General features: G+C 42.0%; 2 protein-coding genes across 12 annotated transcripts; one reads left to right on the top strand and one right to left on the bottom strand.

Moving 5' to 3' along the window:
• The first annotated feature begins 9,554 nt into the window (after positions 1-9,554).
• On the top strand, positions 9,555-82,627 carry ZSWIM8 (zinc finger SWIM-type containing 8). 4 transcript variants are annotated; one of them, XR_014884877.1, is made up of 30 exons: positions 9,555-10,008; positions 33,224-33,377; positions 34,372-34,466; positions 40,049-40,221; positions 41,919-42,026; positions 44,893-44,974; positions 45,541-45,661; positions 46,029-46,230; positions 47,037-47,212; positions 51,115-52,123; positions 53,808-53,939; positions 54,864-55,043; positions 56,739-56,922; positions 57,471-57,569; positions 58,465-58,589; positions 59,845-60,076; positions 60,820-60,972; positions 62,056-62,278; positions 62,474-62,763; positions 63,203-63,426; positions 63,720-64,202; positions 64,801-64,969; positions 66,683-66,856; positions 68,158-68,277; positions 69,208-69,386; positions 70,584-70,793; positions 72,764-72,968; positions 75,929-76,026; positions 76,587-79,885; positions 80,005-82,627. XR_014884877.1 is itself a non-coding variant. In XM_010714378.3 (26 exons), the coding sequence occupies exons 1-26, from the start codon at positions 9,831-9,833 to the stop codon at positions 70,785-70,787; spliced, it is 5,469 nt and encodes a 1,822-aa protein (XP_010712680.2). In that variant the 5' UTR covers positions 9,555-9,830; the 3' UTR covers positions 70,788-75,764. The 4 variants fall into 4 exon arrangements, 1 of the variants encoding a protein (XP_010712680.2); XR_014884879.1 differs by lacking the exon at positions 72,764-72,968; XR_014884878.1 differs by lacking the exon at positions 72,764-72,968 and having other exon boundaries at positions 75,929-79,885.
• Positions 77,834-207,909, bottom strand: NDST2 (N-deacetylase and N-sulfotransferase 2). Of its 8 annotated transcripts, XM_085229866.1 has the most exons (17): positions 207,768-207,909; positions 184,671-184,749; positions 159,503-159,571; positions 125,894-125,954; positions 100,024-101,417; positions 94,635-94,722; positions 94,179-94,333; positions 92,531-92,716; positions 91,983-92,111; positions 86,535-86,717; positions 85,661-85,757; positions 84,215-84,338; positions 83,373-83,547; positions 82,942-83,112; positions 81,159-81,268; positions 79,960-80,062; positions 77,834-79,778 (listed from the first exon to the last, which is right to left on the bottom strand). In XM_085229866.1, exons 5-17 carry the CDS (start codon positions 101,014-101,016, stop codon positions 79,653-79,655), a joined length of 2,640 nt encoding a protein of 879 aa, XP_085085992.1. In that variant the 5' UTR covers positions 101,017-101,417; positions 125,894-125,954; positions 159,503-159,571; positions 184,671-184,749; positions 207,768-207,909; the 3' UTR covers positions 77,834-79,652. The 8 variants fall into 8 exon arrangements, with proteins under 8 accessions (XP_085085992.1, XP_085085996.1, XP_085085994.1 ...); XM_085229870.1 differs by lacking the exon at positions 125,894-125,954; XM_085229868.1 differs by lacking the exon at positions 159,503-159,571.
• Between the last annotated feature and the right edge of the window lie 3,994 nt (positions 207,910-211,903).

The following is a 211,903-nucleotide window of genomic DNA, read 5'->3' as shown; positions in this document are numbered from 1 at the left end:
TGGGCAGTCGACCCTCCTCACTGTGGAGGTAAAAACTGTGGGAGAGATTGGTGGTGGAAATGTAGCTGAAGAACTTGGCTGAAACCCGTTAAAAAGTTTACATTTCTTTATTTCCTTCTCAAAAGCAGAACAAAATCCCTTTGGAACAACAACAAAAAACAAACTAGGACAAATGAACAAAAGAAAAATAGCCAAAGCACCAAGCTGCTTCTTCGCAGTTTAATTAATCTGCTTTGTTTAAAACTGAGCTGTATGCAAAGAAGTAAATGCGCTTCTAATGGCTATTTCTTTACTCTTTTCCCACTCCCCTCCTGCATGTACAGGCTTGCTAGAAAGAAAGAAGGATTATAACCACTGACTGTGGGATGGAGATCTGTTTAAGAAAGGACAAGTGAACTATTCAGATAACTGCACACTTTGTTTGTGGAACCAAGCACACCAGAGAAAAGCTTTTACTTTAGGTTGACTATTTCACTATCTCTAGCAAGACTAAGGATAGCAAGCTTTTGTGATTCAGCACAACTTTTGAGATCTCAACAGAAATTCTTTAAACTCTCCAAATATTTAAACCAAAGCTAGGTTGATTATGACTTGAGAAATCTTTATTGCCATAACATGCCTTGTCTTTGCAATTACAGGGCCTTAGCACATTTGGGCTGATGAAGCTTTTTTTCAATGTGGTGTAGGTAGGCAGAGAGGATGCACTGTTTGCATTGAGTGGCTCTGCTCAGTTGAAGCAAGAGAGTCCTTGTGTACAAGAAGCCTGATGAAATGCTGTGCATGCTTTTATTCATTAAATTCATACTATTTATTGTCAATAAATATAAGTTGCTAGATTCAACATCAATTGTGAGAACAATTATAGTGATAGAACGACACAAATCTATTTTTCTTACCCAGAGAAGATGTGAGGTTACTTAGGGAATTGCATTAAAGCTTTGGACAGCAAATTTACAGGAATTTGTCGCAGCATTTTGCAGGTACATGGCTGAAAATGGATATCTGCCTAAAAAAGATAGTAGCCTCTGAATCAGATCATAGAACAAACAGCTGCCAGTACCTGTCACAGTGCTCTATATCTAGAGAAGAAATCTGAAGATAGAAGCAGCTGATGTAGTTTAGGATCCTTAAATCTCCTAAGGGAGGAGGAATCCAATTCAGAGAGCTTGCCTCCTGGATGGATATGGTCTATGACATCTGCAGGTTAAAAAAAAAGGATGAGAAAAGCACTCTATGAGAATCCACGTTAACGGTCATCTGGTTTGTTTTACAGAGCACTCTGCAGTAGATCTTACTTTGTCAGTTAGGTCTAAGACAAAATACTTTCTCTCTTACTTCCTACTGAAACAAAAAAGGAAGAGCCAGGTACAGCAGCCCAGGTAATTTTCAGTCATTGCATCTTGCATGGTATTTTTATTAGTGTCTCCTCCAAATGCACAAAAGAGCCTAGTTAAACTTTATATAGTGTAAAATGTACTGACCCTCACCTGCACTTTTGAGTACAAAACTCAAAGTATTTTTTCTTAAATGGAGTGCTGGTGTGTGGTCATGTGACAATGCTTTTTGTAAGAGAAAATCATGCATTGTATAGACTTCGTATTGGCTGCTTAAACTTCTGATGGGACATAACATTAATTACATTTCTAAATAAAAATTCTCACATCTCTAACTCTGAGGTTAGATTATTTTTCTGAGGAATATCTGTGCAGAAACGGGCAGACTATTTAACTGTCCATTAAATGTTGTATAGTGTAGTAATTGCACCTCAGATTCATCTATTATTCCTATATTTAAGTGTGAAAGTACCTCATCTTTATATTTTGAAAGACAGAAGTGCTGAGAGACACCTACAGTGCAAATGCTGCTATGGCCAGTCGAACATTTCCTCTACGGAAGATGCACAAAGCTTGTAAACACAGCACAGCAAAGTTACTCTAAGTGGCTGGATTATTTCAACTAGCCAAGATCTGCTTACATGCTTTGCAAAATAGCATCTATTGGTCTTGATGTGAAAAAGTAAACATCCTTTTTTTCCCCAACAGTGATCTTCTACATACCAATCAGCTGACTGCACTCTCAACAACACATACAGAAACTGGCTTCTACAGCAAAGGCATGTTGAGAGTCAGCTACAGTAGCACCTCTTTTTTTTTTTTTTTTTTTCCCTTTGATTACCATTTTTGATTGCTAAAACTGCAGATTGATAGAGAAGGAATACCATATTTAGAAACTTTGCTTATGTATTTCTTGGCAGACTGAAACAAAAGCTAGGGAATTAATATCTCCTTTTCAGAATTTTTAGGAAGCTTTCAAGTCTGTAGCATTGCTAGTTAGGGTAATACTCTCTCCAAACAAACTGACTTAACAATTGCTAAGTTTCTGTAAATGCAGAATCAAACATAGCACCCACAAAAGACAGATTATTGCTTTCATTTTTTTTTTTCCACTATAACAGTGGTGATGTCCAAATGTGGTCTCAACTTCAAAAAAAGAGCCAGCAGTGTAACAGTTGCTTTCTCTGAGAAATGAATAACATCCCTTTTCAGTTCCTTTTGAGTTGATTCTTCTCCTTTCATTTATCTGTGAGTTTATACTACATATGAGATATCACTAGACAGCTTGGTAATGGCAGAATGAACAAAGTGTGAGAAAGAAAACTTATGCTCCTGTAGATTATTGCAAAGGGAAGAAGAATCTATAGTTGCAAAGTGCAGGAGGGCAGACTAAATATGCTCGGTAATCCTTACAGGCATCGTTACCTGTAAGCTGCATCTTATGCTTTCTGAGGCATAATTGTTATGTTTGTACGTGAGATCTTAGCTGTAATTGTAGTCTCTTGAATTATAACAATAATTTTAACAGCTGTTGCAAAGTGTTCCTTTAATGACCCCATTTTCCATGTATGACCAATGACTCATCTCACAAATAGTAAATTCATTATTTAAGAAAGTTTTAATATCAGACATATGTTCTAGTTATATAAGATTCCAAAGAGAGAACCAGTGATGCTATCAGTTCAAATTCTCCTGTGATGTGTATTAGCTCAAAACTGGAAACTGCTCAATCCAAATAGACAAAGCTTTTTTTCCCGGAGCTTCTGGTTCCTCAGGGTAGCTCTGTTTCAGCTTCATGGTATTCTGTGTCTGGGGAAGCTATGTGCATTTTGCACAGGCACTTGTGCATTAGATGCAGGGCAATGGAAACAAGCTGCGTGGTCTCCCTTCTAATGTGCTAAAACACTATTTGCTTCATCTTTTCTCCAATTCCAGTGCTGTGAAATAAATATCAATGGTAGCTGGTTGTGATTCATCTGGAGATATTTATTCTTCATAGCATTACTATATCACGAAACAGTGATTTTTTAGAAGTGATTTTGCAATATAGACTATCGCTTTCCAAGGAACAGGAATTTAAGATGCAAAAATGTATCTGCCATTTTCCATAGCATCATAGTGCCTGAGCACAAGAAGCTATTCTTCAGTATTTTACTTGGAAACAAAGTAAACTTGTGCTTTTAAAATGTGCATTTGCTTGTCATTTCTGACTGCATTACTACATGCAAAAAGGCAATGAAATCTTGCAGAGTTCAGAATGTTGCTGAACAGCTGGGCCCCATTGCATTAGCAGTGATGAAATCTCAAGAGTGCTTTATTTTGTTATTGAGTCTGTGTTAGATTCCAGCCATAGCAAGGATGTGTTTTACTTTCCATGTGATTAGAAATAAAAACACACTGGATCTGACTTGTAGAGTACCACGTGACTCATCAGTGAAAAGCAGACACTTCTGGGGTGCAGCACAGGCTCTTTCATTTCTAATCCCCAGTGAGAGCTTAAAACTGGAAACAAATGTAAATGTTGCAATTCTGCTTCAGGGTATTTGGGAGTGCTTGTCTCTCTAATATGAGAAGTGCTGCTTTCTGAAAATTGTGTGTAATGCAGGCAAAGGAATTTTGAACAGTAATTTCACCCCTCTAAAATAAAAGAAGAATGAAAATAGTATATCCCTGCATGGGAGAAACCATCCTACTGCCAGCCTTGTCATCTCTGCAGGATTCCTTATTGGATTTTTTTTCTTCCCAGCAGAGCACTGTTGAAATTGTCAGATACTATTTTTCATGGCCTCTTCATCAGTGCCTATAGTTTCTGTCTGTTGGGAAATCCACAAGGGAACATACATGCCTGAATCATGCAGTAAGTTGGCTGGAAAAAATGGATGGGTGTTTATGAGCTGTGCCTTTCCAAGCCATGACTCCAAGGACAAAGAGAAACTCACAATCACACCTGCACTCCCTCATGTTGGCCAGAGAAAGAACACACCCAGGTCTGGTCTGCATGAGCCAGAAGGCACATTTTTTCAGTCTTCTGAAATGCATTTTAAGACAGAAGTGCAAATTTTCACCCTGCTTTGTTTGCCTCACTACTTTCCTCACCTCTTCCATGCTTTCAGCCTGTGATGTTTTAGAAAGTGAAATCAAGATTTCTTTGGAAATTTCTTCAACGTGTGTTTTCCAGAGCTGGAAGGGGAAGGAAAATGAGTGAGGACTGTTCCAGTTGAATAGAAGTAAACATAATGAGCTGAAGCCCATTTGTAATTTTAAAAATGTCATATTAGCAAAGCTCTCCTTCTGTCCTCTGTCTTTTCCTGAAGCAAATTGTATTTTCTACTGGATTCTTGTAAAAGCTAACTGCTGTGTTGCATGTGATGTTGAGAAAAGATATCAGTGAGCAGTACCAGGCACCACATCTACCTGCCTATTAACACCATTCCCAGTGCTACAACAGGTCATGTCAAGATGAAGAATCTTACCCATAGTTATTTTTTCATCCCTTGACAAAATGTTTAGTTTCTTAGTGTGCACTTCTTTCATCTCCTTTTTCCTATCAAAACACACTTCAAAACTCCAGCTGTATTTTTAGATTCTTTTAGACCCCCGTTTTTCTTCACCAGGAGGGTACTGTTCCTGCAGGTGAAAGCCTTCTTTCATGCAGCATTCCATAAGGCATTGTGAAATCTTCAGGTGTTTCAGCTTTCTTATAGCTCATGACCTACAGTCCTGTTGATGTAAACTGTCAGAACTCTCATAATCTATAAAATGTGTGCCTCTCTCTAACTATTGCTGGTGCTGTGCACTAACAGGTCATCTGGCAGTACAAATGTCTGTGTGTGCGTGTGCAGTAAATCCCTTGGAAGGAGATCCAATTGGACAACAATGCAGGACAAATTTTCTGCCATATTAGCCAAAGTATGTGAGACAGAACTTAGCACATTGTGCTACAGCATATTGCCTGGTACCTGGCTTGTTTGGTGTCATGCACCTGCCCACTAGCTGAGTGCTCTACACAATGTTGGCTTTGTAGCATTGCAAGGATGTGTGTGGTAGATCCCTTGGAAGGAGGATTTAGCCACTACCTGGGAAACTTGGGAGAAGCATCAGGCCCAGTGCCAGTATGTCATTTACATACTCTCACTGACCAGCCACTAAAATGGTGAAAAACAGGAAAAGCCATTTTTATCTCCTTGTTTTCTGCCTGTGATCAGGCTGGAGGAACAAGCAGCAACCAGTGGTAAAAGGGCTTTACTTTGTTATACGAAATTTTCTTCCCACTGCAGAAATTCAGCTTGTCCTTTCTGTTTGTCTATCTGCTAATCTGTTTCAAAGTTGTTGCCAGCTGCATCAGCCAGAGGAAGTCCAGCAGAAGGTGTATGAAGTAACCTGGGGCAGGATAGTACTTTCTGCCACACTAAGGCTAGGGAGCGAGCACGGTGAGCACTCCTTGCTAAAGTGACCAGGCTGGGGAGCTGTGGCTGTGGCACCAGTCTGGGAACAGAAGTACACAGACAGAAGTGGTGGGAGTGGAGAGCCTGAGAGACTCTGCTTGGCACAGCGCCTGGCACTTGGCAGAACACCCAGAAACAATCCAAGACAAAACAGAACCATTCCAAATCCCCAAATCAATGAAGGACCACTGAGCAAAGCTTTTATACCTGGAGTAGTGGCATGCATACTTTATAGGGGCATCTTCTTGTGGCTTCTGACTTGGATAGTCAAGAAGTACAGGGAGCATCATCCTGCTTCCTCATAGTCACTTCTGTCATGGTATTCGTCTTCTTTCTTTCCACAGGAAGATTCAGATCATCCTTCAACTTTGGGAGTTACAAATGCTGCCCTGGAGGAACCCTGTTTCCTGAATTTAAGAATTATTTATGCATCTTATTTTAAGAAGTGCCAATCTTCCTCATGCCATGAAACAGAATAATCCATTATTGACAATCCTCCTGCGAGCCTAGCTTGGAACCTGTGCACTGTGTTGGTTTAAGTCCCTAAGGTCTCTATGTCAGACTTTGTGGCAAACTGCATCTTTCCTCCAATTTCCTTACTGTCCCAAGTACGGGAATTCCCTCCTTCCAAAATCAAACAGTTCTCGTACTTCTGTCTCATAGGATGGTGGTGGACTGTGTCTGAGGAAAATTATCTTTCATCAGAAGGATGAAGAAAATCATCAGATTTGCATTCTTCACCATGATCTACTGCTGTATCAACACCGGCTATAACTTTGAGTCAGATTTTAGCTGATCAGCAGGTGAGTGTTTTTGTTTGTAATGGCAGCTGTTGCATTGCATTTTGAGGTAGTTTCAATTGAAGTCATTTGGTAGGAAGTTAACAAAATCCCAAGTCTGGTAAATTCTTAATTGAGAAGGTACCAGCTCTGAATCTCCTTAAAAAAAAATAAAAGAGAAGTGATATTCAAGTTCCTAAGCCTCAGCTCACTGATGAGGGAAAAAAGACAATAAATTGTGGGTGCGATTGAAATACCAAGTGCAGAGAATGTTGGGGTACCAGCTGGGGTCACAGTGATAAAGGTACTGCTGCTGACACCTCTTTTTATCAGTAAGGTCAGCATTTGATGCCCTGCTGTGATGTTTTTGAGAACGTTAACTGTCCAACCGTTTCTATCTTTGTGGAACAAAAGTCCAAACATTTTGATTTCACAGAACTAGGGGCAAGGCACTTTGCTCGAAGCTCTAAGTCTCCATGTTATACCTACTATCATTTTCTGCCTGCCCCTGCACACTGTATAAAGGGACTGAGCACGTTAATTGCCTAATTGCATGACTGCGTGTCATTAGCTCACAGAATAATTACAACATCTATTGTTAATTGTTTTTTTCACTAGCTGAAAAACTTGTGTATGTTTGTGGGCTTCCCTTTCCCCCCCCTCCCCAAAGGAAGAGATTACATTTCAGCGCTCCTGAATTGATTTCATAGGTTTTAATACATATATTCTTGTGTAACTGACTATATGACCCTTCAGATGCCATATGTACATAGGCATGAGCATAAATTAGCTCTTCCTATGAAGTGAAAATGTATACAGCCAGCCTGCTGGCAAAAAAAAAAATCTGAGAAAAAAAAGCACAGAAAGCTACTAATGTAAGAGTTTATTTAACTAATAATGATTTCTGTAAATAGGCATGCAGTGAATACATTTCTCATCCATTACCTCAGATATCTCCTTGGGAACATCCCTTAAAGGAATTGTGCAAGTATTTTAAGCCCAGCAGCTTTGGACAGCAGCAAATCAAATTAGATCAAGTCTTAGAGGAAGATTTGAGAATTAACAAACTGTGGACTACTCCATTTTCCCTACTGGTAGGAAGAACAAAGGGATCCCACATTTATACAGGTAAAAAAATACAACTGATGCACATGTTAGTGATATGTATTTGTGCATTATAGATCTTACATACTAAACTGGCAAGCATTACATATGTAGGAACACACTATGTAAAAGTTTCCCTTAGGACGAGGTTATCTTTTAAGGCTCACTATGAGGATCCATCACTAAATGGGGATTTTTTGTTCCTCTGTTTGAAGTGAACTACACTGAAGGACGTGCTGATTGATCTGAGACGCTTCAGTTTCTCTCAGCTCTAGGATGCCTGTTTCTCAGCACTTCATTCTGTTTTCCCTAGCTCTTCTTTTTTTTCCCCTATCATTCATATGTTTCCCTCTGCACAAACAGGGAGACACAAGTGCAGCCTATGGTTGCTCAGCTGATGCTTTCTCAGCATCACTTCACAGACAGAACTCAGCCTTCGCTTTTTCACTCTTCTACTCTCATGGCAGAACGGACCTCTAAAATAAAACAGAATTTTAGAAAAAGCTGAAACAAAGGCTTTCAATGTAGGGATAGGAAAACCTTATGTAACTCCTTATGTAAATGGGATGTAGAGTACTTTCTCATAACTAACTTCAGAGTTGCTCAGGCTCCCCTGGCTCCCAACACCTGCCTTGTTTCCTCCCGGCCCTCATGTGGAGAAAAGAGGCTTTTTGGCCTGAGCCCTGAGGGCAGTGCACTGCGGCTGCTATTCCTGAAAGCTGCTCCTCCGATTTATTGCTGTATGAGGCAATAAAACAGGAGGGGAACGGCGCTGTCTCTTTACTCAGTCTCCTTTCCTAAAACATCTTAGAAAAACAATAATCGGAAAGGGCACCGGGCAGCTTCCTGCTCTCTGATCTACGCCAGACGCGTACAGCCGATATTTCCTCCTCGCGCAATCTACGTGCTGTTCGCTCCGGGTCCCAGCACCGCACTTCAGCACGAGCCGCGCTTCCCCGGTGCCGCCGTGCAGGGACGGCCGAGGCCCCGCGCATATCCTCGTGACCCCGTCCGCTCCGCGAGAGTATTCTGAAAGAAAAGAAAGACTGAAGCGCTCCGCTCTCGCAGAGGCACGGCTGCTACGTGCTACCGCCACCCGTTCAGGCGCCGCACGGCTTTCCCCCAGCCCGGTCCTGACTGCCCGCTCGGCCACGGTGATCGGTCACTGGACGCGACCCGGCCCCGACTCCGGCCCCGCTCCCGGCCGCTCCGGCCCGGCATGCCCCACGCGCCCGCCAGGCGGCGGAAGCCGGAAGCGCGGCGGCGGAAGCGGGGCTCAGCTGGCGGGGGGGTGTCGCAGGTGAAGCTGGGAAGCGCGGAGCCATCTTGGTGCCCGCGCCGGGCAGGGACTCGCCGCCGTCGCCGCGCCAGGACAGCGAACCGCCGCCGGGCCGGGCACGGGGGGGCGTCCGCGCGCGGGGCGCTGCCGGCCGCGGGTCCCGAGAGCCGCGGGCTCTGGCCGTGACGGGAGCGGCGCCGCGCCGCCCCTGCCCGCCCGTCCGCTCGCCGCCGGCCCCCGGCGCCGGGCTCTCCCCGCCCGCGCCCCCATGAGGCCGGAGCCGCCGCCCGCCGCCCGCCCGCGCCGGTGACGAGCCGCCGGGAGGTCGCGCTGCCCCCGCCGCGGACGCCCCGGCTCCGCCGAGCTCCCTCCTTCCGTCGGCGCTCGGGCTCACCGCCCCCCTGGGGGCGTTCCTGCGGTGCCGCGGGCGGGAGGAGGCCCGGTCCCGGCGGGGCTTTGCCCTGAGAGTGAGACAAGCACCAGCGCAGGGAGCCCCGGCCGGTGCGCGGCCGCTGCGGGTCCGAACGTGGGGCTGCTGGCGTCGGGAGCGCCGGGCTGTGACACGCACCTGCCCGGGCTGGAAGCGCCTCTCCGCGTAGCGGCCGCCCCTCGGGGTCGGACACACTTTGTGGACATAAACATTTTTAAAACTTTTTTTAAGACCTCGTTTTCTGGGATTTTTACAAGCAGCCCTCTAGTTTGCGTTGGTTTTCCGCTTCTCCCGCTTCAAGGTGGCGTTTGCTCTGTTCTTCCTGGTACCGTAGCACGGGGATCTAAACGGAACTGATATTTTAAGTACTCCAGGAACCCTTCGGTCCATCCACCTGTTAAAGCGAGCAGCTCTGCTTTCTTCTTTCTTCTTTTTTCCCCGTGTCGCCTTTTGGATGTGATGGAACTCATGTTTGCGGAGTGGGAGGACGGGGAGAGGTTCTCCTTCGAGGACTCTGATCACTTTGAGGAGGACTCCCTTTGTTCCTTCATCTCGGAGGCAGAGAGCCTTTGCCAGAACTGGAGAGGATGGCGGAAGCAATCGGCCGGACCCAATTCTCCCACTGTCAAAATGAAAGGTGAGATCGCCTGGCATCCTCGGGCGTGCTGAGGACACGTGGTGGCAGGGGTGTGAGGCGCTGGGGACGAAGAGAGCCACGGGCTGCTGAAGGTGTGAGGAAAGGGCGGTGTGGGATGGCTGTGAGGGCAGTTCTTACCACAGGCTGAGATGAGAGTTTATGTGGGATCTTAACACAAAGCAGTGTTTTGGATGAGTTCCCACCTGTGTGATCTCAGTAATACCGTCGTGCTGCTTTTCTGAGTATGTTTTCTGAACTTGCTGTTGGAAATCTGAAAGTAGCCTTTAGTAACCGAAGCACAAACTTGTTCAGGAATAGTTATACTCACATAGGGTCCCTGTTGCATTGATTAAATTAGACTAAGATGTCATAAAGGTTCTTATACCTGCTATACAACTTCACGTATTTGTATAGAACAGTCTAGTTTTCTTACCTGTTTCTGTAATTTTCTCTTATTTCTATTAAAATGAAAACATTGTTTTGTAGTAGTAGAACGAGAAGCCTTGTGACTGTGACAGAGGGGCAAGCAAACCACCATGTGTCTGCTTCAGAAGAGTTGTTTCATTTCCTTTCTTCTGATAATTGTTTCTTTTTAATAGTAGACAGGAAAAAGGCATTAGGAATTAAAAAAAAAAATCTTTAAAACCATTGTATAGCTGTTAATTCTTTCCCTGATTTTTTTTTTAACTGAAACACAATTTCTCTTTTATCCTGATGCATCTTAACCCTAGAGTCTAGGTGGCATTTGCAGTAAGAAGAGACAGATATACAGTTAGCAGAAATTGCATGAGTGCTCCCTACTCTTCCTTTCATCTCCTTTCTTTTCTTTTAGTCTGGTGTCAGTGCTTTCCCTGTTACTTCTGGCCTTTGTGACCATAGCTCCCTTGTTACTGCCTCTCTGACTGAGCTGCTGAGTGATGGCCTTATGCTGAGAGTTCAGTTAATGAGTTGTGCTAAAATCTGACAGCGTTATGCTATGGACAAACATTCATTTGTCACTAGGTTGGGACTAGAAAGTACACTTTGCATTAACCACAGGCTTTCCAGAGCAGCTTAATTTTTAAACTTTTAGTTTATGTGAACTGTCCCTGTAGTCCCAGATATGTAACTGTCTGCATCTCTTGACTGATCAGGTGTAGAGCTAAGGATTGCATGGGCATTTAAAAGAAATTAATTAAAAGAAGAAGATAGAGAAATGCTGAATGCACATCCAACTTGGATGGCTTTTGGTATCCCGGTCATGCTGGCAGGGTGTGTGGCTTTCCTATGAAACATCTTATTTTTGCAAAGTGGATGGATAGTGTTGGAATTAGCTTTTGGAAGCTGTGAATCCTGAGATGCAGAGCTAAGAGCTGGGCACGGTAAACTTCATGTTTTGCTTTAAGTCTTGTGTTTAGTAATGTGCTTGCAAGGAGCTGAGGTTTTGAAAACATGCTGCTGTGGAAAGACTCGAGTTCAGCAGAGATGTATAAAACTGGTTTGTGTGAGATCTGCCGGTCAGACTGGTACTTGAACAGGTGATTGGTTTTTAGTTGCATGATCTCCAGGGCTTTGGTATGTGATTTTGTGTTTTCCTGGGCCCAGCCCAGTACCTTTGGCTCTCTTGACCAAACTGGAAAGCAAACAGCAATTGCTCCTCTATTGGCATCCACTTGTTGCATATTAAAATGAAAAACTGGTTCAGTAGATTGTGTATTTTTGAAACTTGACATGGGAAACATAACAGCTGACATCATTGTTGTGATAATTGTAATAATTTACATGGTACGATGATGTTGCTGTTCAAGGTTCTGCAGACTTTTCAGCCTGTGTAGGCAAGGGTGGCATTGTTGGTACTTAATTCATATTTTAAGGTTTTATCTGCAGAGAGACCTAATTCCTTTGTACAAAGGCTTTGCTGTAATGTGGGGATATTTTGAGAAGTGCATGAGCATGGATTAGTTGCATAAATAGTTATTTATCCACTCTACAGATTCACGCATGATACCATTGACACAGAGCTCTTGCAGGTACTTTTCTATATGCAATGTGTTGCCAGTGAGCCTGGGCTGACTTGGAACCTTTCATTGTCTGGAATCTGCTTGGATTTCAGGAAACTTGTGCAGATTTAACTATTTTTAACGCCTCTTTGTGACATTGTTTTTGTAGTCAAAAAAAGCAACATCAAGAACTTGCCAAATCCTGGGCTTGTTAGTCATACTGAGTCTTCTAAAGTGTGGTAGTTCTCAGTTCAGCCTGAGTATTTTTTTTATTGACATGGTTTACCATTTTGCAGTAGCCTGTGATGTAGCTTCCTATGTGAGCAAAAAATGAGGTTAGACGCAGAGTGCTTTGATTTAAAATGCGAAGGGAAGCCAAGAAGAACTACATTCTGTGAGCCTTTTGCTCCAGTCAGGCAGCTCAGGCTGTGTTTTGATTTGGGATCAGTCAGATGCGTTATGTAATAGAGAGGATTTCTAACTTTTTCAATTGTTTTGAGTTTGTCCCTGTGAGAGTCCAATTCGTCATTAATTAATTGAAAGAGAATCCTCTTGAGACAGAGGAAAGTGCTGCTGGCTGGGGATTCCTCTTCTTAAACAAACTAACAAACCACCATCCCCACCACTTGCAGGCTTTTTAAATTTTGCAGCTTTTTGCTTTGTGCTCAAGTGTTTTTAATACTACCATTAACACGGTTCTTTCTTTCATTTAATTTTCACTGAGTTTATTGTCTTCTTATGTTGCTTTCTATACAAGAGTATTCTCTTCAAATGTAGAACTGATAGTGTGAAGGAGAAGCCCATTGTGTCTCCCTTATGGATGCCCTTGAATTGTGGCTCTTCTCAGTTTCCACTGATTCACCTGTAGTGAAATCCCAGAGGAAGTTTCAGCAAAGCATGTCAATTCTGGGGAAACCAAGAGTCCTTTTGAACTTAGCAAATCATTTTGAACTTTTATTTTAGAAATGTCTCGTTCGGGTAATGGACTGCCTTCATTACTTGCTTTTACCTATCTTTTTTTCTTTTTGAATAAGATAATGCTTGTAACTGATATTTGCCTGTATACATCATTGATGAGACACTGGCAGTTGTACTGGCTGAAGTAAGTAATGGGCAGACATTGCTCAAGTCATTGTGAGTAGATGTTTTGAAGAACAATGTCTTTGCAGCATTTTCAGAACCATCTGCTTCCTCAAGTTGTTTTATGGCTCCAACTCATTTTCTTCTAGTCAAGTTACATTCCACCAGTGAATTGCATTTCTACCAATGGAAGCACACACTTTACGTTCTTTCCAGTTTTCTAGATTGTCTTTTGCTTCCCGGAACCCTTTATGAGAGTCAGTACGGTTCTCTGATTTTCCTTCTCACTTTTTAGAGTACTTGCATTTTTCATTGGCAATTGACGTAAGCCTGGTGGCTGGGGGAGCTGGACTTGTTTAGCTTGGAGAAGAGAATGCTCTGGGGAGACCTCTTTGTGGCCTTCCAGTACTTGAAAGGAGGTTATAAATGGGGAGGGGAGACAGACTTTTTACATGGTCTGATAGTGATAAGACAAGGGGGAATGGCTTTAAACTAAAAGAGGGGAGATTTAGGTTAGATGTTAGGAGGAAATTCTTTACTCAGAGATGAGGCACTGGCACAGCTGCCCAGTGAGCTGTGGGTGTTCCATCACTGGAGGTGCTCCAGGCCAGGCTGCATGGGACCCTGGGCAGCTGATCTGGTGGGGGGCAGCCCTGCCCATGGCCAGAGGTTGGAACTGGGTGATCTTTAAGGTCCTTTCTGATCTAAGCCATTCTATTATAGTATACCTCTAAGGGTTTTGTTATCAGTTATCTTTAGATCTCCAAACTCACTACTGTGACTTTGTTTCTTCCTCAGAGCCTCTAAGTGTTTTCCCACCCTTAGTCTCTTACAGTTTCTGAAGAATCGGTGTTTACCAAACACTTAAAAAGTTGCTGCAAATACTGTAGGATTGGTAAATAGTGTGTTCACAGTATTTTCTGTTCAGTTGTATTTATTCATTCACTTCTACAGAAAGTGTGATGGTGAGTTGCATTGAAACTACACTCAATAGGCACCTGGTCTTTTGTTTCCTTCCTTCAAGCATTATGTACTGTACTTCAAAAAAAAGCCTTGAGCTAAAGTAAGAATTATTCAGGCAGTCATCTCCTGAAAATATTCTCATTATACAGCCTAAGGAAGTTTGTATACTTCCAAGCTGTTAGGAATGCCCACCATGTTAAGTAATGGGCACAGTGCCTCAAAAATACAAGCTGTAGTGAGGGAATGATTGGCAGAGAATAGACAGAGCCTGAGGTGGAGATGTGATTGGTTTAGGGAGACAATCTGGCAGAAGTCTGAATTGTGTCTTTGAGGTAAAGTGATGGTGGCTGATTTTCGTTAATTTATAAGGACAAACAAGAAATGGCTTAGAGAGCAACACTTCTTCCTCAAGATTGCCAGTTAGAACTCAATAAATTAAAGTTAACCCTTGCTCAAAAGGTTATTGCAGTAGGAGACATCAAGAGAAACAGGTAATCTCTTTATGTGGTGTGCTCTTCAGACTGCTCTTGGAAGAGAGTGTTGGTGTCATACAGGGTGCCCACTCAGAGCCTGAGGAGGCTGGAAATGAACGTTGCGGTTTGCTCTTTTCTTGCTATTACTGTGTATTGGACAGCTGCAGTTGATTTTTTTTTTTTTTTTTTTTTTCTGCTGCATTTGTGCCTCTGGTATGGAATGGGGGAGGTTATGTCTGTATTTCTGGGAGATACAGATGTAATTCATCTACTTTGGTTTTTCTTAGTGTGATACAGTGTAATCTCTTTTAGCCTAAATACCTCTTACAGTATATACAAGTTCACTGATAATGTTAAAAAGCCCCAAACAATGACTATTGTACTGAAGTATTGTACCAGCTGCCTATTGAGTTCTTCATAGGAATTAAAAATCTGAATGTTAGTGGCAGGATATTGCAAATGCTTTACGAAATGAGCAGAGCTCAGCTGTCCACTGAGGAAAGATAACGTGACAGTGGAGGCTTAGCTGCTGGTAGGAAAAAGGTTTCTCTGTATTTTCTCACCCTAGTAAGTGGATTTCCCCTATTTTTGTACAGCATCCTGTTATCCATAGTGATTGGCAGTGTTGTCTCACTGCACAGCAGCAGCTGAAGCACAAGCTGAGGGTTGTGCAGAGGTTCTGCCAGCTGCAGAGGCAAAGTCAATTCATTAGAGCTGAAGGCACTGCAGAGAAGTCGGAGCTGGTCTGTCAGGACCGATGGGCATCATTAAGTGCGGGGCTCCAGAGCTGCGGTGCACATTTCAGAAGCTGTCCAGAAGTTTCTACCAAACCCGAAGGTTGTGTCACGATGCAGTGATACTTCTGCCTTTCGGGATGAATGCTTCTCATGTGTTTCTCATTTCTTTTGTGCGCTCCTGAGCCTTTTTGAGGTAACTGAATGTGTGCACCCCTCTCTTCAAGAATGGCACCGGGGAAACCCTTTCAGGAAGCTGTCAGGAAAAATGCATTTTTACTGCCATGATTGGAAATGGCCGCTCCATTTTTGACTCTGCTGCTGTCTTCTAACCTCTTCCTTTAGATAGGCTTCTCTTCCCCTCAGAAGAAGTCTTGCATGTTCTTTCCATGTTGTAGTGTCTCCTCTTTGTACTGGGAGGCCTTCCTGGCTCTCGTGGCTTTTTCTTTGTGTTTTTTCTCCTTCCTTCCCCCTTGAGGTGATCCCTGTGTTTCGGAACGCCTGTGATCACAGATACAGATGTGTGTTTTGGGTGGACTGAAGCCGGTGGGGCTGTTCTCTGGGGTGTGCTTGCCTCTGGTGAAGCAGTGGTAGGGAGGCAGGTTTAAGCCTGGCTGCTGGACTGTGCTCTCCCTTTGTTTCCTATCCATTTCTTTATAACCTCTTCCCTTATTTTTATTTGACCCGTTCTTCATTGCTAAAGGATAAAAATAAAGCCCATCTATATATATTTTACCTGTAGATAACTAGCTCTTTCCTGAGATGAAAACAAAGTGAAGACAAAGCACCTCGAGCTGCACTTCATGTTTGAAGTTTATAGCTATCTAGAGAAGTGTGACTTAACAATTAAATGCAAATGTGTTTTTATTGAGTGTTTTACCCAGGATAACACGTGCTAAAACAGCCCTTTGTTTTCATACATGTAAGTGTGTTGCATATGTCACTTCTCTTAATGCTTACAGTAAAAATGGTTTGCTTCTTTGAGTACTTCAAGCAGGTATTTTAATCTCTACGTGATTTGTTACTGTAAGCGGGAAGGGTGAGCAGGAGACACGTGTACAGGCACTGCAGAGTGCTGTGCATGGAGCTGTGCCCCCACTGTGTGCCTGGGGTCACCAGCGGGGGGGCAGTGGGGGATGAAACCCATTGCTGCAAAAGAGAACACATGTATTTACTTGTTTATGATAGAAATAAGAAAAAGTACAGGAGAAAAAAATGTAAGTTAGAGCTCAATCTATTCTCATCTCTAGGCAGATTATTCAGTTTCAGAATCTGCTTTGTTCTGGGTCTCCTTTTGAAGGATTAACATCCTAAATGTGGGTGAATCTCTGTGACTCTTCACTTGATCATCAGTGATTCTTTGCCAGTTGCCGAGTTCAGAAGGTGATGGAAGTTTGCAGAAGGCAGACAGGATTGTTCAGTGTGCAGAGGTGGTCCAGGAGCTTTGCATGTTGCACCGAGCTATTGTCAGCTTCGTGCTCTGTAGTGGTATTGCTTCTGCTATATAGCAGCGTGATCCATGTGTTTGAAGAGACATCAGTTAAATGTGATTTAACATGCAAGTTTACAAGTTTTGGAATTCTGGTTCATTTTGAGGAACAGCAATAAAGCCATATAATAACCTGTATAAGGAAGAAGTTAAACCTTTTAACATTTTCTATTTCTCACAGCTTCAATGAGAAAAGAAGTGAGAACTGAACTTAGCAGACCTATGGAAGTCTGTTTCCTAATATAATATATCCCAAGTAAAAGTTCTTCTGCATACAAATTGTATAAGTAAAACTTCAGATGTATCTTGTGAGCAGGCCTTTTGTTCCCTCTCTGGTGTAGGACATTCTCAAATCAATGTCTTTCTTGCAGTGTTTGTGTAATAACTATGGAAAAATTCATTTTTAAGCACATATAAATTCAGTAATTACATCTATTTACAAAAGTTGGTAGAGGACTATAACTGTTTTAAGTACTCAAGTGGATGTTGGTTTTGAGAACTGAGAAAGCTGCTGCTTGGGTAGTGTAGGTTATGAATCTTTGCTTGGTCGTGATGCCCAGGATTAAGTGGTGAAGTGAGCCTCCTGGCTACTGAGTATGACAAAGGTGTCTCTGCCTGTTTTTAAAGTAGTGCACAATTGAAGGGAAAGGTGTGTGCATCTCGATTTAGTGAACAAGAGAGTGTTTTGCTTGTCTGTATCAAGTTCTTGATAGTCCATGATAACAGAGTGATACAATTCATGTTAGTATGTTGAGAAGAAGATAATTAAGTGAGTTAAATGCCAAGAAATATGAAACCAGAAATAATAAAGAAGTCAATAAAAAAGTAAAGATCAAGGAGCACAGGACAGTCTTCTGAGCAAACACCCCCCCTTCCCCGTGCAGTATATCTTTGAAGGAACAGAAATGGACGTCAGTGATTTGATCAATGTCTGGTATGCCAGTTACAAAACTGGGAGCAGAAACCATCTCCCCTTAATTGTCTCCTGTCCTAGTTATTATACAGTACTTTGTTCCAGGGGAAGAAAGGAATGCACAGCTTCAAAAGATGTTTTACGTACTTTAATGAACTTCCCGAGTAAATATTTGTCTGTTTAAAATATCTGTAATTAATTTTGATATGGTTTGGGGCTTTGTACCTCTAAGTAAATAGCGAAAGAATCAAAACCAGAGTATTATTTAGCTCTTTAAAGTGCAAACATCTCTTTAAGATTTTATTGTGATTTCATAGGTAACAGCTTTTTTTCTGTCATTAAAATCATAGGTTGTCTTGGGTTCAAAGGGACCCCAAATATCATGTAGTTCCAACCCCCTGCTGTGGGCAGGATTGCCAACCACTAAATCAGGCACTAGATCAGGTTGCCCAGGGCCCCATCCAAATTGTAAGTCTGAAAAGCAGTTGTAAGAGTACTTTTAAATAGTATAATGGCTAGAAGTTGATTTTTCAACTTTATTCTTATACACATTACCTGTCATAAGCTCTTTCCTCCCTCTTTCTCATTTTTTACCCCTTTCCAAACTCTGCAGAAGTATAATTGAAGGCATGTATGTCTAAACTCAATAATATATAGAGCTAGAACTTTTTTAAAGATTATAGAGCAACCACGCATAATGTACAAGATATTTAAGATGCTGGTTCTAATTTTAAAATGCCACACATGTTATTCATAGAATCACTAAGGTCAGAAAAGACCTCCAAGATCATCTGGTCCAACCGTCCACCTACCACCGATAGTTCCTCACTAAACTATGTCCTCAGTACAGCTTCTAAGCATTTCTTGAATACCTTCAGGGACAGTGACTCAACCACCTCCCTGGGCAGCTCATTCCAGTGCCTGAACACTCTTTCAGAGGACATTTTTCCCAGTGTCCAACCTCAATCTTCTCTGGCACGACTTAAAGCCATTCCCTCTAGTCCTATCACTAGCGATGTGGGGGAAGAGGCTGACCCCCACCTCACTATAACCCCCACCTCACCATAACTCCCTTCAGGGAGTTGTAGAGAGTGATGAGGTCTGCTCTGAGCCTTCTTTTCTGCGAATTGAACAATCCCAGCTCCCTCAGCTGCTCCCCATAAGGCCTGTGCTCCAAAACCTTCACAACTTTGTTGCCCTTCTCTGAACACGTTCCATGGTCTCAGTGTCTTTCTTGTGAGAGGCCCAAAACTGAACACAGTACTGAAGGTTCAGCCTCACCAGAGCTGCGTACAGAAGGATGATCACTTCCCTGCTCCTGCTGCCAACACTATTTCTGATATGAGTCAGGATGCTGTTGGCCTTCTTAGCCACTTGGGCATACTGCTGGCTCATATTTAGCCAAGTGTTGACCAACATACCGAGGTCCGTTTCTTCCACGCAGTCTTCCAGCCACTCTGCCTCAAGCCTGTAGCGTTGCCTGGGTTTTTTTTGGCCAAAGTGCAGGACCCAGCACATGGTCTTGTTGAATTTCATCCCATTGGCCTCAGCCCAGCAATCCAGCCAGTCCAGGTCCCTCTGTCGGGCCTTCCTATGCTTAGGTAGGTTAACACTTCTTCCCTTACTGAGGGTATGCTCAATCCCTTTGTCCAGGTCATCAATAAAGATAGTGAACATGGGCCATGAGCGTACACAGGGTTGCCAACAAGTAGATTCTCATGTTGAATCTGTGTAGTTTTCTGATGCATCCTTTTTTCCCTGTTTTTTCATCTGTGGAAGGACAGTAACGTTCTGGCAAGGCATGTGCCACCTACTCCTTGTCCAGCATCAGAAAACATTGATACTGATTTCTTTACCATGCTTTTATTGGTGCTTTAGCAGCTGAAGATGCAGCTTATAGAGAGAGTGCTATTTTGAATACATTTCATTCATATGTATTTGTTTCCATACAGCTGGAAACATAATAAGTTCTTAAAAGAATGAAACAAAAGAACTTTGTCAGGCTGTGATATACCTATTACAATTTTGAGGAGCTACATATTTTGAGATAAATGACTCTGTGAAAACTGTCTGGTTTTAATCAAACATTACTATTATGAGTCATTATTAGTGTTTCTATTTTACTCCAACAAAAACAAAAGAAAGGAGAAAATGTTGGTACTTAACTACATTTGACCTCGTTTATTCTGTTAAGATGTATATTCAATTGGCAAATGTATGTGCTGATTTTTCTGCATTTAAATAAGAATCTATTGATAAATGGGCAGTAATGAAAAAAATGGGGAAGTTAAGACATTCCCTTTTCTCAGAAGGAGACTCAGAAGAGTTGCAGGAGTAGTGTATTTAAACAAATTCTTAACATCCTCAGTTGGCTGCTGCAAGTAGGGAATGTGAGTGATATTTTTTGATGCTTCATTGGCTTTTTTGTCTTCCTTTTGACCATTAGGTTTAGTTTGCGGCTGTGGGACAAATAGTGTAGCTTTTGAGCTCCTTTTTCAAGGATGAGATGAGGGTTGGCATGTAGAAGAAAGGGAAAGGATAAATGGATAAGAAAGGAGGAAGATGAAAAAAGTCTGTCTGCAGAAGAAATTGCATCTGCTCTTGGGTGCTACAATACAGGAGAGAACAGCCTTAGAGAAGGTGAAAGAGGGAGGTCGGAGACAAAAGTCCATATTTTTTACAAAAATATAGATGCAAAGCATGATAAAAGAATTATTGCCCTGGGTTTTTCTGCAAGCAGTGGGAAACTTTAGAGGGAGGCATCCAGTCGTACTTCCTCCTCACGAGTTCAGACACTGAGGTGACTTGTTGAACCAGTGGGGCTGGTGAGTTGGCATGGGCCAACTCTGGCTTCCTCTTCTGTTTGGAGAGGTGAAAAAAACAAATAGATGATGGCCTTTATTTGCCATCTGGAAATACTGGTAAACAGGATTAATGCATTAGTAGAAGTCTGAAAAGAAAACATTTAAAATCTCATTTTATATTCTTTATTTTACTTTTTTTTTTAACTACTTTTTTTTTGTTGTTCGTTAGGCTAAAGATTGGTAAAGGTGCTGCTTTGAGTGTGTCTCCCCAGCCAGAGTTAAAGAATGGAAGAAGTGATGTAGCCTTGAAGCATAGTTAGCCATGTTGCCACCTGGACTCTTTTTAGATATATTCACTGAAACAATGCCTACTTGTAGTCAAGCCATTATTACTGGCGTCTTGTCAATGTATGTGACAGATTCTTCCTTGAAACACAGCAAAATTTGCTAAAGCTGTGAATATTGAGTATTGTATGACCTTCTGGAATCTATCCATGCCTTGTTTCTTGTATTTGTAGGACTTCAATTTTCACAGATCGCAATATGTGTTCACATTTGCCTGACTTTGTGTATTTGACAAATTGTTATTCTTGAGGCTTACATTTTGATCTTTTTTTCCCCCCCCTAATATTCCTCTGCTGGAATTCTTACTTGGTAAATTTACATCTATCTTGTCTTTTGGAAAGTGTACAAACATGAAGCCTTGTTAATCCATGTTGGAGGCTAATCGCATAGCTCGTTGGTGGCTTGAATGCTTAAGTTCCGTATGTCTAAGAAGCACCAATTGCTGATGTAAAAAATACTGTTAGGTATTTCATATTCAAACTTCATTATAGTCTTGCCAGTGAGTTATGGTGTAATTAATAGCTTTAAAAATGAAATTACTACTACTTACATGAATCTAATGCCTTTGTGTAGGCTATAGGGCATCACTTAATTCTCCTGAGCTGTTTATGGTTTCTGCTGCATGTTACGTGTAATTACTTTTGCTACGTCATAGTTAGGTCAGTAAATGCTGAGGTGGGACAAAAAGGGAGCTGCAGCTGTAAATTTGTTTATCAGAGCTAGTGATGGGCCAGCTGTGAAAATATTTGCAACTTACACTTCCATATAACTTTCATGTGTGGCTTGGAGAGAAGGTGATCTGACATAGATAAGTTAATTGTTTCACCCTGAGTGCCTTTGGTAGTTTTCATTGCCTAATGGACTGCATTTAAAGCAGCAGTGTGCAGGCTCAGCTAAGCTGCTTATGCTTCTCAAGGACAGGAGTTAGTTTTCCCTTAGTGGTTAAGAGCAGGAAATGCTTCAAGACTTCTGGGGATGTTCTCAGAAGATGACTGACTTAGCTTCAGTATTGTAATGTTGCAAATATCTTGGGATATAGTATCCATCTGACTAAGTAAATTTACACAATTGGTGCGTCGCAGTTTTCTGGTGTTCCTTCTTATTGTTTTTGTGCACTGTTAGTGATAGACGTACTTATTACGGGTTCCTCCTCTGTAAACGTTCTGCAGCTGCTGGCTTGTTCCATTTATCCTTGGTGCTCAGTTGTCTGCGAGGTGGCCTCTCCTCCTTTTTGTTTGCTATATGGTGAACCAAGCAGCAATTGGGCAGATGCCTTATTTCCAGTGAGGGGAAGGAGAGCTGGAGGAAGGCTGGGGACTGCTGCCTTTGGGCCCCACAGCGGCAGCTGGGGCTGTGCTGGCATCCCTGAGCTGCACTGGGGAGTGCCACCGGGTGGGGTGGTAGCCTCCTCTGCAGACACACACCTCAGTTTACGCTGTGGGAGGTTTTTACAAAACCCAAGGAGGTGAAAATAGGAGTCAGGTGAGAATTTTCTTAGAAGCTCTTAGGTGTGCAACTTCAACTCCTGTCTCAGGAAATGGATTTTTAAACCTCTAGTGGTTTTCCATTGGTGATACCAAAAGGCAGTGTCTTCTTTGAGTTGCTGACAGATGTTTAACTTTTTTTTTTTTTTTTTCACCCTAGGGGTGAGAAAGCCTCATCCTTGATCTATTTTTTTCAGACAATAAATTTCCTATAAGCCTCACTAAAGTGGGCTGGATCTCATTCTGATAATGCTCTGCAATGCAGCACCTCAGTGTTTGCTGTGTGTTTGTTTGGAGGCCGAGTGATACCGCCCTGGGATGTGGGCATAGGATAAAGCTGGTTAGGGATTAATTGGGCGTGCACAACTTCAGGGTGGATACTAATGGTTGAGAACAGCACTTTAAATAGTGTAGGTTGCACAATGTTTTGTATGACGTTCTTTCAGCATTTGAAAGCATGGCAATATACTTGGTAGAAATAGGTGCTCAGCTGTGATGCAGTCTGGGTTTTTGATTTGTGTTTATCTTTCATTATGTGCATTCTGAATAGTATCTGATCCACGTTGATCTGTGTCACTTGTTTGCTTGTCCTTGACTGCTGCGGATAATTCTGAAGTCTGAGATGTTAGTATACTTTGCACGGGGCATGAGTGGAAAAGAGCGGTAGCACGGAGCCTCCCCTGCAGGAAGCAGGAGCTGTTTGATCTCTGTGCTCTGCGTGCACGGTGTGGGTTACACGGAATGCCATCTGCACAGAGCGCGGGGAGCAGCGGTGCCAGGAAAACGCCGAGCCTGCAGCTGATCTGCTTCGTCAGCTGTAGAGTTACTCTGAATGCAAGCTGCCCGTTTTGTTGTGAAACCTTGGCCAGCCCTGGCATGAATACAGTGTTTTGTAGCACTGTCTGTCTTTCTTTACAAAAATCTGCTGCTCATTTTAGGTTTTCTAACAGCTGTCGGTTGCTTGCCCAGGCTGCTCTTTTTTTTGAAATGAATTCCTTTTTCAGAGAGGGAAATTCAAGGGTGATTGGATAAAGAATTTCTTGTCTGCATTTCCAGAGGAGGTTGTCAAGTCGTGAATGCTGCATTGCCTGCTTAATGCCGGTGCTAGAGTTTTTTGGATCTCAGTTGTGTTACAGTGGAGGAGAGCTGAGAAAAGAGCTTACTGGCATTTTGCTCTCGAGATTCAGAGCTTCTGAAGAGTCTGATAAATCTCATCTCACATAAGGCATCAGCAGAATATCAAACACTCTGGTTGCATCAGCACAGTTCTGTGCAGGTGTTCGCAGTTGCTGCATGAGTGAAGCAATAGAATTGAGTGTAAAAAGCAGCTTTCCATTCTGAGCTGGACTTGTGTTTAGAGAGGTTCTAAGATATGTTCAAAGCAGATATTTTCTGTAGATACTTTGTATATGTTTGCAACAAAATCTTATGTGAACTGTAAGGCAGTTAAGTGACTAGGATCTTCTGCTGCGATCTTAGGACTGTGAGTTCAGTGGTTTGGGAAAGTGCAGATGTTTCTGTCCTGGAGTTCAGAAATCATGAAATATGGTTTCACCTGAATTTCCTTTCCCTCCATCAAAGATCTTCTTGGTTATTAAATACTACGTGTAGCTTTCCACCTTTGCCTTGTCCTGAGGTTCTGAAGACTGAAATCAAGTGTTCTTTCTAGAGATCTGGTTTCCAGTACATAAAGAATGTTGCAGCTAAGATGTTGTAAGGGCATAAGGAGCACAAACTGGGGTGGAAAGAAGGTTAATCTGTTCTTCAGCCAACTGACCTTCGGAGAGCAAAAGTTGTTTTCATACATGCAGCTTTTCTTCAGCCTGGTAAGTGCAAGAGGCCTCAGGGATGGTAAGGTATTGGGCTATCTGCTTGTCAGTTAGAGGTTACTTGGATGTAATGAAGTCCTCAGTCACGTTCACCAGAGGTGAAAAGAGAATAATGCAACAGGGTTGGTTATTTTTCTTATTAATGTCATACTGCTCTGAAGAGAGTGTTCCTCTGTTGTGCCTCTGAAAGTATTGCTGGCACAGAAACTACAGATAAAGTTGGGAGGCATAGAAGCAAACAACTGCTCCTAAAATGTGTGTTGAGACTTGAAGTCTCTTAGAATGTACATTGTAGCCTCTTGATCTGTAGCCTCTGTTCCTTGTGTCATTTTCTAAGCAGTCCTGTAGCAGAAAGCATCAGGCTTCTGGTTTAGGTCTGTTCAGTAATCCTAAGTGCCCCTGCTAGTGCTGGTGCTACATTACTTAGTTAAATTGTAATTTCTTAATGATTAAATTGTGGCTTAATCATTAAGATGATTAACTAATGGGCAGTGTCCTCAATAATGTGCTTTAACTTTTGGTGAGCCCTGAAGTGATCAGGCAGTTGGATTCAGTGATCTTTGTAGATCCTTTCCTACTCTTCTGTTGTGTTCTGCACAGCTCTGTTCTAAGATGCTATGCTCATTTATCCATAGAATTGCAGAATCACGGAATCACCAAGGTTGGAAAGGACCTACAAGATCATCCAGTCCAACCATCCACCTATCACCAATAGTATCACAGAATTGTAGGAGTTGGAAGGGACTTCCAGAGATCGAGTCCAACCCCCCTACCAAAGCAGGTTCCCTACACCAGGTCGCACAAGTAGGTGTCCAGGTGGGTCTTGAACATCTCCAGAGAAGGAGACTCCACAACCTCTCTGGGCAGCCTGTTCCAGTGCTCCGTCACCCTCACCGTAAAGAAGTTCTTGCGCACATTTGTGCGGAACTTCCTGTTCTTCTGAGGGTAGATCATGACCACTTTATAAGCAGTGGATGGTTTTGCTATTGGTGACATGGAACGGAAGAAATGAAGAATTCTGTAGGGGAAGTTGGACATGGTTATGGGATTTTCTGCATACTCCTGGTCATTTAAACTTCTGGTAGGTTTGTACTCTTGCACCCCACACACTCATCATGCATATTCTAAGTTCTAGTTCTCTTGTGTGGTCTTGGATAGAATTATGAAGCCTCACCAGTTTTCCTGTTTGGAGGGTTTTTGTATGCTTCCTGAAATCCTATGGAAGTGTAATGAGGAGTTGGCTTTGTATCAGGAGAGATGTAACCTGAAAAACAATAACCTCAGGATAAAATACTTTTTAGCTCACTCAGATATTGCAACAGCTGCCAAGAGAAGTTGAATATGTGTTCTGTTGGGTATTTAGGGTCCCTCCTGTGATAGGTGATCAGCTTCCATAAGAAAAATTGGTCTGAGTTGCACTCTGTGCTTGATCTTAGGACAATGGCAATGTTGTTTCTGTGATGATGTGCAGAATTAAGTCGGCTGGTTTTCTTAGTTTGGTATGTGTGTAGAAAGTGAGTGTGAAAACCAACTGTGCAGTAGATCTCTCAGAATTTTTTTTTTTTTAATTATTCTGATGACTAGAACAGGAACTGCAAGACTCAACATGTTTGAATTTACTGACACTTGAGAAAAACTCCAAAGTTCTTATCCACCACAATTCTGCAATGTAATTTATAGTGTTGCATTTTTCAAATCTACTAAGACTTGTGTACAAAGCAAACAACCAAAAGTATTAACTTCTGGTGTGTAGGTATGTTCTAAGGTTTGAGTTTAAAAACAAAAGCAAAACTCTTTCCTGCTTCTTAATTATGGAGACAGAAGACGTGGTGTCAAGATAGGTTTAGCCAAAAGATGTATTTGGTTTTGAAATGAAGTGTAATTACAGGAGCAAACAGGTAGTTTGAGCAAGCAAATAGTTTTGCCACATATATCAACTATGTTGCAGCACTGGGCAATTTTCAAAAGTCAGATTGAGCTTACATTTGACCCTGTGCTATGGCTTTTGCTTTAGAAAGCTGAGACTTTGAGGATGAATTGGACACCTTCTTGTAATAAAATCAGCTTTTTTGCATTGGATAAAGTAATAAACAGCCATTCTTAAAATGTTATTGTGGTGGTAGCAATGAAATTTGTGTGGTAATAGTTGCATCAGATTTTTCTCTTTAAGTGGGAGGTTTCTAATTATGGACCATAATCTTCCCATCTGGGATTTGTATTTTTAAAGGCTTTTAGCTATGAATCTCGTGAGTCTTGTCCAGTACACATGAATGAAAACATTCTATTGCTTATTCCACTTCTCAGCTGTTTTGAACATAAAAATGTCTTTCTGTGGGTTAGATCTGATGTAGGCTTACCCAAATTCTTCTTGCTTTCAGCTTGGTTTTATATATCTCTGTACTTGCTATCTTACCACATTTACTCTCAACGTAATTTCACTGCTGAAAAATGGTAGTGAAAAGCAGAGAGAGTTGTATAACTCTTGGTGAGGAAAATAAGAGGTAAATGAAAGTCTTGTAAATTCCGATTCCATTATGTTTTTAAAATTTTGGCTGCACTTGGTAGTCTGGTCTGAGTATGTGGACATCTTAAAAAATACAAAAATGTTTATGAAAGGAGACATCAAATCAGAACATTCCCTTTCATCATAATTTCTGAGCAAGCTTGATTAACAATCAGCAGCAGTGTTTGTAGCATCCTTTCTCTACCACTTACTATGTCTTATTTTCATATCCAGCCTTCTTGTTCTGTTCCAGCATCTGAATAACTCATACAGATGAATTCCACCAAAGAATTTCTTCCAGAATCTGCTGTTCTCTGTTTGTTATTGCAGCTGCTTTGTTAACGCTGAGGAGGTTTTGCAGAGAATTGGTTTGGAGTGGTATCTAAGAAAGAAATTGCTGAAACTGTTTAACTTGGTAGAGAAACTGTTACAGAGTAAAGGAGCTGCTTATTTTGTGAAGGCTGACGTTGCTTAAGTGACTTAGGAGCCAATGCATTTTCATTTTTTTTCCTTAATCTGTAAAATGAAAGAACCTCCTATTTTTAGAGGTACTGTGGTTTGCTTGTGTTTTACAAGAAAAATAAGAAAAATTGCCTTTTTTTCCCCCCCCCTCGGCACAAAGTGGAACACAGAATTATTAATCTAAAACAGAAGAACACTAATTCAAGGCAGCTGGGAATCGCTATTTGAGTATTACACTGAATCTTCAGCCTTTCAGATTGCATCATTCTGTAGGTAGTCAAGTTGGATTAGAACTGGGGGGCATTGCTTGTGTCCATTCACCTGTCGGGGTCTGACATTGATGTGTCTTGGTTCAGTCTTGGGATCTGACTAGGCTGTGGGGTGACTAGCACAGCTTCTTTGCTCCTTGGCCTTCCAGTTTGATTTTCTTCTACTGATTGTTGTTGGGGCAAGAGTTTGTTCTTTGTGCCTGTTCAGTCTTCGGTATGTCTACTGAGCTTCCCAGAGAGCACAAGTTTGCTCCAGTTGTGACAGAGCAATGTGATACACACACGTGTGTGTCCACTACAGCCTACACAGAGACCAACTGTGTGATTGCAAAAGGTCCTGCAACTCAATGGTGGTGATTTTTTAGGAAAGAAATGAGTTTCTAGTTATAAGAATCGCCATGCAAGCGTGAAGGAGCACATCGAGTGAGTTATTGGGTTTTTTGTTGTTGTTGGGTGTTTTGTTTTGTTTTTAATCCAGTGTTCTTCATTAGATAGTCCAGGCACAGGTCTAACTGATCCTTTTTCTACTATGTGATACAGCTTTCTAGCTACTCCTTTGGGTTGCCTGTGAGTCTGTATGAAGGAAATTTTTCAAGCTGTTCTATTTAAACTCTTTTATCTTGAATCCTCTCTCCTCCAACTTTGGCACAACAACAGGCTGTCCAGAGAAGCTGTGGATCACGAAATCACAGGGGATGAAAGGGACCTCAAGAGATCATTGAGTCCAACCCCCCTGCTAAAGCAGGTACACTGCAATAGGTCACACACTTAGGTATCCAGACGGGTCTTGAATATCTCCATAGAAGGAGGCTCTACAACCTCTCTGGTCAACCAGTTCCAGTACTCTGTTACCCATACTGTAAAGAAGTTCTCCCACGTGTTAATACAGAACTTTCTTTGTTCAAGTTTTAGGCCATTTCTCCTTGTTCTATTGCTGCACACCACTGAGAAGAATCTGGTCTCATCCATTTGCCTCCCTCCTCCCTTTAGATATTTTTAACATTAATCAGATGCCCCATCTCTGGAGGCGCTCTTAAAGGACAGGTTGAATGGGACCCTAGGCAGCCTGTTCTGGTAGGTGGCAAACTTGCCTGTGGCAGGAGGTTGGTAGTAGATGATCTTTAAGGTCCCTTTCAATGTAAGCAATTCTATGATTCTGTGACAGAGTTATGATCTGCCTGTCTCAAAGGTTAATGTGACAGAAAAGCGGGCGGTGGTGTGTTGGTGACCCATTGAGTCGGCTCTGCTCCTTACTGAATGCCTCTTCTTATGGGCCTTGTGGAAAGAGATTTGTGTGAGAAATGCTTTTGAAGGAAGTGAAAATACCCTTTTTTCAGACATTTGCAACATACCGTGTGTATTGTCCTCAGAGGTGAATTTCTTTTATTTTTAAAAATATGTAACCTGCTTTTAACATCACATTGATTATGCAACAAAATGGAAGAAGAATAGGGAAAGAGATGTAAGTAATGGCCTAAACATCTTGGAGTAATTTATATTCAAAATGGAGACTAAATTTTTAATTAAAAATGTCATGATTAATTTTGCAATATTCACCTTGGGTGACTGTGCAGTCAAAGCTCTTTCCTTGCAATATAACAGAATTCAAGACAATGGTAAGGTTTTCTCATGTTTGTTGCATAGTTGGAGACTGAAAGGAACATGTTGCACTGGCACATACTTCTTCAAGACATCATAAATTTTTGGAAAGTTAAATAAAGGGAGGAACAGAACCAACAGCAGCAATGTACAGAAGACAACAAGAAGACGACCATTTTTAAGAGGTTTGATTTAAGTATGTTATAGCTCAATGCATGGCTCTCCCATATTTGAGAACTCAGAGCATTTTTTGGTTTCAAGGGGTATTAGGGAGAAAATATGTCACTGCCTTAAGTTTGGGGCACTTACTGATATATATTTCTGTTTGATTTATTTTAGTTAAATGGTTAAGTGACATTTCACAGTGACAGATTTATCTTTCTACATGGCAGGCACTGTCAAAAGAAATGTAGTATATACTATTTTTTAAATCAGACTTATAAAACAGGTTTTATAACACCCCTGCATACATCTTCACTGGTCAAGATGACGCGCTACGTATTTCTTGTTAGTTTTACTGATCTCATTTTCTCTTCTAATAGCAGAAGTGTTTCACTTCATTTTCTCCATCTCCTTGGTCTATCTATAGTTGTATTACTTTTGTTCCACCCTGATGTGTTTTGGACTAAGGCCAGCGGTAGAGGTGAGGGGAAATGTGAGATGTGGACTAGAGATAGCTATAAAATCAAAGCTGGAGACACATCTCTCAAAAGATAGTGCAGTCTGAGATGTCTTACTGTATGGTTTACTTGTTCTGCTAAAAAGCATCACCCTATTTTCCTTAAGGTATATATGTATGTATAAAACACAGTGAGTCTTATCTTTGTACTGTCTTATCTCATACTGTGAGATTTGTTCCCTTGAATTTGTATTTGTTCATATCTATTGAAGATATAGTTTATTTTTAGGACATGTGTCAACTGAATCTAACCCAATAGGAATAATGTCATTGGATAACAAATATATTCAGTGTTTGGTCCAGCTGGATTTGTTTCAGTTCCATTTAATAACTCCTGGCCCCTATTTTGCTGCTTATTCAAGCAGAGTTTTCTCTCTCTCTTTGTCTATCATGAAAACTCTGTTATTGTACCGAAGAATTTATTGGAACATGATCTGTCTTTATGAACAATTGTTGGCTGCAACTTGCTACAGCCTACCGTGTGCTAGGAAAGATTAAGAAATGTAGCACACCCATGTCAATAAGCCCTGATGGCACGGGATTTGCTTCCACTGGTGAAGGCATGTTTCTGTGTGCGTAGCTTGCCTTAGCTGTTTGAAATTGGGTTGGGTTTTTTGTTGTTGCTGTTGTTCCTTCAGGAATAACTGTGTCTGTGCTAAAGTTATAGCTATTGTAAAACTACAATAAAATCAATTCATATGAAACAGAAACAAAAAGGGTAGGATGGATGGTCTTCATGTAAGAGTTAGTGTGTTCCACATAGCAGTAGATAGATGGGACACGATTTATTCCGAATGGTTGAGAAGTTCTTGGTCCTGCCTGCAAGTAGGGTGTACAGATCAGATTATCTCTGATTCCCTTCTAGACCTGCGATTTGGGTTTCGTGTAGGTCAGAAATGTTGGGGTTGTTTATGCTTTGCCTGTAATTTTATTCTTGGAAGACATGAGGAGTTTCCTTTGCTCTCTTTGGATCGTCTTGTCTGTTGCCCAAGGGGAAGCACAGTTTAAAATTATTTTCTCCATCAGATAAATGTATCTTGCAGATTCATTGATATTCTATTACATCTCTGATTTTATTGCTATATTATTATTTTTATTTTTATTTTTTTGCAGTCTTTCTTGCTGTCTTTATCTTTACATTGAGTGGGAGCTACAGTGCCTTTTCCTTTTCTTTATTAGCACTTTTCCTTTTTGTTTTTTCTCAAAGTGTATTTTATAGTATTTGGGAGTACCTTTCATGTGTTTCACCGATAATACCTTTTGATGTAAGCAGGTATAAATCCCCCAATAGCAGATTTGTTTATCTAGAGATAAACTTTTGGAGAGGATCTCTTTGTTTAGTATTCAAAGAAAAATATTGTCTAATTTAAGCACTTAACTCATGGTGTCCAACCGAATGTACAGAAGACCTAATGGGGAAGTCCCTCTGTTCTGAATCCCATGCAGGTTAAGTGTCTATCACTGTGGCTGCACGTGGCACATCACCCTTGAAACTTAAAGCAGTTTAATTTCTTAATTTTAGTGTTTACATTATGTAGCAGCTTGGCTACTGTAAATTCACTCATCCTTTAAGTATCATCCAAATATTCTGTTATCTTCTACCATTTCTTTTCCAGGGCTCTTTTTCCATCTAGAAAATTAAACATTTTAGAGAAATCCGGTGTTTTATAGATAAGATTATTGCTTTTTAGATTATTTTTTCCACTTCAGATGTTACTGCTTTCACTTCATTCTGAGAATATCTAAACTATGTGCTGAGTGCGTGCTGAAGACAGCTGTTCCAGTTAATTGGCTGCTGGCTCCTGCAGGCTACTATTAATGCAGTACAGCTGATGAAACTGAGTTCAATACGAAGTCAGTCAGTTACCTTAGTTCACTGCAAATCTGGTAAAATCTCGAGTGCACTGGATCCTTCCTAACTGAGTAAATCCGAAAGGCTTCTCAAGTAGGGATGACTTTGATATACTTTTGGTGGATTTGTTTGTCCCAGGCTCGTTGTCATCCCACAGTGGTTTTTGCAGTCATGTTATGGCTATGTGGCTGAGCTGACATGACAATGCTCATGTGACTCATTTTCTCAATGAAACTGTAGTTTCTTCCCATTGTATGAAGTCTTGGTAGATCATGTGGAAGAATTAATCCAAGAGTCCCTGGCTCAAGAGGCTCCTGGGAACTTACTTCCTTCAAAGGATCCATGCTAATATGTTGTAATCATATGAGGGGGGCAGGGGTCTGTGGGGAGAAGTGGTGGCCAGCAGTAGGGTCCTGCTTGTGTCGTGTAGGGCTGTTTACCCAGCTTGCTCCTGGCTGGGGTCTGAAAAGCTCCCTGGGGTTCTCACTGAGTACTACTGCCCTATTACTGGCAAAAGTTAGATCATCCTGAAAATTGTTAGATCAGGGCATCACAGTTGTTTGATTCATCAGAAAGCATGTATGTTTCTTATGTTTAGTAGTACTAACTCTTTCCCACTTGGAATATGGATTTTTTTTTTCAGGACAGGTAATTTCAGCAATGCTTGTCATAGGGTTTTTCTTGAGCTAGTTTGGTTAGGCTTGAAGGAGAACAGCTGTGCTATGTAATGAAGTAGGTGGAGGGTAATTGCAGTGATCCTGCTACTGCTGCTCTGCTAGTACTGTTGACTCCTGGTAACTGATTGTAGGAGTCCTAGTCCATTGCAACTGTAAAGAAAAATATATGTAATAATAAGACATATTAATGGAATAATGGATTGCTTTTGCTGCTTTTCTGTCAACCCAGTGTGGCTTTGCTATTTCTGTCTGACCTTCATACCCCACACCACGTAGTTGTGAAAAGAAATACCACCCACTTGCAGTCTCTTTGAAAGATGCACAGGTGTTTCACCTCATACTAAAGTCTTTTTCAGATATTGTACCTTTAAGGGTAGAGATTGCTTAGTTATTATCTCTTTTTTTTTTAATGTTGTGTAATGAAGGACTTGGATAAAGTGCCTCTACAAAAACTGCAGTAAAAAACTCCAAGAAATACTTCTCCTTTCATTGCTCAGAGCAGTTTTGAGTACTAATGTACCTCGGTTTGTACTTTCTGTGGTATCTACTATTGTAGTAACAGCAGTGACATTTAAGCTGACTGCTGCACTAATTAACAATAGTGATTTTCTTTAGTTAGCTGTGCTGGCTGTCAGAAGGGGAAATAAGATGACTTTCCCCTAAAATCTTGTGTATCTGCTTGCAGTAAAGAAAGGTATAACTCACTTAACCATCACTGTACATTTTACAATCTGTGCTCGCACATTTGTGGATGGGAGTATAGCACAGTAAAAGATAGGGTTCATCTATAATGTAGAATAAAAATTGCTGGTGGTGGAGAAATAATCCTGTGACAGTAAAAGACTGCTGATCTGTGAGAAGGGAATGCTGCCTAATGAATCTCTGGGGCTGAAAACAAACGTAAGGTTGGCAAATAGTCAGTTTTTTAGAAAATTTCTGTGCTGCCTTTCATTGTACTATCAAAATAGCTCTTTGAATTTGGTGAGTTAGGCGGGGATGTGCTCTCTGCTCTAATGCCTTTTGCCTCTCCTCAGTTCAGTTCCCTCAGTGGCTAATTGCATTTTGTTTCTTGTCTTGCCAGATGGGCTGGTGATCCCATTGGTGGAACTGTCTGCAAAACAGGTTGCATTTCACATTCCATTTGAGGTCGTGGAAAAAGTTTATCCTCCAGTTCCTGAGCAACTACAGCTTCGGATTGCCTTTTGGAGTTTCCCTGAAAATGAGGAAGATATTAGGTAATGCTTACTATTTCTGCTCACTGATGCTTAAGGGAAAGTTCTGTTCACTAGAGAACAATCACTGTCCATGTAATGTCCTGTATATTGGCTGCTCTTGCTGTTGCTATGTGGACTTTGTAATATATGGGTGGGTTACTGTAGGAGATGTGCAATGGTATGGATTCTTATTGTGGGTTCAGTTGCCCTGCTTGCATCCCAGGAAGAACATATAAAAGTGCAGGTTCTGTGTGTAACTGAAACAGGATAAATGCTTGCCTTGGTTTGCTTGACTGTGTAACCTATTTGTTGACTTTTATCCTTACATAAATCTTATGTGGTATTCTGTCCAGTTTGAATCTGTTGCTTCAATCAGAACTTAGCTGAGCTCAGGAATTATTGGGGAGGACTCTCTCTCTTTGCAAGTTTTTTATTGGTGTAAGTAGGAGAATCAGAATTTGCTGAGTACATCAGCAATCAGAGTAGATACAGCCAGGGAAATAACTGTATTTCTTATGTTTCCCCATTAATTGATTGAGTGTATAATCAGAACCTCAGTGCTGTTAGGTCTTTTACGAATGTATTTTGTCTGAAGCTTTTTTTCTGTAGGCTGCCTATCAATGCAACCGTGCATCTGGAATTTTGTAGGATAGCAGTGGTATCTGTAGTCTTTTAGAAAGAATCATCCTGGCAATTCTTAAATGCTTTCATCTAACATTTTAGTATCGGGTTGGGGAGTTAGTGCCAGAAGTACTGATACAGTTATAAAGGTCACCTGTGATGGAACAGAGCACTTCAGCTGTTGGTCATACATGCTCGTTAGTCTGATGAGCACAGATGTAAAAAATCTCACATGACCATGTGGGCAACTTGTCTAGAAGTACAAGGTTTTACTGTGACGTGCTGAAGTTGGAATGTAAGTGATTTTAGGTAAATGATTTTGTATTTCAGATGATGATAATGCAAAGTTTCTCAGAAACTACTAATCTTGATTTGTTATGTTTTTCACTTACAGACTGTACTCATGTTTGGCTAACGGCAGTGCAGATGAGTTCCAGAGAGGGGAGCAGCTGTTCAGAGTGAGGGCAGTCAAAGACCCTCTCCAGATAGGTAAGAACTCTGCAGCTCCATGTCTCTAGATTTCATTTAGCTTCCCAAAACTATGTCTCAAAACTAGTTTTTCTGTATCCTAGACTAAACTCCATGCTATACGTGTTTTGTGTGATGTCTTAAGCTAAATGTTCTGTTTATTTCAGCCTTTGTCAGCTCAGTGAAATTCAGTGAAAAGCCAGATTAGTTCTGCAAATTAGACCCTTACTCTGTCTCAACATTTTGGGAAAAACTTTATAGAATGCCTTTGTCTCCATAATGCTTAAACTCCTCATTAATAAAAAGAAATTGGCTTTCTATCAGTCTGATCCATTTAATCCCTTGCCTAAAGTGTGTTTATGGCAGAGATGAAGTTTACAGGCTTAAATGTTATTCTTACTGCAAAATAGTTGTGTTTATAATGCAGGTACTTTGGTAGTATTAAGGCAGAAGGAAATTCCTGTTGCTGCACAGTGAGTTTCATCCTCACTTCTTCTCACTTACCTTGCTATTTTAATGTTTTATGGTTGTGAGAACTAATCTTCAACAAGAGACTGGCATCTGGATTTTTCATGAAATCATTTTAAGTAAGGAAAAATATTGAGTTATCTTCTCCAGTAACAGCTGTTAGATAGGAAGGAATTATGTGAAATAAAGACACTGGTGTGTGTCAAGGTGGATCACATCAATTCAATGCAGACATTATTTTCTGAAAGTATAAACTTCAGAATTAGTTTATTGATCAGCATGTGGGAACTATGATGGTGTAAATGGATGTATAACATTAAGGAAGGAAGTCCCTATATTTTTGTGAGATGAGGGATAGGGAGTCCTATGAGCCTGTTCAGTCTCTGATACTGGCAATGACTAACTGTTGATGATCAACTGAATGAATAAATTTAGTAAAGAATAGAAAAGGAACTCGTGCTGTTGAGGGATGTTGAGGGTGAAAGAGACAGTCATGTAAATTGCAAGACATTTATAAACTATTTTCTGAATATGAGGTAAAAGGTGCAGAACGGTTTTATCTAGACTGTTATCTACTGTAATAATGGTAGTAGGAATTGTTGGAAATAGAAGTGCTTCCTCATAGATAAGGTATGTTGAGTTGTTAGTGAGACCAGACAATAATTTAGGATCATGAATAAAATCAAGCTAGAAGTGAATTTTGAGTGCATACGTAATCTGCTAATGTTAGTATTGCGATGCTGTAAGAGACCTCTAAGGCTGAAATTCAGGCAGGAAAATACTTGAGAGAGGAAAAAAATGAGTTAAAATGAAACTTGCTGAAATTCAGTAGTTCCTGCGACTTTAACAATGGAAAAGAACGTAAAAATTTAATATACTGTGTTTGCACTGTTGTCGAAACTTGTTTCAGTAATAAATTAAAAAGACGAGGTGTGGAAGAATGTAAATTAACAAAGTCTGGGGATGTTTGTTCAAAACCTATGCTTAGGGGAGGAGGAAAGGAAGAGGAGGTGGTGTACAATAGCACCAGGGAGAAACTTCTCCAGTACACGTACAGCAACTGGGCTTCTTGACAAAGGATTTTGTGTTTGGAAGGGAAGGAAGGAACTTTGTTTAAACAGTAATGCTGCTTCCTCCTTAGCAGAGAAACATTATCTAGTGGATTCTTTTTTTTCCCCATGAATAGCAGCCCAGAAGAAGGGCAGTGGGTGGATGTAAGTTCAGTTCATTGCTGTTAATGATTTTAAAGTGTGTGGCTGCAGTTTCAAGTTTTGTGTACTCACAAACGTGAAAATAAATGTAAGAAATGAAGCAACTTTTTGACAGTGTCTTTAATTTTGAGGAAGAGTGAGCAGTGTAGTGTGCTATTGTGACAGGAGAAAGGTTGAACAATGCTTTTGTACTCTTCTGTCCCATTTCCTTTGCAGGGGCTGTCTGTTATAAGACTTATATTTTTCCTCTTCCAATGTAAATGAGTAATCATGGTCATCTTGTCCTCATGCAAATCCATAGCCATAATTTCTGAACAATAGCACTTCTTCACTACATTCCACAAACTTGCTTCTTTAGAGTTTTGTACTGTATATATACAAATAATAGGCTTTTATAGGCCTTCTCTCACACATTCTTTTTGTAGCAGTCATCTACCTGACTCCTTGCACTGAAGAAGTTATTGATGTTCACAAGTAGGTGTGTTTTAGTCGCTAATTTCAGGGATTTACTTTCTATTTCATTGTTAATGAGGAAGACAGCAGCAGATTCAACATCTCAAGCAGAGTCATCAAGTCTCTGCTTTTTAGAGTTTCTTCTAACTTGGTTTAAAAAGGAAAAAAAAAATATCCCGAATTGCTTTGCATTAATTCCTATCTAAAGGTCTTTGTTCAGCTATTGTTTTTCAATTTCTGTTAGTCCTAAGAAACCTGGAGGAAAAGTTCTTAAATTCCATGAATAATAGAGCTTGTTTGCTACCATTGCTATGGAGGCATCAGAACTATCAAATATCAGCAAAGAAATCCTGGAAACTGCGTTACAAGTAGTATTCTTAGGAGGGCGGTGTTAATTCATAGGTGGCTTAAACTGTTTAATTCCAATTGCTTACTGAGTGGCCTGGGGTGTTTCAAATTTGTGTTTCCACCTGAAAAGGACTAATAGAACCCAGAAAAACAAACTTTAAATTTCTCAATAAATGATTTTCATTTTTAAAATAAATATAAGTGCAAGAGACATTGATGTAGCCATCATAGTTATCTTAAAATTCTGAAAACTGGGTTATATCCAGTGGGAAGTATACATTTCTTTTGGATGTTTTTCCTGAAAAATTAAGGCTTAGGGGTAGAGTAGTGAGAATGATGGGTTGTGGACCAAAAAACAAAGCATCTCTGTTTTGCAGGACCCAATCCATGCAGCAGTTTATTACTCCCTGATTTTCTGTTTGATGAAACCACGTGTATTAATTGAGTATCATACTGGACATTGTAGTGCTACCACTGCATGATGTAGATTGCTCCTGGTAGTGTTTGTCCACCAAACATCCTCTGTAGCATTGTTACTGCCTGCTTGACAAATTTGTTCTGTGTGTAAGAAGTAAATCTGGTGCTTGTGAGAAGATCACTCTCTCTGTGTAGAAAGCCTGAATATTTTCATTGAAGCACTGGACTTGGTCTGCACAGAGCATTTAAGAAAAATGGTGGCATGTGGAGTGAGGCTCCTGACAGAGCAATTCTTCTGGCCTGCAGCCCGTTCTTGAGGCCTCGTGGGATGGAGCTTGCCAAGAATAGAATACATCTTAATTTTTTTGTTAAGTTGCATACAGTGTCAAAATTAATACTGCTGATGCATGTAAGTGGGTTTTTTTGTAATGTATTGCTTTGTGAGGAGCAGATAGGCTGTTATCAGGTAGTTGGGAGCAGGGGGTGGATCTAAGGGAAGAATGCTCCTGGTGATCCCCATGAGGTAACTGAATTACTCAGATGTGCAGTAGGCATGGCTCTTGTCCTCACGTTCAAGCAGGTAGATTAGGGCTGTGGTCAGCCAGTGAGAAAATAGTTGCAGCTAGGCTGTAAATGAGTGCTCTTGATGACCATTTCATTTATCTGTAGCATTGGGCTAGGAAGTCCAGAATGGTCCCCCTCACTGTCACCTTCTCTGTCTTTGCAGGTTCAGATTTTGATTAGCTGTGCAGTGAGAACTGAATTGTGGTATTTATCCTGGTATTTGTGGTAGTCATTAATAGATCCCAGGTATTTTCCCTTGTGTGGTTTCCTGTGCCATGCCACATGCAGTTGTTCAGCACAGCAAGGTTGGCAGGGCAAAAGAATCAAGGGAGATCTGCTTGAAATAGCAGTTTCAGGGGCAGACGTTCATCCAGCTACAAATTGTATTGAAGCTGTGATGTCATGCTGAAGCCCTTAACATTTTTTTTTTCTCTCGTTGTAGCAGTTCTTCCCCCTTTGCATTCGATCGGTGCTGTCTTCATATACAAATAAAATATTCGTGGTAGGAGCTTGAAAAGGAGCATAGCTGTGACCTGTTCTTCTCTAGCACCTTTAGCATATTTGTTTTTCTCAGTGCTAGAGAATTGCCACGCTTGCAGTTTGTGAAGTGCTTTATTTTTGTGAAAATTAGGGCATTTTGGCATTAGTCTGAGGTGCTTCCAATGTACTAGAAGGACTAGCTGAACTGTTTCGGTTGTGTTATCCAAGTGTGGAATATAAATTAGAACTGTAGATAGTAATAAGCTGCACAGCAATTTTGTGGTGAATGCCTTCTTTTGTTTTGATTCTGTTCCAATTGCTAAAATGGCCAAAGAACTTGGGGGGCATTATGTGTACTAATCAAAATAATCACCCAGATCTGGAAGAGGATTTGAACTCTGGTGAACAGGAAAAATAGAAGGGTTAAGTAAGGTAAGTTTGCATTGGCATGGGATTGTAGTTTGAGGAAGAAATACTGCGCATTGTTTTAGATGGAATTTAGTAGGTCATATGCACTCCAAATGCCATCTTTATAATAACCTCACAATATTGTTATAAAAGCTTAATAGTGTGAATTTGTAATGTGTTTGCCTGTTCTGATGAGGGGAAAATTTTTAGTCGTCAATCTCAAGCCATATTTTTTATGTAAGGTAGATTGTTGGACTGAATTTTGGTTATGACGTTGATACCTTTTGTGTTTTCTATGCTGCTTTAAAACTGAATTTGAGACTGGCAAAAAGGGTCTGAGGCTGAAACTCGTTGCTGTAGAAGATGATTTACTGGCGATTGGAACCTTAAAGACAAACAGAAGATTCATGTTCCTGATAGCCTTTTCCTGCTTGTAATATGTGTGCCTCGGCTGTAGAGGAAGACTCATTGCGTGTACAACTGGGATGCATAGCATATGAGATTACATAAAGCCAAGTCTTGTTGAAGTGTTTTATTATTCTGCCTGAAATTAGATTTATAATTCATGTATTTGTTCACTGAATAGCAAGGCTGGATTCTTTTAAGTGTTGTTTTTTAATTTTTTCTTTTTTGTCTATTCTAGTTTAAACAAGTAGGATTTTTGTTTGTTTGTTTTCTGAGTACATGGTTTACAAAAATAGGATTTTTGCAACAATATAAGTAGGTATGTGATTTAAGAGAAATTGGTAGCTTTTGAAGGCACAAGTTAATAGTAAGTGTTGAGGCACAAGTGCTGCCTTCTTTAGTGCCCTACAAAATTGTGAAAATTGACAGAGTTGGAAGTAATTCTCAAGAAGTCACCTAACCTGTTCCGCACTGTTGCTGGAGTCAGTTAACACAGAGGTCATGCCTGAAGTATGTATAGCCTAACTTTGACCCTGTGATCAAAAAGTCATGCTTTTCAGCAGTGGCTTTATCCAGTCCTGCTTTTCTTTGTAAAATGTGAATGAATATATTAAAATCTGTTTGGTTTCTTTTAACCTTTTACAGTGTCTTATGTCTCTCTGCTAATTACCATAATTGATTGGGAAGAAAGAAGTGCTAGAGACTCTAAACTGATGCCCATCCCAGTGTAGGTGTTGTTGCTAGACACATTATTTTGCTGTTTAAATGGCTCATAGTTTAATTTTCACGCTATCTGAATCTGCCTCCCAGGCATCACAATAGTAACTTTGGACTTCTGAATTTTAACAGGTTTCCATCTGAGTGCCACTGTGGTACCCCCGCAGATGATGTCACCCAAAGGTGCATACAATGTGGCAGTGATGTTTGACCGATGCAGGATCACATCATGCAGCTGTACCTGTGGTGCTGGGGCCAAGTGGTGTGCTCACGTCGTGGCGCTCTGTCTCTTCCGGATACACAATGTAGGCCTCGAAGTACACTTCTGCTCTCCCCCAGCACCCTCTTCTCTGAGTCTCTTGTCATTACAATTTTATGCAACATGAGCACTCTTTAAGGAAATTGTTCTTGGCACTCCTTCTGGTTACAGATTGTGCTAATGTGCACTCATAGTTGCAGTCTGCGGTGTGAGTTGACTGAAACTCTAAGCTGCAGAATGTCCTTTGATAATGTGCAAATTGCTCAGAGTAGATACAGTTGTTTCTGGGCCCTTCCTGTTTCTCGTTTAAATGCTAAAGTTATTCGTTCTTTCTCAGTTCTGCAAGGAGTGGAAGATCATCAATAGTTAGTCTTTTATTAAAAGTCTTGATTGTAGGATCACCGAGAGTGCAGAAGGAAAGTAATTTTGATTCCTACTGGCCTTTATGTTCATCCATTCATTTTAACTCATACTGAGATAGACAAGTGTCATTTTTGACCCTTTCAAACATTCAATATGTTTATAATTTTACTCGACTGCTAGCATTCTCCTTGTATAAAGGAGAAAGTAGGTATTTCTTGTTCCAAAGATTCCAGGTGAAAACAGGTACAATCATCATGCAATATACAAGCTGGAAGTTCAGATTTAGATAGCTGTTTATTTCTTCAGTCTTTATGAAGCAATGAGAAATTTATTTTAAGGGAGGATGAAGTGTGGATGATTGAAATAAACTGAAGGTTTGCTGCTGTTTCAGAATATTTTATAGCTAACGTGGTTATGATCAACTCCAGTTTCTTTAAATGAGTGCTATAACCTGATGAAGCTTGATGACATTTCACAATGAGCAATCGTGATAGGCTTAAATTCATCCTTAGGCGTAATCATTGGAATATCAATTCACTTTCTGTACTTAAGGCAGGAAAGTTGTCAAAAAAAAAAAAAAAAGAGTTCTGCTTCAAGATAGCTTCATTTTTAAAAGTGGATATTGAAACTTAAAAATTTCAATAACAGTGTTTACTCTCAAAATTTGAACTCTGTGTAAAATAAAAATGACCACTTTCTGCCTAGTCCTTTCTTCTACCTGAAAGGTAACAGCGAAAGCATTTTCATATTTGTGTATATTAGCTGCTTTATAGCAAATTACAAGCCAAGGGATATTGTTGCTCATAAATTGGTATCAGAAGCATCCTTATTATCAAAGTGCATTTTCCTGCTTCCAGGTTAAATTTTAGTTGTGTTCCATTTAGTACTACTTATTCCGTGTAGTGAACAAAGTTAAGAAACTGATATTTATTTTATGATTTGTTGTTTGAAGATATGGGAAGGGGCTGGTTTTAAGGGGGAAAAAAAAAAATCTGTAATGAGATAAATGAGACAGTTGTGAGTCTGTGAAATGCCCCCCCCCACAGAGCTGGTTGCTTTGCCGGAGGCTTGAAGAATTATGTCCCATTTTAGAGATCTGTTTGCAAAATCCCTGCCAGTATTTGTGCAATTGCTAGAAACAACAGATCTTAAGCACAGCTGCTAAGGCAGTTTCTTTGACAAGAAACTCTTAAAAACAGTCTTGCTAAAACGTAGACAGCTTATTTGCATCTTATCGGCTGTGCTCTGCTTAATGAGGTGAGAAGACCAAGCATGATATGCATCAGCATAGCCACTGTTCATGACACTTTGTCCACTTAGTGGGCACTTCATTATGCCTGATCTGTAGATGGCAATTGATATATCCTCTTCTTTATCCAGGCATCTGCGGTATGCTTACGAGCACCTGTTTCTGAGTCCTTGTCTCGGCTACAAAGAGACCAATTGCAAAAATTTGCTCAGTACCTAATCAGTGAACTTCCACAACAGGTAAATGGGGACAATCAATAGGACTGACTTTTTGTTAAATTCACTCGCTGATATTTTATTTGAATTTGTGTGATGCCTTTTGTTACAAGATGACTGGTTTTTCTTTGTGATTGTAAGTTGCTGAGAAGCCTTTTAGTACTTGCTCTTTTCAAGCTTGTTATTCTGTTATTTGACAATTGTCTACTGCTGAGTGAAAGACTAGAAGCGTCTTTTAAAGAAGAAAGAGAAGTGTATTAGCTTGAGGAAGTAAAGTTCAAACAGTAAAATAACTACAGGGTGATGAAAAAGTTTGGTGAGAGTAAGTCGAGTTATTTCTTTTTTTGTGCTTTTTGGTTGATTAAATGGATAAGACTACTCAGGGGGGATGTGTTTTATGCTCTAGATAGCTACTTTCTAATGCACCCTTGTGGTGACCTTGTGACTTCCCCCAGTGCAGTCTCTTGGGGATCTTGCAAGAATCATTTGGGTTGTGGAAAGTAATAGGCTTTACATATTGCTAGTTAAAGGCAAAATCTGCTCTTTTATTCTTTAAATAATAGAGTAGTTCAAGATCGGGTCATCTCTGTAATCGGTCTAAAATGCTTATGCGTATTGCGCCAAGTCCCTAAAAGACTGTGAAATGTTTGCACGAAAATTAAAAATATAAGGCCTTGGCAACTTTTAATTCTTGTTCAACTGAAGGAGGTTGAGAGATGCTGCCTTGCACGAGTTTGTCTCATTTCAATATTGTGTGCATTATGTCTAAGACTTGTGTTACTGTCAGCATGTACTGACGTATTATGATAATATCCTTGGGACACCAAGATATTCTATTGATAAAACACTCTGTAAATTTCCTTCAGAAATACTAATCTTCTTAGGAAATGAAGAAATCATATAAAATGAAAATGATGATTAAAAAAAACCCAACAACTAAACTAAACCACCTTTTTTGATGCTGAGAGTTGAACATCAATTCTGTATGCTGCTTGCTGTGTTAAATGAAAGACAGCTTGTCAATGGTTTATGGGCTGGTTCGGCCCGGTTCCGTGACTAGAAGGGCGGAGGGATCCGTGGATTCGTGCCCCCGGAAAAGGAAAATAGGGGACCCCGCAATAATTGAAAACAGTGGCAACAATCTGAGGTGAAACAAACTAATTTACTAAATATGGTATTAGCAGAATATAAGGAGAGAGGGTGAGAGAGTGAGAGAGAGTGAGTGTGTGAAATTGAAGGTGGATCGGCCTCACCACAACGCTGAGATGAGAAGTGCAGTCCAGTTGAGCCGATGAAGAAGCGCAGGCAGAGAAGCTCAGGCAGAGAAGTGCAAGCGAAGCAGCGCAGGCAAAGAAGAGAGCATCAGATGACCTTGCCGGGAGTTATATCTCCTCGCTGACTGCAAAGCCCCCTGGGGAAGTGTAGGTCTTCTTCTCCGGTCAGGCACCCGGAACTTGAGCATCAGCAGTCAAACCCCCAGTGCATTACATGATGTTATGATGTGGAATACTGATAACGAAAAATCATGAAACCATGACACAGCTTCTCTTCCCTGTTTAAGGTCTCAAAGCTTTTGTGACTAGTCTGATGTTTAATAAAGGAGAGCTTTAAAAAGTTGATAGTGGTACTACTAGTTTCCTGAATAGCATGTGAGCTGCTTGATATAATGCTTTCATGTATTCTGTCTGCTTCTTCTTGCAGGGTTTATTTTTCCGTTCATGTGTTCCAGCTGTGCATCCATGCATCTGGACAATTTAATTATTACTATCTTGCCAGATAGTCTGAAACAGTGCTGCCCAACAGAAAAGTTTAGGTTTTCTTGGCAGATGCATCTTAATCTTTGTTATGTAATTCCCTTGAAAAAGGAAAGGCATGGCCCAAATTCTTCTAGCAGTCTCATTGCTGGTCTCTGATATTTCTGAATGGAGATACTTTGATATACTGGGACTGAATCTTGACTATATGTTATAAGATTAGTGTAGGCCATTCACATGATTTTATTTTGTAGAAATGTGAAATGTCCACAGCTGTTGTATGGAGAGAGGTGAAGAAATATCAGACTTCCTGCTGCAAGTCATTTAAATCCTAATTTCTTAAACTGTTCCAAGTATGTATGCCAAGGACTAAGTGGGTCTAAGTTCCCAGCCCAGACTTAGATTGAAATAAGGGAAGAACAGTTTCCTGCTATGTGTTTTTTTTTTTTTTTCTTTCACAAAGGCCACTGTTAGGGTATGTCTGCTCAGGACTGCACAGTCAGGTGTGAGCCCTCTCTGCTTACACGCTGAACTGACTAGAATCTATGGCTGCATTCATTTAGTGCTGACACTACATTAGTTTACTGCTGACTAAGTTAAAATATATATGGTCTCTCTGTGAAAAGCATGGTAAATGAGCTAAGTTATGTAAAAAAAAAAAAAAAAAAAAAGTTATGTACAGATGTAACTTACAGTTTGTGCCTCTGTTCCCTTCAGCTTGATTTTGAGAGAAATGATGTAGGAACAAGAAATGTAGAACATTTAAAAGTGCAGGAAAATGGTGACATTGACTGTGCTCACTTCCATACCTCACAACATTAGCTGTAGTATTGCTGTCTCCTCAAGAAACGAGAAAGCAGCTGATAACCTATGATTCTTTTCTGTACTTCTTAGAGTGTGAAGGTAGGAAGTAAGCTTTGAATGTTATGTTTGCTCTGAGAAAGGAGAGGGAAGTGTAACAACTACTTTGCTGTTGTATGACCTTTAGCACCCTCTACTGTCCTTTCTGAAAAGATGACTGTATTTGATACTTCAAATATTGAGTCCTTCAGTTAGGAAAATCCAAGCAGATCGTCAGCTGTTTATATTGGGGTAAGAAACACTGTTTATACTGAAAGTTTCCTTCATGTTTGCAGATTCTTCCAACTGCTCAGCGTTTGCTGGATGAACTGTTATCTTCTCAGTCAACTGCAATCAACACAGTGTGTGGAGCCCCAGGTAACCTTGATATATGTTATTTCTGTAATCTGCGTTGAAGACAGAAAACAGATATGTTTCTATTGCCTTGAGTTTCTGAACTGATAGGTTACTGAGTGTCTGGGATTGGAAGTGAAGGTCAAGGAAAAGGGTTAAGTACAAGCAAGCATGTAGTGCAGTGGCAGGAAATTGTTACTGTAATGGACTCCTTGGAGTAAATTCAGAGAAAGGCAGCATCAGACAATGCGCTTTTCTAACTAGAAGATTTTTCTATTTAACTACTTCAGTTCCAGGAAGTGTTGGTAGGTTTTCTATCCCACGTACAGAAGTCCATATTTCTCAAAGAAGTTAATTGGTTTCTGTTGGCATAATCTGTAAGTTTCTCCCAATCCACCCAGCTCTAGTGCATGCCAGTTTTGTCTCCCAATTAAGCATTGCCAGTTATTCAGGTAAGTATAATATTTCGAGATAGTTCTCCAATGGGTGAAATAAACTGAGTAACACTGCTTTGTGCTCCCTGTAATCCCGGTGATTGGGCACACGGAGAAAAATCTCTTCAAAACCTGTGTATGTGTTCTTGTGTCAAGATCCCACTGCTGGACCCTCTGCATCAGATCAAAGCACCTGGTACCTAGATGAATCTACCCTGAGTGACAACATAAAGAAAACCCTTCATAAATTCTGTGGGCCCTCTCCTGTTGTTTTCAGGTAAATGATCTTTTCCTGAAGAGAAAAAGAAATGTTGCTGTAATCTGCAGATTTATTCACTGTTTGGTGTATACCCTTTCATGATGCTACAGTATAAAGGATGCCTAGTTTTGAGGAAATAGTATTTTTGTGTAGCTTGTCCAGTGTTGCTGCGGTGGAGTACACAGTATTTGCACAATACCTTACTTGTGTGGTGGTCTCAGTATCATCATATGTTTCCTCTTCTAAGTTAAGCATGGCTGTCCCATCTAGGGTGCAAACACATTGCTGGATATTGAATATACCCAGGATTTTGTGTGGCTGTGCTTGCCTCCTTTTTTTTTTTTTTTTTTTTTTTTTAAACCCTGTGCTTCTGTTTTACCCACAGTGATGTGAATTCCATGTATCTCTCTTCCACGGAGCCTCCAGCTGCTGCTGAGTGGGCCTGTCTCTTGCGTCCCCTGCGAGGGAGAGAACCTGAGGGAATCTGGAACCTACTTTCTATTGTGCGGGAGATGTTTAAGAGACGGGATAGCAACGCTGCTCCTTTGCTGGAGATTCTGACTGACCAGTGTCTGAACTATGAACAGGTACCTGAGCACCCTTGCCTTGGAGGGAGAAATTCCAGAAAGTGAAGCTGAGTCAATGACTGATCCTCATGTATCTGTAGAACTTATCTCTGAGTAACTTTTGCTTCTTCACTCTAAATTTGTTATCCTTTGCTCCTGTGATGATTCAGTGTTCTCTCAGCAACGCTATATCCCCAAAATACCTCAACCTTTTAAGTAGGAATATATGGAGTCTGCACTACTTTGTTCAGCACATTTGATTTGATTTCTGGCTAGTCAAGATGAATTATTGTAATGATTTTTTTCTAAACAAAGTACTTCACATACGAACTGTCATTTTGACAAAACGTAAAGAAATGTGTTGGGCAGTAAAATCTCATATTCTTTGGTTTTGAATGTTTGAGTCATGAATTTTTTGATATATTTTTTATTAATATAAGGAAAAAGGTGTCCTTTTACAGTTTGTGATACTTTGTAACATAAAATAGTGAGGGTTTCCTTATTATACATCACATGGCTCAGCTTCTAGCAAGGGAAAGAAAATACTTCATTTATCACATTTGTTCACTTTTTTTCCTCCAGATGTGAAGGCCTTTAGCAAGAGAGCATCTTGTGAGTGCTTTGTTCTGCAGCTTTGTGCCTTCTAAACAAAAGTAAATACAAATTGAGAGGTTCTTATGAAGCAGTACTGCTTTAATGCTCGTAGTTATTTTGGAGTCATGAAAACATGGTGCTAGCTAGAGCTTCTTTTTTGTTGTGGATATGAAGTTAGATGAGAGTGGGGATGCTAGCCACATCACTGCTCCACTGACTATTTTCTTCTGCAGATAACTGGCTGGTGGTACAGTGTGCGGACGTCTGCGTCACACAGCAGTGCTAGCGGGCACACAGGACGCAGCAATGGGCAGTCAGAAGTAGCTGCTCATGCCTGTGCAAGTATGTGTGATGAGATGGTGGTTCTTTGGAGGCTGGCTGTCCTTGACCCAACTATAAGTCCACAGAGGTGAGCAACAGAATCAGCTGGTGTATAGGAACTAGCTTAAGCAGTGGACTCCAATCTCTTGTTCAGTTTTGTGATGTGTGCACACAGAGTTTTTTCCTGCAGATGTGTTGTGTTTGTATCATTACCTCGTTAACTGTTCAGCCATTACACAGTCCTTCTGCACTGTGTACTCCAGTTTAAGAGCAAATTGCTTTTAACTGCAACTGGAGTTGCTGCTCACTTCTAGCAACTCCACATAATGTGAATAATATGTTGTTTTCTGGGCAGTTTGCTTTATGCAGGAGTGTATGTCTACATTTCAGTGTATCAGTGGAGAACATGTCTTTGGATGGTAATACAGGCTACCAATAAATTTTAATGCTTTTTAATTTTAACAATTCAACACTTTAACGTATTTCTGTTTAGTCCAGTAATTCATGATTTTCTGTTTTGAGAGAAGCTGTTTCTTTGCTTTCTTTGCTCTTAGGGAGCTTATTCTCTGGAGTGTATTGGCAAACAGTATCACCGGTTGTACAATTAATGAATATACTGATGTTATGGTATAGCAGTGTACAATTAACAAATATACGGATGTTAAGGTATAACAGAGAGCTTGGCTATGATGTTATTACACCAAAGCAGAAAACAGAAATGATAGGTAGACTCACCTGTAATCTGGGCTCACGAGGGAAACTCCGGTGGAGTGGATTTCCGGAAGAGATCCTTCCCCACTGGGGGTCAGCTTCAGCTCTTAAATGAGTCTAGGAGAGGTGAAGCCAGGCTCCACCCTTTCCTGTAGCACAGGTGAATTGCCTTCACCTGTGCTCCCATGGCTGATTCATTGCTCGCCTCAGGTGATTAATCAGAGGTTCAGGCCGTGATTCAGCAGCCCCATACTGTGCATCATTTTTTTTTTTGTCAGTGTTTTTGATAGTCTGAGGAAAAACTGTGAAGCTTAGACAGGTTTCTGAATCACATCCTGCCTTGGTAAATCAAAATCACTGCCATCTTTATGTGGTACAATTTGATTAGTTGAGTTATTGATTGCTCAAGTTGAGTACCGTGGTCAACGCTGATAAATTTTTTTTAGTATATGCAGTCTACAAAGTGTGAAGCAAAATATAGTGAGTAAGTCTAATGTGATATATGTGGTCAGAAAATGTTTTTCAGGGCAAATGAAAATAGGACAGTATTTTTAATTCAGTTACACATGAACAGCATTTGGTTTTTGTGAATTGTTGTGTGACATGAGTAAAATGCCTTATCTTTGAAAGGTACACCAGGGATGCTAAACTGGGTGCAGTTTCTACCTTGTACAGTCTGCAATGAGGTACCTAAATACAGGAGATGAAGACAAGTAAAAAAACTATAGGAAACTGGGAATGAGGTATAAAATAAACAAAACCATCAATTGACATGCACTGGAAAAAAAACCAAAAGGTTTTAGCCTTTAATAAAGAGTATAAAAGCGCTACATGTATTCACATTCAAGCTATCTGGTGCAGTTCAGAATTGCTCAGATCTACTTGAATTCATGCATAATTGAAATACTTCTGCTTAATTTCCTGTTCTCTTGGCATTTGAATAGTCCCCAAGAAGATCCCTCTTTTATCCATCGTTGCTATCCTTTCCAGTGAATTGTAAGGAGAATTGCTACTGCATTTTTAATTCATTGCAGGTGCTCATCCTTACGTTACCTTTCTTAAGTAATTCCCTCTCCTCCTTCTTACTTCTGAAAATCCTTTCCTCAAGCTCTTCCAGCCTACTCCCTCGTAATTAATTTCTTCAGACAAATGGAAGTGTTCTATGCTGTTGAGCTGGGTTTGTTTGTTTTTTTTTTAAATGGTCTTTGTACGTATTTGATAACATTGTTTTCTGTTGCTTTCGATAGGTAAGAGGGTTAAAGTTTTGGGCTTGTACCTCAGATCTCTAAGATCTGTGGCAGGAACAGGACAGCAGTTTAATGAGACACTTGGCACAAAGACTTTTCTAGAAACATATTGAATTAGATCACCTAAACATCGTTACCCATTCAGACTAACTTGTTTGCCTGTTTAGGCCATATCTGAGATTTGGAGCTGCAAAATGCAGAAATGTTTTGTCCTTCCTGTGGTAATATGAGGCATGGGGCTACCTGCTTGTATGGTATAAGGCAGAGAGTATAGCTGCCACTGACTGGTTTTCAGGTCACCCCAGAAAGGTATTGGTCACAGTTTGGTAACAAAGAATCATTATAGAAATGATTTGGATTGGAATGGACCTTTAAGATTACCTAGTTCCAGCCCCCTGCTATAGGAAGTGACACCCCCCTCTAGACCACGTTGCTCAAAGCTCCATTCAGCCCTGGCCTTAAATGCTTCCAGGGAGATGGCATTTACAGTCTCATTGGGCTACCTGTTCCAATGCCTCACCACTCCCACAGTAAAGAATTTCTTCCTAATATCTGGTTTAAATCTACTCTCTTCCAGTTTATAACCATTTCCCTTTGTCCTTTCTACATGCCTTTCTAAAAAGTCCCTCCCTAGCTTTCCTGTAGATCCTCTTCAGGTACCCCTTTCTGAGGATAACGGCACACTGGAAAACTCCCAAAGTAGGCTATTTTCAAGTAGAGATGCTTCCATTTTGGTGCCAGCCCTTAAATGAGGCTAGAAGGGGGTGGTCCTAGGGTCTACCCATTCTAGTTGCACAAGTGAATTGCTTGCACCTGTGCTCCCAGGGCTGGATTCACCCCATCACCAGGTGCTCAATCACTGGTTCATGCCTTGACCTGTCAGTTCCCATACACTGCTGTGCAATTTAGGTGAATTTAAGCCTACCAGCTTGTTTCAATTACATTTTTGTCTTGCTTGTTCTGCAAGTAAACACAGGATTTGCAAATAGTTATGTCTTCTGAGGATAGCCTGCTACAGCCTAAATTAAGTTTTAGATAGGCATATCACGGTAGAAAAATTCATGCCTGAGAGGTAGACTGGGAGGTCCTGTGTGGCTTAGGGCTTCTGTGGGCAGGCTGTATCGGTTGTACTTGACAGGAGTTGTGAAACGGCACTGCTAACATCTCCTACAAGCAGTTTTATCCTAGAAGTTAGAAGTGACCTATGAGAATCAAGTCCAGCTCTTGTTTTCACACAGCACCACCCAAAATCTATATCCAGTGTCTTAGAGCGGTGTCCAAACACTACTTGAACTCCAGTACCTGGGATTGTGCTTGCTGCCCTGTGCAGCCTGTTCCATGCCCACCACCCTCTGGTGCAGACCCTTTCCCTCACCCTCAGCTGCCCTCCCCTGACGCAGCTCCATGCCGTTCCCTCAGGCCCTGTCGCTGTCACACAGAGCAGAGCTCAGCGCTGCCCTCCGCTCCCTGTGAGGAGCTGCAGCTGCCATGAGGGCTCCCCTCAGCTCCTCTGCTGAGCAAATCCAGGAGCCTCAGCTGCTCCTCACACACGTTGCCCTCTAGACTCCTCACCATCTTCACAGCCATCCTTTGGACGCTCTCTGTTAGCTTTCTGTCCACATGTTGTGGCACCTAGAGCTGCACTCAAGTGCTGGAGGTGAGGCCACACAGTGAAGTTTTACGCGTACTTCCAAGAACACTTCCCCATGGCACTTGCTGGTCAGATTGCTGGGGCTCATATTGCCAATTCCTTATTTGAAGCAGATAACAAAAACAAAGCAGTGTTTCAATTTAAACCTCCCAGTTTGTATCACTGATGGTACTGTTCACATCTTGTTTCTATGTTGTGGGCCTATCTAGGATTGGTTGTTTTTAGACCTGTTTCCTTTTTCTAGTCTGTCGTCTTAATAATCTTGTCTATACCTAATTCAAAAAAAGAGCTTTCTGAACAAGAGGAGTGGTTTAAGAGGAAGTTTGTTGCTGGTGAGTTTTATGTTTGCTCTCTAACCTATTCTTTTTCTTCTTCTCTTAGGCGCAGGGACCTTTGCTCCCAGCTCAGGCAGTGGCAGCTAAAGGTCATAGATAATGTTAAGAGAGGTCAGCACAAGAAATCACTGGAGAAGCTATTCCAGGGTTTCAAGCCAGCAGTGGAAGCCTGTTACTTCAACTGGGAGGAAGCTTATCCTATACCTGGGATCACCTATAGCAGCACTGACAAGAAAAACTCATTCTGTTGGGTAAAGGCCATCCAACAGAGGAGCTGCCGGTTGCAGTGTGCAGAAACTGCTTGTGAGGCTGGTAGAGCCCATGGACAGGACCCTGGGGGACCATGTCTGCAACCTGGGGACAGGCTGCGTCCCTCACCCCAGGAGCCAGCGGTTCGTCCAAAGGAACTTACTGGAAAGCGAAAAGTTGTCTCTGAAACACCCCAGAGAGTTCTGCGGCGACTTTCAGCAGAAGGTGATAAAGCTGTGTATAAGACTGCAGTGGGCAAAGCTAAGTTGACAGTGAGCAAAAGTTTGACCAGTAAGCATAGTGGGAAACGCCGCATGAGCAGTGAAGACAGCTCCCTGGAGCCAGACTTAGCAGAGATGAGCCTGGATGACAGCAGCTTGGCGCTGGGTGCAGAAGCCAGCAATACGTTTAGTTTTACGGAAAGCCCACTGAGCAGGAGCTACAGGGATGCCTTTGAGGAGGATGGTGGGGTGTACTTCTCTGAGGGACCTGAGCCCAGTGTCAGGAGCAGTTCCACAGGCAAGAAATTTACCAAGGATCCTGTGGGAGAGATAGGTAGTGGTGATGATGACCTGACTTCTGCAGATGAGAACAGCGGTGGTTTGAGCCTGAAGCCAGAAGAAGTAGGAGAGAATGGTGCGGCAGGTGGAGGGGATGACGGAGAAGAGGAAGATGATTACCAGGTATACTATCTGAATCCACAAGAGGTAGCCAAGGAGGATGATGACAAAGCTGAAGGGGGAAACGAGGAGGAGCAGGATATATTTGCTGGTATAAAGCCTCTGGAGCAGGAGAACCGGATGGAGGTGAGCAGAATCTAGTTCAAAACATTGTTTTTCAGTTTTCTTCATATATTACGAACCTCACGTTCTCTCCACTCTCCCAGTTATTGCAGTTAACCTAGTATGTTGTTATATAAAGTGATTATTAAGCCATCATTATATGGCTTAATTATATCATAACCTATTATATCATAAGATATCTACAATCTTAATGTGGTAGTAACATACTTGCTTTCCTACAAGCTTAATTCCCTTCTACTGTGCAGGCATGTCCTAATTTTAGCTAGTACTATATTGCAAACGTGGGCAAAACTTTTTTTTCTAGCTGTTCAGACCAGGCAAAATAATGAGCAGAATGCTGCAGAGGGTCAGTACCAGGTCCTGTCCTGTTTAACATCTTAATGATCTAGATAATGTGATAGAGTGCACCCTTAGCAAATTCATAGATGACACACAAGTGGGGGGAGTGATGGATACACAAAAGTGTTGTGCTTCCATCCAGAGGGACCTTGTCAGACTGGAGATGTGGGCTGACAAGAATCTCTTTGCACAAGAAGTGCAAAGTCCTGCACCTGGGAATAACTCCAGGCTACCAGTACATGTTGGGGGTGCTTCCTATCTAGAAAGCAACTTTGCAGAAATGATTTAAATGTCCTAGTGGATATCAAGTTGAACATGTGTCAGCAGTGTGCCCTTGTTGCTAAGAAAACCAACAAACAGTATTCTTGATTTCATTATGTAAAGTATTGTCAACAGGTTAAGAGAGGTAATCCTTCCCCTCTGCTGGGTCCCCCCATACAAGAGAGACCTGAATGTGCTGGAGAGAGTTCAGTGGATGGCCACCAAAATGATTAAGGGATTGCATCATCATTCCTGTGATGAGAGGCTGAGAGAGCTGGGACTGTTCAGCCTGGAGTAGAGGAAGCTTGGGATGTTATCAGTGTCCTGATACACCTGAAGGGAGAGTGCAAAGAAGATAGAGCCTGGTTCTTTTCAGCAGTACCAAGTTCCAGTACAAAAGCAATGGGCACACAAGAGGTTCTGTGTGAACACTAGAAAGCACTTCTTTGGTGTCCAGTGCACTAGCAGAGGCTGCCCAGAGGGGGTGCGGAGTCTCCCTCCTTGGAGATCATCAAAAACTGTCCAGATGTGGACTTGAATAGCCTGCTCTGGATCTCTGCTTGAGCAGAGCTGTTGGACCAGATGATCTCCAGAGGTCCTTTACAATCATTATGTGATTCTGTGAAAATTGAGCTAAAATTCGAAATAAGTATCAAGGAATGCCCACCAGGAGGAAAATCTATCAAACTGCATAAGCAGAAGTTCTTTGGAAGACCAGAGATGATCTAAATAGATATTGCCACATTTCTGTAATTATCTCAATATACATTCAGGGCTTACACCTATATAAGCAAGCAGTGAAAAAGGAGGTACATGGAAGCAGTTATAGTCAGTCAGTTTCCTTTGAGTTATTCTCTGATCTCTTATAGCACTTGAAGGGAGGGACTATTCATACAAGATAAGCATTTTCAAGGTGCGCTTAAAGGAATGGTGATGAAGGCTGAGGCAAGGAGTTCTCTGAGCATGCCTGCTGCTGAGATTAATTGTGAATTGTGTTTTACCGAGACTTTGAGAGAAGTGGTTTGAGCAGGCTATCTCTAGCCTGAAGGTGTGTGATTTGAATACGATTACCTGTTCTTTCTTACAGATCCTGTTTGCCTGTGCAGAAGCCCTGTATGCACATGGATACAGTAATGAAGCATGTCGCTTAACTGTAGAACTTGCCAGGGACCTATTAGCCAACCCTCCAGATCTCAAAGTGGAGCAGCCACCAACTAAGGTAGAGAATACTTACCTAGTTTTGGGGATGGAGGGTAAAACAGAAGAAAGATATGGGATGGATACAACAGCATTCCTAGGCATTTCTTACATATTGTGATTCAGGTCCCTTCATTGATGTTGTCACTGAGTTGAGCTCTGGGTGTCATTAACATACCTGATCACTGTGCACTTGTGAAGGAATATAAAGGAGAAAAAATGTAAGAGGCCGTTCAGCATGAGTTTGAATTTTTAAGAAACTCTGGTTTTGTTACAAGTTCCTCAACCTGGTTTGTTAAGATCTGCAGCTTTTTTAGGAATCTGTTTTGAATCTGGTTGAGCATCTGTTAAACGGGATAAAGCATCCTGTTTAACATCAGTTTCAAAGAATGTTTTGTTTAAGAGATACCTGCTACTATGCTATGAGATTATACAGCAATAAAGTCTTGATTTTTGTGTAGATTTGTGCAGGTGACCTGCTTGTTTCATATGTTTCTTTCTTAGTCTTTTTTTACTCTGCTATTTCATAATGTGCACTGGAAATGTTAGGAGCTTTGCTGTTTTAGAATACAGGATTGGATAGAAAAGAAAAAAGCATAAACTTCTGGAAAATTACTTGTAGTGGCACTAAGCAATGTTTAAGGAAAAGTTCCCCTGGAAGGAACCAGGCATGCAGCATCTGCCTGCAAAGCATCAGTCCAGTAACAGACATGCATGTCATCAACGGGCCAGCTCTTTATCATGTTGTGCTGAGATGACATAGGGGGAGGAGTGATGGTGGTTAATAACCACTGGGATTTGTTATTCTTCAGCAAAGGAAATCACTTTTAAATGTGTTTTTTTCTTCTCTCTTGGTTATCTTTATCCTATAAAGAATAGGAGGGCAGGCATAGCATCATTTAGGATGTTTAGGAAAGGGTCCTGTTACAAATTCTTTGTCAAACAGGGCAAAAAGAACAAGGTATCAACCAGCAAGCAAACATGGATGGCAACCAACACCTTGTCCAAAGCTGCTTTCCTACTGACTGTATTGAGTGAGCGGCTGGAGTACCACAACCTGGCCTTCCGAATAGGAATGTTTGCTCTGGAGCTGCAGAGACCGCCTGCCTCTACAAAGGCACTAGAGGTACAGAACATTTTAAAGGCAGTATCCATGATAAACATTGTGCTGCTTGAATGCTTATCATAGAATCATAGAATTACAAGGTTGGCAAGGACCTACCAGATCATCTAGTCCAACTGTCCTCTCATTACCACTGCTACCACAAGCTGCTAAACCATATCTCGTAGCTTCTCATCCAAATGCCTCTTGAACACTGCCAGGGATGGTGACTCCCTGGGCAGGCCATTCCAGTGCCTGAGAGAAAAAGTTTTTCTTTATGCCTAATCTAAACCTCCTCAGGTACAACTTGTGGCCATTTCCTCAATCCTGTTCGTTGCCTGGGAGAAAGGCCAAACCCCCTCCTCATCACAACCTCCCTTCAGGAAGTTGTGATGCTTATGGTTCAGGAAGTTATGCTTATGGTTCCCATTTAAATTCTTGAAGTTGGATAGTTTTTTAATATGTTCTCTAAAAATTGTTTTTACTGAAACAAAATGGGTTGTCCACGAATCCCAAGCATGTGTTAATTTGCCAGAAACTTGATTAGAAATACCATTTCATTTGGGGTCATCCTTCACTGAAAGGATGACAAGACATCCTTGCCAAAGGCCTGTGATTTCACATGAAGATAGAGTCTTGAAAGTGTTTAAATGAGAACGGTATATTTTATGAGTATTTTATTTTAAATGGAGCAGTTTACTTCTTGTTATCTTAAGTATGTTTCCAGTCTGCTTGGCCAATTTAGGGGAAAAAAACAACCATTTGTAAACTGAATTGTCTATACTTGCATTGATGAAATGGTTTGAAATATATTTCCTGGGTGTACTGCTGCAATTCTTTCGTGTTTGAAAATTGTTGCTCTTGGTGACATTTCATTTCTTGGCACATGAGCATGTGCACAGTGCAGATACATAGTTTTGGACACTGCCTAATTACTACTAGACTTCGTGTTTAGAAAAGAAAAGTACTCAGTTAAGACCTTGTCTATTTGATTTACAGCCTCATTGCTTTGAATGCAGTGTTGAGCAGTCCTTGAGATGTGTACTATTGCTAGCAATCCACCAAGTACACTTGTTACACTAATTATCTATACTTCTTACAGTCTGATTACAAGATTAAGTGTGAGATTGGCACAAGCTACCTACGCTGTTTCTGAGAAAACAATCACTTTCAAATTTTCAAAATGGAACGAATGCAGAAATTACATAGAGTATTAAAATGTAGGTCTTCACCCTGGTGTGCTGTGCTTGCTGCCATCCCATGCTGTTATTCTCTAGTCAATCCTTCTTGTATTTAATGAGTGTAATTCCTAGCTTAGCATCCTTTTTTTTCATACATGTCATCACTTCTATAGTGCCTTATCTAGTCAAACACTTCTCCTGATGTTCCTTTGATAGCTCAAGAGTTATAATTTGAGTGAAAAAGGAGGCTGTGTATAAATGTGGGTCAAGACATATATTAAAATTGAAAATCTGATCTGGTGGTTGGCGAGCTTCTCCATGGTGGAGGGGTTGGAGCTAGGTTTGAAGATTTAAGGTTCTGTCCAACCTAAGCTATTCTATGATGATTCTGTGATGTGTGTTCACTGTGGAAAGAATTGGGTGCTAAAAACTGCTGTAATGTAATGGACCAATAGAAACTATTGCTATACTTCAACATATGTATAGGGAAAAATGGTGCTGATGACAGCCTCTTCTGTTCCCTTGTGGATACTACCAGGTGAAGCTGGCATATCAGGAGTCTGAGATTGCAGCCCTCTTGAAGAAGATTCCCTTGGTCACTAATGAGATGAATACTATTCGAGGAAGAGCTGAAGAACTGCGAGAAGGAACATTGTGTGATTATCGTCCTGTCCTGCCTCTCATGTTGGCTAGCTTTATATTTGATGTCCTGTGCACTCCAGGTACTGTCTACATTGGCTTGAATGTGCAAAGGGAATCTTTTGAGATAGCACGTCTTAAGGGGTTTTCAAACAGAAAATGTCCACTGGATATATAATAACTTAATCTTGATTCTTCCCACACTGTTGCTTGCTCTTGCTTCCATGTTGCTCCGGAGATATAAATTCTCTCTCCTTATTTTTACATTTGGAAGTAACTGAAAACTTACCATATTCCAGCACTGCTAGTCTACTTTTTTTAAAATGGTTAAAAATAGTTTTCTGCTATTATGATGGTTATATTCAGTGGAAGATAATATAAGTGCAGGATTTAAAAAAAGAATCCAGCATCCTGAGATTAGATGATTTGGTGATATTCCTGCCTGGTTAGGAGCCTTCTGAGTTTAGAGGGAGAGAAAGGGAAGAAAAACAAGGTATTGTCTTGAAACTGATACAAAGATTAGGAATAGGAGCATGGGAAGCTCTGCAAATTTAGAAAGCTCTCAGAAACAGCTGTTACCCTGAGATCCTAGTTCTGAAAGCTGAGCACTAATTTTCTTGTCTTCTTTCAGTGGTTTCTCCTACAGGCTGTAGACCTCCAAGTCGCAATTGGAATAATGAAATGCCTGGAGATGAAGAGCTTGGTTTTGAAGCAGCTGTTGCTGCTCTTGGTAATAATTGTATTATTATTATTATTATTATTATTATTATATTATAATATATATTATTATTATTGTTTTTTACAAGAAAAGGTTTTTCTCATCTGTGTTCTGCATCTTCCCTCATTTTGGGTGGTAAAAGGTTATAGCTTGTTCCAGTTTGGTACAAAAATGAAAGTGTTTGCACGGTTTGTTAGAACTAGATGCAGAAAGATTCTGCATGCCAGGTTTGAGGTGCCTTAGGAAAGCTGTTTAAAAAAAAAAAAAAAAAAAAAAAGGACAGGAACTGGATGTTAAAGTAGTAATGCTATCTTAGTTTTCTTTTTGATCTCTTGTGATGGAAGATGTATTGCTTTAATGAAGATGAGCAGTTTCAGAGAAAAAAAGGCCATCATTCAGAAGACAATGATGGTGAAAGACTAGCAGAATTATTCTTCAGCATTATCATGTAATTCAAGATACTGGACTCCTACCTCTCATTTATAACAGCTTCAGTGACAAAGCAATAGTTATACTTATTCTGTTGGTGATAATGTATATATGTTATAAAGCTGCATGCAAAATTAGGAATAGAATGGGTTAAACAAGACCGGTCCTCTGTTGCCTTGTCTCTGAAAGGACAAAGATGAGTTCTCTATGGAGCAGAAACTGGAAAAACTTATTTCAAGATGAAGTTGTGGACATGTCTGGCCTCTTCTCTATGGCATGTTCTGATCATATTGCTCTGACATTGTACTGTGCTTAATATTCTGGGGGCATACAGTCGCTCCTGTTTATTCATAATCTCTTTCTGAAGTTAACAGAAAAATAGGAAAAGTTCTTCTTCATATGTATATATGTTGCTAAGAATGCAGTGTAGTCCCATGGGCTCGCTTGCCTTTTCATCCCTCTCTTTTCTGGCCTGTAGGCATGAAGACAACTGTCAGTGAAGCAGAACATCCTCTGTTGTGTGAAGGCACTCGAAGGGAGAAAGGAGATCTGGCACTAGCTCTGATGATTACCTACAAGGATGATCAATCGAAGCTGAAGAAGGTGAGCCTCCCTTTAAAAGGGGGCATAGAGATGCAGAGTAAACCGTGATTGTGTTTTGATGGATTGCAGAGTTTTCCCAGTGAGCATAAGTCACTATGTCATGCACTGATGATTTGCAGGCACGTTGTTAGCTTTTATATTCTCTTACTGAGGCAAAATCTGACTGCACGTTATGCATTGCCCTGGAAGAGGCACTCTTACCAAACGTTTCTTAAGCTCCAGTTGAGAGATGCTTTTACTTGACTGCTAAAACAAGGTTTTTGTCCCAGGGTTTCCAGTATGCTCTGTATCTGCTATATGGGGATTAGTTCTGTTTTACTGCAGCATTTTGTTGTCTTTTTAATCTCTCATTCCATATACAAGTTCAATCCACCTGTGCCTTAATGGCCCATGCAAAAGAGAGTACAACTCTGCTCCCACTTCATGACTTAGAGGAAAAAAATTATCAAAAACTGTTGAGGCTTCAAGAAAGTTTTTTTTTTTTATCATTTTTATTCAGAAGCACTTCTCCCAGTAAAAATACTATTAATGTATTTCTCTCACCTAAAGCTGAAGCTTTTTTGTTTTACTCCTCTCAGCTATGAGGATGAACAGGGAGGTTATGATATCAGTCGTCTAAAAATAAGTGCTCTATCAGACCTGTGATGTTCATTCCATGTATAGAGCAAAGAGTAGAATTGGACAAACAAAAAATAATGCGGTCGAGCTTTGTTCCCCAGTTCTGTAGTAAATACGGCGAAGAAGGTGTTGTTATTGTCGGTTGGTGGAAGGCAATTTCTCTAGTGTCTGAAAGTTTGAAGAGGCTTTGCCAGTTTCTTAGTAATTGTGTGACAGGTTTTGGATGTTGAGGATGGAAATCTAATGACTTAAACTTAAGAACATATAATGACAGACGCTAAATATAGAATCCTCTGTTCTGTCCTTGATGTGGCAGAACTGCTTCTGTAATGTCAGGTTAGGTGTTTTTCAAGTGAAGGCAATGGCTTTTTTGAAGTGAAAATGGGGATATTACTGAGTACAAATGAACTGTTGCAATGCAGGCCATATGGCTCTCAACTGTGCCTAGCAGATCTTCTGTGTGAGGAAGTGCTGCCTCCTTTTACTGAAAAAGCATTTTCTTTTTTTCTCCAGTTGAGTGGAGTTTATAGTCTTCCAGGAAATGATGTGGTACTTTCCCTCTATTTATTAGTATAATGCCTGTTCTCTTATCCATCTGAAAAACTCTTTTATATAAATTTTTTTCTTGCTGTTTAAGATTTTAGACAAACTTCTGGACAGAGAGAGTCAGACTCACAAGCCACAGACTCTGAGTTCCTTCTACTCTTCCAGCAAGCCTACAGTAGCAAACCAAAAGTCTCCTTCCAAACATGCTGCCCAGTCCACTGCAGCTATCCAGCAGCTTCCAGGGACTTCAGTTGCTCAGCAAACTGGTGTAAGCCCAGCAGTTCAGAGCAGTCCTGAGACTTTTGTGGAGAAGAGTTCACAGGGTAAGAGATGATTTATAAAGTTTATGCTTGAAATCCTTTGGTCGTCCATGTAAAACCTAAACCGTACTACTTGAATAGTAGTCAGAATGATTTATATTAACTACCTGGTTTCTTGGTGGTTACTGGAATGTTATTTCCTCCATTGTTTGTCTGAATCCATTTCTGTACATGTTGTTGTTGCTTAGAAATTCAAGCTAATTTTCAGGCTTTCCTGTCTTGAGCCAGCTGTGTTAGCCAGTTACTGTAAAACCACTATGATTCCATCTTTTAGGCTTATATCAGAGGTGCAGTGTTCAAAAAGTTACAAACTGAGTCAGATGCATTCACGCAAGATAAATAACTAAAATTGCTGAAGATCATTAGAGATAAATGGTATGATTTTCTTATAGCTGTGCTCGCACTTTGGTTGCAAGCATTACATGCAGGAGAGTGGATGCTTGCTTAACTCTTCCCATAGAGATGAGTTGTAGCTGAGGATAAATACAATAAAGTTAGGGATGCTGGAACATTTTTACTGTAAATCTTTGTGCAAATTTGCACAGTTGCAGCAAATTTTACAAATTTTGTGTTATTAAGTTTCAGTGTTTTTAGCCTACTATCTGATGAAATGCTTAATGCAGAAAAAATTGAGATAATCCTGCTCATAAATACACCAAATTTCTAAAAATCTTGCATCTTTTAATAATTTTAAAGATGCGGAAAGAAATTGTAATAATTAGCTTGTCACTGTCCTGTTTATGCAGAGAGCTCTCAGAGGTCCCCCTGTGAGCCAGCTGGGGAATCCACTGTCTTGAAACAGGAAGGAAAGGTCCCCAGTCGTCTGGCCCTTGGAAACCGAGGTGGATACAATGGGAGATGCTGGGGTTCACCTGTCAGGCAGAAGAAGAAACACACAGGTAGTAACTAACACCTAGTGCTGTGCTGGGTACCATGCTGAGGTTTCAATTGTTCCCTTGCTCTTTCATTCTGCTTGTCAGCCTTTCTTATACTACAGGAGCAATTGATTATCTTTGATAACTAATCTAAGTTGATTATCTTTGTTTAGTCTGGAGAAGAGGAGGCTCAGGGGAGACCTCGTTGCACTCTACAACTTCCTGAAGGGAGGTTGGGGTGAAGAGGGGTTTGGCCTCTTCTCCCAAGCAACGAACAGGACCTGGGGAAATGGCCGCAAGTTGTATCAGAGGAGGTTTAGGTTGGACATGAGGAAAAACTTTTTCTTTCAGAGAGTGATCAGGCACTGGAATGGCTGCCCAGAGAGGTCGTGGAGTCACCATCCCTGGCAGTGTTCAAGAGATGTCTGGATGAGGAGCTGCGAGATAGGGTTTAGTAGCTTGAAGTAGCAGTGGTAATGAGAAGACGGTTGGACTAGATGATCTTATAGGTAGTTTCCAACCTTGTGATTCTGTGATTCTATGAGTTGTTTGGCATGAAAAAAAAAGATTTTGATCCACAAATTTCCTCCCCTGCCTCTAATGAATTGCAGTTTACCACATGCATGCGTTTCTCACAGCAGCTATGTTCTGGGTAATTGACTAGATATCTGGAATAGAATATTTGTTGTTTTCAGGGAGCAGAGCACTGTGCTCCTGGGTCCAGAAACAAATTTAGGGGAGCTGCTGCCTGACGCACTTCTCTTCAGAAGGTTATGGAAAACCTTTGTATAAATTGTGCAGCCTACACTAGGAGGGCATCTGTAGAACTTAAGTTTGTTTGTTTATTTGCATCTTGTTGTTGTATTCTGCTATAAAGATTAGCAGATGGAGAGAGTGGCTGAGATATGGTGTTAAGGGGAAAATAAAGACACGCTGTTCTCAGACTTTTCTGCTTTTTAATCCAAGAACTTCAAAGTGACTGCAAAGTGATATCTATGGCCTCATTTCTTCTCATCCAGTTTGCAATGTTAAATTCTCATTGACGTGACTGTCAGTGATGCATGAGGTGTACCTGTTGACATTACTGTATGTGCTCTGGTGTTGTAGGTATGGCTAGTATTGACAGCAGTGCTCCTGAAACTACCTCTGACAGTTCTCCAACGCTCAGTCGGCGTCCCCTACGTGGGGGATGGGCAGCAACGTCGTGGGGCCGAGGACAAGACAGCGACAGCATCAGTAGTTCTTCAAGCGATTCACTGGGATCTTCCTCTTCCAGTGGCAGTAGGAGAGCCAGTGGGGGAGCCCGTGCAAAAACTGTGGAAGTTGGCAGGTAATGAATAATACATGATGCATAGAGGCAGCCTTCCCTGATGTCAGAGGACTAGCATGTGTGCATTAAGAAATACTTTCCTGGGAGAGTTTCTTTGTTTTTTTGTGGACGCTAAAGATAGGAACTTTGCACCTGAGTTAGAGAACTGAGTTAGAGTACCATTGCTCTCTGAAAATTTTCTCTTGTTTTCTTCAGGTATAAAGGGAGGCGGCTGGAAAGCCACGCTCCTCATGTCCCGAACCAGCCTTCAGAGGCAGCTGCCCACTTCTACTTTGAATTGGCCAAGACAGTCCTTATCAAAGCAGGTGGAAACAGCAGTACCTCCATCTTCACCCACCCTTCCTCCAGTGGTGGGCACCAGGGACCACACCGCAACCTTCACCTCTGCGCCTTTGAGATCGGGCTGTATGCACTAGGGCTGCACAATTTTGTGTCTCCCAACTGGCTCTCTCGAACTTACTCCTCCCATGTCTCCTGGATCACAGGTTACAGCAGAACGTAATTGGGAGGCTGGCTTTTGGGCAGGAAAGGGCAGGGGGTGAGCTAATTCCCAAAACTGATGATGCTGTGGCAGTCATGTAAGGCACAGATGGCAGCAGCACAGGCTAAGCACCAGTGACTTGTGCAGTTTTGTTTCAGTTCTGAAGAGCCATAGACTCTTTCAAGTTCCTCTCACTGCCTCACATACATCTTTAGCTTCATTTTGATAATGATACCTTCACTCACTGCTTCCTTATCAAGGGCTCTTCCCTGTTTTGTGTTTTGGGAGGAAGAGCCTTTTATTTGATTTGCAGGCTAAGGTGACTAACAGTACTCTGTTGCATAACTGAAGAAAGTGATGAGTGCACCCCCTGTTGAGGGAAAGCTGGCAAGAACTTCTGTGGGCATGGTCAGTAGTGTGAGAGTCTTCTCTTTTACTCTTAGGGCAGGCCATGGAGATTGGTAGCGCTGCCCTGAACATCTTAGTGGAGTGTTGGGATGGACATCTGACCCCCCCAGAGGTGGCATCATTGGCAGACAGAGCCTCACGGGCCAGAGACTCCAACATGGTGCGGGCAGCTGCTGAACTGGCACTCAGCTGCCTGCCCCACGCCCATGCCCTGAATCCAAATGAGATCCAGAGGGCTCTGGTACAGTGCAAGGAACAGGTGAGTCGAATGGGGGCTAACTACTGACACAGGCTGGTTTCCAGCATCAGGGATGTACTATTACTTGTGGGATTGGCACCTCTCTGCTACAGAACAGCCCTTAGTCTCAGTTCTGTAGGTTTGTCTTTTGTGAATAGCTCTGGCTATTCTGCTGCATAGTTGTGATCTAGCTGCTCCCAGTAACTTCATTTTAGAGTGCCTTATAATTTTTCTCCTGTTGTAATTTGCGTTCTTGTGTTCCTGTTCTTTCATTATTCACTTCTGGTTTTTTTTTTTTTCTCCTCTGCCTTCAGGATAATCTGATGCTGGAAAAGGCCTGTATGGCAGTGGAAGAGGCAGCCAAGGGTGGTGGCGTTTACCCAGAAGTTCTCTTTGAAGTAGCTCACCAGTGGTACTGGCTTTATGAACAGATTGTTGGTGGGACTCCAGCACAGAGAGAAGGTGCCACTGGCTGTAGTGCTGGTGGTGCACGGGCTGCATCAGAAGCAGCACGTGGGCTGACAGACAACCGGGTGACTACTGAGCCAACCACCGTAACAGTGGCAGCTGCAGTAACTGCAGCAGCAACGGTCGTGCCAGTAATCTCTATGGGGTCAACCATGTACCAGCAGCATACAATGGCAGGACCTGCAATGGCACATACACACACCCAGGGCCTCCACCCTTACACCACCCTTCAGACTCACATTCCCTGTAATCCCCAGTATATTGGACACACTATCCAGCACATGCCACGTCCAGCTGTCTTCCCAGTGCCTGGCTCAGCGTACCCACAGGTGAGTCTTACCTGTAGCTCACTCATTTACAGAAATCTTTTGTAACTGCTTCCAGAGGGAGTATGTCTAGCTGAGGAGAGCGTGGGGCTCACCCTAGCTGTTCGGCTGTGTTTTGAGATTGGCTTATGTATTCACTTACTGGTTTGTGATGCCTACTTTGGCTCTCCAGCTCAGCTTTTCATCTGAAAAAGAGCCTTCTGTAGGTGCATGTAAAATCTTGAAAGAATATGAAAGATATCAGTAGGTTTTAATTTTTATTACACAGTAGTTTTTCAGAACACACGCTATGTACTTGACAGAAGCCTCATCATCTTGAAAGTAAATAGAAAGTACAAAGGGGAAAATTAAAGGTTATTTTAGGCTCTATTTGTGAAAGTTCTTGGAATGTTTTTGTGCAAAGTAATCAGATTTAAACGGAGGAGGAACAAGCAGTTGTAGTCATGTGGTGCAAGATAGTTACTGCGCTGCTTCTTGCTATGCTTCCTCTTTGTAACTGGGCTTCCGCTGCTTTTGAGGCTAGTGTGGGAGCATCGTATTTTGGACTTGGAAATGGTGAGATACAGTAGGCATGACTGTTATTTGTTGTCCTCTATTTTAGAGTGTCCATCCAGCATTCATAGGAGCGCAGTACCCCTATTCGGTAACAACACCATCATTGGCAGCTACAGCAGTGTCATTCCCTGGTGTGCCAGTCCCATCCATGACACAGATAGCAGTGCATCCCTACCACAGTGAAACTGGACTGTCACTGTCTTCCAATGTAGCGAGTAAGTGTTACAGCCCTGCCTTGTGCATAGCGTATGTTTGCTACTGGGTCTCCTAGCTGTACTCCTCCAAGTTCTGTTCCTTACCTACATCACTTGGGACAAGGGTTCTTGCTCTGAACTCTGATCAAATCCACCACAGCCTGAAGATGTGCCTGCTCAGTGGTACTGGGATTTGTAATGAGGCCTGATTCAGCTAGTGGAGCTTTAATTGATGTCTGGATAGATGTATAGTATTGAGATTATTTTCAACTCTCAGACTTCAATTCCATGGACCTTCTGGCCTCTAACTTATTTGAAGTTTTAACCCTTAGTGTTAAAACTTAGGACAAGGTGAGCACAAACGATCTTGAGCAAACTTGTGATTCTTTTGGGAGAGCATGCAAGGAGCAGACAGTAGCACTGATGGATATTTTTCCTACCCTAAGAAATTGGAGGCATCCAGTACCTGAAATGTAGAACTTCTGTAGGGTGGGCAGATGTTTTGGCAGAATCACATCAGTAGTAGTCTGAATGAATGCTTACATGTTGTGCTGGGGCTAGAACAGTGGTGAAGACCTTTCAAGCAGCATACAGCATTGGAATTGCTGATCCTGACTGAGTTCTTAACTGAACTGTTAATTCATGCTAGAGCATTTAAAATAACAGAAGGAAAAAACAACCCCACCCTTTCCAGTTGCCATTGTTTAAGGCTTTCAGAAACTTCTACTTTCAGTTCTTAAAATAGTGTCTTGCTGTTCCTGAAGAACATAGCCACATGGTGACAACTGAGCTCTGGCAACAATTCAGTTCATTTTTGTGGGTTGTTCTCCTTGGCCAAATGTCAAATGTAGCATGGATTTTCCCCACTTTGTGGGTCATTTGGCACATTTTTTTTCTCCTTGGCTGATGAGGTTAGACAGATCTGTCCTGGGAGGCGTATTGTTCTCAGATATACAACTATTCACTAGTAAACATTTAAAAATAAAAAAAATTCTCTCCATGCATTTCTTGAGAAGCAAAGATTAACTTGAGTCCCTTGTCAGAACACAGCTTACTGACTTAATGTTAACTGTCGTCTATACAAGCTTATGTGACATAATGTAATAGATTTTTCTGTAATTTTCCTTCAATTTGTCTGTTTTAGTTCGGTGTCTGAGGGGGACAGAATCTTCTGAAGTTTCCTTGCAGTTTTTACTGTAGATACCTGCTGCCAAGGAGTACAGGAGCAGTTCTTCGTGAGGGTTGACTGGCAGCTAGCCTCTAGTAACTCTCTTCCCACGTAGTATCTGGATGGTGTCGTAACTAACTTAGAGCTGGAGGAACCTTGCAATGTTGGACTTCCTGTGAGAAAATATTGTTCCTGTTGGGTGATTTTTTTCTCAGCAGTTTCTCACCAGATGTTGATGGGTACATCTACATGAATAAGAAACCAGACATCATTTAGTAACTGCAAAGACTTTTGAGTCAACGCGTGTATTTACATGTAAAACACATCGTGTGCATATCCATGGTATACCACAGAAGAGATGAGCAAACATATGATCAACTTGCTTAAGCCCTGCTTGCAAACAAAATAGAGACATTTTTAGCTCATTGTATTTTACTTGCAGGTCTGTATTTTTTGGTTTTTGTATTGTTTTATTTAGGGTAGGAGAACAATACATGAGCCCCCAAAAAACTTCTCTTAGGCTTTGGTTGGTGAGTCCTAATGCTGCTGTTTTGCTTTCTTTTCAGTAGGAAGTGTCCATGCAGGATCAACGTTCCCAGCAATTCAAGGGGCTTCCTTGACATCTCTGTCCTCACAGCCCAACACCCTTGTTACAGGGGGGTTTCCTGCTGAGGATGAGCAGCACAGTCAGCCTGTGAGCCCCCAGGGTCTGCACTACCTCCACTCTGCATACCAAGTTGGTAAGGATCGCCAAGTGGGTTTCTGTGGCCCCCTGGAGAAGGATTCAGGGCAGGGCTACAGGTTTTTACTGTTTGGCAACTTGCTGCTGCACTTGTTGAGAAGGATGATATCCTAGCTACATGGGGAAAGCCAATTCATGGTCTTCTATGGAGGTTGAAATGTTGAGAGCTATGGGAGTAAAAGATTGAAGTTAAGTGGGTTAGTATTGGAAAGAGGCTTGTCCTTCAACTAGTGTTTTTTGGAGGAGTCTGGACAGGGCCCTATGGATGTGTCTGTGAAAAGAAGTTTAGTTTCCTGCTGCTCATGGGTGGTGCAGGCTCACCTCTTTTAACAATACCAGTTGAGTCTTCACATGCACAGAGGCATGTTCCCTACACCCCTTCCACCAGGCTGTTGAAGACTGACAAGAAGTGCGTGTGTGTAATTAGTATTCCTTTTTCAGTGACACTAGTTAAGAGGAGAGTCTGTGCCTGAAATTACCATTGTGCAAGAATGTCAGTCCTGGTGTTTGTGCTTGAGCACAGGCTGCAGTAAGCCATTTGTATATAGTGAGAGTGAGAGTCCAACAAAGCAGGTATTTGGAGAGGGAGGAGGGGGCCTCCTAAGATCAGAGGAGCCATTGCAGGGTAGCAAAGGAAGAGAAACAGCAAGAAACTGAAGAAAGACTGTATGTAGATTGCCTGAGTTTTTTTGTTGAAAGCTAGAGAAGAAAGTACTTGTCCAGTCAGGAAGGGATGCGGATGTTCATGGGAAGCATCATGAGGTATGTAGTAACCATGGAAGGCATTTTAATAGCTTGAATAACAGACAGGGAGATGAAGGAAGAGGGTCTGGAAGATCAAAAGAGACTTTTTGCATTACATAGCTCCCGTTAGTATTTTAAAACTATTTAAATTGGAGAATTTGTTTGAAGAGCTGTAGTGGAATTAGGGAAAAGTCTGCAAATTGATGTTACTGCTGCTTGCTGTTGGCCTGTTGTCTTTGCAGCTAAGTAGTTTGATTTTAGGTAGCCTGTTGCAAAATTTGAAGGTATCTGTTTTTTTTCAGGATATCTTTGGGACTTGATCCTACTGTAGATCTAGCAGTCTCTATGCAGCTCTAGAGGGACTCCCCATTCTGGAGCTGATCCAGCTGCTTCTTTTGGCGACAGCCTCCGAGATGGGCCTTTTGTTTCTCTGTGGACTCTTTGCAGTTAGGCAATTTTCTGCCGTTGAAGGGTGGGCTAATGAGGTAGTGTTGAGGTGAATGAAGTCCTACAGAGCAGAAGTGCTGCTTGACTCTGGCTGTCCCTCTCTCACAGGGATGCTGGCTCTGGAGATGCTTGGCCGAAGAACTCAGAGCGATCATCCCAACAACTTCTCCCGCAGTCCACCCTACACAGAGGATGTAAAATGGCTCCTTGGGTTGGCTGCAAAGCTAGGTAAGGCTCAGAGCAGTACTTCAGCAGAAATCAACTTGGGATTTGGACTACGGAGGGTGGGAGGAAAGCTCTTCTAAGAGTGAAACTTCAAAACCTAGGTGAATCTGGTTCCTGATCTCATTTCTGAGAGTTTTTTGAAAGATCCCTGCTGCTCTTTCATCCAGTTGTTCATTTCTGGACTCTCTAAGCATGCTGTTGAATTTTCAGGTACTTAAAGTGCATGGGATTGGACAGGGCTCAGACCTTCCATTCTATAACAGTAACTTTTTTCCTTTCCACTACTTTGTAAATATTTTTTTCTTCTTTGTGCGTGTTTATTCTTTCTACAAAGATCTTTTATAGGAATAGGTGCTCAGACCACCAAGTGGGTTTTTTTTGTTGTTGTTGTTCTGTTTTCTTTCAGTTACACTTTGATCTTGAGTCTTTTTTGTCATCTCATGTTTTTTAATTCTTTCACCAGTAACAAGAGCTTAAAAACAACTCTGCAAACAGCCTGCCTGGTGCATGGCATGACTTCTGCTACTGTTAGCAAAGCTCCACTGTGGTGGGGAAGCCTTAATCTCCTTCCAATATCCAGAAGACATGGGTGCTGAGGGTACAGGTGCTTTCTAGATGAGCAGGCTGGAAGTAGTGGGAGGAGGTGCGGTCTCCATAGTTACCCTGTCCCATCAGTTTTCTTTCAGATTCCTTTTAAAGACAGGAGAACAGGAAATATCACTGTCTGAGGTAGTACCTAGACTCTCCTCAGCCCTGGTGAATTTGTCAGAATAACTGCTTGTCCTTACAAGTTTGCTAGACTCTTCCCAAAGCTGCTGGAAGATATGTAACACTGAGAGGAAGATGCTGTAAGTCCAGGTTCTATCTGGAAGACACCTAATTTCTTGAGTGTCTTTCACCTTAACGCTGTTGTTCTGACTTCTTCCTGTGCAGGTGTAAACTACGTGCATCAGTTTTGTGTCGGTGCAGCCAAGGGAGTGCTGAACCCTTTTGTGCTTCAGGATATCATCATGGAAGCTCTACAGAGGCTTAATCCTGCACATGTGCACAACCATCTGCGCACCCCAGCCTTCCACCAGCTGGTGCAGAGGTGCCAGCAGGTCTACTTGCAGGTAACACGTGGTGTGTCTTCCTGCCTGCCACTGCATGCCCTGTAGGTATTGCCTGTGTGTGCATGTGTAGAGAGGGGAAGAGCCTTTAATATCACGAGCTGAACTGGTCCATTGCCTGATGCACAAAGGGTCTGGGATAGGCATTGCCTGCCTATATGAAGGCTGCATAGAAAAGACTGCATTGCACTCATTCTTCTAAGACCTCTTGCCTCTAGTGCTCACTTTACAGGATAGAAATGTTTTGTACTCCCTATCCTCTTTCCTCTTCACTCTAATTGCTAACCCATGCCTTTTAACTTCTATACTCTTTCTTTGCTATGTTTTCAAGCCATTTGTCCACCTCTCTTTCTGGCCTTTTTATTTTCTTCTTGTTTGTAGTCCCTTTCTGCCTCATAACAAAGTCTTTGCATGAATGGCTGATGTGCCAGTGCTGGCATTTATAGTGGGAGTGGATTGGTCACCCAGTACAGATGAGATGTCTCAGGATTTATTGAAAACAGGACAAGTGTATTTCTGTGAGCCAACTGCCTGTTTCTTAGAACAGTATAAACAGGTCCCCTCCCTTGAGTGCTTCTCTTGAATAAGACACCAAAAGGGTGATTCTGTAAACATACTGTCCAGGTTGGGTTAACTGTCCCATCACTTGGATGGTTTTGGGAAATGTCAGCTTCTTTACTTGAGCTGTTTTTCTGAGCTCCACGAGAGAAACAGGTTTCTTGAAGACTGGACTTGTAGTTTTGGGGCTTTAGTTGAGGGAAGTACTGATGGGAAGAGACGTGTGCCAGCCTTAGAGATATGTTGTAGCAACTCAGTGCAAGTCTTACTCCTATCATGACCCTTAGTGAAGATGATGCCCATGACCAGGGTGGGTCCCTGTGTACAACCTGCAGAATGAACAGTGTGAGGGTTTGATGCTGGTGGTTGATGGAGAAGAGCTCTAGGTGACCGTTTTGCCCCGTGCTATGCTCCTGTCTGGTGTGCACAATGGAGAGAACACCTGCAGATACTGGCAGTTGCCTGGGCCTGCGTTTTGAGCTAACTGTCCTCTGTCCCTGTCTTGAATCCTGGGACCTCTCCTGGGGTAGCAAAACTGTGTGATCTATCACTACTGAAGCTCGAGTCCTGCCAGAAGGGGGTCTCACCAGCATGAAGATGGTGAGCAAAATACCTTAAGACTTTTTCCCTGTTCCCATCCAGTACATCCATTACCGGCTGATCCATCTCGCTCCAGCTGACTACGATGATTTTGTGAATGCCATCCGCAGCGCCAGAAGCGCCTTCTGCCTGACTCCCGTGGGCATGATGCAGTTTAATGATATTCTCCAGAACCTGAAGCGCGGCAAGCAGACAAAGGATCTGTGGCAAAGGGTCTCTCTGGAAATGACCACCTTCTCACCGTGACAGCAGGTGGAGCTCCACACAACCCTTTGCTCTGCATAGTTGTAGTTCCATTTACACCATCCTTCCTTCTGGTGTCTTTTTTATTTTAGTTTTAACTTGCTGGAAACCACTGATCTGATGTATTTATACCATGACATTCCTCTCCAACACTGTTGCGTGTTGGTGCTCTGCTTCGCTCGCTCTTCTTCCACCTTCCCAGTGGGCTGCAGGCTTCAGAAGCATCAGGAAATGAGAAGGAAGTTGAGCTGGCTGCCCTGTGGTGTAGTCATTGCTTTTTTCCCTGAGCCCCTGGAGACTGTCCTGCGAGCAGTTGCGGGGTAATTGCGCATGTGTTTGAGGGGTGGGGGAGTCTGTCTTAAATATTTATTTTGGCATTTATAAATATGTAAACTTTTTTTAATGTATGGGCTTCTCTTACTCCACATACCATCTCCTGTCGGGAGAGGCTGGGACTGCTGTGCACAGTCAGTGCTCCCTTCATTCCTTTCAGCACCTTCCTGCTGAGAGAAGCTGAGACTGGAGTAGCAGGGCCAGGGCTGCCTCTGCAGCTTTCTGCAGCAGCTGCTGAGGGCAGAGGCCGGAGCTTGGGCAAGATCCAAGACTGCTCGGAGCTGCCTGGTGACTGCCAGAAGTGCTTGGGCTCTTTCTCAAGTGTCCATCGCTGGACACTGCTGGCTCTTAGGACGTTTTGATCCTGGTCGTTTGGAGTTGTACAATCATGTTTCTTTTGGCTGGGGGTATTATTCTCCTGTAATCAGTTTCTTATCCCTTGTCTCTTCTCGTTACCTGATTAAACACTCGTTTTCTTAGACTGACTCTCTCTTCTCTCTGCTATGATGTTGACATTCTGATGGAACTGGCCAGCTGTGTGTCAGTGGGAGCTCCTGTGAGTGCTGTAGATAGTCTAAGGCTCACTTGGGAATAGCAGCTAGCATGAGGTAGGTAGCCAGAACTTTTGCACAAGCAGTGACCCAGAAGTTTCTTGTCTGGTTGTGCTCTGTGGATGTCATACCTCTGCAGAGGCTGAGGACTGCACTGACTGGATGGCTGATGGGTGTGAGCAGAGCTGGTGGAAAGCCTGGGGCATCCCAGTGCAGTGTCTATGCTTATGCTGGCCACCGGGTTCCTCTTGTGCTCTGGAAAGCAGGGATACCATGTGATAATGTGGAGCTTTGTATTTCCAGAGCTTTGTGCAAAAGCAGAGCTGCTCACACTTGATGTAATTGCTAAAGGATGAGCAGTCTGGTCTGGTGAGTTGTGAGAGGTATTTGGACTATTTGATTTTTATGTTGCAAAAAATTAATTTTAGAAAGCTTTTATTTTTATGCCAAGGAAATTTAAAAAGCTAATGCCATCTGGAAGCATACAAGCACAGAATTTTTTCTTCTTTTTTTTTTTTTATGCCATAATTAGAGGTTTGATGTATGTTAAGAATCTTAATGTCTCAATAGTAATATATTTGGCTACTTACTTGGGTTTAGCCAATGACAATAGGAAGGTTTCAGTTTTTGCAAGCTAAAAGTGTATGCTTGTTTAATATTTTCAATGACGTTCTTAAGAAATAAACAACTCAAAAGCATAGGACAAAGTAGATGAGCGTACTCCTTTGGTCTGACTTTATGTGCTGCACAGGCCAAGGAGTGTCACTGAGTTTCTCTTAGTTCTGACTGTGCAACAGTAACTATTTAAAGTTCTCCTTGCAGCCCTTTGTATACCTCCATCATGTGTTCTGCTCTCTGGTTACATGCTAATTATAAATGCAAGTGTGTGTAAGAATGTGTGAAATTATGGGGTTTTTAAGGTAACTCTGTATTGGTTGTGAGCTGCATGTTGAGAAATTCAGGCCTCACCTCTGGCCTTCCTGGAGCACTTCGTGCCTTTTAGTGCTCACATGTTTAGGGCTGGGAAAGGAGTTTGTAGGAAAAGATGAGTTTTTCTAATGAAGTTTAATCCTTTCCTTTCCGTTGTTTATGGAGAACAATTAAGGGTAGAGGAGAGACCGTCTTCTAGAAGGAAAGAAGCAGAAGGAAATGGGCAAGAAAGCTGAATGTTTTCAATACCAGAACAGACCCTGTAAGAGTTGTCTTCTAGCAGCTGTGGGGCCCAGTCAGAGGAAGAACCAGGGAATCTCACCTCAGACTGACGTCAACTGAACAAGCAGCTCAGTGGTCTGAGGCACAGGTTAGTAGTTTTGCAAGTTTCCAGTCTTCTCTCTGAAAACTAGAGCACTCAGGGAGCTGTCTGGAGGGGCTGCCTTATCATTTATTCAAACGTATCAGAACATTTCTTTATCTGGGATCTCTGGATCTATTAATCTCTTGTTGTTCCTGAGCGATGGAAATGTATCTGAACTAGGACAGGAAGAGTAAGAAAGGGTATGTTTTTTCCTGCTACGTGCCTGGAAGGTGCTTGAGGTAGTATTTCTTTTATAAGAGATGATGGTGAACAAAGAAGCATTAGTTTACCGTAAGTTAAAAAAAAAAAAAAAAAATTAAAATCCTGTGCAGTTGTCTTAGTTTGGTCACTGTTCCAGACATGGGGGAAGTACTCAGATCTATAGATTGTACTTCTTCACGTGTCCTGTATTCACAGTGATCTTCTCTGACTTGCTACATTTATTTCCTCATGTGACCACAAGAAATATGTTTCTTCCCTGAAGAAGTTAATGGCCATTAATATCTTTTCCACTTGTACATATGTGGTCTTATAAATAAAGCTGTTTCTAGGACAGCAGTGTATCTAAACTTAATCTTTTGAGTCCTGCGTAGTTTCTCAGTCAGTAGAGGTGGTAGTATCTTGACTTTAGTGAAGTTGATAGATGTGCCAAAATAACATCTGGATTCTTGGCTATTTGGGTCATCAGGAGGAATGGTTTGATTTAGCTCTTATGCAGTGGATAAAATAAAGGCTTTAGTCATTGCTTGGAACAGATCTCTTGATACAGATGCAGCCTTTTCCTGTAAAAATCAGGCACATCAGCTTCTGTGAGGGTCTGCTTCGCTTCTCCCCTCCGGAGGAAAATATGTAGGACATACTCACCTACAACCATGTTTCTTGCCTGTGAAGGTTTTCCTTTTGGAAGTCCTTTCCAGGACTATGAGACAGAAGGACATTTGTGCCTTTGGACTTCAGCATCTTTACAGCCAGTGAACAATCAGAATTGTCATCTGAAGAATAACGTGCCTCATAGCTAGGGCTAGAATTAGCTGAAAAGTGTGTTTCTTTCTAATGTTTGTTTACTCTCATTGGTATTTGTTTGGGATATGTATTTTCCTTCTCTGAGAAAACCCTGAGAGAAACACCTCGTAGGGGCACACTGAACCTAAACTGTTTGCATTTTTTTGGTGCTGAGTTTGGTTTTTAATCAAGCTTAGCACATTTAGAACTGGCTTGGCCACTGCTATGTAGTGCTAGAAGGCATTGAAGAGTTTTGCAAGAGCAGCACGAGTAGAAATGGAGTAAGCAAGGTCTGTGTCTGTGAAATTTAATACATCATTGTATAAATCAGTTAGCTGAAATGTGACACAAATGTGAAGTAGTTTTCTATCAGACTTGGTTGTTTCTTGGTTTTGTTTTTCTTGTCTAGGAATCGAGAAAATGGCAGTGTTAAAATGATGTTTCAGAGTGCACTTGGGAGATATGTCACAAAAGCATAAAGGTGTCGATGACTACAACAGTATTGATGATTTTTTTTTTTCTTTTTCAATCTAAACTGAAAAATTAAAAATGCAGGTTAGGGTAGCGGAACTTAACTAACTATAAAAATATATACGTATTTTTTATGACAACAACTGTTGTATGACTTTGCTTTTAATCCATCCCTAGTGATAGAATGAACTACTCTCAATTACAGTTTATTTAGAATCTTTTTGGTTTTTCTCTGTGCCCTAATTAGAGCTTCATGCGACGTGGTTATGGTAAAATAACAACAGGGAGTCTTTCTTAATATTACCATGTTTGTTTACTACCTCTCCTCTCACTCCTCAGCACAATTTAAAAGTGGATTTTTATCTTCATTCTACTTCCTGCTCACATTTTGCTTGGGGGCAGGGTGGTCAATAGCTCCTGTCAAAGAGCATCATTACTCTGTGAGAACTGCGAATGCAGTCTGGGGATATTCTGTGCTAGGGTTTCAGTTTGAGCCTACCATGAGTTAAAGCTTTTTCTCAGGGCTAACTGGCAAAAATACAAGCTTTGTGAGCTGTCACAAGGTAACTCCACTGCTGTATATTGTTAATTGTTGGTATAACAACAATGTCTGTGCTCTGTAAGCAATTGTTTTCTTGTTGATGTTGCCTGTTTGCAGTTATAGCGTAACTACTTAATGCTGTACAGTCTGCACTGCACAATTACTCTGTTGCCACTAAGGACATGATGAACTATTAAGGGATTGGGGGGAGAAATGCTAGCAATGCATTAAAATCTATTATATATAGTAATTTGCACAGAGTGGGAATGGTCTTCCATAACTTTCTCTTATTTCATACTTCAGTTTGTCTTGTCTAAGTCAACGGGGAATACATAATTGTTAGGAATGCTGGGGCTGTATGGGCAGCAGTTGTGCAAGCCTTACTGTCAACACGTTGCTATAAATCCTGACGTGCACCTTTTCCAATACTGGACTTGGCAGGGTTCCGAGAACAGTCTGATTTATGATCCTTTGTTGTTACTGCAAAGTAAACTTGAGCTGGATTTCAGCCTGCTAATGCAGTGTCAGAATTACAGACATATGGCTTGCAAGCATTTTGGAGACACTAGAGATGTCAATAAAGTGATACGGATGACAATGAGGAGAATTTGAATCTTGGAAGGAAAATGCTCTTTAAAGCTAAAAACAGATTGAATAGATCAATAAATTATTTCTACATATTCCACTAGAGCACTGGAGATTAAAGTGTCAGGGATACATTGTTGGTTTTGCTACAAATTGTAAGGTGTTTTTCAAAGATGAGAGTAAAATTAACAATTCTTAATGTTTATGGGTGGAGGGTTTTTTTCTTTCTTTTTTTTTTTTTTTTAAATTCCAGAAGGCATTAAGAAAGAAGGGGACAGAGACAAGCAATAGTTGAAGTCCTAATAACTGGAGGGGGGTACAACAACAACTCCATATCCTACTGAGTGAATGGAGCTTTTCTTCTTAGCTTATGCTTGTAGATCATGCTCACCTGGTGGCTTACTCCCTGATGGACAGTGTAAGTCAGGAGTCAGCAAAGGGATGAGCGACCACATTCTTGTTCAGGTTGGTTTGTCATTACTTTTCTTGCCATATTACTATTGCTACAGTAAAATGATCAGCAGGGAATGAAAGGAGTCTCTTATCAACTGTATACGTAAAACTGCTGAAAAACAACAGTAGTGGTATATTTGATCAAGGTGCTCATTAGATTAATACACTCTTAACACACTCTTTGTGTTTCTTTCTGATTTCCACTATCTGTACACTTCTGCTTTTGCAGTACTGTCATCAATTAAAAAAAAAAATGCAGTTTTTCAGGGATCAGATTTTATGTAGACTTGATCTATGATGCTACCTACAGAGAAGTTCTCTCGGAGCCTTTAAAACATCTTCTATCCTTCTGTACATGTTTTTACCAGTTCCCTGTATTCCCTGTACAAATTAGAAAGCAGTCAAGTAGTAAGTATCTTTCTAATTGATTGATTTTCCGAGGTTGTGAGTGAGTAAATGTTTTGGCTTCATGTTGCTGACCTTTCTTTGTTAAGGTTGGCATGTATACTCTGCTGGCTTGCTTTTTACTTATATTTATTTTTTTATTTGTTTCTTAACGTTTGTTTTCACAGTTCTCACCTGCTATACACACTTCCATTTCTGAAGTGACCTGATCTGGCTTCTATTAAAGTCATGGGCCCTTCTGATACCTTTCTGATGACTCAGTTTCCTATGCCAAAAAAAGAAAACATTAATACAAAACACAAAACAATTTTCAGGTAATGTCTTATGCTTAACATTTTCCTTGTCTTGAAAGCTAACTACTTACTGTCAAGTTCTTCCTTACTAAATGGTGAGGCAGGAAGATAAAGTTTATTTGCAACTCCGTTCCACTGCCAAATTGAGCTGTAAGGGTCAGGACCAAGTAATCAGTGTGTCTGGCTACATCAGGTAAGGACATCTTACATTTGGATCTAGACATAGCAGGTGATTTGTTTCTCCATTGCTGTAAGCAGTAAAAAAGAAGCACAGCAACAAAGAAGTCAGTGGGGATGGAAGAACAAATAATGAGAACACATAGCTGCTCTTTGCTGCCTTGATTGAAGGACTATTGTCAGTTAACAGCCCTGACATTTAGTAAGCCCCTTCCAACTTTGTTCCTAGTATCTTGACTTTTTTTTTTCCCAATGTTTGAATCCCTCTACTTGAATATTTACCACAGCCCTGAGGTAAATGTGTAAGAGAGAACCTGTAATGAATTAAGGAAGGAAGCTCTGTGTGTAATGGGGCAGCAGTACCATCGGTCCTGGGCTCTTCCTGTGGCAGTACGTAAAAAATACCTGTTTTGCTGATGCTACGTTTGTTTCTGAAGTGCCTGGTAAAGTGAGAGGTGAAAAGCTATTTTATAACTCTGCCACAACTGTGACTATTTAAATAATGTTTTGCTCTGTCTTGAATGTAAGGTTCTGTGCTATCACAGATTACTCATGGGCTGCTGGCCAAGGCCATGCAATGGCTGCACATCTGGACAGCAAGGACAGAGCAAAGCTCTGTTGCTGCAGCATAGCAGCTGGGAGTTACTGCAGTAGCTGGAAATAGTTCAAAATTCATCACTAGTGCAACCCAATAAGGGTGAGTATCCAACCACAGGTTCTCTGTGCTGTACTGGCTTCTGTGAGCCTCCAGTTGCACATACCAAGAAAGACATTTTTACTACACTGTTACAGCTGCAAAAGGACATTTCAATTATAATTAAAGCAAACACTGTTGTTGCCCTCTCAAATATCAGCTGTAAGAACCGGAATATGTTTTCCAGGGTTTTTCTTTATCTTTCTACCAGCTTACGATCCACGACATCACTCCAAATCATCACAAGGAAGAAAAATAAGTAGTACATTTATTGAATCCACTTACTACTACTTCTAGCCTTTATTCAGACACTTGTGCTCAGTTTTGAGAGCCAGGAATTTCTTCATTATCATTCAATGTGAATGATGCTATACATGATCCAGTGCAGGAAGTTGGGCTCTTCTCTCTAACAGGACTGAGAGAAGGGGTTCTAGTCTTTGTCCTCTTTTTTTGGCTGCACAAAATAACCCTTTCCAAGGGCACATGAAATAAAATACTATATTGCATACTATATACATTTACATACAACGGTAAATGCACCATTCAATCAGAAATACACAATACCTAAGGCTCAATGGAAAAGCTTGGTTGAAGCAACTTTTCTCCTCTGGTAGGTGAAAAGGAGCTTGTGACAGTTGTGGAAATTTCCATAACCTGTGTTCACATGGATCCTATCCCTCTCTGGAACTGCAGCAAGACAGGTCCATCTGTGCCCAGGAGGGAGGGACAACAGCCCACACAACTTCAGAAGCCCATGGCTCAGCAACAGAAAACATGTACAACCGTGATGGAGGATTTCCTCTGAGAAAAATTATCCAGCAACTGCAAGAGGAGGCACAGCACCGTAGTGTACTTAAATTATTGACTATGTGCAGAAATAGTAATCTAAACAAACAGCCCCCTTTGGATACAGGAAACCACATTCTTGCTTAAAATGCTAAGCCCTCCCTGTATATCTTAGTGGTATTTACTGTGGGTTGGGTTTTTTTATTTCTCCTTACAGGGGGATGCTGGACTGCCGGGGGATTAAACAGGCATGTAACGTATATTACCATATACATGGCAGAAGCCCTGCAGTTGTTGGATAGACAAAAAAATGTTGCTTTTTTTTTTTTTTTTTAAGTTAATCAGGCAGGGGGAACTGAACTGCCTGCTTTCAGCCTTATTTAACAGTACCTGAGCTTTGCCTCCCTCAGCTACTGTGCTCTGCTAACACAGGCCTCCAAAGTGCTCAAGGGGACTGACTTACCATTCCTTGGGTATCTTCCGAAATGGCTGAAGCCCCTAAGAGAAATACTTGCCATGCTGTTGTGTATGGCAACCTTTTCCCTAAGATAAGAAATTAATTTGGTGTTAGTGTCTGCAGCTTTGCCTTATTTCCCACTGCCCATGGACCAGAGCCGTTGGACACCGTATTGCACAAGCAAGGCTGCAGATAAGGACAGGCAATCTTATGCCTGTTACATCTGTCTCCAAGACGGTTCAGTCCCCAGCACACACACACACCATGGCACTGTAAGTAATGGTCATGGCCTCTGTACTCTAGAGGGGCAGGAAAGAGGTGTTCTTGTACCTTGCTGTTGCCAAATAATAGATTACTGGATAAAAGCTGAGGTTCACTGGAGTAGATTCCCCTTTTCTTAAGCTGTTCCTCTTTTCTGATCAGTGGGCTCTGTATCTTACCTCTCACACCTTTTTCTCTGGACTCAGAGGTGAAAGATATTAACCCTCCAACTCGTGCCTGTTTCATATACTGAGAAGAGTAACTTAAACATAAAGTGTTAACCGTGCTCTTGCTCCTGCTCAAAGTAGGACAGGCATTACAAATCCTTCCTGCAAGTAAGAGTCAAAGTGTGACACACCATTAATACTCCAGAATGAGATTTGCACTCCATGCCCTCGGACAGTGTCAGAAGCAGCGGCCCTTCCCAATGGTGGGGAAAGGCTCCACATGCACATTCTCTGCTACTGCTCATTTGTCCACTTGTTTTGGCTTGACAGGAGATGGCATCATAGCACATGTTGGAGCACCACACATCCCAGTGGCACTGGGAACAGGGAAGTCCCTCTCAACTCCAGCTGGAGTTCTGCAGTTCCTCTCGGAGCCAGGTTGGAAGGGGCTGTCCAAGTCTGTTCATCAGCTTGGATAATTCAATGTTGTGCTCCCGGTAGAAGTCTCTCAGGAACAGCCGTGACTGCATGGAAAAGACAGACTACATTAGCGTGAAAGATATTACCCTTACCGTGTTTCTATCAGTGGTCCTCAGGTCATTTCCTATCACTGGCAGTAGAAAAAATCCAGGTGGGTATGCTCATTGCATTCCGTGTGTATACAGCTCATCTGCTGCTGCTAACTAATTTGAGGAAGTTACTCACCGAGGAATCCATGTCAGGGTATTTTCTTCCTTTACTCTTTCCCAGGCATTTTGTCTTTCCTCCGTCTAACAGCTGGCACCAAAATCCTTTTGCTTCGTCAAATCTGAAAAGAACACTGATATTTAGAAGATATGGCCACATACCCAATTAGTAGCTGCAGAAACTTAATAGCTCCACAGGTATTTCCCAGTTCAATCCTTAATTTATTATCATGTTTGTTTGTTTGTTTTTATCTGAGCAATTCAGGTTGCTTTTTTGTTTTTGTTGTTTTTAGAATTTGATTGTGACCGCCTTCTGCAAGTAAGGCTTCCAAGTAATCTTACATTTCTTTAGATCTGCACACCCTGGGGTGTGCCACTCCTTTGGAAAACACCTGGAGGAGGAGGCTTAAATTGGTACTCCTATCCTTACTGTTAAAGGAAGAGCAATTGCAGGTGCCTACACACGTACACAGACGCACCTATTACCCTCAGCTAGCATAGGCTGAGATGGCAGAGAAGGTGTGAAAAGCCAGGTTTCAGCAACAAAGAAGAACATTCCAGATTTCCAGTGGGCTTGCCACTGAAGACTAATACCAACTCTGTCCACCTTCAGCTAGCACTTACTTAACCTATTCACACTGCACTGTGGAGAACATCGTAGTCATGGCTGACTGATGTTCTTCAACTTGGCAGCAAGGAGGTACTGCCTCTGCTAACACTTCCTCAGGACTCGGCTGTCAAGTCCACATCTTCTGTAATAATAGACTCATTATCTCAAAACTCGGTGCTGTGTCCCTAATCTCCATCAAGGTGAAGAGCAGCCTGTCATTCATTTTTATCCCAAATACTTTGCTTTCTGCCAGATTCAAGGTGTAACAGACATAAAACATAAGGAACTCTAATAGCTTCAGCACCTTTTCTGAAACCTCAAAGACCAAATGAAAAACACTGTAATTACTGCTGTGAGCAATTTCATGCCTCTCCACAACAGTGCCAAAAAACAGCCCTTCCCCCTTCATTTCATTGGACTAAGTTATGAGTCCAGTCTAGTATCTCATGCCATTCAGACACAGCCACCTGAAATTAATTTTAACATTTAGACATACCTCCAAAACTTGTGCAGTCCTTGTGGTCAGAGATAAGATACATTGTTCCAATCAAATGCTTATTGTATCACACTTGGCTAAGAAAGAAGCTTTCCAAAAATGACTTCCCTACCTCAGGGCCTGAGTGTAGTTGAAGAGTGGTGTAACTCCCAAGAACTTCTGGATGTTGTCCATTACAGAGGCAGGGTTGTGTCTCAGCTCCTGACCATCCACAATGAGAATCTGAAATGAAGTAATAGCAGCCAGCTTAGCCTCTGACAGCTTGTGCTGAGCTTTCCAGCTCTCAAAACTGTCCACTGCCTTCGTTCATGTGAGTGTAGGTTACTGGTATCTGCTTATTTTGGAACCACACAATAGAGGAGGATGTAGCAGACAGGTTACGATAAGGGCCGCGAGTACTACAGGACAGTAAATTCCAACAGAGTTTGTCTAATAACTTGTCTTTGTCCAGTCTTCCCTGTAAGCAATATTCAGGTCCAGCAATAGGATTATTTATAGATTGTCTTGTGTATCCTTTTTTCAGATGTCAATTGTTGAGTATTCTTCCGTAACTTAAGATTATTCAATGCAAAGTTAACACTACACAGAGTGGCCATGCAATGCAATTTTCTTTCCCTTTTTTAAAAAGTGACCTCCCAATCAGTGTCCCTGGCTTCATTATTCCTCACATCAGTGATCTCCAGGAATAGTAAGACAACGAGATTGAAGCCCAAGAATGTGATGGTATATTTTAAGTAGGTACATCAACGTTTGTTTGCCTATTCCAACTCCACAGACATGGAGGAACACAGTAACCAGCTCCTGCAATAGTTTTATGAAAGAGGCAGGCTGAGCTATTGATTTAATTCTTAATTCTCATGCAAAGACGACACAGGTTGCAGGATTAATACATAGCTTCTGGCTACACATCTTGCTGTCTTGAAGGATCTACTCACCACAACTTCTCCTTGCAATGTGGCACCAATCAATTACTCTTTCTGCTAATTATTCCATGACAAATAGCGAACTGCAGTAGTCTTACTCTGACAGTAACAGAGATATAGGTCTCTGATTTATTTTTCCTTCTCTCTAATTTTAGTCTTGGCAGATCTATCATGTGCAGTTACTGACTGCCAAAGCAGCAATCTCAAGAGACTAATGGGCATTGCAAGACTGCTGGAATACAGACTGTCTGAGGATAACTGCAGTATCAGAAAGAAATTGAAAAAATATTTTCTGAATCATAATGTCTTAGTTTATGAATGTCTTGGGAATTTTGAGACAGAAATGGTCTGCAGTGTATATTAACTGACCTTTTGCTAAGTTAAACCTCTGCAGGTTAAGACTTTACAACATGGAAACTAACAAGTGGCAGAGTCTAAGAGCTTCTCTTTAAAGCTATGAAACCACAGCAAGTGGATGAACACCAGCTGGGCCTGTAGGGGATCCCAGGGCTGCAGGCCTAGATGAAAGGAAGGGAGCGCTGATACTGCTGTTCTTCCTGAACCTCTCAAGCCTGTGGAGCTGTCTGAGAGATCACAGTATCATCTTGTGGTCATTTACATTTACAAATACAGTAAAGTGCAAAACTGAAGTATTTAAGCCTGATTTCTTATTGGCTTGCAGTAGGAAAAGTAAATGGTGGTTCCTGTTCCAAAAGATAAGAGAAAGGGACTGAGGGGAAGGGATCTGGGAAAAGAGAAGGAGCAGGGGCGGAAGAGACAGAGATTTGTTCTACGCTCCTCTACACTAAACCTAGAAAAGACTCCTTGAGACCAGTTCCTGCTTTGTCATCTTAGTTTCAGGCCAGACAGCAGTGTTCATCCCCTACACCCAGAAATTTTGCATGATCTCTTTCAAAGTCAGCACTGTCAAAGCATTATTAATCTATTTCACTCTGCAGCTACACCGCCTACCTGCCCAGAAGGGAAGTATGTTAGCCAGCGCTCTAGGTGAGTGGAATACCAGCCAGGGAGCAGGCACCGGCTTTGCAGGTTGCGCAGCTCCTGAGGGGCCTGGGATTTTGCAGAGATCACTTGGTAAAAGGTGTAATTGAGTGCCACAGGGTCATTGTGAGCTCGCTGGTGCTGAAAAACATAAGCTGAATTAAGGAGCAGGAAAACAAAATTCCTCCCTCCCCATGCCATCTCTCTGCAGACCCCACTGATTCAATACAAACAGCCACCACTGCCTTTGTACATAACTTTGTCCACGCTCCCCAGCCTGCATCATCTTTCCTGGCTTCCCTACGGAAATGGATGTGTGGCTTTCTGTCCCCAGGCTTTTCGCCTCACCCTACTGGCATATTTCTCACGTGCTCTTCCACAAAACAGTACAGAAAAGTTACCTGATACCATGAGTAGGCTCGGTCTGCAGGGTTGATCAGAACACTAATGATTTTGGCTCGAGGAAGCAGGGCTGCACCACGTTTTGGTACTACCTCTGTGTCAAAATAATTGGCACTCTTCTCAAACATGAAGTCTGTGCTGGCATTGGAGGGGATTGGAAAGAATTCCATGTACCTGCCAAATGGACAAGGACACTGGTGAGCAGAATGGCACAGAAAAGAAATGGCACACAGCAAAATGATATATTTGCTTCTCCTCAACAGAGGAGTAGCAGCATAATAGTGCCATAGTGGCTTGTATTCCCTGCCAGGTGGAAACGCTTCATCATAATTGCATACTTGTACAGGTAAAGGTGAGGGTGTGCATGTGGCCAAAGAGAAACTGCAGTCAATGTACGGCATGTAGTGATATTTCTGTAAATCTAAAGGGCCCAGAACAGCAGTCCTGGGACAGAGGTCCTCCCTTCTGCCCTGTATGTCTTAACTCAGAAACCACAAAGAGCTTTTAAACAAGCACACTGTTGCCTGTTTTGCTTGTCAAAGGAGAAGAAATCTCATGATAGCCATGGATTCAACAAAGACTCTCTAATTTGTAAAGCTCCATAACACCCTTAGGTATCTGCTGGTGAGCAGACATTAAGATCAAAATTATTTGTCCTACTTCTGCAAGCAAGCAGTTGGGTTAGGAGGCAAATAGAGAACATGTGCTGAGCAGTAGCAATGAAAACATACAGTCAAAAATGGAAAGCAACTAAGAGGGCTGAGATGGACATATAGGCACATTCAGGAGAAGACAATACAGGTGCAACTTATGACAGAAGAACACACGTCAGGATTCTTACCAGTCAATTCCTTTATGATAATTGGGTCCATTGAAAAACTGGATCTCCTCAAAAGTGGATGGACTTGGGAAGTTACTGGTGACAGCTGGATGCATGGTCAAGAAGAAATGCACAGCTGTTGTGCCTGCAACAGGAACAAGATAGCAGGAACTACTCACATAATGTTTGGCTGAATTAAAAGCTTTATCTACGCTGCAAAGCGCAGACCCCCAGTGGACACGCTCCTGCCGTACATGGCTAACCCACTCCTCACGCAGGCTACAACAGCAGAGACACCAAACACTTTGAGACTGAGCATGGCTCAACAGTTCAGTCCCCAACTCACGCAGCTGATTTAAGTCACTTTGGTAGCACACTGTCATCCATGTCGACTACACTGAGGCAGTTGGGCTGTTCCCACCCTTCTCCTCTCTGTAGTGCAGCCACACTGCTATGTGGCAGAGCTCATACCTGCCAACCAGAAGGTGACATGGGCACTGCAGGACAATATCACACATTCAGGGAGGAGATGCACTGGAGACATTAATTTCCTCAAATGGGAATTCAGCTAGAGATAGCATGGCTTCAATCTGCTGTGAATGTTTTCCCTTTACCCAGCCAAGCCTGATAATCCTGCTCTGCACCCAGCTGTAGGGCTTCCATGGGTCAATAAATCAGATGCCAGGACAAGGTTTTCTTACTGTGCGGTTGCAAGCAGCCTGGACCATGATCCAGGGGACCAATGCTGCACACACGCCAACAGAGCTTCACAGTGACACGAGCCAGAGACAACAGTTTGCCCAGGACAAGCCTCTTGCTGTAGGCCAGGACCACCATTTGCTGGGCTGCGCTGGTGCCTGCTGTTTCACTGCACTACAGAGGAAGCCAAGGTCTGAAGACCTGGCTTTGGCTGAAGAGATTTTGCTCTCTTCAGGCTAGAAGGGACTCCTCAGGACAGTACACACACATAGTCATGTCACTGCCAGCCACAATGCTCCAGCAGTTAAGAGGTGGTGACAGAGGTCAGACAAAAGAGGATCTCGGCCTCCTACTGACAGTGACATGGAGTATGCAGCGGGTACACAGATCTGTCACAATAAAGGCACCAGGGGACATTCACTGTAACCTTTGCTAAGCATGTGTTTAGTCCTGCTGACAGCTTATGTCTTGTGACAAACTAAGAAAGGTCTCTGAGCTTGGGTGGAAAAGCCAGAACACAACTCTGCAGGTAGGGTTTTTCCCTGCAAATAAGGACTAGTGCTAAGAAAGTGTCAAGGCTCGAAGCAACAGACTTGCCAGATTTTGTTTAGAACAAATTAGAGATTCTCTGAAATGTCCTCTGTGGACATTTGGCAGATTGTGTGAAGAGCAGCAATATAGATCTACAACATAGACCTTTCCAGCTCTCCTCTCTGGAGGAATGAGATGAAAGATGCAATCTATTTTTAGATAAAGTTTTCACATTACCAGTTTTCTGAGGTCCCACAATGAGGAACTTGGGGAGTCGATCACATGTTTTCTCTTTGGACCAGATATCCTTGTGCCTCTTATCATCACAGGGATTCTGCAGCGTAAGTGATGGGATTAAGCATTAGCACAGGAGCTAATGAAAAGGGGAGGGGAAGCTGGAAGGCAGTCCTCTAGGGAAGATGCTATTAGCATATGAGGAACACTTCACAGCCACACTGCTGCTCTGCCAAGCAGCGAGTTAGATAAAAACAGGAGGGAACATTTTTCAGAAGACCAGTGCAACCCAGAAGCCAAAGTCCCTCTTAGAGTGTTAACCACAGGACTTGCCCTGTGTAGCCACACTGGGCTGGGCCACCACGATAGTACAGCTAAGCATCTGTGAACTGCTGGCTGGCAGACAACTCTATCACCTTCAGTTAATTTAATCTGCTCATTATCAGGCAGTGAGCTGCTGCTCTGGGATAAAATGGAATAAACATGTTTTTATTTAATGAACATGAATTCTGTGGTGTGAAATTACTTTAAGATTAATCACGTTAACATGCCTGCAAGCTCTTCCAGCAACAAACAGGGTTATTCCTCATACACTTAGCATTTCACAGCACTTTGCTCTATCGAAGCTTTTTAATGACCCAAATGTCTACAGCCCTCCTTCCAGTCATTTTCACCAGCCATCCCTGTCCCTAAGCTCACACCATTACCCCCATCCCTTCCACTTTGTAATTTGCCCCTTGCAGCCTGAAGCTACAAAGGTTAAACCTAAAACCTTCATGCATTACCACTCTGTGCTCTGGATCAGCAGTTCCTCTGCTTTAAATATGGAACATGGCTCTAGGAAAACCAGTAGGAGCGATTAAAACAGTTTTCTCACCTGCCACAAGGGATTCTTCTCCTGAGGAAAGATTTCGAAGTATTTCTTTGCAAGCTGGACTGGGGGCAGTGTCTGCAGGCGAAGGTTGGTCCAGCACTGCACAAACTTGACCAGGCTCTCAAAAGTGTATAGTCCCAGGCGGTCATTCCCATAGTTAGACAGGTGGGTCATGAAGATGCTGATCTGAAAATGAGGACATGGGAAACTGCTGAATCAGGTAACAGTATTGTTTCCTCCTGACTTGACTGTCAAGGAAGAGGCTGTTCGCAACTCAAACTGCCCTGGCGGTCTGGGTTGACAAACATGCATCTGCCAGTGTACAGCAAGCACTGCACTGATGAAAAACAAAAGAAATTTAGTGCTTGCAGACCAGCAGAAACCAGGGAGAGGAAGGACATGCATTTCTCAGCAACCCCTGGGAATGCTGGTAGAGGCTGAGCCGTGCCTGTGAGTCCAGAATAAGCTCAAAATCCCACTCTAGTGGCTCTGGGACACTGAGGGGAAACAAAGGTTAATCAGCCACCCTCTCCTAGTCTAAAACTTCCAAAGCCCGTTTTATCATAGAATTATATCATAGAATGACCTGGATTAAAAAGGACCATAATGATCATCTAGTTTCAACCCCCCTGCTATTTGCAGGGTCACCTGGAAGAATGGGAGCTTCCCTGCCTCTCTCCAAGCACCCACTGCTGAACCCTGATGGTGCCAGGTGATATCAGCAGGCAGCAAAACACTGCACTGGCAGTGAGCAGGAGTAGCCTTCCCTCTCACAGTAGGGAAAAGAAGGAAGGAGGATACAGATGGCACTGGATGAATACATTTGCTGGCAGTCCAGATGCCTGAATTCAGTCTTCTACACAGTGGCACATTGAATGGTCTTAGTGCAACTAAGGTACTTCTGGTACTTTGTGCCAAACCTTCCCCAAGGCACTGAAAATTAATGTAATCCTACCCTACCTTTGAATAGGCAACAGCAAACAGTGGTAGCATTACCACACAAAGAAACTGAGCAGAGTTAAAGATTTATCACATTTGCCTGCCTGTTAATCTTTCACTTCTGGTTTCCCACTGAGCTGATGGAGCAGCCCTGCCAGGCAAGTTCTGGCACCTGCACTTCAAGTGTTTGCACTTGGTGCTGCTGCGTAAAAAGGATGTGCTGCAGGATCGATCAGAGAGTAGGTGATCAATGGCTCGATGTCTGGATAGAGATGGGTGACGAGTGGTGTCCTTCACAGGTCAGTGCTGGGACCGATACTCGTTAGTATCATTATCAGTGACATTGACAGTGGGGTTGAGTTTGAGTGCACCCTCAGCAAGTTTGCCGGTGAGACCAAGCTGTGGTGTGCAGTGGGCACACCAGAGGGACGGGATGCCATTAAGAGGCACTGGACAGACTTGAGGAGTGGGCCCAGGAGAACCTCAGGAGGTACAACAAATCCAAGTGCAAGATCTTGCACCTAGGTTGAGGCAACCCACATTATCAATAAGGCTGAGGGATGAAAGGATGGAGCACAGCCCTACTGAAAAGGAGCTGTGGATACTGGCAGATAGTAAACTGGACATGAGCCACCAATGATCCCTCACAGCCCAGAAAGCCAACCATATCCTGGGCTGCATCAAAAGAAGCATGGCCAGCAGGGAGACGGAGCTGATCCTGCCCCTCTACTCTGCACTGGTGAGGCCTCACCTGGAGTACTGCATCCAGATGTGGAGTCCTCAGCGCAGGAGAGAATGAATCTGTTGGAGTACATCCAGAGGAGGGCCACAAAAATGATCAAAGGGATGGAACACCTCTCCTATAAGGACAGGCTGAGAGAGCTGGGGCTGTTCTGTCTGGAGAAGAGAAGGCTGTGATGTGACCCGAGAGCGGCCTTTTAGTATCTAAAGGGGAGCTACAGGAAAGAAAGGGCCAGACTCTTCAGCAGAGTCTGTGCTGACAGAACAAGGGGAAATGGCTTCAAGCTTAAAGAGGGTAGATTTAGGTTGGATATAGGGAAAAAATCTTTTACCGTGGGAGTGGTGAAGCACTGAACAGGTTGCCCAGAGGTGCGGTTGATGCCCCATCTCTGGAGACTGTCAAAGCGACATTGGATCAAGCCCGGGGCAACCTAATCAAGCTGTGCATATCCCTGTTCATTGCAGGCAAGTTGGGACTAGATGACCTTTAAAGGTCCCTTCCAATTCTAAGGATTCTATTATTCTTCGATTCTAAATACAACACAGCAAAACACAGAAAGATCTGAGCCACATTGTGGAGAAAATCAGAAGGCAAAAGGATGTATGCCATGTTGTCTTTTGCCCATTTCTGACAAACACCAGGAGGATGGCGTTACACCAAAAGGTGGCTCATCCCTTTGATTTGCTGGTAAAATACTTAGAGAAAAAGTTTGCTGCAAAAAGTGGCTTTCTCACTGGCATAATCCAAGCAGGGAGGACACAGGTCACTATTTGGGACACTTGCAGGGTTTCCAGAATAAAAAAATGGTTTGCATGTGACCAATGTTAGCAACCATGTCTCAAGACTAACTGTATTCAGTAGAATATTTATGCCAACCATGCTCACACAAGCAATGCAGCAATTTGCAGAATCTCCAGCAACGTGGTTTACAAGAAGATAAGACACGCCCAACCATTTCCCTGTGTTTCTGAGTGTGCAGTCGTACCCTGTAACATATGCACTGGTAAACAAGGCTTGGAAGCTTGCAGTGCATTGCCACAGCTACCGGTAGCAAAACAGCTCCATGTACTACTTCTGACATAACCTACATTCAATTTCTGTTTCTTTCTCTCCCCCATCCACAATCAGTAACACACAGGACTAGCTCAATGGTCACACAGCCCTCCTCTCTCACTCCCTTCCACAATAACAACGGCATGGAAATGATCAGAAAGATGTCCTTTGCTTCTGGGAAACTGACTGGGCACAAGGCAGCCTGTCCATTAAACATCAACAACTATTCTCTTTACTGACATCAAACCTTGTTCACTAGTCAGAAGATCAAACATCATCTGTTTGCACTGTGGAGTTAATCACATGCACACAGGCTTGGAGACTCCTGCATATGTATACCCACTCAAAGAGAGCTGGAAGCACCAGAAAGGATTGAGAGACACTGGTCCAAGTCTGCTGCGGATCACTGCTGGGGCTGAGGGCTGGCCAGCTTTCTATCAACTCTCTGAGATGGCTCTATCAGAGTGGGAGGAATACAAGAGTCTGAATCACTGTGCAATGAATGAAAAGGAGCTTAAAGCATGGTCCTCCACCGCTGACAGAGAGCGGAATGCTGCACTGCCAAAAGGAAGGGAAAGTGTAAACATATGAAATGTCTGAAGGCATCTGAGTTTTGAAAGTCAAAGAGCCAACAGTATAGCTGGCAAGTAAGCCAATCCTGTACCAGAGCACAATCTTCCCAAGCTTTCTTGGATCATAAATCACTCTCAGCTGCCTCAATGCTCACACGCTTATCAGTAAATTTTAACGGGTGGATCTACAAACTAAGTTTTAAAAAATTTCTTGACACAGCCTTCTAGACCAAGAATGATCTCTCAATTAGCCTGGCAACTGGTTTTCTAAGAGAGATCTAGAGCTCTTAAGTTTTGCAGTGGTTATTTGTGTCTTTAAAATCTGGCTATTATAAAGTAGGACGAGGTGAAATAAACTCTACATATGGGAACAGAGATCCAGAAAAGCTTCACTTTCGATCTGACTAATGATGGCAAAGATCACTCCATACTTAAAGCCAAGAATAGCTTTCTCCTTATGAATGACTCTTGATTAAGGTGAATTTGCTGGCTGCGCGTAAAGTTAATAATTCTATTTGTGGTGAGGAGGATTGAAGGTTGGCTTCCAGAACTGGCAGTATAAACCTCTACAGCTTCTTAGCTGGGTCTACTGTAGACTTGTAACTTCTACAGATAATACACCAGGTCAGAACTGGTCACAGGCTAATGTTCAGAAACCCAGGACTTGTTTGTAAACTACAACCTGCGTGTGATGCACCCAGAATACATTGCAAGGATTTTTTCACTACCACGGTTCTAGGATTGGAGAAGCACAAAGCTCTAGGAAAAAAGAGAAAACAAAAAAAAAATAAAGCTCACTAAGAGAAGAAGTTTGATTTTCTGATTCACCGAGCCTCTGCAGCTTCAGCCAAAGGTGGCTAAAGCTCTGTATTCAGCCCTACAATCAAGATCCAAAGGAAGCAGGGAATGAAAGAAAATATCATGGGGAGCACAGTCACTGATGTTGCATGACAAATCTGACAAAACAAGTACTCAATAACTGTGACCAGTACTCCATGGCTCACACCTAGTCAGAAACAAGCTGCTCTCTCTTGGACTGGTTTGCACAGGTTCTTACCCAAACTTGGGCAATGATGGAAAAGATATATAAAGGAGAATTAAGAAGGCAGAAACTTGGAAATTCTAAGAAAAGACAAGCATCGGGAATGGCTATGGAAGTAGACATTTCAAAAATCACTATCTAAACATGGCAGGGCAATGTTCATTCAGATAAGTGGATGACAATAGGTGCCAAATCAGCTTTAGAAAGAAACAAATTCAGGAGCAGAATTGAGAAAGCTATCTTACATAGGATCAGACAAAAAGGACAGCAACCAATGAGCATGAAAGTGAAGGACTGTGATCTACAGTTGGAGAGGGCTACAAAGCTTAATCTCCTACCCATTTAGGATTTTTTTTTAATGACTGTTTTTGGGGTGGTTTTTTTTGGTCGTTGTTTTTTTCTACCTAGCACATCGTCCCAGCTTCAATGGGAAGTGAGAATATGTCATTTGCCTTCCATTGCTAAAAATTGAGAAGGGCTACATAATGTTGAAGGTAGTACAGTAGCTTGGTGTCTTGATGGAACAGATAAGCATTAAATGAGAAACAGCTGTGTCAGACACAGATATCCCCAAAATTCCCTTAGGGTGACAGCTACATCACAAAAAACAGCATACAGTAATTGCTTTCGGTATATACATTCTGAAAGGATGGAAAGTACATTGCTTAAAGAAAAGCCCAGAGAAAGCACTTATAATAAAAATTCATCAGTGAGCCTGAGGACAAGCCAACAAGAATCAGATGTGTGTGGGACAGAAGGTACCAAGGCACATCTCACTAATAATTCAAGAAGTTGCAGCAGTGTAGGCAACAACCACTTCATTCTGGGCCACACTCAGCACATCATCCTGGCTCATTTCTAGATGAGGACTATTGCACTTGCCAACACTCAATACTTCCTCCTTAGCAGTGAGTAAAGCAAAGCAACCTTAAATAGCCACAGCTTCCTTGGCCCTCTCTTTCACATCTCTTTAACCTAACACTGAAGATATCCACACTGCAATGAATTATTGCACTGAATCACCCCCAGGATCAAGTCTTTTCCCACATCATGTGAATAAGCTGAGACACCCACACATTGATCCCCCTTGTAGATGAGCTTACTGGGTTCAGGAGCACTGTCAGGAAGAGTTCACCACCACGAATGCTCTTGTCCAATTCCTTTGAGCCACCAGGATATTCATTATAGAAGATAGTGTGAGTAAAAAGGCCACAGGTCTGTCGAGGCAGAACCTGACAATATAGAAGAAAAGATAGGTAAGAGGCAGATGCAACAGAAATCTATACATGGATGTATCTAAGCAGTACTATATAGATCAATATGAAGAGTAAGGGATATAAGTAACATAATTTCAGAGGATTCTTTGATATTCCTCTCAGACATTTACTTAGCACAGCACTTAACAAACAAATAAGTGAGTGGGACATAAATTTAATCTTGTCATGCTTAATTTTGCTCTCTGTTCAGTACTGACCTCTGAATTCTACTAAGAAATGAAAAAAAAACTGTAGCCAAGTTCCTTCTCTTTACTTCACTTAATAATGTTGGAAATATGGATGATATTGAGATTTATGTTTTTGCTGCAGGTCATTAGGAGAGTGCCCCTGGGAAGGAAACGTGCACTGCTCAGGAGCCTGTGGCCTCTGCTCACCATGATTCCATTATGGATGAATCCACGCCGGTACCGAGCAGGTCGCAGATGTGGGTATTCCTCTGTGCTTGTTACTTGGATGCTCCAAACAGATTTCCATGCTTCATAGAGTTGTGTGTGGACAGGATAAACCCCAGAATGATGGGGGGCTACAGCATAGCCTAAGTCTGTGGGGATCCCATGCTCCTGGAAGCAGAATACATATCTTGATCATCCAGTACTTAACTATTATTCTTACTAAGGATCATTAAGCAACTGTTTCCAAGCTGGAGCCAAGAGGACAGAGTAAAAAGAAATCTCTCTGGACTGAGAACTTGAGATACTTCTTGCATTATGTATCTATAGAAATAGGAAGGGCGATTCTGGACCAACAAGAATGTTCAGCACTTGGAACAGCTGCTGCAAGAACAGTCTTGTAGCTTGCAGGTGTAACAAGTCAGATTAATTCAAAGCCTCAGGTCAGGCTCTTCGGTTACTACAAATGAACTAATCAGTGCTGTTAAGCCACACCCACAATGCCTAGGTCTGAGCCACTGAAGCAGGAAAACAAAATATCTTTAACTGACATAGAAGGGAAGAAGACAACAGCTGGGGCTTGCCTTGAAGATAGCAATTCAAAGAAAAGCAGGCATGAAACTAGTGGCTGTTGAGGCTGAAGATATGGGGCCCAGAGCTATAAATTACAAGAGATATCTGAATTTCATGGTTCTTAATTTCACTATGTGGTTCTGGTAACAATATGAATGATGACAGCTCTGCCCTGGTGGTACACAATAAAACCAGAGCCCCTAAATGAAGCAACAGCCTTCCTTTCCCACTGCTAGCTTGTTTTATGTTAAATATGTGTAACTGTGTTCTGAGCTTTTTCTCTCTTAGCAAGAGACTACAATGTTACTTAAGCATGAAAAGAAGGAGATGAAATTGTTTCTATAATGCTGCAACTGTACTCTGAATTTGGGATCATTCCAACTCTGCATGTGTCATGGGAACATGAGACAGCAGCTTGCTATTCCCAAGGGGATTACTTTCAACAGAATCAAACTAGGGGTGAAAAGGACACATCTTTTCAGACAAACACACACTATATTCAACTCTGCTGTAAGCATGAAGCAGACACTGTCTATAATGCAAGATGTTCGAGGTTTCCCTCCTCCTCTGCCAAAACCAGGGATTTTCCCCTGGACTTCCTAGATAAAAGACTCCCTCCAGTATTACCTGAGGAGGCCAGAGCCAGGACACAGAGCATTTTATACTACAGAGTAGATAACTTCCTACAAAACCACCGTGAATAAGGATTGTACAGGAAATGCCTTCTCACTGCCAGTTTATACAATAATTGGATTTGGAAGGTAATGCTACAACAAGTTCACACCTCAGCAAACCAGAGCCCTGGGATTTGCACCCTGGAATGTGGTGGAGCTGCCAGGGGCCATGCAGGTGCCAGGAAACACTGCACAGACAGGCATGAGAATTCTGTTTCTTGCCTGAAGACAGCAGGAGGCATGCACCAATTTAAACTTTTAGGGCTAGCTTTCTTAAATGCTGCTGTGTTACTTGGCTAGTATTTGTCTTCAGCAGGGTCTAAACAGCTATTCCAGGGGAAGAATGCTTTAGGATTAGTACTGTAAAGGAATGAGATGCCTCTTACCACAGCAAACTGTTTGTTGAGCTTCATCTGCTCAGCCAGCACAGTGACATTGTGGAAAAGATGAGGCTGCATGTGACTCCACATATGAGGGAACCACCAGAACTCCTTCCTATGCTTGAGTAGCATGTCGTCACCTTCATCTTCCTCATCTGTACCTACAAAGAGCAGACAAGGAGATGCAAAAACACAAAGCAGAAGAAAGGCTCAATGTTTCTAAGCAGTTGTTCCAACAGAGGATCAAGCTCTGAGTAATGTGTTACACAGATGCACATGCACAAAGAGTAAGGTAGGGAGCTGACAAAAGTTGCAGGTGGTAAAAGAGATGCATCACTTCTGCCAAGAGCGACAACAGAACTACATGAGAATGTGCCCTGTACATTGTCCGGGTACCATGAAGCTCCCACAAACATGTGGGCCATATGCAGGTGCTGGGACAAAGGGGTACCAGAGGCTTACCTGTGTGGTAGAATTTCCCTGAGAAGCCCAGGTTGAAGGTGAAATTCGGGACTAAAGTTCTCAGCTTATTCTGGGTGCTCAGTAAAGCCTGTTTGAATGAAAGGAAAAAGAAAATTCACACTCAATTGTTCTGTAAGATTCCTCTGCTCTGCTGCTGCCAGCTCAGTCTGAAGAGGTGTCACAGGAGATGGAGCTAAGGCACTGTTACCTGTGGAGTGACGAAGCCAATGGTTCCTACATAGAGCCTTTATGTGAAGTACCATCTTGCCTTACTGAACGATGTTGCTTTAAAAACACAGTCACCTCCATCTCTCATACATCCTCTCCACCTCACTGTAAAGTACCCACAGCGCCTGTGCTGAAGCAAAGGGACAAATCTCGCCTCCAAGCAACAGCTCCCTTGGTCTTCCCAGGATCAACCTCAACACTCCCTTCCCCTCTCTCTCAGCTGGGACCTTTTACCTTTCTCCAAGTCTACAGATTAAAGAAAAGCAAGATAGAGCTGGACATGGTGCAGAGGAAAAGAATTCAACTGCATCACAAACTAAGTAACTAAGTGTTCCAAGGTGAGGATTCAAAGATGAAAGGTGGATTCACAGAAATACCCACATAAGGAGTCCTGCAATGACAGGGAGGTAGCTCTGGCTGGAAATTTTCCTGGATTCTGGAAAAAAAAACCTGGGCAAGCTGACATTCACAGTCATGATTTCTCCTACAGGTTCTCTCTTGCTTGCCTTCAGCTTTGAATGTCCAAACTAATTGCTATAGCCAAAGGGAAGGAGCCTTCTGCCACAACCCCAAGCTCCAACAGCAGACAGACTACACAGAAAAAAAAACTGCTCAGTATGCCATGAGCAAGATATACGCTAATTCCAGTCAAATTTCTTCTGCTAGAAAACAGTGAAAATCAAAGCCCTAAAATGCATACTCTGCTACTACCTCTATGTTGGGAACAGCGTCACTGATGGAGCTCCCTATGAGAGCAGTTCCTGATCAAAGAGGGACTTGGCAGGAGGGCTGTTGGCAGGTGACAGAGACGGTCCTGTCCCCACAGTTATTTACATTTTAACAGCTTTTCTAAGAAATCAGTTCAGCAGTGGATGCACCAAGGTGATGACCTTTAACACCAGCCTTGGGATAAATGCAGTGCTGAAGTCACTCCCCATGCTTTCCAATGGCCCCAAATAACAAAACTTTCAGACTTTTCCTTAGAGAAACACTTAACTGCTCATTCTCCAACTCCACACACACATACAACAGCAAGAACAAATGCCAGCCTAGGACAAATTTCTAACAGAAATCCCACCTCCTCCATGACCGCATACCTACCACACCTTTATCCCAGTTCCTACTCAAGGGTGGTATTTTGAGAGATAGATGGCATATGACATCTCCAGAACCCACTACACATGCAAGTAGGGCTTAACAAGGTGACATACCAGCAGCACTGATGGCTGAAACCTTTTTTGCTGCACGAATTCCTGAACAGGCAATGGGAAATCAAGTTCCCTTCACACAGGGCACAGGGACTTATCCCATAGCAGGGAGCACTAACAGCTGTGCTTCTCTCTCCAGAGAAGAGCCTGTTTGCCCGGCTAGGTAACACCACCACTCCCAGCATGGAATCAGCATGTGGAAAACTCAGGTAGGAAAGTGCCGCCTCCTCATATTGCCCCCAGAGCTGTCCCACGCCTTTCCACTTCTCTCTGCTGCCCTGAAAGGCACATCCACTTCCTCAAGCTTGAGTGGGAAGGTAGAGGGAGGAAAGACAGCAGCTAAGAGGCTTAGCATTTCTCTGTGCTGAGGGAGATTTAAAGCCTGGCTGGGGTTACCATGACGACACATCTGTCTGATGATAAATCCCCAAAAGCTGTGCTCTGGCAGGCAGCAATCCTTTGTGGCTGGGGAGGGACCCAGGGAGAGTCCGTGGGGGCCCCAGCAATTCTGAGACTGTGGAGCCCCGTGGAGCCTAGCAGAGCCCTGCCTTCCTGGAGGGTTTATTGCTCATCATGTGCCATCCCTGCACTGATGCTCGGTCTTTCTCAGAGCTGTAAGGTGGCACAGTGTATGTCTGAATAAATGCCTTTCACCTGCACAGGATCAAAGAGAGTAAGGTGCCAAGCAAAATATTTGGAGATTCACTCAAAAACAAACCAACAAACAAAAACACCTATCATCCACTGTTCCCTAGCATATGGGTTCCAATCCAAGGCAAAACAATACAGATGTGGGAATGGGCTGGGAAGATGGTGTTTCTCACTTGACATCCCTGCACTCTGTTTCTCTTTTACTTAACTAGCCAGATGCAAGCAGATCTTCAAGTCCATGTTTAAGGAATTTCATTGGATGCAGAGCTTGTATTTTAGCTGTTCCCCATCTCTATAAAGGAAAGCTTCTTACCTTAGAAAATCACTCTTCACAAATTTCTTTTTTCTGTCTTCCTTTCCAAAAATCCTTCCAAGATGTATATCTGTCTACGAGCCAGCCCAAAAGGCCCCTTCCCTATCTCTGCTTTCTACTAGAAGCTCAGCAAGGCTCATCCCAGGAGGAAAAGATGGGGTGTCCAACAGAGCCCTGTGAGAGCTCAAAATGACTTAATGCTTGTCACAGTCCATCAAGAGTCTATCATCTAGGCATCACATTAATACAGAATTCAACTTTCACATCACTCTGCTTTTTTAGCTATGAATATGCATGTTTTTTAATCTTCTAAAAAGCTTCTGCAGTGATTTTAGCTGCTTCACACAAACCCTGAATATTATCTCCTCTATCTGAAGTATCTCTAAAAAAGCAGCAAAAGAAATGTGGAAACAAGGTTGAAAGGTGGATGGCTAGGATAAGAGGATACCATAAAGTTTGGAAAACCTTGGACAAAGAACATGATAAATACTTTTGCAAAGTATACTGGGAACATCCAAAGCAAAGCATACAAAGCACTGCTACAGAAACACCTCCTTCAGTGGAACTGCCCATCACAGAGCAGCACATTCTCAAAAGGATCTTCTGCAGTTTTCTCATTGCCTGGTGGTAGCACTGGCATAGCTCAGAACAGTGCTGTCAAAAGAGAAAGCACTCTTGCTTGTATTCCCAGCTCCCCTACAATGCCAGAATCAGGCAGTTAGAATTGCTGGGTATTTTGATTTCTGCCAAGATCATCATATGCAATTTAGAAAGGCGAGAGCTGATTGATAGCTGTCCTTACTAGACTCTCTTCTGCCCTCACCATTCAATAACCCAAAGTCCTCAATTTTCACTTAACTTGCTCTCAGAATCAGGAGCAATGATTGCTTGCTATTTATGCCCTTGTAGAGATTACCACCAGAGAGGCAAAAACTCATCTGCTTAATCTTCTTTCCTTATACCTAAAGCAGACCAGGAAGGATCACAAAAGCCAGATCCTTTCTGTATTAGTCTTTGTTGGCCAGTTCCATGGAGGTTTGGTAAATTCAGGGGATTATGATTTTACAAGAGACTGAATGTGGACATGTTGATAAGAGAAAGGATTCTCTGAGATTTTGTTTTGTTAATTATGTGCAGTTCAATCCCTGGTGAACTTTACAAAGGAAAAACATTTTCTTTGAGCAGCTCCCAAGTGCTTCACTTCAGTAGAGGACTGCAAGTTCTTGCTCCAGCCCTTCAGCAGAAACAGGAACTCAAGGGGCGAGCATCTTTAAAGTAAAAACAAACAAGATTCTTTTTTTTTCTTTTCCTTTTTTAAGATAAAAAGCTAACCAGTCCTCCTCTAAACATCACAAATAAAAACATCTCTCATCTCATGCTGGACATCTACCATAGGCACGCATGCATTCAATCAAATTATATCCAGCATTTCCTTTTAATAGTCATTTTGTCTGGGAAGCTGTTTGAACGTGGATCCGCATACGGCAAACAAGCTCACTGGGATAGCAGAGTCAATTTTATACCTTCACACAACATCCAATCTTCAAACCACTACCCCGACCACTGTAATCTAAGCTTCAAGATAAGGAACTGTGTGTTGAGATAGCAGCCTTGAAACACAGCTTTTATATAAAAGGCCAAAGAAAATGCCAGCTGTTCCGTCACTATTATATTCCCCTCTCCCCACAGCGAGAGGCTATCAACAAATCCATGCTGTTATTTCTCGCTTTTAAAAAATAAAAATTCATTAACCTCTCATGACTCTGCAATCAGAGGACTTCTTTTAAATGGATAAATCTGGGCTTTATCTGAGATTCTCTGCTTACTGATCGCAGATTATTCCTCCATTTCACTGTTAAAACCCAAACAAAGCATCTTTTGGAATTATCTTGTCTGGGTTTGTTTTTATCATCACTGGAACAGCCTTTGCCTCCAAAAGCTTTGGTCAACTATCCTGTTTTCTCACACTGGTCTGTAACCTGCTCAGACAGCACAGAACTAGGAATCTCCACGAGTTTGAACTAGAAGGTGCAAGACAATACTGTGATCACTCAAAATACACTTTCAGAGCACTTCAGTATCTCAAAACAAAGGGATACTGCAGTGAAATGAAGAAAATGTTAGCATTTTCTTTCAAGTAGAGTTACATACAATTGTTCTATTTTTTTGATAACTCCCAGTTAGTCATGATCAAAGGTGGCTGTAAAGGATTATTAAGGAATTGAGCAAGTAAAATAAACAATGGTATGCAATTAGAGCTGCTTCAAGTATGCAGCTTTGAATGAATTAAAAAGATAAACTAGCTCTAAACAGCAAGATCTAAACAGATCCCAACCTAAACTTGGCATCAGAACCAAGATTTAAAATCTCACACCTGAAAAAACAGACAAGCTGAAAGATGCATCCTGCATGGATGCATACAAAACCTAAGAAGTGCTAAGACTCCCAGCGAGGAGGTGCTCCTGGAAATATGTTAAGAATTAGGTTTAGTTCACGTGAGGGGATACACACGTGGAAAATTACTTTGTTTTATATCTTTGCCCCAGATATTCTCTAACTTTGGTTGAAAGAACATATTGCCCTTCATTTCAGCATGTTTCCAAAACAACTTTAAGGCAGCCGCTGTCATAGGCTTACTGCCATCATAGCTGGTACTCAGCCTTTCCATTACAGCTTCTTTATAGGTTTCAACATAGGCTTATTCCCTATGTAAAAAAGGAGGATAGGACAGACCATCACAGACATCCTCTTTTTAAATTCAGAGATGCCAGATCCTACAAAGCATATGCTCCATTTAAACCTGAAAAAAACTTGTTGAGAGTATTGCATACTGTGTCTCAGCATCTCTGCAGGTTACTTCTCTGTGTTTAAGATGAGAAAAATTGCAGCAATCGACTCCTTCACTCAAATTAAATGCAATCTTGACATTCCTGGCCTACCGTGCACAAGGGAATTTCATCTGAGGCCTATGATTTTCTGGGGATTTTACCTCTACGTCAGACACTTTCATGCGAGTGCCCTCTTTTCCCACAAATATATCATCTATGTCGACGAGGATATAGCGATCAAGCGTGAGACACAGGCGCTTGCCAGTCAGGTAGGCAATGGCATCCACGAAAATCAGTTTGTGCAGCCAGAAATTGAGGTTATTGCCAAAGAGAACCCGTTGGATCCCATCATGCAGACCCAGATCCTGCACCACCGTGGCATGCAATGCTTTGTGGGTGGCCAAGTGAGGAATGGACTCTGAGGACTTTGTGCTGGCCAACAGCACTGGTTCGTAGGTGCTGTGGTTTGACTGGAATACAGTCCAGTCATCACCAGGCAGGGGACCCTGCTCCACCTCATTAGCCCGTGTAACATAGAGCAGAGGAGCACTGGGGTTGATGTGATAGTCCCGCAGCCCCAGGTTGGAATGTAGGAAAAGGGGGAAACCCTTGAGCTGTGCACTGAGTAGGCTGTTCTCGTTGGCTTTGAAAAAGCCTATAATCCCCACTCCGTACTCTACACAGTATTTGTCCAGCAGCTCTCGATTCCAAGCATCTAGATTCACATATTTGAGGATATTCTCGTAGATAATAAGAGCATAGCGTCCCCTATCTTTGTCTGTCAACGTTGGCATATCCCCTTTACCAGGGGCGATCTCTGTCCTGTATTTAAACCGGCTAGATTCCAGGATAGCCACTATTTCCTGCCCCAGCTGGGAGTAGATGCTTTCTACAAAGACTAGCACCACAGGATCCGTGCGTGAGGTGTCCACAGATTTTGTAAGCCTCCAGCTGGCTTGTGGTGGGATTGAGATGCGGTGCTGGTTGCTGCAGTCACTGAAGGGCAGGGGTGGTGGCTCCTTGATTTTGGGACTGTTCGTGACGTAGTAAGCCAAGATGCACATGGAGATCAGGCTGAAGGCAATGAGCAGCAGGATCAACCTGTGGAGCTCTAGCTGTCGCACATGCCGCACTACTTTCCACAACTGAATCATGGTGAGGCGGGCTGCCCACCCCCTCCTCACACCCTGCAGTCACGTCGCTCTTCAAATCTCCAGTGCCACCACGGCAGTAGCCAGCAGCAGCTTTCAAAAAAGTAACAGCAGCTGCGGAGAGAGACAAAGCAAAAGCAAACAGCTACCAGGCTAGACTCCCAGGGATGTGCCATTTATCTCAAGTAACCATGGCCCTCAATTCCCATCGCTCTTTTGTGTGCTTCCTCCTGTTCCTCTTCTCTCACTCAGAAAGTCTTTTGGAGGAGGGGGGTTTCCTGAGTGTTGTCTCCAACAGCAAATCAGTCTGTCATCTGTGCGCAAGCACTTTCAGCTCAGCCTTCCCAGGTGTCCTGTTTCTCATTTAGCAATTTTGCATTCACATGATGGCACCTCTTTGCATCCTGCAATTTAAAAAGAAAAAGTCAATTCTTAGTATGAATTCATGGTATTTAATGGCTTTGAAGTGAAATGGCAGGACTAGCAGGTGCTAGGTGGGCAATATTGCTAGCCTGTCACCAGGCAGACCTGCTCCCTGGGAAATGACACACATGCTTTGTACAGCAGCTCGGCAGAGCTGCAGAACCACCACTGCATCCTTTGGAAAAGAGATCCTAGCACTGTGCAAGGATGCAACACTCACCCTGAGGGAGGTTCTCACACCTCACAGCAAACAGGGCTGGGCAATCTAGCCTTCCCTCACTCCTCTTTATGCCACTGAACATGATAGAAAAATGCTCTTATTCTAGCATTGGCTTCCATACAGAGAGGAGAAGAACAGAGCCTCACAGTGCCTTTCTTGTCCCGTTCTATACTAACAACAATATGTTGACTCCTTGCCTGTGACTTCCTGGGACCTTGGGATATGGATGTCCAAACTCAGCAGGCTGTTTCAAATTCCTGCCACCTGTCTTGTTCTGCAGTTTTCCTTGGTTCTCAGCCCTGTCTACAAGGCAGTCTCACTTCTGGGAACTCATGTTCTTCCAAGGCTCCTGAAACACTGCTCCATGAAGGCAGCATGCTTTGAGCATCACTGGAGCCAGGGGGCACAAGCCACCCCTGCGCTGTGTGGCTCATCACTGCCAACTGGTTCATACACAGTTGGAGAAGAAACACCTCTTGAAACCTTCCTCACCTTCTCTCATATGCCACTCATGTGAAGGTTTCATGTTGTGAAGCTCCCTCGCCTCCTGTGTTCTGTTTATGACAACAGACTATTTCACTGTATGTTGTTATTTTTCCAGGATAAAATGCTCAGCAAAGCCAACCACACCAACCCATCTAAAACACAAACACCAGGGAAAGTAACTACGCAGCCTCTCGGTTTAAAAATTATATTAAACCACTGTGTAGGTTTCTCTCCCTTACCAGAAATGGGACCGCCTACAGCAACAACACAATGTGGATACCGGCATATTTTCAGGGAGCATCTGCTGCCCGTCTGAGCACAGCAGGAACACCCTGAAAACCACATGCCGCTCACCCAGTCGTGCTCACAATGAGCCTTCCATAGCAGTTAAAAAACTCCTCTCAAAATCTTTCTTACTTGTGCAGCAACCCTCCTGCAGACATGCTCCACTACATTCAGCCTTTCTAACCACCTACATGGCTGGCACAGCTCTAACACCAGGAGGCACAAGAGCAACAACAACAAAGTACTAACAAAACGGTTCACCCTACATTCCTCCCATTTTTAAGCCCGTTGTTATCATCTGATAAATAACATTAGAAGATTTTGCATGAGCTTAAGACAGACATAAGGGTTTTTATATCATAAGTGAGGGTTTTAACAACCAGCTCCACCAGAAAAGAAACCACTTGTGAGACAGATGCTTATTTTGTAATGTGTATTACTAAACAGAAAAAAAATCCTTCTGAGTCAAGGAAAAGATCAGCACATAGATGAGGCCACTCCAAAGATTCCCACCAGGCTTCTTTTCCACACTGCTGGTATTGCTTGAAGTAGAGATTTAGATTAAAAAAAAAAAAAAAAAGCAGATTTTATACAAAAAGATATAATATTTTGTAACAGTGAATGCAAAATAGAGTGCTCTTCATACAAGCTTTATAAGGATCATTAACTATTATCCGAAACAACTTCTATGCTATAAGCTCAGGAGAGTAGTCTGGCTTGTTTAGTGCACAACAAAACCCATCCCCTGTGAGGAACCATAGTCTGTAAATATAAAGTATACTGCACTCCACATTCTGTTGGAGAACCTGATACAGCAAATCTTGTTGAAGGTCACACTGCGAGGCAGCAGATGAATCAAGATTTAAAAAAAACCAACACACTGTTTTCCAGACTGCAACTGGATGGAGCCTGCATGCCCAAATGGCCCTCTCTCATGACAGAGGTGGCTTTGGAAGCCCAGCTCAGCTACTGACAATAAGCTGCACTTGCTTCAAGGCAAATCAATCAATCATCTTTTCTGTTCTGCCTCTATATACTGTTAAATTCTTACTGGAAAAAGGACAAGAGGAGGAGAAATTACCAGGGGAGAAATGACAAAAAATACACAAATGGAATTCAAATGGATTTTTTTTTTTTTTTTTGCGGGGGGTGTGGGGGGTGTTTGATACTGAAATGATAACACATGACCCTCTGCATAGAATGCATTATACAGCTCGTAATTCCAGTTTGAGTCAATAAGGACTGCCAGTGTGGCAACTCAGTATCCAAAAACACGTCAGAAATCACAAAACACCTGTCAGAAGCAAATGGGGGAACAGCCTTTGGACCACCACATCAAGCCCTGCCCACCCCATTGCCTCTGCATAGAAGGCACTGATGTTACTATCCTTACCTGGCACTAGAGCTCCTAGGACATGTTTTTACTGCAGAGGCAGTGGCAAAGAGAGGTAGAATTCAGCAAAGCAGTCACAGGTTAGAGAGAACCACATAATAAATACTGCATCTTTTTATGAGGTGAATTCCATATAAGACATGCCAAATAAACAGCTCCAGACAAATCAGTTGTGAAGTAAAGCAGCCTTCATTCCAATCCTGCACCATAAATCCATACAAAACACTCCACTCTGAGTCCTACATTCTCAATTTTGACTGAGAAGACTGAGAATTACAAGTCAGTGTCTTCCCAAACAGCTCAAATCCTTTTGGTTTTTGATGCCTTTAGATGAAATAGATAATAATGATGAAATAATTAGAATACTTGGCATTCCCTGATACATCCATGATTTTCACGTGTTAGACAAAATGGCGTTTTCACAGGCAAAAATAATGTGAAGAGGGACTTAAAAGCTCAATAGTCCATGTGTTACTTGCAGAAACTTCCAAGCAAGTGCCTTCCGGTGGAACTCGTAATCTAAGCACCACTGTAACAATAAGAACATGGAGCGTACTGATCTGTGCCAAAGCCTGGCAAAGTAATACATTACTTTTATGATTCTAGCCCCAAAGTGTCAATCTGAAGAGCACCTTCTCTGGTTCACTCACTCACCTCTCCCACTTCAGTTTTAGTGTTTTGCAAGGAGCTGTAGCTTCAAATTTCCTGGATATCAGTTTAAATATGAAAATCACAAGACAGCTGGGTTATTCTGCAGAATAAGGACAAAACTGGAGTTTTAAACTGGGCTATCACACCTGCAGAGCCCAACTGAGGGGCAAGAGGGAGAGGAAGCCCCTTTCTGGGCACTTGTGAATCACAGCAGTGTTTTGATAACAATGACTCCATTCAAGCCTCTAGCGAAGCTCCAAAACAAGACCCCATTTGTTACATGGGTGAGCTCAAAAAATCAAAAAAATAAAATAAAAAAAAATTAAAAAAAAGGCCTGTATCAGATTGCTGCTCAAGAATCTGTCAGCTCTGATCTCTTTAACAAGGCCTCACAGCCAGAGGGCATGCCAGCTGGCACAGCATGCGTTAAGCTCTTTGGGGACCACATTAGCTAGTTTAGGTTCAAAGAAAAAAAAAGAAAAAAAAAAAAAAACCAACAAAAATACCCAGCAAAGTTTGTATTGAAAGGTAAGAGAGATGTCAGAATGTCAGAAACCACTCACAACTCAAAATACAAAGCTCTGAAAAATCTACACCAAAATAAACAAACAAACCACCACCCACCATACTGAAAATTAATCCCTCTCAAAAGAAAAGAAAATACCTGGCTCCACTTTTGAGATTGAACTCCTTGGAATTCATCACCACAAAAACTTCAAGTTTAGAGGTAAGTTAATGTTTGCTCCAACATCTCTTACTGCCAGCTTACCAGCACTGCCTGAGTGCAAACTGCAGGAGGAGGCAGTCTGAAAGCACAGGAAGTGATGTATTATTTTCTGGTGCACTGACACAGGCTCAGTGAGCTCCCGTCCCACCAGGAAAGCATTGCTATATCAGAGAGCATCGGGTCCATCATCAGCTACCTCGCAAATCACCAGCATTAAGACAAACCCTTTATAAAACTTAGAAGATCTGTTTCCTACTGATATACAGTGCTAATGTGAAACAAACCATTTAAAGAATTATCAGCTGCTAAACCACATGGCAACTGATGTGATGTGAAAGCAAGATAATAATCAGAATTGTGCGGTTTCAGCATCTGATCTCTAGATATTTCCAGCACTCTGAATTATTGTGGGGATCGGTACAAAAACCCAGTACTCATCCAAAACTAGAGACAAGAATGTCCATATATTTTCTGGGGGCTACTGGTACACTCATACACACTCATGCCCAAGGCACAAGGAAGACAGTGGGTGTCCTACGACACCTTATCGAGAACTTCTGTCACTCAAGCTCCCTCCTAGCTGAGCCACAGGATGTTTTACTATCCCCAAAACCAGTATAGTAAGTGCATTTCCACAGCTCTTTGATTATTCAGAATATAACCCAACTTTCTGCACAGTGGCAGGACCTTGTCTTTATCTACAACAGCTCTAATTCAGAGGTCTTTCTTCAGCACTTCCTGAGAGACAGCTGTTGCTTTGGGTATGAGAGGGACTGCAGTAACTGAGTTACAAAGTAATCAGAGACAGAATTTGATCCATTTTCCAACCCATTCCATTTTAACTGTGTCATCATGACACAGAATTCCTCTCTTGCCTGCCTCCTCCTGGGACACTGCAACCTCTCCCTTGGCTGTAGTGATTACCCACATGTCAGGCCTGCAGGTACTGCTCAGCTCTCTTGTGAATATGAAGAATCCAATAATATCAGCAGAAAATGGTGAGCCTTCAGAAAAATGGGGGTGGCTGTATTCCACATACTGGATTAAAAAAATACTTTGGAAGTTACAGCCACATTGTAATGTAATTGCCAATCAAGCTCACATCTGGGCTCTGGACATGTGTTTCAGCTAGCACCCACTGCCAGTCAAATCCTGCAGTGAGACTGCCCAAAGAATTCCAAACTCAGATCAAAGAGGCAAGAAACACCAACGGTGCCTACTCTGCTCCTACAGACATACTTAGAGCCTCCAGGCAATGCTGCGCTCTGCTTAGATGAGTCCCCATGCAGGGACAGGCCTCTTCTGGTACAGACCTGTGGTAAGGAGGAAAGCTGCCAGCTGGCCAGCTGTCAGACTGATAGAAGACCTGTGCAGTGAAGCAGTAATTACTTTTTTCTTTTAATTATCCCCAGACAGGTGTGCAACTTCACACCTCCTGCAAGAGCAACAAAATGAAGATCTGAATAAATTAAAAAAATAAACAAACAAAAAAACCCGAAACCCACAAAAAATTTCAGCCTTCAACAGTTGTTACCTACTTAACACAAACAGTACGCAGACTGCCAGCTGCACACATTCGCTGGAACTGAAAGGAAAGACTGGCACTGGAAGAGCTCACAGAAGGCTGTGTTTTCCACCAGCTGAGGGGATGTAACTGCTCTGCTCCTGCAATGCACCTGCTCACAGAATAGGTACTTTCCTCAGAGATACCCAAAGGGGCAACCCTAATTCTTTATTTCATACTCCACTGAAGTTCTAAGACCCAGCTATCAGCCTACCACAAAAATGTCACCATTTTAATGGGTAGTTCACGTTCTCTCTGTTTTGTGCCTCTTCTGACAATCTGCATCTACACACTCTGTGCCCTTTTACCAGAACAGGCAACGATACGAGATGGCAGCCTTTGGCTGCTGGGGGATGGAGAGATACAGTTAGTGCAGCTGCAGAGCCTGCCACACAAGGAGAACTCAAATCCCACCTAGGGGAGAAATGAATATGTCAGTCACTCCAAACGCTGGGAACGCACCATCTTCAGTCTTCTCTCGCCTCAGTGATCAACGACTTTGCTCTATCATGGCAGAACATTTTCAATGCAACTGTGAGAACAGGAAACAAATGCAGTTCCTTCCACAAGAGATATGGATATAGATCTAACTTCCACTCCCTCATGTGCCTTGCTTATCGCAATTCAGATAAATGACTCTGCTACTGAAAGCAAAATGTCTTCCCTGCTGTCTTCTCATCAGCAACTTAATCCAGTGAGGAAATATAGTCAAAGTGCAGCTAAAACATGACAACTCAGATTTGAAATGTCTTAATATAGAAACGTATATTATGAAAGTTCATTTGCAATACGAAAGTAGCCTACCCATTCTTCCTTTCAACTTCCTAATAATCAAAAAAATTCACCTCAATTAGCAAGACGCTGATCTACATTCAATTGCTTCCTCCTGTCAGTTAACATATAGGAACTAATCCTTTCCAGCCTATTTTATCTAGTGAAGTATGGCAGTACGGAACAACAATAACCATTTTAATACCTTTATGCTGAAAGCTTGTCCAAATTAACACCAGAACGTTGTAAGTAAGCTCTACCAAAGATAAAGCATTAGGAAAGGCTCTTGTACTTACCTGTTCTTGTGTATTTGCACCAAGATTCACATGGGCAGAATCGGTTGGGTTTATGAGGAGGGCATGTTTCCTGACTCTGTGCAGCAGCTCCCTCCCTCCCTGTGAGCTGTACTCAAATTCAGGCCCTGACCTGAACTATATTACATGTGCTCTGCCTTGCTGACCTGGGTTTGGGTGTACCTGGTGCCTTATGGACTCACCCACTGACCACTGGACTCAATGTTGAACCTGGTGTCACCAACCACCTCTAGCTCTCTTGTGTGCATACTGCAGGATTGCACCTTTGTTGCTGAGGATGCTACCCACATCAGCTTCTTATCCTTCTTGGCTCCCATCTCCTATTCCCTGGCGCAGCAGCCAGTGCTTGCTGCTCCCCAGCAGGCAGCTCAAGCCATTTTCCAGCCTTACACCAGCATCACACGGCCTGGTCATTTGGCTGTGCACAAGCTTTCCCCAGTCACCCATGGCCTCGGGTCAATCTCCAAATTCTGTAGAAGAATGCAGCCAGTCTACAAGTCAGGTCACTGCCCTGATTCCCAAACCTTTCAATGGAAATCTGTGACTGTACAGGGCATAAATACCATGTTAGATGTAGCTAAGCTTTGCTACCTGCCTGTGTGACTACTTGACACACATTAGTTGCTCAGGAATACTAGTCTCCTGGCTCTCAGAGATGACTTTAGATGACTCCTACACAGAGCACCACAACACCATGCTTAAGAATGCAACTACCTATGTCACTGCTCTGAACCAACTCTTTGGGGGCTGGTAAGTGTTGCTGAGAAAACTTTGCTGGAGCTTTAGCTGAAGCCAGGCAGTCATTAAATATGTTCTCTAACTCATAAATCCAGTCATGGAGCTTGAGGAGGAGGGAGAAGAAGATATGTGACCCGTTATCAGTCACGGCTAACAGATGCCCACAAAGATGAGTTGATCTATCCTAGGCCCTGAGGCAGATGCCACCCTGGAGAAGAACCTGATAACAGGTTGGGAGTGGGGCCTGAACCTCTAAGGAGATCCTCCACATTCTGCCTACAGCCATCCAATGGCAAGGGCTGAGGGGGGTGGAATCTGCCTGCCCTCACCCAAAAGCAGGAAAGCAGGAGGAGGAAGAGGATAGATGGAGACCCCAGATAAGGTGGTTCAGTGCAACTATGGCCTACCGGAGTCCTTATGACTCCACAGGAGCTTCATACACTTAGTTTGCAAGTGACAGCAGGAGAGAGTTTTGCTAGAGAAACAGGGTGATAAGGAGTTGTGGCTACTGTTAGACTTCCTGTTTTAATGTGGGTGGAATTATTTAATTTTCCCTCAAACCATCTGTGTTTGTAATTGTTACACAATCACAGAAACACAGGCAACGCACAGTTATTTCCACGCTCACTATCACTGTTAAACAAGAATTTAAATACCCCAGTATACTTTCAGTTCCCCCTTGTAGAAATCTTGCTTTTTAGACAATCTCTATGGACAAATAAAACTAATGATTTCAAAATACATACGCCTCAAATGTAATAATTCATTTAAAACTGTTACTGTAATTACATGTCACTAGTTCTTTACCTTCCTCCCATTTTATAGACTTAATTGCTAAAGAGAGTACTGCATTCTTACATTTTTAATTAGTCACTGATTACGAGTAGAATTTCTTTCTGCTTTGAAGCTGCATCTTTAGAATATTCCTTCATGCAGAATAAGTCCAGGTTCTCATTAACATCCTAATTAACCGTACTGACAAATTCAGGAACAAAACCTGCCATGTTTGCAATCAAATGAACCCTTTGATAAAGCTGAAGTTTTGTCAAGAAAGCTGAAGAAATTTGAGCAAGATGTATATCTCAGTTAGAAAGTGCTGCTGAAGAAAAAAGAACCTGGGTATAGAAAACTATTAGATGCCCAAATATAGGTTTTGGAGACTAAATCAGCTGTTTTGGAGCCTTTTCCCCAAAATGTATAGATATTAAAATTTCCAAAAAATTCACTAGTTGATTTTTCACTGTTAGAAAGGAGACTATTTTTGTTTCGAATAAATTATTTTGTTTCAAATAAATTATTTTTATAAATTTAGATTCCAAGATCAAATTTTTATTTGGATTATACAAAAACTTATGTTTAACCTTTTGGGGCCAGCCTAACTAACATAACTAACCTAACTGAGTCAGTCTTGTATGCCACTTTGCAAGCTTGTGTAAGTACCTATAGGATAAACTTAAATATAGGAAATATTAGCATTTCACACGTAACAGTAAGTCACGAGGTCAGATACTAACAGAAACGGGGCTTAAGAAAATAAAAGCACTCAGAACGCTGTTAATTATGAAATCTAGTTCAAACTAACAGTAATATTTTCAGGTGTTGTGCTTATTTATTTTTCCCTTTAATAAATCTTGATTCAAAAAAGTGAATTGAAAACATCAAATTCCAACAATTTTTTGTTTTAATTGATCAGACTGCCTTGCAGTCAGTTGTATGGGAAAGAACAGAATTGCCAGAAAAATTGAATTACTTGCAGTAGAAAGATAAGTATTCTTTGCATGCTGTATGGTGAGGTGCTCAGTGGAAAAGAGAATCAAATTCTCTTAGTCTAGCCTTATAGAAGGCATTCAATAGTCCAGAAAATGCACTGCAAAAAATTCAATGACCTACTGCCATTGCATACAACAACATAACTTATCAACATACAGTCATACCAATATAGTAGCTCCTTTTCTGCAGAAGTTTTTGTGGTAAATTTTGTTACATACACACAATGACTTGCAAGCACTTTATAAACAGTAAGAAGATATGTTTCCTTGCATGCCTACAAGAGCTTGTCCATGCTGGGAAAGAAACAGTCATCGCTCCAAAATGACCACCAACAGTGAAGACGTGCTGTGACCATCCTATTACTGAACACCAGATTTGCTGGTAGCCCTGTATTTTCTACCACCATTTCATGCAAGTTGGCAAACATAGCTAAACTCTGCCTATACAAAGAGGCTAGCTGATGCTACATGCTGTAATACAGACACTAATTTTCACAGTCTAGCAATTACCTTAAGATAAAGCACAGCTGCTCTTTAATAGCATATGGAAAACTGAACTATAAATTAGTGAAAGATTCTGTACTCAAACGGTAAGGAGAATTTATTAGCAATTATTGAATAGTGACCTAATGTAAACAAGGCACCAAAAATAGTGGCAAATATTCTCCTTATCCTGCAGTATATCTTATCTCACAATAAGAAACATGATCCAGAACAACAAATATAGGAAAAAAAGCACAGAGAGACAATTAGTCAGATAAACAGCTTAGAAATTATTGCTGGAAGAAATAGGCTTGCAAGAGCAGAGAGAGAGAGGGAGGATTTGGCAGCAGAGCTGGGAGACTGTTCCAGGAATAGGAGGTAGCACACAACAAAATGCAAAGCTGAGAGTAGGAGGAAGAGATAAAGGGAGGAGTATACAGAGAGTCAGAGGGGAGTAGGAGAAAATGACAGCTCACATTGCTTAAGGGGGCAGAAACACAGCAGCTAAAGACAAATTTTGCCTCAAACATTAGGTCTAGTTTGCCTACTTTTAAAAAACATGGGCTCTCTAATAATCAAAAGAAGCAGGGACTGAAAGACTGAACATCTACAAGGACGAGTTTCCAGCAGGAATACATCAGCTGGTTTACAGCTTATGTATTTAATGCTCATGGAAGAGGGCTTATAAAGTCTGCAAGTGTAAAGTTCACCGTGTCTTGCAATACCCAGGCACACCAGAGCATTTCATCCATATCCTGACTGAAGCCACTGCTGGTTTTGCTGTGAAAATGTACTACACTTGCAGTACTGACTACATTTACCTGTTTCTTCTGTTCAGAGAGAAGTGCTGGGGAAGAAAAGAAGTCAGAGACTGCATCACTACACCACCGTTCTTACAGTACTTTCTGTCCTATCAGCTGAGATAGTTCTCCATACTGACACAAAAGCAAGGTGCACTACCTGGCACCTGACTTAAAGAACACTCACAATAAAACATGATAAATGCTGAAATTCCTCATTTATATTGAAATCTAAAGTAGAGATGTGCTAGCTAAGCTCAGCAAGGTAACAGACACTTTATAGTTTTCAGATCACTTAACACTAAAATCTCATGCACAGTTGTGATGGGAGAGAAACAATCACATTTAGAGCATTCAAGTAATTCAAACTTGACTTTGCAGTAACACTACAGCTAAATAATTCATGTTTTTTAGAAGCCCTGAATTAGATTAACACCGTACATACATAAAAAATTGTTTCTTCTTTTTCTACTATGTCATGAAAAGGGAGAATAAAAGCAGCCTGAGATATCCAAACCGTATTTTCTTATCTTCTCTATTGTAGCCACAACACAAGTATTAAATAATTTTTAGCTAAAGAAACTTTGAAGAGCTGTAATTGTCCGACTAAAAAATTAAACCATGATAAGAATCTTTTGAAATTTTAGACATTAATGTTAAAGTCAAATATGCAGATTAATTTTAGTTCTAATTATTTGGTCTACTTAAATCTGACATAATTAATTTGGTAGCTGGAATGTAAAAATTACAGCTTTTTGAAAGACATGCTCTGGTTTGGTACACAACAAAGAAATGAAGCCTCCACGTGAATTGCAAAATTGGAGTCTGCATTGTGGATCTGGGTTACCGTTTCTGCAATATGGAAAACTTTGACTTTGTCCTCATTCTCTCACAAAGCACTACATGGCTTGCAGAACATCTGTGACTGGAAGACTAATGGAAAGCTCATTCAAAGGACCTACTGATACCTTGATACTCATAGCAAGAATCTTGCTCTGGTGCTTTTATGCCAATTTCTGCACACAGACCTCTTTGCCTGCCTGCTCTGTCCCAACCTATTTATCTGACACGACCAAACAGCAGCACGAGGCAGCAGCCTGCTGCTGGAGGCAACCCAGCCTCGCTGTATTCCTGTTGGCCTGCCAGGTTTGGAGTCACTGCACAGGCAAACGTGCAAACTCACCTCTACCCTTTCTAGTCAGGAAAGGACCTGCACACGTCCCCTCCTCTTTGGTGACAGGAGGCTGCCAGACTGACAAACGCATTGGCCATTCCAGCTCCTGGAAACCCAGTGCTACCTTTCAGCTTCTCATTTCCCCCCTCTCAGCAAAGCAAACAGCAGCAGCAGCAAACCCCATCCAACCAGTACCCAGGTATGCATAGGACTACTGTAGGCTACTCCCATTCAGCTCCTCTCAGAGTTAAGAAAAGACAACTGTTTTCTAACACACATACACTGAGGAGCCAATTGTGTCCTCTCATCCAGATCTGTGGACTTTGCAGGGCACTTAGAGAGGAACACTCCACTGCTGAGCCAGAACTGAGAGCTCCATGTTCAGGAGACCAATACCACAGACTGCCTGTCAGGTAAATGTCAGCATCGTTTTTGCCTTCTTTCTCTTCTAAGAGCAGCTACAGAAGGGGCAGAAGGAAGAGGAGCATTATCACAAGAGAAAAGACAGGGTGGGATATTGAAATCTTCAACTTCCTCTACACACATTTGTCCACAAGCATAAAAAATGTTTTCCAAGATTATTTGTAGAAACAACAAGAACTCTTTATGTACCTTCTGGGAGACAGATAAATATCATTTTTAAAGCAAGGGAATTTGAGAGTAAGACTGAGTTCTGTCCACTATTTCACTTCTAACTTGTGGTTACACATTGCCCAAACCACGTCTGTAAAATGAGAACCATGTTAAAGAAAGACTGTGAGCAATGGTGACTCAACAGCACTTTGTGAACAGATCAGAATGAATTCTTATCCTGATGCTACCCCGTAAAATAAAATTCAAAGAAGCAATAAAGGTGGGATTGCCACCTGCACGATTGCAAACATATAGATAATAAGATTTGAGACAGACAGAAGGTGAAAAATCCTCTTGCATTTCTCAATCAGAAGAATGAATTCAACTTGGCTTCACTTGCTTACAGCACAGAAGCTGGTCTGTGAAAGGGGTGAAATCATTTTCCCCTCCACTGTATTTGCCAAACTCATACATTTCTTTTTTTTATTGCTGCTGTTTGCGTCAAACAGGGGAACGGCGCTCATTCAACAAGGGCCACCTCAGAGGTTAAACTACTGGCAGCGGCATTTAATTCATTGGGAAGGAGGATGACAGTGAATTTACTTTAGGTCAAATTGCTTATATGAAGAATCACCTTGGACTTTGCAAGAGCTAGGAATACAAACAAGAGGATATTTAAGTCCTCTACCTTTTTAGAGAGCGTTTTGCTTTCCTTCATGATCCTAAATAGATCGATGCCAATCAACCAACTTCATGTAGCCATGAATGCTACCCCCAAGTGCCCTACCACTTCAGAAGAGACTCCTCAAATTGTCTTCCCCACTCCTTATATGAATTCAAAACAGTAGCTGTAAATACAGCAGTGGGAGGCACCGGTGGAATTATGTGCTCACCCAAAACCCATCACACACCCTCTCCCCTAGGGGACATTTGCCCACAAATATATTCTCTCTTGAATTTTCAGCATAAAAGTGCTTACTTTGAAATGAAGCATGCAGTATGGAGTAGCCAGTAAATATTGTAGAAAGGTGAACTTCTCCATTCTGTCTTTCTTGGTTCTAAAAAGGAGGGTATCTGTATAACCTCAGCTCATACATGAGGCTATGAAAAAGCAACATTATGCACCCTTTGTTGTACAATACCTAACTTTACAACCTTTTGTTTGGAAGAATCCATCACACTGGATTAAAAGGAGCTTTTGAAATGGTAAGCAACAAAAATCCCTTCAAGGAATATTTTGCATTAAAGATGGCTTCAAGTTCATAGTGAAAGACTTCAGTATCATCCATATTCTGAGAACAATGCGTACTTGCTCTCTGCCAGTCCCTGTGCCTGGTTTGTAGCTCTACAGGGAGTTGGTTATTGCCCTAAGGGAGTATTAGATAATAAAGAGCTCAGAGTTTGTCTTTCGCTTCATGCCCGGGCTCATCCTAATATGTCTAAGTAGGCTTAGTTTGCAAGCCTACCTTTCTTAACCTCTTCCCCCTCATGTTATCCAGCAACCCAGCAACATTTTTTTTTTTATAAATGAGCACTACCAATTGCCTCCTTTGAAACACACTCATTGAATCCATCACCTTACTTAGAGCACTCCAGAGGACTAAAATGAGGTTCCTAGCTTACAAACACACCAAAGTGCTTTTGCTGCACTGAGTGACTCCATCATGAAACACCACAAAACTGGCATCCCACAGACTGGTAACTGCTCAAGTACCTGCTCCAGTCCAGCATCACTACACTACAGGTAGCACTCCAGCCTGCTAGAAGGAAACTCTGAGACTGGTGTGTGGAATGATATCTGTCAAGAGAGACACAGCTATACACTGAAGTTCTAATATTAGGCAGAATAGGAGCTTGTGTAATCAGATCTTAATTGTGATTTCAGGCAAATGGCTGCATCCACTCATGAAATGCTGTAACATTTTACTAAGCACATAAAATGGTTGTTTTAGGATGGGGGACAGCAGTGGGCTTAATAATTTTCATTATACTTCATCTAAGATGAAGAGACTTGATACGTAACTTCTGGATGGTATAAAGAAATAGAGAACATTTTCATGAAACAATCGTTTATATTTTTATAGCTATTTCTTTCAAACCATCAAAGCAGAAAAGCCATATAGGAGATTGCCCATCAGTTTCAGCACTGAAATAAGACTCAAGTTTCCTGGAATAATCAGCATGTGACCTGTGAAGGTTACTTCAGTTCTTCATTATTTGAACACGTGTCAACAATTTAATTATCTTTTTGAGATTCTTGAATTTAATAGTATTTAGAAAGGCCGAAGTCTTAAAATAAATATGATAACAGGGAGAAAAATTTATTGCAAACCCAAAGACATCACATCACTTAAGCAGAGAACACCAGCCCTCCTTGTCTTTTACAAGCCAAAGCTGGGAAAGGAAGATGGAGGGATGAGAAGGGAATTGGAAATAATGTCTCCTTCCCACAGTTGCATCATAGAGAAAAGGCTGTAGACTGCAGGCACTGCATTTAGATAGTTACCTACAAAGCACCTAATCGTCTGACTACATTCACTACAATAAGAGGAAAAAAAAAACCCTAAGACTTTGAAAAGAGTTTCTGTGAGAAGTTTCTGGTCTGTGCTCCAGGCCACACTCTTATGTTCTACATTTGCAACCTTTGGCAATGCTGCATGAGCACCAATATCATCAGGGTGAACTTGACTGGTTAACTGACAAACATCACTTAAAGGCTGAAATTCTGTTTAAAGTGTCCTGAGCACGAGAAGGTTAGGAAGTCTTCATCCTTAAGCTTGAAGATCAAGAAATTTCTTAATGACCAGAACATCTTCTAAGTGAATCATTTCCCAGGGAATTTAAAAATAAAAATCAAACACATTATAACAAAATGATTTTCTGTTACTAGTTCTTGGTGAAAGAAAAAAGAACATATACAAAATTTTATACTTCTAATATTTCGTGTTACTAAACATTAGCTTAGCAAAACCAGCTTTGCTCTTGATATGCAAAGGCAAATCTAGATTGCTGCATGACAAACCACTAGGAAATGTGGCTGCATTAATCCTCAGGGAGTACAAGAAACATTATCTGATTTTTAAAATATTGTCTGTAATGGCTCCAATCTTTACAAAGATTTAATCAGTTACCAATACTGTTGATATCTGTTCACCTTCTAGTCAGGTATCTAAGATTGACTTAGAAGGGTCAACAGAGTATCTACCTTTAATAGAGGGTAAGCAGTAGCTTCAGAAAAGGAATGCAGTTATACCCAGATTCCTTATACTAGTCCCATGCATTTGAGCCACCAACTTACTACAGGCCACATTTTAGTATCTGAATTTAACCCATTAGGAAGGGTTAAACAGTCAAGGAAGAGAAAGAGAGGGCAGAGAGAGGAGGAGGAGGAGAACAAGGGACTAACATGGAGCTTAACAATCAAGGAATGCAGCAAGCATAGCAGAGCAAGATACAAGTCTTGCCAACTCCACTTAGTGCACTGCCTAACACAATCACTGAAGAACAGAACAGCTCCTCCATCCTCCTCTCAAAGCATGATCCTTGCAAATGACGACTAGTTAAACACACAGTCAAATAGCAAAGCATGAATGCAAACAATGTTTTCTTGCAAACAATGTTTACAATCTAGGTAATAATTAAATAAGGAATAACACAGATTAACACAAATATTCAAATTCCTACCTTTAAAGGCGATGCCCAAAAGTGAAGTTCTCACTCGAAAAGGGTCTGGCAGTCAGCAAGGAAAGACATGAAGCCAAAGAGAAAGCAAGGAGAGAGGAAAGCCTGAGAGCTGCTCTCCACAAAAATTATAAATGAACTAAGCTGGCCTTTCCTGAGAAGGGCAGCTGGGCTGCACAGTTGGTGGATGCCTGAATCATTATCAGTAGCAGTGCCTGCATTCCCTTTGCTCAATGTTGCCAAAACGTTTTGAGAGCCTAAGGATGCTGAATTTTAAGTACCAACAAATGGAAAAATGCAAATAAATTCACGTTTAAAGAGAGCAGATCCATGCTGAACTTAACACAGAACATTAAGCCCTAGCTGGTATTTCATATACCAGCTACAGGTGGGTAGTGGGCAAAGCACAGTCTCACATAAAGAGCTCAAATGCATAGCTGCTTTCTCCCCATAAACTATCTTGCCTTGCAGCTCCTCTCTGGAAAGCTTCCACATCACACCCTGAAATCCCAGGAACAATGAAGGGAAAGTAAGAGAAGCACGGTCCTGGATTCAGATTATCATGGCACACGGCAGATTCAAGATGCTCCTTCAGGGTGGGGATACAGCTTCGTTCCTTCCTCTTAACATGCTGTGCATCTCATTGCAGTGGGGCGTTGAGCTCTGTTTGCACAGCAGACAATGGGATCTGGCAGCGGTTCAAAGGCATCTCAAGCAAAGTGACTGAACACGCTCACTGCCGCTGGGGCAGAGCGGGATGCAGGATGCCTGCTTTCCTCTCCTCCATCGGACTGCACGGGCAGGTGCTGCACCGCTGGCAGCCAGCTCTGCTTTTGTTCCAGCAGCAAGAGGATCAAGGGGGAAAGCAAGAAGGTGCTGCTACAGAGCATGGCAGCACCGAGACCCACACCAATAAGGTAGAGGGATGCAGGGCGGGGGGATGAGGAGGGAGAGGGGGAGAGAAGCGGGTGGGAGAGGGAGGGTGAGAAGGAGGGAGGGGAGGAAGGCAGCCCACACAGCCAGCAGTGCCTGGCACCCTGACAGCACGCTGCCGGAGTTTGTCTTCTGAAGCTGTCATAGCTTTATGGATGCCTTCAGACTGACAAGCTGACGAGGGAAACTACGCTCTGCAAATGCATTCAGCAGCAGTAAATTGCTTCTCTTGCCCTAATGTGGCTCACAGTTTCACTCGGGGAATTGACCTCATTATCAAGAAGAAAAAAAAAAAAAGGAAACCAGACCAAATGCACAGTAGCTAAGTGTGCTCAGACACTATTATTGGAATTTGAGATGGGAATAAATCTGTGGATGGACACAGAAAAATCACCTGTTCCAGCACCACTAATAAAAAATTAACACATTTAAAGAACAAATACATAAATCTGAGGATATGCTCTGTCCCTGTGGTGGGGGAGATGAACTCTCTTTAAACCACTAAAAGGATGCCACAAGAAGGGTTCTGTATTTTAAAACATAGCAGGCAATGGTGCTTGGTGGAGCGGGGATGCATGCAGGGTCCGTCAGAAGAAGCACGGTGCTTCTGGCCACGCCACTGTGTTCTGCTCTCTGAAGACACAAAGCTGGAGGGAGGTTCAAAGCGGTATCCTCTCCCAGGCAGGGCTTGGAAGAAGAGGGTTTTCAGCCAGGATGACATACTAGCACACATCTCCAGAGGAGTTATTTTAACAGGAGCTGACAGCACACAGTGAACGCTCCTGTAATAAGACACTGCAAACTTAGTGCAATGGAGTGTTACAGGGTATTAGGGAGCGCTGGAAGAGGCTTGAATCTGATCGATTCAGTTGCTACTTCTATTATAAAGTAAACAAAGCACCTCCTTAAAATTTTCTCCCAACACTACCAAGATAAAAACAACAGTCAGAAACAAGGGTCAGTTACTGAGCTCTCACATTTTACCTCCTATGCCTTCACCTGTTTTTGCAAGATGTCTACCTTCTCCCAGTTAAGCTGACCGGGTAGCCACAGTATACGCCGTCTCAAAGATATTTATTTTCTACTGTCTCATTGCTCTAGCAGAACAAGAAGAAGCCTTAACCTTCAGACTAAGATCTAATATGGTTTAAATTGCTTATTATAAATCAGGTGATTTTCCTTTTGAATTAACAATAAAACTAACTCAGAATGGGCATACTATTATGTATTCCTTCTGTTCTGTAATGACACAATAATTAGCTCAGTGTTGTTTCATCCTAGAAGTTACATTACAAAAACACAGCAAAATATTTATTCATTTAATATGGAAACTGAAAAAAAACCTTAAACTCTTTCAGAAGGAAAAGCACATAGACGCTTGGCTTTTTATTGTTAAGTGGTGAATAAATGCCAAGGTGCTGAGAGACACAGATTACACACAATAAACTAGTGCTGCTATCCTAATTAATCAGCAGAAGTTAAATGGATACTGAGTACCTTTTAAAGATGAGGGTTTCACATGTAACAGAGAAGACAACTCTCTATTCTGCCTCGTTTTAGAAAAACTTCTCACAGACACATCAGGATAAAATGCAGCACTGCAAGTCTCTTTATTTTGTGAACTGCAGATGGATGACGCTGACAGATACTTTCAATTATACATAACCTAAAATCATTTAAAACTGCCATCTATGCCAGTAAACGTATTGTCTCCATTCAAGCTGCAGTACGTAAAAAGCAGATGTTGGACACCTTTCAGTATGCCACTGATCTCAAAGATGGCAGAAAATACTGACTCCACACAACACAGGACCAGTTTTTAAAATAACCAAGACTTTCATGAACAGTTTGCACCACACATTTAACAAATGTTCTTCCGTTCTCTGGTTTTTGGGGCAGTTGCAGGTAGTCCTCTCAAATTTATTCACTCAGAAAATATTTGAGAGAACTACTGCTGTTGCATGTACACGAAGACAACTTTTACTCAGTGCCTGAAGAATTTCTGCACTTCTCTTGAAGGCTAGCTGTCCTCTTCTCCATCTTCCCTCCTCAAACTTCCCTCAGGTTCCCACTCTCCCTCAACTTCCAGGCCCATTCCTTACTGTCCTAGAGATCAACAGCCAAGAAAAAATAAGTTCAGTGGCTTCCCTACTGCTGAGCATCACTTGCAGGCAAGCACATCAACTGTATCCTCATACTAGTAGGCAGTGCTAATGAGATTTCAGTGATATTTTCCCAGTCGGCCCTAACTACCCAGGCAGGAAGCAAGCTCAGCACTGCTTCACGGCGGCTCTCTCCAAAGAACCATGGAAATACAGCTGCAAACACTCTATGTTGCTAGCTGTTAAAAAGACAGCTCATACTGCTGCATGTTCTAAGTACAACCCCCACCCCCCATTCCCAGACAACTTCCACTGTCATGAAGATGAGGATAGGTGAGGATAACCACATAGGTCTCTCCGTAACCTCCCCTGAGCAGGCTGTGATACACATCAAGGCCTCTCTGACACCATTATGTGATCTTTGCCTTCACTAATCAATGTATTTTAATAATTGCAGTGAGAGCTGAGGCACAGCTGCAGAATTATATAACATCAGAGCAGTGGTTTTCCACTGAGGAAAGGTTACCAAAAATGAAGCCAATCATCAGTAGCTTTAATTCACTGCAGAGATGTCAATATTATTATTATTATTATTTTAAAGATCTGTGAATTAAAACAGATTTAAAGAATAGATTTTATTAGGGCAATACTCAGGAAAATGAAAGTAAATTCAAAACGTCTAGTCATGACTCAGATAAAAGCCTGTTTTCTTTCACTAGATGAAATCATGCGCCCACTGCAGCATTTCTGAAACAGCCCATTTATTTCCTTTATTTCTAGTATTCATAATCTGCAAAACTCAGCTTAAAACCAGAAGAAATTACTAGTAGAAAGACAGAAGTCTTTTAAGAGTCTCTATACCTAAACTAAGAGTGGTGGTAGTTACAAAAATATTAACAGCATTTACATTGTTTCTTCTGATAAAGATAATACTGTGTAATAGCATTATTTCCAGAATGTTGGGTACATCCAACCCTCACACTGTGTTTTCTATCAGTATCTTAAAAGGGTGTGTGGTATCAAGGTAATTATGTTTGAAACAGTTTAGTGTGTTAATCTTCAAAATTTAAATAAAAAAAGAGCAAAATCCCACTGTCCAAGCAAATCTCCAAATAGACCTATCTTATTACCTGGCTTCACACCCAGGAAGCAGATACCTGTCATCTATTGGGTTATATTATAAGGTATTTTCCTGGACCTTTAAGGTGACTTTACATGGATAGGTGAAACAGATTTTTATGCCCTGCCTTGTCAGGCATATAAATGCTTTTCTGTTACAAGGTTTTCAAATCAGGTTTAGGATCCAATATAGTCTGTTTGCAATGGAGAAACAGAGAGAGCATGAATAGTTCTGGAACTACTCGATTCTACCTCTGGAGGAAGGATGGAAGACAGGAGAGCCAGCCTTTGAGAGAAGCACAGAAGTCCTATCTTTGGACCTGTCTGCTGCCTGGACTCCGGGCCCACACTGTACCCATCTCCATCTGTCTTCAATGTCCCTGGATGGAGGCTGTGCCTGGCCATCTGCTTACCTTGCCTGAGTCTGTCAATGGACCCAGCTCTGCCTGCTGTGTTGCATCCCACTGGTGAGGGCATTGTCTGCAGTGGAGTCACCTTTGCCTCCTGGCTCTTGCTATGTCCTGACAAGTGGCTGGTACAACACTGGTTGCAGGAATAGATTTAAAAATCAATGGAAACAATATTCATCTCTTCTGACAAGTAACTGGACAGGTCTTTTCTGGGAAGCCCTCCAAGTTCTCCATAATCACAACTAAGTTGATTTCCAAGCCTTTAAGCATGGCCTTAGGACAGATCTTGGCAGTTTGGTGAATGCCTTAGCTCAGTAATGGATCAACGGTTTTAATGCCAGAATGAGAAAATATATTCTGAGAAACAGATACGGTTTTGTATTATAAAAGGACATGAATAATGACTTTGTTTTCACTTAATGGAAGAAAGTCAAAGAAAAGAAGATCATCCATAGACAGGAAAAAACTTAAAGGTAATGTGTTATTTTTCCTCCCCATTTTAAAGTAGAACAAAAGCTCCTGACGTATTGAACACAGCAATCCCTAGCCATAACATTATATTCATTTAAAAGACATGGTGGAAATGGCTGCAGTTTAGCCACTAGACTGACAAATAGATGGCACATTCAGAAGACAGTAAGCGAACCTACCAGAGCACCCTACGTCATGTCCTTCTGCTTTGTAATTAATTTTTTGTCTTTGTTCAGCCGTGTTCACATTTTTTCATCTCCCAAAAGATCTCCAAAGCCCTCTGGGAGGTAAGGGATATTAATATGGAGAAAAAAATAATGAGGTTAGTAGGTGTTGCTATGCACGTTACTAGCCTTATATATTCTTTAAGTAGGCACTTAGAAGTTCCTACAATTTGAAACAGTTGTATTTATTCCTTTTTTTATTCATCTTTAATACTCAGCAGGCTCATCTTTAAAAATTATATAGATAGTAACTGGCAAAAATCCATCACACTAACCTGCCAGGTCTCTTAAACTTCAGTCCAATAAGCCAATTAAAATATTTAAGATCTGATTCTGTCCAAGCACTAGAATTCATCTCTTGCACAAACGTGGCATGATGTCACGATGACACATCATCTTACACTAAGTATATCAGCCTATTTCTGAAGATATTTCAATGACAAGACGTAACTGACGAGATTAGATTAGGTTTCAGAGGAACTGGTTACCTGTTCCAGACAAGAGGATGAAGAACTGGTGACTGTAGAGAAATGCTTAGCAGACAAGTCCTTAACAGATCCAAATGATGGGACAAAACAGGCAAAGTTAAGAAAGGTAAAAAGATGAAAAGTAATGGAAGGAAAAGAGGTAATTTGTCCACCTGTTTCATCTATGACAATAAAGAGAGATCTCACACGAAAGTAAAGTTTTTAGGAACCTAAAGGCTTTTTTTTTTTTTTTTTAAAGTAAGAAATTAAGCTTCTGGCTTTTTAATATTCTTTATCATTTGAGTGTGTAATATCACTGGCACACTGTAGGAAACATTCAATAGGAAAGTCCTGCTAAAACAAGGACTGAACTAATTAGGTTAACACAAAGAAAGCCCAACATTCACTTCTAAAATCATAATTTACAGTTCCCAGTGCTTCTGCTTCCAAATGCAATGTGGCTATATATTCTACTGGTCTTCTCTCCACTTGCTAACATTTCTACATCTCTCATCTCTGCCTTCATTCCCTGCCCTTCGCATCAAAGAGAATATAGTCACAGTGCCAATTTATTGTGGTCATCTCTCAAAACAAACATTCTTCTCCCTTTCCTCTTCTAATTGCGACAGATATAAACTGACATTCATAGCATGTACAAGGGTTGATCCAAAACTAATGCCTCCTATTTTATTACGTTGGCTCACAACAACTGAGGCAGATGGTGGTACGGCAGTAGAGGACCCTGCCAATACTGTGTCACATTCTGCTGCTGTGGCAGCAGTCTGGCAAAAATGCTTTCTGACATGGATGCGTCTATGAAGCAAAGATGTGTAACTGAATTCCTCTATGCAGAAAAAATGGCACCCACTGCCATTCACTGACGCTTACTGAACATTTATGGAGACCAGAGTACGTGAGCACAGTGAGGTGAAAAGTGGTGCATTTCAGCAACAGTGACACCTCTGCTGGTGCAGATTGTGCATGGCATGCAGCTCTTGTTCACTACTGTTGAAAACACATAGCTAATGGTTGAGACTATGTTGAAAAATAGTGTTTTGTAGCTGAGAATTCCCTCTATCAGACAGTGTTATTTTGCTCTTTATATCTGGTGGAATTTCCATGGAAATAAATAGGAGGCATTACTTTCAGAGCAACTCAAATATAAAGAATGAATCCCATTAATCCTTCGTTTATTATTTTAAGGTAACAACTTTTTAATGTGACTATTACAGCAAATGTCTATGAAATTACACAGCAATTGAAACTGGACAGAATGTTGATTTGCTCATTACATTCATTCTACATCATCATAAGTTTTTATATTATTTATTCTGCTTTTGAGTCTGCAGAATTAGTCCTAGCTTCTGTTACTCCAATCGCCACAACAGTGTGTCGAAAGTACAAAAATCTTTATCATGTGTTTCAAGTTATCTTTTCTCCCTTACAAACCTCTGCAGTTTGTACTTTCCAAATTAACAGCAAAAATTTTACAGGAGACAAGGTTTACTATTTAAGTCATACCTGAAAAATGAGAACAGGGACACACCAACTACACAGTACTTTCTCTTTTCCACCCCCCTGATGTCCTTTTATCTGATCAATGCTTGAAGGCTCTTTTCAATGCCACCAGAAAAATCAGGGTTTGGAAGAGAAAACATAGAGCTCTCCTATAAGTGGGGATGGAAAGAAGTTCCCTAAGGAAAGCGGGACCAACATAGAGACCTGTCCCACAAGAAATCTTTCATTACAACAACAGTATATCAGACTCATCTATGGTTCCCAAGGATAATTAGGGTTAGAGTTCAGTTTCTACTTGACAGATATAGTTAGAACTGTGGTGTGAGAAGGGTTCAGAGTCTGAAGTCCTCTTTTTAGTACCACTTTCTCACCACTAGAGTTTTTGTACAGAGGAACTCAGCATTACACACTAACCTCTGTAATTTCATTTTTAAAAATCCGGTCTACACACATAATGAATGCACTGTTCCATCCTCCCTTTTTCCACCCTCTAATTCTCCGCATAGCTGAAGCCATAACAATCTACATGTATTCATTCAGCAATCTGAGATATCCTTGGAACAACTGAGATTACTCTTCAAGCATTTTGAGGAAAAATATTTCAACCAAACTTCTGGCACAAATAAAAAGTCAAACCTTTGTTGCTTAAGGCAAAGAATCAAGGAATTCTGCAATCATGACCACACTATCTCTATTCTGCACCACTGATCATAGGAACTTCAAGATATGATTGGCATTTTCAATATACTGCAACATGTAGAAGCCATAAATACCCCAGAATCCTTATGCAAGTTCTGTATCAGGCACTGGGATAAGAACAGTGCTTTCTTGCAAATGTATAATATTCAAGCATACGTGCTACATATACTGCACAAGAATTACCTTCCTCACCATTCATACAGACAGTACTGAGGAAAAGAAAGTGGGGGTCCTTTCCTTCAGCACAACATTTAGACCAAACCAATATTTCTATTTTAATTACATTTACGATATTTCCTATACGTCATGAATGCAGTTCCAGTGTGCTGGGAGCAACATAAATATAATCACTCCCCAAGGGATCTTACAGCATGGGTCATACATACATGGGTCAGAGATTTTGTGAAATGCAAAATGTGAAATTTTAAAAGCTTTCTAGCCCACATCCTTCCCATTCCTTTTCAAAGAATTAGAATTAATGGACATTGAATAACACTGCCCCAAATTTTGCCCACAAGGTATGTGAATATTCACTCCATTCAAATAAAAAAATATTTAGCAATAAGCAAACACCCATTCCTATCTCACTCAGGAACTACACAGAAATTCTCTTCTAATTCAAACCAACTCCACTGTCACTTCACGCTGAAAACTGCATGAGTGAAGACAAGAAGCACAGAACTGTTTCCTCTACAAATCATTCTAAGCTTGGGAAGGAGAAGTGTATAATCACATTGCTACATATAAGTCCAGCCTCTCCCTTCTATCCAATTCCTTACCTTCTGTTTTGATATGAGACCAGTCAAAAGGCCATAAACAAACTTTTCCTCTTGTCAAATCTCAAGAGACAACAGCCCACAGAAACACAAATGATTCTGCACCTACCTCTTATTACAATCTTGGGAAGAAAATATGCACATGAGCTGCTTCTCTCAGGAATGATGTTCTGTTTTAAAATAAATAAAAAAAGAAACAAGACTTTAAACAGTGCTTTAATCTCTCTTCCCCCAAAGTCTGGCTCCATTAGTGTTTGCAAATATTTACTTAGCAGGAGTACCTTCGCTCTCCAGAACCAAGGTAATGATTACATTACCCTAACCATGGCATAAGGACAGAACAAGGCCATTACAACAGCATTGCTGGCACCGACCACACAATGACATCAGGTCTCATTTCAGCAGGCTCAGTTGCGCAGTAGTGAGAGCGAGTGGGGTGAGAAGAGAAATTACAACCATGAGAAAAGAAAAACAAAAAAGAACCAAAAACCAAAAGACCTGGATTTAGAGGTAAGCCAAAAAAAAAAAAAACCAAGTTGACAGAACAAACAAATGCGGTTAAGTTGAGAGAAGTAGACAAGCTAGAGTAGTTCTAATGGGATTTCTCACATTTGTTCATTACTATTGCTGCCTTTGAAACAACCAACAAAGCATAATATAAGGCACTATTTCTTTAGTCTTAGCCACAGCTAAATCAGTTCAGTAAAACTTCAGTGGTGTGACAAGGTTTGCGTAGTCTACTGCCAAAGCCTTTAAAAGAGTCAGGCCCATTAGGTATACGGTGAAACAAAAACAAACCTCCAAAGGACTGAGTTACACCCTTTCTCCACCCCTCTACCTGGCTAGTGATCACACAGATGCAAGTTACTTTGTGAAACTAACTGCAGATCAGGCAACTTTGGTGCCAGACATGAAAAATGCACCAGTTTGCTGGCAGGGAGCCCTCAGTGGAGTTGACAAGACTCGTGAAGAGCACTTAGATTAGAACACAGTTGGGCTTAGGAGGTTGCTTTTATTGTGCCCACTGGATAGCCTCTAGAGTCAGATCTTCTGCACCAGCAGAGTATCAGATATACAAGTACTCTGTCGCAGATTTCCAGCTCAGATAGACCTGGATTCAACAGAAACGCTGCCCTTTGAGTTTCCAATTACCTTTAATACTCTACAGCCAATTAGTAAACAAATAAGATTCACATTTGTACTGCCTGTGAATATAACCAAATGCTCTCAGTTCCCTGAATTTAAACTGCAAATTCAAAAGAGCAGCAAAATCTTTTTTTCTTTTTATAGGTTAGATAAAGATTAGTTTAGAGGAGCGCTTATTTTTTTTTTTCCCATCCATCCACAGTATAAAACCTTTCACATTTCCGTGATCCACAGAATCACAGAATATCCTGAGTTGGAAAACACAGAAGGATCACTGAGTCCAACCCCTGGCTCTACACAGTACCACTTAAATTCCAACCCTATGTCCGAGAACACTATCACAGGATACTCCGACACTCGGGCTGTGCCCACTGCCCTGGGCAGCCTGTTCCATGCCCAACGTCCTCTGGTGCAGAACCGTTCCCTACCCCCCACCTCCCATGGTACTGGTTAAGACCAATACAAGGAGATAAACTAACACCCAACTGATGGAATTAGTTTCCCACAGAGACCAGTTGTCCCCGATGTGTCACTGTAAAATATCCCGCATGTTCTGGTGCAAATTATTATTGAAGTGGGTGGACAAAGATGGAGCATCGCTCTGGTCTAGCTGTCTTTATTTATCAGATGAAAGCAGACTTGAAAAAAAAAAAAAAAAAGTAGAAACTCAATAGAACCATTTAAGACAGGGGGGCAGAATTTAAAACCATTTGAATTAGGTGCCGAGGAATTCAAACTGAATGTAATTACCAAAAAGTAGCCAGTGAAAAAACACAGACTGGTATTACTGAGGAGAGATTTTTCCATCAGTAGAATACAATAGGGATTGGCCAAATCTGATTGCATAGCAAGATTTATTTTGAAGATCTTTAAGCTTGAGGACAGGTTTAAAGCAACACTAATAGATGATACTGCTTTAATTTCCACAGAAAGCCAAGTTAGGTGGCAAAAAGCTTGCCTAACAATTTTCCGTTTTCCTTCTCTATGCAAACTCATCTCTTAATGTTGTCCTCAAAAAGCAAACATATTCGTATTTTTGGAAAGCCCCCAACAACACCACATTTCATCTCTAGGCATTAGTATTCACTAATAGCATGAACCTTTGCCTAGCACATAATTAAGTGGCTTTGAAATGATGTCATTAACTGAAGGAGCATCGTATCTTTTCCCGTGTTCATATTTAGTTTCAAATTTACCAGCCTCAACAATAGAGTGGGAAAGCTCCTGCTGTGTACAAGAACCTGGCCTTGCAGGATCCTTATGGAGCTCCTGTTAGTCAGGGATTGCACTGTATAGAGACTCAATAAGCAATGACATCTGTATTCCTGACAGTTTTATTTCTCAAACGTCAGCCTCACTGCAAGTTTCATTTTACTTTTGACTCTGGAGAAAAGGCCAAGCCTGAACATAACAGATGCTCTCTGGAACACCCAGGACACATAAGAGAACATGTGTGGTCCCCCTCACCACTGCAAGATAAAACAGCTTTCTGGAAAACAAAAGAGTTTTTCTAAGCAGAAAAGCCTTTATATTTACACTAATCTGACACAATAGTTAAAAAGAACAGTATTCACACAGGAGCACAACCAAGTATAACTATATTCCCATGAAGATCTTATCCTTGGTGTGGACAAATAGTCCAATGAACACCAGACAGCAAAGCTCTTAGGTGAATCTGTACTTCTGAACAGTGAAAGCAGTCTTGTTTACAAAATTCTAGAAATGATCTCTTAAATTCTCTCTCTTGCATGATGGTTTATTTTCAATTTAATTCACCAGAGCAGCTTTCAAAGCAGAAGAAAAAAAGCTCTTTTCCCAAGGGAGTATCAGTTAAATCATAGAAAGCAAATGGCTTAGACTGGTTCATAATTCACTTAAGTCCTGTTTCAGATCTTGCACATCCTTATGTGGCATCATCTTGCCTGCAGACAATAAAAGCAAGTTTTCCTCCTTCAAGTCTCCTACTGTTATGGAGTGCATGTGGTCCAGTTCCAGCCTGTCATCAGCATGAGTTCCACAGAATCACAGAATTGTAGGGGTTGGAAGGGGCCTCTAGAGATCATCGAGACCAACTCCCCTGCCAAAGCAGGTTCCCTACACCAGGTCGCACAGGTAGGCATCCAGGTGAGACTTGAATATCTCCAGAGAAGGAGACTCCACAACCTCCCTGGGCAGCCTGTTCCAGTGCTCCGTCACCCTCACTGTGAAGAAATTCTTACGCACATTCGTCTGAAACTTCCTATGCTGCAGCTGATGTCCGTTTCCCCTCGTCCTGTCTCCACGTACCACTGAAAAGAGACTGGCCTCACCGCTATGGCCGCCACACCTCAGATATTTATAAACCTGGATCAGGTCCCCTCTCAGTCGTCTTTTCTCAAGGCTAAACAGACCCAGTTCACTTAGCCTTTCTTCATAGGGGAGATGCTCCAGGTCCTTCACCATCTTTGTGGCCCTCCGCTGGACTCTTTCCAAGAGATCCCTGTCTTTTTTGTACTGGGGAGCCCAGAACTGGACACAGTACTCCAGATGAGGCCTTACCAGGGCAGAGTAGAGGGGGAGGATCACCTCCCTCGACCTGCTGGACACGCTCTTTTTAATGCACCCCAGAATGCCACTGGCCTTTTTGGCCATGAGGGCACACTGCTGGTCTACCAGGACGTCCAGGTCCCTCTCTGCAGAGCTCCTCTCCAGCAGCTCATCCCCCAGCCTGTATTGGTGCATGCAATTATTCCTCCCTAGGTGTAAGACCCTACACTTGCTTTTGTTGAACCTCATCCGGTTTCTTACTGCCCAGCTCTCCAGCCTGTCCAGGTCTCGCTGAATGGCAGCACAGCCTTCAGGTGTGTCAGCCAATCCTCCCAACTTCGTATCATCAGCAAACTTGCTGAGGGTGGCCACTATCCCCTCATCAAGGTCACTGATGAAGATGTTGAACAAGACCGGACCCAGCACAGACCCCTGGGGGACACCACTGGTTACAGGTCTCCAGCCAGACTCTGCACCACCAACGACGACCCTCTGCGCTCTGCCAGTCAGCCAGTTCTCAACCCACCTCACTGCCCACTCGTCTATCCCACACTTCCTCAGCTTTGTTATAAGGATGTCGTGGGAGACAGTATCAAATGCCTTTCTAAAATCAAGGTAGACTACATCTACCGCTCTTCCCCCATCCACCCAGCATGTGACAGCATCATAGAAGGCCACCAGGTTGGTCGAGCACGACCTCCCCTTGGTGAACCCATGCTGACTACTCCTGATAACCTCCTTTTCTCCCAGTTGTCTGGAGATGGTATCCAGCACAAGCTGTTCCATCACCTTTCCAGGGACAGAGGTGAGGCTGACAGGCCTATAATTACCCGGATCTTCCTTCTTGCCCTTTTTGAAGACCGGAGTGACATTGGCTATCCTCCAGTCTTCAGGGACCTCCCCTGTTGTCCAAGACCTCTCAAAAATGATGGAGAGCAGTTCGGCAATGACCTCCGCCAGCTCCCTCAGCACACGTGGATGCACCCCATCAGGTCCCATGTACTTGTGGACCTTAGCACTGCCTAGGCGCTCACGCACGTCCTCTTTCCTGACTAAAGGGAAGTCTCCCATTCCCCAGACCCTCTCACTAACCTCCAGGGTGTGGGATTCCTGCGGGAGAGCCTTTTCACTGAAGATGGAAGTAAAGAAGGCATTCAGTATCTCTGCCTTCTCAGCATCCCCTGTTATCAGAACCCCCCCCTCACTTAGTAAGGGGCCCACATTCTCTCTAGTTTTCCTTTTGCTGTTAACATACTTGAAGAAGCCTTTTTCATTATCCTTTATCATTTTAACCAGATTCAATTCCAGGCGGGCTTTAGCCTTCCTCGTTGCATCCCTGCAGGCCCTGACTACATTCCTATACTCTTCCCAAGTGGTCAGACCCTTTTTCCACATTTCATGGACCTTCTTCTTTCCTTTGAGCTTGCACATGAGCTCCTTGCTCATCCACACAGGTCTCCTGCCACCTTTTCCCGATTTCTTGCTCACAGGGACGCACCGATCCTGAGCTTGGAAGAAGAGCTGTTGAAATGCTGACCAGCTCTCAGAGGCCCCCTTACCTTCTAACACCCAAGCCCACAGGATAGCTCCAAGTAGGTCCTGGAAGAGATCAAAGTTGGCTCTCCTAAAGTCCAGGGTAGCAATCCTACTTATTGCTTTGCTTCTTCCACTCAGGAACTTGAAGTCCACCATCTCATGATTACTACAACCCAAGCTGTCCCCAACCTTTACTTCCTTAACAAGTCCATCCCTGTTGGTGAAAATAAGGTCCAGTAACACCCCTCCCCGCGTTGGTTCCTCCACCACCTGCATCAGAAGGTTGTCCTCAATGCACTGCAAGAACCGTCTGGACCGTGCGTGCCTGGCCATGTTGGTCGTCCAGCAAATATCTGGATAATTGAAGTCCCCCATAAGCACCAGTGCCTGGGAACGTGACGCTACATCCAGTTGCTTATGGAAGGCCTCATCAGCCTCCTCATCCTGATCAGGGGGCCTGTAGTACACACCCACAACAGTGTCACCCTTACCAGCCTGCCCCTTGATTCTTACCCATAAGCTCTCCACTGCTATATCACTCTCCCCCAAGTGAAGTTCAATACATTCTAGCTGCTCTCTCACATAAAGAGCAATTCTACCACCCTGCCTAGCCAGCCGATCTTTCCTAAAAAGCACACAGCCCCCCATGACAACATTCCAGTCATGCAAGCTGTCCCACCACATCTCCGTGATCGCAATGAGATCATGACCTCGCGACCGCACGCAGAACTCCAGCTCTTCCTGTTTATTTCCCATGCTACGCGCATTAGTATATTTATTGCAATCCATCTTGCTCTGAAATGCCCATGACCTTGATAGCTCCAGCAAATCTTACAAAGGGTAATGAAAGTAGTGAAGTGTTAAAACTGTAATGCTCTTCTGTCTTTGCCTCTCTTCTTTTCTGTCTTGCTATCAGTTGCCCGTTAGTCTCCCAACGAAAAACAAAAAACAAAAAACAAAAAACAAAAACAAACAAAAAAAAGCAAACCAATTACTATGAAGGCCAATAGGGAAAAGGATATCAGTAACAACTTTCTTTCCAGTGTTACAGCCTAGCAGCTAAAATTACGCCAAAGAAAAAAAATTTAGAAAAATACCAAATAAGATAAAGAACAACCAACAAGCAAATGAGAGTAAGGAAGGAAATGACATAATAGAATAGAGGCACAACTTCCAGAGCAGCTCTCGTATTAAATTAGATATTAGAATAAAAATTTTTACCATGAATGTGGTGCGGCACTGGAACAAGGTTTCCAGAGAAGCTGTGGATGCTCCATCCCTGGAGGTGTTCAAGACCACGTTGGATGAGACTTTGAATAACCTGGTCTAGTGAGAAGTGTCCCTGCCTATAGCAGGGGGGTTGGAACTAAACAGTCTGTAAGGTCTTTTCCAAAACTATGATTCCCATCCTGTCACAAGCTCAACTGCTTCCTGACAACAATGCCATAATTAAGATGATAACACTGGGCATTCTCTGAATTACTTGATTAGAGTAGCAGAGCTCTCTGTATTTAAACCTTTCACTCCGTTCAGATAATTTAAATAATTCTGCTCATGACCTGTTTATGCTACTCTTCCTCAAAGTATTCAAAATTTATAGCAACATGAAAAAGCTAACTGCACTGCACTTAGGTTGGTACTAGTCTTATCCTAATAAACCATTGCTCCAACAGATAAAGCAAAGCCTCAACTCCCTGTACCAGTCCTCTAGTCATCATCATCTTAAAAATAGCGTTTAGAAAACAAACAAAAAAAAAAACAAAAAACACACAAAAACCAGCAAATAAATCATCAGATTAAGGAAAGGCAGTCAAGTATTTGATTTCCAGACAGCTAGCCTGAAAACACTAAGTAGCCAGATTTCCAAAGGAAAGCATATAACAGCAATCAAATATTATACAATGGTTTTCAGCCTAAATGGTGAGCCCCAAATTACAGTTAAGTTGAGAAAAATCATGAAGAATTTCAAGAAGAAAAGGGTCGCATTTCTCTCATTTTTTTCCCTTTTAAATACAACACACGAAGATAGAAACCTGCTGACTGTCCAAATAATTCCTTCTCTACATTTTCCATTTATCATAGTCAATATTTGACCTGGACAGCGCTGCCTCTCCAGACTTCTGATGCTTACTTTTATCTGACTTTTACTATAATATGACGTGCACTCTACACTGTAGAGGAGATTCCTCCAACATTTAAGAAGATGAAGTGGAAAAAAAAACAATAATAAAATATAAACATCTCCTCATTTAACCTCATAAAGGTACCCACAATGTTACGAATTGGCAATTCCAAGTTGTGATTCACCCCCACACCAAGGAAACAATTAAAACTAAAATTGGGAATGTTCATTTTCTAGTGGGAGAAAAAAAAGAGGTATAAAAACACAAGGCTATGACTGTAAAAGCATAATGCAATGAAAAAAAAAATGGAGTTTTCCATAGTTCAGTTCTAATGCCCTGCTTAAACTGCTTTCCTCGTATGTTCTTCCAGGTTCAGAGCAACAACTTCCAAGACTCCGTGGCCATAACACAGCTGGTTGTACAGAAATGATGCTTAATAAAAAGAAATACTCTATCCGATACTCCAAATAAAAATCACAGATATAGGTTTTTTCCTGGATGCAGTAGCACAAAGCTGAATGAAAGCTACGTCTGGGAGCAGAATAAATACAATGTCTCGAACTCAAATTGCAAAAGACTAGTTGGCAGATTGGCTGTATCCACACCTCTTTAATTAGGTGCATTATGTCTTTTTCAATAGGTGAGACAAGAAAATTTGCATACATGGAAATAGAGAAAACAAGCAGAAATAGCTGACGCTTTTGGAGGAGGTAGGGGAAAGAAGAAATAAAAACTTCCTACCTAGTAGTATTTTACACGCTTAGCCAATCTTCTGCCCCAATTTCAGCTTAGCCAATGCTCAGAAACAGACCTGTGTCTTCAGGAACTTTCCCGCACTGGGTATGATAGTTTTTCTTCTCTTTCCCCATGCTTTGCTCAAGATCTGCTCCTGACTGGTGCTGCTCTCCAAAACACCTCTCTAGCTGGCTGCTGGTGGCAGATTGCAGGTGCACTCAGCTGGTGAGGAATGCACAAATGGTGAACAGACTGCTCCCTCCTCCCTGGGGTGCTCAGTCACAACCAAGGCTGGCTATATGAATGTCCAAATCATAGTCAAGCCTTGCCTCAGTCAGAAATATATACCTGACTCATCCACAAAAGCCTTTACTGCCATATGAGCTTGTTTGGAAGATTACTTAAGTGCACTATTTCAGCTCTGCCTTCCATTCCTTTTTCTTTGTATTTCCTGAGACGCAGAGCTAAAACAAGGTTGTATACAAATTCATTTTAAAAGAAAACAAACGATGCAGTAACTATATCCTTTACTATGCATGGAAAAAAAAAATCTTTGCATGAATCAGTAATTCTTTTCTCTTTATTCTTAGTGAGACAATGCTCCAGATTGTTCTAGTGAAAGAGTAGTGTAAGAACACTGAGAGGAGTATCAATTCCTTCAATGCTACAGGTGCAAGGATTTGGCCACATCCTTTCACTTGGTCTTCTGAAGTCAACAATTGGACTGTGGTTGAATTGTCAGGAAGAATGGCATCTGAAAAAGGTACGCATGATCAACCAACCCAAGTTCAAGGAACACCATAAATGCTTTGAGATTAGCTACAGAAAAGCCTGTAGATCCTCCAGGACACTGGGTTATCTTAAGGGGAAGTGTGGGCACTTAGAGACTGACTCATGGAAGCGCGACTAAAGCAGCTCTGTACGGCATTGTTAGAGAACCACTGACCCAGAAAGGCACTAAAGCAAAGCTGGGCACAACGCTCCCAGCGCAGGCTCTCAGCTCTGTGCTCTGCTGCTGGAAGGGAAACACTGCACAGAGCTCCGCAATTTCACAGTCCACATACACAGCTAAGGGAGCTTTTGTGCTTACAGCGAAATGAAAATTTCTGCTTCCCTTCTTACCTTCTCTTCAAGCCTCAAGTTAAAAGCTCTCTGTTGCTTTCCTGCTTTCTCTTCCCCCTTATTTTACCCTTCCATAATGATTTGATGTGATTAATAGTGATTCACAGTGATTAAACTCTGTGTATTTTCATGTAAACATCTGACTTCCCTGGCTTTACTGGAACGTTGCTGAAGGCCCCCTTCCCACTCCTCTCATCCCCAGAGATGGAAGCATACTCAACTTTGTCTGAGCAACACCCTGAATAAGGCCGCACTTGTGTTCTTGAAAGAGGCATCCAGCCAGCCGGAGGTTTCTTTATGGCTTCACTAAGTGCAAAGCCTTTCAGATTCACAGACTGAGCCAAAAGCCTGACCTACCATGCCCTTGTGGGACCAGCGATACTCCTGCACTACTTGAGAAAGAAAATACATGTTCTGTCAGGTTAAAAGCTTGTGACATGGCATTTAACTATTATCACTGTACGATACTATCAGTGTTTCAGGAGATGAAACAGCAGGGCCCAATGTAATTTTTTTCTTTAAGAGCTTGGATCAACTGTACTGCGTGTTAAGGCAAGTAGGAAAAAATTATGCAAAAGCATAAGGACTGCTGGAGCTTTATACAACACCTAAACATCAGCGTGAGAACTTGATCTAATGCTCAGCACAACCAGCAGAAGTATTTCCACTGAATTCAACAGGCAGAGGTTCAGGATTTAATCTTATATTGTGCTACTACACACACATATATTTAGGTATAAAATAACCAGGACGTGCAGCATTAAAACACACATACACACACACACATCTATATTATTATTTACTTTTTGCATGGAACTATCTATTCATTACACACGAATCACAGCAAAGTCGTTTTTTTGTTGTTGTTTGTTGTTTTTGGTTTATTTTTCCTTCCTTTCTTTTGTTTTTAGTATCATAAAGACATCCTTCTACCTTGGTACTCAACCATTGCCTGTTCTTATATTTGTAATAACACAGATGTTTATCTTACTGATCTTCTCCCCTCCACAATACAAGAAGAGAATTTGTAGAACGAACGACTAACCAAATCCCTTTCAATTTAGACTCACTCTGTTTAGGTATGTTGACATTCGTATCTTCTACTCATTTTTTGAAAATGCACGTTCCTTTAGATTTACAACAGAAAAAATCAGTAATCCCTAAATTACTCGGTAAATTAACAAAACAGTCAGTGGAAACTGCCTTTTTTTTTTATCCTAGCAGTTTGAAGAGAAATTTTCCCTGTCCTAGAGTTATTTAGCAGACCATCTTCTTTGTGAATTGCATATCCCTTGCAACCAGCCCTTGAGAACATCTACACTCCTGTGGACTTGGGCCGTTGCAGATTATAGAGCTTTTCATGGAAAACACTTTTTTTCTGATTTTTACCCTGCAGCTAAACTACCAATCCAACTTGAGTATGAAAGCAGACAAAATGGAAATCATTGCCCAAATAACAATGTTCAAATCACTTAGTACCTCTAACCACTATTTTCTCCAGGCAACGGCTCTGCTATCTCACCCTCAACCCTGACTCAAGTCTGACTCATCTGTCAAAAGAAAAGCAGAGCAGTTTAAATGAAATAGCATTTAAGTCCTACATCCACAGAATAATAGCAAAGATCTCACCAAAATAGGGCTTGCAGAACGGGGAAACTGAGGAACAGGGCACAGACACAGACACTTATTGGGGCAGCAGCAGAACCCAGAATGGGAGGTAAGAGGCACTGAGTGCACAGACACCTCACTGCTCCGTTTCCCCAGAGCACTCTTTTTTGCCTGCTCACGATACCTCAGAGCTTTTGGCTCACATGAAGCTCAGGACTGCGCTTCCCGAGGTTGCTGGCATAGCCATGATGAGACTGTGGCATTCTCCTAATCTTTGTCTTCCAGCTGCAATCCTCTGTCACCACAGATATGAATTACACTATATTTAATGCACAGTACCTTCAACTGGATGATCATTTGTTGCAAAAACAGTTTCTCAGTAAAAATCATCGTTCTTTCCTGTTTCTAGTATCATACATTCATATGAATTCCAACACAGAGTAAGTTAGGTATCTTCTCCACCAAAGGACATCCCATTCTGCATCACAAAATTAAGGAAAATATTCTTCAGCATGAAGCCTAGTTCTTCCTTACCACGTAAAACAAGAACAGTTATTTCCACAAAATTAGATCTCACAGCCTATCAAACTGGTCTCTTCTCCATTTTAACAGTGGCTGGATGATAATTTCTGTCCTATCTACCGTCTTTCTGGTCTATCTCAGCTGGATTCAAGCTAATAAGCTTCTCATTAATGAAATGACTATGCCAAGGTACTGGCAGATGGCTCTGTGTTCCAAGCACATCTTTCCATTCCCTCCCTCCCAGAAGTCCTAATCTATACACAGTGTAATCGTCACAAAAACATATGCTCCCTGACAGAAAGCTCCCCTTCCATTATCTCTGTACTCCAGGGGATTGACCCCTGAAACCTCAGGGACATGAGGCAACTCTCTACCTACTCAAATATCAGTCTCTTCTGTGCCTAAAAACACATTCACCAGGTTCTGGCCAAAGTGCCTGTACAAGGCTTAAAACCCATGCTAATCTCCCTCACCATACTACTGTCCATATTATATTCCACTGCTAAGTAAAAGGCATATACCATACATATCTGTACTAAAAAAACCTGAAGTAATGCATATATGATATTTCTTGTGTTCAGTAATTTGCCACTGATTTATTTACAGGTCCCTGTGGCAGTACATGAGCCTCCCTCTCAGAAAAATGGCACTGTAATTTATTGTGTTCGTTACCCATAAACCTCTTGTGTAACACTTCCATTTAAATGCTGAGTGAGTCAGTCACTAATTGTGTATCTCATATATCTTAAAATAATCTATTTGTATCATCTGTTGGTTCCCTCTCCCTCATCAATTTAATCAGATTATTGTGATTGATGAATTCATTAATATGGTCATCAAATCCTGAGTGCACAGCAACATCTACAGAAAGTTGCTCTTCCTTCCTGAACCTCTATCTCCCTTCTGCATAATGGACAGAGAAGCAGATGAACACTACCAGTTTTGCAGTTGTGTGAAGGACTGCACAAAGGTTAGTTCTTGACATTTGGAATCAGTCTGGCAGAAGCTCCTAAGAAAAGGCTGAGGGTAGAGATGGGCACTCACGGGCAACCATAATGTGAAGGGTTGCTTTAGCTCCCCATATTGATTCTGAGCCTTCTGAAAAGTCATTCTCCAGAGGAAGAGAAAATTTGATCAGTTCTCTTCTGCATTTAATCCCAACAGTACTGAACTGTTTTCTTCTACGGCAAACAGAGGAAGGCATCAATAGAAAACAGAAAAGCTTCTGTTTAACCTCTGCTCCTTCCTTTTCAACCTCAAGTTGTCAGTCTTTAAACTAAGACCCTTCCTCACTCCATAACACCTTCAGTTAGTCCTGACTGTTGTACAGAACAACTTGAGCTTCGCAACTCCAAAACTATATAAACTATATAAAGGATGAAAGAGTTCAAAAGCACGCTTATAATTTGAGATTATTTGAAACAAGCAAACAAAAAATAGGTCAAATACAAATAACAGTGGACAAGAAAAAAGGGTGTTAAATATTATTTAGTCAGGGGTAAAGATAGCATTATTATACCTTACATTGCTGCAGCTTTTTTCAACCAAAAATAAAGAAGCCGAAGCGCTTTGATAGCACAACTTCCAAACCATCTCAAACAATAAACAAAAGGAACACAGGAGGAGCATGGCACTTACCATGAAAAACAGACTGCAGAAAAGCATGCAGCAACACTGCTCAAGTACCCAGGAGATGTGACTGCCTGAGGAGGGTGGTGTAAATGACAGCCACCTGTGCTCACTTGTTGCCTAAAAACTGAACTGGCAATTGAGACATTTCTGCCTTGAGCTGTAACTTTGTACCTTCCTAAAAAAGTTATAAACCAGATTTAAAAGGTAACTGTTAAAAATATGATAAGATACCATATTCCTACTCCAGAAAATCTGGTCTCTACATTCTGCTGACTGCAAAGCAACACCCGAGTTGATACTGAGCATGAGAGGATCAAAAAGATCACAGTGAGCATCTGTAGAGAACACAGAATTTGAATGAGGATTATTTTGGGAGGACAGCCAGCCTGGTAAACAGCAGCAAGCAAACAGGAAAGGCTTCTTGTTGGAGGCAGAAATGCACAACAGGCTTCCAGAAACTAAACACGCCATATGTAATTAAAGCAATTTATTACAGCTATGTGGCTTCACACATTTGTAAATGCATTTTCCCCTTTTTAGTCTCAGAGTGATGTGCTTATTCATGCAAAATGAAAGGAAATATGTAAACAGTTTTGAAAATACAAGCAGAAAGTGTGAGAACAGAACATCTGATATGGCATTATCTTGCAAATGCCTCCAGATTCCTCTCTGGTCATTGTGTGGGCAGGGCAGCAAATTCCCAGGACAGAGCAGGGGTGGGTGGGAGAAGGGGACTGTAAAGCTATTCATCGTGAACTTCATTTTGCATTTTCCTGTTTATTAGTGATCTACTGGAGCTCCCAGGATGAGGGAGAGCTTGTTCTGGCAGGAAGCACAGGCACAATGAGCCTGCAAGGCTGAGGGCATCCCAAGGAGGCTGTGCTGGGGAGCTGGGAGCTCTGTTGGAGCACGGCCTGAGGTGGCGATGGCCCAGGTTGCCCACAGACTGCTGCCTGCCCTGCCAGGGCTGCTGCCCAGCCTCTCATTTGGATGCACCCTTAGCAATCAGTCAAGAGGAACGTTAATAGCTCACGATGAAGTTCTTATGAACTAGGCCTCACATACATAAAAATAGAAGTTACATCACCATGATTGCCTGGACTTTCACTGACACCAAGGAAGTTAAGAGATGTAGGCAACAGCTCCTGGGACACATGAACTAAAGAAGACAATGAAGAATCTGTCTTCACAGCCATAGTGACAAACAACACCTATAGGCATCCAACACTGGAGAAATAAAACATTCCCATATTGCATCATACATCTGCCTGCTATAAAACATAGGAACCATCCCACTGACCCTTTGCTCTACCAAGCATCAAAGAATTCCCCATTACACAGCATGCTGACAGATGAAGATGCTGGTAAAAGTGGGAAAAAATAACAACAACCTTCAGAGAAAGGATTCTGCCCTTTGGTTTTTTCTCTCAACTATTTCCTGCACCAGTTCTCATTCTCATCCTTCATCCAGACTTCTTGTAACAACAACCAGCTCTCTAGCCAACCCAACACGAGCAAGCAAGTTCTGATGACAACAGCAGGTCCTGAAGCTGTAGTAGGGAAGTAATGCACAATTGCTGACAAGTGGATGATAAGCCCTGAGCAAATAACAGACAGCCACTGTTGCAAGCTGGCTATGGACAGAGCAGTACTGAGTAATGCCCATAAGGTAGGCGGTAAAGGAAAATGGAGGGAAACACAGTTGGATAACTGGTTTATCTGAGCAGTCCATTGTTATCCAGGTGCCCTCCATAGAAGAGGGATGTGGAAATGACAGAGTTGTCACTTTGCCCTGGCCCCTTTCAAAACTTCTCCCATCTCAAGAATATCAGTGGATCCTACTAAAGTGGTAAAAGATAGAGTTTGAGATCTTCTGAACTGAGGGTTAATTTCTGTCCTGGTTTTAGACCAGAAACATCTGGGGCACAAGAGCCAGATGTAAAATGACAAATGGTATAAGAAAGACAGAAAATTACTCTGCCATGTAAGAAAAGAATGATGAAACAAGCAAAACTGAAGCATAGTAGAATGACGGAAATCAATGGACTGTGATCATTTTGGGTTACAAACAAGAGAATATCACATTAATGAGGTAGGAAAACATTTGTAATATGCAGAGAATTACTAAAACTCTAATACAAACATTTACTACTATGAGAAAAACAATCTAATCCACACGGAAACTACCTTCAATTATACAAACCATAGTACAAAATAGAGGATACAAAAATTCATGAAAACTGGCATGCAACACTGACACTAAGCAATTGTCAGTAACAACTGATAAAACTGTAGCACCAGTGAACAGCAAATGTATCTATTTGATCTAATTAAACTAACAGTAGAAAAATTAATTTTAAAGACTTGTAATAGCAAATGGGATCTGAAGCAGAAGAAATGATGACACGGTGAGCGTTTAGATTAATAAAATCTGACTTCTTCAGCTAGAAAATGAGTTGAAAAGAAGGATTTTGTGTATGTGTGTATGTTGCATTCACAAAGCACCCAAAACAGCTTGCACATGACCTGTGATGAGGACACTAAGTACTTAGGCAATACAAATCAACAGTAATCCAAACAATAATTTACATATATATTCCCTTCAGAAGATCTGAACTAAGAAGAAACGGAATGCTACATTCTATTTAAAGTTATTAAAAACAAAGTACTGAAATGTGGAAATTATAAGCACTCATGCTGTTTATGTAAATATATGCATATAAATGGTTGTTAATTAATTACTAACTTAAAAAAAAAAAAGGAAACATAGATACCTATGTACTCAATAGTGACAGTAAAATGCAAATTAAGTTATATAAACATGTATAAGGAATTAAAAGGTGAGCAGTACAAAAAGAATTAGCATGTTCTCTCCCCTGTGACACACTGGTCAGTTCTTACTGCTTTACCCTACAACAACAGAGGAACGTTGAAGTCATGGATTGAAACTGCTTGAAAAGAAATAATGAAGAAAACAATGTAAAGTCTGCTTGCACTCTCTCTCTCACAAAATCACAAAGGAGATAGGTTTAAGAAATACATAAAGAAGTCCAAAACAGTCAAGAGCAGAAACCAAACAGAATAAGAGCTATTAAATTGTTTTCCTAACAAAAGAACAGGGAAACACACAGTGAAATTCAGAAACACACAATGAAACCATAGCAGTAAAGGCATAGGGGAAAGAAAAACACCTGGGTGATTGGAGATTATCTAATTTCACAACATACACCATTAGCTGGTAGTCCTCATCTGATATTAACAGTAATGTTAAGAATAGTATGAAATACTAGTATTTATAATAAGCATATTTGAATTAATAAGCATCACAAAACACAGAAACTCGCCTGCTTCAAGGCACATATTTTCTGCTCCGGAAGGTTCACAATAAACATCCAGGAAAAGCGTAATTTAATCAGCTTCTACAGATCTTTTTTTCTCAAACATTAAGAGCTACTGCTGATAACAGAAGGACTTTGAATGTTGATGGACAGAAGCTCTGATCCACTACATGCATTGAAGGAGACATAAAAGTAGTGGTTTCTCGTGCAGGCACACGTTTGTAAATTATATCACTGCAGCCACATTGATACAAAGTCTTATGAAGTGTGACATACAAATACAGAACAAAAACCAGTGTGTAGTTTAAAGTTAAGAAGAGAGAATACAGAAATATATATAGGTAAAGCTGCTTGCTGAGTAGCAACACAGGAAGGTGATAACTTTGACAGCTTTTGAAGTTAGGGGTCGAGATTGTTATTGCTGACCTGAGACAAAACAAGCTATATAGTGCCACAAAAAAAGATGACTTATTACTTATTATTTTAATGAGGAATAATAGAGTATAAAGGAAGGGGCAATACAATCAAAACATCGGGTCGAAGAAGTGATGTTGGCAACAAATTTCCAAATGGCAATGGCAGCAGAAATGCAGCATTTTCTCAGACAAGAGAGTGAGGTATGACTTTTTTCTCTTAGAAAAATAATGGGAAGAAAAAAAAAAAATACATGGTTACAGTCCAGATATACAGACCTATCTATTAAGTTCTGTATTAATTCAAACTACGGGCTTGAGTAATGGGTAATGACCAAAAAGGAAGCTTTTTTCCCTCTCAAGCTCTAATGGAAAAGAGGACTACATAAACACAGGAAAACAAACAGTTTGAGTTTCAGAACTTCAAAACGCTCCCAGCAGAACAGCAAAATCAGATAATGGCTACATGAATACAAAATAGCTGAGGTATCTAATGAAAGCTATGAGCTATAAAGACTAAATGGACCATCAACTGAGAATACCTTCACTGAATCTTGCTACTTTCAGTAGTCCTCCAATTGGGAGCAAGCGTTGTTCTAACAGTGGTTGTAGGTACTCAGCAAGACCATTGTGAAAAATGCAAGATATGAGCTAAAATATAAAAGGTCCTCCCTCAACCACAGTAGTAAATGTACAGGGGAAAAAAAAGAAAAAAAAAGCTATACAGCAGAGCAGCATACAAAGACACAGATGCCATTTTGAATTTAATATTAAAGATGCTGTACCGCAGGTAGGAACTGGAAACACCCAAGAGAATTAGCAACAGAATTATTGCCAAAATAATGTTAAGCATGTCTCTGACAAGGTGAAAGAGTGACATGTAGAAGCACCACCAGTATGTTATATTCATCCCACTCTGATGGAAATAAATGACCAATGAATGCAAAATATACCTGAGCAGTGAACTCGGTTAGAGTAACAGATTTATTTCAGATATACGTTCTGTGATCTCTCCATTACCCTTAGTAATATATTAAATACTTAAGCAAAGCTGGAAAATAATCAGCCAAACTTCAGCAGCAATCATTTTCTGGATAGTCCTCTTGATCTTCTTGAGAGCGTAAAATGACACAGTGTGAAAAATGTTTCAGACAGCTCTACCAATATAAATCCTTTACAGTTTTCCTTGAAATTCTCACATAAGAACAGTATTAATCTAAAAGCCATATTCTTTTCCTAACTGCTCCAGTCCTTAATTCACATACCTTAAAATTTCTGTTGTAACTGAGGAGTAAGGACAGACATACCTGAGTCTTCTAAAATTGTCAGGTTTGATACCAACAATACAGCCTCTTTCTTCAGCAACAGCTGCTCAAGAAGTTAAAAAGTTACATTTATGTACACAGACACACAAAGCTTTGAAGTGAGTGAAATCTGAATGTAAGGAGTTCACTGTAAGAAGAAACAATAGGCAGGAAACAATTCCTGCAAATTCTGCCTGATGATTTTATGCCTGCTGCTGTATAAGCTGTTCCCTTCACTTTGAATCTCTTTAATTTTATAAACCCACAGCAGCAACAAGAAATAGTGACCACCACCACCATCATCACCACTATCACCCACTGCTGGTCCTGCAGAAAGTGTAGGGAGATAGAGAATGGGGCTTTGGCTGTTTGCCATGTGCTATTCACCAGTTCTTTGTGTGGTCAGTAAGGACACGTGTAAAAAAGAAAAAAACTAAAATACCACCATCAAAAAAAGAAACACACTAACCCTGTGCTCTCATGTCCTTTCCTTTCCAACTGTTTCAGCTTCAGAGGAGACAGGGATCATGACAGTAGCTGTTCCACCTCTTATGGCTACTTCTCACCAGAAACAACTCATTTGGCACAAAGCCTCGTAGTCTGATGGTACCTCAAGGGCTAGCTTCATTGAGGATGGATGAACAAGAAACTGAGAGTGATCCCAGACTACAGTCATAGGGGGCAGTCCCACCATATCTGAACTTAGTGAGCAAAGCTGTGTGTTGGTGACGAGGTACGTTGACAGTCATAGGCAAGGCAAGTGATGAACTAGGTCCATGGGCCATCCAGGAGTTCAGTCAGGAGCAAAAGGAGACTAGGCCAAGAAGGAACAGGAGACACATCACCTACTGTGTGGTTTCAAGGCCTATTGAGAAAACAAGGCTGGAGACAAAAGAAGAGACAGGCACACCCATCACACCACTCAAGCCATGACCCATGATGACTGAACGCCCCAGTCTGAGCTTGAGGGCTGTCCCCAGAGCCCTGGTCACAGTGTGCAGATAGGGGTTATGGATGAGGCTGTTCCAGGCACTCCTGCCTTCAAGATTAACATGTAGCTGGTTTCTGCAGCCTCTGACTGAAAGGAAGGACTGTGTACATGACATCTGAAGGGACACACAGATGATGTGCCAAAGGTTCAGTATCAAGGATGGTTTACATTTACAAATTCTACTGAAAGCAGTTATCTGTAAGAAAACATAGATAAAAATATAGATGTAAGAGCAGTTTTTCCTAATTATGTACACTGGTTATTTTTTTCCCCACTTTAACCACTCTGAAGTGCTTTCTCCTGTATTTGCTCCTCCAACTCATATCAGCCTTTCCATTCCAGTGCGATCTCTACTCAACTCTATCTTAAAATGCGGGAAGCAGTGCTGTGCCTCCAGCAATCACCATCCCAAGTGCTATAAAACTCTCTCAACTATACAAGCAATACACCTATATGTGTTTCTTAGATGCTTTGCTATTTTCTCTCACAGCCTTGCTGGACAAATGGAAGGGAAGGGAGCCCTACCCACAAGTGAAAACAGTCCTGGAAGTTCAGAGATGGGAAAACAGTGAGGAGGTATGACACGAGCAAGGAACAGCAAACCTAAAAGAAGATAACATCTTCCGAACCAATTCCTTCCATATATGCAGTTCTGGGCTTGTTTACCACTGCTTTACCACTTTAAAAAATGTCCTCTGTTTCATTGCTGCCAGTGCCTGCAGGAGTTGCTGTGTGAAGTGCTGGTCCCTACCAGTTTCCCAGGCACAGCCAATACGTGTGCACACCAGTCTGAATGAGAGATGCTCATTTCCCTTTTACGCCTGGGATTTCCTTGGTTTGGAACAACTTACAAGCATGGATCAAAGTTTGAAAATAGGAATTGCGTACTTCTCTGCATGTCTGAGAACAAATCCAAGCCCAATGGTTTCATTTCATATGTTTAATTAGACCATGAAGAAAAATAATATGGATGCAGAAAAACAACGGCATTCTACAATGCACTGATTTTTATCACATACAACTGCAACAATTATTAAATTATCAATTAAAAATCATTCTCCTATACTTTATTTTTCGTCAAGTAGCTTAAAAATAAAAAAGTGCACAAAGTTCTTATCAATGCTCAGCCAACAGTTGCAACATGCTGGCCTCTACCCTAACTCAACATAGCTCTAATTTCAAAGCCTGCTTAGAACTCTACAAATACCGACATTATTAAGTATAGCAGGCACACTGAACACTCAAATGGAGCCAGCATGCTTTATGTGAAACTCAGGCACTGCAGTCCCTCCCCCTGTTTTTCCCAGGCTATGCTTACCTGTTCTCCAGAGCAGGACTTTCCTGTCACGCTTCTTCTGACAGAGAGGAGTGGTGCTTCTCTGCTCTCTCATCCTCCGACTACTGCTTTTTATTTCCCAATCACTTTCCCTATTTACCGACTGCAATGGAGGCTAAGCACATAGCTTCTTTGTTTCAAGTCCCCGACCGGCACCTTACCCTCACAGCTCCGTGGGCACCTTCCCAATTGCCAGGGGGAGAACATGGCAGCTGGACTGAAATCCTAGCAGGGCTCTCCTGCTCGTGTACAGAGGAGAACAGGACCCCAGCACTGCTGACTGCTGGGGGCGGGCACGGGGCTCCTGCCTGACTGCACCGCCTTGTGTCATTTTAAAGAGACTGTAACCGAGCTTTCTTTTAACTGGCAGCATATAAGGAATTTCCGAGTATTACCTACAGAAGGACAGAACCTCCCCATAAAGCAATACAGAGATCATTCACAAAATTAACCAAGAGCAGATGCAAAAAGCCTGTCTCATAAGATTACAGGCACGCAGTGGAAAAACCTAGACTGCCAATGCCGTTCACAGAGACTTTTTGGATCTTCTGGCATCTTTTTCAACGCGTTTTGTTACAGATTGCACATGCTGATCGACCCTGTAGAAACAACACCATGTTAAAAAAAATTATCTGCTATCTGCAGTGGCGGTAAGGATACACTCTAAATGAACAAGGCCAAAGAGTGTAACTGCTTAACTACTAAATGTTTAGCATACTCCAAAAATAAGACAAAACTTTCAATACAATTTCTCAGCATCATCCAAAAGCGTCCATTAGTAACATTTGGATTTCAACAGTATTCAGCTATATCTGCCAGCAAAAAGAAATGCTCAGCAGCCTTGAATGGGTAAAACAGCAACAGCTCATTTTTCATGCAGCTGTGAGGCTGCACAATCAAGAGCACAGTCCTAGAAGGACAACCTTCACAAGTCTTCACAGCTATTATTTTCTTTCACACTATCTTAAAGAGCCTTTTAAGGAGGAGGTTATGACACCCAGTTTAGCACTAATAATCACTGTGTTTCATGCATCATTTTTCTTTTTGTTTTTATTGCTGTCGCCCAAACACCTTTAATTTCTCCTGAAAACCGGAGTCTAGAGATAAACACTGTGCACTGAGGCTCTTCAGTACAGGCACAGTTTTTTAACCAAATTATCATTAAGACTTATGTGAGGTGGCAAACACATCAAATTCTTGACACAAATCAATTCTTGATACAAACAAAGCAACTCCCTTCAGTGCATAAAACACACACTTTCCAGAGTTAAATTTGCAGAATGTTTTTTTTTTTTTTTTTTTTTTTTTTTAATCTAACAGTCATAGAGCTTAGGCTTCTAGATAACAAATAACATATCATCCCTGGACATGATTTTCTGTAAGAGGAAAAGGAAAAAGGAATAAACCTGTGAACGCACTAGGCACACCTGTGTTCTGTTCTGTGCTCAGAAGTCAGTCAGCGCTTGGCACAGATACTGATTTTTCCACTGTGAGTTCTCTTTTCCTGCCTCCAAAGCAACATATTTTAGTCCTACCTACAAAAGGTACATACAGTAAATCAAAGTTTGTGCACCAGCAAAGAACACTATTTAGCTATCTTCTCTGCTCCCCTCCCAAAGTTGCACTTAACTGCTGAGTGAGGTCATTCTCTGCTAGTTTGCCATAATCTGTTTTACATTCTGGATACTTGCTGTCAAACCTCAGAGGAGCTGGGGAATGGACAGGGAGTAAAAGCTGGATATAAGACACCTCCTCAGCACAAATATCCCAGATCAATTACCTATATAGAACCATTGCATTAAAAGCCTCCTGTTTCTGAGCCCTTCCTAAAAGCTCCCTTGAGCACACAGTCCAACTGTATATAACCTTGGGATAAGTTAAAAACAGGAGGCAGAAGAAGATGTGACAGGAACAGGAAAAAAAACAAGAACTCTAAACATGAGGGGTTTGCCTAAGAAAAAGCACACAAGTTCAAAGAAACAATCATAAACACAGTAACATCTACTACAACCATGCTGGAATGACAGTTTTCTGATATTTTATCTAGAAATCGTTGAGAAGACTTGACTACTACAGTCAATCCGAACATGCCAAGTCTTCTATGGTGAAGTTTTTCTTAGCATCAATTGGAAAGCTCAGAGCATTAGCTCATCTTGCAGCTACTAGGTGTACCTTTTGATACTTGGAAGACATACTTGATGAGGAAGGGAAAGCTACAGAGGGACTTCAGGACCTTGCACATATGTTCAAGTGCTCTTTATATTTCTTTCCTGCAGAGTACTCTTGAGCACTCCTACATCAGTTCAGAGTTGAAATTTGTTTTTTCCCCTTTCAGATATGCTTCCATTCCCTCAACACACTGTCAAAATTATTACTTTGACAAGAAACTTTCAATATATCACCACAGGGTTAATTTCCTTTTACCTTCTACTACAGGAGTGCAGAGTGCTCAGCTTGGCTCAAAGGGCATGAATAATGTAAGAGGATTCCACTAGGAGGACCATTAATGCCTCAGAAAGGCTTCTATGATTCTCTCACCAGTTTTCATTTGCCGTATCTTTCATTTCCATTAAACATTATAGCACCAGCACTAAATCAAACCCAAAGCTCTCTCACAGCTAGCAGCTCCCCACGGGCGGTGCCACCGACAGACTGCAGGGACTGAGGAGTCAGAGGGGTCAGGAGGGGAGCTCTCTGCAGACCCTGGTAAGCCTGCCAGCTTACCCAGCTGACCCCAACAAGCACTGCCAAAGGAGGCAGAAGCTGACACAGTCCCACTCCTCCACTCACCTCACAGCCCAAACAGCAGAGTGTAGGCTTTCAGAAAGGAACAAGCTACCTTCTTCACTGCAAAGCACTGTGAAGGAAATTCGGCTGTATAGCCTACTGCCTGTTAAGTTTTGGCTACTAACAGCAGATCTTGAGCTTGCATTCAGAACGGGCATCCAGCTGGGCCTACGACTAACAGTTCTTTGAAAACAAACAAACAAACAGCCCTTCCTACACTGCACACTACATGCACAGCGACTGACGTCATTACAAAACTATGCCCTCCACACGGCCTGCTCCCCGTCGCTCCTCAGCTTTTTTAATGTTTGCCTTCAGCAATGAAATATTACATCCTTCATTTAAAAAAATTCCCTTCCCTCCTCATCTTTGAATTATATAAAGACTCAAAAATGCAAGAAATAGTTTTAAAACTTGGAAAAAGTACTTATTTCTTTCAAGAATGGCTGAGATCCAACTGAACTATTCATCTCGTAATACGACATGGCCATTGACCTTAATACATGACTCATTTCATATTAAGTTTGGGAAAATTTGACAATAAAACGAGTTGCGGTTACAAGAATATCCAGCCAGGTGCATGCAGCAGAGGGAAATGGTGAGTCTAAATGTTATCAGATGAGCCACAAACTTGATACATCACACATCTATGAAATTACATATCGTTCTTAATTGGATATTCCAAATCAAATCAGGAAAACACAACCAGAATTACAGGAAATACTAGGATCTTGGGCAAATTGCCTTCAGTGTCTGTTCTCAGTTATGCTATCTGTAAAATACGATCAATAAATGTAACCATTAAGTAAATGTAAAATGTGATTAGTCTAATTCTTTAGCAGAAAAAATTAGGCAGTGACTTGTTCAGAGTTTTGGGTTTTTTTTTTTTATTTGCTTTGCACTATATCACAACTATAACACAATTTCCAACTGCTGAAGAGGCTGTAAAATGAAAGCTGGAAAAACGCATTACAGGCACAGAAACTGAATACAGAAAAAATCCTTAGATTTGCATATGCACAATTATGTCTGGGATTAGCTTTCTCTACATATGCAAAATGAAGTAATAAAATATATAAAGCAAATGGTGAGGACTTCAGGAGAATGTCTTTACTCACAGTTGTGATCCTAACTCTGCATATGGAAAAAGCCATCTTCTACACTGGAATTACCAGTTACTTTGGCACAGTCTATATGACAGGAGTTTTGAGTGAGGCTGCAAGTAGGCACAAAAGAGCAATTTAAGGGAAAGATAGGAAATCACAACTATTTCCTCTGTCAATAAAACAATTTTAACAAAAAATGAAAGAGGAAAGGCATGAAGAGCACCAAAGAGTCTAAGACTGGCTAGAAAAGATTACTTAAAAGTAGTCCAAAGCTGAGGTTTGAAGTATTTTGCATCTCTGAAGGCACCTGTTCCAACCTTTAGAGGGTTAACTCAGACTTTCTTCAAGCTACATAAACAGAGTTCCATTGAATGAAGTATACAACTAGACTGTATCAAACATTAAAAACTGTACTGCAAGGCAACTGTTGAAGTACAAAATGTCCTGTAGCTCTTTAAACCTATAAATTTGCTTTGGTCATGATATTAACCTAATTTGTTTTCCCAATATCAATCACGGTTGTGCGAAGTGCTCTGAAATAAAAGATGCTATGGAAGTGCAAAACATCAGTGCAACACACTCAACTTAATTTGGATATGCTATAGTAAGATGGCTCCTTTATTGAGACATCTGTTAGGAAACTGATTTGGCCAAATCACAGTGAGTGATAATGAGTGCTATTTAATCAAGACAGTATTAACATAAATTTTAACTTGTGTCAAGCAGCTTAATGGTAAATTACTGAATGTTAAACAGTCATGGAATTTTACACCCTGGTCTTTTAATAAACAAGTTATCAAGTAAAGTAAAATGTGTGGTTTCTTCAGTGTGCTGTCAGAAAGAGCCATATATAATCAGAAACAGATCTGAAATCTAGTGATGCGAGACTTGATATCATTTTTAAAAGGTTAAGTACTGAATCAGTCTTCATTTTCAAACTAAAAATGAGATCTTTAACAAGAAACGTATATCTAGATGTGTTTATAACTAGAAATCAATACAAAATAGTTTAATTTCTGTCTGTAAATATATGGTATTTGTGATGTGCGTGCTCAACACTGAACAGCTTTTTACATTTTATATGGATAAGATTCAGTAAATTTCCGGCCTTATCACTGTGAAAATGGCTATAAACATTGTGCCTTTTCATGATAACCCCAGATCATGTGATTTCAACCAATAGAAATTGATCTTGGTAATCAAACAACAATTCTTTCTGAGAGAAACAAAACTTCTGGCATCCTAACTACTAGGAACCAAAATACTAATGGTAGAGAGTCACAATGCAGTGATATCAAACAAAAGCCTTTCCTGTAAAAGCCTAATAATGACAAGATACTACTTTAGTTATTCACTTCTAAAGGAAGGGAAATTCTAGAATCCAATTAATTATATACTCGACTTGCATGGTACTAAGTCATATGCTGTTTCTGTTCTCACCCTTTTTAAACAATAACAAGAAGGGCAAATAATTGACCTGTAGAAATACTTCATAAATTGAAAGCTCGCTAGTCTTCTAGGCAGCTGAAAATGTTCAGACTGGCATGTGAACTTGAGTTTGAAAGAATCTTGCTACCACAGGAGGTGCGATGCTTTAACATAAGAAAAGAGGTAGCATAATGTTTATTTCCTATTTCAGTGGAGCAATTAAACACAGCATTTCCCTTCCCTACAATACTACGATGAATACTTTGACAGAAGACTAGATTTCTTAATGTAACATGCACACAAAAAGTGTCTATGAGCAGCTGCACAGAAGAACGTACATCTGGTTTTGTACTGTGCATGAGCACAAGCATGAAGTAGACATGGGTCCTGCATGATTACAAAAGCATGTGCAAAGAGTAAAAATGTTCACTGCTAATGTCACAGTTCCAGGACTTTCATTCACAGAGCTTAGAATGAGCCAACATTTTCAACACAATCATTTTAGTAACACTGAAACCCACAATTAAGTAGGACTCATTTGTTCCACTGTCACTCAATAACCATAGCAGCTTCAGTGACGGTCACATTCTCCCCACCCCTCTCATGACCTATGCCAGCACATATCTCAATAGAGGACAAGAAGGCCAAGCTTTTCCTCAGGTCTAATTCTCAAAGCAACAGCCATCTTTGGGGGGGGGGAGAGAGGAGAAAGTGTGCTGTTGCTGTGGAAACAGAGCACAAAAATACTACTAATAGATCACACAGCTCTGGGAGGATCAAGCACACTGGCAAACAGATATTGGAACTTCCTCTGACATGCGGGAAGGGTTAGGACAAGGAACAGACTCAGCCCAGATGTCTTCATCATCTTCCAGAATTTGGGGAATCTGTGCCAGCTTTTCAAAAGTAAGACCCTCACTACTCTTGGTGAGGAAAGGTACCTTGTTTTTGAAAACATTTACTCAAGTTTGGAACTGGGAAGAGGATAAATTGCAGTTCGCTTAAATTTTTGATAGGCATATTAATACAGAATCCAGAACATGGTGTTTGACAGTGGACTACTGAAACACATGGACCTGCCCCAAGAGTTCACAGGCTGAATTCAGAAGTGATACTGGTGAATGGTAAAAGAGAAAACTAATTTACATCCTGGCAGAATTCTTCTGTTCCTCACTCTCTAGTAGATGAAAGAGAGTAAATAGAATGCAATCATATAATTAAAGACCGCATGATAATTAACGTATAAAAATGTCTGAAGTAAGACCACATAGGCAACATCAATATGAAACATCTCTTAACTTTTCAATTACTAGACTTTAAAGCTACTTTTGTGCATAAAAGTAGTTCTATTCCTCTTCCCACTCCCTTTGAGATCCCCAAACTGCACAACCTGTTCATACTCAGAACTACACACACTCACAGTCTGTGGTTTAGTCAGACAGAACTGTAGTTAAACATAGCATTAATAAGAACATCACATACACAAAAACCAGCTCCAGGTTTTCAAAATGAAAGGAACTTGCAAGTGCAAACACTGTAACTACTCATACTATCAAAGATCAGGCAAAACCAGTAACCAGTAGCTGTTCGATACTCCAAAATACTGGGAAATTTTAAACCTCAGACAGAGATATCAGAGGATTCCAAGAGGTTAGAAATGTGTTTAGCTTATCTATGCTACAATGTTACCAGGCATTAATTCCCTCAACTCTGAATCTTCCCTCCTTCCTTCTTATCCCCATAAAACATCTCATATTAAAAGAAACTAGACACTGGCAAACTAGAAGAACGATTTATTTTACAAGGGTGTTGTGAAGCTTAATTCATGTTTGTAAAGCCCTTTGTATTGTGCCTTTCATCTGCTGTGGGAACCTCACAGTATTATCAATAAGGTCTTTTCTACTGTAGAAAGGCTTTGCTAAAATAGCTATACTAACAAATCTGCCTAGTCGAGATGTGGTTTACACAGGCAAAATGGTTATTTTGCCAGAACAGCTAATACCAGTTCCCTGAAAAAAATATATTTTACTGGCAGCAGTACATTTTCAGTTGAATCAAACTGGGTAGGATACTGTATGTCAACGAAGGTAATTTCTGCAGAATCTAAACAAATCACAGTTATGCTGGCAAGGCCCTGAACAGTAACTCCGGTCAGTGCATTTTGGAGTCTGCAGATAAAGGATGTGCATTTATCACTTCCTCAATACAAATTCTCTGCATTCATTTATCCATGTAAATTAGCTAGAAGCAACAGGGCGCTCAGTGAAGAAACCCCTTTAGCAGCAATGTACTTGACTTATGGGGCTTTTTGTTTTTTTTTTCTTATTAAAAAATAATTTGGGGGTTATTGTTTTTCCTCTTAGTTGCAAGAAGCTAAAGAAATAAAAACATTAAGACTAAGCCATGGTCAGTTATATTCTGCCAGATGGAAAAGAACAGAAAATTAACAGAGCTAGAATGAAGGCCTAGAAATGATTTTTATGACTGTAAGGAACAGACTGCAGTACAAGAAATTAGCTTACGTCAGAGTCATTTCCTAAGCATGTTATTATTACTATCTTCTCTTCAAAATCCCAATTTCCTCATGCAAGTTTAGAGCAACGTGAAGTGCTCAGTTGTAATTTGTCCCTTAATAAAGGTGAAGAGGTGCCATCATGTTCAAGTTCCCAAATGATCAGTAGCCATTTTCTTTCTAGACACGTTTAGTCTCATCCTGAGTCTGCAGTAGCAGCAGTAGTGTTTACACATTGTCTTTCAGTATTCCCACATCTTGCTGGAAGTCTGCAGACATTCTTATCATCTAAGGCTTTGCTTACAGAAGGAAAGGAAGCTCACTTCTCTCACATCTCTGGAAGGCTTCTTCCCTATAGATCACCATGGTTTTTTTTTTCAGTGATGTGCCCATATCCATCTACAGTAGCAGTCTTCCAGCACTCACATGCACAGTGGTGTAACACAACATGGCAGAGCCATATTTCATATTTCAGGTCAGAAACTAACTAAATGTTTTCACAAAAACTGATTCAGTTCAGACGTGCTTGAACCTGGAATGAAGCTCATAATCCAAAGATAGAAATTGCCATAGTTAAGAAAAGTAAGTTACTTAACAATATGGAAAATGTTTTCCATATGAAAAAGATGGGTTTCATTAACAAGATTTGTGCAGTATTCAATTGCTTTCCATTGAAAGGTAAAGTGAAATCTACTTTAAAGCAAAACACGAAATTCCATCTTCTCTGCTATTAAGACAAATTAGCTACAATAAATTAGTCAGTAATGTATTATTTACCACATTAGCAGTATAGAACCCACAGCCCACAGAACTACTCGATGCACTGTTTTACCTAAGAATTATTTATGTGACATCTCTCAAACAATAAGCATAATAAGAAGAAGTCACTTCTAATTGTTACATGTTCTCCACAACTTTGACTCAGTCACTGAAGTATTTGTCTATATAGGATGCAGAATAGCACTGACCGAAAAATCCGACTTGACATTTCTGGCCTAGGCACAAAAAGAACAAGTTTCAAATGAAAGCCAAACAACAAGAAAGCTGTGCAACTAGCTAAGCAATATACCAAGCTGTAGTACTAAAATGTTGGGATTACTTGCTTTCAGTTAAGAAGCACTTTCTGGTCACGAGAGCATAAAATAAAAGCTGGATCGTGTTTCCTTTTCCCACTAGCATACATTTTGCATGTAAGCAGCTGCTCCTAATCAATTGAGAGTTAGATATTAACACTTTACATAACATGAAAATTTATGTCACAGCCCACTTTCAAAAACTATAAAAGCATTCTCCCCACTAGCTCCGTGCCATAGGTCAGAGCACACTCCATTTGGCCTATCTACAGCATGGCAGCAATGTTATCCCTCCATCCTCCACAGCATCTTGCTCTGATACTACCAAAAGATTCACAGGAAGATCAAGTACAGAAGAAAGCATTACACAGTAACTACACTTTCAGCTGAAGTTCATTTTTGTCTTTGGAATACTCAGCAGAAAAATTTAAGGTTATCCGCCTTTAAAAGAGAGGCTGTCCTTCCCCACTGTTTCTTCCTGTTCCAGTTAGTTCTGTTTCAGCTCATGTTATGAAACTGTAGCTAAAACACTGGAGAAAAAGATTAACAGCAAATATGTGGAGGCTGAGGCCAGGCTTCCCAGTGGAAGGTCACCTATTCAGAAATGTCCCACCACACTGACAGACATCCCACATTTATCATTCTCACGTTCAAATACACTTCAAGGCCAACTCTGTTTCTTCCAGTTTTGCAAGCTAGAAAGGGAATATGCCTACATGTTAAGGGCTATTCTTGCTCTCACTTTTCTTAAGTTTTACAATCACTCCAAAGTTTCTGTAGGGGTAGAATTGAAATTTCCAGAGTAGAAATGACAGTTAGTTGATATTATCAGCAGTACTGTTCTCCACTGAAGTATGAAGCTGCAATCACAAGAGAAATGCAGAGTTACATGAGGAGCCCAGTTCACTGCAGATGAAGTACAGACCTAGAGCTACCTGCAAGCATGATTTTACGCTAAATAAACAACACAATTTGGAAACAAAAATACACAACTGAAAATGTATTCATTTTTGCACAAAGGGCTGCAGAACAACCCAAAACCGAGAATTTCTTGCATATTAACCAGCGTTTTAAAAGTTAACCATAAATACACTTTTTTTTTTTTTCTTTTTGAAGTAAAACACAAACTGAATGGGGAATTGATCAGCAAGTCTAGATATTCATCTGCGTACATTATTTCTTTGATTGTAATATAGGGGCTTCAAATGCAGCTGCATCTATTTTACTGTTCATTTCTTCATCTGTCTTTGAAGGGAAGGCAGCAGATCAGTCTCTGATTACATATAAAGTATCTAGGATAAATCAGTAGTCCTAGCTGAGGAAAACACATACACGATATTTTGGAAACTACTTGCCTTTTGGCCTCTAAAAACAGCACTGAAATTCCATTTGCCCTCATCTGTTAAACAGCATATACTTATGTGCTGGTTTATAACTTCTTCTGCAAAGGCAGAGCAATTACTTCATAGCTGAAAGTTGATCAGAAAATCATCTTTAGATGAAACACGCAAGACATTTTAAATGCAGGTTTCACCTTTAGCAAAACATCAGCATTTCCAACATTTCATCTACACATGCTTTATTTAAAAACAATTACTCAGTAAGATCTTTTTCTTGAAAAAGCTGTAAAACAAGTAGTTGAAGACCAAAATGGTATGGAATGTGTCACATTTCTCCTGTCTCCCTGGGATATACGTCAAAGCCAGTATCTCACACAAGACTACTAAAATGTATCTCCAAACTAGTAAACAAACCCACTGTATGGAAATCTGCAATATGACCTTATATTAGCTGATCCTGAATTAATTTTAGAGTCATAAGATGCAAAGAGGTGAAGAAAAAAAATCAGTCTCATACAGTCATCTGAATGCCTCTATTGTCTCTTTCGTCATGCTATAGTTCGCTTTGTTGTTGTTTTCATCTTTCCTTTCAAAATAGCCTCCTGCAGTTCTAAGCTAAAGATCTTCCTGGAGCTTGTATGCGACAGCTGTAGTATCTTAGCCATCTGTTTAATTTATATTTGCTAATGCAGCTCCTGCTGTTTTCAACTGACAGCTTTTTTCTCTCTTATTACCCCCACACGGGAATCATTGAACTTGCCAAAGTATTCCTGTAGTCTCACATGTCAAATCAAGTCCAGTGACAAAAGGTGATGAATGAGGCTCCTATGCACCTCCCTTTCGTTTTATTAAAAATATGAAAATTTCAAAAGAGGTTTTATGTTACTTCTTTAAAGAAAAACTATAAAGAAAAAGAAAGGAACGGGTACAGAAACAAAGAGGGAGACAGTAAGGAGAAATCATACCCCCCTCTTGTCAACACAGTAATTCTGTGGGAAGGTTGAGGCTGGAGGATCTCCAAGATCCCATCTGAAGCAGAATATCCATTCCTTACCCACTCACTAAAGCCACAATTCAACCTGTTCAGCATCTATACCCCCCCTACCAAGCTAATGGCTTGGCTGACCACTGAGTTCCCCTCACTTGCAACCAACAAAGAATCATAGAACATCCTGAGATGAAAGGGACCCACAAGGATCATCAAATCCAACTCCTGGCTTCAGCACTCTGCAGGTGAGAAGAATTCACAAGTCAAGGGGAAGTGATGGAGAGCCAAAGCCCACATGTTGCAACGCCAGTAGTTACTGCCATTCGATAAAACCTTCTGCAGAAAGGTGTGGGGGCTGCACCCTGTTCCTATTAAGAGATCCTAGATAAAGGCACAAATCACCTCCTGAAACAGTAAACAGCCTTATACAGTAAGCACAGATGTTACTGTCCCTGCAACTCCTCTAGAGCACGGTAACAGGAAGATTAAGGAGCCTATCCCTGCTGAAAAGTGACATCAGGTTTAACACAAAACTTCAAAATTTAACGTAGATAATCCCGTTCTGCTAAAAATCACATTAGCTGAATCATGGTGAACTCTGCAATGCCTGTCCCAAATGACGGAACACCACACTCAGTGATGACTAACTCCAATCCAGAAACAGGTAGACACATCAAACACAAAGAGCTGCACAAAAAGCCAACCCTGTCTGAACTGTGTGTGACTGCTCATTACTTCTAAATTTCCCCTCTTGAAGCAAACTGATTAACTGGAGAGGTACACAGAAATATGAAATGGGCACATCCCAAAGGCCTGGAAGATGTACGCTTTCTCGTACCAGACAAGGTTCATCACAGCAGCTGATAAGAAGCTGGCAAGGAATACTTCGAAGACATCAAGTCATAATCTCTTATTACCACCCCTGTTCCCAGAAGATGATGAGAAATTAAATCGATTGTTCTAACATGACACTCCAGGAGCTAACTTCAACAATCATGAAGAATGCTTTAACTCTTTTGCTGTGCTAAGATTTTCTGTTTTAGTTGTCTTCATCTCCTCTAAGCTATCTAGATTATAGAGGGAAACAGAAGAACAGAGAAGTCAGATTAGGAAGGAAAGAATTAAGACATCTGGAGAACGAAGACACAAACATGCCAGAAGCTTTTCTATTCTGGCAATATGTTGCAAATCTTCATTCCAAAATTCAATCTTTCAATGATGTGCATGACTTAGTGTTTTGTTTCACAACAGCCTCAGAATCATTCCCACACGCCCTGAATAGAGCGGGACTTTATCCAGCATTACAGATTTACTACTCTGTAATTTAAGAAAAGCCTGGGTAAGTACATGATGCACTCATTTGGGAAGAATACAAATATCAGTGCAACAAGTGGGAAGGAACTTGTGATAGTTCCCTATCTTGTGCACAGTCATCCCACAAAAGTTTGAAACTTAAAACATAACAAACACTTTTTCTTTTGAAAGTACAGGAAGCTACTGCCAAAAATAACAACTGGTGCACTCTGGAGAAGCTTACTGCTTCATTTTTGTATCCTTACTTCTTGAAAAACTGTGTACAAAAGAAAAGTATATTGTACCATACAGAAAGGCTAAAAAGGCTAAAATCTAAAACAACCTTGGGCCTAATATACTAACAGCTACACCACACATTAAGTTGTTACAGCCATTCCTACGCAGGAAACCTCGTCCAAGAGCTAGACAAGTTGACTTTAATTTTCTCTCTGTATCGCAGTCTTGCCATCTGTACACGGAAGTAAATGCTGATGCAATCCAATATTATCATATAGCACTACAGATACACAGCACAGATTCTACGATTTATGATACAGTGACAATACCATGAAAAAAAAAAAAACCCTCAGATAACACAGATCTGAAAACATGAAGAGTCACTACTCAGCTTCTGTTGATTGCTTGTACTTTATAGCATTCCTAAACAGCAATCAAGAAAGCATAAGGCAATAATCTACAATAATGTAGAAACGGATTAATGTCCTAAGTCACAGAACAGTATTCTTATGACTTTTGTAAACATACTGAACAAACAACTCACAATATAGGAATTCTGTCCCACTATCTGCCTACCATGCTACTCAGGCCAAAATTAACTTTGACACCAATTCTCCCTTACCTCAACATGCGTATGCACAGTCTAAGAAGAGCTGTGTTATATCAGATGCAGAGTGAAAACACCACCAACCTAGAGAGGGAGAAGAAACATCACATAAATATGAGTGTCTGACAGTGTATGGCAACAACATCTTCTGAACGTTCTCTGGCCACAGTATCTGATCCACTTCAATATCTGCATTACTGCAGTTTCCAGTTCAGGAAATTACAGTGAAGCAGATCTGATTCTGGTCCTTTGACTTTAATCCACTTTTGCATGCTTGCTAGAACCCTGAAGGATGCAAAAAAGCATTTGTGACTCTTTGGGCCAGAGGAATAACTTAATCGACCAGAAATTATCCAAAACTACTAACATAAAAATTGAAGAAGAACTGTAAGTAAGGCAAAATATTCTACTTATTTTTCAGCCAGATTTTTCCGTTTTCCTTCTTCTTTCTGTGTTGATTAGCCTTTGGCCACAAGCTCCAGAAGGGAAAAGAACCTCTGCTGTGTGCCACTGCTCAGCCTGGTGCACGACACTGTCCCACTAAACAGAGAGGATGAGGTGAGGACTGAGAAGACCATGCACTTCCAAATGAAAGCAGAACAGCAGTGAGCAGCAAGATGCTCTCCAAGGTGACCAGAAGATGCCCTGCCCAGTGTGAAACTTTTAAAAACCTGGCGTAACAAATTTTTCAAAACCAGATACAGAAAACAAAAACTTCAGAGTAAGAAGGCACCAGATTTCACAACCATCAAAAAGAGTTAATTTCCTCTCTGTCAGCTACTACTGCCCAAGGATAGAACAATACTTTTCTACCCATTAGCAGCAAACACAAGAAAGTATCTGCACTGCTTCCTGTGGAGGTTATGTTATGGTAAGTACTGTCTCCATACACATCTCCCTTTGGACAACTCTCCACAATTTGACAACAAAAGCTTATCATAACCTGTGTGGTAGGAAAACCTGACATTGCTTTATTTCTCACAAAATACATCTGTTTTCCAATGTAGGCCTGTAGATGATTCTGGAAACAGAACAAAAAAAAAAAAGCACCTCTCTTCATACTATAGAGTAGATCTACAAAGGAAAAAAAAATTATTTATTTATTTATTTCATTATTCAAGGGTAGAATTCTGTAGCAGAGCAGAGGATGACCTGTCCTCTCAATCTTTGCAATAAATATTCTGAGTGCTGAACATCTCATGAGAAAACATCTGAACTACACACTTTATACTTAGTCTGGTCAAACACCACTTGATACATCCTTCAGTCAAGCATTAACAAAGTCAGCTCTCCACTACTCAATGGGGGATGGGAGTATCCACATAATTGAAAAACCTTGACCTCAAAATGCCAGTTATGCAGAGCCTACAGCTTGTTATCTGTACGCTGCACTTTGCAGTGCTCAGGGTCTGGGAGGTCAATCACCTGGAGTACAGAGCCCCATATGAAAACCCAGCTAACAAACCTCTCAAAGCAGACAGGGTCACAGACATGTAATATATTACTCTTTCATCAGTTTTCTCTCCTAGAACTGCTGTAACCACCAGCCCTGCTGCACAGAGTCTTGCAGAGCCAGAGCTGCAGCCCAGACCTGCAAGTTGTGGACTCCAGCTGGCTCCTGTGCATCTAGCTCCAAAACTGCTTCGCCACAGCCCATACACTGCACAATGCAGAGATGTCAGCCGTAGCTGTGAATAAAGCTGGCAGAGTTTCAGTAGGTCAGTTTATGGCCTGGGGTCTGAGCCATGCATGAACAGATGCACTGCTTCCAGGTCTGAGCCTGGGATTTCTGTATGGGTAACTTGCAACCTGAATAATCTACCCAGGGAAAATAAAGCCTTAGCTGTAAAAATTAAATAGAAGGAAGGCCAATTTTAGTGCCCACGGTTATTCATAGATCAAAAATTCATTCATCATGCTTACAAATGCAATGCATAATGTTCTTCATACACTGTTTGAAATCCTTTTCTCTCAAGTTCTGCCTGTGTGCATTCCTCTTCACTTCCTGGTAACCTAAAGGATTCCCCAAGTGCCACTTCAGTTAAGAGCACACAGATGATAGCCTCCAGGAAATCAGACCTGATTCTCCAGGCTCTCCAACATAGGCAAGAAATTATGTACTTAGTTAAGCACAACTGCCCATATATACACAGCATTTCAAAACCAGAGCGTTAATACCACCCTGAACTCAGAACTCCCATAATTAGGTCATAGTCTTCCCTCAAAAGGCAATGCTAGTTCATTTTTAGAATAGAGGCAACAGTTTTCAACAAATTCCAAAGAATTCAAAGGTTTTACCTGTCAGAAAACCAAGTTTTGTTGCTCATAGGCACTTTTGGTGCCTAGATTAAAAATAAAAAGGCAAGTACAGCTGCTCACAGCTGATAAGGCCTCCTGCTACCGACATCTATTTATATCCATGATCCAGAGTAACAAACTAATGTACTCTAAAAACCTAACATAACTGTTAGATAAAATATGGAAATGGGAAGATGGGACTAGAAGCCATCTTCTTTACTGGATAAATCCCCTCCCTGTAAGCCAAGAAAGAGCAAGTTGGGTGAATCTCATAGAAGAACTATACTCTTCCTGAAGACAACTGCCAAAGCAGAGGCTCTCAAAATCAATTTCCAAGTTAGTGCATCAAGTCAGTACACTCCTGATGACATTCTATTGGTTCTCATCCTAGAGTGGGGTGAGCACCTTTGCCAAATCAACTAATGCCTTTTGCCTGAGATCACTGATGTGCCACTCTATGCACAGACGTGAAGGCATGGCAGGACGATGTACATGACAGAATGACATACAGGAGCACAGTGCTAGCATTTGGGATTAATCTGATTTGTGGGGTTGTAAAGCACAGATGGAAACACAAGCTTAAGGTTCCAGGAAGAAGCTCTGCAATAATAACAAATAGGTCCTGTGTTAGGGTCATGGGAGAGCACATACAGGAGAATGAAATAGAGAAGATGGAAAAAAACCCATGTTAGCTTGGCCCAGAGCTGGTGTTATTCTTGAAGATGAAACCCAGCCCAACTGAGTCTGAAAACCCTAGTGTAAGAGGGCATCACAACTCACATATATGTATGCAGTTATTAGGCCAAACTGAGATACTGCTTATAGGAGAAGAAATGCAGCTTGTCCTGTATGTATCTGTAAGACAGTACCGCGCAGTGCTCAGTCTGGTATCCCAGAGACTAGTCCAGAGAAGAGTTAACAGCTGCAGGGTACAGTTTCACAGGAGCATAAGCCTGTCTTGGTGGCATACAAAGTCGGCCCAGATCCCTAGCTATTCACAGCACGCTGATCCAAATAACTAATTCACCAAAAAATTATTATCAGTCAGCCAGATTCATGAGTTGATTGAATGCACCCTACAACTGCCTAATTTCGGAAACTGAAGCAAGACAGAAATGCCAGAACTGTGGGAGACGAGAGCAACACTGACCTTTCCAGAAGCATGGTCTGAGATCACCTTTCACAAAATAGCACCTAACTGTACAGACAACAGGGGAAGGAAGGGGATATTCAGGCTGCCTAGAGAACATCCTAGACCATCAGACCATGTTTTCTCCAGGCTACTGACTTTCGGGGGGGAAATTCTGGTCATAGATGTGCATTTTATCAGCTCTGTGCTCTCCTGTTTCTTCTAAAGTGTTCCAGTGCTGAGAAAAATGCTTTAAGTTTTACTTAAAATAGAAGAAAATAACCCTTTCAGTTCTCCCTCCCCCTACTTTTATACTTTTTGCTCTTCTGACAAATCCAATCACAGCAAAAATGGCAGTCTCTGCTTTTGTGTACAATGTTTGTCTCAGTCCCTCTGTTTCGTACTTTATGCTTAAAATTACTTTGATTGATGTTGGGGATCTATTTTCTGCCTGATTTTTAGTGGCTAAGCATTATGCACGTAATATTGTTATTTGCATTTTCTATAGATTGGATTTTTCTATAGATTGGATTCTCAGAGATGAGAAATTTTATTTTGTTCTTTTTGCATTATACATAAAAACTGAAAGGGAAAAAGCAATATACCACCAACAAACAGTGATCAGGCTGGGCAGACCACCGCTCTGGATCAAGACTAAAAGAGAGGATTTCATGGTGACAAATCTGAAACAGCCAGCAGCTGGTTTAGAGGCACACACAACACAACCCATCTGATGACAAGGGGCCTCCCTCATGCTCTACCCTAATTTGACTCCATCACTCACTAGCCTGCTGTTCCATGTCTTCATGGTAAACTAACATCAAACAACTACTCAGAAACCCAGGGTTAGAGGGAAAGTATATGCATAAAAGAGATTAATCTAATTCTTGTCATGCTTCCTGTGTTATATTTTGTTTCACAGTTTTTCATTTTGATTCTGTGATCCAAATTTGGGTTATGGCAAGATGATAGCAATTTCAGTTTTTATGTATAATGCAAAAAGAACAAAATAAAATTTCTCATCTCTGAGAATCCAATCTATAGAAAAATCCAATCTATAGAAAATGCAAATAACAATATTACGTGCATAATGCTTAGCCACTAAAAATCAGGCAGAAAATAGATCCCCAACATCAATCAAAAGTAATTTTAAGCATAAAGTACGAAACAGAGGGACTGAGACAAACATTGTACACAAAAGCAGAGACTGCCATGTTTTTTCAGTCAAACCCTCGCAAGTGTTGACCAATTATTCCATTCCCCCCATCCCAGAGGAGCAGTGCTACTGCAAACCTGAGCCTTTAACTAGCAGTCACACGGTTTATAGAGCAGCAGCTCTGCCAGGTGAGGGGAAATGATCTCCTGCTGTGCTGACCTAGCACAGAAACATGTTTCGTCTCAGCTGGAAACTGTTATTACACAACCAGTGCTCCCAATACACTAGAAAAATAGCTTAGATACCCGGCATCATAGATCTTTATATTCCCACTATGGATGGGGCCATTGAAATTCCCACTGCCTCTCATTTCTCATGCACTTAATATGTTGATTTAATTAAACGCCTGTAATTCAGTTTACATTTTACAGGAGGCAAAAGGTAGAGAGATTCTAGTAAATGACACTTGAGATAAGAGAGAGAGCGAGTGGAGAGCGCATTCTTTGCATACAGGCCAGCTTGAAATACAAGGCTTAAAAATCCACTTGACTAGAGCAGGTAGGAAGCTAGAAATCATTTGACAGTGTTTAAGTCCATAAACAAGAGAAGAGTCATCTTCCCAACAATGTGGGCAGACACCCCTGCTCCGCTCAGGGATTTTTCCCAGCTGCAGCCAACAAAGCCATGTCCTTTCTCACTGGCTCGGCACTGAGCAGCAGTGGACAGGAGTGAAACCGAAGCAAATGAGGTCAGTCCTACATTGCACTCGCTGGGAAAGCCTGAAGCAGAAAGGCAGGCACTGATTCACTGAGGATGAGGGGAAGTAGAACATGCAGGAAACAGGAGGAGGTCTGGAGCAGGATCTCCCTCCAGCTGACTGCACGTACAGAGCAGCCAAAGGCTTCAGGGTGAGATAAGAGAAGGACGAGCACTGGCTACTGTCTAGATTGGAGAGGAAGAGGGAAAGCTGATGGCAGCGGAAGCACGGCTGGGAATGACTGCAGGAAAAAACCAGCACATTTAAGGCAGAGGTAAGCAGTAGAAGGAATGAAGAGACAGACCAAAGTCCCAGATAATGTTGGCAAAATTCAGAAAAATTATTAAATACGCTCATTTCCCCTAAGGGATAACTGGAGTGAACCAGGAATATAATGTGAAAACAGGGATTACCAATAATAAACAACTGAAGAACAGTCAAATCATCCAGCAAATTTTCCTAGGCTTAGTGCAACAATTCCTTTGTTCAGTATTTTCCTGCAGAATTACCAAGTCCTCCGCACACTCAGGCAGTCGTCACAGACATTATATTGGCAGATAATAAGGAAGCTAGAATAATACGTTGGATAAATTTACTTTATTTCTGTTCAAACTAGCTGTAGCATTAATTGAGGCATTATTTAAACACATTAAACAAGAAGTTAGCTAGCAATCTGTTAGATGGGCTTAATTAGAAATATGGAATGATTCCATTCCTGTGAGGCAGAGCAGGCATGTCAGTAAGACACTCCTCAGCCTCCCCGTTGATGGATGCAGCATCACGATCTGCTGCTGTTCCTCATACTGCCATTTTTGTTTGTCCAGAAATATCATTTATGGGCAACAGTAATTCCTAGAGTCAAAGATCCCAGGCACGTGGACACAAAGGGCTGCCTATATCCCTCGCTGTGACACACTCCTCAGGATCTGTGACACTGTGTTGTAGAGAGACTGTGAAAGCCCCAACAAATTCAGTGATGGGAACTTACTGAGTCCCATGAAAGGGAACAACGCTGTCACTCCGGAATCCGTTTGTTTTACTGCATTTTCAAATCCAACTTAATTCTGAGGCTTAAGGAAGACAGTTCAGGAAGACCACAGATTTGAAAAGCTGGGTTTTGAATAAGTAGCTGAAGTCAACGTGAAGTCACATAGTATCAGGGTGCTTTGCTTTTAGTGTTTGCGTTTTGTACATTATAAAGGACAGGTCTCAAGTGTTTTGAGCTACTGCAGAATTAAGGACAAGTGAATTCAAGAAAGAAAGAGTGGCTAAGAGAACTAGACTCCATAACCCAAACTTAAGGCAAAGGGCAAAATGTTCAGGATTGCCATAGCTGCACAACTTAGGGCTTTTTGCCTCTGGAAAAATGGAGACAACGGTACAGGAACACAGGGCATCAGCAGGAGTCAACCTTTGGGCACCATAAGTGTCAGGAAGGACCACTGCATTGTAACAGCCACCTCCTCAGCACCGATTACTGAAGTCAGGAGGTGTCCCTAGGTGAGATTACAGAAGTATTCTCTGGTGGTTAATAGTAACCATAGTATATTCATGAAAATCTTGGAACCCATAACACATTTGATTGACATTTCCAGAGGAAAAGTTACCAAACTGCTATTTTGCAACTCTGAATTTAAAATGAGTGGGACATAAATATTTTTTTTTCCAAGAATAATTTAACTGAAGGCCAGATGGAATGAAGCAGGGAAGCTACCAGGAGCATCCTAATAATAAAATTTCCTGTTATTTTTGTTGCTGTTAAGTCAAGTTAGTTCTCATCGGAGAAAAGAAAATAAACAAAAAAGAAAAGGTCAATCTTGGAAGGGGAGAAAGAAGAGGCATTTCAGAGGACAAACTGAATCTCTGTACATTCCTGCTAAAAAATGGAAGATTTTTTTTTAAAACTGAAATCTGTCAGAAATATCTGGAAAAATTTTTTGCAATCTCTACAATTATTAGCATAACAATCTTCACAAACAGAGTGAAAGAGAAAGGTTGGGGATTTCATCTCACACAAGCTCATGAACAGGTAGGCGTATATTTTTTGTATAGAGAAGGCAGTATCTGAATTTTAAAAACCCCACAAGATAGCAGAATAAAATGCCATGCACACTCCAGCCTTGATGCCGATGCCGCCTCAGCTCCCTCAAAATCGCCACAGTAAAACAGCTGCTCACCCTTTTCCCCCACCCTTATGAATGGCAATATGACACTGAGTGCCTATTAGGAAGCTAATCCCAAACCACAGTATCATTCTGTGTCCCAAAGGACTACCTCCTTTTCTTCCCTGTATCACTCTCAATTCCATCTGACATGAGTGACATATTTGATGGTGAAAAGAAGCTGCTTAACAGTATATTTTTGAAAATCTATTTTTTTTTTTTCCCAGTAGCACAGCCAAACAGTTTCAAACCAGAAACTGAAGTCCTGTGTATTCTCACATAGGACTACAAACAACAGTAGATCCAGGGCCCATTATGCACTCATCTAGCTCGAGAATCCCTAACGAGCTTTGTGACAAAAATCATACAACTATTGTTACAATAAAGTAACCGAAGAACACTATGGTATATTCATACCTATTTCATTTATACTGTGTCTATTTGTATTTCATGCATATTCACATACACACGTGCCTCTCTGATACAGCACTGACAAAATTCCCTTTTAATACACCAGTGGCTCAGCTGCTAACCTATGAGCGTTTTGGAAGTGGCTCACACAACAGGAAAAACAACCTCGCTGCAGGAGAGCTCCAGCAGGGAGACAACAATCCAACAACAAACAGGACATGAAGCATCAAACGGAAAGTGAACTCTTGCAAAGCTCAGACAGATGCAAAAGCTGCCGGTGGTACCATGGGAAGATGTATTTGTTTAGCAAGTTTAGGAACATACAGACGCTATTCATACTTCGGTACAGAAATACTTATCACTGCGATACTTGGAAGAGATGCACTGAGAGTTCAAATGATCTATCAGGCACAGCACAGCTTTTCAAAAGCACCCAGAGCAATTCTCTATGTGCGACCCTACATTCGAAGCCCATCCCTGATCACCAGCAGGGATTCCTGCCCTGTTCGCTCCTGACAGAGCAGCTTTTTGTTGAAAGGTCACAAAAATATTTTCCCGCTCCCAAACCAGTGTATGTTCATGGAATGCTTACAGTTGGAAAAATGTTTGAATTTAATTCTAACCACTACTTCCAGAAGTGACATCTACACACAAACCAAACAACAGCAGGCAGACACTACCCCCAAACTCTGTTACGTGTCATCAGGCAAAACAACTATTTCTGTACACAGGACGGGCTTCAGCCTTTCACCAGAAGCCAGAATTCTCCCAATCCCTTACTAAGTCATCGTCACCTTGCAACAAAGATAATAAATCACAACAAAAGAAGTATTTTTGGTGCAATTTTACAGCATTATCATTTTGATTTTTCTGTTTTACAGCTCCATTTCATGCACTTCAGCAGTAACCTCAACATCACATTCAAATCTTGGGCCTTTTAAATCCACAACTCCATGTATTTGTTATTCAAAGCACCCTATTTGGAATGCTATTCTCATCCTCTGGTAATAATTTCACGAGTAGGCACCCAGCGTAGGCAGGGTGTGCAGGTCCACACTAAGCACAGACCCCCACTAACTGCAGCATCACAGGCAGGACATGAGACAGACAGCAGCCACAACACTCTACTTCTCATGGGATGCAGTACTAAAATGAAGTCTAATAGATGCATATATGAGAGAAATAGATTCTGCTAGAGCGTGCATTGTATCTATTCCTTCCTTACCTTTCCCTTTAAGTTGCAGAGGTCACATCACCCCTTAAATCAGAGCCACAAGCAGCAGCAAGAGCTGCGTTTGAATTTTCTTTCCCTCTGGGGAAGCAGGAGCACGCACTCAAGTGAGCATTCATGCCTCGGCCAGCTTGAGGACAAGGCTCTGCACCAAAGTCCTTAAGACCTTCTCACAGTTGCTGATTTCATCCAAGGAACTGAAAGAGCATCGCAGCAGGACACTGCCAGCCTCCTTTTCAGTCCTCTCTCCCAGACTGCCAGTCTCTGGCAAGTGAAATGTCAAGAACCAGGCAGGGGCGGCGTTTGGAGAAGGAGGGATAAGAGATTCTCACCATCCATCAACCTCAAAACCTATTCAGCCGACAACTTGAATGGGACCGGCATTTCATTCTCCATGGTAACACGGGATGGAAGGAGCCTGGAAAGGGAGAGTGAGAGGACAGACACGGGGAAAAACTGCAGAAGAAGTAGGAAAAGCTATAAACTTTGCAACCCCTCTTTGCTGTGCAAGTTGCACATAGGAGGGGGAAAAGTCCTCTCCTTGCCTCATACCCCCAGACAAACTGTCCTGCAGTCGAGCAAGGTGCCCCTTCTGCGAGCAGTGCGATGATGGGGAGGAGGAAATCCCTTCTTCTACACAAAGACAAATGCATCTTGAATGCTGGGAATTAGGGAAAGTGGCAGATTTTGGGTGAGTGCCCTACAATGAAGAGAACTGTCTAAATGGGAAGAGATGCTGCTGCTCCCTGGGCAGTGCTTTAATTCTACAGATGGGAGCACCAGCACTGGCTCATTCTGTGCCAGCACCGACCACCGACTGGAGCGGAGAATTAACATCACCCCTCTGCCTGCTTCGCTTCTCATCTGGAAGCAAATGCTTGACTGTTGCTTCTATTGCGCTCAATCACCCAGGGGCACAGACTCACAGGCTATTTCTTCCTTTCCAAAGCACACCAAAATGAAACACAGAAGCAGCTAGGCTTAAAGTCCAGGCAGAACCTTTACTGAGATTACAGGAGCTCTGGGTAATTCCGTTCTTAATAACGTTGCAGGCCCAGCCACCTTCCGAACTTTTTTTTCTGCTATTTTACATTCATAACTTGAGCTGTCACAGCCAGAATGTGCACAACAGGGAAATTACATTTGGATTCATGCACGTTTGTGTTCCAAGCTGGCCCCATGCAGCTACTGAAAGAGTCTCTGGCTAAAGCACTTATGCAAGATAACCAAACAAAGGGCTGAAAAGCTCTGCAAATCCTGGCTGCTGCCATCTTATTTCTTTCTCAATTCTTTGTACAGATTCTTTCCCAAAGGACACATTCAAACCTCCCTCCCCCACCCAAAACCACCGCCTCTCAATCCCATGTTTGTTCTCCCTTTGGTAGTGCATATGGGACAAACTGTTGTGTGGTACATAAGGTAATAGCCTCATCCGTATGGTTGGCCCTGTGTTAAAGGTGATATACAGAGCTATTTTGAGTTCTCTCAGCAGTTATCTTGTGCTAGCAAACATGTTAAAAAAAAATCACATTTTTTTCAGCTACCATTTTTGCTTCCATTGTTCCTATTTCAATTTTGGAGACGCAGCTTTCCAGTTCTTATAGAAGGCCTTATTTACCACTCGTGACATTGCTACTACCCATACGGCATGTTAATACCCAGCTCCAGCCACTGAACTTCAGCCTTTACCCATGAGCCATGTCAAAGCTGAGTGAATACATTCTAAGACTCGGAATCTTGTTAAAAACAAGCAGCAACCTCTGAGGGAATGATCCTAGCCACTTCTGCTGCCACTTTCTATTGCTCTCCAACACATCCTGCCAAGAGATCCTTCACCTTAGGTAGGAGAGGGGCGAATCCACCTCCTGAAATGCATGTGATGTACACAGCCTAGAAGTAGTTTCCTTCTTTCTAAGGGGTTTAACAAGAAAAAGAGAAATGAGCCTGTTCCATTCTCTCTATCCCAGCCAAAGCCAAGTAAACTGGGAGTGACACACAGCAGTTGGAAACTGTCAGCCTCCTCCCAGTCTAAATAGGCAAAAAATGCAGCAAAATGCATCCACACAGATGAACTTAGCTCTTTTCACTTGCTTCTGAGGATATTTCAGAATCCCAACAAGGCATTTACACCCTTGTTTTAAAATATATTCACCCACATCAGTTAAGATGAGGATATTTAAAACAAAAACTTACTATTTTCATTTCATAGAGCAATCTCCAAATACTTTTTATTTTGCTTTGTGTATGGGAGCACAAAAGGGAAAAACAGTATTTTTGCCACTTGTCACAAAGCAGGATCATCTTCTCAGCACTTGCTGTTCGCTCAGCTTCACCTTGATCCTCTTCAAGGTTTGAAAGCGTTATTGTTTATCTGCAGCTCAGGGAAGGGATTTTCCTTCTCTCTGAAGTTGACTCCAACATACTTCAAAGACTTGCCGTCTACTAATATCACTCACTTGTCCTGTTGTGATCCAAACACCACACCAATGGAAAAGGAGCGCTCTCCCAGATCCATTCCATCAGTGTAGTTTAGGCAAGGGGAAGGATGCTAACCACAGTGTTATCAACATTCAGAAACGTACCAAAAAGCATTCCAAAAGCAGATTTCAAATCAACCATGCTGTCCCATTGTGTAGTTTCCTACAGCCACCAGAAAGGGAACATAGACATGTCTCACCAGTATGTCTCACCAACAAGATCTACGGTTTGGAAATGAATCTGCAATGAGTAGGCTAAAGCTAGCACCACAAGGCACCCTGCCGAGAGGTACCGAAGCGTGGAGGGAGGCATGCCCACACAGAACCAGGGTCTCACCCAGCTTCCCAAGCAATAGAATAAACCGTACGGTGCAGCCAGCATTCAAAGCGCTGCCCACCATGTGTGCCTGTCACACAAGAATAGAAGCTGAAATCCAGCAATAGCTTCAGGCTGGCTGAGAATGAAGCTGATTTTGGTTCTGGTCGAGTTTGGTGGTCTGCACACAGCTGTCATGTTACAAAAGCCACCGTCCTGACTGGCTGCAGCATTACAGGGCAGAGAACCAGCAGAGAGCTGCTGGAGGAATCGACACAGCAGCCCAGTGCACCTGCTCTGGGCACAAATGTAATTTCACTTGCAACAACTGTGAACCCAGAACAAAACTCACTTTTTTTCAAGCAGATGTCTGCTCTGAAAAACATCTTCATGCTCACCAAGAAAATTAATGACTGAAGTTACTACACCATAACAGTGCCACGATTTATCAACAGAACGTTTTACTGTGGCTATTCACTAAAGCAGCATATTTAAAGGACAAGGTGAACAGTCCTGATACACTAAGAAAAGAAATAGGATTAAAACTTACCAGATGTGATAGATTTTGAGTTACCCTTATCAGCAGAGCACAAACAGAGCCAGAATTTAGTATCCATGCGAAGATTTCTGGAAAGATATTTTAATACAATGGAGAGATATCCCAGCCCCAGACTGACTCACATGGCATGTGAAAACAGTGGGAATCAAATACTCCCCTGCTCCTGTTCATGACCTTGAGGGAAGGCTCATTCAGTCAGATATACTTCATACCCACAAACACTTATGGAAAGTGGTACTACACAATAAATTAACACAACAGCAAAAACACTAGCAAAAAGCCAGAAGAGCGGAGTGACTGGCAAGGCAGCCATGCCTGACACCCACAACTCAGTGCTGACTGTTATGCTGTTGTGGTCCTCGATGCCCTCATTTCATACAAACCAGAACTCTTCAGCCCCAGAATAATGATACATCTATCAAAGTGACAGGGCAAAAGGCTCAAGTTCAGAAATCTCCACCCAGGTCTAACAGCTATCCCAATGAATACATGTGCAAAAAAAGGCAATGCCTCTTGCTTATACACCTCTAAAGACAATTTCTAATCCATGGGAAAAAAAAAAACAATGTATACATACTAATTTACATTTATGAGCACCATGAAATAAAACTCAGATTTTGTCCAGTTGAAAATGCAGATGTGAAAAAGAACAAGTAGAAAAGACAGATATTCAATTATAAAGAGGCAGAGGACAAAACAATAGAAACAGCTGGACATGAATCTTTCAAAGCATATATTAGAAGAGCTTCTCAGAATTAAAAAAAAAGATTAAAAAACCACAGTGAGAACGCATACAAAAATCTTCCAAGAAATCCAGAGCTCAAAAATTCCAAGGACAACATTCTGGAAATCCAACAAGCCTCAATTTAAGTTGACAAGCATAGCTGAAATATCTCTGAGCTATTCTCAATAAAAGTCATTTCAAGGCAGGAATGAATACAGCCATAGAGTGCACAAACTGAGTTGACCCAATTACACAACACAGGTCATCAACAAAAGACCACATCGTACCACTGAATTTCCCATTTCCCACTCATGTTCCACTTCGGACACACAGCCCCATAAGGAAAGAGATGGACTTCACTCATGCAATTTTATCAGAACCTATTTCTCTAATGGTACTAGATCATAGAATGGTTTGGGTCAGAAAGGACTTTTAAGATCATCTATATTCAATACCCTGCTATTGACAGGGACACCTCCCTCTAGAGCAGGTGTCTCAAAGCCCATCCAGCCTGGCCTTGAACATCTCCAGGGTGAGGGCACTCACAACCTCACTGGGCCACTTGTTCCAGTGTCTCACCAACCACAAGCGTGCCTCAAAATGAACCTATAACAATGGGTTATTAAAAACGTCTCCAAAAGAATCAGCATTAGTTTATAAGGCTTCTGTGAAGTTAAAGATCTTCTGAATCTGGTGAGATTGAAATTTAAGAAACACTTGAAACTAAATCTTTCTTTTTTTCCATTTTGAGTGTTTTGTTTTAAAAACTTTTCATAAAGTACCCACTTGTATTCAATATCATCCATTAAACATTCTTTCCCTAACTTTAGGAAAAAAGCAAATACTAAATATTTCACAAGAGTAATACAGAAAATCACTACCAGCGTCCTAACAATTTCTTTGGCTAATGCTATCTGAACAGATACAGAACAGAAACAGAGTCACCTAAATCTGTTATCCAATAACATGCAATCTTACTAAACACAAATGACCCATGGAGAAGCAAAAGGACTTCTGTGAAGGAAGAGCTTTCAGAAAAGCATTAGCAGCCTTTATGTTTTGATCTCTGAAATCTTGTATCCTCAGTAAAGGCTTTCAATAATACACATCCAAATGTTTCCAAGCAAGTAAATATTCACTCCCTTAAACTGAAAATCTAATGGTGTCCTTACAAGGGCACAATTAGGTGTTTTCATTGAGTATAAATCAGACAGCTGCCTGCAATTGGAAATGGAGGCAAAAGATGTGTAAGAAATGCCTTTTTTCCTTGCAGAAGTTTTTCCCTGACTTAAGGGAAGGTTTTACTTTAAGAAATGAATATAACATTATCCAAATCTACAGGACCTACATCCTTAATGGGTAAATTTACAAGAGAGTAGTTGGTGTCTTTATTTTCTTTCCCCCCCCCCCCCCCCCCCACCGAATTTCCTCTTGGATGTTACACATTCTAAGATTAAAACAGGTACAAAGGTTCTGCAAACCAAAGAAAGAACTTCATGATATCTCTGCAAATAAAGCTCTCTTGCTAAAGTAGCAGAGGCATCAATGCAAACGAATCAGCACTAACTGCTATTACTAACAGTGCAAAAAAGAAAAATGCTACTCCTTGATTTTAAAAGAGGTGAGAAAAGATGGAAAATTGCATGAAGTGAATCTTACAGACAGAGAAATGAGGTAAGTTTCACAGAAACGTGTCTATTTCTGTCTAAATTTCATAATGATACTTAAATACAAGCAATACACGATACATTCTTGGGACACAAAACACTACTTATAGCACAGCACTAAGCTGCGCCTTAAAGATCTATGCCAGTGTAACCAATGCAAAAAATAATTGTTTTTTTTCTTGGGGGTTGGCAGACAGATGAATGGAGAGAAGACATCCTAACCAATCTTCTTGTTTCAGTACTAAATCAGAATCTCAACAGCTTAACTATCTACAAATGAACTTCCCTGAAGAAGAAACTGACTTCATTTAATTTTGTATCATTCTGCAAATAAGAGGGCAGTATTTAGAGCAGATGGCACAATTTACTTCCTCCTTTCTGCTACAAATAACAAATCTCATGATTTTTAAACTGTTTTCTAGTTTTGCACACAATGATTCTGGCTGGTACAGAACAGAAAAAGCAAGCTCAAACAATTCCCAACATGCCAGCTGTGCAAAATGTTGCAGACAAATACAAAAAAGCACTATTAATACATATTTTTACTCACCTCCACTCCCGAGATACCAAAATAATGCAAGAACCCACCAAGATACCAATGCAGATGCGACCTAAGGCACTGACAAATGAGTAACTTCTGAAACGTTCAAGGCAATGCAAGTTCCCAGCTCCCTGCTTTCCTTCCCCAGTGTAATAAGATGCAACACAAACTCAGTTTACAGTATGATGCCATATTTTGGCTGGAAGGCATAAGCGATCTGGATTTAACAATGTGTTAAATCGGAGCATAGCACCTGTGCCTTACTTTTGGCCTGCTTGATTTCCCCAGGGCCAGAGACGTGCCTGCCACCTGGAGGGGCAGCTGCCTGACTCGCTCTTCCCAGCAGAGCTACATGGACTCCAAGTCCCAAACCTGACAGTGGTGTTGGAGAGGGAAAGCACTTTGAATGCTACCAAGTGCTTCAGTGAAAAGGGATAGTCCCTGAAAGAAAATATTTAACACTGTTTACATGCATCTCTCTCATCATCTCCTCCCGCTTGCCTGAGTTGATATCAGAAACGTTACATTATAATTCAGACAACTGCTTCCAGTGGCCACGCTGCAGACAGAAAGATCAACACCTGCTGCAAAGAGACATGGGAGGCTCGGCTCTCCTGTAAAACACTCCACAACACTCCTCTAAGCCACAGAGAAGGTTCTCATCAAACGTTTGCATTCTCTAAAGCTGTCTTACTGACAAACACGGTAATACGATGTGTAATGAAAGGGGATAAAGCCTTGCTTCCCAGAAAATAAAATCAGACAGCTGATTTTACCGGAGGAAAATAAGGAGGCTGCAGCTCTTGCTAATGGCTTTGTAAGTATCTAATTTCTAATGCTAAAAGCTTCCTACATTTAAGTGATGAATTTGGAAAGGAGAAATTAAACAAAGGTGTGTTACACACATTGTCTCACAGGCACGTTAACTTCTGCCTCTTCTCTGAGGGTAATTTGTACATTGCAGCTTTCTGCATGTCACAATTTCATCATCATTTGGAGCAGCAATAATGGAGATGTGTTGCTGAAAGCACTTCAGATTTTCTAGGCTGACCTTCTGTTCACTGCTTCCCCACACAGATGAATGCCAAAATACCAGATCAATTCTTCTGTCCCACTGCCTTTCTTCTCCGATCTCCAAGTTTATTCAACTACTCCCAAATATTGTGTGACTGCTTGGAAAAACCTACTATATATTCTCCTTCTCCCCCATCCCCTCCCCCACAGATCATTCCTCCATAAAACAGTTAATCTTGAAACGACAATGCTGTCACCTTCCTTTTGCAGGTTTCTGCCATTGCTGTCACTATGGAAACAATCAGAACTTCAAATACGTTAGTAAGCATAATTTCTAAAATATGAAAGCGCCAAAGGTAAAGATTTTACACAAAAAACAATCAAGACAAAATTAGCTTGTTAGCATGGAAAGACTGGCTTTAAAGATTTTCAAATTAATATGAAGTCCTAGGGCAAAGCTGCAGTGAGCCATGGCCAAGGAGAGAGCTGCCAGTGCAGCGTCACACATCAAGACACACAGCCAAAGGCTGCAACTACCCACCAGGACTGCAAGCACCCTCTTTCCATCTGTTTATAACACAAAAATAAAAGCACTAAACAAAAGTAAGCCAGTATATCCTCAAACCATTACATCAACCTGAAAAGTTCTATACGACATACAGGAAATGGGATCTGTTTCTTCGAGATTCAAGAGTCGTTAAAACAAGGAAGGTCCCTGTAGCTTGCACTGCCTATATCTCAATAGCAATTCAGTCATCTTCCTCTCTGTTCATCATCTTCATTCACTTCCACAACAGAAGCAAAGTCAAAGCCAATTATTCTTAGTTTCTCAACCAAAGAAAGATTTAAAGCAGACCTTAGAGAAACAGAGGCTACAGAGCTTGGTTGGACAGCTATTCTGCTGTGTTGTGGCTTCAGCAATGCAAAAGCAGAGTGCCTATTATTGCTTTAAGTCTGGGCTCATCCAAGCCCTGCACGTGCAGAAGAAACAGTTTTCCCCCACTCCCAAAGCTCACCACATACTTCACTTTGACATGTTGGCTCAATTATAGCACACGGGAGCCTCCAGGGAACAAATACAGCTTTTTGAGACAACTCCCTCCCCACCACACACACATGCTCACTCTGCTTTTTCAGAAACTCATTTCAGTGCATATTTTGTGTTTCATCATCCTATTTTTGTCTCCTTTCAGTACATTATTGCAATGTACCCCCTCGTGCTGCTGCTTTCCTCACCTGCACTGGCTTAAAAATGAGCCACTATTTTACCTCAAATTCAGCTGCTAATGTTCAAATACAGAATGCAGAAACAAGAGGGACTCCTCCTTATTCCAGTGCAGAACACTCCAGCTTAAGAAAACAAAGCAAGAAAACAGCTCAAACACAAATTCAAGCCAGAGAGCACGGGGTAAGGAAAGGAATGGACATGCAGCTGTGAGGGACTTCAACATGAGGCAGATATTTTAACATCACAAAATCTAAAGAATAAATGCACTCTTTTCTTATTAATTACATGGCAAATGTTAAGTGCCAGGTGCCACTTCAGGCAGAAGTCTGCCATTTAGTTAGAGCTGGACAGGGAATCCTGGAGACTGCTCTCTGCCATTAGGACTTGGCTGAAGGACTCTGCACATCCACTGCATTCAGCATCATCCACACACAGCAAACTGCCACTCCCTTATATTTCAATTCTCCCAAGTGGCTTAGTAAAAAAATGCTCTACTGTATTCTTAACATAAAAATGATTTTTTTTTTTTTTTGACTGCATAATACCTTAATGACCGCTGGAAATTATTATACAAAGATGGTGAGGGGTCCTGAGGACAAGGTGCGTGAGGAGCGGCTGAGGTCCCTGTGTTTGCTCAGCCCAGAGCAGAGGAGCTGAGGGGAGCCCTCATGGCGGCTGCAGCTCCTCACAGGGAGCGGAGGGCAGCGCTGAGCTCTGCTCTGTGTGACAGCGACAGGGCCCGAGGGAACGGCATGGAGCTGCGTCAGGGGAGGGCAGCACCAGAGGGCGGTGGGCATGGAACAGGCTGCACAGGGCAGCAAGCACAGCCTGAGTGCTGGAGTTTATGAAGCATTTGGACACTGCTCTCAGATATAGGGTTTGGATTTTGGATGCTCCTGTATGGAGCCAGGAATTGGATTTTATGATCCCTGTGTGTCCCTTCTAATGTGGCATATTCCATGTTTTGGTTTCTGTGACAAAAGAAAAGTATACAATCCTGGCCATCTCAGCAGCAGCTCAGGTACTGGAAGATGGAGTTATTCCCTTTGTCACTTAAAACATGTGATCGATTTTCAAAATATGAGATTATATAGTTTGGCTGAGATTTTCTCTATTAGACCACAAAAATCAGCTGAGACGAATCCAGAAGAAAATGACTGAAGGATTTAGTATATCAATGTGATCAGGAAGAAAAAAAGTTATAAACTACAGAACTGAGAGGAAACAGAGAACAAGGCGAGCTGGATTAACAAGTCTTCTGCAGGAGTCCCCCTTCCACCCAAAAGCATCTTCTACAAACCGTGGGTGAATTTTAATGCTTTGTTTCTCTGCTAGTTAATAATCACATGGTTCACAATCTTCGGAGACTTCACAACATCATAGAAGACAAAAACTCAGAGCAGGAGTTTATCTTGCTCAAATACTGGACAATCCGAAGGAAGCCACCTCTTTTTTTTTTTTTTTTTTTTAAGTTTCAAGAAATCTTTAATTTTAAATTAAAATATTCATTGATGTAGTCAGCATTTAGAAATTGAGATAGACATTGTACCATATGAGGTTTTATTCTATCTAATCACACATGACCACTCCCACTAATTGCTATCTGCACCTCAAAATTAAGAACAAGAGTGGCCATGAGTTCCACAAACAAATCTAGGCACATCCTGTTTGCAGTTTGGTTTGCTTCTGTTCAGCTCTTCTGAATGACTCTTTGATCTTGTGCAGATGAAGAAATGTAAAAAAAAGGAGTTAATAATCAATCTGTGCTAAAGTATTCACTATTTCCAAAACGTATTTCACGTCTGTCACATCTTCATAAAAGTTCCAAAATTTTCAATTTGTAATCATATTTGTACATCACTACACTACTGCTCATTTTTGTGCAGCTCTCCTTCCCTATCCTTCTCGTATCTTATTTTATCCTTTTCACTTCCTTTAAGCAGAGTACAGAACTACATTTTGATGTCCATGTAACAGCATGGTTTCACCACAGTATATTTCAGTATTATCATCTCTTGTGCATTTCAAGGGATTACAGTACAATTCTCAGACCACAATTATAATAAGCTACTCTAATCGGTCGGATGCTAATTACAGCATGACCTCTACTAAAACTGTTTTCAGGACTCTGAACAACTATTAAAGATGGTGATACAACACTGAGTTGAGAAAATCTAAGTAGTAAACACTACAAGCTTTTGCATTTACTGGATGACTTCTGCAGGATCAATTATGCTGTGAGATCAACAGGGGAGAATAGTTCACAAAACTCCTTCATATACATGTAAGGACTTGCATTTTGGGAGGTTATTACAGGGCATTTGGAAAGGAAGCTTAAGGAACAGCGAATCCAAGTTATCTCATCTCAGAATAAGTTCACACCATGATTTAAGGTACCTTAGCTTACTATATATTGACTTCTTATCTTTACAAATTTAATTTCATCTTTTCCAGTGCACTAAGGCAAAGAGGTCTCCAGCAGTCAGTATGGCAATTTATCCCATCCTCCACATGCCTTCAGAAAACAGCATGCTAGGTAGAATGCATGCTTGAGTGAAAACATTTTCTTGTGATAGAGGATATATCAAAAAGAGAAAGTTCATTTACCAAACTCTGAGATGAGTATTTTGTATTGATGGAGAAAAGGACCATAAAAGGGTCATCGCGTCTCTATAAATGTCATCCCCTGCAGCCCCAAGACTGGTTACTTTCAATCTCACTACTTGGATGTAACTTTCAACAATCCTCTTAAGAGGAAGAACTTTAGAATAAATGAAATGCTAAATCTGTCTAACTTATGGTATGGAGACCTGGTCAGCTGGGGCCAAGGTTAATTTTATCGGCTCCTTATCTCAGCAGAAATATGCAGGGAAGCAAAGATGAAGTCTGTGAATGAAGTCCCTGAAGCCTGATGCATCATGTACATAAGTAGTCAGAAATACTGCTCTCTTAGTGTGACTGAAAGCACAGCCAGAATCAATCACCTAAAGCTCAATTTGTGCATTTAACCAAACATATTTGGAATCCCTATCTTGGTTGCACAAGTTGACCAACAGGCTTTAAAGGCTGAAGTAACAAAGCATATCTGGGCTAAGAGACTGGTATCAGAGAACTGAGCAGCCTTACGAGCAATTAACAACATGGCAAATCAGTACTAGTGTGGAAAAAGGAGTTTCATTATTTGTGATTCAGCTGAAGAAAAATGTTTTAGGATCTTGCCTATAAAATGGCATATAGGGGAAGCAAATACAGAACTGAAAATAAATGCAGGGTCATCACTAGTCTCGCAGTGATATCTGTCTAATCCTGTCTAATCAAAAAATATACCTACAGTTTGAAATAGATATGCAGTTAATCGTCTCATGTTGTTCTTCCTTTGCATACTCAGAAAATAAAATTGCATCCATTACCTCTTCCCTCTTTGATTACCTGATTAGTGAACAAGATGCCATCTCACTGTGATTTCTTGGACTTTTATTCCAACAGATTAATTAAATGGAAAAGCCAAAACATCATGTAGAAAATTCTTGCTATTTTCTTTGCCTTTCATTTTTTTTATATGTCATTCCAAACTGGAAGATACTTTTCATACACATACCCAAGGTTCACAGATAGAAACCAGAGACAAAAAGGGGGGAACAAAGCACTGCTGGCAATCTCATCAAACCACAAATGTGGGCTAGTCAGATACTGACTCATTACCTGCAGAAGACTGAACTTGTTCTAGACATTCTCATACTCTGAAACAGAGCACCAACAAGGCAAATAAGCTTCAGATTTATTACTTCTGGCAAATAACAGAGATGTTCAGTCACATAACAGCTGTCTTGTAAGAAAATAAATGAACTCCAAACCATTTCACTGATTCTGCGCTGTTCCAGAAGTAACACTGGACATGACCTCTGACCGAATGCAGCTCTGTCAGAGCTCAGCAAGCTCCCTGGAGGAGTCACACACTACCAGAACAACGATAGTCAAAATCAACATGTGAACCAGGTCATTTTTCACAGTTTACCCCAGCTACTTCAGATATTCCTCTGCATTAATTTAAGAGGTGAAGATAACCTTCTCAGTAAATATGAACAAGCAGCAAAAAGGCATAAAGCTTCACTTACTGTTCAGTAAATACTTTATGAATGAATTCCATTGCTGATATTTGTACCCCTTTTCTTTGACATAAACAAACTAAGCAGTTACCCCGCTGACAGAACAGAATCACTAAATCCAGATGAAGTTTACAATTTTTGTGGAAAAGGAATAGAATGACAATCATATGACATAGATTTATCACATTTCTAATGCACTTCTGGAAACTGGATATGTTCAGCAAAAAGCACACAGAGTAGGAATTTAGACAGAACAAAATGAAACGCCTGAAAGGAAGATTCTTGGCAAGGAACTGTCTCCATTTAGATGAGGAAAGACTGCATTTCTCAGCAATTTTTCAGACCAAACACAAATTCAAAGCTTATACTTTGAAGAATTTCTCCTGCCCTTCTTAGTTCATGGAAATTCCATCTCCGTCAGCCAATTCAAGGGAATCTGAACAGCAAATTCCATTAACCTGAACTCTGAGACAGCAACTTGGCTACTGTGAGTCACTGACAGCTGGGAATAATCCTACCGGCTTTGGAGAGACACCAAATTCAGTGTGATACCCACCCCCATGTACTCTAGTCCACAAAAGCCAGCAAATCTGAAAGGAATCACAAGAATCCTACTACGTACTGGAAAGGGAGATGTCAGTCTACTTGAAAAAATCCCTCAACAGAGAGAGTCTGTTTCAGGCAGCCCCCTGTGCCCACAGCTCCTCAGCACTTTATGTTCAAACTTGATGTTTCTAAGACAGAGATCTGAACTTTTACCTGCACCTGAGTTTCTGGTTTGGATGATGACCTGAAAAGTGAGCTTAGACAGCTTTCCTGCACTAAGCAGTTATGTTTACAGTCATTTCCAGAACATCAGTTCTCTAGGCACCAGAAATGAAGGGGAGAGGGCAGCATTATCATATGCAAGGAACTGCTCCACTTTTCACATGCATAAAAGAGAGTGTTCAAGCCCTCCTCCATCACAGATCAGAGCACAGATACCACAGAACATCAGGGATGAGCCATCATCTCTTTTCAATACTTAAAATTACCCTGTGCACTGTATACAGATCTTGCTAGCCAGGTGGATTGATTGCATCCCTACAGCTTAGCCAATTACACAAAAATCACAGAAGGCACACAATGCAATTAATTTAAAAGAATGAGAGAAACGAGGAAAGAAGCAACTTAATTCAGATACTCCAAACTCCATCTTCTACAAAAGCAGATTTGGAAGCAAGGAAGTTGTTGGTTTTTTTCGTTTGTTTGTTTTTAAAGAAATCCATATCTTCTAGAGGACTACAACACAAGCAAAACTCAAAAACTGCCTTGAGACTTCTCAGCACATAAGCTTTGCTTGGTCTAATGGCCTTGTCTGCAACGGGAAGTTTTAGGGAAAAAACTTGATACTGCCTCCATCTCACTAATATCATTGAGTTTCATGATTTATCTGTAAAAGGTAAAATGACCAAAGAGCTTACTTAGCCCCAATACTACCATGGGAATTGCTAAATTGGACCTTATTGGAAATGATTATTCTTAACAACCCCCAAGGTAGAGAGAATTATTCCTTATGATTATTTGATAAAATTACAATCTCGTAACTATAACTTCTTCCAGGCCAGATCCTCGCATCAACCTGTCATCTCTTGCTATTAAGCTAATTTCTTGGTTGCTTCCAAATCCTTCTGCATGCTGTATTCTCCAAGACTGCTTCTCATCACCTCTTGACAGAAGAAATATTCCAAGTACAACTGGCAACTCCAATTCATATTGCTGTGCCAAAAGTCAGTCAGAGACAGACTTCTGATACACAGAACCCACTTTGAGTTCCATGCAGCACACTCCTTACTTTAGTATTCTTTTAGATGTCTAGTCTAGAGACTATCAGTCTCCTTAGTCAGAAGGGCTTTTATGATAGATGCCATAGAGCAAAAGAGTCACATAACACCACCTTGCTCTACATGGCATATTTATCTATGCACAAAAACAGGACAAGAATCTTGCCCTGCCTTTCTTGATTTCAAATGTATACCCCGAAATTTTTTAGACATCTTTGATATGGCCAAAGGAAAAGGGGGGGAAAAAAAAAAAAAAAAAAAACGTATAACACCATTTAGGCATTAAATATCTCTATTAAAAACTTTACTACAGGTATATCTCAGTATGTTCAAGAACTAGAAACCCAAGTTTCAACTCTGAGAGTCCAGCTTTATAATGGAATATATTTGCTTTTAATTTTGAATATTCCAAGATATTTTTCTTAGGATGCGCTTAAAAAGCCTCTTTAGGCTACTAGTTGGGAGCTTTTAGAATGTTTTACCCATGGCTCTCTTCAGGTCCTAGAATATTAAGCTAGTGACTCTAATGCAGAGTATTTTTATGGGTACAGGTAGAAAACACCAGTATTTTTAAATAGAGAACAAGAATAAGGAAATTTGTCTGCAAAAGACCAATACACATATAACCGACAGCCTAAAGTTTTATGGATGCTCCTGAAAAATAGATGTCAAACCTTATGCATGACATCCCCATTTCTGACAGTTAATGCAGTCATATGAAAAACAGACTAATATAAACTTTATGGTATAACCTATTTACTTTCATCTACAAGGTATAAATATTGTCCTATACACACAGTCTTGTTTGCAGCTTATCTGCGTGCAGATAGAGCACAAACACTACTTCACAACCATAAAGCACTGAGATGTTTTTAGAAGTTCCCTTTTGTGCTAACGCTCTTCTATTTTAATCTATTCACTGCCAATTGAAAACACATGTAAAATGACACCCTCACCCCCACACTGCACCTTCACGTGTCTGGCACACACAGTATTTCTCTGACAAGGGAGACTTTGAGAAATTCCTACTCAAGTATTACCAGCTCCTTCCCAGTCACAGCAGGGCAATGGCATTAAACATAAACCCATCTCATAAGTAGGTCTGGCTGGTCAAAGCCTGTTCTCTTTCGAGGGAAGCTCGGGTGCCACAGTTAGTCTCAAAAGACAGTTGATGTGTCAGATTTGATGCAGAATTCACACAACTGTAGAAAATGGGTGGTAACACACTCCTCAAGCCATCCTTTCCCATGGCAGACACTAAGTAGCAATCATATTTTTATTACTGTTTATTTTTGGGGTCTTAGAGATTTCTATTGCTCTGAACTCATATCTGTGCAGTAGGTGAAACACGCTCACCTTTCAGCCCCATTGGTTTGCGGTGCTGCAGAATGCCACAAAATTTACACTAAACCAGAATTTAACAGAGCTTGGATGGCTGATGATCAAAACTTTATGAGCTGGTTGATTAGATTCTTCCCATTGCAAACCTAGATACTGTTTAAGATGACAGGTTTGGTGAGTTTAAATTTATCAGTTCCTAAGAACATACATCTACATCAAAAGGGATAGAAGTTAAATACTCACCCTTTCAGCAGCACCTTTGTTCAGAAGCCAGCACACAGAGCAAAAGCCAACAATGCCTGGCTCACAGTCAACCCTCCAGCTGGGGGGGGAAAAAAAAAAAAAAAAGAAGAGTAAAATGGGTCTGGATTAGAGGTACACAGGAAAGAAAGATCAAAGATTACTTTATGTGAGTATTAAGATCATCGTGTACGGGTTGAGCAAATAATCACCATGTTCTAAACATGAACTATTCAACAAGACAGTGCACACACTGTTGTGCCTCCTTAAGTCCCAGCAACAAGAAGACAGAATTTTGTGGATACTGAAATTAGATAAAATGAAAGTTAGATAAAATGAAAGGCAGGAAGGGAAAGAATATAGTAAGAACTTCCTGGCTTGTTTAAGAGGTGACAGCTCACTAGTCAGGGTTACAACTTCCATGACAGTGCCATCAAGTCACTGAGTTCAGCTTTAAATTTCACATGAGGACCCTTCCTATAATGAAAGTGATAAAACAGCCTCAGATGAAGTTCTCTATATACTGAAATTCAGACAGCAGCTTAAATCCCTCTACAGATGCATGTAGAGATCATGTATAGAAATGCAGTGTACAATAGTTTTCGTCTTCGTGGCATTTGAAAAACTAAGGTTCCATTTCTACTCTTTACAAAGGAAACCCCAAAACTGGTACACTTCCCAAATTCTTTATATAATCTCCTCCAGTTAATTGCAGGGCTGCCTGCCAGCCAAACAGCCACATAACTCCACTGACAAGCCAGCAACGTGGGCAACTGCTCCACATGGTGACTCCTCATCATCTCCCTCCACTACAGCAGAGCCTAGCAGGCGCCTGACAGCCTATCCAGAAAAGAAGGAACTGGCAGAGCAGAAGCTTTTCAGGTTCACTGCCAGTTTGGCAAAAACAAACAAGAGGTCTAGGGCCGCCCTTCATTCTCTCAGATGCAGTCACACTGGCTTTCTGGCTGCAATTTAACATACAATTTTGTCCGCTATGGAAAAATTCTCTGCTGCCTCCTCTACGCTAAAGAGGCTTTGCTCCTGTTCTCACCTCCTGCCCCTTGCAGGCTGGCTGAACATAACAGGAGGAGTAACTGACAGTCTGGGAGCTGCCTCTCCATCATTTACCTCGATGCAAACAGAAACAAAACAGTGCAACCAGACCTCTCTGAGTATTAGTTTGCTCCCATTTATCTCCAACCACAGCTTTTAGGCAGTATGTAGCAACATAATGCTCTTGAAAATCACTCTCAAAGCTTATTCACCTTTCTCTACCCCCTATATTTTTACATCATTTGCTCTAATGCTCCTTTTTAAAGCATATTTTCTAAAGAAAGGCAGGATCTAGGATTGGTATGCAATCACATAGATTGGAACTGGCAGGAAGCATTAGGGATGCAAAAATAAGAAAGTAAGAAAGGCTGCCAACTTCCCTTAATACCTCAAAAGCAAAGAGAAATTAAATGGGTGAAAGAGCCTTACTAAATTATCCAACCTATTTTCATCTGAACACACTCTTTGATGTTAGATTATTTTCCAGATCTTTCTACAAGTCTATATATATATATATATATATAGTTTGTTCTTCCATCCCTTGCTTTGGGGGTGCATTTAATAATCTCATTCCCTTGTTTCCAGTTATGTCCCTTCTTACCTTATTACATTAATTAGTTTTCATCTTTCCAGTATTCACCTCTGAAGTTTTCATTGACTGTTATCACTTCTCATAACAGCACTTCATTTATCACATTGCCAAGGAAAGCATATCTACCCATCCCCATCAATCCTCTGGTCTGTACTCGCATGCCATTTTTCCCTCAGCTCTGTTCAGTTGGTTTCTATCTGTCTAGAAACAAGATTTTTGGCCCTGTGTGCTTGGCAAGTTAACTCTCACAGTTGTTCCAGAGGGAACTGTTCTTCAACTTGTATAACCCAAAATCATATTAATTTGCTGCTTGCTTTCACAATGCATCTGCAAACTGGTTTATCAGCTGCACAGCCACCCACCCCAAAGGCTTGGAACAACACTCGTGCTTTTCCAGTTCCACTCTCCCTGGATGCACACACACACATTTCAGGTTAACTGTTTTTTTACTACATCCTTTCCAGCACCTCCACACAAATGGGAAATACCTAATTTTGATAATCTCTCCCTATTTCTAATACCTCTAGTTCTTGCGGGTTAAGTGGCCTTTCTTCACCAACATTTGATTTACCTCCAACATTTACTCTCAGAAGTCTGGAAAAAAAGTAACCTATCAGAAGATTCTCAGAGCCATGCATTTCCCAGTAAGACACAGTGAGAGAAAGTCTCCACGTGACCCAACGTGATGTTTAGCACTGCTGTGAATGTGTTTATATTTCTGAGACTTCCTGCAGAGAATTTCCTACTTGCAGCCTAAATCACCTAACGTAAAAGGACAGGAGCAGACCAAACAACCCAACATATCTTAAGGCCGTCTATGATAAACAGTTAAGCCAACAGCAGTGAGAAAACAAGGCATTTATCTTGCTTCGTTTTCCCACACATTAACCAGCCACACACTGCTGTGGCCACCACTTGCTGCAGTGCCCATGGAACTTCCCATTTTTAGATGCAGTTTATTGTTCACCTGTGCACTTATAATGGCACATGAGATCACAGGAGCGACAGAAGAAAAGCTGGACTGTGTGTAAAGCTATACCACTAAAAAATGTCCGCTGTATATTGGCCTTGTATTTCCATTTGTAAGCAACGCCTCAGTACAGGAAAATAAAGCTGAAAGACTGTAAACTAGGAAGGCTGCAAAAAAATGAAGATTTTTCAGGTAGAGAGGGAAGGAGAATCACTTTGAGCATGTGAACATGGAAGATTTTTGCACGGCTGCAGGACAAGATGAACTGAACACAAGGTAGATCTGTTAAGGAGCGGAATTCTTTCCAGGATTAAAAAAAAACCTATGGAGTAAAGGAATACAAGAACACATTGTTTATCAGAACGTTCTCAAAAGATTTTGTGAAGTCCTTCACAAAGGGCTACTCAAGTCACTGTGCGGGCAAGAAGAACAAAGTACTGTCACAGGCAGGAAACTGACAAAAAGGATCAAAATGGGCATTGCTGATCAGTTTTGAGCGTGGAAGAGGGGTATTTGGGCAGCTCTCAGAGATTAGTATCGATTTTCTTTTTGGTTGTTGTTAAGTATCTGCAAGAGGAAGCAGAGGATGTTTCAGCTGAACACAATTTTCAGTAAGGCTGACTGCACACACCAAAGGTTTTGTGCTGGGTTAGGAAATTCTAACATGGAGGGAACCCTCAGACATTTGGCACCTAGAGCAACAGAGAGTACCAGAAGGACGTAAGAAACAAAAAGAGAGGTCTTTGCTCATGTGCTCTAAATTACCTGCAATAACTCTAAGGGTTTATGATCTGATTAGTACAGTTAAAAAATAAACAAGGCACTGAAGAAATTAATAATATTCACATTACATATAGTAGCAGTCTTTACCGTATGCTTATTGACCATACTTTCACCTTCAGTTTGTTTCAATTCACTCTGCTCAAACTGTACTGAACAGAGATGAAAATCCTCACAAAAATGATTAGGGCAAATAATATGCTTAAAACTGAAGGAAACCTTCCAGAATCAATTTCAGTGCCTCTAAAACCACAGAGAACAGGCATGAAAGGAAGTTCTTTCTGGTAGGATCAGTGATATCTAAAGCATTCCTGACACATTTGCCTTTTATCTCTGCTAACATTTTCCAGGGCAGAACTTCAGGAGATCCCTAGGCAACCCACTCCATTTAACTACTTGTGCTGCTGGAAAGCTTTTCCTAAAGTTTAGTCTAAATACTGCACTTTAAGCCCTTTACATCTGATCTCATCCTATATGAACATGGAGGAAAAAATATTCTTTTACTCTTCACAGCACACTTTAAAGTTTTTAAATGAATTTATCTTCTTCAGCCTGAACAATCCTGATGTTTTCTTTTCTTGTAGGTCACATTTTCATTGCTATTGCTTTCTCGTGAGCTATTTCCAGTTGGTCCTCATCTTTGCTAAGTATGGCGTGCAAAAGCGGCTGCAGCATTCCAGCTGACATCTTACCAGTTCATGCTAGAGAGAAAGATAAGTTGTCTCAGCCACTGGGCTCCTTCATACATATTATTTGTAGTGTTGACTCATGTGAGAGGTATGATGCTCTATGCCACCTGCTTCTTTTCCACAGGCCTGCTACTTGGCCAGCCTTGCCAGTTCCACATTTGTGCAGCTGATACATTGTGCCTAAGCAAGTTGTTTACTTCAAGCAATAACAAAACACACACTGCAATCAAAAGCCAAGTTATTTAAAATGGAAAGACAGAATCAGAAGAAAAGCAGCCACACATACCTATTTTATTCATCAGTAGTGCAGTAACTTCATAACGGTTAGTAAAACATACAAAACCAGAAACATCTCCAGTTTCCAGAAGCACAAAGGAGAGGGGTATTTATGCAGTTCTGTTGGTTTGGGTTTTTTTTTAAATCTCACTGCTGTCCAGCAAACATTTCTCAAGTGCTTCTGAAACTCACTCACAACTGTTTACTTTGGAGATCTTAGCACATCCTCCAAAACAACTCATCACCAGGTATACATCACTGCTCTAACCAGATGCAACATTCTCATCCTTTCTTCCAATTTCTCCTAAGTGTATTTTATTATGTGAGAAAAGTAAGTCAGAAAAGAGACTGGGTTATATTGCAATAAGAATTATGATTTCAAAGAAATTAAGTTACTAAATGACAGACAGAAATTTTTCTTGCACGTTTGTGCACAGACCCATGAATTCTGAAAGCCATCGTACAGAGTGCATGTCAAGACCTAACGCATCACCTACAGTTAAAGCAGGAAGCTGTATTTCATGACCAAATTGTTGAAAAGCATCATATCGTTTTTATTTCAACATGTTCTCGTTGCTATTTACATTACAGCACGCACTGAGAAGCTTCAGCCAAGACTGGGATTGCTGTATGTTATGAAATCTAGCCAAACACAGGCACGTATCCCCGTCTGTGTACACAATCAGGATTCTGTATACTTAATAGAAGACCAGCCCAGTCCCGCATACTTCTCTAAAGAAACAGAGATAGCACACAGCAATCAGAACAGAAATCTTATCCTAATTTGACAAAACCATAACCAAGGTACCAAGGAATTTAATTACCAAAGATCAGAAGAAAGGCAGAGCAAGAGACCTATGACAAATTTTCTAACCCCCGTTACAACATATTAACCACAAAACAATCCTTCTGCATTCCTTTCCCTAATCACCAAAGCACACTGATGGAAGATGTCTGCACTTAATGCTCACCCACAGGATCACTGGTGCTAAACAGCACACAGCCATTCTCTGAGAGGAAGTATCCATGACTTCATTCTGTACCACCCTGAATTCAGAATGCCTGTATCACTGCTTTCTTTCTACCTTCTCAGTCAGCTCATACCGAAGGCCTACAAAACATGCTTTAAACAAACTATTTATTTCTCTATCGAAGCAAACCAAGAACACAGTTATTATGGTCCAACTGCTAGCAGTTAGGCCAGGAAAACTAAAAAGCTGTCTTAGATACTGCACCCTTCCAGCAGAAGTGTCACAGAATGCTACTAGAACACTTGTGGGGAAAAATAAATCGCACCTGGAATAAAGTACAGCGCTTCTATATGTGAGCAAACAGAAACAACAGAAAAAACACCACCAAAACTGTCACATTTTCTTCTGTGTTTGAAAAAAGGATGGCAAAGAGGCAAGTAAGCATATATTTGCATGAAGAAAATCAGAAACACTGTAGGAAATAATGGAACAGAGAACAGCTGAACCAGAAAGTAGGTTAGAAAGAGACATCTCTCCAGAGCCCTAACAAATCCATTACAAGGCCCTAGGGAGATGTTAAAAAACAAGGGACTTTTGTAGAGACATTTAACACTCCTTTACGTGACACGGCGGTTATGCATTTAGCAAGAAGAGTAATGCAGAACACTGAAATGAAATCCACAACTGCATATAGAAATAAATAAAACAAGACGGCACGCACAAGGTAACATATTTGGGATGGGTACAAATGGTAGAACAGTGGGTTTATTTCAAAGAGCAGGGAGGAATCCACAGAGAAAGCTGGCAGAAGGTAGCACCGGCTCAGTGCTTGCAGCTTAGCGACAAAACCCAGTGCAGCATTACAGCAAAGCACAATGCAGCATGCAAACCAGTGAGCGCTGATGTGCACCATGGGCAAACAGGAAACGTTTAACTGCGTACTTGATGACCTATTTTGTTCCTTGTATATTAACAAAAGCCTTCTAATCACTTTATGTTAGTATCCAGGCAACAGCACCAGCCATGCATATAACAGATCAGGATGCTATTAATACATCTTTAAGCTGGGACAGATGACAAATTTTCACCGAGGCACTGGAGAGTGCCAGGCCTCCCCACCAACACGCCCAATTATACAGCGTGCTGTAACAGAGCAAGTAAGCTGCTGCTGCACATGTTGTCACGTGATACAAATTCCACTCACACCATGTGAAACAACTACTTCCAGTCATAGAGCAGAAAAATACTACTAGATTTGGTGGGAAATGGGTTAGTGGGACATAAACTCCACAACTTTCTTTCCACCGCATCTGCAAATGCCTGAGAAGAGGATGGACCACGGCCAATAAACGCTTCTGCTGCTGTGGATCCATTCTGCTGCCAAATCTTCTCACCTTAGAGTGACAGATTGCAGTCCTCACTTTCATCTCGTATTTCTCACACGCAGCATTCAATCTAGCAATCTAGACTTACAGTAGAAAACAGAAGAGCCATCCCATTAAAGATAAGGCAATATGTGAACAGCGAAATGGCAACGGGATGTGCTGGCTTGTACCAGAGAGTAGTACACTGACCTCTGCTAATACAAAATCCATCCCATGTCTCTGAAAGCAATGCCTGTACTCTATTAATATCACAAGATGAACCTCAGCTGTATAAATAAAACCTCCCATTTCAGCTGAGTCCTCATCATCTCTCTGGCATCCATCACCTTCTCCACAACATGGCTCTCAGGAGGACCCTCTGCGGAGGTTTTCATACAAGCATACGCTAGACAGGAATGCATGTCTTATTATCTCCTTTGGGTTAACATTCACACAAAATTAAGTGGAAATTAAGAAAAAGAACAGTGAAGTTCCGAAGGAAATGCTCAAGTCAGTAGGATTTAAAATGAAAGCTCATTGTCTGGAATTCAAAGGGATGCACGTTATCTTTTGAAGGCTCACTGACATGTTGGGTGACCTCAAGAACATCTCTTCAGCTTTCCTACATTGAAAAAAAATCCTCCTTATCCAACCTTGTTACGTACCTCACTTTGAGAACTAAAAAATAAATACACTATAAATTCTCCTATTATTATTACTGCTGTTACTATGGGAGCTGAGACTGCCGTCAGCAAGCAGGGAGGACATAATTTAATTTTCTTCAAATATTTATTATGAGACAACACAACCATCTGTTTAACACTCACTATATTTAGTTTCTGTCTTAAAAAACACAGGGAAGGAAATATCAGCTTCTGCCTCTCTCTTCCACGTATCCTTTCCAGCCGCACAGTACTCACTAATGCACAGCCAATATCCTTTCAGCTACAGCACGTGAGAAACTGCAGGAAAGCAGACAAAATTTCAGCTTGAATGAAAACAATTCCAACCTCAAATGTATTCTACAGTACCAGAAACAGAGTCTCCAGTTTCAGAAGTATTAAATAAATGTTATTTTCAGCTCTGAGGACAAAGAACAGGATATGAAGGGAAATGGAGGGATGAGAGCAGATAGATGGCAATAAAGTACACAACGACCACGTGCTAAAAGAGGACAGATACAAGAACATTATCTTTCCATAAAGAAATAGCAACTCTTTAATAAAATTAATTTATCTCCAGCATATTATAAAATAAACCATCATTCGTAAGTAACAACTGTTACATGAAGGTGCCTTTGGTTTCATAATGAATTCTATTCAGATGCTTTTATGAAAGGGCTTCTCCCAACCGCCTGCTGGCAAAAATGTAATGTCTCACACCACATCACTGGGACTCTGAGATAATACAAGCCAAGGAGGCAGCGTAAATCTCATAATGAATTAATTAATTACTTAATTAATATACACAGAGTGAATCTGCTGACGAGAAAAAACAAAAAAATGAAAGGCACCAGCTACAATGCACCGATTCTCTTTATTCTTCCCCATTCCCTCAGCAGCAAGCCAGGCACACAGCGCTGATGGAGGACAACCAGTGCTCTCCCAGCGCTGACACGGCACCCAGTTGCACCCAGCTCCCCTCGCCAGGCCGGCCTCACAGCCTGCCACCCTCGTGCCATGCACACTGGGAGGTGAGGGTCCCAGCCTCTCCTCTGCTTGGACAGACACAACTGCAGGCAGACTTCACTACAGAATGAAATGGCACTGGTTTCTAAGTAGAGCGAGATTTGAGAGCAGGTCAGATACACGCCACTGTCTGCCTGAACAACGTGCTGGTAACGGGATCTATTACTGTACAGGTCTTTAGGATTGCTCCAAACAATTCTTTACTGCTCCTCACCCCCACGAAAAGCCTGCTTTTAATTTACGTAGCCTGCCTGCACTGCAGAAGGTTTCTACCTTATATTTTTAACCAGTGTAATAATTGGAATAAAACACCTTGCTTTCAGAAACTGTTTTTCAGCACCTGCAGTTTACTAGAGACACTCCGCCCTCGATGGCAGAACAGCTCTAACAGCTGTATGAATTAGCTCTTTTCTGGAGTACCACTCTTCTGAACCTGCAATCACATCTAATTCCTAACTGCAGGATGTGATGCTTGCAGAAGCCAAGACCCTCATGATGCTGTTTTACAGAGAAAAAAAAAAAAAAGCAGCACATATGAAAAACAGCCAAAAAATACTTGAAAGGTGTTCCTTAATGAACTGACAGAAAGGAAGAAACACACTGAAAACACACTTACATATTCTAATATGATAATTTTTCCTCTTTATCCACCCCAAATTGTTAGTGTGGACTGAGTAGGGAACTCACTTATGCCTGCATCATCACTCACAAAGCTGCATCTTTCGTCCTGGCCTGCTTTTGGCCAGAACTGCTGACAAAGCCAACACCAAAACCTCTGTCATTGTGCCCCTCTGTCATCTGAAAACCTTGATACCAAGCGTGTGACCCTCCCCTCAATTAAGAAGCCTTGCAGAGCCACTAATTCATCTCTTGCAATTTCAGGTGGCCCTGAAACAGATTAAACATCTTGCTATCCATCTTTAGAGATACTCTTACTTGATTTTATTTTTTATTGTATTGACACCTAGAAAACATGGACAGAAATCTAAATAAGGAGAGCACATATTATTTCCCTGACGTCAGAAGTAAGGGTTTAACTTGCATTAATATAATCTCTCCATTTATTAGAATAACAATTCTGGATTCAACGTTGTTAAAGTGTTAAACTAAAGGCCGCCTCCTGGCAATGAGATTACACCACCATATCTGAAATGGAAGAAGTTCTTACAACAGTCTTGAGTCATTTCATGCTGGCAACAACCAAATATCAATGACATCATTTTGTCAGAACATACACACACAAAAAAAAGCTTTTTGGCACTTTCCCCAGGGGCTATGGCCAAAAGCATTCAATCTGGAGGAGGCCAGACATTCAACCTGGTCATACATCAAACTATCAGTGAAACACACAGCATTTTTGTTGAGTTTTACCATATATCTAACGCTAAGATGCTGAGATCCCCCCCTTGTCAGCACAGGCTGTAACTAACAATGGTCCCACCTGCCGGACCCTTTCTTCCCTCTCAGAAGCTGCAGAGGTACAAACACTGCAGCCACCTCGTCCACTGCTCACAAGATCACAGTCAATGTGGGACACAGTCCACCATTTTATGAGTCCTGTGAAAAACCAAAAAAAGCAACACAATGATCTACCCACAGGACAAAAACCTGTGCTGCATGCACAGTACTGTTTTCCAGTTTCTCTCCTCTTATCGATGAGAATTCAGTTTAACTATCTCCAAAGAGTAATCTGTGCTCTGCCCAGCCCATCTGATTTCACCTCTCTTTGAAACAGTACTGAAAAATAACTAAAAATAGTTACTTGCTAATTAAGGAGTCAAGGCGGGGAGTAGACACAGCAGGAACCTTTCACTGATGCACGTTATGCAGATGAGATAAAAGGCAGAACGTTTTGCAGAAAGGCCTCCAGCAAATGCCATTTTTCCATTTGATCCTAAAAAATAACTTCTGGCACAGACAAACTATCTAGAACTTAAAAGCAGCTGAACTCAATGTTGGGTGCAAAATGAAAATGTCAATTGCAAATCAACACAGTCTTTTAAGTTTCTTTTTAAGACATTCAAAAAGTACTTCTTCACATTGACTTTCCCACTTCTGTCGAGATATCTCTTCCAACTCTCAACACCTTTTCCTACCTATTGTGTTTGTTATTTAATATGGAAAACATGCATCCATCAGATTTTTCCTTTCAGGGTTGCTAACAGAGGCAGTGGAACATGACTCACTTCCCGTTGGTTGTTGGGTTGTGTGTTGTTTTTTTTAAATCCACCAGCAAAATCTGTGCCTGCCTCCCATTCCAACTTTGTGCACCAGAGGCTCAAAAGCATCCCCACGTGGCCCACAGAGCTGAAAAGACATGGCAAGCCACAGGTCACCAGGCAGCAATGCCGATGTTTGCCGTGTCCCACTTCTCGTTCGGTCAGTATGCTGCCTACTCCAAGCAGAAAGCTTCTGGATGGCATGACTGCCTCTTCCCTTCAGCAGTAGGCATTTCCTAGAGCTAAGTAACCAAAAATGTAATTTAAATATCAATCACAGCTCTTAGCATGACATGCTAATGAATTTCTACAACACTACAGGAAAAGCCCTGCTCTTAGAGACTTCCAAGGCAAGGCCAGTTCAGGCCCTGGGCAACCAGATCAAGCTGTGCACATCCCATTCACTGCAGGTGAGCTGGACTTCACCACTTTTAAAGGTCCCTTCAAACTCTAAGGAATCTACGATTCTAAGAAAAACACACATCCTAAGGCAGGTTGCAAGTAGTGGTCTTCAAGCAAGGGGGCTTTGTGACAGAGACACAAAGTTTGGCTGTTTTAACAGAAAGTAAGCGATGGACTGCTTGTTAACCTCTTTGGTCTTTCCAGTGTGAAGGTCTGGATTTGAACTTGGTAATATGGAAAAACTCATCTACTTTAATTACAGTGCCTAATAAAGATTTTTGTTCAGGACCAATTAAGAAGAAATACCAGATCACAGGATTGCTAAGCTACATCAGCTAGCTAGTCATTAGGACTAACAGTCTATGGAAAACTCCACTGAGAGCCCCCGAATTTAAAACCTTGCAAATAGAAATTACATGAAGATCTGTTCTACTGGAAAAAATAGCTTGAAAGCTTGTTGTAGAAAACAATTTTAAAAATTTAATATAAAAATGGAGAAAAGCAGTTACACTTCTACAAGCTTAACTACTGAAAATGTTCTGTGGTAACACGCCACTGAGATGACAAGGGAGTCAGTTCTCTCTAAACTGCTGCTTCAGTCTTCAACCTGAAAGGATTACCTTACAATCGCTCACAGGAACATGCCTGAAGGCTTCTCATGCTGGCTACTGCAGCTGGGTATGTTGTACAGAAACATGCCTCTTCATGGGCTAGACAAGCTCAAGGTGACCAGCCTTGTGGGCTGTCTAGATGAGCAGCAGATGGATTAGGAAAAGGGATCTGATCTGCATTTATCCCACGAGCTGCAGGAATCCAGTAGTGGATTCTCATTTCCTTGCTCTTCCTGTCAGTTTTATGGAACGAAAAACACCTGCACCAACACATATTTTTGCAGCTTCCCCGCCTCCTAAGAAACAAGGCAAAGAGTCTGGCTTGAGAAGGGAAAATAAAATACCCCACGTGGACAAGAAAACTGCAAAAGGAAAAAGGAAATGACTGACTCACAAATCATATATTAAGTTGTTTCATATGACCTCCTACACCCTCAGCCCCTCCACTTCCTTTTTCCTTAAAAGCACTCAGATTTATAGTTTTTTCTCTCCATATGCCACCAAAGGTTTGCCATCATTTAGGCTGAAACACTAATACTCTTATCACAGAAGAGGAGACCAAAGGACAAAATACAGGAAGCAATTCAAGGTATGACTTCTTTGCAATTCATTCCCCAAAGACAGGAAAAAACTCTGGCAAACACAGCAAGCTGAGATCTTACTCCCACTGTTTCAAGGCTGCAAACAGCATATATCACTCTCTAGCACCAGTAAGAAGAATTAATACATAAAAAATGTTTATTTGGCATGCATTGTTGGGTTCCATAAGTTCAACTAATACCAGTAGGCACTAAAAAGCTTGGATCTGTAGCCTCCTTCCTTCCTTAGAGAAAACCCATTCGTTTCCCAGAATCACACTTCTTTCCCCAACAGCCATAGCCTCAAGTTCCCACACCTTACAGCTTCAGCATCCATCTGCTTTAAAGATGTACACAGATCAGTGTGCACAGGGCATGCTCTAGCTCACAACCCTGGGGTGCCCCAGTATAGGAGCTCCCTCCTATCCTCTCCCTAAAGAAGATGCAAAGCTCAGATGTGAGCACAGGCTCTCGGTACTGGCACTAACTCCAGTGCTGACCATACCCAGCAGGCAAGGACCTACAGCGCGTAGGAGAAACTGGGGTCAGCCCCAGGCTCAGCCCTGCCCACTGGGGTGGGTTCTTCAGAGCTTCTAAGCAGCTTTATGAAGTATTAAGAATGCATAAACTACATTTCTTCTCTGGACACTGCATTTCTGAACTAACTTTCAGAAGAATGGAAAAGAGCATTTAATATCATTATTCACTAACTACATATATATATATATAAAATCATAGTAAAAATGCAGTAACATTTATTTTCATGATAGTTCATACACATTTCACCATCCTCTCTCTCCACACAAGTGAAAGAATGCACTAGCCTTGACATAAAGGCCCTCTACAGTGCAGACGTAAAACTTGCCATGTACAGAGAAGTTACAAACTCCCCTAATACTTACCCAATTAATAATAATTAAAAAAAAAGTGAGACTGCTTTTCCCTTGAAAGCAGAATTGAAATATTAAAGAGTAAAACTACAGAAAATGCTGCTATGATTTTAAGTACTCGTCCCAGAAAAGACTCGATGCTTCCCACACCTTCCGATGAAAATTAATATGGCAAGCTGCTGAAGTTGATTCAACTGTATTTACAAATACTTACAATGTTTGTATCTCTGGCTCAAAAGTAAACCTAGAGTTTTCCAAGACAAAAGTAATGTGTATTACATACTTTGCAAATATACTGTGTTCTGGGAGATGCTTATCATTATGTACCCACTGGCAAAAAGGAAAAAATGAAGCAAAGTACAAAAGCCTTCCAAAGATAATCGAATTATCTCCTCTTTCAATTTGCATACGTGCGCTGGGAGGGCCTTTTGATGAAGCCAGTGGCCAACCAGCACAAATGATTTGACTGTGATGAGCAGCGTGATGCAGAGCGATAAGAACAGCTCTGAAGGCTGAGAAACAGCATTTGCTGAAAAATCAATAGAATCTGTTGGGGTGGAAATCTTCACAGCACCTCGGATGTATGGACAGCACAGATTTCTCTGTGCAATGAACTTTCCTGTCTTTAGAACACAAGTCCCTTAGTGCAAAGCACAGCTCATGCAAAGTCGTATGATGAACAGCTAGCTCTTCTAACCAGAAATAAACCACTTCAGAAAACGTAGCTTTTCATTAGGACTGACTCCTGGGTCTCCTCCTGACAGCTGACATCTTTCTCCAAGGCACCACAGCAGAACGTCTGATATCTGTAAACTACTTTAGATCTCATAGTAACAGAAGAAAAACATTACATTCGCTGCTTAAACAAAGCAATCAGGAAGTGCTCTTGCAGAAACTGCCACGTCAGATATCACAACTGGGAGGCAACTGGTTTGTAATTTCTGCTGTGGGGCCGTACAGCCCCTGCACCTCTTTCAGAAAAACAGCAGCTGACACACACAGGTCAGAAGAGTCAATATTGACTGAAGTCATTTCAATTTGAAAATCTGGAATGAAATTTTCATATCACCGGGCAATGGGGCAAGAAAGCAAACCTGGCTTTCAAAGCAGCTGCCTGATCTCCTGGAAAGACCAGACTGGTAACACAGTAAAAACCAGCATCCCATCAAGATTGAGGGCCCCTTATGCAAAACGAGGGTGTGCCCAGCCTCACCACACACATCCCCTTTTCTCACAACCCACCAGAGTGCAAACGGTCAGAAGGAACAGAGCTTATCTCAAATTGCCAAGAGGCCGACACACTTCACTGGAGTTAGAAGTAGAAAAATATGGCAGAGGCAATCCTCTGCCTGCCCGGCTCCTGGAAGTGCTGGGGGGCTCTGGTGAACGTATTTATTGCTGTAATCTTGAGCCAAATGCCTAAGGGTAACTGCTATTTCAAATACTCTAAAGCCTGTGAAAACAGATAATCCATTGTTTAAAGATTTTAACTAAAAAAGACCGAGGTTGCAAAGCCTCGGGCAGAATGAACAATGAAACACCAGACAGGAGAGTACTTTGCATTAGTTTGCTGCCTGCGTATTGCTATGCCCTGCACACCACAGAAGAAATAGCAGGAATTGCATCTCTGTGGAGAAAGAGCTTTTACTGAAGAAGAAAGAGAAAGGGGATTCCTCTGCCCACTCTCATACATGCTCCCAGACGCACTAAAGGTTTTAAGCCTCAGCAGTGATTAACTATGCCCAATATGAGCTACATTAAATAGGCACAGAATTTTTAAAGCGCTTGGCACTTGCTCTGGTAATGAGGCTCCTTTAATAAAATGCTTCAAGCTGAATAGTTAAATATTGCAGCATTCAGAAATCAGTAGTCATTTATAACCTCCGCAGTTCGTACATTTAAAGCATGATGATGCTGTGCTACCAGTGTAATGGGAATGTTGACCTTGTGCAGGAAGCTTGCCAAGCCAAAAAAATGCACTGCATTGCTTGGTCCCCCGGAGAGAGAGACCATCCTCGGGCAACCGCAACAGGGGAGGGACTACCTCACGTGCTGCTCTCATGTACTGGTTCCCAGAACTTGCCATTTCCAAAAACAACAACAATTAGCATTCGTTTCTAAGAGTTTTTGATGTGACATTTTCTCATTGTTGTTTAAGATGGTGTTGGGTGACAGTGACAGAACAAGGAGTCCTTTGCTTTGGCCAACTCACAGCTAGATTCAGATCAGTACCAGAAGTCACTTCGAGTTTTTTCTCCCATTCCCCCCCACTGATCTCTATTTCTGCAGTTCCAGTGTGTCCAGGGAGCAGAAAGGAACGAGAAGCTTTTTCCCGTTCACAGAATGGATTTCCCTGCAGTATCCTGTTTGTTCCCATCATATCACATGAAACATGGCACTTCTTGCTGCTTCTCCTTTCTCCTCCTTCCTGTCAGGTGGAATAATGTCAGATAGGAAGATTTTACTAAAAATTCTTACCTTGGGATAATTAATTATAGGATACCGACAGGTAAGATGTGTTAGGTCATATCCTCATGTCTGTGCAGACATGGTCATTCCCATTTCACTCGGCTGTGAGTTCCTTTATCTAATTCTGGCCATCACAGGAGCCCCGGGAGCTGTGCTCACACACCCCACTGCCACTTCCCCAGCTCTGTTAGTAGCTCCATAGCTAAACCGGAAGACAGCTATCATAAAAGGTCATGGCTAAAAAGGAAGATGAAACTTCACACAAGCCCAGGAAAAGCCTCTGACACCCCAAGAGAGGCACAGTAGCAGTGGAACTCTCAGTGTTTGTCTTCAAGCTTGGCACCATCAGTCCTACCCTGACAGAGCAAGTGCGGGGTTCCTACATGAGCAGCCACGAAGGCCAAACACGCTCTGCATGCCTACAATATGCTTTTTTTTCAGGTCAAGACAAAGCCTGAAGACAGGGGAAAAAAGAATATTTAATTTGTGGCTTATACCCTACATCTGTATGAAGAGGTGTTTGTCTTAATTTTTGTTAAAGTTCATTCATTTTTAAAACTACTGAACAGAGTCTGTAAGATGAAAAGGCAAACAGACATACCCTTCAAGAAAAGCCTTGATTTAAGGACAGATACTGTATCAATCGCCACTGCTTTGCCTCCCAGCACTGCCTCTGGCTGATCCTCACCCTTGCACAGGATACACTTCATGAAGACATAATTGCAGGAAGGGGCCCGAGCACTCACAGTAACTTCAGTCCCCAAAGATCTGTCCAGAACAGTATCACAGGTCAGCCACTCAGTGGCAGGGTGCTAGAAGACACTGAGGAAAACAGAAACTTCTTTTTTTTTAAGAAGGTATGAAACCTAACTGGTTTTCTGACATGAGCTGTCTGGTAAATTGCACAGACATGTAAAGATAGTGCAGCATTCCTCACTAGAGAAGCTGAAAGGTCGTGCAGAACAGCTCAAGAGCTGCAGCGCAGAACCTGCAATCTCACTCTGTTCTGCCCCACGATCAGAGTGGCTGTTTTCCTCTTCTCCTAGAGGCAATTCCTTTAGAAATAGCTACTGCTATTCTTTCCTCAACCTTTCTCCTCATAGGAAACCACTCATAAAACAAACTCACCATCCAATTAAAATGTGGAAAAGAATAGGAAGCAACAAAACTGCAGTTATTGGCTCCCAATCTGGTGGACACGCAGCCCATCCGCCGTGCTTCCTGCTTCTTGTATCCTTCTGGAGGTTATGACCACTGTCAGCAACATCTCACCTGAGCAAACATGACATTTAAAAACGTTGCTGGACTGATGCAAGGAGAAGTAGTGTGAGGCTCCTCTTCAGATTGCACCATGTGACTATACACTCTACAGGTGATAACTTGGCGTGTATTTATTTAAGTGGCTGCACCACTCCACCCAAAAGAACAGTCCTGGCACCTCCCAAACCCATCCCATCCCCAGGGCACTCTGTGGTGTGCCATCACAACAACATTTCCGCCTGACTGGGTTTCCAACTGATAAACTGAAAAAATAACTTTTTCCCAACCTGAAGAACAAAAAGGGAGGCTTGCTTCGTTTATCTTAATTTCCACATCAGCTTCCTGATCCTGCTTGCTGAGTTCTTGTGCCAGTGCTAAGAGGAGTCAGTATTGGACAGGACTGCTCTTTTCAGCAGTAGCATCAGGTTTAGTGCAAACGAAGGGGAGGATGTTCTAAGGGCATCTTCACCCCATTTGCATCTAGCAATGGGAAAAAGCTAGAAGGGACATGCAGCTGGGGTAATCATAAAACAGCTCCACAACACGCAGAAAAATTAACTGTCTCAGCCTCACAGAAACACTACACTGAGCACCAGCTGCAATTAGGACAATCCTTGAGCACCAGCTGCTCCTTAACTTGCCCACAAACACAGTACATTACCAAGAGGGACCTCCTGGCTCTACCATTGCCACCAGCACAGCACCATCATGTGCGGTCAGCAAGGAATTTGTGTTTAGAAGCAATTCTAGGAAAAGCAAACACCAATATTTCATTGAGGCAAAGCAAGCTTCCCTGCAGAAAGCTCTGCGTTGACGTGCTTATATAGACTTAGGCCAAGGAAACTCTCCCTGCTCCTGCACTGTGACACGACACTAACTTATAAGTGCTAGCACATACTCACAGCAGCCTTGACTTATCCACATCAAGCTTTGATACAAATGGCCAGATCTGAAACAGGAACAGAGAAGAAGGATATGGATAAAAGTCTGTGGACAAAACTAAATCAGGAGACAGTGATGGATCTCTGCTTACGAGGAAGATGATTATGACTCAGCCAAAAGGAAAGCTTTCAGATTGAGCTGCAGTATCGCTGACTGACTCCAGAACATTTAAGGTAGACAAAACCAAGGAAATTAGAAGTAACAAATTAAAATATGCCAACTGTAAGTGAAATGGAGAAGGATACTTTAGAGGTGTTCTGGACAATAATACGGACACAGAGACTAGCAATTTATACAGGCTTCAATGCCGAAATGAATTTGCCTCTGAACCAGCCTAAGACCCCATTTTATCCCACTAAAAAGACAGATTAAATGCTGCGATAGCTCATATCACTCTCCTTAAAGCGGATTCAAAAAGCTGATGAAACTGAGCTCCAGCAGTCCTCACACAAGGCCACTCGCTGATGATATGGTACCTTCAGGAGTCTCTGCCTAGTTTGTTATTACCTTTACAGCCCTTGATAACTCAAGGACATGGGGTTCACCAACAGCGAGGTGCTGAGGAACTCAACTCCTCAGCTGACACAGTAACACCGTGTCACAGATGTCCTTTAATGCAGAGCAGAAGGGCATGCAGATGATCCCCAGAAGAGAAACAAACAAGGTATGGGCCACGAGAGATGCAAGAGGACATTTTAAGGAGCCAGCCAGCATATCAGCTCCTCATTCACCTCAGACCATCTAATATTAAGAGTTATTCAATTTCTGTGAAATTATTTTATGCCCTTCAAGAAGTGTTACGGACATAACGCACCACTATGCCAGTCCATTTCAAGCCTGAATTTGTCACTCACTGGTAGACAAGGCTTCCAGCAGTGCAATTCCCAGCCTGGGCAGGAGAGAAGCCTGCCTCTTTGCTGGACAAAAAAACACATAGGACATGAGAGGTCATTTTGTCATTCAGCTTGTTCCCAGAGCCAAGCAGAATCTCAGCTGTTAAGATCTTGTACCAAACCAAGACTGACTCAGGGCCAGGTCTGGCTCCTCTGTAACAGACTGGGATGCAGCGAGATTCTCGTACCAGCCAGAGGGGAACCCTGCCTGTGAGCGATTGCACTGAGGAGGTGACAGCAAAGAGACAATCAATACTGCAAATTAAAAAAAAAAAAAAAAGAAAAAAACTAGAGGAAAAAGCACTGCAAAGAAGATAGGAAAAGAGAGTTGAGTTCAGAAGAGTTATATTTACATAAATTGATTATCAATGAAGATATTAAAGTGCTGCACTGGAAGGAGTCCAGGATTAGAAGCACGTTAGTGTCACTCTGGAGGTGCTCAACCCATCTCCTGTCAGGAGGTTCTGCTGACATTTTCTGCATCTGCACTGAGTATCCAATGAAGCATCCTCAGTTTCAATTACATTCAGTGGAAAGACAAGAAAAAGAACTTCAGGAATGTGATTGGTCTGGCCAGACGTGGCCTCCTGCTTTAGGATAAGCAGAGCTGCACCCCAATATGAAGGGAATGCAGCGGCCAGTTCAGGTTCTCCCTACCCTTTGAGAAGGAAGCCTGCACTTTTCCAAGCTGATCTCTGTTACCTGGGTTTGGAGTGGGCCTCTCACACCACTGCTCCCTTGAAGAACTCAGAGCAAAGTGACTGAAAATTTAAGAATTTGTGCGCGTTAAAGAGCTCAAAAATTCACACGTAAACTTTGATTACAACAGAAGTACTGCCAAGCAAATTAGCATTAATTAGAGACACGCTGAAAAACTAATAAATATTGGGCTAAGGGAATCATCTGAAATTATCAGACTAAAAATGATTACAGGAAAAGAAGCTGCCCTGCAGATAACCCAGCGGTGCTGACACAGAACCCTCCCAGCAGGACCTGCTTGGAGGAACAACATATTGCTGGGAAGTTTCTGATGCAGAAATGGAGAATGTGTGAGACCAGAGAAACAGAGGCGGAAGACCAGATGGCAGACTAGAACTGCAGGGATGAGGGAAGGAGGGATAAAACTGTCATCTCCCTGTCCCTCTTTCTTCTTGTATGAGCGATGCCAGCCCTGCTCCCCTGAGACTCTGTAGCTGCGGCAGACAACCACAGGTCAATAAATGACAGCGGTGGATCCAGGCCCGGGGCTGTGACCCCTGCCACGCCATTTATCACGCTCGTGGCACATCCCGCTCTCTCCCCTCTGTTGCAGAACCTCCCACTCCAAGGAGCCCACATCGTATCACAGAAAGAGAACAGCCCCTGCTGCCTTAACAGGGATACCCAGAACTGTCATTTCATAACAGCCCAGAACAGCCTCGTGGCACAGAGCTACATGCACACAGGTGTTTCTGAGCCTCACCGTGGGGGTGGGAGCACACAGGCAAGTGCTGCATGGTGCCGTTCCTATTCATTCTGCACCATCCATTTCACTAGGCAAATTCAAAAGCAGGCTTAGAGAGGCTGTGGCCACCCTCTCCTAGTTTGGGGTGTTTGACAGCTTTAAAACACAAGCAAACAGGAGTTCCCGCTTCTATGAAATCAGACCTTGTGACATTACTAAGTCACAAACACTTGGAGAAGGACTGCATCTCACAGCCCTACGGCCGATCGCCTTCGCTGGGAGATCGCTTACAGCCGGCCAAAGGCATCAGAGCAGCCCATGTCAGAGGGAATCTTCCTAGTGCAGAAGATTAATTCATTGTTCAGCTCTAAAGGATTCGACTGTATTTTTAACAGGGTTCAAATAGATGGAGCCTAGTGATCCGTATCACTTCCTTTCTGATACTGATCTATACAGAAGAAATGCTCTGGTTCTCCCGAGCCCACTGCATTGCCAGATGGCCGCACATGCAGCCCTCAGAGGTGCAGGGCCAAGGTGGGAGCGCTGGGAGCAGGCACTGCCTGCACAGCGTGCAGCCACAGGCCAGGGAGAAGCACTTCAGCCCGGGCACAAGGAAACACAGCCTCAAGAGCTCTCTGCGTTACATTCAGTTAACCAATGCAGCTGTACTCAGGGAACTCACAGCACGCTTTACAGCCAAATGGTGCTCTGGGCCTTCTAAAAATAAGCTCCCAGCACTCGGCTCCTGCCAGCCTGAGCTGCTTCAGGCCCGGCCCTGCAGGCAGTGGTAGCAACCCCATAGCATTCACTGTCACTGTCACAGAGACCAGAATGGCAGTGAGACAAGGAAACCTGAACTCACGAGACCCCCACACAAGCAGCGCTGGGTAAGCAGAGCACAGTCCGTGTATGGGAGCACTCATGCCATAACTCGGGTCTCAGGGACACAGCTGACCATGCACGTGCTGCAGCCCTGCCTCCTGCTGAGCTGGGAACACAGCACACTGCGAGGGCTGCAGGGCTGCTCCCTGCCTGCACCACGCCCTGCAATCAACTACGTTACAGAGCAGGAGAAGGGATCCTATACGAGGGAAAATTAAATAAGTCTTATGAAAGGCAAATGAGACCAATTAAAAGAGATTTGCTGCAAGTGCTGAGGGATTTTGACCTGAGCTGTAATCAGGGACAGAGATGCATTCCTCTAAAAGAGGGAAACCAGAGAGAGATCATGTGTAAACAACTCTGCCAATTAAAACAGAGCAGATTATCTTACCCACGCCGCTCAGCTCACAGAACCACTGTGTGTGCCAGGCACACTATTCAGATCCCAGATAGGCGTCAGACCTCACAAACAGGCACGGCGGCAGGACATGGAGGGCTGCGGGGCTCACTGGGACCACCTGCAACCAGATACCTCCCTGCACTGAATTTACAGAAACCACAAAATGCCGACAGGAAAGCAGGACATCACTGTGAGCTGGGAAGCAGAGCAGGGTCAGGCAGATGACGCCTCACACAGCACCATGCAGCAAGCACGGGCCCCGCGGCCACACCAGCTGAGGTGGAAGGGTGCAGACACACCACAGCCTGCACTCTGCCTCCAGGCTCTGCAGCTTCCCTTTGTGATTTTCAAATTTTCCATTAGTTCATCATTCAAAACCACACGTATACACAGAAAAACAGCTTTACAAACACTGGAAACATCCAAACAGAGGAAGGAAAGACACGTTAAGAATTCTTAGGGAATGAGCAGCAAAGGAGATAACACTGTGCGCTTAGGGAAAGAGCAAAAACTAAGAGAAATGAGAACAAGAGAATTTGGGATGAGAAAGAAGGTTTTTAAAAGCAAGCAGGGAGCACACTGAACAATAACCCTGAGAGTATATCTGTGTTCACAGTTGCTGACATTAGAAAAGTTTCAGAGCACTTCACACCGCTGCCAGGCTCTAGTCGAGAGTTTTTCCACTGGCACAGACCAGCACAGTTCAGTGGCTCCAGACCCAGCCCAGCACGTCCTTCTGCGCAGCATAAGGCATGTGCTGAAGCCCTTCTGGGTCCGACCCGCCAGAAGCCGGACCAACGGCTGCGGTGCGACGGTAGCAGCAGCACCGCAGTGCGCGGTGCAGAACCATCGCAGTCGATAGCGGCACGGGCACCGTGGCAGCACCCGTACCGCCCACAGCCCTGCCCCAAGCGTGGGACAGCAGCCTGGCGCTGCGCCTGTGCCTCCCTCCGGCCCGTCGGGCGTTGCACCCACAGCGTCCCACCACACGGCACTGCCCGGAGCCTCTGCAGCCCCGCGCTTCCCAGCCCGGTTATGGCGGGTACCCGAGGTGCCTGCACGTAACCTGGGTCCGTCACACCCCAGCTCGCCCGTGCCACACAGGGAAGGCCACGCTTCCTAAAGAGCAGCGCGCTACAATTAACAACCCGGGATGTTTCTCTGGCGCCATTTGTCACAAAGAATCCCAGTGTGCGGCCGTGGAACCCACGGTTAAATTCAGATACACAACGATTTGCCCACTTCTAATTCGGGCAACACGGCGTCGATTCACTCAGCAGCGGCGAACAGGGGCGCCTCGTGCTTCATTTATCGCCGCACCGCTTCGCGCACGCAACTGGACCGAGGCGAAGAGGCACCGCCGCTGGACTCCTCGCACCGCAACAACTCCTCCCGCAGCCCCGGCAAAGCGCACGGAGCGGAGCGCGGGGGGCACGCCAGCACCCGCCGCCGGGCCGGCAGCGTCCGAGGGGCTCCGGTCGGGTGTGAGACGCGGTTGCCGCAGCGTCGGCCACGCGCGGCAGCAACCGGGCCGCTCCCGGCCCGCACAGGTGGCCACGGCGGGACGCAAGTCCCCCTTCCCCCCTCGAGGAGGCCCTCTCGCCTCCCCCCGGCTGCGCGGGGCCGCCCCACGGCGCCCGGCCGGGACGCGACTTCCCCGCCCGGGGGCGGCAGCGCCGCCGCTCCCCGGGCCCCCGCAACCGCGCCGCCGCCCTCCTCTTTCTCACCTGCCGCGGGAAGGCCGCGCCGGGCGGGCCGGCGGGAGCGGCGGCCGGCTGCGTCCCCCGGCGCCGCGCGGAGCTCTCAGGCCGGCCGCGGCCCGCCGGCTCCCGGCCGCTGGGCGTCCCTCCGGCCGCTGGGGGAGCCGCCGCCGCGCCGCCCGGCCGCCATCTTCCACGCGGGGAGGAGCGCCAGGCCCCGCCTCACTGTCGCCCGGCGCCCCCCGCCCGGCCCGACCGCGGGAGGAGCGGAGCCGGGGGCGGCAGCGGCGCGGGGGCAGCGGCGGGGCTGTGCGGAACGGGGCCGCGGGCGCCAATTGCGGGGTGGAGGCGGGAAGGCACGCGGCAGCTTTTGTGCGGAAATAACACGGTGTAGCTTCCCACGCGCAAACACGAGGAAAATTGCAGCAGGAAGCCGGAGCGGCGCGAGGAGCCGCACAACGGCCGCGCTCCCGTCGGCACGAGGCGCTCGGAGCGCCCCGGCTCGCAACTCGCGCCGTGGCCGCGGCTGGGGGGGGCGGGCCGCGAACGGAGCGCTTCACTCACCCGGCGCCCGGGGAGCCGCGCTCCGGCCGAAGCGATGTAGAAGCCCGAAAGTGCTGCTGCCGGTCGTCCGCGGCTGCCTCGGCTAAGCCCGCCGCGCCTCAGCCCGCGGCCCCGCTCGCTCCGTCGCGCCGAGGCGGCGGGTGAGGCGGACGCGTGCCGGCGGTCACCTCGCCCTGCACGAGGCCGGCTGCACGCGGGCTCTCGGCACACCTGCTGCAGCCGGGGGGCCGAGGAGGCGGACGTACTGGGCACCCAGCTGCGGGAGCCGAGCGCGTGGCGGCAGGTGGTCGAATTAAGCCACGCGGGTGCCGGAGGGCTCACATCGAATCGAACGCCGCCTCCCCGCCCGCAGCCATCCCGGCAGCGGCGGGCGGCACCTGGCATAGCGCGGCGGCTGCGTTTCCCAAACACCTGCAGGCACGCGGCCCCACGGAGGGAAGCCACCGCACCCAACGCAGAGCGCCGGGCCGAATTTATGACCCAGAACCGTGTTCTGTGAAATTGGATTTAACGTTTCAAACCGATATTCCGGTATAAAAATAACATGGAATAGGATCAAGAGCAGCCTAGCTTTAACGTCCACAACACCCCGCTGAGACCTGCAGAGGTGTGCGTGCCACATTTGCCTGCGTGAACCCCAGCCAAGCCCTCCTACTTCCAGCCTTCCCCCCGCCTCCTGGGTCAGGGATGCCTGTGTGCAGGCAGTGACCGCGAGAACACTGAAGCAATGCTGGCGTTCAGCAGCTCTATCTTCCCCATGGTGCCAGCACCCTGCCCACACACTCCCTCATTTCCTTCACCAGTTACAAAAGAAGCCCTTCTCGTCCTTGACATCCCTGGCCCCACTAAAGATACAAAAAGCTTACGATTTTAAATAAAACAACAACAAAACGCACAAGCACATAGGCTTCTCTGCGTATTCAGTAAAGAAAAAAAAAAGTATTTCCAACTTGCCCTCTTCTATTTACATTTCAATGGGTCAGGAAACCCATTTCTTTCAAAGGGGAAGGACAGAGTATAAAAGAGAAACAAATGACAGCACATCTAGAAACTGAAGAGCTCCCCAAGTATTGGTATATTTTTATGGACATTGTACATCTGTAACAAATCAGGCGTTCAAACTTGCTGACTTATGATAATCTAAATAATGTCAGCATTAATACTATCGTAGGATGAACAAGGGTGGAATCTGCTGAAGATTCTTAAAAACATTGGGACTATCTCACAGTTCAGACTGCCTCCCCAAGGACACGTTCTGCTTGTAAATTGTTTGCCATCCATCTCTTCAAATTGACCTCATTCTTCATTTCATTGCAAGAAAGAAATCCAAGGACATAAATTTCCCAGTGTAGGAAAATACAAGAAAAATACAATAAATCCAAGGAGATGAATTTCAAACAAGGTACACATAGAACATAGTCTTAGTGCAGTAGCTTTTTTGCTTAAGCTTCTAAACGTGCAGTGACAAACCAACAAGTGCCTCTGGAGCAGAGCAGCACTGCCTGGGCGAGCCAAGCCCCTCAAGCAGTTTGTAGCCTGCATGGTACAAACACTGCACTTCTTCAGAGAAACATGGGGGAGAGGTAAGTAATACTGAGTTCTTTAGGGTACCCCACCATGGCATAAGGAAATTTCAGACTGAGATTGTATTGACATAGTTTTCTGCATCCTTCCACTGTAGCCAGGTTGCTATAAAAACCACAAAAATGTGATTTGTTTTTTCTCTACAAATTAAGTATAAAAAAATTACTTACATTTCTGTGATGCTACACACCAGTAAATTCCTGTTCCTTACTGGCAGGCAGGGCTCTGCAGGTGAGGCATTCTCACATCTCCGGGGAAAGATTCACAATCCTCCGCTTTAAGCGGCCCCAAGGACCACCTTTCCTAGCTCTAAAATAAATCAGTTCCAAACTCAAATAAACAATCGTTCCAGGTGCATTACCCTGCAGTCCTAAACATTTCACAATCTTAGGGGAAAGAAAAATGCAGCCCCTGAAGTGTAGCAGCAATACCCCCCAGCTGCTCTCCATCACTGCTCGTCAGTGATCTGGCTTTCTACAAGGGTCAGCCCCGTTATCAGCACCTGGCAAGGTTCTCTGCAGTCTCCCTGCAGAGCAACAGCAAAACCAGAAACAGATCGCGGGCCTCCTGCTTGTTAGACAGACACTCCTTCCATTTGTCCGGATTATCAGTTATATGTGAGAAAAAGGTGAAAGTTTTCATCACAAAATGGAAAATGGAGGTCTAGTTCTGCTTGTGCTTCTCTGCTGCTCTCACGCATAGTACAGGACAACAAAATCCTGCCAAAACATGTTCTACTAGCCCAGCAAGTGACAGCAGGTCAGTCCTGGCTTAAAGGGACATCTAGTTTAAGCAGCATTAAAAGCTACCATTGGCCATTGGTCTTTCACAGCATAATCAGTCACTCCATGTGTTAATTACAGGTCTGTGAGAAAGGGGAGCTGGGGAAACTGTGCTCACATGCTTCTTTTAGCTAGGAAGATGGCTATCCAAGAGGATGAGTAGACTCCAACCAGACATGGCATACTGGAAAACAAGTTTGTGACAACTTTGCAGCCCCAGGCTCTAATGCTAGAAGTGTGAAGCTGCAAATCTGAGCCATTCCCAATCCCCTCCGTGAGGAATGAAAGCCAAACGAAAGCAACACAAGAACCCTTTCTGAACAGAATTTATCAAATTGGCACATTTTTTGAGCCCTCATCCAAGACGACTATAATAGAGCAATTGCAAGAGGTGAAGGCATATACAGTGCAACTTAAACAGCATAATCTTTATTAATAAATATACTTATGTCTCATAAATATGCTGAAAAGCTCAGTATATGCTACGTGAATATTCTTGACAATCACAGAACATCCTGAGTTAGAAGGGACCCACAGAGATCACCAAACCCAAACCTAGGCTCCAGCAGAGCCTAAAACCAGCCTGCCTGTTGTGCAGCAGTGTGTAAATGGCTCGTCCTCATTAAAAGAGCTACAAAAAGCATGGAAATTTATCACTAACTGTATGATACCTTTTCCTACTGCATATTGAATTGTACTGCAACACCTCTTCTGAGATCAACGGATAAAATTAACTGCAACAGCAGGAGCTTACCTGCTGGCCATGAGCAGATGGCCTCATCCCACTTAAGCAGGCTGCAAAAGTCTCACCTCCCTTCAAACTAAGGACAATTTTCCTCCTGTTTCTTCATGCAGGAAAAGCAATCGCCTCCTCAAGCAGTACCAACTGACTTACCAGGCACCTGCAGCACTTTGAGGGGTTTCAAGGCACAAAGCTCTCTTCCTGTGACAGGCCAGGCAGCCCCTGCCCACCACAGTGGTTCACCAGCATGACCTATAGGGCCAGGCCTGCAGCTGCCACCTGGGCTCAAAGCAGCCTGCACCCAAGCAGGCAGTGCAGCCCTGGTACTCTCAGGGTGGGAAGGGGCAGCTGTGGCAGAACGTGGCACTAGCAGGGATAGGGTAGCTCTAGGCAGAAGGCACCTGGCTGCTCTTGCACAAGCAGCCTGAGCAGCATGAGGCTGGAAACTAAAGGAAAAGGCCAAGGTAGTGAAGGTCTGAGAGGAGCAAAGC

The sequence above is a fragment of the Meleagris gallopavo genome, chromosome 8, assembly GCF_905368555.1.
Source record: "Meleagris gallopavo chromosome 8, MGAL_WU_HG_1.1, whole genome shotgun sequence".
Taxonomy (NCBI): Eukaryota; Metazoa; Chordata; class Aves; order Galliformes; family Phasianidae; genus Meleagris; species Meleagris gallopavo.
The sequence above is the reverse complement of the archived record's forward strand: the minus strand, read 5'-3'. Positions and strand labels throughout refer to the sequence as shown.

Bases quoted from the DNA above. Each gene is read 5' to 3' on its own strand.
- ZSWIM8 (XM_010714378.3), top strand. From the start codon at position 9,831: ATGGAACTCATGTTTGCGGAGTGGGAGGACGGGGAGAGGTTCTCCTTC. The intron at 47,213-51,114 runs GTGAGCAACAGA...TTCTTCTCTTAG, and splicing joins CCAACTATAAGTCCACAGAG to GCGCAGGGACCTTTGCTCCC. The intron at 60,077-60,819 runs GTAAGAGATGAT...CTGTTTATGCAG, and splicing joins TGTGGAGAAGAGTTCACAGG to AGAGCTCTCAGAGGTCCCCC.
- NDST2 (XM_085229866.1), bottom strand. From the start codon at position 101,016: ATGATTCAGTTGTGGAAAGTAGTGCGGCATGTGCGACAGCTAGAGCTC. The intron at 84,339-85,660 runs GTAATGTGAAAA...TTCCTGTTGCAG, and splicing joins TGTGGGACCTCAGAAAACTG to GCACAACAGCTGTGCATTTC. The intron at 81,269-82,941 runs GTAGGCGGTGTA...ACTTCATTTCAG, and splicing joins CATACTTCCCTTCTGGGCAG to ATTCTCATTGTGGATGGTCA.